This window comes from Pollicipes pollicipes, unplaced genomic scaffold (assembly GCF_011947565.3).
Source record: "Pollicipes pollicipes isolate AB1234 unplaced genomic scaffold, Ppol_2.1 Scaffold_3087;HRSCAF=3621_pilon_pilon_pilon, whole genome shotgun sequence".
In the NCBI taxonomy this organism is placed as follows: domain Eukaryota; kingdom Metazoa; phylum Arthropoda; class Thecostraca; order Pollicipedomorpha; family Pollicipedidae; genus Pollicipes; species Pollicipes pollicipes.
Window position 1 is genome coordinate 5,191,008 of NW_023596225.1, and position 286,717 is coordinate 5,477,724.

Below are 286,717 nucleotides of genomic sequence, written 5' to 3' on the forward strand. Positions count from 1 at the left end.
TCTATTATGCCAAGCAGCGGATTCTGCTGGTGCTTTGACCATGCCGAGGCATGATTTACGCGCACGTAGCTACAACCATGTTTTGGGAACCTTACATGCGTTGAGATAAGCGAAAGTTTCAAGGAATTCGGCCCAATATCGACGATATTCAGTTTGTGTTTGCCGGACGACAGGGCTTTTTTAATTACCCTTTTGACCCACGCTGAAAGCGAAACAAACAAAGAAGTACCGTTTGTTTCATGTGCAAATTGCGTTATGATGCAGTGCGTTGAAACTATACATTCTATAGAAAGAAAAACACCAAAACGTATGTGAAAGTAGTCATAAGAAATACACCACACATGTAGCTACACGCAGTCCATATGTCACATGTTGAATAGAAAACTCTTGCAGAAATACTACAGGATAATGCTCAAAAGATTGAAAAATAGGCATAACTAACGAATAAGACGATCTCAAAATTATACCAAGTGAAGAGCACCAATTTGCCTTACTTTAGGCCATGCCTAATACGCCGACGATTCGACACGGCCCCTAAACCCACACCCGTACCTGACGGGCCGTCCCGGCCGGCCGGCGGCGGCGGCGACGGCGGCGGGGCCTACCTCGCGTTTGGCCAGGATGACGTTGGGCACGATGTGAGGCAGGCAGCGGGCTAGTTGAAGCACAGCCTGCTCGGCCGAGCCGCTTAGCTGGGCCACCTCGTGCCGCAGCCGCTGGACGGCCTCGTCGGCGGCCACGGCCGGCTCGCTCACACACGCCGCCAGCACGGCCCGCCGGAAGGTAGCCGGCACGGGGCTGCCAACGGTGCCACAGCACGCGTCACGCGTCACACGTCACGCGAGCGCCGGGCGAGCGGCGAGGCGAGGCGGCGCGGCCGGCCGGCGGACGGTCAGAACACAGCGTCAGGCTGAGGCCGCCTCCACCTGGCCAGCCGATTTTCAAACGGATAGAACGTTCGTGCGAGTCATGCCGACACCCCTCACAGCTGGTTCTCACACGGCTTCCATGAAGCAGCCAATCCCGTCCTCGGGAGTCACACGGCCGGCCGAGCGGCAGCTGCCGCCGGACCGCCGCCCTGGGTCGGGCGGCGCGGCCGGCCGAGCGGCAGCTGCCGCAGGACCGCCGCCCTGCGTCGGGCGGCGCGGCCGGCCGCCGGCCGCACGCACCTGGCGCCGCCCGACGGCTCTCGCTCCGGCTGCTGGCTGGCCAGACGCAGGCAGTTGATGCGGTTCTGGCTCTCCGTGCGGGCCAGCTCTATCTCCAGCGAGTCTTCGCCGGAGGGCGAGTCGGCGGCCGTCGTGCGCGCGCCCGCCAGCTGACTGCAACACGTCGGGAGCGCCAGGTCAGCTGAGGTACGGCCCACAGACCGACCGGCACACGGCACGCGCCAAGGACACGGACACACTTCGCACCGTGGCACCGACACGGCGTACGTGGTGCAAGTACTCCTTTAAACGTGTATCACAAAAGCCAAGGCACATTTCAACCATTTGAAAATACTACCATGCAAATATAACTCGATGCTCATGCAAATCATGCGATGCTCACGCAATGAGGAAATTCACATCAAAAGGAGCAACAACGTGAGGTGGAGCATTCGCATACGACGCTCACAAAACTCTGAAATCATTTTCCCGCATGACTTCCAATGACACGGTACTGAATCGCGACATAGCGAACAGGCACGAGGCCGCACCGGGCCTGTCGGGTACAGCAAAGCACGGCGCGGACGCAGCAGCGCGACCGATGACTCCGGACGTGTCAACGGCCACAAACAGCCCCGCCCGGGCGACGCCAACCTCTCCAGCAGCTGTATCTTGTCCATCAGCAAGGCGATGTCGTTCTGCAGCTGCTGGTGGAGCGGGTCCTCGTCCGTCTGGCAGCCGGCGTCCGTGCCGGGCTCGGCCAGTGCTGGTACCGGAGCCGCCGGCGGGGGCAGCGGGGGCGGCAGCGGGGGCGGCGGCGGAGGCGGCGCCTCGGCCGGCCGGCTGCCGCCCTCTCGGAAGAAGTGCAGCAGCTCCGGAGGCTTGGCCACGTTCAGGCCCACATCATCCCAGTCCTCCACATCCTGTTTACGCATAATACCGTGGTAGGGGAGCACATGATGGCTACGCGGAGTCGCAAGGTGACGTCATGGTCGTTGCTTACCAGGACAAAACACCAGTGAAAACGGCCGATCGGTAAGAGCAAGAAAGGCCTCGAGCTCCATGTTTTTAGGCACTACTTGGAGTTTGTATGCCTCCAATGATCGACCTCCCACATGTCTTGAGGTGCTGCTTTGAGACATCAGCAAACATTGGTTCCATTGCCGTGTGTCGTCAATCTGAATCGATCTTTGCTTGCTGACGTCGTTCAGCCCACACCTTCTGATATACTGAAGGTCGATTATTGCCGGCATTCAGAACACTAAGACTACCGACGTAAATGGCGAATACAACGCTCGATTGACTATTTGACGGAAGAAATTAATTTATAGAACTGATTTCAGAATTACGTAAGTTGTTAAGTGCAATTGCGAGGAGCATTATGCATACAGGCGAAACATTATCAATACCGTTATTTCTCGTAGAATAAACAGGAGAATGGAGAGATGGATGTGATATTTCGGCTACATGCCTTCATCGAAAAGAATATCAGTGCTAAATTCCAAGAATTCGGTACCGACATTCCTTGCAAAAAAGGCATGTAGCTGAGAAAGAACATTTAGGTCTCAGTAATCCTGTTCATTCCACGAGAAATACGGCTACTGTCTCATCGAGCCGACTTCAGCGATGCATGCTTTATCCCATCCGCGAGCGTCATCTCTGAATATAAAGATGGCACAGACCTCAAAGAGGCCCATCACAGAACACTTGCTCTCCTTTCGCTCCTCTGCCCACATGACCCGAACCCCACACAAACTCAGCACCGACTGACCTGGTCCTCGTTCTCGTCGGAGAACGCGATCGAGGAGAGCTTGTAGCCGTGGCGTAGCAGGTACTCGTTGATGAGGAAGTTGAGCGCGCGCCGCTCGTGCGGCTTGATGGGTTCGTCTTCGGAGAACGGCCGGTCGCCGCCCTGGTCGGGCGTGCTCAGCTCTGGGGCCGGTGTGCGTCAGGTCAGTCCTGCACAGCGCCATTCAGAGGAAGGTCCAGATGCACACAGACAGACAGATTGCAGGGGAGTTCACATAAGCAACAGAGTATAACATTGCGTCTCGAAATGCCGTAGGCATCCTGGGGATGATACAGTTAACTATCAGCCGTCACACATGTGAAATCACACATTCCAGATGAATGCCCTGGGAGTCCTCATTATCACAAAAAATCACAAAAGGGAACGCGATGCACGTCGTCATGCCCCTTAAATGAGCGCCAGTGACTGCATTGGCTATAATAGCGCTCAGGGACTATCGCACAATCAGGATTCGAACACGGGCTCCTAAACGTTTTTAGGGGGCGCATCGATTGCAGGTCAAGCAGTATCCCGACATAAAAAACAAGGCCTTAAACCGTCTGCGGCCACGGTGCAGCCGCATTCGGCCCTCCTGCGAGCAGCGGGGGGCCGGCCGGCCGGCTGGAGCGCGTCCCACCTGTGGCGCCCGTGAGGTTGGCCCGCAGTGACTTGATGGTGTCCTGGGCCTTGCGCAGTTCGAACTCCAGCAGCGCCGTCCGCTCGTCCAGTAGTCGCTCGCCGTCCTCCGAGAAGCGGCTCAGGTCGATGGAGTCCAGCGTCGCCTGGCTCGAGGAGCGCGCTGCAATGGCGCCGGCCGGCCGTCAGGTAACGCCGCGGAGCGGCCGGAGGGGCCGACCGCCGGCCTCTCGCCGCGCGGCCTGAGCCGGCAGAAAGCCGACTCCGGTACATCACAGGCATCAGCCAGGTTAATCGTCCCTACCGCAGCCAGCCAGACAAGTTACGGGCCCTGCACAGAGACGCCAGCATCCCCGCACCACTCCAGCACCAGAGGCCTGCACCCCGCACTCACCCAGCTGGCCCGGACCACACCCCCGGCCGGGCACTCACCCAGCTGGCCCGGACCACACCCCCGGCCGGGCACTCACTCAGCTGGCCCGGACCACACCCCCGGCCGGGCACTCACCCAGCTGGACCGTACCACACCCCCGGCCGGGCACTCACCCAGCTGACCCGGGCCACGCCCCCGGCTGGGCACTCACCCAGCTGGCCGCTGAGCTCGGGCTTGAACGGCGTCTGCCGCTCAAAGTTGCCCGGGTTGGAAAAGAAGTTGCGCAGGCGTGGCAGCTCAGCACCCAGCTCGGCCAGCTCACAGTGAAGCTCAAGAGCCGTGAGGTAGAAGTTCTCACGCAGCAGCTTGCGGGCTATGTCGTCGATGGCGATAGGAGGCGAGGCGCCGCTGTCAGCTGGCCGCGGTGGTGCTGCCTCTGCCAGCTCGTCCTCAGAGAATGGATTCATTGCTTGCCTGCCACCACCAGCTGTGACTGGTGGTACTGTCAACAGTTGAGTGCTCAGTCTCGAGACAGAAGTGGCCATTATTTCACATCACTTTTTTTTAGTGTAATGAGCGTGTTTCAGTACATAGCTCAAGATCTTAAAGAAATGTCAGGCAAGGGTACCATGATTAACCATGGGCCAGATGCAGGATTCTTGATTTAGCAGTAAAAAGTAGCACTCGCAGGACAAGTACAAGAACAAGAACAAGAACAAGAACAACAAGATTGTTTTATCCATAAGTGAATCAATGAGGCTGATCAGTCCCAATTCCCACTGGCAGATTACTTTGCTTCACGACATTACAACTCCACTGCAAAATATGGTTGTCTGCTGTTCCACATACATGGTATATTTAATGGTCCAAAATGTGAAAACAGTAAAGCTTCAAAATGTGCTGACTTCTTTGACACTATATCGAACTATAGAGTGTTAGAGAAATGCCTTGCTAAATTTTCAGTGTATATATAAATTTACTCTCCAGCCAATTTCCCTAAATTTACAAGTATTTCACTGTTACATGATGCAGATGTGTGAAGTGTTGTGTGGCCTTGATGACAGCTGACACCTGTGTGTAGCACTTTAAATGTGAAGTAAAACTGTGGTAAATCCCCACAATATGCTTCAGCAACCTGCAACACCTAGCCATATCATGTCTTGCTCCCCACCTATGAATGTTCCCCAAACTAAACATCCAACAACATCATCGGTTCTTAATATCTGCTGTGTCGCTCAAGTGGAAAGTACAGCAGAGCACGACCAATATTACAGAAGGGCATGACCATGGCCCCATTCGATATTACAAAGCCCATTTCAAATTGTTTTCTTGCACAAAACATTCTGTACAACTTCACCTGCCCACTAAGGTTGCTATGTCTTCCAGTCCAGATGCATTCAAAACCCATTAGGACGGGCACTAGACATACACAAGCAAATGAACCAGGCCAATATATCCACAATTAAAATTCCAACGATTACGTTTGTTGGAGGCAATTTGGGGGCAAAAACAAAACAAAATTGACGACCCTGGTTGTAGCTTACATCTAGTGTCCAAAGTCAGCTCCCATGAGTCCAAGATTGTTGTCCTGCCAAGTGTATACGCAGCAATCCACTTCAGCTTCAGCTTCAGGCCAAGCGATGCTGCGTGGACGCCTTGGGATCTGTTATGCACCAATTGACGTCACTGGGACGTAATTGGTAACGACCACATTTTACCAACATGACGGGAGACGCTTCGGTATGTAAGAATGCGATAGTCTCTAGGCATAGAGACCCGTAGTTCAGCCAGTGATTTGAAATCCCGTGCCCCGAGGAGCAGAAACAGGCAAACATGATGCACGGGTAGTAGCAGTGTTACCGCTAAGAAGCGCTGCGCAACGCCCAAGTGGTGGGGGCGTGGCCCCGAAAGCACTTTTCAAAAACAGCTATATGGCTCAATGATTGCTTTTAAATTTTTGGGAGCATCCCCTTATGTGCATCGTCACAGCATGCCATCATGCAAGTAAATTTGCGATATGGCTAAAAGGCCCGTCCTCACGGAAGGTGTAACCGCTGTAATCACCCAGCCTCCTCTAGTTGATGGCGCTCCTCCATACCACGTTTGACATTCGATAGGTGCAAGCAATAGTTTGAAGATATGATGTACGCCAAAATTGTTCATTCTGTCACAGTGCAATGGGCTTTAATCGTCCATAATACCCCAGGCAGAAGCACGTCTGTCGCACACGTAAATCACCCACAGCAAATTCGAATGCGGAAATGAACTCGTCGATTACCCGGTTATGAAAGCATGAGCGTATTATCAAGTTCACTTGAGGGAACTGCCAAAACATTACGCGCCATATTACACACGCAAGAATATGTTTATTCCAAGATCACTACCCATTTCACGTGCACAACTACACAGTGCGTGAAGGTTTTACAACGCACAATGGGTGCTGAAGTGTCCCGCCAGACTAACAACAACGCAGCAAAAGCAGGTCTACCACACACACACACAGCGAAATTCTAATTCCATCTCCGGCACACGACGGAAGTGCAGCCGAGTGTACTCGCGAGGGCGTTCGCCGTGGCGGCAAAGCACTCCGAGACACTAGTTGGTGACCCGTCGACGAGACCTTTGCACGCTGGCTCGCCCGGCGGCCTGTTACGCAGCACCATCCGCAGGGTGGCCGCGACTCAGGATTCCTGGCGTCTCGCGGTGCCGGTCACTTGCCGCATGGGTGCGCTGACCTAGCGGCCGGGGCCGCGCCATTCTCATTCACTCACGGCTGGGCTGCACACCCGTTCCAAGCACGAGTCTCATTCTTATGCTGGTTATCAACCATCATGTACAACACAGCCGTTCACGCTGGACGGCTATGTCGGGCGGCCAAGGACCATCAATTACCCAACTACTTACTAGCTAGGACTCGGTGACTAGTCAAGCCGTCACGGTCATTGCCCACCTCTGTTCCCTACGCGCTGTTCCAGCTCCACCTTCCACCTCTACCGGCGGCGTCCCGCCGTCCGCCTCCCGCCGGTAGAGGTGGAAGCGCCGCCGTCCGACGTCCCGCCGTCCAATCCCAGCTGTTTGGCTCTATCCACCTCTCGTCCTTACACACCTCCTCACTCCACCCTCCTCCCGACGGCCGGACAGCGCAGAACGTGTGCCCCAGTTCTACTCGCGTGCAAAGGCCACCATGCAGATGACCGCGCACACAGTCTCCGCGGCCATGAAGCACAGCTGTGTGGCGCAGAGCACCACTTCTAGGCGCAGGACGTATGTCTGCCACAGCAGGAAGTAGCAGACGGCCAGCGCGGCCGGCACCGTCAGCAGCGCCGCCACGCCTAGCGGCAGTGCGCGCTGCGTCAGGTTGCCGCGCCGCGAAAGGAACAGGCGGGCTGCCTCCGCCGCGGCCAGCAGCAGCACCAGTGCCAGCTCCGAAGCCAGATTGATGGCCGGGTATGGCAGCACTGAGCGCTTCCACAGCAGTAGCAGCAGCGTCAGCAGTACGTAGCCTGCCGTGTACCAGCCGTGCAGGTACGCTAGCAGCTCGTACGCCAAAGACGACGCCATCGATGTGGGGAGCACTGGGAGGGAGCTGATGTGTGCTGGGGAAATGGGTGAACAGTAATCAGGATTTTCTCTATGCAAGTATGCCTGCATTGTCAGGTCGCAAGGGTAGAAAATGGAAGGGGCTTTGCTTCTATCATCTGCCACATACCATTGCAATTTCTGATATGCCTAGATGGCTGCAATTTACTGCCTAACATCACAAGTCCATTAAATTGCTTAGCACCTAACACAGGTGGCAACAATTACTACCACCACTCCAAAAGAATAGGAATAAACTTTCACAATAAATAAATATGACCAACACTCACAGATCTAATTTGCACACAATGCTGCTCCTCTACTTGCTACTTGGGCGTGCTCGGCTTGGGCACACAAAGTCCAAGCCTTTCCTCTGCCAGTTGCTGCTTGCTCTTGGCGACCGGTGTCTCCTGCATGCCATCAGCACTCTGGTCAGCTGCACGGGCCGCCTCCAGCTCGCGCTTGACGCTCTCGTACTCCTGCAGGTCCTCCAGGCGCAGTTCGATCCGCGTCGGTGGCCGTCGGATCATGGCTCGGCGTGGCAACAGCTCAAATGTGGTCTACCTGTGCCACAGAGACCTAGACAGCAGATTAGATGGGATTACCAGTAAAGACAACATCACACACTATCAGCTCCTGGCTTGGCAAATCAAAAATGAGTATGTGCTTCTGTAATACTATCTGACTAGTGCCTCTGGTATGTAGTGTAGTGTAGGATGTAGCATATAGGCGTCGCTGTCGGAAGAGGAGTTCCTGATAAGGCACAACTCGGAGGTGATGAGAGGACACCAATGGAAGCTCAGAAGACCTGGAGCTAGGACCCTCGTCCGTCGAAACTCATTCAGCATGCAAGCTGTCAATGACAAGAATGCTCTTCCACACCCAGTCGTGTTGTCGACCTCAGTTAAACAGTTCAAGTCTAGGCTTGATACGCACTGGGCTGACATCATGTACGACATCCTACGTTGAATCTTCCCATAATTTGAGACTGTTTGGTTACCGGACCAGGAGCCTCACGAGGCTGGGACCTACAGTCCTAGTGGCCTGTTACAATTCCTGATCACCATAAGGTAAGGTAAGGTAGCAGATACTGTTGGCAACTATGTCAGATATTCATCTGATGTCCCAGATGAGGCAAGGCAGAAGAGTGCTGACAGTATAGTGGTTAATGTGTCTGTGTCAACCACTGCATGTCTAGGAAACTAGAAGCACAATGTTAAATTTCCTGTGGTGCCTGCCCTTCCTGCAAGGGTGACAGGCAGGCAATGCTGTGTGGTCTCAGCATCTGAGTATGTTGTACAGCTGCAATGACATGAGGCAGTTAACATCCACCATGAGGTTAAGGCCTCTATACTTACATACACCCCTTGGTGCATGTGATCATATATCACTCACCCTCTCATGAAATAAACATAGCTTACTGCTGGCATGTAAAAAACACACCTCAACTGTTCTGTCTTTGGACAACAGCAAATCCACTCAGTTCCAGCATTTCTGATCCCACATTAAGGCATCAGTCTTGTACTTTGAAGTGTTTAAAGCCTAATATACAGTACATCACTATTTTGTTCAAATACAAGATAATCTAATTGTTTTCTAACCATTTCTGGTGTTGTGTGCCCCTAACTAAGCACATTTAGTTAGTCTAAAAAAGGCAAAACAACTCACACTGTATATTTATATTTAAAGGGCATGAAAAGAGATCAAACAGCAGAAGCTGATATATGAGCATAGTGTGTATTGGAATAAACACCATATTCCGAGTGAAGGGATGAGAATGGTGCATTAATGACACCCCTGCAAGAATGTTTTTCTGCCACCATACCAGGGTAAAAAATATGTGTGCCATCACTTCAACCAGATCACTGATAACCACATCAGAATAAATAGCTTCCTGCTTGGATATACATCAAATAAAACTAAATGCTTACCTACCAGCCAATGAAAATACCATGACCATTTCACATGAATAAATGATATCAAACAATTGTGTGAGGATTTTGTAAAAAGCTACAGTCCTGTTAAAGAAATAATTAAGCTACATATTGTGATGAAATCACTTCCAGATGGAGCTTAGAGCCTGACGTCAAGCATTTGTACCCCCCCCCCCCCCCCCTACGGGCCATATCAAAAGAGACCGGGACACCCATCGATCCACGATCCAAGCACCAATAACAGGCTTGCGGACCGCTTAAAACCAGGAATTCTGACAAATTACAAACATGGAGAGAATGAAATGATGAAATGATATACCTCATTTACGCGTATGCCCTGCACCTCGCAATGCCCCCACCACGCGCTTTCGCGCTGAACATTTGGAAATCGGAATTCCTCGCATGGTCATTCGAGCACGCCTAGGAGCATCACTCACAATGAGATATAATATCAATACAATACATTTTCATATGATGCTGACGGTTTCAGATACACGCGTCTTAAATAGATAAAAGCATATCGTGCATTTCAATAGGTAAAACCGGCGGAATAATTCTGTAATATACCTTGAAAACTACCAAAGTTATTTATGATAGTTAAAGATTGGGATGGCTTTAATGGCGCAGCTGCAACATTTATGGTGGAGCCAAACAAGTAAATACATACGCATTAGCTGCTGTCACTTTTCTCGTGTCTTGGTGTGGCAGGGCCGGTCAGGTCCAATGAAAGCACTCATGAAAGATCAGTGGTTGGGCTTGAATATGTAGTTTTTGAACCGTGTGACCTCTCCAAGGCCGAAAAAGTGTTTTCCAGCTGTTATCTGTGTCAGATTGCCCGTAATATCCATGTCCGATTGTTGTAGTCTATGTCCGATTTTCTCACAGGAATAGTATGGTATTGCTTGTGCATATCGCCACAGCCAGAATTAACTTCTGTATGTTCATGGTACCAGTGCTAGTAAGTAGCTACATTTTCACTAAGGGTGAGACACTTACATTCAGACTCATATGGAATGAGTGTCTGCAGGTCATGTGTGATCCAATTGATTTTATGTGGTGTAGCTTGTAATCATTGTGTGCTTTGGTCCAAGTCATGATCATGTATATTGACCTCTAGTGACCTGATTTAAAGGAATTGTTCCATTTTTGTGTGTGGTTTTGAAATGAAATAGTCATGTTGAAAGTTATTTTTTGTAATTCTAAGCCCCTTCCTTCTTAAGATGTAAACCTTCTAGTTTCTGCACTATACCCATGAATATGTGCAGCCCATTCCAGGCAAACTGTTTCAAGGTCACCAAAGCATCCACAAAACCATATTCAAATAATTCAAATCCAGTTATTCCATCAGCTATGTAGAAATTAAGGCCAATACCAATAAAATTGTTGTGTCTGTAATAGCTGGCACTCATGAGCATGATTTTCAGGTATAATGTTAGTCAATTGGCTCTCAATCATTGTTGCACAAGGTGTGATGACATAATCAAACAATTAAGTTTTGCTGAGTATATTTACTAAGAGAGATTATGTTGTCTAGAGCAGCCCCTTTTACTTAAGGAGGCTGCTCGGTCATGGCAGGAGAGCTTAAATAACTTAAAAGTGTACCAGTTATTGAACCTTTTTCATCATATATAATGCCTGCTTCATTACATTTAAATGTGAAAAAGTCCTGTTAATGAGTAAAATTTTGAAACATGTTTAAATATGCTTATGAATTATAATTGCATACTTAAGAAAAGAAGCTCAACACATAACAGATGAGACATTTGATACTTAAGGTATTTAAATTATCAACTGCAACCTGGCAGAATGCATGATCTGACACTCTACTCCAAGTTTTTCACCCCTTCCGCACACCAGTAATGTAAAATTTATGATTATAATTTCCTAAAATGTTGCAGGGCCAGCTCTTGCCACCAGATGGGGTCTGAAGTGCTAGACTTCTGCTCAGTTGGCCTCTGCCTGGAGATAACATCCAGCTCAGCATGCAGCGATGGGTTTGAACCATCTAACCTGCTAGTGGACGACGACTGTGGCTTCCTGGCAGCTGGCTTTGTGCGGCCGCCAGTCAGCCTGACACTGCGCTTCTGCTGTCCTGTGGTGCTTCGCCAGGTGCGGCTCGGTCTACGCCTCCGCCAGCAGCAGACCACTGGCGTTCAGCTGCTGGTGGCTGCCAGCGAGGGCAACGCTTGGCTGCCGGTCGGCTCACTCTGGGAGCGACACGGCGAGCCGCCGCCGCACGAGGTGGCATTTGTTGATCGGTCAGCGGCCCGGCCCGGCCCGGCGCCGGCCGTGCCGCCGCTGCCGCTCTCCTGCCGCGACCGGGCGGCACTGCGGCGCGTCTCGCAGCTGCGCGTGACGTTGACACGCGCACGCGGCCCCAGCGCACTCTGCCTGAGTAGTCTCAGTGTGTGGGCGGTGCCGGCAGAACCCAACCACTCGGCGCTGCGGGCGGTGCTGCGGGAAAGGCGATCCCGCAGCGCTGCCGGCGCGGGCTCAATCGGGACATCCAGGCCGTCGCCGCCACCGCCTGCCGCGGACCCGGGGCAGCAGGCGGCGAAGCGGGTGGAGGCGGCGCGCGTCCTGCTGGAGCGGCTCGGGCCGAGGCCGCCGGAAGAGTTCGTAGACCCTATCACGTGTGAGGTGATGCTGTTACCGATGGTGCTGCCGTCGGGTCACACGGTCGACCAGGCGACGCTAGAGCGCCATGAGCGCGCCGAAGCCGCCTGGGGTCGGCCGCCTGGTGACCCGTTCTCGGGGGTGCCGTTCGGCGCCGGCTCGCGGCCGGTGCCGGACGCCGCACTCAAGGCGCGCATCGACCATTTCCTGTTCGAGCACGCCGACAAGTCAGCTGAGCTGGCCGCCGTCGGCCGGACGGTGGGACGCGCCCGTAAGCGGCCGGCCTCGCCGCCCTCCCGACCGGCCAGCTACGACCCGCGCGCCGGCGGCGGCGGCGGACTGAGCGGCGCCACGGCGGCCGGCGACCTTGACCTGGCACTGCGAGCTGCCCTCTCAGGGCTGGCGTCGTTCCAGCCGCGGCCGCCGCCGGCGCCGGCGCCCGCCTGCCGTTGCGGCGCCGCCACGACGCTCTACTCGTTACCGTGCAAGCACGCCGTCTGCCGCGCCTGCCTACTGCGTCTACCGAAGGCGGCAGAGTGCGCCACTTGTGGCCAGGCGTTCAGCAAGGGCGACGCCGTCCGCCTGCACAGTTGACAACTGACGGCCGATTAAGGTCATGATTCTCTGTAACGCCACTTCTGACTTTCGACGTGTAGGTTCCTTTGTGTATCAGTAAACATGTCGATTTTGTGTAGTTTTAGCCAAAGAGCCAAATGCTAGCGTCAAGGTATCATTTTTTTGGTAACTTAGACCCACGTATCATGAAATACACGAAATCTAATTATATTTCCACCCTTTTCCCTCGCGGCGATGAGTTGCAGCTCTCCGGTAGCACGTTCGTTTTGACGTCCTCCACTACAATTTTTGTGAGATATTGCGACGCAGTGGCATTTGGTGCTCATGTCTCCACAAGAAAGATCGTGTTTGCAAATCTGTGTCAAATACGAAAGAGATAGCCGCCGATGGCACAAACAGGCGCGGACCGAGCATGGTGACTTGCCATCTGCCCTCGTCTCTTGACGGTACCGACAACGCATTTGGAGCAAGAAAAATTGCATCAGGCAATACACTCAGTCATGTGATGAGTCACTCCCACCACCAGCGGTGGTACGACGGTGCGGCGGGCCTTGCGATGTTTAAGTACATTTTAATGGTTAGTGCCTTCGATTACATCGTTCATCCTACTCTTACTTTATATGCGGTCCGGGTGTACATGACCAAAGCCGTCGAGTCGCCCTCGCCCAACAAAGAGGGGAAAGCGAGAAGCCGCCGCCCTTGATGTTTTCTTTGCAAACTTGGCCACCACAAAACACAAAATGCTCGTTTTTCAGTTGCTGCATTTTACCCATTCTGTCAATGTCGCAGCACATTCTCCCTATGCGTCGTGTCGGGATCTATGACACGTTTATGAACGTCATATGCTTGTCTCATATTTTGCCGCATCGACGACACAGTTAGCTTGTTATCAACTGGACCCTGCTGAGGAGCTTGGGGCACCTTACATGCTTCTTGTGCTGCTATACCTGACTGCTCCTCTAAGATATTTCAGCCAGGAAGGCGGGAGATACGCCCGCACTCGCTCCGGTACACCGTCATAGGCTACATCGATGCGACCATTTTGTCCTGTCGGGTGATCTGCCGAACCGAAGCCCAATCCAAATGCCGACTGGGGTTCAGAAGTTCCATGTATTTGCTTGGGAGTAGGTACCCCGTTAGGTGGCAAATAAACTGATAACCCGAGGGTGCAGTTCTGAGTTCATCTGATGCTTCCGAAAACATGGATAAGTCCTTACGTTACGCGCTTCTTTGGCGTAAGACGCGGCGGTTCGTCCTCGATAAGCTTCCTTCCTGGGTCCCATATTACCGCCTCGTTTCTTGAAACGCATTCAAAACCACGTGTAACTGCCAAGTTTCTTCATTTATTCATATTTATTTTGACCTTACGAATCATTCCACCTACCAAACGTGCTATATTCCGTGCGATCGCTCACGGCCTTTATTACGCGCGTGGCCGTCTCAGCGTTAAAGTAGTGCCCCGGTGACGTCAAATAGAGGTCCTTGCTGAGAAACGCGTTTCGGGACGGTTTAACCTGGTATATTTCGCCTTGAACGGGGCCATGTCGCTTGTTAGTTTCATGGCTCCACCTGATATTGGCGGACGAAATGGCAGAAGTAGTTGTGTCTAACAGCGGGGGCCAGGTGAAGTCTGGCGACTTATTGTTTATTTATATGGGATATGGGATCTATGTGGCCTACACGTGCAAAAGTGCTACGATCTGTGATGAATGCAATATTGTACTATGATTAGCCGTATCAACATCTCTTGGGTGACACTGACGACTAGTTGTGAATATCTTTGCTGATGTGAGAGATATTCAGCACGTGTATATCCGTAGGTAATGTTATGGCCAGGTCAGAATTAGAACACGTGAAACAGAAACCTCTATGTGCAATAGACAGCTCATCTTGCACACCAAATATCGTTGATCTCATCTTTATAGCTGGGAGGTTAGGAAATGCAAATAGGGGGTTATATCATACATATTACAGTTTATATATGCATATGTGTGCTTGTGTGTGTGTGTGTGTGTGTGTGTGTGTGTGTGTGTGTGTGTGTGTGTGTGTGAAAGGATGAAGTAGACCTCTGACCTTATATTCTATGGCATCCTGCTGCTTTATCATTGCAAAATCAGCTGACAACTGTCAAGCAAATATTTATACATAGGAACATACATTGGCTGGGGGGGGGATGAGAAAATGTATGACCAAAAATGTTATTTCATGATGATATGTGGCACAGAGAGGTTGTGGAATGCCCATATTGTATTTATAAATGTCTGGTACATTTACTGATAACTGAAGTGTGTGGGTTCCATAAAGCTTTGTTTGTCTCAGTGTTAGGAAAAGTGCATGCCTGCACAGGAGTGTCATGCATGCTGCTATGTTGTCTGTAGATTTCAAAAACATAAGTAGCATGATAGTATAATATTTATATCTTAATAATGCATATTAATAGTTATAACAGATTGGGAATAAGTTTAAATGCTTTAAGCCATAAGATTCAGGACCTGGCCAGATTTTAAACATAAATGCTGGTCTGTCCTGTCATCCAGTCAGTTATATTTATGTTATGAGCCCAGCAGCACCACCATGAAAGCTAGACTTGAGTCATGTTGTGGGTCACCATAGGAACCATATAACATTAATCCATAAGAGTAGAAGCATCTATAGTTTTTGTTACTGGTTTTCTATATTTTTGTCTAGTGTGAAACACTAGAGGCTTAACAGCTTAATAACAATGTGCTAACTTGCATGGTTTCCCAGCTTCTCCTTGTGCAGCACCATCAGGGTGATATAACATAGATATGTTTCAGGTTTTACAGAAATGTGATGTCTGGGGTTTTCAGATACTTTATAGAATCTGCCAAATACAATATGGATTCACTATCTGACATAATGTTCGATCTGCCAAAAGGAAGATCACTCACTGTGCTGGAAGCTTAAGGCTTAAACTTAAATATTTGTGCAGTGAAACTGAGTAAGAAAATCCACTTAGTGTAGGTTAGAAATATCTGACCTTTTGACCTTGGTCAAAGGTCATTATTTTAACTTTGTGCATTATACATTTTAAACTTTTATGTTTTATAGATAATATCTGCTTTGTTTTCTTTCCTAAGCAAAAATGATAATTAAGGATGCAGGTATTATTTTTTTAAATGCTTACTGTACAAGGTTAACAAAGTGTACAAAATTAAGTTTTTGCATTGTCCCTCACAGCCATCAATGAAAGATATTTTCACAAACCATGGATCATCTTGTAATGTCTCCCAAATGTCATGTAAACATGTAACAAGTATTACACTGTGTTTGATATAAGTAGATGCCTGCATTAACCTTTGTGTTGCATCATTCCATCTTCACAAACCCAGTAGGCCATGAATGGGTGAACAGCATACTGGAAGATATTCTGATGCCACCCTTGGATGACATTTTGCAGAACATAGGGCATAGGAATAATGACCAGCAAAATCACTGACAGCCACGACTTCGCCAAGCGTGTTATAGGCCTTTGTTTGCTTAGCACATGCTGGGGTAATTTGAACCATTGAGGGTTTTTTCACAATAATTTATGAAAGTCTGTCCCACCAAACTGTGTATAGTTGTAGGTGATTGAAGAGCAGATCTTGGTATACAGAGTTAGATGTATCTTATGTAGTGCATGTAGTGTGTGTAGTGTAGTGGTCTTAAGTGTACATGTAGGTAGGAGGGGGGGAAGGGGGTGCAGAGGGAATGTGTCCCCTTGGGTTCCAAGGGATCCAAAGGGCCCCTCAAAACCTCATAAACAAGAGTCTGATTCGAGAGCCTGAAGGGTCCAAGATGCCGGCCGGAGGTCCCATTCAGGGGCCGCGACCCGCAGGGCCCGGCAATCCAATGCCAGCCAGAGGGCCCTGTGTGCTGATCAGAGGCCCATTGAGTCGATAAATGTCTATATTTCCGCCAGACACCACCAGTAACGCGCAATCGGCTCGGTGGCGGAATGGGCATAGGGGCCAATTTCCCAAGCAGGGACGAAGTATGAGCCAGCGATTTACATCGCTTGGGGTTCCACAGTGCCTATCAGGGGCCCTGTGTTGTCTGGGGTCCTGGGTTGGCCAGAGGCAGTGCTCGAGGAGGCCGAAAAGCTTAGAAGGCCCACCAGGTCCGACGATCAGGGGCGCGATTGAAGGATCTAAGGGCATGGAGGGCTAGTCGGAGCCCGGGCGTGCGAAGACGCACCGCGAAATAACGGTCAGAGTGCGCTTTGCGCCGATCGGGGGTCCCCTGAGTCGATATAGGCCTATATGTCGGTCAGGAGCCACCAGTATCGCACAGTCGCTCCGTTTCGGTATGGGCCTGGAGTCCCACTTCCCAATCAGCTATAAAGCCGGGGCCAGTGATTTACATTGGTCAGGGACCTTGTATCTGTCAGGGGGACACAACGCCTAACGGAGCGTCCTGTGCTTGTACGGACCCCGGGCTGACTGAGGGAAGCATTCGATGAGGCCCGAAGAGGGACTCGGGCGGCACACCGGAACCGACGATCAAAGACCCGGTCGGAGGGCACAAGAGCCCCAAGAACTTGCTGTAGGTGACATAAAAAACCGCGGACCGTAGGGACAGGGACCTTAAATATCAGTCGGGGGTCCCCATGTGCCGTTTCAGGAACCCTTGGGACAGTGTGTGTATCTAAATCGGTCAGAGACCACCGACCACCGATCACCGACCAGTCGGCTCCATATACGTCTGATCCATTGAGACCCATTTCCCAGCAGAAACGAGGCCGGGCTCCGCGGTTTACAGTGCTCGGGGCTCGTGACACGATGAGGGGCTCCCATATTGGTTAGAGGCCACAGTGCCTAACAGGGGTCCTTTGGCCGTAATTGGCCCCAAGTCGGAGTGGTGGTTGAGGGAGTGGGAAGGGGGGGGGGGGGGGGGGCGAATGGTCTCTCGAGACCAAAGATCAATGGCTCATTGGCATGGCTGAAGGGTCCGAAAGGCTGGCCACAGGTCACATCAAGGACGCCCACTCATAGGGTCGTGACCTCAAATGTGAGCAAGATGGTTTCTTGCGCCGATAGGAGCCCTGAGACAGAGTATTCGTCTATTTCGGCCAGAGATCACGAACAACGAACAGTCGGCTTCGTGTTAGTCTGAGCTCTGGGGGCCTATTTTCCAGGCAGGGACGAGGCCGGGCCCGCGCTTTACATTGGTCGGTCTTTATCGTTCGGGGGCCCGCATTACGTAACAAGACAATCTGTGTCAACAGGGCCTCGGGTCGATTATGGGAAGATTTGTTTGACAGGAACGGGGACGGGAGCCCGAATGACAGGGAGTCTCTTGCGTGGTCGGGACCCTCTGACAACTGAAGGAAACATGCGAACTTGTAAGGTTGGCTCACATTGAGGCAACATAAGACTCCTGTGCCGGTCAGGGTCTCCAGTACCGAACGGTGTGCCCTCTAACCCCATTCCAGCATGGGCCTGTTAGGCCCTACTGGAGTCTATGTGCCAATTATATTACCACCTGCGACGGGCAGGGATGTTGTAGCGTTAATAACGGTTCATGCGTCGATCCAGGGTCAACTGCGCTGGTCGGAAGGCCCCCCACGTCAGGAAGCGAACCAATGTGATACGATAGATCCCTCGAAGGGCCTCTAGATCGCCCACGGTGTGCCGCCCCGCGTCACCAGAATGACGGCCGAGAAACACACCGCGGTTGGACAGAATGGCCCTTCAGCCATTGACCGTGTACAACAATGTGTCCGGTGGTCTTGTGCTCAAGAGGGCCATTTACCGGTAAGAGGTACGGGATCTCACTAGTGTTGAATGGAGTGAGTCGTAATGAGTTCAAAACGGACAAGGTCATCCCCTGTTTCCCTGACAATGTTCATTATTTTGTAGAATCGACTAGTGAAACAAATACATGAAAAGCTTTGAGCCTGCCCGCCGGTTAACCACGTCAACCAGTGGTTAACGCGCGTGCGTTAACCGCTGCACGTCTGGGAAACCACAGGTACGGGTGTTGATTCCCCGCGGCGCCTGCCCTTCCCGCCAGGGTGAGAGAGTGGCGACGCCATATAGCCCCAGCAGCTGAGTGCGTCATAATCCCCCAGTGACGCCTGTAATCTCGGGGAACAAGGGTAGCGATGGCTTGGGTTACAGTTTTCGTGAAGCCGAACGGCGTTGGCCACTGCAAGTAACGCCAAGCGGCGGCAGCCGTGCGCGCGACAATAACCATCGTAAAATAATGTTTCGGAATTTGTTTCGCAATATGTTGTACAGCTCAAAGATTGCCCTAGGCCATTTGTATGTCCACCTTTGAGGCTGTCCTGTGGACAGATTAATAGTAACAGCAACACGGAAAGCAGAGATGCACCACTTTGCGGTGCTGTAAATATCAATACGCTATTGCCATGAATCTATAAACCGCGTAGGTCAGACATGCGCCTGGAATATCTCTAAACGTGCGATTTGGTGCCCAAAAGCGTTCAAGGGTCTTCTTTTAAATGTGTCATCATTTTCGCCCGGCTGTTGGCCGCGGCCTAGTGTTGGCCGCGAGGCTGGGTCTGCGTGGCCTGGGGAGGCTGCAATGCCTGGCGCCGAGGTTTTGAATGCTAAGATATGTGAGCGTGCATGTTCAGTATGTGTATACACACACACACACACACACACGCACACACGCACACGCACACACACACACACACACACACACACACACACACACACACACGCACACGCGCACACGCACGCACGCACGCACGCACGCACGCACGCACGCACGCACGCACGCACGCACGCACGCACACACACACACACACACCACACACACACACACACACACACACACACATGTGCACATGTATATATATATATATATATATATATATATATATATATATATATATATATAATATCCAAGAAAAACGTACCTTCATTAACAAATGTGCCATATCTGGTGATTTTTGGGGTGAGTCCATCAGGGGGCCCTTTGTCAACCCTGTGCACCCCCCCCCCCCTTTGCCAAGGCTCTGGTTGTGCCCGTGGTCGTGCCTAGGGTAACTCTGCTGTGCTGAACCAGCATACTTTTTAGCTGTACCTAAAATGGTTACCTGTTTTCAGTTATTTGTATAGAGCTGAAATCATTTTTGCTCTGTGAACTTTGTCAGTTTCTATTCTTTCCGCAAGCAGTTTGTGCCAACCAGTTTGGTCTGCTTGAAAAGACTGGCAGAAACGTCGTGGCCTTAAGACCAGCAGCAACATTGAATGTTTTTGACCTTGCAGGTTGCAGTTGTGGCCGAAGTGGACGAGGCTCCGCTCATTCAAGATGTAAAAACCTTTGAGGAGTTGGTTCGCCTTGAGGTTCAAACGGAGCGTGAAGGCGGCGTGATGCCGTTGCTGAGGAGAAGTAAGCTGGCACGCACATCCGGCCCTCGCTGCTGTCGCAAAGAGCGTATGGTGGAGGGGAAAAGCACAAAGGCGAAAAAGCTGGGAATGCTCTGGCGTTGCCGCACGTGCAGAAAAACGCTGAGCTTGTTCAAGAATAGCTTTTTCGAGGGCACGCATTTGACTGCATTAGGGCTGCTGAAGGCAGCATTCCTGTATGTGCGAAAATGCAATGAGAGCAAGATAAGGGAAATGATGTCGGGTTGTCCGTCAGCTCCCGGTCTTGCCAACTTTGTGCAGACGCTTCGGGACATCATGTCTAGGGATCTAGAGTACAAGCTGATGAAAAAGGGCTTAGGAGGTCCTGGGAAGCCTGTGGTGGTCGACGAAACAGTGCTTACAGCAGCAGAAAAATATGGACGGGCTCAAAGCAATGAGAAGTGTTGGGTGACAGGGATCTATGATGTAGAGGCGAAGGTGGGCATATTGCTGTTCATGATTGATTCATCACGAGAGGAGGGCATGTCTAAAATCATTGGACAAGTGGAGGAGGGAAGTAACGTGTACCTGAAAAATTACGGCGAGTGCCCGGCTCTTGAAAGTGGAGCCATCAAAAACGTCATCGCGAGTAAGAACCTGACTTTCAGTGCGCCAGACGTGGTCATGAGCAATACCATCAAGTGTTATTTTAGCCGCCTGAAAACTTTCCTGCGGATAAGGAACTCAAAGAAGCTCAGTCTGGTCCCAAGCTATCTCGACGAGTTCATGTGGTGTGAGCGCCATCGAGGAAGAGAATGGCGTGGCTTCATCGAAGCAATACAGGATGCCTATCCTGTGAGATAGCCAAGCACAAGGTAATTGTATTCAGGGTGGAGCGGGCCAAAGTATCCATGCTATAATGCTGCCCACCAGTCATCACCATTAAGAGCTGTTGACAGATACTTGGCTTGCAAGATTGAATTGCGTTTCCTTCGTCCTGTTAACTTCTCTTTGCAGATACGGAATATGAGAGGGCTACTTCTATGAACTTGTCATGTTGTAATGCTACTCTGAGTGTCACCGATGGCACTTCGGGTGTTCTGAGGTCACTGGGCCATGACACGCATTCTTCCGTAGTTGTCTGTGGGAGGTACATGACGTTCACAAAGAACATTTTCGTCTATTGCCACGCGTGCGGTGGTTTCTCACGTGCACATCAAAGCATTTGACCACTCGAGCACTGGCAGCTTGCCATTCAGCCCTCCGAGTTTTACAACAGCAAAGAAATATGTGACCTCCCAATCTTAGACACCAGCGTCAACCAGAATCCAAGCAATTCGGCCAAACTGGCCTCCATCTTACTAAGAAGACGTAAAGCATGCGGTTTGTATGACTGGCATACTTTTGCTGCCAATCAAGTACTTCAAATATCGCTTAGTTTTCGTCGATACTGTGTTTCTCACACAAGGCTAAATGTCAGGTGATCTTGTAGGGAAACCCGTAATGGACTTTCGTTGCTATGAAATTCTTTCGGCCGCACCACGGACCCTGTACCTGCCGCCGACCCCCAGGTGCTGTCAGACGACGTCCCGCAGACCCGAGTTTCGGCTGGGGCTGCTGTTGGAGCCGACCGGCCGGGACGGACGCCAGCGGGCAGGAGGCGATCCGGCGCGCCCTCTCCTCGCCAGAGGCCGACGCGCCGCGCGGCATGGGATGGCACCCCCCGATAAACCCGGCACATTGCCACCATGAAATTCCGTGGTTTGTGCGATGTATCAGTAACGCGTTGGACTTCTGCACCAGTACTCAGTTCAGGTGATAGCCCTGCTGCATGTGGCCGCTATGGTGCAAGACATATTCGTTGCCAAGATGTAGTTCGAACGCTCTAGGTGTGATGGACCTGTGACAGTGAGCACATTATCTCAGCGCCGCCGTTTCAAAGAGTGCGTGTGTGTACCTGTGTCTGACTGTGACAGGTGGTTAGTTAGCCTTTTTGCGGAGCCATAAGAAGTTGTTTGCGTTCAACCCTGAGAGGACGATGTAAGCTGATTTTCATGAACATTGACCTATAACTCCAGCGTGGCTTTCTTCAGTAATGGTTTAAGGCGGCCGGCCAAAACGCGACAAGCCGTCACCCAGCTCGCTCGAAAGGCTCAAAGAAGCCGGCATCTGTGACATCCTGGTGTGTTCCGGCGCTTCGGCCGAGCCCCAGCTGCTGAACTGCGGTCTCGACTCCCTGCAGGCGTTCCCTGTCCTGGAGGTCTGGGCACAACACTTAACACCGTCGTGCTCAGGGAAAACGCATTACACCGGAGCGGGTCCCGAACCACGCAGCACTCCATGGGAATGGGCCCGCCGACCACGTCGCTAACCGCATGGGGCGCCCGCGACCAGACTACAGCATCCATTCACCTGCCCAGCACTCGGGCGGTCCACTAGGCCAATAGAGTGGCCGAGACCCGCGCACTGTGCCACCCCACGCGTGGTCCCGACGCCTCTCCGAATGGTAGGAGCCGCGCTGCCCTGGTTCAGTGCAGACCGCGCTCCAGTGACGAGAACGTTTCCGCGTCGCAGCATGCGCAGCGCGAGGAGGAAGGACGGTGCTGACCAGCCGCAGCGTTCCACGGAAAGCCAGCTCTCGGGCGTGTTTCCGCCGAGGTGTCCTGAACTGGCCATCCGTATTGCGAAGTGCTCGTGTCGGGCGGTGCGAGCGAGATCGCTGTTACCTTGCCCGATCCGCCCACGCCTGATGCATTCTTCGGCACGCTGCGGTGACTTGCGAAGGAGAGAGCCCAGCAGAGCTGGCAGCCACGGGTTTCTCGCCACGGTTGGCTTGATAACGCGCAGTCTCCCGGAAAACGATGTCGGTTGTTACACCCACACTGCATGATTGTGGTATTGCACGTGACCGCTGTGCGACATAGGCCTCCAGCCTTTCGTTTTCAGGCCCGTAGGTTGCAGGCACCTCTCTCCTTTTGAACGAATCGGAATCAAACGAGCCCCGTAAAACAGGGTGATTGACGGTGCGGAATGGTCATCATTGAGGCACCAGTCTGAAGGATGGCCGCCTTGGCAAGGGACGAGGCTGGGTTCCCGTCGAATGTCCTGCAGGACGGTGCTTCGGAGCACCCGGCGTCCGCAAATGTTTGCGCTGCGAGATACGCGAGCAGCTACGGCACTGAATGAGGATATCAGTCCCAGCATTGCGCCGCTCATAGCCGTGCAGGGATAGGGTCCCCGCAGCTGCTGCTGCGACAGGACCGCGCTGCTGCGCACTTGTTGGAGGTGTACTAGAGCGTGGGGGCTTGCTGATTCCACCGGCCGGTCAGCGCGGCCCGGTCGCAGCTCCTGCTGCGACAGGGCCGCGCCTGACGCGCAATTGTTGAAGGTGTACTGGAGCGTGGGGGGCGCGCTGATCGCCATTGTTGAAGGTGTACTGGAGCGTGGGGGCGCGCTGATGCGCAATTGTTGAAGGTGTACTAGAGCGTGAGGGTGCGCTGATTTTACCGGCTGGTCAGCGCGGCCCTGTCACAGCTGCTGCTGCGGCAGGGCCGCGCTGACGCGCAATTGTTGAGGGTGTACTAGGGCGTAGGGGCGCGCTGATGCGCAGTTGTTGAGGGTGTACTAGAGCGCGGGGGTGCGCTGATTCCAACGGCTAGTCGATGCGTTCCCCAGCGACACCTGTGCGCGGGAGAAGGCAACGTTGTCCGCGAATCTGGACGGACAACTTGGACTCATGGTATGCGCAGCGCCCCTCTCGGCCAATGCTCTGAGTCAGAATCCGCCTTTCAAACAGATGGAACTAAAATTTAAGACATGAGCCCATCGTTCAAAAATCAGAACGGAAATCGCCCAGCATATGCTAACCTCTATTGACACTACGCACACGTACGTTGCTTAAATTGCCAGTTTGCCTACATGTGCAGACATCCTGAATAAGATTGTTCGCCAGACTGGGTGCATGCATTGATATTGAAAGTATCAATGGTTACACCCCGAACGTAGATTCGCTTGCATTGATACGTGCTGTGCCTATACGATCAGCGCTGTGAATTCTAAACCTGAAAAAAATGCATGGAACAGGAAACAAAATTAACTTAGCTTACGCAGTCCAGACTCGATTGTACATTTGTCCTTCAGACGTTTTTATTTGAAGCAATATGCGACAAGAAAAGGTCTCACAACCAGCGGCGCATCCAGTGGCAGCACGCTTCAAATTCACATCGCATGGGCACTCCCGCCCCAGCAGATTCCCGCCATCTTCCACAAGTAAGCTGGCAACACATTATCGAGGAACACGCAGAGCACTACACCGTGGTGTACAAACAAAAATATCGACTCTTATTAGACGTCCGGGAACACACTGTACAGTGTACCACACAAAGTTCAAAATAAATGCCAAACGATGCCTTCCTTTCTCGCACCTGGGGGCCAGTCAAACCATCTATCAGCACAAAATACACAACTCCACTGCTACCAGGCACTATACTGCTCCAAGATAGCTCGCGCGCCTATCCTACACTACCGGCATCTCTATCAAAACCGTGATTGTAGTAGCACAAGTGTCACAGCGCAACTTCCCTATGTGCAAACAGGCATGCGCCTCATGGCGACAAACCAATTGTCTTTCTCCCGGCACTCGGTCTCCAGCCGAGTCCGGCCTTGTGTCAGTGCGGACCGTCCATCACCACGTCACCGTGGTGCCGAAGAGCGGGGCTGGCGGCCGCTAGTGGCCCTCTGCACCCAGCGCCTCCTCGTCGCCGATCAGTTCGAAGTCGGAGTCGCTGTCGTCGCCCGGCGGCGGCGGCTGGACGGCCGTCACCAGCTGCGCCGCCCGGCCGCAGGCGGCGGCGGCCGAGCTGAGGGCGGCCCGGCCCAACGCCGCCGCCGTCTCGCCGGCGCCGCTCCAGTCGGCTTGCCAACCGCCCGCCGCCGCCGCCGCCGGGGTGGCGTCCGCGTCTGCACCCCGTTCAGTCAGCGGCAGGCCGCGGAAGTCCAGCTCGGCACTGCGCTCCACGGATGGCGCCAGCAGAGCGTCGTCGTCGCTTTCCTCGTCATAGCCAGGGGCGGCTGCCAGGCCCGCGGAAAAGGCAGCGACTTCGTGGACATCTAATGACAACAAAACAGCGACGCTAGTGCGAATCTAACGTCAACTTTTATATCGTGACCAGCAACATGATAGACCAGAGGCAAACACCAAATGAACAACTCATGGTGAAAAAAAGAGAAAATTTACACATGCACACACGCGTGCGCGCACACCCTGCGGGCTGTTAATAGGGGCGAATAACCAGTTGGGCCGTACATCGATATTTAGGCACTTGCACACTATACTCGCGGTGCACCAGCTGGCTAGCAGGGCGAGCTAATGGTCCGGGAGCCATATGGCTCTAGCACTAGAGGTCCAAGACCCCATTCCTTTTTGTGCAGCGAAAGGCGCCTGTAGTGCTCATACCCTGAAATGATTAAGGCGGACACTTCCCTATCGAAACGGGTCTCAAACATCGAAAAAAGAACTTCGCCCCTAAAGTGAGCCACGGATAAAAAATAGCCCTTTTGAGCTCCGAAGACGTCCATTCCTAAAGCTCAGTTCGCTAGAACGCCTGGTTTCCGATTCAACCATCCATTGAGGGGTGGGTTCGAGTCGCTTTAGGAGGCCGCTATTTACTCCAGACTGGGGTGGCCTGCGGATGGTGGAAGCAACCTCGCTTAAGGGTCTGGCGACATCAGAGAGCAGAGCGGACCGCGCCACACATCGTGGCACGTTAAGCTTCCGCGGCCAAAATTCTGCCGCTGAACCGGGATTTCACGATCGGGTGGCAGTGTCAGTGCCCACGTGGCACGCACGTCTTAGCTGGGTGCCTATGGCAGAAATTATCCATTCAAAAGGTTGGGACCAAACATTTCAGCAAGGATGGCTCACAACGGACACTTTCGTCTAAAATGGCCATGTAGGGAAAGAAACATACTGGGTACGACATTGTTGGGTCTTAGTGGTTATGACCGGTTGGAGACGTAAAAAGACCCTATGCTGCCGTTCCGCCGAACCATTTACATTTTATTATTGAAAACCTTATCAAACGGAGCACACAACTTCTTCAAGTTCCTTAGCAAAGCCCGTTCCATTTATCCTCACGCAACTAAATTGTGTTCGACATTTAGTTATCTTTCTACAGCCAAACACATCCATGGCGTTCGTAAAATATGACTATCCCAAACAGACTAGCCTTTTCCCTCAGTCGACTTTTTAACCTCACAAATTCCCGCCGATGCCTTCCAACCCTTACCGCCATCTGAGCCTGTCGTACCCCGTGAACAGCCCCCATCTGACCCCGCCGTACCTGGTGACCGCCTCTGTCTGACCCTGTATTACCTGGTAACGGCTCCCGTCTGCCCTGTCCTACTTGGTGACGGCTCCCGTCTGACCCTGTCCTACATGGTGACGGCTCCCGTCTGGCCCTGCCCTACCTGGTGAAGGCTCCCGTCTGACCCTGTCCTACCTGGTAACGGCTCCCGTCTGCCCTGTCCTACCTGGCAACGGCTCCCGTCTGATCCTGTCCTATCTGGTGACGGCTCCCGTCTGACCCTGTCGTAGCTGACGGCTGACGGTTCCCATTTGACCGTGTCGTACCTGGCGACGGCTCCCGTCTGCCCTGTCGTACCTGATGACGGCTCCCATTTGACCCTGTCGTACCTGGCGACGGCTCCCGTCTGCCCTGTCGTACCTGGCGACGGCTCCCATTTGACCCTGTCGTACCTGGCGACGGTTCCCGTCCATTGATGATATCGGCCATGACGTCCAGGTATGCTTGCGTCTCCGGGGAGGCTTCTGGCACGAAATCTCGCTCGCAGTCTTCATCCTGAAGCAAGCCTGGCCGGTGGAGAACAAACGTCAACGCATCGAGGATAACAAAGCATCTCTAGACGATCGCCCAGAGGTCCACCGTCGAGCACGCAGCGTAACACCAACAGCTCCCAACAACTGAACCACTGGCACCTTCGCGACCTGCACTCGATCGTAACTATGGACTGAGCCGTTGGTTTGTCATCGGCCGTCACACCACGAACTTAAGCTCGTCACAATGCAAACACTGCTAGTATGTACGTATGGCGGGATCACCTGCCATGGATCCTTATCAAGACCAAAATGTGTCAGCTATTGTAATGCATAAAAATATCCCCGCAAAACCAAATGTCACATCAAAAGGAGTTTATGCGGTTTGTTTCTGCGCACTAAACGCAGCTCTCTTCTGCGCATCAGACGACTTTTCCGTTTGCCGAACCATTGTAATCCAACATCGGCGCACTTCTGCGTGCAACGAGCGATAATAGCAAAGCCACTGATCGGTCCCTGCTGATCGGCTGTTGACCGTGGACGGGTCAGCTGGCGGTCACCAGAGCGCGCCTACCGGAGTTGGCGACGGTGCGGCGTCCGTCGGTGAGCAGCTGCCGGAGCCGCACCCAGCCGGCGGCCGGCACCAGGTGGAGCAGCGCGCCCGGCACCGTCAGCGCCAGCGTCGGCAGCACGTGCGCCAGCGTGGCGCCAGATACGCACCGGCTCAGCCAGTACAGCAGCGCCCAGGCCGAGTTCACAAGCAGGAAGAACTGCGGCAGTGGCAGCGCGCGCCACTCAACGACAACGTCGGCGCGTACACGAGCGCAGGGTGCGCCGATGGTCATCAGACGGGCGTGCGCGTGATCGATCAGCGTCGCGCAGAACCGAACCACCTCCCATGTATCTGTAGTTTACCAGCTGTCCTCGGTGGAACACACCCAAGGCGCCGACATACAGGTCACGAAACGACGCCGAGTGTGAGAGGCAACTGCAGACCACGAGGAGACCTAGCGCCGCCGCCTTAGAAGCGACGCAGTAAACCCGCCAGTAACGTCACCACGACCCACTGCCCCACTCCTCGGGGCTCAGCGGCGCTGCTCACCATGAAGGGTGTGGAGGCCCGCATCTCGGCGAGACTGGCGCGAAGTGAGGCGGACGCGGCGCGCAGTCGGCGCACGTACTCGATCATCTCCGGCGCGCTCAGCACGCTGTCCGGCGGGGCAGGTGGCGCACTATTAGTGTGCGGCGGCGCGGGGCGGGCGGGGCGACGCGGCGCGACAACAGACAAACACGCCATGGCACGTGGGACAGCCTGGGACACTCAGAGTCTGGCCAGCAGTTCCAATGACAGATCGGGGACTGTGGTGCACTAATACACCACCACTCCTCAGAGCATCGCCCCATGCTCGTCATGGCGGAGCCGTCTGTGTTCGAATCACTATAAACGGACCGTACCTGCCCGCTCTCCCCGCAGATAGCAACGCCACGCGGGGCAGGAGAGGGGGCTAAACGCACGCGCTGGCGCTACTGAGAGGGGCTTGGCTGGGGTTCAGATGTGAGGGCCGGCCGCGGCTGAAGTCATGTGGTTAGCTTCGGCGCGCTGCCGAAGCCCACCGCTGCAAGAGCGCCGGCGGAGAAGATCGGGGACAGCCATGACTCTCTCCGAACTGGGCGCACCAGGCAGGCAGCGACCAGCGGCAGATCAGGCCGGGAGCCTGCTACCAGGCCGGCTGAGCCCGCGGCGCGGCCCGCACCTGACGCCCACGTCCGTCCACGGCTCCGGGTCCTCGGCCACGGGCGGCGGCACGCGGATCTCGGGCCAGATGCGCTCGCGCCACTCGGTGCGCAGCAGGCGCAGCAGGGCGACGGCCGCCACCACAAACACCACGCGCAGCTGGTATGTCGATATTAGCCTGGATGGGGCGGACACGAAGTCAGTTGTGACACTGCAGCAGACAACAGCTTCTCACACATCAGTGGGCTCAGACAAGTTGACATTGAGATTTGTGTGTCAAAAAGGTAATGGGCATGTGGGATCAACAATGTTTGGAATTTGCAAGATGGCACATGCATGGACGGTAACAACATGCAACATTTTACGGAAAAGGTAGCAAACAGGAGGCTGAGTGGTTTAGTGATAAGTGCATGCATTTTTGTGCATGCATCCACATGAAATTGCATGGCCCTGTAGCATATCTGGCCATGCATGAGTACACATGGAAGAATGGTGGAAAATCTGGTTTGTTTTTATGCCACATGAGCATACCAGTTGTTACCTTTCACACTAAATATTTGTTGTATCTTCTGATACTTTGAAGTTTTCTTTAACATTTCCCATCTAAACTAGCAGGCCTATAAGAATGTAACACAAAATTTCCCCCTTGGACACCATCTAAATTGCAATTAGCTGAAAATGCATTAGCACCATGTGCCCCCACAAGCAAAGGAATGCCACAAAACAAGGATGAGCTAAACCCCTTTGAAGTCAAGTCATTCTGTACATTATCATGCAGCAAACATTCTTCCCATCAGGTGTGCATGAGCCACAAACCAACTCCCAGCACCCACTCTGTCCCATTTCTTGTGCATGCATCCTGCCATCCCAAAAGTGGTTGCAAAGAACTCACCAGCAGACTGCATTGAGCCCAATGACAGCCAGCATACTGTTGATGGGACTCTCCCACACTGCAATCTTCTGCAGGCTGACCAAGGAAGATTCAGCTGTTGAAATTGTAGCAGCAACTGGATCTTCTGTGCTATGGACTTCACTTTTTGTTTCCTTGCAGTGTGACTTTGAAAATGGGTTCCATCTCCAAAAGAAGCTTTTCACTGATTCCATGATTCAGTCCCTGAAAGACATCAGTATAACAAGGTCATTGCTGGGGTATCCTGAGATGCTGCATCACAAAATGACTAACAGAATAGAACATCAATGACCTCATGGTTACACATCACATCACACATCACATGTATGTTGTAAAATGTCTCAGATTTGCAAACAGATAAATTATTCATGCTGTCAATGCTTGATATTTTGAATAAGGCTATGCCACCTGTGGCCCAAACACAGCATCAGTGGCCAGGCCTTTGGTTGAGGCAGTTTGAACATGCTGCACTGCATGCTTATCTTTTCTTTTTTGTGGTTTATGCATCTTTCCAATATCATGGGGACAGCAAAGGTGCAAACATTGCCAAACATTCAGCAAAATGCAAGTTTACTGTGAACACTAATTTCTGATATTTTGGTTTGGCCGTCTTGTGATCTTGACTTTCATGACAGTGCTGCCAGGTACTTGTGAAGTACACAACAGTGCTCATGTGCAATATTTGTAGATCAGAGTCAGCTCCTAAGGTAATCTTTTTAGAAGAAAAACAGTGATGGTACTTTCTGAACATGTCAGCAAGACATCAAGTCAAATGATGTACTGGATGCATAACACACACTGCCTAACCTACAATGTTATTTCAGTTGTGTTTTGCAGCATGTGTAGAATATCACAGCTCATTGTGTCTGGTCAAAAATGTAACAGGCTTGAGGATGCAGTAATGATAAACTTATACAATCTAGTTGGCTCCAAATGTATGCAAATCAATTGACCATGACCTCAATTTTGATGATAAGCAATCTCCATTTCTACTTTGTGTCATCAAATAGCTATACTTGAGCTGCATCACAGCCATGGGCATAAAACGTGGTCAAAACACACAGGTTAAGCATTGTGTTCAAAACAACATTGTCCCATCACGTCATGCGTCATTCCAGAAAACGCATTGCGGACGTAAACAAACGTTGTGAGGACCAGTCACCAGATCAACATGGGGAAGGGCAGGCACGCTCGTGAAGTGCCTGATGTTTACATGCAGCTGAATATCTTTTTTATAGAAAGTGTGCCAAATATGTTAAACCGATTCGTCTCGTGGCACCTCACACATAACCAGCATTCTTTCCCCCAAATACCTGCAGCCGCCAAGCACGTTACACAACAACCTCTCCCACGGTCGACCACGAACAACACACTTTATCCCGTGCGCCGGACTGGTCATCTGTCCATTTTGCTAGAAGCGATCGCAAAGTGACGTCAGTGGAAAACTGTCGCTGGTAGTCACGTAACGTCCAAGGCCGCAAGGGCTGCTCTTCCCATTGATAAAGCACCTGCTTGAGTTGCCATTTACTACGTTGCAAGTATCTACGTTATACGTAGGCGGCTATCCTCCAGGCTGTAGGAACTGTTGTGACGCACCTACCTCTGACGTCACAGGCTGCAACTCGTGAACAGCTATTGGTGATGGGGAACGCGGCAAGTGGGAGCAAATGGGGTTGGGGGGTATTAAGGCCAGGGGGTTGGGTTTGGTGCTGCCCACTGCGCCCGGGTCTGCAGCTGCCTGCTGGGGACGGGGTGTGACACCCTGGGGGAGGGGGACGCAGCCTGGGCCTACCATTGCTGGAATGCGCTGCCCAGGCAGTGGCGCAGGCAGGGGGTAAAAGGCAGTGGGCGCGTGCCCCTGTTAGGTTCCGAGGGCCCCAAGGGCCCTTCGGGATCGACGATTAAGGGCCCAGTTTGAGGGCCCGAGAGGCCAACCAAAGATCGTATTTAGAGGCCCTGATCCGCAGGGCCCAACACTCCAATGCTAGCCACAGGGCCTTTTGCGCCGATCCGGCGCCCCGTGAGTCGACAAGGGTCTATGTGTGGGTCAGGCACCATCAGCAACGCACCGTCGGCGATGTGTCGACATGGACCGGTTGACCTATTTCCCAGCAGGCACAAAGTCAGGTACGACAATTTACATAGGTTGAGGTCCCAGCCTCTGTCATGGGCGCACAGTGCGTAACAGGGGTTCTGTGTTGGCAAGCGACCGTGAGTCGGCCAGAAGTAGTGTTCGAGGAGACCCAAAGAGGGCCTAGAGGGCCCACCGACACCGATGATTAAGGACACAATTGGAGAGCCTAAGGGCGCAAACGGCTGGGCGGGAGTCTTCTTCAGGGGCCCCGGCTTGTGGAGCGGGCCCCAGAGGCCAGCCAGAGGGCACTATGCGCTGATCGGGGACTTCCTGAGTCGGTAAGGGCCTATATGGCGGTCACGCACCACTGGTACCGCACAGTTAGCTCCGTATGGACCTGAAGGCCCGCTTCCCAAGCAGCGACAAAGCCGGGCCAGTGATGTACGCTGGTCGGGGCTGTGATGGCGAGGGGCCCGGAGTCCACCAAGGGCAGCATTCAGTGAGACCCGAGGAGCGGTCCGGGGGCCTACCGAAACCGACGACCATGATCCCGGTTGGAGGACATAAGGGCCTCTGGGTCCTTTGAAGGATCCCAGTCTGTGACCTGACCTGACCTGACCGCGGGGCCGTCACTAGAAATATCAGTCTGAGGGCATCTCGCAACGACTGAGAGCCCCTGAAACCGTGCGGGCATATATGTGGGCCAGAGACCACCAACGCCAAACAGTTGGCTCCGTGTCGGTCTGCACCTTGGGGGCCCCTTTACCAAACAGGAACAAGGTCGGGGCCTACGATTTGCACTGGTTTGGGTCCCTGAAGCACTGATCAGGCCCCCTGTTTCAGTCAGAGGCGCCAAGTAGAGGGTCGTGTGTCGACAAGTGGTTCCGAGTTCGTCACGGGCTTTGTTTGAGGAGAGCCGAAGAGGGGCCGAAAGGTCCCTCAGGACCCGAGATCAGGGGCCCGATTGGAGGGCTGAAAGGACCAGAGGTCCCGGGAGACTGGTTGTAGGTCACAATAAAGACGGTCCGTGCCAGTACGGCTGTGACTTCGGTCAGTCAGAGGGCCTCTTGCATCAGTAGGTGACTCGGACCTCGTGGGACGGCGCGGGCCTCTATTTCGGCCAGACCACAAGACGGAAAAGTCGGCTCCCTGCCGGTCTGGGGCCTGGGGCTCATTTCCCAAGCACTAGTAAGGCCAGCCCGCGATTTCCATTGATCGGGGTCCCTAAAAGAACGAGGACTTCGGTCAAGGGCCACCAGTGCCTAACGGGGGGGGGGGGGGGGGGGTCCTGTGTCGACGAAATGCCACCAGACGCCAAGAGCCGTGACTAAGGCGGGCCCGAAGAGCGGCCTGAACAGCGGCCCGAAGAGCCCCTCGGGACCGAAGATGAAGGGCCGAATGGGAGACTTAAGCCCCAAATGATACCATGAGCCTGTTCTCCCCCCCCCCCCCAACACACACACATACACACACAAACACACACACACACACACACACACACACACACACACACACACACACACACACACACACACACACACACACACACACACACACACACACACACACACACACACACACTTTTTGAAACGTTCCTACGCCTATGACTCTCCCCTATGATTGCGCCATAGGGGAGAAATTAAAGACAAAAGTATAACGTTCCATAGAATTCGCAGGATAATGGCTTCATGTTCGCATGCGTTTTGGCCCAAACAAAGCATTTCAAGCTTTCGTAGCATTTATTACACAAACATTTTGACAAATCGGTTTTTAGTAAATATTACAGAACACACATGTGGAAAAAACACTGCAAATGAAATGTGCCACTTTAATAGTGGTGAGCAGCGAGTCCGACGAGATTTCGCTTCCAGAGGCGGCTGCTCAAGATCGAAATTCTGAGCTATGCTGAAAGACTTCTGGAAAACTGGTATTAGTGATCAAATCGTACGTGTGTGATTCGACAATAGGTGAAAAGCAAAACGAAATGTGGCATTCCCCCTTTAAAGTCAGGGTATTCGTTTGAATCAAGGCATCCGAAGGCCAAGAATTTTCCGCGGCGTACGCGTAGCCCACACAGTGTAAGGTCCGGTGCGGAAGGGGGAGGGGGCAGGCCGCCATACCCGACCTACAACGTCGTTTTAAATATGAAATCCCGTGGCTCCGCCTCCCAGCCAGTCGGTTTCATTCGCGGTGATCGGGGTAAACCTGGCTGGGCCGCGCGCTCATCCTGCTCCGGCGCGGCGAGGGTCGACGCCTGGTGCGGTACAGGCGCGGCGAGGGTCGACGCCTGGTGCGGTACAGGCGCGACGAGGGCCGGCGCCTGGTGCGGTACAGGCGCGGCGAGGGTCGACGCCTGGTGCGGTACAGGCGCGACGAGGGCCGGCGCCTGGTGCCGTGCCGGCGCGGCGAAGGCCGGCGTCTGGTACGGTACAGGTGCGGCGAGGGCCAGCGTCTGGTACTGTACCGGTGCGTCGAAGGCCGGTGTCTGGTGCCGCACCGGCGCGGCGAGGGCCGACGCCTGGTGCGGTACCGGCGTAGCGAATGCTGGCGTCTGGTGCGGTACAGGCGCGGCGAGGGCCGACGCCTGGTGCGGTACCGGCGTAGCGAAGGCTGGCGTCTGGTGCGGTACCGGTGCGGCGAGGGCCGGCGTCTGGTACTGTACCGGCGCGGTGAGAGCCGGCGCCTGGTGCGGTACAGGCGCGACGAGGGCCGACGCCTGGTGCGGTACCGGCGTAGCGAAGGCTGGCGTCTGGTGCGGTACCGGCGCGGCGAGGGCCGACGCCTGGTGCCGTACCGGCGTAGCGAATGCTGGCGTCTGGTACTGTACCGGCGCGGCGAGGTCCAGCGCCTGATACGATGCCGCCACGGCTCGCACCGAGCCACCAGTCGGAATATGAATGCGGCCAGACAAAGAGCAACACAGATGTCCACGCGTGGGCTGGCACTAATGTCGTATACGATCCACCCACGCTGCGACCACAGGCACAGCGATCGCGGCACGATATTTTGGTATTAATTTCACACAGGACAAAACGCGTAAACATTAGTGCGCTGCTGATGCAGCATATTATCAAACTGATGGCTCAGCGCCGACGTCTGTGGTAGCAGCACAACACAAACTGTCAATAACGTTCGCAGATATAAGTTCCAGCCACACCTGAGCATGAGTCTTATTACATCTGTTCCTATCTGTACATATCAGTACATTACACCTAATCGTTTGTGCCTAGCTTGGAGGACGTGAGGGTGTGAGGCCGAGTGGCTGACACCGCGGTCATAACACGTGGTCCAGGCATCGCCGCGTGTGGTGTAAATAATGGTTCCATATAGCTATAGCAAGCTCAGTACCAATTCCAAACTGAGCATGCTTAAGCCTGTAGCATGATCAGTACCGATGCCGCATGGCTGTAGCATGATCTGTACCAAGGCATTTTCGTAACGAACATTAGTCAGTGAGAAGCATATTGTAGTTCGCATGCTTGTGTTAAATGTTACGATTTCAAGTTTGCCAATTACCGACACGAACTGAATAGCTGTGTCTTGCTTTTGAAAATGGACAACGGTGCATCCAAAAGGATAAATAACGAAGAACGTACGTGAGTGGGACGCATGTGTCTTGGCGAATTACCTTTGAACCAAATAGACAATGCTAAACACAACGTACGAAATATTAAAAAGAACTACACTGGAGGCTGTCCAGAGCTGAACACGAGTAACTTTTTAACAGCATTTTCCTATGTGAATATATATATATATATATATATATATATATATATATATATATATATATATATATATATATATATATATATATATATATATATATATATATATATATATGTGCATATATATTCTTGTATGTATGTATTTATGTATGTATAGCATTCATTGCCATTCCATATAGCATTAGACATATGAATTAAAGGACGTAGATTGATAAGCCGTGGATATATTTTCAATTCGCCAAGAAAATAGATGCTTTGTGGCGCTTGGCATTCCTGACTTCGAAAAATATGATTTTTTTTCTGACAATCTGAGAGCACTCGAAATTCGGAGGTCTACCGAGGCACGTGCGACTGCCACACACGCACGGCTGCGACACGCAAAGCTATTCCGCGCTCCCGGCGCCTCTCGCGGACGTCTTGGAAGACGCACGTTATTCGAACTGTACAAAACACAAACTGCACAAACTGTTTATGCATGGCTGGGGCACAGGTTTACTCGGCTCTGTTGTCGCCAAATGTACAGTGCATGTACGCCCTTCTAAGAATGTCCAGAGAGTTATAGAGTTTAAGAATCAGCTATTCCACCCACGGTCATTTGCTGTATTGACACGGTCATGTGGGACACATCCGATACCTTTCATGAAAAACAAAGTTGCATACAAACCCTCGTGCGCACCACCTTGCATTATTATTATTTCCCTGCAAACTCCTTTCCGTATCACCTTCAATTATCATTATTTCACAGCACCCCAGAAAAGTAACGTTCTACAGAGGATATGGCGGCGGACATAACATCCTTCCTAGGGTTGACATAACACTGGGTTTCTGTAATTTACTCCGTTGATACTATCGTGCAGGACAAATCCACAACCACTATATCATTATCAAAATAGCATTGACGCACACTTTCCACATTACCTGTCACTACCACCTTAGCAGTGACTTGCAAAAAAAAAAATCCTGCAGAAGGTTTGACAGCGGGCGCAAAACCCTCTGAGGACTCAAGTTAAAACTGATTTACGAATACATGCATTATGCTGAAAGACTTCCCTCTTGACTAAGCCACACCACATTGCCGCAGCCCCTCGCCAGTCTTCAACAACATTTTTATATGACTTGCTTGAAAGTCTGTGGAGCACACACATGCCTTATTGATATCCGCTAACCAGGCAGCCGTCATAGAACTGGGATTGCGTACCCAATAGGTACAATTGTACCAAAATGGCACATCGGCAGCAGGTCTGGCGTTGATTGCGACCAAACCACGACTGTTAACTCGTCGTATCCCACGGTGAACTCCGTGGTCTGGTCTGGTCTGGTCTGGTCTGGTCTGTCTACTCTGGTCCACTCCGTGACCCCACAGTCGCTACGGTTTGACGGCTTGATTGCAACTGCAGTTTTACCGCTGAACTGCTACGCTTAGTTTGTTGCGCTGGACTTCAGCGCATTGACATGTAGACTAGAGATTCGTTGGGACGACTTCAGTCTGGATTGTGGCATCTTATTGCCCACATGGATGTAGACGGTGGAGCTAGCTGGCGGAATCGCTCAGCCATTGGGCGTCACCGCTGACGTGGGACGAGCGAATGGCCACGACAGCATCGTGAACGCTGGGATACAGCTGGTCTTCTTGAAGCGGACTCCGGCAGGCATGGAGCATGCGTAGCACGGTCTCTGAAAAACACAAGACGTTGGACCCATGTTGAAGATATAACTGGCATGTGCATTCAGTGACGGTGGCGAATGGAACAGATAACGTATTCGTTTGGTCTCGATACTCGGATTTTATCACACCCAGACAATTTTCAAACTTCCACGCCACCTTGCGTTTGTTGGTTGGAGGGCTCATATGGACGTCTCGATTTTATTGCTTATACGTCGGAATAATGAAGACGACAGAGCGCCCATCGCGTTTCCCGGACAAAAAGTCGAGTGGGAAACAGTCGAATGGAAAAAGTAGACTGAAAAAAGTCGAACGGTGTAAAGAAGAAATGGATAAAAGTAGACCAGGATAAAAGTTTAATGGAAAAAAGCCAAACGGTAAAAAGCGAGAAGAAAGAAGCCGAAAAAATCAATCAAAAAAAAAATCGGCCACAGGAAAGGGACAAGGATAGAAGTCAGGGACAGAATAGAAGTCGACAGGGATAGAAGTCGACAGGGATAGAAGTCGACAGGGATAGAAGTCGATAGAAGTCGACAGGGATAGAAGTCGAATCAGAAAAAAACGAAAGGGGAAAAAGAAGAGAGGGGTAAAAGTTGAATAGGAGAAAAGCCTAGGACAACAACTTGGCAGGAATAAGGAATGTCAAAATACTTATGTGCAAGTCTTGATATGCATTTTTTGTATCGTTATATGGCACCGACAGTGATGAAGGCCAAATTGGATGTAAAGAAGCACTAATAATCCAAATAATTTAGGACAGAAAAGTCATCAGAATTTGGCGCCTAGTATGGGAAGTGGATGAAGCTATGGCCACGGACAGAGACAGGTGGACTGGATGGAACTATATGGGTCTAGATGGGACGGGACGTGAGTGGATGGGACCAGACCATACCAGAAGGGGCCAGACGGGTACGTTAGATAGGAATGAATCGGATGGAACCGGACGAGAAGGGACCAGATGCGACAGAACCGGACCGAATCTGACGACACCAGACGGGACTGCGTACCAAGATGTTATCTGATCGTGTCGGACACGATCAAATAGCATCGGACGTCACCGGACGCGGTGGAAAGAAGCCGGACGGGCAGAACGGGACCAGACCGGACTAGACGGAACCAGACGGAGCCAGACGGAGCAGGACGAGGTCAGACGGAACAGGACGAGGTCAGACGGGACTGGACGAGATCAGACGGGACTGGACGGGATCGGACAGGACTGGACGAGATCAGACGGGACTGGACGAGATCAGACGGGACTGGACGGGATCGGACAGGACTGGACGAGATCAGACGGGACTGGACGGGATCAGACGGGACTGGACGGAGCATAATGGTATCGGAAGGGACTGGATGCCACCAGACAAATTTAAGGTAGCCCTCGGGGAAAGCTGCTGCCTAAGGGCCTAAATATGACGCCAAAATAAATATATCTACACCATCGCCGGCTGTGCAGTGGCGGGTGACCCTGGTATCTCGGGTGTTCTGCGTTGGAGAGAGAGGGGAGCGGGTACGCGGCACGGCCACAGGACAGCGGACGACGTCTATCTGTTGTGGGTCTGTGATGGCAGTGATCTTTGTGCACATTATGAAGTCCTAAAAGCCCACACTGTGTGGACCCGTTCCCGACACATAACTGTAGTGCTTGATATCAGCGAGAAAGGCCTTAATTAGCTTCCGATTATTCAGGCAGGGGCATAGTTTCGTAAAATGAGTTTGGGAAGGTGGAGGTAGAGGAATGGGCTTAGCAGGGGAAAACAAAGCAGCCTACCGCCAAAATACCAGTAAATGGATTTCTCCTCGAGTTCGACCCTCATTCTTTTCAAAATCGGGAAGGGTTTCCTGCCCTTTGTCACCCCCCCCCCCCCCTTAATAAGAAACCGCACCGTTGTCCTCGGCATTGTGTATTCCGAATTTTCTATTTTGACTCATGTAGGCGTACATTTTCATGTCTCGTTGTTCTGCGCGCCACCCGCCCGGGACCGGAGGGGTTCCGCGCACAGAGCGTGGGAACGCGAACCAGCCGGCCGTGGTCAAGGGCTTCCCCGCTCCCCTCCATCACACTCCCCCCGAACCACCCCAAGAACCCCCGCCGCGCAGGCGCCGCCGTCGCCCCAGATGCCGTTTCGAGAGCCGCGCCACGTGGGAACTGGGCCAGTGGGGGACGCGCAGGGCCCGCCCGAGGCGAGAGCGGGCTGGCCTTGCGTCGTCGCCAGCGACACCACGCCCGAGATCTGGCCTAGGGGCACGTCGAGGGACGGACTCTGGCAGCGGAGCATGCCGGCCCGGCGACGGATTGGACGGAGGAGGCGAGGCGGCAAACCGATTGGGTCACGCAGGGCGACGGGGGCGGGTCGACCCGGTTGAAAGGCATCGGAATCTTATAAATTATCATGCGAGGGCCTCGTGAAAAGGAGAGACGGACCAGGCAGTACAGAGTGCGAGGAGTACGGACCAAGAGTTGCGACGTTCGACGCGGCGGGCAACAGTCACCGACGACGGCGCACACGATGTGAGTGCCCAGACCGTTGACCCCCCCCCCCCTCATTCCATCTTACCGGGCCATGGACGGCTGGCGCCCCGAGTGTGCCCTTCCGCCCCGCTTCCCACCGGGCGGCGTAAGCCGCGGTCGCCGCAGAGCCGGGGTGAGGGGAAGGGGCTCTGGGGTGTTAGTGTGGTAGGTGTGTATGTCGCGGTCTATGGGTGATGTTTTGCTTCGTTGTCTTTGCGTATAAATACAGGTATTGGATTGCGTAGCGATGGTTTAGTGAGGGAGCGAGGCTGGACGAGGTCGGTTCGGGCGGCGGGAGGACACGCGGCCCGGCGTTGGGCGGGGTCGTGTCCGGAGCCCGGGACGCATGCTTGGGCGCAGCGGCCAGTTCGTTGGCATGCCCCGTAGGCGTCCGGAGTTTACCAATGGCGGAAGCCATGCAAAGGCGCATCGGCTTGTCTGGGCCCTCGTCTGGCCATCGTCGCGGCCGGACGCGATGTACGGGCCGCGCCGACATGCTACGGCGGCAGGGTGTGGGTTAGGTGGACCGTTCGCCGTACATTTCTCGTTTCGTTTTCTTTGTCAATAGTTAAAAGCCGGTTTAGTGTCAATAGTTAGAGGCAATAAGCTGGAACCTCACGGGTTCGATCCAGCGCGCATGCTCGGCCTTTCTCGCGTAAGAGGTTAGCGCGGTCTAGCTCCGCGCATGCTGCGCGGATTCCCCCAGCGAGCGCGTGTATTGCCCGGCTTCTATCTCCCTCTGCCTTTCACTAGGTCTGGGTTGCTCTCTGGCCAATTGATGCCCCGCGCTACTGTTTCGTTAGCGAATACCCATCTCGTCCGAGATGGATCCGACACGGACGCCGGGGGTTCGGTATGGGGAGAATGGCGTCGAATTCGCCGAACCGGATGTAACCCCGGTATGTAGGCTAGAGGTCGGAGAGAGAGACCGCCTGCGCCGGGATGTTAAGGCATAGCGGTGAGGTGTGCCGGGCCCGCGGCATCTCGAAGGATTTCCCGCAGTTCCGCGAGACCGGAGGTTACTCGCGGGGCGTCGCCCGGGCCGGCGTTCGGGAGGTGACACGGACGCCATCTGTCAGTCGCTATGGGCAATTGCGGTAGAGGGCAGCACCCGACGGTGCGCGATGGCGGCGCGGGCACCCGCAACCGGCCGGCAGATGACTGTCTGCCGCGGTGTGGGTGGACGGAGCAGTCCACCGCTCGTGGCCCGTCAGCAGGTGGGTAGCCCGGCGCGGCTGTGACGAGGACGAGGAGCCAGACGACCGCAGTCCTGCTTTTACGCAGAAAGACGTTTGTGGGTAGCGCGGCACAAGACAGTTTCGTTTTTTTTCTTGTTTTTTTTTTTTTGAGACGGCCGACTCGTTTTGTCGTTCCCCACTTGACCCCAGGCGTGACGGCCTAAGGAGGCGTTGGTCATGAAGTGACCTTGGATCCGTGGGGGCCGCCTGGGATGCTCGATCGTGCAGGGCGGTAGCGGAGTCTATCCGTGGTGTCTCCGCCTTGGGAGAGGGCAGGAGTCAGTCCGCTCTCTTCCGACGTGGTGCACGCCGGGCCTTATGAGCGATTGGTGATGGGATGTTCGGGACGGATAGAGATCCCGTCATCGACGCTCATAGGGAAGGCGACGAGGAGTCAGGTCGTCAGACAGGCCGGTCAGGCCGAGTCTCCAGAGCGTGCCGGCCGGGGAGACCGTAAGGCGTGAACGCGGGTCGCACCGGGCGCTCGTCGTCTGCCGAGAGGCCCCACCGTCCCATGAGCGCGCTGTCTGCCTCCAGGCCTCTGAGGGACGCGCTATGGGCGGTGCCTTGCAAAGCCTGCTCCGGCGGACGGGAGGCGAGGGCGCAGAAGCGCCGGAAGCGACGCCTCCGTGCTGGACGAGGCGCCGTCTAAGGCGCATGCGCGGCAGCGGAAAGCTGCGAGCGGTGGGTGCGGCCGTGTGAGTGCGGAGCCGCCCATCGTGGACGGAACGTGGGAAGCGTCGTCCAAATAGGGAGCCGTCACCCTGGAGGTCAGGCGAGGGAGCGAGTCGCCGTTCAGCTTTGACACTCGTGGTCGGCCCAGCAGCTGCGTCGGTGTCAAGCTGGCAAATCATCGTGATATGTTTTGAATGGGGCTTAAACGTGCATTTATGGCAAGACCGAAATGTGATAAGTGAATTAAACTTAACGAGGACCCATGCAGACGGCCAATTATAATGTCAAGGTGCGGGGAAAAAGGGGGGGGGGGTCCCACCCGTGTGCGTGCCAAGGAAGAACGAGATGGTGTGGGCGCCAGCGTATGCGAATGCTTGGAATGAGTGTGATGGGCGCCGAGTGCGTGGAGTCTGCGTGGATTAATTAAGGCGGGGGGGGGGGGGATCCCATGGTCATTACCCAGTGGGCCCTTGTCAATATAGCTCGCCAGTGCGGGGGACCATTGCCGGTTAGGCGCGTTAGTATGCACGCATTCCCGTTTTTGCCCCATTTAAATGATATCGCTAGCTAAAGGGTGGAGGTGGATACCGTGGTCAAGGGCGCACAGCCATGGGCGGGGAGACAGCCGTTCATGGTGCCTGACCGGATCCGCCATCCCGCCAATGCCCCGGTCACCCGCTTCATCCTAGCTCTGTGGCTCACATGAGTGTGTGTTGACGTCGGGTGTACCGGAGCCACAACGTGTCGAGCCGTGCGCTAACATCATGGAGCTCGTACGCTGACCAATGGGCTCCTCATTATAAATTTGCTCTCGTGGGTGGATGTGACAGCGGCAACCGGCGGCGTGCGACATCCAGCGGCGGCCAGGAAACCCCGCCCCATCGCACCGCACCACCACCCCAACGGTCCACAGACACACCCCCACACTCACCCTTGTCGATTTAAATCCTTGTCCACTTTTAGTGATTATACGTTCTCAACTCAACATTTTCCAATTCGACCTTTACCCCGGACGGCTTTTATGCTTTTTCATTTGGATGCTCTTTATGCTTCTATCCTGGTCAGCTTTCATAACTTTTTGTCTTGAACCTTTTTCGTATTCGACTTTTTCTCAGTCAGTTCTCATTCCTGTCGAAACCTTGTCGACTCCTTGCTTCCTCTCTCGTTGGACTTTTCCATTCCATTTTTCCAGCTGGCTTTTTCAGTCAACTTTTTCATCTGATTTTTCCATTTGACTTGTACCATTCGACATTTTCCATTCATCTTGTACGTGCACACACATTACTCGTGTACTTAGGGCACGTACCTGGCACCTACCATGGGAGATGCCACGAGGGCACCGTGGAGGGCACCTTGACATCTCCGCACCAAAGGAGGTGAGGGGTCCTTCATGGAGCACCAGCCAGTTGCGGCCCGTGACATTAGGAGGTGGAGGGGGCTTGGAAAAAGGTGGGGCCCAATCAGGTTATATTGATCCGTTCGTGCTATGGTTATATTCCAATCACCGATAAGAAATAACAAGCATGGCAGGTGTCATAACTGGCGTGCAGCCGTATACATGGTGTCCGATCGATTCTATCAGCCCGTCCGCCGATCAGTCACCCTCGCCATTCCCCTGCGTGGCTCATGCCTGTGTGTCGACGTCGGGTGACCTAGAGTCCCCACGTGCCATTCCGAATCCCGAATAGCGCAGAGCTGTTAGCCCGACCTATGGGCTCCTTGATAAATGTCGGTACCGAGAGGCAGTGCATGAAGAAACGAACCCAGTGATATCAGAGGCTCGTTTTCTGAATTTCCGGCATTGCCATGGTGACACAAGATGGGGCGCTATCTCGTCTGCCACGGGGAAAAGAAAAGGGTTCGCTGGGAAGCGCCAAACAGCCGTTGGTTCCAACGAGTTACCACATGCTTTGATCGATCTAGTCATAAATCTTGCCTCTCTACCAGCTTATGGCCTCCATGCCGCACGTCTCTGCAATAGACTATTGGTGTACATCAAACACACGCAACGCAAATTAGGAAAGTCAAACTGTTTGTTCGACGCATACCCCGCAATCTATGGGGATGCACGAGGTTCTCAGATCGCCACACGGATTTCGGTCATGTACTTGCAAGTAGATTGGCCATCTTTAACCCAGAAAAAACTGCTCGGTTTGCTGCTGAATATTTACAGGCTGGTGGACGAATGGAGATCAGGAAAAGCCTAGTTAGGGGCACACGCCAGCTAGACTTCATTTGATCTTTACTCATCCGCAAGCCAACAAGTCTTCAGCAGCTAACAGATCAGTCAGTTTAGAGCTTAACAGTCATTCATTTACTCACCTTAAATGCAAACATGAACCAAGTGCACCCCTTTCCCACTGCTGCCTGTCTTCACCTGTCGTCCTTAATTTTGTGCCACTTGGGTATGAAATACGCGCCGTCCACAGATATCTCATTTATATTTGTTGATGATCCCGTTCAGCAGATACTGCTGTTTTCACCTGTTATCTAACTCAGCCAATGTAACCGAGCAGGCGCCTCCTCGCGTTTGGTGAGCATGATTGTGCTATGAATTGTAACATATCCCAGCCAAACAGCACGCTATTCGGCTGGTTGGCTGGATATGCGGATACCCTTTAGGTATGACTCAAAATCATGTGCGGGATATTTGTCTTCGGTAACCCGTGACACGTCCCCCCAAAAATCAAGACATTATTTCTGGAAGGTGTTCAGGATGATGAAGGGAAATTAACGTTTTGAAAGCAGCCTGCAATTCTATAGCGAATTGCTCGATTGCCACTTTAAAAGCTTAAAAAAGGAAAGACGGAGGTTAACTTAACATCTCGCACATACATAGGGAGTCACCTTAACATCTCGCGCATACATTACGTTGCCGACAATTCATGTACCCCTCTAACAAAAAAGCACGACCAGAGCGGCTCAGGGCGACACCCAGCGGCGGGTGCCGGTGACTCAGCCAAGGGCGGCTCAGGGCGAGACCCAGCGGCGGGTACCGGTGACTCAGCCAAGGGCGGCTCAGGGCGACACCAAGCGGCGAGTACCGGTGACTCAGCCAAGGGCGGCGAAAGGAGTGTCGCAGGCGTACCAGAGGCCACACCAGCTCTCTTTAAAACCAGGACAAATTAACACTCCGCTACTGGGAGATGTCCGTTCCGCGAGCTTAAGCCTCTGGCTCGTTGGCGTTGTTTCAGCACGGCGGCTGGGCTCGGCACCCAGCACGCGCGCGTCGAGGTGCGGCGTCACCCACCGTTACAGCCGGCCAGGAGGCAGGAGATGCCCAGGGCCTGGCACTCGCGGACGACGGCGAGCAGGTCGCGCGTCGAGGCCGAGTCGGTGAAGCTGACGCCGCTCATGTCCAGCACCAGGTGGGAGAACTGCGACAGGGCCGCCTCGGGTGAGGCGGGGCGAGCACACCGTCGGCGGGAGCAGTGCAGCAGCGGCGGCAGTCGCCAATCAGTGCATCTGGGTAGAAAAGTTACCGCGCGCGCAGCTCGTCGGACCTGATTTACTGAGCGTTGAAAACCTGGTTTATGACATGAGTGCTCCTGGTTCACTGATATGGGTGTCGAATGCACGATGGACCATGCACAAGACATGGTGAAACTGATCCGAAGAGTGTAGTTACCTTCAGCGCTATATCCGAAGCTTGCGGACTGCGTGGTTAAAACCACACAGGGTGCACGCGGGGTTCAGGGACCGCAACACACAGGGTGCACGCGGGGTTCAGGGACCACAACACACAGGGTGCACGCGGGATTCAGGGACCGCAACACACGGTGCACGCGGGGTTCAGGGACCGCAACACACAGGGTGCACGCCTGTGCATACGCAATCCACTGGTACACGTGGCTAAAACATCGTTTAGAGTTCAGGCGTATTCCGGGACATTGTCAACATTCGATAATCGCAAGTGCCATATCCATGGCTCAGCGCCGCCGGAAACGGACAACAACGGGGACTGTGCAGTTTAACCTAGGGGGAGCGCTGCATAACGACCGTACACCGAGTCATGGACTGGGTTCGAATCCGGCCCAAGGCCAAGAGCTGAACCGTCCTTGTAACAATCAGCATGGGACCACGTAGGCATAAGCCCAGGCTGTTCAGTGCGCCATTTAACACCGATGAACGCTAACGGACATCCGAGATGCAAAATGATGACTTCCTACGCACACAAGGGGCGTTTCTGAGAATAGACGCGTCTCGTGGCTATGCAAGTACGAGGTGACAATAGCAAGTACGGGCACGATCCGTTGACAGGTCGATGGCATGTCATTACAGCTATATACTTTGTCCAAGCACGATGTGCATGTGCAAGATCAGCTGCCCTAAATCGTCGCCTAATGATGTGCTTGAATTCCCCCAGCCCAATCCTAAGAATAATCTGACGATAAGCTAGCATGCATCAGTTTTTTCATCATTATTTGTTCAGAGTTCTTATATTGAGTTATCGACTTTCAATACTGATCAAGTGACGTCAGAGCAAAACATTGGTTATTAGGCCAATGTTGGACGCTCCAAACGGTGTTTATCGTTACAAGAGACGTCGTCATCATAAACAAAGTTTGAAATGGCGAGTATTGAAAATATCACCATTGTTTGCTCTTTTACATCGTTTAGCCAGCACCTCCTGGGACACCGAAGGTCGATAACTTAATATGAGAACTGTGAACTCAACATGCCGAAAACCAGGAGCTGAATGTCTATCATTCCTTCACTGAGTTTACTTCTACCATCGTTTTCCCATGGCGCAAGTGATTACCGTTCACCTCGGAATGCATACAGTGATCGGGTTATACACGCTGGTCACTCACGGGCGAGAAGCCAGCGGGCCGCGGTGTTGCCGGCACTCTCCGACCGCCACCGTCACTGTCCTCGGCCGTTAGTGGAGCGAGCAGCTGAATGGAGTGGGAGACATGATGCCAGTGAGCCAGAGAGAGGCCAACGCGAGGGCAGATGGGGTTAAGACGGCAGCAGTGAAGGCTCAGCTGTGGTGCAGTCACCACCAGCCAACAGCGCCGGGTCCGACGGTGGTGTTATTGTGTCACGGCGTCAGCTGCGCCCAGAGGTCAATAAAAGCGCTGGCAACTATGACCATGTCCTTGAGAGTACCGTGGGATTCTTACAAACGAAGGCAGTGTGTAGCATACGAAAACGCGCAACTTCTCTAAATATATGACAACTAGTTACGCCTAAGCTGTTTTAGAACGATACCAAACATGCTCCACCACCCCTACAAGCGTCAATGAAATATCCATCAACCAGGCTCAACGCAAACCGGTGGGTTTTATAGCAAACAGCCTTTCAGACTTCCATCGCTAGGCCAAATATTCGGAATCACCGCGAAGTTCTTGGGTCCGGGCGTGGCACGAGATCGGCGCACCTCCATGTCATCGGCGGTGTTGGCGGCTCGGCGCCGCCGGCCGGCCGACTCGCAGTCCTCTCGGCTGGCCGCCTGCCGCCTTCGGGCCTCCTCTAGCCCTGTCAGCGCCGCCAGACGCGACCGGAAGTACCCCACGTTGCAGAAGTGCAGCGCGCCCCCGAACCGAAAAATCCGCACGTCGGGGTCCAGCTCCGTCTGCGGCAGGCGAAGCCGTTGGGATGCTGATCATCGCGTGAGAATGTCTGCCCCTGTTGGGAGCTTCAGCATACTCCACGATGTGTCTCAATCTCACGACATCTGCTTCTCGCCTTTGGACGAACTCGGCGAACTCGCCACTGCACCCACGGGACAGGCACAAGAACAACGCCGGCGGGACGAACGTTCCGGGCCTGGTGAGCACACCTCGTGGAGCTTTTCTTACTCTGAGATCTTATCCAGCGATCTCACAGCAATGGTTTCACGGTTGCTCGGTGGAGGTAGATAGTACAGTAACTGATAAGTTCCACTCACTCGTCATTCACCACCTCCTAACCCCTACCCCTCCCCAATCCCACCCACACATACCACCGACTATAGAAGCTTGGTCCCTACAAATTCCAGGCATGTGCTCTTACTCCCACCTGCCGGCGGCGCCTGCGGCGTCGGCGACCGCGAAATTAGTGACGGCGCCGGTGAAGCCAGAAAACGGAATGGTCAGATACAACATCGTATAAGGCTAGGCTTCGTACCCGTTGCTGCTGGCTGACCGGCATCTTGGTCCGCAACAGGGGCATAAAAAGTGCATTTTGTTGCCGATCGAATTCCTACTGACAAATTTGTTGACAGCAGCGTAACGCGATACTAAAGGACACCAAGTGTCAGTATAACCACAAAACATCTTTTGCCATCGAGCGTCGGGCAACAAACTTTGCCGCCGACTTCACCTACCAAGTCGGGACATTTTGCCACCCTTGGTCGGCAGCACCGGCGACTGCCAAACGAACTTGTACGGGGCAGTGTGTCAGAATCGCCTGAACCAAGGGTGCCATTGATACTGCAATGCTTTCGGAAAAGCCCCGAAATAGAGCAGAATCAGCAAAAAATAAATACATCAACCAACGGAAGCTGAATTACGAAAAGACACTGAGACTGAGAGCTCCACACTCTCCGTAAAAAGTGAACTTTCCGCTCAAATCTTGCATTTTGGCACATCGCGCGCAAGCGTTACCGGGCTTTATGAATGAGTCGTAGCATCTTCCTCCGACCTTACTCACGGCCCTGTATTTCTTCCGATCCATGTAGAGGTCCGTGCCGGGCACGCGGCCGAGAAGTTCGGCTGGCGGCCGCTGGTGGCGCCACAGCAGCACCACCACAGACACGACGACGCCGACAGCCAAACCGACGTCAATGTCGACGAGCACGACGGCCAGCAGCGTGGCCGCCCAGATGAGGGTGTCGGCGCGGGAGGTTCGCCAGAGCTGGGGCGCCTCGCGCAGCTGACATAGCAGCCCCTTGAGCGAGACGACGATGATGGCGCTCAGCACACACTGCGGACAGGGAAGCGAACGTCGTCGAGGCTCGCAAGTCCTGTCAGGTTGAGGAATGCCGCGACACGATAACCGAACTGACGGCTGTGCTGAACCGAAGATAGCCAAGGGGGCACGCTATCACCAACACAACTGCCTGGTGTACATATAAAATGATAAAACTCCGAAAACGGCACCAAACAATCTTTGTCCTTGTTAAAATGCTCACTTCAACTGTATCTATAGGTTAACCAAACGAAATACGACTGCTCAGCGCAGCATTACAGCCGCCACTCCAGACACGCTCTGCCGCTGGTCACCCGTGGCAGCAGCTGGAAGACTGGCCCCAGCCAGAGGAGCACGAACAGCAGCAGCAGGGCGGTGATGAGTCCCGACGCCTGCGTGCGGCCGCCGGTCGCGTCCACGATGAGTGAGCGGGAGAGCGAGGCTCCCATCGGCGCGCAGGAGAACCACGCCGACACCGCGTTGCCCACGCCCTGGGGGAGGGGTACAACTCCTTCAGACCGACTGCAGCACGCTGAGAAGCCAGAATTAGCGAGGACACTTGAGCCCGGTTTTGCAGTTCTGATACCTTAACACCGGAAGGTCACGGTTTTAAAATTTATGACTTTGTGGCCACGTTGCAGCCCTGGCTTCCCTTTGAGAGGCCTTGCTTGGATCTTCGCTTGGAAAACGTCCCCTCGGTGCTGGCCAATGGCTATCGGTGTCAGCTTCCTGGTTCTGACTCTGGCCAACAAGTGTCACTCTTTACATCGCTCTGCAGACTAAGGTCTCGCGTCTTTACGTAACCTACCGAATTTTGAATCCCCCAATCACATTGGACTCTGCGGTACCAGGTCCCCACCACGAACTTTCGTTCCCTGGTTCTCGCCTGGGCCAACAGCTCCTGGCTGGCGTCCACAGTGTACTCGTGCTTCCTGGCCAGCAGCTGCGCCATGGAGAGCGCCACCGAGTAGGTGATGATGGCGATGATGACGGCGTCCAGCAACACGTTGGGCAGCAGCGAGATGGCCGGGCTGCTGGGACGCGGCAGCCTGTAACGACCCGCCACGCGTCGAGCGGCTTGTGTAAAGATGCCCACGTCTACACGTGAGCAGAACAATATGCTGTATGATAAATAGGAAGGCCTTGCCATAGTCTGCGAGCTGACAAACTGACCGAGTTTAATGACTGTTAAGTGGCAAAATTCCATGATTCGGGTAACCAGCACGGTGATGTATGTATCGTTTATCACGGATAAGCCTCTTACCAGAGGGAATAGAAGCCTGGCAAGCATGGGCAGATGGCTGCAACCTGCAGCCTCTTTCGAAGATTTACATTACGTTGTACATGTCAGGAAAGGAATGCAAGGATCAGCAAGCAGCCAACTTGTCAACAGGTATCGGCCATTGTAAAAGTCATGCCTTAATTGTGTTTGGTCTAGGACCTTGACCTCTGAGAGCTTCAATGTACTTTTTGCTCAAGGCTGAAAATTAGTAATAAGTAGTGTGAGACACATGTATCGGATATTCAGCATCCGAGTTTTATGCAACATCGCTACCGTACAACATCCACAAGCTCTACCCCACCGCTGCAACCATAGCAAAACTGGCAGCAAAAAGATACGGGGCATTCTGGAGCCGGGACGGACGCGGCGAGCGGGCCGCTGGTGGAGCTATAGGTTATATAAAGGCTTTGATCTTATGCTAAATGGCCACCGTGGTGGAGACAGGAGTACTCGAGCTACTACGCCGCGCTCACATGGCGTGAGTATATCCATCTCTACAGTCGGTAAGGTCTGGATCCCGTTACATTTTGTGTCGATTGGACTATTTTTGCGTTTCAACACAAAATGACACAAACGACACTAGCCGCAGTGACAGTTGTACCTTTCACGGTGTGCTCATCTCGGCGTGCTTTTCCCACGCGCCGCCCCAGTCTCAACCGCGCTGTGCTCACCCAGTCGTCACATTGCCGGTGACCTGGACGTCAAAGCGACCGGCCAGATCGCAGAAGAACGAGACAGACGTGCCGACAATGACGACAAGCAGCTCGACAGGTACCGGAAACCGCGTCCTCTTGGCCAGCTGAGGCTGCAGGAAGACACACAGCCGTGGATGAAGCAAGCCTTTCCTACATATCTGCCAGGCTGGTGAAACGAATCAATTTATTATTCGGGTTACAGCGTTTATGAACCGACAAAAAAGGCGTTGGGCTGCGACCCCATGAATTACATCCTATCACTTCTGTGGCCGCCAGCATGACAAAATCACATGACACGCGTGTTCAGTTGAAACTCACCTTAAACAACTCGTTGTTCAAAACAAGGATGACAATGGTGGCTGCTGATATCGCTGTTGAGGCAGGATTGGCGCTATGTACATTCTTCAGGATGGCCACGGACAGCTGAGAAACAACATGTTGAGGAATACCGGTGAGAGCCTTGATGCCCTCACGTATTGCCACAGCGGGCATGGTCTGTTATCGACCACGTCAGCATGTCAACTAAATGCAGGTCACATAATTCTACAGCGATATCAGCTCAGCAGCTTGTCTTCCGACCCATGGTCTGGCGTGTCATAACCGACCGAGGACACGCCTCAATACGTTGAGCTCGCCTGCAAGACTTTTTGTAACCTGCCTCTCGCCATTACAGACCTTACTTTATCCTCATATACTCAACTGTGTCCTGCTGTCACCTTCCCTGTTTACTTAACCAGAGCGACCGATCCCACCTGCGGAAACACCAGCGCGCACGCCACGGTGCGGTGAGCCACGTGCGCTGACCTTGGCCAGCTTGCCGGCGCCGGAGAAGCGGGGCAGGTGCAGACCAAACAGCGATGGCAGCTGGGAGAACAGCACGTGCACGGCGGCGCCGGTGGTGAAGCCTCGCACCAGCATGTCGGACAGCACCACTGTCAGCGCCGCCATTCGCAGCACGAACATGGCCAGCTGCCGCACGGACCGCAGAGGGTGTCAGCCTCGCACGCACGCTCACTGCCGCCCGGGTGGGCACCTCTGCCCACTGCCGAGCAGCTGAGCCGTGCCGAGCTAAAAGGAATTTTGTTAAAACGGTCATCATCTAAATAGATAACGCATCATATAATCTCTCAGGTAAGCAATCAACACCCGCGACTCATACCGTTTTCACTAACGTTCACCTGCTCCGGAAATGTCTTGAAACAGTGAATACTCACACATCAAATGGCTACAACATTCCTCTCAATATTTCCTGCGTCAGACATTGTTCAGGATCCGAGGAAATGCGTTTCTGCTATCATGCCGTGATCGCAAACGCACAGCGGTGGTCACACAAGGCGCCTGACTTCTTGCAGTCCTGACGCCGGATGTATGGGAGCGTGCAGCACACTTCCGTCCTCACGTAGTCCTTCAGAGCCTGCAGCCTGCAGCCTGCAGCCTGCAGCCTGCTCACAATTTAAGCCTAGATCCGTGCAGGCGCGCGCAGTGCACAGCACTCTGCAGACAGTTGTGCGTGCAGTGCTCTGCAGACCGCAGCGCCAGCCGCGCAGACACGGTCCGCGCTCGTCCGGCCGCCGGCCGCGCGCGGGTGGCGCACCTGGACCAGGCCGACGGCGAGGGCGACGGTGGTGGCCACGGTCACCGGGTCGTGCTCGGGGCGGCCGGGCGCGCCCGGCTGCGGCGCCGAGTACTCCAGTACCACCTTCCCAGTCATGATGCACGTGACGGCAAACGTGCCTGCGGAAGACGGGGCGACGCACGTTCAAACGCCAGACGCGCTGGTGAGCCGGCACACGTGCGTATTCGCAGCCGCGCACTGGCACATCACAGACCATGCATGGGAATGCGATCCATCGAGGTGTGCACGTCCATTGCAAAAACATCTCCTGTGTGTGTATGTGTTTTTGACATGAAAACGCTACAATTACTTTTACCTAGGATACGCCATTGCATGCTACACCAAAATACCATGGCATGAAAATGCATTGTGAACGACGCAATATTAATCGCAGTATCATTCCTGCTTTTTGGTATTTCCAAAGCACCGAACTGGACACAAACACGACAATTTTAATAGGGACACACTTATGGACGGACAAATCTCCACCAACGACACACAAGCACGCACACACGCACGTACGCAGGCACACACGCACGCATGCATGCATACATGCACACCCCCACCCCCACACGCACGCACGCACACGCACGCACACGCGCACACACATACACACATACACACACATACACACGCACGTACACACACACATACGGGCAGACACTGATAGACAGACTCATTCACGGACCGATTTACTCCGTCACTTAGGGCTGACCCGCAGGACACCGTCACCCACAGAAAGACCCATGAACGGACAGACCTTTCAGACAGCCTTGCTCCCGGACAGACTATAAATCTCATAAGCCCGCGGCTTACTCTTCCATGCACCCCCAACATGTGCATGGGCGGATTAACGTGTGGACGAATTCGCAAGTGGACATACTTGCTCATGAGGAGGTGTCCACAGCGACACAGAGTGGCACGCGGACACAAGCCCCGCTCCGTCCACGGTCACTCCGCGACGGGCAGCACTTTCCGGGCGATGACGCGACTCACCGACGGACAAATGGCGCGATGTTCCGAGCACGACGTACAAGAGGCACTGGAAAAACGCCATATAGATGCCGTGTATGGGCGGTACGCCGGCCAACAGCGCGTACGCCATGCCTGTGGAAGATATGATGCATTGTGCATCCGGTATTGCCGGCTGGGAAGTGCAACGCGCGCGGTGCAAGCGGACGAGGATTGAGACAGTGTTTATGAGGGAGAGACAGAGATCTCTGGTTGTCCCCTGCGTTGAGTCACTTTGACAAAAAAAGAACGAACGCGTCCAAACATCTGAAATTTTAAACGGCCTCTGCTGACAAAGTCACTGGCCGAACGTGTCTCACATCACATGGTAAGTTTTCTACTTCACCGGTCGGATCCTGGCGGACCAAGCTGTTGCTTACGGTCCGCTTGTGGCTGCATGACGGTACGTAGGTACTTTCATGACGGTACGTAGGTACGTTCCGAAGATTTTGATCATCTTCAAGAGATGCCATCAAATAATTATTAGTCATAAATATATCAGATTGAATTCGAGGGGAATTGTAAAGTTATACCTGAATACGCAGCACAAGTCTTAAGCTCCTGATTTTTCGGAACCATGTGTTCGGAGTTCTTGTACTAAGAATTGTCGGCCTTCAACGTACCGTGAGGTCTCGTTAAACGACCCTGTCAATCAAGCGCTAGTTATGCCGCCGACAATATAAGCCATGTTTTTTGCTAGTGTCGTTTACCCGGCACCTCCTGATACATGGAAAACCCATTATTGTTGGCACAGATGCTCCAAAAGCAAAGACGCCCTGACAAGGGCACATATATGGGCTGCATTGCTATATGCAACACTGTGATTTGGAACGTTAAAAAACTGGCCATGTACTGCGTACTAGTAGTTCATCGCTCGTCACACGTAGGCACTACGGTGTGCTGCGGACCGTAAAGCTTGGGTTCAAACGTGTCAGACAGTATTTTGGAGTACGGACTTTGCACTGGGCAGCATCTTGAGATTTGTCTATAGTTAACCAATACCAATACCGCTGACATATTTAACGAAGCTCGACTTAAACTTGGAATACCAATCGTTCACCTTGCGGGATGTGCATGATTGCGACGGTGAAGCCGGCGATGAGGTCGCCCACCAGATCCTGACGCGGCTGGTAGGCCGGCAGCCAGGTCACGATCGGCAGGCGGCGCTGCACGCAGTCGGCCGCGCAGGCTGGGCCAGGGAGGCAGGCCTTCCACAGCCGCTCACAGGCGCCTGCGGGAGTGGTGGCGGCTCCCACGGTGTGGGCTCAAGGCACGGTGAGGGACGAGGTCACGGTGTGGGTCAGGTCACGGTGTGGGCTCAAGGCACGGTGAGGCACGAGGTCACGGTGTGGGTCAGGTCACGGTGTGGGCTCAAGGCACGGTGAGGCACGAGGTCACGGTGTGGGTCAGGTCACGGTGTGGGGTCAGACCACGGTTTTGAATCTGGTCACAATGTGTCGTTAAGTGACAGAGTAGGGTCAGGTCACACGCCGGGTCAGGTAGCAGCGAAGGGAGTCCCGTGCCCATGTTACAGATTTTAAAAACATACTCTTATGAAACCTCAGGACCAGTTACGTCTTTAAAAAAAAAAACTGCCTAAAGCCACTGCAGCGCAGTCAAGACATAAAAAGAGCATCAATTTTAGTTATTTTCTAGTCCAAATTTCGCCCTAAACGCTTCATAACAACGCTGCAATTCTTTCCGCCAGTCGCAACAACCGTAGTCAGAACAACCACCATGGCACCTCTACTGGTGCGAATGGAAGACCGTTTGTGATTGTCCCAGCGGGTAGCAAGGCCTGTTATCGGAAAGCGGTTACATTGGTTGAAGTTAAAGCAGTAGGTAACTGTGGACCATTTGATACTTCCATTCCCACGACCCCGTACTGTAGTAGCCTCGCCACAACAAGCATGCGCCCCGAGAGGGCCACTTTGGTACACCGCATAGGGAGGAAATAAAAGTCACAGTACAGCGTTTCGTTGAATTTGCGGAATAACAGCTTCATGTTCTCTCATATGTTTGCCTAAACGGAGTCCTTTAAGGTTTCGAAACATCAATTATCCAAACATTTTAACAACTTGGTGTTGCAAACATTACAGAACACACATTGGAAAAGACAAGGCGCATTACGTTCAAAGTGGTGAGCAAAGTTCAGTGAGATTTCTCTCACAGGAGTGGCTACTTCAAATCGATGTTATGAGCTATTCAGAAGGCTTTCGAGAAATCTGGTAGGTATCACTGATCAAATCGTACACATCTGATCTCGCAAGCCAGAGGACAAAAAGTTGGCATACTTTTAACACTGATCTCTGAAAACCGCTCACCGGCATCTGGGGGTAGTGAGTCAGGTCACGATGGGGGTCATGCTGCAGTCATCGCTGAATTATATTTGCAATATTTCCCTTCAAGATAGGCATCGTACAAAAAAAGGAAAAAACATTAGCTTCAAAAATGACCCCGTCATCCAGAAAACACATCCAACAAGTTCGTGGCCATTCTTATCATTCCCTTCCTGCAAAATGTACAAGCCTTGCGCCAACATTGCCCTCGATTCATGGCTTTAACCGCGTTGCCGCCTATTAAACAGTCACCAAATATCGGAGAGCGTCCTAATATCACGGAAAAAGCTTTATTTCTTACGTAACATATTGTGTAACAGTGTACAAGTCTTGCGCCAACATTGCACCTGATTCATGGCTTTAACCGCGTGCCGCCTATTTAACAGTCACCAGGTATCGGAGAGCGTCCTAATGCCATGGAAAAGGCTTTATTTTCATACGTAACATATAATTATCCAAGCACAGAACAAAGACACGGTTGCGCTGCACAGCAGGACCGTATATCGCGTGAATGAAGGTAGTCGATTACGTACACGTGCCGCATACTGACCCGCCCACGCCAAGCTGGGCCCCAGCTCCGAGGAACAGTTGGGTTGACTTTGAAGAGTTACCCTCGCGAGTGAATGCGCTGCGTTACCTCAGTTTTACTACGGGCCAAAATTATAATCCCATATGCCACGTCCCGACCATGTAGCAGATTACCGAAGTCAGTGGGTAGGCTCTGGCCTGGAAACATGGTGCGCAGATTTGCTCGCATGTTGCATAACTACGACAAGCATTCAAATCAGCTATTCAGCAGCAGAAGTCCAGGAAGCACAGCAGTAAAGGTGTACACACATTTGGAGCTTTGCAGTTCCAGCGGAAATTTGCCCTGCCATTTTGAAATGTATGGCGTATATTAATTTGCACGCGACAAAATGCTGAAAATGGCAAATTCTAGGAGACACATTTTTAACAGTAAGATCACAAAAGTGACGCTTTACAACACGCAAAAACTGCACGCATCTGTGGCGTGCCAAACCCAGTATTCAGTGAGGTTTGCTTAGTTCCCTCATCTTGGGAAACTCTCTGTACTGCTCTGCACAGCACGCATGGTCGACGACCTACCTTGCGGTGGTTGCGGGCTGTAGAGATAGTGGTGCCGGAACTGACTCAGTGTCAGCCCCCGCCCGGCCCCGCCGGCAGCACTCGGCTCGGGCATGGCTCAGGTCGCGCGGCTGGCCGGGTCGTCAGCCGACGCCCGAGGCGTGTCTGCAGGGGCGGAAGCGGCACGTCGTCAGACACGGGGCCGCAGTCCGGCAGTCGGACGGTAAATATTGACGTCGCCTGCGGGTGTCTGGTCCCGCGCTGTTGGCGGCGGGCCTGGCTGCGGCGCCGGCTGGAGCACACACCACCCGCGCGCGCGCGGCGCAAACTGCGACAACTCAGCCCGCAACCAGCTGGCAGCCTGCCAGCATGGTCAAAACGTGACTAACCCCCACACGCCACCGCCAGCCAAACCCCTCGCTCACCCCTGCCCTATCAGTGAGTGTCGCAGCTGTGCTGCGGCAGTCGTGCTGGGAAACGTTTCCGCGGGCTGTTATTTACCGGGACGGCGAACTGCGCTGTAGCTAGTTACGACGAGACGCATTGAGGTGCACTTGGGATACATTACCAGAAAATTGCTGCAGGATGGGCTCAAGGCGCATAGGCACGCTAAGTGAGGCTTTGGGGTATTTTCTAGCAGGCGAGTCTTGTTGGGAATATGCGGAATCCACTCGCAAGCAGTGCTGGTCCAATTCATCCTTCACTTTCTGTACACTGCTACAAAGCGTGGCCAATAAATATACGCCAATCAGTTAAATGCTGATGAAGATAAATATTGATCGATGCAATCTCCGCGTGCCACGGCTTTCGTGGCGTGTGTCAGTGCCCGGCAACGACCAAATGACTGACAGCGACCAGCAGTGTCCAGTCCGCGGATCGCCCTGGTATACAACCGTGCTGCCCATCACAGAGGATGTTAGGCGGCAGCAGATAACGCAGCAGCTGTGTGCAAACGACGCTTCGGCGCGCTGAGCAGCCGTTGGTGTGATGGAGAATGGTCAATAGCTAACTGGATCATCGCAGCTGCCCGCATTGGGAATGAACAAGTTGCTTTGTCACGCTGTCATTAAGCGTTGTCTGCGAGTCGCGGGCACGACGCGTGTGTGGGCTTCATTTGTATGACCGACACATGCTTGTCAAGGTGGACGGGCGCGCTATAAGCCAGGCTCTCGATTAACGCTCGATTTTGGCTGTCTCGTACACCACCACGTCTGGACGCGTCGCATCAGTGGAGGTTTGGTTCGAACTGACGCCTTGCAGGACCTCTTAATAGCGCCGAAGTTCTGGCTTAGAGGGTTGAAATGCGTCACACTTTGCGTTGCCTAGAATCTCTATGGGCTTTCCCAGCCCTGCCACGCGACGGGCTGGATCAGCTGATCCTGCAGGTGATCCAGGACTGGGGAGATGGCGCCACTTCTCTTTTATATCCATGACACCCAAATCTATACATAACGTCTTATAAACACCACGACGATCGGGACTCCAGTGCAGAGCCGCGCCTACAGGGCATTAAGGTGAGCTCAGCGATGGAGCTGTGAGAGACCGGCTACGTAAAGCCACTCGGTAGGTGAGCTAGACTCCACCACTCTCCGGTGGCGTCCGTCTTGGTTAGCCTGGTCTCATCTGATTTATCTGGCAGTCCGGGAAGGTGAGAAAACTATTGACGATTTCAGAGATGAGCTACGTCTCGGTGATATACAATAAGCCAAGATACAGATGACATGACACATAAGGCGGCATGATAACATGTGAAAAACGATCATGGGACAAATCCACAAACCCCAAGGCAGAACAAAAATAATGAGAGACAAAAATATAATTTGGAGCAGCCTTTTGCATTTGGTCATCGGCTAAAGCACAGGTGATCAAATGTAAAAGGCTTCTTTGCATTTGGTCACCTGTGACATTGTGACGCAGGTGATCGCGTTCAGTGACATTAATCTAACTTAACTTACATTCATAGGATGCCGACTTCGATTAATCTCCCGAAAAGGACCTAGATTTAGCTTTAGTCCGCATAGTTTTCTGAGACTTACGCTACGATCGGCGACGCTGTCTGGGGATGGCCTCTGGTACTCCACTCTCGGTCGCTGTCTGAATAGGCCTCTGAGACTTACACTACGATCGGCGACGCTGTCTGGGGATGGCCTCTGGTACTCCACTCTCGGTCGCTGTCTGAAGAGGCCTCTGAGACTCCCACATCAGGCCACGTCCACGGATGACCTCTGGTGCTCCACTAGCGCTCACTGTCTGGAGATGGCCTCTGGAACTTCACACCCCACCGCCGGCCACCTGGACAGCGCCGCGACTGGCCTGCGAGCGCACGGTCGGCTGACTGGCGCGCCCGGCACCCTCCCCCCTCCCCGCCGACGGGATCGACGCCAGATCGATGTCACCCGGCCCCTACCCCTCCCCCAGCCGCAGCCCCGCCGCATGTCCCGCGCCACGTCACGCAGCTGTGTAACGAGCGGATCCGGTTGTTAGGTGGCGGTCAAGACCAACTTGCGCGGCGTACGCGATAGCGAATTAGGTCGGATAGCTCGACACCTGAAGTGATTCCGAACTAGACCGAACAGATCAACTAGCATTTCAAAATACAGAATTTCGACTCCGATGATCTTCGGCCGACTGAACTACTGTCAATTCTGTGCTTTGTCAAAGGTTTGCATTACGGGCGTAAATGTCACCCTAATGGACGTGCCACTATCCGACTCTCGCCCCCCATCATTACGCTGTACATAACCGTGACAAACGGTAATATATACATGGTGTGTGTACATCGTATGTATCCATGACACGTACACCTGGTGCATACACATGGTGCGTTAATATGGTGTGTATACATGGTGCGTATGCATAGTACATAGTACGTGCACATGGTACCTATGCATGTTGCGTATACATGCCACGTACACATATTACGTTTACATGTTATACATGACGCCGTGCATAACACGCATACGTGCCATGTATGCATACTATACATATACGTGGTACATGACCATGTCATGCTAAGACCACAGTCCGCGTCTAATGATTGCAACGAACAAATTCGCTGCTGGACCTAGGTGAATCGGCCGTGCCATTCTTCGTATTCCACTTATTTAGATATGACGCATTCAGCTAATGACAGGTTAAAAGATCTTTTGTGCGATATGGCATCATATTATGCATAGAACTGTGAGTCGCGAATTCTTACTCTAACAATATTGGTCATTGACATGCCAATGTACCAAGAGGCACTGGTGAAACGAGCATATTGGCAAAACAAACTTGTCTGCATTGACTTAATCCCTTCCCTCATCAGTCAGTTTTGCGTTATGTTCGCGACTTTCTGTGCAACAGCTTGGAATAACGTCAAGTAGGTTTTTCGAGTGTTGCTGACAACCAATGCTTTTTTGATAATGTTGTTTAATCAGTACTGTTTGGTATATTGAAGGACAGCTATTGTGGGAATAGAAACTAACAGCTCGCAATGTCTGATAAAATCTTGATAATGTCTGTTGGGGACGCAAAGATTGATTGCATTGCTGTTGACTAGTTGATCACCGGTTGGATGGGCTGATAATCTAGCATAACTATCTTGCTTGCATATCAATCTTTGGTGATCTTGGGCATGTCCGATCATCTTGGAGACACTTTATATTTTCAGGTTTCGGTCATCCAAAAATTCAAACTGAATGCAGGTGGAGTTGTCGACTGCCTGTCGTTAATCAGGTGGTCATAGACCCACCTGTTGCCACGTGCTATTATCGAGTCTTTGCCCACCTTCGGTTCTGGGTATTTTGATCGTCTTGGATACCCTAAACAAACGCTAACGACCTAAACTAAACGAATAACCAAGCTACTAGCTATTCTGTGGTAACCTGCCAACCACGGTTACTCAATCTGCCAAGTGCTGCTGCCGGATGCTCATTGAAATATCCAGAGTTCATAACGCGCAATGGTCAAAACGCCCAAAATCGCAGCATGCAGTGTTCATAGCATTCAAAAATTGTTCAATGTGCCTGAACAGGGGATAATCACAACATCTAAGCTTGCAGCATCCCCAATCGCAGCATCCAAGGCTCATAACATTCAGCGCTCATGATGTCCAAAGGCTGGAAAACAATGTCAATCAAAGTTAATGAACGGGACGTCGTGATCGCTGGATGTTATTAAGGTTGTCTGTTATGGCTTAGGACGCGGCGAGCTTGGATGCCATGAAATTCGTCAATGAGCGCGGAATTATACGCATCTTGGATGCTATGAACGCTGGATGTTGCGATGTTGGATGATGTCAGCTGCTACTGTCAGCTGCCAACCAATCCTCTTACCGTTTGATTGACATTTAATTTTTCACCCCGCGTTTCGTCCATCTTCATGCTTCTTCCGGCCCGTGACTCTCCCCATCAATTCAGTGTACATGTCCCGTCCGTAGGAAACGTTGCAATCGGCAGATTTCTGTTTTCCCTTTTTCTTCACTTGGCAACTATTTGTTTCAAGCACTGCACTGGTTTCTGCTTCATAATCCTTGTCGTACCCGCTCGCAGGCACGGTAAAGGCAGCGCCACTGACGACAGCGATTGGTACTACTGACGCCGGCGACCACCCCAAATGCAGATTTGCTCGCCATCTTTGCAAACTTCTGAGCAAAGCCAGAAGACTTGGTCATGGGATAAAGCGCACAACGGTGATATTTGACATTCCGTCTGTTTTATTGCACGCCGTAAAACCCGTACACACGCCGTCCAACAGGGCTGAGGAGGGATGGCGTCAGTGCGCTTCACACAAACAAACGCAGCGCACACCACATAAACCGCCGAAGTCGACCAGTGCTTTCGAATGCACTGAGTCGTAATCTTCGAGTTTGTTAGCAATTGTTTTCCCGTGGAGCTGTATGATGGCCATTACTCCACGAGCTGACCGGACGCCAGTAGCTCTCCAATGTCAAGGGCAGATTTGAACAGAAAGGTCATCGGTCGATGTAATTTGCATTGCATACATACGTTACATACGGAGGGTCGAAGGAAAAAATGAAGCAAAGCCAGACGAGTGTGTTGGTTCTGGAAGCTCATAGCCCAATACCAGTGCTGTTGAATGCCCACAGTCGCAATCATAGGGTTTGATTTTAGGTTTGTTTTTTGCCGCCGTACTACGGCCATCAATTATTTATATGCGCGCCGGCTACCGCAACCTCTGCGTTGTCAAGGGAAAATTAGATAAGCAAACATGACAGAATGACATCCTGCGCACAAGGCTGCACCTTTCGCATGCAAGAAAAAGTACTTGAAATGGGGCGCCTTAAGTGTGCAAATCGCTCCTCCAGGCGACTCGCCAGTATTGAATGATACGCTCTCGGGGAGATCGACCGAAAACATAGAAACCAAAATCTGAAGAGCGTGTTGTACTGGCATTTGATAGCCGTATGAAATGGCTCATTCAGTCACATCGAATGGCTCATTGCTGGCGGAGGGGGAGTCGACCGGAAAAAAATCGAACGGAAGCTTTCCGAGTGTGTTGTACTTATGGTTGATGGCCGTATACCAGTGCTATGAAATGCACGCAGCCGCAAGCTTGGAGTTTGGGTATAATATTTTTTTCAGAACTGCCGTGTTATGCCCATCACTCTGCGTGCTGGCCAGCCGCCGTTAGCTCTCTGCTGTCAGGGATTGACCGAAACAAAAAAGGCAATTTCGGCCGATGCAAGGCCTACATTGCTGGATGGCAGTTCTCCTGCATAGCATAGTCAGCACAAGAATGCACCTTGCGCGCACAGGAAGCATTATTTTAAACTGGACATCATGTGCTTGCAATGCTCCAGCCGGCATCCCAGCACTGGGTGATTCACTGCCGGGGGTGGGACCTAAACAAATCGAAATCAAAGTCGTCGGAGTGTGATGTCCTGGCAGCTGGACAGCCCGGTAGCATTGCTAACGAATGCATGCAGCCGCAACATCTGGGCTTGATGATGAGTATTTTCCCATAGCGTAAGGATGCGTGAGGATGTGGATAAGTGAAGGCATGTGGTCGTTAGCTTTGCGCTGGCAAGAGATTATTTGAATAAAAAAGGTTTTGTCTAGTGATACGAAATTTATATTGCCGGCCGATAGTACTCCACATAAACATCGTTAGCGCAATGTTACACATTTCGCGCACCAGTAAAAGTGTTTCAATTTGGACGTTGCATCTGTACAAGTCATTTATTCTGCCGGCCCATCAGCAATGTGTGATGCGCCGTTCGCGAGATTTAGTGATCGGTCGACAGTGGTCTCACGACCACATTATTAATACGGCAAGGCTGCAACTTCCTCGTGCAAGTAATAGTAGTTCACATTGGACGCTGTATCTGTTCGAATCACCGCTCAGACCGACACGCTAGTATTCAGTGTCGAAACGAAAACCTGGAGTGTGCTTTACTGACAGATAATAGCCCTACACCAGCGCTTTTTAAACAACACAGTTCCGATTTTTGGGTTTGAACATATGTATTTTTCCCGGACCGCCGTATTATGACCATTAATTGATATGTAGGCAATCTACCGTCAATTCTGCGCTGACGTGGGATGTTTCGAATACTTAAAAATTCATATCGACCGATGTGATATTTACGTCGTCAGCCGATGGTACCCCCACAATAACAATGTTGGCGGAATGCTGCACCTTCTGTGCACAATTGAAAGCATTTTAAATGAAACGCGGATTCTGTCCACATCACTTTTCTAGCCGGGCTGCCAGTATTAAGTGATATTCTATCTCGGGGTCGATTCCGGGCCTCCGTATTATGGCCATCACTCTCGGTGTACTCCGGCTGCCGTCAGCTGTGGGCTTTCAATAGGTGATTTGAACGAGAAATGTGGTGTCGGGCGATGAGAGATTTACATTACCAGCCACCGCTGATCCCCACAGTAGCCGTTTCACGTTGGATTAATGCACCAAAAGGCTATTAAAAAGTCGTGTTCAATGTTTTTCTGAGTTTTTCGTACGTATTGAGCACTCTGACAAGAAAAGGCCTGCTTTCATGTGATTTCATTGACATGCAAACTAAACTACGTTGGATGTTAATGGTAAACCAGGGGCGGATCCAGAGTGGGGGGGGGGGGGTACGGGGCCATGCCCCCCTTAGGCCCCGAACGAGCCCATTGGCTCTGAGGGGGCCAAAGCCGGCCGAACGGGTGGAGTTTTTTTAACACTAAACGCAACAAAACTGGATATCTCTGGACTTCCAGGTGACCAAAAACAGTCGTCAGCAAAACTGAAGGGCCGATGAGAAGCCCGAAAAATTATTCAATGATTGCAAAAGCTGTGAACTGGAAATTCTAAGCCCCCATTGCACTGTCTAGGGTCCGCATGCTGTTTCCAAGGGGCATTTTTGCCCACTTGCAGGATCATTTCGGTCGTTAAGGAGCATTCCACGTTGCTCTTTATTTCTTTACATTTGCTCGGAGCGCCCTGTGCTGTTGTTGGGGCCCTTCCTGTTGGCGTACCGGGGCACCCTTGTCAATCACGGGCCCTTCCACGGATTCTTTCCATTCGCCAGAAAGGCTCTGTGAGCTATAGCCGGGGCCCCATATCTTAACCTGACGAGGCTTTCTCGGCTGCTCAAGGGCCCTTTACGTGGGTCTCGGTTAACCCATTGACACACGCGATATGCTCATGGGCCCTCTACATTGGTCTAGGACATTTCCAATTCTCTGTCACTTGCTTAGGGCCCTACACTCTTGTCGGGGGCCCCATCTGATGGCCTGCTTGGACACACTCAGTCGTTCGGGGACCCTCTACACTGGGTTTTGGGTGCTTCTTTTCCGAATCGGGGGCATACGCTCTTGTTGGGAGGCCAATCTGATAACCTGCTCAGGCACATTCGATCGTTCGGGGGCCTTGTTGTTATTTGAATGAGGCCCTACGTACTTGTCGCGGGCCCGCTCTGTTCGGCTCCTCGGCCACACTGGATTGCTCGGGGGGGGGGGGGGGCTACACACTGGTTCTTGGTGTTTGAATTTAGGGCCCTCTGCTCCTTTCGGGATCATCTGAGAACCTGCTCAGATAAACTCCATCTTTCGGGGCCCTCCGCACCGGGTTTTGGGTACTTCTTGAATGGAGGGTCTTACGCTTCTGTCGGGGCCCCTTCTGATAAGATGATCGGGTCCATTCCATCGTGGGGGACCTCTATATCTGGTTTTGAGTACTTCCTTTTTGAATCGAGGGCCCTCCACTCTTTTCGGGGGCCATATCTGTTAACCTGTTCTGGCACACTCGATTATTCGGGGCCCTCTACATCGTGTCGTGAGTATTCCATATTTGAACGGAAGGCCATACGCTCTTGTCGGGGCCCCATTTGCTAGCCTGCTCGGGCACACTCGAATATCCGGAGGCCCTCCACACTGTGTCTTGGGTACTTTCTATCTGAATGGAGGGCCCTACGCACTTGTCTGGGGCCTCATCTGTTTGCCTCCTCGGCTACACCGTTTGTTCGGGGCCTCTGTACATTGGGCCTTGGTGTTTGAATTTAGGGCCTTACACTCCTGTCGGAGCCATCCGATAATTCGCTCGGGTACCCTTCATCTTCCGGGGGCCCTCCGCACTAAGTTTTGGGTAATTCTTATTAGAGGGCCCGACGCTCTTGTCTGGCCCCTTCTGATAACCTGCCCGGGCACGTTCTATCGTTCGAGGGGACATTTATATAGGGTCTTCGGTACTTCCCCTTTGAACGGAGAGCCTTACGCTCTTGTTCAAAGCCCTATCCGTTAACACGCCCTGGCACACCCGATCATTCGGGGGCTCCCTACGTCAGATCTTGGGTACTTCCTATTTAACAGGAGGGTCCTACGCTCTTGACGGGGACCCTATATTTTAAGCTGCTCGGGCACGCTCGATCGTTGGAGGCCCTACACATTCCGTCGTAAGTATTTCTTAGTTGAATGGATAGCCCTATGTTCTTGGCGGGCCCAATTTATTAAGCTGCTCATGCCGGTGGCGAATGCAAAGGGGGTGGGGGGGGGAGGGGGAGGCACGGGGTAAAGGCTCCGAAGGGGCCTATTACCGGCCGAACAGACGCAGTTTTCTTATTGCAAAATTAGACGCCTTTGGACCTACATACGACCAAGAACAATTGCTTGCAAAAGTAAAGAGTTCATGGGCAGACCGAGTTAATTCTTGCCTGATTGAAAATGGTGTTGCTTGGGGAAAACTTTGAGGCTAATTACGTTTCCCAAAAGCCTTACGCTGCTGCCTTTCCCTATATGTCCACTTGCCGGGTCAATCTAATCGCTAAGGAGCTTTCCACGTTGTCTTTGATCTCTTTCTATTTCATCGTAGGGCCCAACACTACTGTTGGGACGTTATCTGCTTTCATTCCTGGGTGCTCATGATCAATCAGGGCTACCTTCACCGATTTTTTCCATTCGCCCGAAAGACTCTATACGCTTTTCCGCAGCCCCATATACCAGCGCACGCTCAGTTGATCAGGGGCCCTCTATATTAGTCTTCGGTTATTTCCACTTACTTGGAGGACCTTGCGTCGTTACTAGGCCCTTACAACGTAAGGCACCGAGACACTCGATGTTCAGGGGCCGTATACTTTGATCGAGGGATCTTTCTCTTTGTTCTCGTTTGCGGAGGACTCTTCTCTCTCCTTACTCTTCTTCACCCCTATCGAGGCTCTTTCTGTTAATTTGCTCGTACACTATTGCACAGCGGTATTAATTCACGGTCATGGGCAATTCTCCTTTGCTCAGAGGGTCTTGTGCTCTGGGTGGGGCAGCATATGTCAGCTTGCCGGGACACTACCGATTGTCTAGGGCCCAACACGCCGGTCTTGGGATCTTTTTGCTTGCTCTGGGGATCCTATACTTGTTGGCGGGGTCTACTTTGTTGGCCTTCTGAGGCACCCATGCTCGCTCAGGCTTCGTCCCAACCACCCTTGGTGCCTTCGCCTTAGAGCAGTAGTCGAATATGCGCCGATGAATGTTTACGCGCAACTGCCGAACACAATTTTACATACTGTCGACGTCGTATGTGTCATTTTCATTGGCTACTGAGGGTGATACACCTATTATACTAACGCATCACGTTCTGAACATACTTTGAACGCTAGGATATGTTGTACAGGAAAGCGGGGCAAGACGGACACCTTAACGTTTTTTGTAATATGGGAAGTTCATAAGTCTGTCCAGAAAGTCTTTAGCAGGTGGATATTGAAGGCTGATCAATTGTCTATCTCTTAGAAAAGCCCTGGTTTGATACCTTTTCATGTTCAAATGTGATCCTCCTAAATATCAGGCAATGTTTTTTCCTAATTTTGTCCCTGACTTGGGGTAAAATGAAATAGTATTCGGGGCAAAACGGACACGTGATAAGATTGAATAAGCGAAATAAATATCGTCAAAGTTATCATTTCAATGAAAACGCATCAATTAATGCATTGCTTGGTGAGTAGGTATTGATCTGGACATCCAATAGCTATATTTCTTAAGTTTGAGCCCTCATATTTTGTTCGAACCATCCCACTCCATACTCGCTTCTCCAGTATGATCCCACGAATAAAAGTTATGATGGCCAGCAAATGTCTATTACAGCTTGGTATGAAGCGACAGCCGTTGCTGCATGGCTTAGACACAGAACTAGAGGAACACAGCCTGGCGGTTACACAATGACACGACAACGATCGAGTCTCAAAAACACAAATCATCGAGCAAAGTTCGCTCAGGAACACTCACTCGTTCTTCTCATCAATCCACTTCTTAGTCAGTGTGAACGCAAAACACGAAAATGGGCACAGCCTAGTGGACCCGTCAGCAGGTACGACGAATGGTGAAACTAGACAAGACATCAGCCTGCCTAGTCATCCCGGCACAGTTCGCACACGAACACGCACTCGTCCTCCTCATCAATTCCTGCACAGGCATCGTGCGCCCATTTATCGCAGAGAGACAGCGCGACCAAGACTCGCTCGATTTGGACATGGAGAAGAAGGACCCGCAGTACAGACAAGCTACATCTTCTTCATCCGAGGATTCCTCAAAGGTAAGCTTTCGCGGCGTACGCTTCTTTTGTTTGCGCTGCGGTTTCTGAGTTTCTACGCTCTTCCTTTTTCTCCCCTTAGACTGACTTCTGTCGTCATTTTTATTTCCTCCCTGTCTACCTTCTTTTCCTTCGAGTCTCTTCTCGAGCTCCTCCTTGTATGGTGTCCCAGTCAAGACACATGTTTTACCTTTCTTTCGTCCTTAACCTCTCTCCTCCCTTGAGTGCACTTTTGGCACGGGGAGGATTTCGCGGGGAGACACATAGGAGCTTGCGGGTGTGTCATATTGACCTTGGGAAGCATGGCTCGGCCCAGCTGAGCATGACACTTCTAGAACATCACTTCGTCATCGCTAGAGCTTGAGAAATCATCTGGCAGAGCCCAAGCGGTGGGCAACTTTGCCGGAGTTTCGGAATAAGTCGAGCTTCCCAGTCCCGATATCCCAGCCTGCGCTGCGTCTCCGGCGACAGTTTTCGATGACTCCCGAACGTTCGTGCTCACCGAGACATCAACGTCAGAGGGCCCAGGCATGCGCAGAGGAGATGCTGCTGAGTTGAGACCCACTGGTGCGTCTGTGGTGCCGGTCGGCGGGATGTCCGTTGTTTCTGTTGCTGCGAAGTCTTCTTCACCAAACACATGGCGGTTTGTGGGAAAGATCCCCGTGACTTCGAAGCCCTTCAACGCCGTCTTCACTGCTGCCGCCTGCACGTAGGCCGACCCGATCAGCTCCCCCATCTCATGCAATGTGATGCCTTTGCCAGGGTTGCTTCGGAGCCACGTTCTCTGACCTTGGAAGAAGAAGGTGCTGACAGGAAGCATGAACGTCCGGTCCAGTGGTTGAAGGCGGTGTGAGGTGTGCGGAGGAATGGTGAGCATCACCACACCTGCTTCCCTGCACAGCAGGATGATTGCGAGGCTCTTGGTGTGGCTGGCATGTCCATCCAGTATGAGGACTGGATCCTGTTTTGAGGGCTTCGCGTGCTGTATGAAATGGTTAAGCCATTTCACGAACAGCTCCCTCTGCATCCAACCAGACTTATGGTACAGCACCAGGCTACCTGGGGGAAGACCCTTCTCCAACTGCCGGTTGGCCCTCTTTCTTGGAAATATCACACCTGGAGGTGTGTAGCTCCCCGCAGCGTTGATACACATCACCCCGGCAACCAGCGTGCCTCGTTCCGCAGATGTCAGTTGGGCGACCTGCTTGCGCCCTTTCCTCGCCAGCACCTTCTCTTGTTTTGTTGCGACCGTGTTAAATCCCGTTTCATCCACGTTGTAGATGCGCGTGGGACCGAACTGGGCAGAATCCATCTGTGACTCAAGGTTGTCGAAGAACGCGTTGACAACGACTGAGTTGAACCCCGCGGCGCGAGCAACGCTTGTGGCCTCTGGTGCCCTTAGTGAGACCGTGGGGTTCCTCTTGTGGAAGCACCGTATCCACGCTTCCCCTGCCATCTTCGTCACCGTGTTAAATAGGTGAGTGGTTTTGTTTCTGTCTGCGAATTCATATGCCAACTTCTTGAGGTCAGTCAGCGTTATTCCGAGCATCCGGTTTTGGAGCTCCATTATGTGCTATACCAAATCTCGCTCCTGAGCTTCCGTGAAAACAGGTTTGTGTCGACCCAGGACCTTCTCTGTGGCCTCTGTTATTAACATTGCCCGTGCCTTCTTCAGCCGTCCGTCGAGAGTCGAGTTCGGGACCAGAAAGCGGCGTTCCGCTTCTTTGGTGGACATTTTTCCCACCTTGACTGCTTCGATGGCCTTTGCCGTCGCATCCTGCTTCCAGGATTGCCGATCATTTTTTCTCTTGTAATATCGATTCATTTTCCGTCTGGCGAAGTAGTTCCTCTGTAAAAAAGAACCTCAGCGTAAATGTTGACCGGATTTGGGAGGATCATTTGCCCCTTAAGCCCCCCTTCCCACCCCTCCCTGGACCCGCCCGTGTACCTATATTCCTTTTTATTAACTAGAAAAACGCTAACCTGCTATGAAAAATTAAGTACAATTATCAAAGCGAAATACCTAACTGCATGCCTATAACTAGTTGGTCATTGGACATTTCACTTCTTGTGTTAAATTAGTCACGTTTAATGTTAAGGGCGATATGATAAAACACCTTCTATGTTATACTATACAATAAGTCAGTCCTAATGCTTAAGGAACAAGAAAACGCGGAGCTATCCAATAATTCAAGAACAAAACATTGAATCGTATATGTTTAAAGGGAATGTAAGGTTTTTTCCCACTTAATTGGAGTTAGCAGCGTTTCTGGCACAACATGATAAATAAGCATTAAAACTTACTACAATTTGCCGGGTCTTGCCCATAAGCAGAGAAAACAAAACTTGAAGTTATTTTTTTACGCCAGCTCTGTCAGACAGAATACCTATGCGTTAGTACTTACGCCAGTGCCTGAGCATGCAGAGAAATACACCCTTAAAAGGTACGGAAAAGTGCGAAATGGACTGTGAGTTTTGTGCGATAAAGACCAAAAATGTATTAACTTTTCACCTTTGTATAGCCTAAGTTACTTTTTAAGATATTTTTCATAACTGGTCGGTCGGAAGTCGTTGCTTGTTTGCTGACTGACAAGTGAGTTATAGAGGCTATCAAAGAGATGGGCACATGCGTGATACTGAATCAAGTCATCACAGGTAGGTACTTACAATTCTTATGTTCACAAATAAGATTTGTTAAATAACATAATTACAATAAATTAGGCCTAAAAAGAACGATAAGTATATAGGTATCACATGCGCACCCTTAATCAATTATAAACGACAAATCGCAAGGCCGCACATTCCCAGTTTGACGCAGTAGTTCGACCACTATTTAATCATAGAACTGGAGCAGGATCGATTCATTTGTTTCAGGCTCTACTCATGTGCCTGTTACTACCATTGGAACATTGTGTTCATGGCTTATTTAAGCCAAACTTTCCTTGCGATAGTCATATTTCAGGTGGGGCAAAACGGGACCTTTTGTGTCCTGTTTTCCCCCAAGTGTCCACTTTGCCCCAGCCATTCTGCCCCATGGACGCCAACAACACAACAGGATTCGACACGCAACGAAAACTATCCCGAAAAATTCACAATTGCGCTCTAGGTACCTGCAGGCATACACCATCAAAACGCAGCAACTTTGAATTCACGATTAACTATACTCGTAGAATAAACAATGTTCAAATCACCATAAAAATAATAACAAAACATGGAAAGCGAAAACACACTTCCCTCCAACGACGGCCGCCGACAGAAAGACCCAGTGCACGTCATTTCCATCCCCTGTCAGAAAAGCTTTAGTTCAAACCATCGATTTCCGATGGCGCCACCTCTAACAGCCGAAATCGCGGGGTGCTCGGTTTACCAGGGTGCCTCATTTTGCCCCGTTTTCCCTTACGGACTGAACTTGTAGCACGATATCACTTCTACTGCAAGGAATTGTGCAAGGCATGCGTGTTACACCACCAAATTAATGCTTAAAACCTATGCACGGCATTACGTTTACTGCAAAAACGTACACGCCCATTACTTATTCGCAAGGCATAACTTGCACTGCAAAACCCAAAGTATGAGTTTTGTCGTGTAGCACTAGCGTTCCATATAAGTTCTTACCCTAGAAGTAATGTCGCAAACAAGTGACGACTTCAAGAGCTTACGGTAAAAGTAATGATGTGTAAAAGCCTTTGCAATTCGAGTTTTGTGGCACAGCACAAATGCTGCATCAAATATTGGCAGTAGAAGCATTGTAGCACCCCTGGCAGCAGGAGTCCTTGCTGTAGCACTTTGAGGGTTGACAACGTGATTTGGACTCGAAAGTGATTGAAATCTAGATCTGCTCAGTGTATTTGGTAAGTTGGCAAGTGCATTTCCGAAGAACACTATGCATATCGATAAGGCTTCTGCTGCTTGTGAGGCATGATGCCGAAATATCATGCCTCCGTTCTCCCGGTTTTTCTCTGAGGAATCACGCTATTTCAACTGTCTTATCAGCTCAGCGCGTCTTGATAGTGATAATACAATGCACCCAGTGCTATTGATGGACGTAACTGGTCCTTAGGTTACACTAGGCTTTCTTATATGCACGAAAGGTGGGGCTTTCTCAAGTTAAATGGGACTGAGCTGGAAAGTATAACCATGTCTATCCAGAACCTATATTCGACATGGGTTTCTTACCAAGTTTAGCCCAGTTTCTTCTTGAAGTTGAATTGAAGTCCCCCTCAAACATCCGACTGAAAACGAAATAACTCGCAACTACTGCTCAGTCGCTTATGAGCATTTCCATCCGGTCTAGCCACGCTGCACTTTCTTTTAAACGTGCCGGGGTGGCCGGCTAGATACCCTTCGCTCGTGTGTGTGGGGGTGGGGGGTGGGGGGGGGGGGTCAATTTGACACCCTCATCTGAGATCTCGGGAACTAAGAAAGCTAGAGACACCAAATTTACAGGACATATTGACCTGTACGTGAAATCACTTAAGTCAAAGTTTGAGCTTCCTAGATCATGACCTTCAGGTCAAATAAGGTCAAACAAGGCAAAATTTCGGATTGGTCTCTAAAGTGCCCCCAGAAACTAGGCAACTGTTTGTAAGCAAAAGGTCACGAGTTCATTTGAGGTCACTGACCTTGTATGACCTTTTGAAGGTCATGGTGGCCAAGATCATACAAGACCGCTGAGTTTTGCGTTTGAATAAGCGACAAAGATTGCGCTAGGCAGTATGTTCTTAAAACTAAAGGTCGACCCGGTTCATCATAGGTCAATGACCTGTTCTGACCTCTAAGAAATAAATAGAAGATGTAAAATGCGGTTCCTGCTGTCAATAAATTCGAAATGAGCACCACAAACTATCCCATACAGCAAGCCCAAGACCAATAAATCAGTTTGGTTTTTGACCTTGGTCTGACCTTCACACCTGACCTTAGGTCAACATAATTTGCTCATTTAATATTCGTGGTGCCTAAGAAAGCATCTCAGAGATGTATGGCTTCGTCAAACACTCCGTTATTGTATCAGATTGGACGAGTTCTAGAAATTGTCTTCGCTTAAGCCATGGCCCGAGTTTGACGTGCTATAGGGCAGCGACCTTACAAGGCATACATAAATCTTGATGTCAAACGATCCGCTATTCAATTGTCTCCAGCTATGCAAAATTTGGCACGACTACGCCGCGCCGCTCGGAAGCCATTCTGGAAAAACCCTCGGGGGAGGGGGGCCAATTACCCGCCCCCCCTTACCCGAGCGCGTGTTAACTGCCCGCTTCTCATTGGTGGATTTGAATAGCCCTACCTACCGATCCTCTCCCACTGCCGACCGCCGCATTTGACTTCCGTTTCCATTCTGGCGCTGCGGGGTGTTGGTGATTTCATCCGTGCAATCCGGATCTGCTGAATTTGGTGCCTTTTTATATTTGGAACATTGCACTTGTGTGTTGAAAGTTGCCGATGGATCCTGTGAAGTTTTTGGATGATGAGGGAGTGATGCATATGGACATTAGAGAGCATGATGCTGAGACATCACTGCTTTCTCTGCCAACGGAAATTTTGGAACACATCTTGTGTTTCCTTAGTATAGAAGATATTGTTTCTGTGTCACAAGTATGCAGAAGGCTTCATGATGTCCATACTTCAGAGAAAGTATGGAGGTTTGGATTCAAGTCGAGGTGAGTTGCCTTGTATAAGTTATGCACAGGTTCATCAGTAAAGCCCGCTTTGCCACCAACCATGTTAACATGTGGTCCACTGCTACAGCTGGCATCTCGGAGGTAATGAGGGTGTGCAGTTAAAGTTTTCATAACATGGATACATATGCACACATACATATTTTTAGTGTCAGGCTGTGTCAGCTAGATTCTTTGCACCTGAAGACGTGTAGAGTGCAGCACGACATTGCAAACCTATGGTATGCACATCGTCCCACTGATTTTTTACTTGTGCTGCACAAAAATTTGTCTGTATTTTTGTGGAGCATGTTTGTGGTGATATCAAATAAACATTGAAGGCAAGGCCAGGCACTATTTCAAGTGGTGTTAAGTTGCATCCATATGATACTAGCATTCCTCTCAAGGCATGCCAACCTTTGTTGGTCCATGTTGATATTTTTCCATGGCAGTGTTACCAGTAGCAAAAAAAGTTTTGTTTTCTCCAAATGTTAAATAAGCTAGTCCATGAAGTTTGTGTTGATAATGTCATGCTTGCCTGTTAAGCAGTGTGTGTTAAGGTAAGTGCCGGGAGTTGTGGGAAGGGTGGAGCAATGGGGAACAGTGATCACTAAGTGACACTATTTCTGCCCTGTGTAACAGATATGGTTCTTGAGCCAGGCACATGTCAAGGGTAGGGGGCACAGGAAGTTCATGGCATCTTGAGCTAAGAGGTTTACAATATATTGGGCAGTCAGAGGAACTTGGTCCAAACTTGATCCAGAGGGTAGACTTTCAAATGGCATTGACAGCCGGCACTACAAACCATTCACATTGGAGGAATTCTGCACACTTTGTCTATTGGAACTATCAGTATTACAGGACCTTGTGTTGTATTTGATTGGGGGCTCCAGCCCTCCCCCCAAAACTAAACAGGAATTTTGTCAAAACCATGGAAAAGCTGATTGATTGACCAATAATTGGGGGACATGCTGTACTATTTTTCATCAGCCAGGCTCCCTCCCCCACTAATAAGGCAAACCTGTGCCCCTGAATACAGGTGCGAGTTACAATTAGCCTATCAATTTTTCTGCATACTGGGTATCAATGTTCTTTAGTTGGCAGTTATCATTACACACCATATTGTTGATCTCAGCCAATTGCCAAATGGCTACAAAGGTCCTGCATCATTCAATTGACTTTTTGTTGTGTAGTTTACTTCAGCTACCAGAAGTTCAAAGGTCAGGGCTTATCAGATTGTGTGCCATGTTCCTGCGTGCCCGTAACACCATCTAACGGCTTAAAAAGCAAGGTATGATTAGCACAACACGAGGTAAATGAGTGGCGTGTACGGCTTTGTCTCCTGTCCGTGGAGCTATTGACATAAATTAGGTGGGCGACCCTGCCTTCTCCCTGGTGATGCCCCTGCAGTCCCTCTAAAGTTATGCATGACATGATAAACTTGACCATGGTATGTATGTGGGTTGTGGTGAATTATGGTTGCGAAAGGATCATGCTCGGTAAAAACGAGAAGCGCTCAACATTAAATATAGTGATGCAACTGGTGCTGTTGATTTCAAAGGTACTAGTGTAATCCAGCTAGTTATTTCGCGTTAGGGGCGCCCTAGTCGCGATGATTATTCACATGCATCACACTTATGGATGTTGAAATAGAATGACCATATCCTTCAATTCCACGCAGGGGAGATGAACGTAGTGCAGGGTGCTGGTAATTGCAGCTCCCTGGATAAGCGCTTGCGTTTTATAGCTTCTCATCAGCTACCAACTCTAAATAACTGCCTGTGTTACACGTCAGTGTCTTTGTTTTTCCCTGTACAGCATGCTCCAATTTCGTGAGCACTCCCCATTTGTAGAGTATTTTCCCCTCCTGGTGTCCCGTTGCCTTTGTTGGTCCCTCGCAGATGCCGACCTCATTGTGTGTTGGACTCACTGACGGCCCTGTTGTATTGTTTCGCAGGTACCCACGCCTTATGCAGACCTCATGCCATCCTGCCCTGCTGAGTGCGTTCGAGTGGTGTGGCCGCAGCTGGCGCCGCACTGCGTGGTTCCGCGCCTCGGCTGGCCGCCACCTACGCACAGCCTTAGCCAAGATGGCCGACAGATGCTACTCGGTCGGCTGCCTGCCGGACCCCGCCATGGAGGAATTCCGCAGTCTGGTGCCCGCCCATGGTACCCTGTTCAACCGGGATGCCCTTCTGGAGGTCATCTACCCGCGCCAACACTGTCCGTGAGTCGGATCAATGGCTCCTCAGCCTGTCGGCGTGCTTCGACCGTTCATTCTGCTCATATAGATTTAATAGGCCAAACACGAAATTGGATGAGTGTCTGTCTTAACTTCATACGTATGATATTGTGCCAGGAGCAGTATCTTCCCATGACACCTACCGCTTTACTTGTCTCAGGAATTGAATCCAAATTTTAACGCTTTTTCGCACGTTTGGGTACTTATGCTCCATGGAAAGGCGGTGCAGTGGTGTGCACCAGGGCTTCGGCTCTACTCTGTAGGAGAATGTTTCTGCGTTGTTGGTACTGGTACTTAAACCCATCGCTGACAAGCAATCCTTCCTTCTCACTCCTGGTTCTGAGAGGAAACAGATGCTGCCTAAGGCATGGGCGTAACTCTGTAACCGCCTTTCGGCAGGGATGATGACCTGTCGTTGCGCTACTATGCGCGGATGCTGTTCCGAGAGATTCAGCGGGACTCCGTGCTGCTGCCCATAATACGCGAGTACGTGCAGCGGCCAGTGCAACATCTGAACGTACCTGAAGCCTTCTATCTGATGAGCCTCTGGATGATTCCGGAGCAAGTCAACCGACAGTCCGATCTCCAGTCGTGAGTCTCTCGTCTCTAACAAGCAATTTGTTGTTGTCATTGGGACCTTTGCGACGTGCGCAGGTGGTGAGGCCGTGGCATCGCCTGCCACTTACCATGGCAGGAAAGGCGGGGAATCGAACCCTGCACCTCTAGTTTTTTTTTCCAGACGCGCGGTAGTAAACATAGGCGCGTTAACCACCGTACTGTGGGCGCGCGCAACAAGCAATCCGAATGTCAGGTAGAGGCTCAATTCTGTAAGTGAGATGTTCGTAAAATCACTTCGGCTTTTGTTCTTTGTCCTGGCTAGTAGGAATGGTCTGATTCTGATCATCATCAGTCATGTGTCACATTTGTTGTTTTTTTTCGTTCACTCTCGTTGGCGCCACGATCCATCACCACGATTGTCACGCTGAGAACGTGTTCTGCCACTGTCCCTAAAACAAAAAGTAGGGTTTTATGTTTCGCTTTAGGAGCATCTTCTGCATTGATGACTTAGTTTACGAGTGACAGTCGAGTAATGGGTGCCCGCGGAGTAAAATGCGGAAGGCGGGCGTGCAATACCGTGGAAATCACCCTCCCCATTCCCACCCTTCTCGCCTTGCCCATTTCCCACGTTTCTTTGTAATAGTAAGTGTACGCACGTTTCTTGTTCCCCTGCCAGTGAACGAATATCACAACCCTTGATATGCACACGTGAATTATAACACAGATCCCTTGCCGCAGCTACTACATCAAGACCGCCGGGCTGGTTTTGGATGAGCTGCGCCGGCGGCTGCCGGAGCACCCAGCCGCTGACTGGGCCGCGTGCAAGCAGAACCCGTTCGGACCCACGCTGTGGACGGACGACGAGGCGCTGCAGCTGCTGGACGTGCTGAACGTCGTGCTGTATGACCAGCTGGCCCTGATGGAGGACGACGGGCCAGAGGACGGACCAGCTGCCGAGCTGAGCATGTTGGTAGGTGTTACGTAAACTCAAACGTTGTTATCGGGTCTTGCACATTGAAATGTGTGCCGTTCCATAAAGGCCATGTGCACGCTAATCCATGATATAAAATTTCCTAAGCTAATCCGTTGGTTGATGTGCTGCGAAACACAAAAAGTAATGCTAGTCTGATACCCCCCACCCATTCATCATGAGGCTCAATACCATGTCTCTGCTGGATGGCTAAATACGTCGTACACACTGTTTTGTGATTTGTGTGTAATGCTGAGTGATGTTTGTTGATGGCAAGTGTGACACAATGTTGGTCTTTGTTTGTGTGCATCCCAGTACCTAACTGGTTTGTTTCATTGTCTTCTTTAAAATTAGCTATCTTTGTGGTTAGTTGTATCTTTTTGTCAGACTCTTTTTGTAAACCTGACATCATGTGATTGTTCGTTTTTGTGACAAGACACTAGCCCAACCTTTTGGACAGTGATCAATAGCCCTGGAACCTATTCCTGGAACCCACTCTGAGAACTATGGATGAATGAATTAGCCCCTTATCAGTGTATGAATGGTATTGGAGTTGCTGGATGGCAAAAGTTCAAACCCTTTACTGTTTCTTTTACATCTGCTAAGTGCATGGAGGTCAGTTCTTCAGTATGCAGTGGACTAAATTGTTGACCATTTATTTTGCAGCTGTGAGTGTATGCAAGCTGTTGCTATGTTTTCTAACACATTTGTCTAAATGACCTTCCATTTTGTCCACAGCTCTTCCTCCACCATCGCCACTTTCACCGTGTCGGCTCCAAGGTGCAGACTGTGATGGCTTCAGTTTACTGTTCTGTGGCTGGCATGTTGGGCGTCAACCTCCACAACATGCAGCTCCCGCACAGCTGGATGATCTGCTGGCACAGGATGTGAGTACCTTCACCTGAGCCTTGATATCGGATCTGTTGCCCGACACTGGTCACTTAATTGGAAAAGGATACTGATGATTGTGGTCAGGTCGATTGGAGAAGTGCTGTTTTGTGTTTTTGAAGAGCTTCTGAAATGTTTCATTTGATTAGCGCCTTCAAAAATTTCAGATCTAGCTATGATTATAGGTGGGTGACAGGGTTTATGCTCTTCAGTAAGTTTACTTTTCCCACTGTGTTATATTTTGCATTGTGGAAAGCATTGCAGCGATGTCTTTCTTGTGGGATTCAAAAATTACATCATATATTTAAAAGCAAAGGGAGTTCAAAGGAGTTGAGATGAATGTTGTAAAGCCACATCATCCCCATAGTCATCCAACAGTTTATTTTTTGTTCATATATTTTCTCCCTGACAGTCATTATTACTACAAGGCTTGCATCAATTAAGTAATTTATTGATCTGTTTCCAAAGGGAAACACCCATGCATTGGGCGAATGCTAATACATCATATGGACTTGCAAGGGTATCTTGCCCATGGATGTTTTGGATACTGGCACTGAAGTGTTCATAAGTTTACAATTGAGGGCGTCACTGAGCTCGTTGTACCCATGTTTGGCGATGCGGAACGAAATCACGCGCTCTCTGTTTCCGTTTGTCCGCGGTGTCCAACGTGTTCCTACACACCATGTGTGTGCATATGTACGGGGACATGTGTACCGTGCCTGATAACCTAACGTTCTGTTCCGCGGGCAGGGTCGGTGAACAGTACATGTTCATCGACGTTCTGCGCCGCGGCCTGCGGCTGTCCAGGGAGCAGGCATTGGAGGAGCTGAAAGCCGTCCACCCGGGCATTGACCTCCAGATGCTGGAACCTGTCCCCAGAGAGAGGGTATGGCATGAGTCATGTTGCAAATCCTTGGGATAACATCGTCGGTATTATATGTGTGATTTGCCCCTGTTGTAATGGAGATTCTTTGAGTGTTTGCACCACTTTGGTATGCTTAGATGTATATTTTGTTTTCCATGTGATGCTTCCACGTTCCTAACCTCGAGTTTGGCGCATGCTGATGCCTGTGGTGGCTTAACTCATTCAGCATAGGCCTAGCTTAGCTTAATATACCGCTTAGTGTATCGAGCCACCCAGTCGCCAAGAGGGTTAAAAGTAAGCCCACCTTGATATATTAAGATATAACCATTGATGGGAAATGTCCAAAGGATAATTGATTGCCTTTTTGAATCCTCCCTGTAGGTGCTGCATTCACTTTTTTAATGCAATGCCTGTGGCACTTAAAATGGTGGTTGCATTGTTTGATAGATGGTGGAAACGGATTGCGAGCAAACAACGAATAGCGTGCACTTGAAATCCATATATATGTGACGCTGTTGCAGAGCTCTAGGTTCCGTCAAGGTCATGTCATCTCATGCTGATGTTTTGTTTGGGTCTTACTGTTTCATCAGATGTGATTTTTTGGGTATCTGGAATCGTGCCAAATGCAAATGCAAAAGCGATTGGTGCGGAAATGTGCTATTTAAGCCGACGTGTTGTCCATGGTTAGGTGCCACAGACCTACAAGTGGTCTTATATGTCTTATATGCCACACACACACTTATAAATTGCCCTCACAGCACCCTTGTATACCACTTCTGTCGCGTCTTGTATCACCTAATACAGTATTACTTAGCTAAATTGGCAGCAGTTCAGTGAGCTGGAGTTTCGTCAAACCAATCCTGGTAGGCGAAATTCGCCTTGCAAGCCATTGTTTATCAAGTTAGTGACCTAAGCCACATGAACAGCTTTTTACTCAGAATGTGCCAAATTGATCATTTTCCATTTGCCATAAACTTTGCACATATAACTGGTTGGAGCTGGACAGGAAGACATTGCCAAATTGTGTTGTGATTGCTGGCTTCACATCCTCCCTGAGGCAGTGCACAATAGGCTCTGACTTGTGTCTAGCCCTGCTATGTGCTCATTCTTGTTGTGTTTTGTGTTACTATAATTGTCTGTCCATCTTATCATGTATGCCGTGTTCTGGCAGGTACTGGATTACGTGATCCAGTGTTCCACCCAGCCGGATCCCCGCCGGCCAGGTTCCGACTTCGACTTGGCCTCGTTCAAGACACTGGCCACCTGGGCCCGCAGTGGCTGCCGCCTGGACACGGCTGCGTTCACCGACCTGATGTCCACCCTGGCTAGGATGCGACCCATGTACACACACCGTCTGCTGCAGGTGAGTGGTCTCTGGTGATGCCCCAGCGGAGCGGTCGGCCCATGCGGTCAATTAAACACGGTGAGGCGCTTGCACCAGCAGGCCTGCCACCTCCGCTCTAATGTATCAGAAACCTTCGGCCTCCGCCGTTCACCCCTTCCGATCTGATGCAGGTGGGCAGCGAAGGCCCATCCGGGCCACGCATCGTTCTCTCGCGGTGTTTGTGTTTATGACATTTGTGTGCATTGTGCATGCATTTGCACACTGAATCACATTTTAAAAATCCATATTACGAACATCCGCGTTAGATGTACAGCATGTGAGCACCATAGGCTTTACTAATACGCCGCAACGGTACCTGGTGTTGGTTTGCTGATGCTGCTGTCGTAGGAGATGTGGGCTACGTTAATGTGTTGACAGCCAACACCATGATCTATGTAGCTGTGGGTAGAAAATGTGGATCTTCATTTCTCAACGTTACTGTGAGTGGTACCAGTTATGCTTAAAAGTGTAATATGGCTCCCAGTAGGGACAGGAAACCTGCAATTGCATGCTCGATTGCCTTATGCACCGAGCTTGTCACGCACACGCTATCAGGTGTTCTATGTTGCCTTTAAAATGTCAGCAGGATGTTGAGTGAAATAAGAAGCCTATATTTGAAGCATATTTTTGTTTTGTTTTTGCCTGCAGCAATTCATCCAGGCTAACGGGCCGCACCTGGTGGAGAACGACAGACGTAGCTTGGAAGCACTTGCGACGGACCTGAAGACGAGGTACAAGCAATTGCTGCGCTCCCTGGATAAACAGGAGGCCAAGGTCCGGAAAATGGTAAGAATCAGCGGAATTTTTCAGATTTACATCAGATTGCATGATTTTCTTAAAAGTGGTGTTCTATATTTGTTTGGGGTTTTCAACTGAAATGGCCATCTTGAAGGTCATTTGGTGCAGTTCACAGCCCTGCCCCTCTTTAGATCAAAACCCTTTTAGTTTCTGAGCGACACGCCCGCGAATGTGTGCAGAATGTTTCCGGGACACTATTTCAACATCACGCATCCACAATGCCACAATAAAGTCATTCAAATCTTGCTACTCTATTGGCCATGCGGCGATCAAGGCCAAAAAAATGTGATTGTCGAGTCGTTCGTACCTGGCGCTCGTGGCCATGATTTCCAGACGTCAGCGGTCGTCAACCGGCTTCCAATCAACATTGTGCGGGGCACAGTGACAGAATCATACGATGACGTATTGAGCAGAATATTTACTAAATGGAGAGAAGTATGTCAGCAGTCAAAGTTGGCTTTTCTCATCATATATGATGTTTTTGCTTCAATGTTTTAATGTGGAACATTTCCTTAAACCTTTTCCTATGGACCTAAATGCGGATATTTATTTCACTGGAGCCTAGTGGTGGTGCAGGTTAGCACACAAAGAATTACCTTCTGGCATGCATTTATGTCTACCTTTGCTTTAGTTTGTGTAGTAGCAGTGGTATCTGTGTTTATAATGACATGTTATTGCTTAGGTTGGGCTCAGGGGCCATTTTAAGAATTCCAATCTAAATTGTATGACATCCACTTCATTGCCCCTCAGTTATTTTCCAGGTTCGCTGGACCCCCATCTTGTCCATGTCGTCAAGACCTCACTCTCGCACGATCCCTACCTGATGTTGTGAGCATTATCCTCATTCTTGTTATCCGTGTTTCAGGCGGACCTCCGCGCAGCAGGCCGAGCAGTGGGCAACTACCGGAGGCGGTTCGGCGTCGGTGACGTTGTCACGTACGGCGGCGGGCACCTGGCCGTGGTGTACAGCTGCTCACCGTGCTGCGAGGCGCCAGAGGTACGAATGGTGCTGATGAAATAGTCAAATTAACGCAGACCCAGGCTGTTGTGTCGCCTCGCGACCTGTTTCGTCATAACGTCCGGCGGCCTCGCCAGTGGCATAACTTATAACCTAAAACACACGTGGCGTTTTGTCCTGTGGGGCTTTCAGTATGCACTCGCTCAGCTCGTCATTACTTAGCGCTCTCCACAATCCTTTCACTTGGTTGATGTAGTTAAAGGGAGTGTTCTACATTTACATGGGGCTTGGGACCGAAAAAGCCATCTTGCAGACCTTTGGATGCGGTTCACAATCGTCCTCTTCTTGAGACTTAAGAATCAGGGCGATTATTGGTGTATGTTGGTATTTGTGGGTCAGAATTGGCGTTAACTTTTCAGTCATCGATTAGAAATAAGCGAATTTCACTTCAGTTTTTATTGATTTTTGCATCATTTTGTCACAAAATGTCATTGCTTGAGTATTAATTAATGTATTGAATGACGAAGTAAATGATTAAATAATGGATTAGAATTCAGCCATGTTCGGCCTCAGACGCTGGTATAGATAGTTGTGTGCGCACGCTGTTCATGGCTGTTTCTTTTAAAACCACCTAGTCTGAATATTTTTTATTGCATGTTTTTCTTGGATCAGTGCACATGCAAGCAGTCCTTATGTGAGCCGTGTCCCCACCATCTCATCGTTGCACTGTGGTTCAACCGCAGAATTTCGTGGCGAAAATTAAACGCGTCGCAGTTCTTTTCGTCGTCTTCAACGCTACCTGACCTCATGTGACCTTCATCGTCTGCTGCGACTGGCCTCAGACCATCTCAGTTGGGAGCACATAGCGAGCGCATACATTTACTTAAACTTTCATTCCACCACGGGTAGGTTGGGAGATGAGCACCCGGACGGATTGAGCTGCACATGTGGATGTTATACACCTTTGCTCTGAGATTGTTTTGTGCAGTACTCCCGTGTGCGTTTTTTTCTGATTGTGCTGTGGATTTGATAATATATTAAAAGTAAATATAAAACTGGTGAACTGGTGGTTTTTGGTGGTAAAACTGGTGATTTTTTATCTCAGCAATCTTCTACCTTACACGTCCAACGACGTCTGTGCAGTGTAAATTGTATTGATTTTGTCTGGTGCCCTCTGCAGGACTGGGTGGAGGAGCGTGGCATGAATTCCAGGCTGCAGCTGGGAGTCAACCAGCCCTTCTACAAGCTACTACTGGAGGTGGACCAGTTTGGATACATGGCCGAGGGTAAGTGGGCGTGTCCACCAAGTGGTGTGCGCTCTTACCTAGATCTTACCATGTACATCCACTCAGTGTTTCAACACCCAGCACAGTTTCGCTCTATTCAGTTCGTCTGTTTTCACCTGCATTTGTGGTTAGCATGGGGAATAATATATATGTTAATAGAAAGTGTGCTGCATCAATTTTTCTGTCTATAAGCTTTCAACGTGCATTGTATTTTCATCAATTCTGTTTGTTTGACATTTGTGTGTCCTGATGGCAAGCATCCATACATCTAAACACTCAGTTGTTATTTCCAGAAACCTTGTGGACATTGTATCATTCCTATAATTCATAAGAGACTAACCTCCCCATGGAAATATTACTGAGCTGTCTACAAATTTTTGCTAGCTCCTTGATGCGTTGTGCCCTTGGCGTGGAGCGTCACGCGTGTGTCTGGCACTAACAGAGGTGTGCTGATCATTGCAGAGGAGCTTCATCTGGCCGCGGATCCACAGCCCATCGATCACGTGGAGGTGGGTCGCTTCTTCGCCCGGTTCGACGGGGAGCGGTACGTGCCGATCGCTCCTCTGGCTATTCGCTTCCCGGAGCCGCAGCACGGGGATGAGACGAAAATGAGCTTCGTCGAGTCGCCAACAGATGACGGTGATAGCGACTGGGAGGACGTCGAGGATCAAGAGAGGGAGAAGGCATTGAGACCGGCGCCTCCCGCCGTCTGGATGGGTGTTTGGCCAGAGATCCTCCCTGAGGACTCAGATGATGAGGACACTAATGGTGGAGCCGTGACCGCTGACGGTGGTCAGATGGATCACTGATGGCTGTGTTGGAGCTGTGAACATAGCACACGGGTGTTACTGAATACCTCATCTGCCTGTATATATGTGGGTGGCTGTACATTTGCTTATGTACCGGTGTGGCTGTTTTGTATGTGCCCAGCCATTTGACGTTCTCTGTGATTGTTCGCGCCGTGCACTGTATTACGCCGACCTACTCAGGTACTCAGTACTTCATACATACGGCTTTGGTGTTGCTCTCAGGTGCTGTCTTGCTATGTGGTGACATTCTGTGTCACTGGCTGTGCATGTGATCCCAGCTTTAGAAGTGTTTTTAACATGTTGTATGTACATTCATGTATGATATGATATATGTACGTATGTATGTATGATGTATGATATATGTATGTATGGTATATGTATATATATATATATATATATATATATATATATATATATATATATATATGTATGTATATGCAAGATATGTGTGATATGCGACGATCGATAGCGATTGATCGGAGCCATGTGCCATTCTCTGTGATGGTCGCGCCGTGCACTGTATGAAGCCGACCTACTCAGGCACCCAGTGCTTTATACATACGGCCTTGGTGTTGTCGTCAGGTGCTGTACCGGCTGTGCATGTGATCCCAGCTTTAGAAATGTTTTTTTTACATTTTATCTGCACATCCACCTGTATTATATGCGTGATATCCAACGATTGATAGCGTTCTTCTCAGCCAATTATCTCTGCAAATCCGAGCAGTATTGTACAGTTCCTTTTGTCATGCATTTGATGTGCCCAACCGTATCACTGTGCCACAAAGTATGGTATAATCGAGCATTGCGTATATTTCTGTGATACATCTTGTCAATCTATGTGCCAACATGCGACCGCATGATTATTGCCCTGTGTATCTGCGTTTGTTGGTGGCAGATACCAGGTGTAGCAACGTTTTACAAAGGAACTGCTGCAGGTTTTTTAGGTTAGATATAACGATCCCTTCAGTGTCTGTGAACAAAATGTATCAACATGTACAATAATAATATACAATGCATAAACCTTGCAATGTGTACAAAAGTTCCTGGGTCAAGGTGGCAGAAGATTCCGATACTCTGAAGGCCCGCTGTTTTCTGAGGGTTGAAACGCTGGGGACGCACAGATCCGCATCACCGATCCGGCCAAAGGCACAGATCCGACCGAAAATTGTAAAGCTTTGGCAGTTCGGCTCGGGTCAGCTTGTTGCCCTTTGGGTGTGCGGTGATACTGGACGTGTTGAGAGTTTTCAACAATTTAACTCAGGTTTCAGCATCAAGCCGCACAATCGTTTTCGAAACTGTTACTCTTCCCAAACATTCCAAGAGGGTTATTTTACATGGAGACATTTTTTCCAACTCGTAACAGTACAACTATATCTTGGCAAAGACTTCATGTCGAAAGCTCAATATCTTCAAGCTGCATAAAAACTCAATATGTCCAAAGCTAGACGCCGGCATGCATCGTGGCGACGTGAAACGGAGCATCTTCGGGGGAAAAAGAAAACAATCGCATTGCGTTCGTGCAATGCAGTAAAGTACGCCACCCATTAACCGTCAGGGTTGAAGTATTTCGATTGTTTGGGATTTTGATACGCTGCTGGGGGAGGTCAACCGAAGAAAACCGAAACCAAAATCTGACGGATGTATTGTACTGGCAGCAAATAGATTCATACCAGCGCTATCGAGTGCAAAGTCGCAGTTTTTGGCATTGCTATGAGGTATTGCTCGGGTCCCAGAAGCATGGTCATGAGTCTATGGACAGACCGGCCGCAGTTAGCTTTGCGACGCGACGCGGTGATTTGAAACAAGGTCATGTCGGCCGAAGAGGTTGACGTGTAGACGGCGTCACCTGTAGGCGACGCTCCAGTGACTGTCGGATTAACCTTTGCTGTTAAGATACTCGCTGAAGGGTTAGTGCCCATACGCACAACAGACATTGCAGGACAGTCCGTCCGCAGTGAGGGCAACATCGTGCTGAAAGCGCCTTTGCCCATCAATTTGCCGGCAGGTGATTTGCGGTCTCTCGTTACCAGGTATGCCGCCGATATCGCAAAATGGCGTTGGTAATTTAAATTATCAATTTAGTCATGAAATCTTTTTTGGAGTGGGGACTCCTAATGGAGGAAAGGCTGAACAAAAAACTGTGCTTACCGTAGACGGCTGCGTCATGCTACACGCTCATTTCATCTCCCGGGTCCGAGCGTGCTACAGTATGAGGGATATGACGAATAATTATCTGTTAAGCGTGTTTTGACCTCGTGTCATCACCATCCACGGACCGTGCGCGTCACTTCACTCTTGTGGCCATTTCCCGTCTTCCTCGTGGGGACCAACATTGTGGCATCACTCACACCTTGGCGTTATTAGATGTCATTGCCTCAGAATTATCGACGGCCGCTCAACAGCACGGGTGCGCAAATGCCGCGTAGTAGGTTAGTAACAGCACTGGCCGAGCACACACGCAACGGATAGTGTTCGAAAGGGATGAAAATACCCAAACAGTCAACGCGCCTCTAAAAAATATTATCACCACCCGAAATCTCCGAGATCTTCGTGCTGAAACCGACATCACTGACGCGTGGATAGCGAATGACATCTGTTGTTTTGAAAGAGAACAGGTTACACGCCGTCGTACACCCCTTGTGGAGCATCAGCGACTACAGCAAACGTATTGGCGGGACCAGAGCTCGATTCTCAGTTGCACCGCAGTCCCGGCCACTTACGTGGAACACAGACCACTTGGCTGTCACATGCCCACATGCTTAAACACTCTGCGACAAAATATCCAGGAACTTAGATCATGGAATGACTCTGACAGTGTCCATAAACATCGTAGCACTAAACCTCGCTTCGCTTCGCGTATCACGCGTCATACGGGACGCCGCGCAACTGCCTCACGCAAGGGTCGCTGAAGCTATCACTTATCGACCACTCATAGTTCAAGGCTTATAAATGTAAAATGTTGCAATATTTCTGGTGCTCGATTAAAATGACCAGCTTCACCTCTTTTAGCCTGGCTATGCATGCAACAGTTTTAAGTTACCACTCGCACGAACAAAAAATATCAGACAATCTAAACGTAAGGAACACAAAACGTAAATTATACGGCACACAAGCAATACCCCGATACAAGGTCGCATGATGAATTAAGAACAAGCAACGCTCCCGCAAACTGCGATCTTTACGAAGGTGATACACATACGATGAAAACATTTAGACAAATCTATTGTTGCCAAGATCGTAACAACAGCAGCGGAAAGCACTGCATTCGTCACAAAAGCAAAAGACGATTCACATTTAGCATTGGAATGTGTGGTAGGACTTTGCAGAACATTGTGGCTAATAAATAAACCGCAGAAGGGAGCAGCGACGACCGTATGTACTTCCTCGCCAATTCAGCAACAGTTCAACCACAACGCCCTCCTCACCTCGATAGTTTCGTCAACTTTGTCACAGCCTTCCTATCCGGACCTTAAGTGGTGGCATTTTAGACGCAAACCCAACCCCACAAAAGTAAGCGACAGAAGGCACACCGCTTTCTCGCACGGTGGCGCCCGCCGCACGTGATCCAAACTCATTGAGGTAGCACAATCCGCCAAGTGGTCATCCCCAGCATTCCACACCGTTCGAAGCCGCTCACAAGCCTGTTGTCGGTGGGCATATCGCAGATGTGCTGGTCGCTCTGTCGGACGGCCGGTGGCTGAATCGGGGACCGCTGCTGGTGAGACTGGTGTCCCGCTCCGTCGGCGCTCACAGCTGTCTGCTGACAGGGCGCTGAGGCTTACCGGGGCTTAGTCTCCGGCCGGGTCTTGTCGCTGACGGCAGCGTCGTTTCGCGCGCTGTCTGTCGGTCCGCACAGCTCACTAGTAGGGCCGTCACCACTGGTACAGCTCACTGGTAGGGCCACCGTCTCCTCGTGGTCCTCACCGGTCACTGATGGCGTCGCCTCTCAGTTATTTTGACCCTACTTCGCGATCTGATTTCCGGCTGGAGAGGACGCCAAGAAACATCGGTGCACTCGGGGCAAACCTCAGGGATGCGAAACCACACAGCTCCATAACACACATGCCGGTGGCTCGTGCCAGGATTTTTGCCGGGAACTGCACAGCAACGCATAAAACATGCTGGATAGCTCCGTCTTGTAACCCAGATAGGCTAATACTACATAAGATAATAACAGTAAGGTATAATATGACATCAGATGATGAGATAACAACAGATAAGCAGATACACTAAGTCATTACACTACATCATAAGGCTGTCCTTGAGCCCCCATGTCCCTTCTCCCAAAAGCGGAGGGGGCGCCCAGACGCACCATGTCGTGGAAGGCGGCCTCCAGTGCGCCGGTGACCAGCCGGTCCACTGACATCTCTTCTGTCGGCACCCAGAGCAGGTCGCTCGCGACTGCCTCAGCCGCCGGCTCCGGCGGCAGCAGTATGCCTATCACGTCCACCAGACGGTCCTACCGGCGGCAGAGGGGGAGGCAGGAGCAGGGGGAGGTCATACTTCATAATTCTGACACCAGCACCACGCGCATGTGGCCGCGTTGAGGGGTGGTATCACCAAGGTTAATGACATTCTGGCACATACATGAACCTCCTTTTGAAGAGACAAGAGACACGGTATACAAGCGGGCCATTTATTGGGTCAAAAAACTTGACTTTATCACAGTACCAAAGCCCGTGGCGCCACAATTGATGTGCCTTCCACCGTGGAAAAGTTCTTTATCGGACCGTTCCACGAAGTCGCACCAATCCTTCATTTGCGGGCGTCACAACTTTCACTTTCCAGAGGCACACAATTCCGGCGGTCCCATGAAGCAAGGGGAATCTAGCAGGGTTCGAGCATGGGGCCATGTCTCCTCTTGGGTCCCATGAGGTTTTGGGACCTCGAAGAGGCTCTAAAGAAGGGGTACAAATCTCGCTTATCGGTTCTTGATTGAAACGGTGCAGAGGGATTCAGTACTGGGACCGTTCGTTCAGTAATGGGACCTCTAACTGACACAGGGTCTTTCCACTGCCTCATTGTGAATCCATGACCATTGCATCGTCATTTAGCCCGATCAATGTAAGAAGCCTTCTGATTAACATTTGGAGACAGTGGCAGATCCAGGGGGACGGGCCATGCCCCCCCCCCCCCCTTGGGCTCAAGAGGGTCCCGTGACCGGCCGAAAGGACGCGGTTTTTCAATGCAAAACACAATCAAATGCGATGTCTTTGGGTCTCCTGGTGACCAAAAACGATCGCAAACGACAGTAAATAAACCGTGAGCCGTGTCGCAGACAGGAAGAGAGAGAGGGGGGAGGGACACGTGCCCCATGGGCTACCCGGGACCTACAACAGAGGGCCCGAATGAAGGGCTCGCAGGGACCAAAAGGCAGTCGGAGGTCACATTAAGGGGTTCGGCCCGAAGGGCCGAGTTCTCCAATACCAGTCAGAGGCCCCTTTGCACAACCTGGACCCCCTGAGTCGATGAGGATCTTTCTGTCGGTCAGGGACCACCAGTACCGAACAGTCGGCTCCATGTTTGTATGGTCACCAGGGCCTATTTCCCAACCAGCGACAGAGCTGAGATCCAAAATTTACACTCGTCGGAGCCCCTACGTCAGTGCGGGGCCACTGCGCTTAGGGGCCACTGCGCTATTAACTACACCTTTACAACTTTTTTATAGCTCATGTGCGTAGTCACAGCAATCACAAGTAAAAGCCTGGCAGTTTGCATCAGCTTCCTCAAACGCATCTGAGTTGTGAAGCTAATGGGATCCAGTTGTACCTTTCTGTAACTTACTGCAAGAGAAACCTGCAGATAATTGACCATTATATACTTCGGTAAGTTGTTGTGTACTCATGATGGCTATCACAATCCATTTACACGCAGATTCTCAACACAAAAATTGCATCGGGAAAAAGACAACGGGATTTCAGTTCATGTAAAACCAAACATAAGCACTCCTCCACGCATCGCTTTAGAACACGGTTATCAACATCTATTCCAATACGCTTAGGCAGACGCCTTCCCGTCACGTATACCTTTTCCCCGCTCGTTAGAACGGCATGCACTGGAGCCTACTGTACTTCTGGGGGACACTCTTCTAAACTGTTGTGCCTCTGAAGAGACAGCGACCTTCATCCGCTTTAGTTCGAATGTGTGGCAAATGGAGCTCCCGTCAGTGCAGTGTCATATGCAACACAGGCTGGTTCTAATGGTTGGCAAAGGGTCCCCCGTGTGAAAGCCCCTCCTCCCCAAAAAGTAATCGGAATGTCCCACTTACTTTTGAGGGCACGATTTTCTTCGCTGTTATCGATACCTATCTCTAACTCAAATAGAAGTCAAAAGCCACCGAAAGATGCAATCGTGCTCATATTCTAGAGTCAGTTCACTGCAGGAACCAGTCATCAAATAATTGCATAGAACGAACCGACAGAGCTTTTCATTACGCAATGGTTCAGTGGGCATTTGCTAAGCCAATAGCACTCAGAGCTTTGTGAACGTAGGTGGCAATGGACGTATTTTGCAGATTGAAATGGGCTGATGCATTTGTATTGACATGGTCGACCGGTGCTCGCGTATGGGAATGTCCAGCCTGTGTTCAGAATTGAGAAGCGGAAAAACTATCGCAACAATTTTAAACTTGTGTGTCCCCACGACTTGGAGAAATACCCTGACGCCCGGCGTTGCAGTCTCTGTAGGCCGCGCGGCGTTGGACCGTGACTAACACAGACGGCGGCCAGCAGGCAGACCAATACGATAACGTTTTTGAAACAAATGCCTTTGCACCATTTAGGTTGTCGATGTCTACATTTAGAAGGTAATCTAGCAGCATGTTTCGCCCGTGTATTTTTAGGATTTACTAGAGGAACATTTGAATGAAACAGAACCACTTAGCACTGCACCGCGGACCGGTGCTGGACTCTGTTGGTGAAGCTAGATACGCTAAAATAGAAGATAAGATACGTGCTAAGATAAGATACGTGCCTCTGTCACTGTTGAGACAGCAATGTCAAAATTTAGGGGTTGCAGTTTAAGCCCAGCCTAAATTTTGGCCGCTTCCAACTTGTTCTGACAAACTTTGGGGAGCGCTTTTCCCGACGACTGTTCCTGCGCGCCCGGCGTCACAGCGGCAGCGCCAGGCGCTGCCCGGTGCTAGCTGCAGCAGCCAGCGCCACTTGGGTTGATGGGCACTGCGACCTGGCCATCGGTATCCTCGTTCCTAAGTTTGCGAGCGCGCAGGCTCAACATGTTTCATATAATTAACAATTTGTCTCACAATTTGGTCCTGAACGAGGTTGGGCGTACTCGTTTGTGTGCGCCTTTTTCATTTTTACCCCTCTTGATCCGTCGTTTTGGGCACTACAGAAGCCGCCTACCTTTCCGAGCAAGGGGCCTAGTGAGTAAAATACTGGGGGCCACATTCCATTTCCTATCGGACGCCAAGGGATCATTCCGTTACAGCGCGGGTGCCTGCCGGCTGTAACGTCGGCGATAAAGGGGCGGTGTCCCCTGGTCGATACAGAAGTTCTTAAATGTCCCTCTAAATGTACAACGTCATTTTCAAAAGAAATCAAATTTTCTTATTATAGATGCGTCATCTCTTCCATCCCCCATTCGCCACCACGTAGTGTTGACTGTCGCCGTTGACTGTCGCCGAGTCGCCGCCAATTCCGGAGGCTGCAACGCAAGGCGTCGCGGTTTTTGCTGCAGGACTTGCGCACACTCAGAAGTATGCTACATAATTTTCTTCCCAATGCCTGGCAAAGTTTTTGGTATGTGATGCCATCCCTGGGTTCGTGGAAAATATCTTATGCATTGTGGTGCGACAGCTCAGCGACGATCAAAAGCGACTGTACCAACCAGCTCGCGCCATCCAAACCAGCAACGCCCCAGACCGGTCAGTCAGCAGAAGAATAGAAGCTCTGAACCACGTTAGGTAAGCGAAGCAAAGTCTGGAGTGCGTTTTATTTTATATCGCTGGCAATGCATCGACAGCTCAAAAATGTTGCCAATTAAACCGAAGTACTAAATCACGTCTAAATGAACGAAGGATGTCTTGAATTACAAGTTATTGTTCATTGCTTTTTAATGATATTTTCGTTTCAGATCCAAGGGATGGTGTACACTGTAAGTTGTACACTGCACATTGTGATACCCATTAATTACGTTGCACAGGAGGGGTAGGTAAGGGTCAACCACAGTGTTACAGATTGTGGCACGAGGGGGGAGGTGATTGGTGCTAGCAACACATGGAAGTGAACACAAATCTTGCCACGGCCACTTTGTTGCAAAAAAGTCAAAATTCACAAACGGATGTTATTTTCGTCTCAAGTGAGGCCCGATAGTAAACTCAGCACGTGTACGAAGGGGATGCATGTTCTGCGCCGGCTGACGCGTTTTGCACAAAAAGGCCATTTTTTAAACATAATTCCACGCTCGTTGTACCTAACTGAAAACCTAGTGACAATGAACAGTTCATGTCACACCATAATGGGAAGGCAATTCTGCGTCAAAACAGATGTAACGCAACACACGTGCAGAACTTTAAAACGGCCGGTTTTTTGGTAGTAAAACGTTCAAAGCTCATATCTCTCGAACAAATGAAAACAGAAGGCTGCTTTTACTTGCAAACGATGTAAAACGACACTACAAGTTGTTGGCTACATTCTTGATCACCGGGTGAAGAAAAAATTTGGTCGCGACCATTTTTCGAAAAACGTGAAAATTTTGGAAGTTCGATTTTGTGTTATAAGATAAAAAGGCATAGTCCATTGAGTGTGTGTATGAAAAGGCAAGTGTTTCTGTGCATGTAATCAGTTCCTACAGCAATTGCAAAATCTACAACTAGCGCGTCTTGCGAATGTTTTTTGGAATAACTTCAAGACTAGCCAAGTCTTAAAAAATTTGACTTACAAACTCGTTTTTGCCGTACGATTACGTGTCTAATGATCTATAATACAATAAGATTCCACCATTTGGCACCATTCTTGATGCGCGCAAATTTCCATGGTTTTGTCTCTGAAACCTGCCCCGCTTGAAAGCAGACTGAACGCGCAAACGATACACAATGATGGAACAAACATGCAGTGTCATTGTTGTCAACATGGAAGTAAACACAATTCTTGCAGCGGCCACTTTGTTGCGAAAACAGGCAAAATTCAGAAACGGCTGAATTTCCTTTCAAATGAGGGTCAATACTGAATTCAGCGGGTGTACGAAGCGGATGCAGGTTCTGTGTCCGTTGACGCGTTTTGCAAGAGATGGCCATTTTTCGACATCATTCCACGTTGGTGGTACCTAACTGAAAACCAGTCGCCATTGGACAGTTTATGTCACACCATCGCACGGGAAGGCAATTCTGCGTCAAAACAGGTGTAACGCAACACATTTGCAGAATTTGAAAACGGCCGTTTTTTGGGGTTATAAAAAGGTCCAAGCTCATATGTCTCGAACCAATGAAAATAGAAGGCTGCTTTTACGTGCATACGATGTAAAACAATGTTACAAGTTGTTGACTACATTCTTGCTCACCGGGTGATGAGGGACAAATTTGGGCGTGTCTATTTATTTCGAAAAAAGGGAATATCTTGAAAATGCAATTTGTTGCCATAATATTACAGGGCATGGTCCATTTAGTGTGTGTATGAAGCGGGAAGTGTTTCTGTGCATGCAAACAATTTCTACAGCAATTGCCTAATCTACAGGAAACGCGGCTTGTGCGTGTTTTTTTAAAATAACTTTAAAACTATACCAGTGTTAGGATTCTAAATTACACCATCGTATTCACCGCCCGTTTACGCGCCTAAAGATCTAAAATACACTAAGACTCAACCATCTGGAACAAGCACCATTCTTCATGTGCGCAATTTTCCATGGCTTTCTTAAACCCGCTCCGTTTATAAGCAGATTGCACTTGCAAACGATGCACAATGATTTAAAAAAAACATTTAGTGTCGTTGGTGTCAATATGCAAGTGAACACAATTTTTGCCACGGCCACTTTCCTAGGAAAAAGGGAAAATTCAGAAACGGATGTTTTTCGTCTCAAATTAGGGCTAATAGTAATTTAAGGGCGCGTACGAAGCGGATACATGCTCTGTGGCGGTTGAAGCGTTTTGAAAGAAATTGCCATTTTTCAACATTATTCTACGTTGGTTGTGCCTGACTAAAAATCTGGCGGCATTGGGCACTTTAGGTCACACCATAACATAGGAAGGCAATTCTGCGTCAAAACGGGTGTAACGAAGCACATGTGGATTATCTGGAAACGGCCGTTTTTTGGGAAGTGAAACGTGCCAAGCTCACATCTCTCGAGCCAATGGAAATAGAAGGCTGCTTTTGATTGCAACCGATGTAAAACGATGTTACAAGGTGTTAACTACATTATTTATAAGCGGGTGATGAAACAATTTTGGCGTGACCATTTTTTGCAAAAAAGTAAAATTATTAAAAATGCGATTTGTTGTTATAACATGAAAGGGCATGTTCTATTTAGTATGTGTATGAAACGGAAAGCGCTTCTGTGCATGTAAACAGTTTCTACAGCAATTGCAAAATCTACAGCAAGAGCGGCTTGTTGGTGTTTTTTGAGAGAACTTAAAAACTATACAAGCGTTAAAATGTTAACTGATACCATCGCATTCGCCGTACGATTAGGCGTCCGATGGCCTATAATACAATAACGTGCCACCACTTTGAACATGGACCATTCTTGATGCGCGAAAATTTCCACGCTTTTTTCTGAAACCCGCTCCGTTTGAAAGCAGACTGCATATGCAAACGATGCACAATGATGAAACAAGCATTCAGTGCCGTTGTTGTCAACATGCAAGTGAACACAAATCTTGCCACGGTCACTTTCCTGCAAAAAAGTCAAAATTCAGAAACGGATGATTTTCGTCTCACACGAGTGTCGATAGTAAATTCAGAGGGTGTATAAAGCGGATGGATGTTCTGTGCCCGTTGACACGTTTTACACGAAATGATTACTCTAACTTACTTTAACATACTTTAACTTAATTTAACTTTACTTTGCTTTTACTTTTTTTGCTTTTTCCTTTTTATTACTTTTAATTTTAAAACTATACAAGTGTTAACATTTTAAGTTACGTCGCATTCGCCGTGCGATTACGCGTCTAATGACTTATAATACAACAAGATTCCACCACCTGGAACATGCACCATTCTTGATGTGCGAAAATTTTCATGGCATAGCTTCTGAAACCCGGTCCGTTTGCAAGCAGATTGCACGTGCAAGCGATGCACGATAACGGAACAAACATTTAGTGTCGTTGTTTTAAACATGCAGAACACAAATTTTGCCACGGTCACTGGCATGATAAAAACGTGAAAATTCAGAACCGGATCCTTTTTCGTCTCAAATGAAAGCGAATAGCAAGTTCAGCGCGTGCACGAAGCGGATGCATGTTCTGTGCCGGTTACCGCGTTTTGCACGAAATGGCCATTTTTCAACATAAATTCACGTTGGTTGTACCTAACTGAAAACCTCGCGGCATCGGACAGTTTATGTCGCACCATAGCATGGGAAGATAATTCTGCGCCAAAAGAGGTGGAACGGAACACATGTGCAAAACTTGAAAACGGCCATTTTGGAGGATATTAAAACGTTCCAAGTTCATATCTCTCGAATCAATGAAATTATAAGGCTGCCTTTACTTGCAAACGATGTAAAACGATGTTAGAAGTTGTTTACTACATTCTTGATCCCGAGGTGCTGATGACAAAATTTGGACGTGATAACTTTAAAAAAGCAAAGATTTTGAAATTGCGATTTTTTAAACATAAAAGGGCATGGTACATTTAGTGTGTGTGTGTGTGTGAAGCGGCAGGCGTTTCTGTGCATGTAAACAGTTTCTGCAGCAAATGCAAACTCTACAGCAAAGGCGGCTTGTATGTGTTTTTTTTAAATACCTTTAAAGATATGGGGATGTTAAAATTTTAACTCACAACATCGTATTCACCGTGCGATAATGCGTCTAATGACCCATATTATAATAAGATGCCACCACTTTGAACATGCAACATTCTTGATGCTCGCAAATTTCCGTATTTTTCTTCTGAAACCCTCTCTGATTGCCAGCAGATTGCGCGTGCAAGCGATGCACAATGATGAAACAAAAATTTAGTGTCGTTGTTGTCATCATGCAAGTGAACACAAATTTTGCCACGGCCACTCTCTTGACAAAAAGTGAAAATTCAGAAGCGGATGCTTTTTCGTCTCAAATGAGGGCCAATAGCAAGTTCAGCGCGTGTACGAAGCGGATGCATGTTCTGTGCCGTTTACCGCGTTTTGCACGAAATGGCCATTTTCAACATAAATCCATGTGGTTGATCCTAACTGCAAACCTAGCGGCATTGGACAGATTATGTCACACCATAGCATGGAAAGGCAATTATGCGTCAAAAATGGTGTAACGCAGCACATGTGCAAAGCTTGGAAACGGCCGATTTTGGGGTATTACAACGTTCCAAGGTCATATTTTAAAAATCCAATGCTTTTTGAAGGCTGCTTTTAGTTGCAACCGATGTAAAACGATGTTAGAAGTTACTTACTACATTCTTGATCTCCGGGTGATCAGGAAAAAGTTTGGACGTGATAATTTTTTCGAAAGTTGTAAGTTTTGAAAATAACATTTTTGCCATGAAAAGGCATGGTCCATTTAGTGTGTGTATGCAGCGGTAAGCGTTCCTGTGCGCATTAACAGTTTCTACAGCATACAGCAGCAGCGCGGCTTGTGTGGGTTTTTTGAAAGAACGTCAAAACTACACAAGCGTTAAAATTTTAACTTACACCACGGTATTCGCCGTACGATTAGGCGTCTAATAGCTTATAATACACTAAGATGCTACCTTTTCGAACATGCACCAACGCTAATTTGCGCAAATTTCCTTCTTTTTTTGTCTAAACTCGCTCCGTTTGAAAGCAGATCGCACGTGCAAACGATGCACAATGATGGAACAAACATTTAGTGCCGTTGTTGTCAACATGCAAGTGAACACAAATCTTCCCACGTCCAATTTCCCGCCATAAAAGTCAAAATTCAGAAACGGATGATTTTCGTCTCAAATGAGGGTAGATAGTAAATTCAGCGGGTGTACGAAGCGGATGCATGTTTTGTGCCGGTTAATGCGTTTTGCACGAAGTGGCCATTTTTCAGCATCATTCCACGTTGGTGGTACCTAACTCAAAACCGATCGCCATTGGACAGATTATGTTCCACCATGGCATGGGAAGACAGTTCTGCGTCAAAACAGGTGTAACGCAACACGTGTGCATAATTTAAAAACGGCCGTTGCTTGGGTAGTAAGATGTTCCAAGATCATATCCCTCGACCCAAAGAAAATAGAACGCTGCTTTTACTTGCAAGCAATGTCAAACAATGTTACGAGGTGTTGACTATATTCTTGATAACCGGGTGATGAATCATTTTCGGCATGACCATCTTTTTTTTCGAAAAAAGTAAATTGATTGAAAGCGCGATTGTTTGTTATGACATGAAAGGGCATGGCCAATTTAGTGTGTGTATGAAGCGGCAAGGGTTTCTGTGCATGTTAACAGTTTCTACAGGAATCTCAAGTTCTACAGCAAGAACGGCTTGTGAGTGTTTTTTGCAATAACTTCAAAACTAGACAAGTGTTAAAATTTTAACTTACACTATCCTATACACCGTGCGATTACGCGTCAAATGAGCTCTAATACAATAATATTTGAACACCTGGAACATGCACCATTCTTGACGCGCGCAACTTTCCATGGATTGGTTTGTGAAACCCTCTCTGTTCGAACGCAGATTGCACGTGAAACGGTACGCAATGATGGAACAAACGTTCAGTGTCATTGTGGTGAACATGCAAGTGAACACAAATCTTGCCAAGGCCACTTTGCTGCGAAAAAAGTCAAAATTCAGAAACTGATGATTTTAATCTCAAATGAGGGTCAATAGTAAATTAAGATGGTGGACGAAGCGAATGCATGTTCTGTGCCGGTTTACGCGCTTTGCACGAAATGGCCATTGTTTAACATACATCCACTTTGATTGTACCTGACTGAAAACCTAGGGGCATTCGACAGTTTATGTCACAACATAGCATGGAAAGACAATTCTGCGTGAAAACAGGTGTAACGAAGCACATGTGGATGACTGGAAAACGGCCGTTTTTTGGGCAACAGAATGTGCCGAGCTGATATCTCTCGAACAACTGAAAATAGAAAGTTGCTTCCACTTGCAACCGGTATAAAATGATGCTAGAATTCGTTGACTGCATTCTTGATCATGGGGCGATGAGAATAAAATTTAGGCGCGACCAGTTTCTGGAAAAAGTGAAAAGTTTTAAAATGCGATTTTTTGTTAGAATATAACAGGGCATTGTTCATTTAGGTTGTGTTTGAAACGGCAAGTGTTTCTGTGTATGTAAACAGTTTCTACAGCAATTGAAAAATCTACAGCAAGCGCGGCTTGTGTGTGTTTTTATATCACTTCAAAACTATACAAGTGTCAAAATTTTAAGTTAAAACATCGCATTCACCGTGCGATTACGCCTCTACGAAATGTGTAGAATTTGAAAACGGACGTTTTGCGGGTAGCAAAACGTTTCAAAGTCATATCTCTCGAAATGATGAAAACAGAAGGCTGTTTTTACTTGCAAACGATGTAAAACGATGTTACAAGTTGTTGACTATCTTCTTGATCACCGGGAGATGAGGAAAAAATTTGGGCGTGGCCAACTTTTTTGAAAGTTGAATTTTCTAAAATTGAATTGGTCTCCGGATGTCCAAGGAGCAGGCGTTGGAGGAGATGAAAGCCGTCCACCCGAGCATTGACCTCCAGATGCTGGAACCTGTCCCCAGAGAGAGGGTACGGCATGAGACTCATGTTGTCAATTATTGGAAAAAATCGTCGGTGTTATACCTGTAATTTGCCCCCGTTGTAATGGAGATTCTTTGAGTGTTTGCGCAACTTTGGTATGCTTAGGTGTATATGTTATTTTCCATCTGATGCTCCCACGTTTATAATCCCGAGTTTCGCGCATGCTCATGCCTGTGGTAGCCTAACTCATTTAGCGTAGGCCTAGCTTAGCTTAATATACCGAGGGTTAAGAATAACCTTGATATATCAAGACATGATCACTGATGGGAAATGCCCAAAGGACAATCGATTGTCTTTATGAATCTTCCCAGTAGGTGCTGCAGTAACTTTTTAATGCTTATTTAATGTGCAACACCCGTGACACTGTTAATGGTGGTTGCATTGTTTGATGGATGGTAGAAACGGATTGCGAGGAAACAACGAATAGCATACATTTGAAATCCATATCTATATGACGCTGTTGCATTGCTGTAGGTTCCGACAATGTCATGTCATCTCATGCTGATGCTTCGTTTAGGTCTTTTTGTTTCATCAGATATGATTTTCTAAGTGTCTGGAATCCTGTCAAATGCAAAAGTCATTGGTGTGAAATGTATTGTTTAAGCCCACGTGTTGTCCATAGTTGGGTGTCATAGACCTACATGTGGTTTTGCATGTCACACACACACACACACTCAGAACTTGCCCTCACAGCACCTTTGTATATCACTTCTGACACGTTTTGTGTGACCTAATGCAGTATTACTTAGCTAAATTGGCAACAGTTCAGCGCGCTGGAGTTTCGTCAGACCAATTCTAACAGCCGATCTTCACCTTGGAAACCATCGTTTATCAAGGAAGTGACCTAAGCCACATGAACAGCTTTTTACTCAGAATGTGCCAAATTGATCATTTTCCATTTGCCATAAACTTTGCACATATAACTGGTTGGAGCTGGACAGGAAGAGCTTGCCAAATTGTGTTGTGATTGCTGGCTTCACATCCTCCCTGAGGCAGTGCACAATAGGCTCTGACTTGTGTCTAGCCCTGCTATGTGCTCATTCTTGTTGTGTTTTTTGTTACTATAATTGTCTGTCCATCTTATCATGTATGCCGTGTTCTGGCAGGTACTGGATTACGTGATCCAGTGTTCCACCCAGCCGGATCCCCGCCGGCCAGGTTCCGACTTCGACTTGGCCTCGTTCAAGACACTGGCCACCTGGGCCCGCAGTGGCTGCCGCCTGGACACGGCTGCGTTCACCGACCTGATGTCCACCCTGGCTAGGATGCGACCCATGTACACACACCGTCTGCTGCAGGTGAGTGGTCTCTGGTGATGCCCCAGCGGAGCGGTCGGCCCATGCGGTCAATTAAACACGGTGAGGCGCTTGCACCAGCAGGCCTGCCACCTTCGCTCTAATGTATCAGAAACCTTCGGCCTCCGCCGTTCACCCCTTCCGATCTGATGCAGGTGGGCAGCGAAGGCCCATCCGGGCCACGCATCGTTCTCTCGCGGTGTTTGTGTTTATGACATTTGTGTGCATTGTGCATGCATTTGCACACTGAATCACATTTTAAAAATCCATATTACGAACATCCGCGTTAGATGTACAGCATGTGAGCACCATAGGCTTTACTAATACGCCGCAGCGGTACCTGGTGTTGGTTTGCTGATGCTGCTGTCGTAGGAGATGTGGGCTACGTTAATGTGTTGACGGCCAGCACCATGATCTATGTAGCTGTGGGTAGAAAATGTGGATCTTCATTTCTCAACGTTACTGTGAGTGGTACCAGTTATGCTTAAAAGTGTAATATGGCTCCCAGTAGGGACAGGAAACCTGCAATTGCATGCTCGATTGCCTTATGCACCGAGCTTGTCACGCACACGCTATCAGGTGTTCCATGTTGCCTTTAAAACACCAGCAGGATGTTTAGTGAAATAAGAAGCCTACATGTGGTCGCGCCGCGCACTGTATTACGCCGACCTACTCAGGCACCCAGTGCTTCATGCATGCGGCTTTGGTGTTGTTCTCAGGTGCTGCCTTGTTATGTGATGACGTTTTGTGTCACTGGCTGTGCATGTGATCCCAGCTTTAGAAGTGTTTTTACATTTTATATGTACATTCACCTGTATGATATGAGCGATATGCGACGATGGATAGCGATTGATCGCAGCCATGTGCCATTCTCTGTGATGGTCGCGCCGTGCACTGTATGACGCCGACCTACTCAGGCACCCAGTGCTTCACACGTACGGCCTTGGTGTTGTCGTCAGGTGCTGTCTTGTTATGTGGTGACGTTCTGTGTCACCGGCTGTGCATGTGATCCCAGCTTTAGAAGTGTGTTTTACATTTTATCTGCACATCCACCTGTATGATATGCGTGATATGCAACGATTGATAGCGTACTTCTCAGCCAATTATCTCTGCAAATCCGAGCAGTATTGTACAATTCCTTTTGCGATGCATTTGATTTGCCCAACCGTATCACTGTGCCATAAATTATGGTATAATCGGGCATTGCGTATATTTCTGTAATACATCGTGTCAATCTATGTGCCAACATGCGACCGCATGATTATCGCTCTGTGTATCTGCATTTGTTGGTGGCAGATACCAGGTGTAGCAACGTTTTGCAAAGGAACTGCTGCAGGTTTTTTAGGTTAGATATAAACACCCCCTTCAATACAAGTGAACAAAATGAACCGACATGTACAATAATAATATATCATGATGCATAAACCTTGCAATGTGTACAAAAGTTCCTGGGTCAAGGTGGCAGAAGATTCCGATACTCTGAAGGCCCACTGTTTTCTGAGGGATGAAACGCTGGGGACGCACAGATCCGCATCACTGATCCGACCAAAGGCAGAGATCCGACCCAAAATTGTAAAGCTTTGGCAGTTCGGCTCGGATCAGTTTGTTGCCCTTTGGGTGTGTGATGATACTGGATGTGTTGAGAGTTTTCAACAGTTTAACTCAGGTTTCAGCATCAAGCGGCTCAATTGTTTTGGAAGTTGTGTTGCGCTTCCCAAACATTCCAAGAGGGTTATTTTACAGGGCGAGACATTTTTTCCAACTCGTAACAGTACAACTATATCTTGGCAGACTTCATGTCGAAAGCTCAATATCTTCAAGCTGCATAAAAACTCAGTATGTCCAAAGCTAGACACCGGCATGCATCGCGGCGACGAAAAACGGAGCATCTTCGGGAGAAAAAGAAAACATTCGTACTTCATCAAATTACGTTCGCGCGATGCAGTGAAGTACGCCACCCACTAACCGTCAGGGTTGAAGTGCTAAGTGCTAAAAGCGCCTTTTCCCATCAATTTGCCGGCAGGTGATCTGCGGTCACTCGTTACCAGGTATACTGGCGATATAACAAAATTGTGTCGATAATTTAAAGTATCAATTTAGTCATCGAACCATTTTTTGGAGGGAGATTCTCCTAATGGAGTAAAAGCTGCGCAAAAAACGTGTGCTTACTGTAGACGGACACGTCATGCTACACGCTCGCTTCACCTCCCGGGTCCGAGCATGCTGCAGGACGAGGGACATGACGAATGATTATGTTAACCGTGTTTTGACCTCGTGTCGTCACTAGCCACGGACCGTCCGCGTCACTTCACTCTTGTGACCATTTCCCGTCTTCCTCGTGGGGACTTACATTGTGGCATCACTCACACGCACGCAACGGATAGTGTTCGAGAGGAATGAAAATTATCAAGCGGTCAACGCGCCTCAAAACAAATATTATCACCACCCGAAATCTCTGAGATCTTCGTGCTGAAAGCGACATCACTGACGACGTAGATAGCGAATGACATCTTTTATTTTGAAAGAGAACAGGTTACACGCCGTCGTACACCCCTTGTGGAGCATCAGCGACTACAGCAAACGTATTGGCGGGACCAGAGCTCGATTCTCAGTTGCACCGCAGTCCCGGCCACTTACGTGGAACACAGACCACTTGGCTGTCACATGCCCACATGCTTAAACACTCTGCGACAAAATATCCAGGAACTTAGATCATGGAATGACTCTGACAGTGTCCATAAACATCGTAGCACTAAACCTCGTTTCGCTTCGCGTATCACGCGTCATACGGGACGCCGCGCAACTGTCTCACGCAAGTGTCGCTGAAGCCATCACTTATTGACGACTCATAGTTCAAGGCTTACAAATGGGACATGCTGCTGGGCGCAAAATGGCCCTGATGCCGACGCGCCCTTAAAAACCAAAAACCAACCTGGGACATGCCGCAATATTTCTGGTGCTCAATTAAAACCACCAACCTCACCTCTTTTAGCTTGGCTATGCATGCAACAGTTTTAAGTTACCACTCGCACGAACAAAAAATATCAATCTAAACGCAAAGAACACAATGGGTAAATTATACCGGACACAAACAATACCCCGATACAAGGTCGCATGATAAGTAAGTACGAGCAACGTTCCCACAAACTGCGAAGGTGATACACATACGATGAAAACATTTAGACCAACCTATTGTTCCGAAGATCGTAACAGCAGCGGAAAGCACTGCATTCGTCACAAAAGCAAAAGACGACTCACATTTAGCATTGGAATGTCTGGTAGGACTTTGCAGAGCATTGTGGCTAATAAATAAACCGTACAATAGAGCAGCGACGACCCCAAGTGCTTCCTCGCCAATTCAGCAACAGTTCGACCACAACGCCCTCCTCACCTCGATAGTTTCGTCAACTTTGTCACAGCCTTCCTATCCGAACCTTAAGTGGTGGCATTTTAGACGCAAACCCAACCCCACAAAAGTAAGCGACAGAAGGCACACCGCTTTCTCGCACGGTGGTGCCCGCCGCACGCGATCCAAACTCATTGAGGTAGCACAATCAGCCAAGTGGTCATCCCCAGCACTCCACACCGTTCGAAGCCGCTCACAAGCCTGTTGTCGGTGGGCATATCGCAGATGTGCTGGTCGCTCTGTCGGACGGCCGGTGGCTGAATCGGGGACCGCTGCCGGTGAGACTGGTGTCCCGCTCCGTCGGCGCCCACAGCTGTCTGCTGACAGGGCGCTGTGTCTTACCGGGGCTCAGTCTCCGGCCGGGTCTTGTCGCTGACGGCAGCGTCGTTTCGCGCGCTGTCTGCCGGTCCGCACAGCTCACTAGTAGGGCCGTCACCGCTGGTACAGCTCACTGGTAGGGCCACCGTCTCCTCGTGGTCCTCACCGGTCACTGATGGCGTCGCCTCTCCCGGCGCCATCTTCCTGCAGGGCACCCACGGCGTCGCCTTCTCGCCCAATGTTTCCTGGCGCTCACCAGCTACTCGTGAGGTCACCTCCGAGGCAGCCGAGGCCCCTGGCGACCCTGGCCGACCGACCCAGCCGGTGACGGTGCCGTTCACCAACACAGGCGGCGGCGGGGAAGGCCGGTCACCCGACTCGGCGTCAGCGAACACCGGCTCGGCCGGCCGGCCGCACTGCTCCACCAGGGTCTGGTACCGGGCCAGTTCGGCCGGCTCAGACACCTGCCGTAAGCTGGTCGGCGCCGCAGACGGCGGCGCGCGCACCGAGTCCCCCTGCTGCTGCATCTGTAAATATCAGTCTGATGACAAGGGGAAGGCGTCACAACATCCTGCCTCGTGCTGTTTCCGTCAACATTAACAACAATTTGCAAGAGAAGCTTATGGCCCAAGTGCAGAGCTTAGCTCGCTCCAGAATCTGAGAGTTTAGTTCGCTCTAGAATCTGAACCCGGTTAAATCGCAAATAAACGGACAACATTTGTCATCTGCCTGATCACAAGTTTTCGTTCGTTAACTTACACGGGGTGTCGAATTGAGTCCACTACGTTACCAACCAAACACAGTGTGTCGTTTTTCAACCGGATCGCGACGAGAAAATTCGCTATACTGTTATCCTGTTTCTCAATCTACCAATACGAAAACGCAGTTACAGATGTATTGAAACATTTCCAGATGACTGCCTCTTCTATGTTCTGTCAACTGTATGTGAGCACAGGTACGATCATCTCAATTAAGGCATAGACAATGAAATAATATCAAAGCAAAGCGTACTTTAACAGACAACCACTGCCCCATTACGAGTCCGCGAGTTTTGCACAGGTCTGATCTGTACGAGGGCCGGATTTTAACACGCGCCCGGGTGGCCGGCTAAATACTCTTCGCTCGGGTGGGCGGAGCCAAGTTTATCCCCCCTGAGATCTCGGGAACTAAGAAAGCTAGACACACAAAATTTACAACGTGTGTTGACCTGTGCGTGAGCTCACTTAGCTCAGAGTTTGAGCTACCTAGGTCATAACCTTCAGGTCACATAAGGTCAAACAATGTCAAATTCCAGGTTGGTCTCTAAAGTGCCCCTGAACCTAGATAACTGTTTTTACACAAAAGGCCATCAGATCATTCAAGGCCAGTGACATTGTCTGACCTTTTGAAGGTCATGCTGCCCAAAATCATGCAAGATTGCTCTGAGTTTTGCATTTGAATAGGCGACAAACGTTACGCCAGGCAGCATGTTCCTAAAAACAAAATATCGACCTGGGCCGTCTCGGGTCCATGACCTACTCTGACTTGTGTCATTGGGGCTTTACGGCGCACTCAGCTGCTGAGGATATATGGCGTCGCCTGCCTCTCACCCTGGCAGGAAGGGCGAGCACCGCGGGGAATCGAACCCCGTACCTCTGGTTTCCCAGACGCGCAGTGGTTAGCACAGACGCGCTAACCACTACACTACCGGCACCCCACCTATTCTGACCTCTAAGAAGTCAATGGAAGATGTATAATGCGGTTCCTGCTACCAATAAATTCAAAATGAGCACCAGAAACCATCCCATGCGGCAAGCCCTCGTGTAATAAAACAGGTTTGTTTCGACCTTGGTCTCACCTTCACACCTGACCTCAGGTCAACGGTATTTTCTCACTCAATATTTGTGTTGCCTAGGAAAGCATCTCTGAGATGTATGGCTCTGTCAAACACTCCGATGTTGCGTCAGAATGAACGATTCCCTAGAAATTGACCTCGCTCAGACCATGGCCTGACCGACCTGCCATAGCTAGCGACCTTACAAGGTACATCTAATGTTTTACGCCAAACGATCCGCTGTTCGATCGTCTACAGCTATGCAAAATTTGGCGCTCGAGCGCTTGTTAAGGGTCCCAGTTGCACAAGGCTCTATAGTGAAGGAGCGGCGAGCAAGCTCTGTTCTCACACGTCACAATTGCAAAAGTGGTGCTGCGGAAGACCGAGACGCGTGGTTAGTTACCTCTCCGCTTAACACGAGCAGGTCTCTTAAAACAGGAGGGCCGTTTCCTAACGCCGTGAGCTTACAAGTGTCATATAAGCACCTCATAAGCACCTCCAACCAATTTCTCTTCAGATGACCAGCCCAGTTCAGGCAGTGCGGTAGAAACATGGTCGTATGGTGTCGATCTCCCCCTCAAAAAACGTCACAACTAGTAGCACCACGTGAATGCGTGGCAAAACCATGCAGGGCAGCCATACGAAGCGATGGTACTTGCCTTCCACAGCAGATGCTCCTCTCTGTACGGCAGCAGGGGCACCACAAACGCGCTGATGTCGTCGATGGTGGCCATGCCGCCGTCTGGCAGCCGCCAGAGTCGCCCCTTCAGCTTCCCCCTGGCCGCCATCACCAGGTCCTGGGCGGCCGACGTACACCTGTCGGTGCACACGGCACTTCACGCCAAATGGACTGCCATCGCTTTCACGGTGATATGTTGAGGCATCCACATCAAGAAAACGCCTGCTATCACGACTTCCGTTGTACATACTATAGTTGAAACCCGCTCATAACGTTTACAACACGTTGGATTTCTCTACAAAATCTTCTTTCCGAAGGGGCTGTGCTTGAGCTGAAATGCTCCGAGTTTCGCACTTAGTCACGTAGCATTCCACTTGAAGTCAGCATGGGACTTTCCGAAGGAACAAGACGTAACATCTTACACCCAGTACCAAAACTAAGCTTATCAGGATCGCCACAACACGAACCAGACCTGACCCAGCCCGGTCACGCAGTCAGCACAGCTGTGACAGACGAGTTACCTGTAGCGCCGCTTGGACGGGTCGTCGGCGGGATAGTGTCGCAACGCCTGGTCCACCAGCTGGGCGGCGCGACCGTTGGAGACCACGTCCCACAGACCGTCCGTGGCCATCACGAGCACGTCGTACTCGGTCACCGCCTCCTTTTCCAGGTCGATCACCAGCACCTGCCAGCCTTCAGTGATTACTACCGCCGATCGTTTTGTGTGCCAACCAGGTCGATCGCCAACGCACGCACGCACGCACACACACGCGCACACTCTTGCTGTCTGTCTCTGACAACGAGGAAGAAAAGAAGAGAGAGAGAGAGAGAGAGAGAGAAGAGAGAGAGAGAGAGAGAGAGAGAGAGATAGAGAGAGAGAGATAGAGAGAGAGAGAGAGAGAGAATAGAGAGAAGAGAGAGAGAGAGAGAGAGAGCTAGATAGCTATCGATAGATATCTCCGAGCTATAGAGCGACGATCAGATATGACTAGATAGATATAGAGAGAGCAGAGCGAGAGCACGAGACGACGATATCTCACGCATCGCCGTCAGAGCCGCTCGAGCGCGAGCGCTCTCGCCCCTCGCATTCTCTCTCTCTCTCTACTCCTCTCATCGCCGCTCTCTCTCTCTCTTCGCTCTCTCCCCTCCGTCTCTCCTCTCTCTCAGCTCTCGCTCTGCGCTCTCTCTCTCTCTCTCTCTCTTCCCTCGCGCGACTCCTCGCTCTATCGCTCCTTCCTCTCGCTCGCCTCGCCTCTCTTGTGTATTCTCTCTCTCTATCTATCTATAGTCAATATCAATCTACAGTATTTCATGAACATCACAGACAAAACTAAGGCAGTCTTTGCTCCATCATTACCCATCGCTTACAAACACCTGATGACATGCATTATTGTTGACAGCCAAATCACGCCGCCGCCGGTGCTGATCATATGGTACCGCTCGACCGCACCCACTTCGGGTTGTGACGAAAGGAACGGCTTGATGAGGACGTTTGTGTTCTGCGCCTTCAGGTCGTGGTCTCCGAATCCCCGGGTGACGCCGATTGTGGCACACACGCGGCTCTGCAGCGTAAACAACCACATCCGGTCAGACACGCCAGACCTGCTGCAAAGTAGGCCACCGACCGCCAGGCTCACGACTCTGATACACGGCCAAACTCAGGGCGAGCAGTCAGCACCACGCCAACACTCTCAGAACTAAACAGAACTATACTCAGCACAACCCGGCACACAGGCGACGGTCCCTTCCCCACTCCGCCTCGCCCAGTCCGACATAGAGCACCACGAAATACGGACGCAGCAACCAACAGACACCCCTCCACCCAATCCCGCCTCCACCAGCTCACTCGCTTGCCGTCGCCACAGACGATGGGGAACTTGAGGTCGCGCTCGGTGACCGTCTTGTACGCCCAGCCGGTCATGTGGGCGTCCCGGTACAGCACACGCTTGCCGATGTCGCGCCGGCTCACCCGACGGCAGAAGTCCAGGTGAGTGAACTCGCCGCCGGTCAGCGCCGGCTGCTGGCCCGCCTGCAGTGGACGGCATCAATGTCACGGCGTGACCCCAGTACCAGTGGCCGGGTCGCATCCTCCTGGTTTTTCGGCACAACAAAAGCCTCAAGCTCTAGGTGCTTCAACATTAGAAGGAACAGATGATGAAAATTGACCTCAGGATACGGGGGAGACTAGTTGAGGAATTGGAAACCACCGGCTGCTTGATGTAAGACCAACCAGTGCCGGACAACGAACGCACCAGCCGGTAAATACCAAACCCAACACCTGACCGAGGTCACCAACACCAGTTGTCAAACAAACTCGCCGGCTGTCACAACTACAACAATTAGAAGCTGTTGGACATCCGACCCAACAGCTGCTGGACATCACGATAGCCTGACATAACGTGTAAAATCTACCAGCTGTTGGACGCCGGACCCAACAGCCATCACATATCGGACCCACTGGCTATCAGACGTCAACCCCAGCAGCTTTCACGCGTCAGATCCACCAGCCCACAGACGTTAGATCCACCAACTGTTGGACGTCCAACGCACCAGCTGTTGGGAGTCACACAAGCTGTTGGACGTCACCACCAACCAGACACACAACCAGCTGCCAGATGTCAGATCCACTGTCATCGGTTGTCAGATGTCAGGATGTCACCCGCTGTCGCGACCCACCACGGCGGACACAAGTCCACCGGCCGTTGACTATCGCATCCACTCGCTGCCAGACGACAGACTCAAAAGCTGTTGTATGTCTGGCCCACCAGCTATGGGGCGACAGACTGGCAGCTGCTGGACGGCTACCGCGAGTAAGAAACACCAGCTGTCAGAAAACAACCCCACCGACGGTCAGCCTTCAGACCCACCACCCGTCGGACTTCAGACTCACCACCTGTCGGCCTTCAGACCCACAAGCTGTCGGACATCACACCCACCAGATGTCGGACATCAGACCCACAAACAGGCAGCCTTCAGACCCACCAGCTGTCGGACGCGCTGCCGCTCTGACTCCGGCGTGAAGTCCGTGGTGGCGGGCCCGGCGTGGCCGGCGCGGCAGAGGACGGCGCGCGAGTCGCCCGCGTTGGCCACGTACAGGCGGCCCAGCAGCAGCAGCGCCACCACCGCCGTGCAGCCGCCGCGCATGTCGAACCGCAGCCGATCCTCGGCGATCAGAGCGTCCTGCGCAGGTCGGTCCGCAGGTCACACCATGTACAGCACAGAACAGCAAGCCACAGGAAACATGCAGCTGACAGCTAACCGTAAGTGCCTCACTAAGCAATTTGTTCGAGAAGAAAACAATGGTATTCCTGTAGGGCGACGGTCATCAGACAACAAACATACATTTTCCTGCCCTGGCTTAAGTTTTGAAACATTCGTCAATTTGTTTTGTTTTCTAATTAGGGAAACATATCTCGCTCATCGTAGCTAGATGGCAATATGCATCGATATCTTTTCATACCGCCTTTATGCACGTACGGATTCAGTCCGGCACGTTGGCAATCGAATTTTCCATCACAGAGAGCTCGACGTTGGACCACGCATTTTTGATTGTCTTTTCGAGCTATAGGCCTGTGTCCACGACAAACTGGGGAACAGATCACACTTCTTAGATCGAATTCGGCCTCCCGGGTGCCATTACAAGGCTCTGGCAAAGCGATGAACCGGGGGGGGGGGGGGGGGAGGGGATTTGCGCGAATACACACACCAACATGCCATCCCCCACCGCGACTTCACATCACTTTCGTGGCAGCCAACCACTGCAGATATGGCGGACGGAAGTTCTGTCTTGGGCCAGTTTGCAACACTTTTTCAGTCCACATTGTTTCCCCCGTCGATAAATACTGGTGACAGAAGCCGACACTGGCTGGGCTAATACGCTGTGGGACTTCCGGACCTGCAGCATACCTACAGCCAACCGCAGATACAGAGGCAATGATCATTCACCATAACCTCTCGGGCTGACATCCCACGTGAGCGCTATGCCCCATCTTACCGTATTTCGACCCTAAGTTATTGGTTTTTTTTTATTGGACCATCAGTTATTTTGACCCTACTTCACGCCCTGATTTCCGGCTGGAGAGGACGCCAAGAAACACCGGTGCACTCGGGGCAAACCTCAGGGATGTGAAACCACACAGCTCCATAACACACATGCCGGTGGCTCGTGCCAGGATTTTTGCCGGGAACTGCACAGCAACACATAAAACATACTGGATAGCTTCGTCTTGCAAACCAGATAAGCTAATACTACATAAGATAATAACAGTACGAGTATAGTATGACACCAGATAATGAGATAACAACAGATAAGCAGATATACGCGCGCACCATGTCGTGGAAGGCGGCCTCCAGTGCGCCGGTGACCAGCCGGTCCACTGACATCTCTTCTGTCGGCACCCAGAGCAGGTCGCTCGCGACTGCCTCAGCCGCCGGCTCCAGCGGCAGCAGTATGTCCATCACGTCCACCAGACGGTCCTACCGGCGGCAGAGGAGGAGGCAGGGGCAGGGGGAGGTCATGCTTGATAATTCCGACACCAGCACCACGCGCATGTGGCCACGTTGAGGTGTGGTACCACCAACGTTAATGACATTCTGACACATACATATTTTGCATTCAATCGTGACACGTTTAAAGACGCGTCATTATTTAATGGGTCCATCATGTTATCATAATCTTCAACAAAGTACCAGCAACAAGTTGTACTTATTGCACATAAAATGAATAGCCCACCCTGACACAGCACAAACCCAGCAACAAACACGTTTCACGCGCACAATGCTATTTCAGTGCTTTCTTTTCCTAATCATGCTCTTCACTTTGGCCTGCAAAATTGACAGGGAGATTCAAGGTCACCTTTAACATTCTGTCACCCGTTAACAATTATCTTTAAGATCCTGATCTAAAACATGTAGGAGTGTGCTCCACCTCTGCGCACCTCGCGATGAAATTGTTTTTTTTCCATTTTCTGGCCTCACTGGAGGTGACTGCAGCGTGTCACTTGCCAGTTGTTCTGTGCACATGTACCATCGTTTCTCGAGAACAGGTCGGCCAAACATTCTGGGATTTCGGCCTTTGTCGTTTTGCACATACCCATGCCTTCGTAGTACTCTACCAATTCTTCAAGAGCCAAACAGCCTAGTTTCGCTTCAGGTCATAGTGCAATATCATACTTTTCAGACCAAGAATAACGAGCAACGAAAAATGTAAAATAGCTTGCAAGTTCGTCTTGCTATTTGTTCCAAGTAGAAGATGGTGATGATGTGCAAGAGCTGTAACAAGCTGTGCAGGTTCTTGTTGCCTCGTAAGTAAGCTCACCATAACCAGCGATCACAAACTATTCCCGAACGGTTCGCTTGTTGACAATAGTCCACCTTCTTCCCACCCACATTCGAACTGAGGGTTAAGAATTTTAGACGAGGTCGTATGTCAATTATTATCGTCTGGTTTTTCTCTGGATTCACGCTCACACCGTTTAAACCGAACCATAGTCTCAAGGCTACAATTTCTTCATCCGTGCTCATAGATCAGTTGTTCATAAGGAGGATTGCCGGTTATGATTGATTGGCACTTATCTGCATATTGCACTCGCTGAAATCTTCTGGTATGATTGACCATGTCGTTGGGGCAGATGGTGAAAGGACGTGGACCAAGGCACGACTCTCGAAAAATGCAGTAGTCCACCGGCTGAGGAGTTGCGGACGTCGTAGCACCAGGTATTGCTTGCAGGTGATTCGGTAGGTAATCATCGATCCAGGGAGGTGGCACTGGACTATTTCCAAGACAATTCAGGAGCAGTTAGTGGTCGTCACGGGCAAAGATCTTACAAATATATCGCAGACATAGCCGCGCCACCTGACAAGCATCCGCTGGAGTGTTAGAGGACTGTTTCCGTCGAAAAGTGGCATCTAAAACAATGTTGCACTGGCGAGAGAAGATTGTTGCCAGCAAAGTACGCCATAAGCTGATATTCCACTGGCTTCTCTGGTGCCTTGGTCATCACTAGCAAGAGCGACAATAGCTCGCAATTTGCCGGGACGCTGGAATCACCAGCATTAAAACTAATTTTACATAAGTCAGCGTGCAGCCTTTCCGGTGCCATAGCAAGGACAATGGTCATATGACCGCCCAAAGGCTAAGGCGCTGTCCGCGGATCCAAACCCGGGCTTCCACGTGCGAACCTAGCACACTCCCCGCCAACTCTTCCGCTCCCATGTCAGTGTCAATGACATCCCGTGGGTGGGAAATAGAAATATTGTGCCTTTGAATTGCATTGCAACGTTCATGAGAGCGCCATAAACTCACTGGTACCATTTAAAGCCCTCAAGATGGTCCGAACGGAAAAAGAGAGACAAGAAACACCGAACTCGGACGAGCATTTGCCACCACAAAAATACCACGACATGATCAAGTTTTACACAAGTTGTACATATATACATATATAAACATTATATATGTATATATGAACAACTAACTCAGGATTACAATTTGGATTGCTTGGTTTAGATAGATGCGACGTGGCGTCGGGCCAGCCTTACGTAGTAGAAGTAGTAGTAATTGTGGCTTTAGGGCGTCTCGACTGAGCGGCCCTGCGTCCATAAGGCGGTTAAGCTCACGTGTATGATATGGTGGAGCTGACTGGCGGCGGCCACCGACGCTCCGTCGCCCGCGTGACCGTCGAACAGTCCGAAGTAGTAGTAGGGAATGAGGCGAGGTTCCGCGGCGGAAGCGCTAGCATCTCCTGCCGGTCCAGTGCCGACGGCAGCTCTCTGCTCCAGGCTGCCCACGAACACGCTGGCGTTGTCTTCATTCCTCTTACTCTTGCCGGCGTTCACTGCCCTGAAACCGGTGGCCACGTCAGGAACGGTATGCGGCAGAAGGCGAGGTAATACGGTAATACGGTCATGGCATGGTGCCGTTCAAATATTGTGTTGCGCTTGCATTATATTTGGTCAGATTATTCAGCACTATCGCGCTATTCCTAGGCCTTCGTTAACAGGTGCATGGAGCGTCACGACGCGGCAAGCATAAACAGGACACAAAGACATACACACAACATGTAAGTAGTGTTCGGTACTTTGAATAACGTCATGGATACGGGTTTTGAAAGCACAACAGACAGCTCCGCGATGTCTTTGCTCATTGCACGCAGCTTGCACATATACGTAGCTTGGTTGGCATGTGCTTGCTTTCCATGGCTGTCCTCGGTGCAAGGAGATATATCACTAGATTGACCCAGCGTACTATCCTCGATGTTTCGAGGGTTGTAGGCTAGATGTAGCATTGTTAAGTCCCTGGGTCCCCGTTGACCAGTACCTTTTTAATATGTCAAATGCGCTTATATCAAATATATCGAAGAAAGCAACAAACGCTTGGGCACTAAGACAATTAAAGGCAGTATTCCACATTTGTATAGGGTTTTGAACTGAAAAAGCCATCTTGAAGATTATCGGTGCAATGCACAGCCCTGCCCTTCTCAAGACTTAAGCCCTTCCAATTTCTGAGCTACAGGCCCGCGAAAATGTGCAGAACATTTCGGGGAGCCTGTTTTAAGGTCACTCAGGCAACCATGACGCCATAATAACGTCAGTCATATCCTGTCATTCCATCGGCCATGCTGTGATTAAGGCCAAGACACGTATCAATGTAAAGTCGTTCATATCTGGCGCTCGTAAACACGATTTCCATACATATCGACCGTCAATTGGTTCTTAATTAATGTTGTGCAAGGTGCGATGACGCAATCAAACAATGACGTACTTAGGAGCATACTCATTCAACAGATATTGTATTGTCAAGAGCAGTCTATTCCAACTAAAAGTGTAGCGATAGTTTGAGTAGCGATAGAGTTTGTTCCATCGCATCTCATTATTGCTTCAATACCTGCAACTGCAGAACATTCCCTTTAAACAGTCGTAGAAGACCCACACATGGCTAAATTTACGTCCCATGGAGAATCTTGCTGGATCGATCGGCCGGATCGATCCAGCAAGATCCAGATCGATCGGAAGATCACCTTGCTGTGAAGTTGAATGTCGCACACATTTCGACATTTTCACCTTTTCTACAAGATTCGGTCTAGGATCGGCGGAGCCTCCCGGCGTGAGCAAGGGACAGCCAACGCGCCGGCCGTGGCCAGGATTTGGCCACGGCCCTCCTCCCCCCCCCCCCCCCCCCCCCCAACCTCCAAATCAAACAAGAATTTCCGGGTGAGCGGAGTCCGGAACTGAATGCGGACCCGCCACAACCTGCACCTGGCCAACCTGCCACAGCATGAGGACGTCTGCTGTTGAACTGATCTGCGAGACCGACCGGCGCGTGACGCCCGGCAAGGCGCGGCAGGCGCCGGCCCTTCAGCGGCCCACGATCCTCGACAGCAGCCATACTCTTTTCCGATACGGACCAACTCTTCAAATTAAGGCATCTGGCGTCTGCTGGCCCAACAAAATCAATGGACGCCCGACATCCGGCCAGCGGTGGAAAAACAACACAGCTACCTCATCTCCGCCAGAACCCCGACGCGCCGGTGCCCATGTCGTCCAAGCTGGTGTCAAGAGGGCCGCGCCGCGTGGAAACTGGATCAGAGTGACACACAGGACCCGCCCCACACAAAATTCACAGGGTAAATCAGCCTGTACGTGTAATCAAAATTTCAGGCTCCCAGGTCATGACCTTGTGGTCAAATACGGATAAACGGGATCAAACTCCAGGTTGGTGTCTCAGGCGCCCAAGACCTCCTCATGAAACTGTCGTGAATTTAGATGGCTGTTCTAAGAAAAAGGTCAGTGAGGTCGGTAACCTTAATCTTAACAGGGATCGAGCGACCAAATCTCTACAATACTGCTCACATTTTGCCATTTTTAATTTTTTTTTTAATTTTAGGGCGCGCCGACTACTGTGGTCATTTTGCGCCCATAACAGCAAAATGGCTACCTACGACGGTAAATGACTAAAAAATATATATTACTCGGAAATGAAAATGGCTGATTTGTGTGAGGAACGCGTCATTGATATGAAGCTTTCGGGAACCTAAAAACTTCCTACACGCGGTATAAACTATTCAGGCGGGTGTATATAAAGTGCAGAACTTAACATGCGATACGCACATTTTGCCATTCGAATAAGCGTCAGGGAATACGCTAGGTGATATGTTCCTAAAAACAAAGTGTTGACCTGGGTCATTTTAGGTCGGCGACCTACCCTATCCTTTAAAATTTCATGGAACGTGTTTGTTGCGGTCCCTGTCCTTCAGAAATCTCAAGTGAGCACCAGAAACTACCATGTAAAACCTCGCTCTCGAGTAAAATGCAGGCAAGTTTTGACCTAGTTCTGGCCTCTATACCTTATACCTAACCCTTGGTCAATGAGTGGTTGTAACTTTAAATTCAATTGGTTTGTTGCCTGAGAAACTGCCTTAGATGACGGTGATTGTCCGACAATGACCACCAAAACAGCACTAGCCGCTCCAACATGCCTAGCATGAGTGCCGCGTTGCGACCTGCACCCCGCCTTGCAGTTACTAGCCGGAGGTTTACTTAACAGCTTTTGATAGTCGCGTGCATCAACTTTAGAGCACGGTGAAAACCGTTTTAAGTTTTTTAGGGCTAGGTTTTCCCCGCTCAGCCTCTCTCCCACCCCAAATCCTGTTTCGCGAAACACGCCCCTGTGGTGGAGATTTAAAGGCCGTGACGCGCGACGGACCGGCCACCAGATTACTTCAGCATCAGGTCTGGAAATGAGAGCCCATTTTTCCAGCAGGCAAGGCCAGAGCCCGCGATTCACATTGGTCGGTGACCTGGGGCCAATGAGGGCTTCCTCTGTCGGTCAGGGCACCATACTGCCTGACAAGCGTCTTATATTTGCCAGAAACCCAGATTCGGCCTGGGCAGTACTCGAGTGGCCCGCAGAGGAGTCCGAAGGGCCTCTCGAGGCCGAGACCAAAAACTTTATTGGAGGGCACGGGGGGCTTTTGGTAGGTCACATGGAGGACCCTGATACGCAAGGACGGCCCCAGATGCCAGTCAGAGAGCCTCTTGCACCGATGAGCCTCTACTTCGGCTAGAGATAACCAACACCGAGCAGTCGGCTCCGTGTCGGTCTAAGCCCTGACAGCCCACTTCCCAAGCAAGGACAGGGCTGGGACCCGAGATTAGCATTGGTCAGAAGTTTGGGACCCCTGGAACAATGAGGGTCCGTTTGTCGGTCAGGGGCTGCACAGTGTCTAACAGAGGGTTGTGTGTCGGCAAGGGGCTCTGAGTCGACCAGGGGAACGTTTGCTGAATAGGAACAGGGACGGGGCCCGAATGCCAGACGACCACTTGTGTTGCTCGGGGCCATCTGACAGTAAAGGAAGATATGAAAGCTTGTGATGAAGGTACTAAATGAGACAGTGAAAAGGCCCTGTGCCAGTCAGGGCCCCCAGTACCAAACGGGGCTCTCCACTATTTTTCAGCCTAGTGTCGTGCAACTGGAGTCTCTGTGCCAATCATTTGACCACCTGCGGCGATCAGCTGTCCTGTTGAGTCATTGAGGGCTCTTGCACCGATGTACAGCCAAATGCCCGGGTCAGGCCTCTGGCATCAGACAGACGACCTATGTATGACTGGTCCCTGTAAGAACTTCTCTATCGACCAGGGGCCACCGCCTTTTTATCACCGACGTTACAGCCGGTAAGCACCCGCGCTGTAACGGAATGATCCCTTAGTCCCCGGTCGGAAATAGAATGTGGCCCCCAGTATTCTACTCACTAGACCCCTTGCCCGAAAAGGTAAGCGGCTTCTGTAGCGCCCAAAATGACGGATCAAGAGGGAGGCAAAACATGAAAAAGGCGAACACAAACGGGTACGCCCAACTCTGTTCAGAACCAACTTGTGAAACAAACTATTAATTATATAAAAAATGTTGAGCCTGCGAGCTCGCAAACTTAGGAACAAGGATACCGATGGCCGGGTCGCAGTGTCCATCACCCCAAGTGACGCTGGCTGCTGCAGCTAGCACCGGGCAGCGCCTGGCGCTGCCGCTGTGACGCCGGGCGCGCAGGAACAGTCGTCGGGAAAAACGCTCCCGACAGTTTTCCAGAATAACTTGGAACCGCCCAAAAACTGGGCTGGGCTTAAATTTCAACCCCTAAATTTTGACTTTGTCCTCTCAACAGTGACAGAGGTACGACATAGAGACTCCAGCTTAGCGTATCTGGCTTCACCAACAGAGTCCAGCACCGGTTCGCGGTACCGTGCTAATGGGTTCCGTTTCATCCATCCGTTCCTCCAGTAAATCGTAAAAAATACACGGGGAAACATCCTACTAGAATACCTTCTAAATGTAGACATCGACAACCTTCATGGTGTAAAGGCATTTGTTTCAAAAACGTTATCGTATTGGTCTGCCTGCTGGCCGCCGTCTGTGTTAGTCACGGTCCAACGCCGCGCGGCCTACAGAGACTGCAACGCCGGGCGTCAGGGTATTTGCTCCAAGTCGTGGGAGCGCACAAGGTTAGAATTGTTACGGTAGTTTTTCCGCTTCTCGATTCTGAACACAGGTTGGACATTCCCAGACGCGAGCATCGGTCGACCATGTCAATACAAATGCATCAGCCCATTTCAATCTGCAAGCCACGTCCGTTGCCACCTACGTTCACAAAGCTCTGAGTGCTATTGGCTTAGCAAATGTCCGCTGAACCATTGCGTAATGAAAAGCTCTGTCGGTTCGTTCTATGTAATTATTTGATGACTGGTTCCTTCAGTGAATTGACCCTAGAATATGAGCACGATTGCATCTTTCGGTGGCTTTTGGCTTATATTTGAGTTAGAGATAGGCATCGATATACAGCGAAGAAAATCGTGCCCTCAAAAATAAGAGGGACATTCCGATTACTTTTTGGGGAGGAGGGGCTTTCACACGGGGGACCCTTTGCCAACCATTAGAACCAGCCCGTGTTGCATATGACACTGCACTGACGGGAGCTCCATTTGCCACACATTCGAACTAAAGCGGATGAAGGTCGCTGTCTCTTCAGAGGCACAACAACTTAAAAGAGTGTCCCCCAGAAGTACAGTAGGCTGCAGTGCATGCCGTTCTGTCGAGCGGGGAAAAGGTAGCGAAGAATATATATATATATATATATATATATATATATATATACAGCGAAGAAAATCCTGCCCTCAAAAGTAAGTGGGCCATTTTTCGGTTACTTTTTGGGGCGAGAGGCTTTCACACGGGGGGGGGCCTTTGCCAACCATCTGCCTCTCTCCCCCTTCCACGTGGTCACGGCTCTGGCTGCGCCCGTGCGTGAGCGTGCCCATTCATGAGCATCCACCAGGCGTACTTAGGTACAATCGCACGGCCACTGAAGAGTCGGCTCAATTACCAACGTTGTTAGAACCAGCCTGTGTTGCATATGATGCTGCACTGACGGGAGCTCCATTTGCCACACGTTCGAACTAAAGCGGATGAAGGTCGCTGTCTCTTTAGAGGCACAACAGCTTAGAAGAGTGTCCCCCAGAAGTACAGTAGGCTCCAGTGCATGCCGTTCTAACGAGCGGGGAAAAGGTATACGTGACGGGAAGGCGCCTGCCTAAGCGTATTGGAATAGATGTTGATAACCGTGTTCTAAAGTGATGCGTGGAGGAGTGCTTATGTTTGGTCTTACGTGAACTGAAATGCCGTTGTCTTTTTCCCGCTGCAATTTTTGTGTTGAGAACCTGCGTGTAAATGGATTGTGGTAGCCATAACGAATACACAACAACTTACCGAAGCATATAATAGTCAATTTTGTGCAGGATTCACTTACCGTAAGTTGCAGAAAGGTACGACTAGATCCCATTAGCTTCACAACTCAGATGCGTTTGAGGAAGCTGATACAAAACTGCCAGGTTTCTACTTGTGACTGCTGTGACCACGCACATGAGCTTTAAAGAAGTTGTAAAAGTGTAGTTAATAGCGCAGTGGCCCCTAAGCGCAGTGGCCCCGCACTGACATAGGGGATCCGACGAGTGTAAATTTTGGGCCTCAGCTCTGTCGCTGGTTGGGAAATGGGCCCTGGTGCCCATACTCGCATGCAGCCGACTGTTCGGTACTGGTGATGCCTGACCGACATAAAGATCCTCATCGACTTGGGGGGGGGGGGGGTCCAGTTGGCGCAAACGGCCCTCCGACTGGTACTGGAGGACCCAGTTCTTCGGGCCGAGCTCTTTAATGTGACCTCCGACCGCCCGTTGGACTTTCCGAGCCCTCAATTCGGGCCCTCTATTGTAGGTCTCGGTTGGCTCTTGGGGCACGTGCCCCTCATGTTCTTCCTACCTGCGACACGGCTCATGGCTCATTCATTTTCGTTTGCGACCGTTCTTGGTCGTCTGGAGACCCGAAGACGCCCCACTTTGTTGTTTTATATTTTAAAAAAACTGCGTCCTTTCGGCCGGTTATGGGGCCCTCTCGATCCCGGGGGGGGGGGGGGGGGCATGGCCCCGTCCCCCTAGATCCGCCACTGCCTGCAAATGTTTACCAGAAGACTTTTTACATTGATCGGGCTAAACGACGATGCAGTGGTGGATGATGCACAACGGGACAGTGGAAAGGCCCTGTGTCCGAGGTCCCAGTACTGAACGAACGTTTACCCTCTGCATCGTTTCAGTTAAGAACCGATAAGCGGGATTTGTGTCTCGATACCAATTATCAGGCAAGTCTGCCGCCGTCGAACACTAGTCTGCCCACATGTTCTTGCAAGTGAAAGGTTGTTTTGCCTGCTCGTACGGACAAATGAATGCAGGTACACATTTCCGAGGTCTACGCGATGACGATTTCCCTTGGCACCTTGGCCTTAGGGCAGCAGTTTCTCATGCTCCGATGAATTTTTACGCGCGAATACCACAAATAGTTCTATACGCAGCTAGCATCGTATACGTCCTCGCCATTGGTTATTGCAGTTGTGACGCTTTTACACCTGTGGGTCACGTCTATCAGCCATCAGCTGATCGCACCGACTAGCCGGCTAGCCCTAACTAACCTTGGAATAAAGTGCCGTGATTGATGATGATGATGACATTTATAAGCCACCTTTTGCCCGTTTCTTATGCATTATCCGAAATACTCTGAATCAAGGTGAAAGGATTTGCCATGATCTGGAGAGAATAAGGATCCACCATGACCTGGAATAAATGACTGTGCTCCATGTTTAAAAATACGTACCACGCCCACTTACCCACGGCTGCGCAAGGAAATTGGCTGCCCGTATAGCAAGAAGCTTCGCAACAATCTTAACTTTAATGGCCGGGATACGGGGCCCTCATTGTCACAGGGGGTCTCCGATCGGTGCAAGAGGTACTCTGACATTTGCGGGTCTGCCCTTCGGGTTGCGGCTCCCCCATATGACGCGCGCCTGGTCTTGGCAGCAGAACTGAGCGTCGGGCGATGACCCTCATACCGGTCTCTTGATTCGCGGGACGATATTTCCCTGGCGAATTCAAGGGTGATGATGCGTTCTGTGCATACGCTGGACATGAACAGTCAGAAGTTACGTGACTCGAGTGATCTTTGCCCGCAGTTTACAAACCAATGCCGCTCTGCGGTGCACCGCTCCGCTGTGTGATCCGATGACTAACACTTGCCACAGACAGCCTGGTTACGGCCGGTGCTTTTCGTGGGCCCACACCTCTGACACCCAAAACATCGCATGGAGTTTGGCATAGAACGGCGGACCTTCATCTTGGTGTAGCTTACTTTCATGTCTGGCGGCAGCTCTGTTCTGCCAAAAGTAAGACCAATGTTGTTGGTGGTATCAGGTGCGTACCCCGCCGCATCTTAATCCGACGAGCTTCCGTAACCACATGTTCTGTCTGGCCTTTCACAATTTCCTCCGCGCTCACGCCCTTCAAGTCATAGCAAAGACAATGCCTTAGCACACTTCTTGGTATTATGGATCACTGCCCTCAAGCCACATTTCTCGCTTTCCCTCTCCGTCCACCACGCTGTACGCAGACTGGGTAGCAGTCATCGCTCGCTTGGCTTCCTCTCCGTCACTAAACTCCACCTCGATACAGCTATTTCAGAGCCTATCGCAATGGGCCACAGTGCCGACGTGATCACATGCATTTCACGCTGAAACGGAAATAAATCTGAAAGGGTTTTGTCGTCACTCCGAAAGACCCAGATCAGGGGAGCAGGGGCAGAGCCGCTCAAGCTGGGCACGTCGCCGGTCCGGTACCTGTGCGGGGCCGGCGGGGACATTCAGTGTTTGGATTAGGCATGCAGTGTGGTTTCGGGACTCCGAAGGTGCTATACGGGGCGAAAGACGCCTCCCACAGGGGCGGGTGCAACCAGGAAGACCCGCCTCGTCCTGACCGTGATTCAGCGCTGCCGCCCCTTGACTCCTTAAGCCACCGTGCACAGCCCAGGCGGAGCTCGGCGATGGGCATCCGGCATGCAGCACGGGTGATAAGCCACTCGACCCGTGTGGAACACTGCGGACCCCCGCACCGCCGGATATTCCGAGCAAAGAGGAGTGGTGGCGTGCGCCACGGCCGACCCACACGATGCGCCCCTTAGCCACCAGGATCCGACAAAGCCGGGCACCGGGGAAGATTGTTGAGAGGCCCGGAGGCGGGAATGTGGGCGGCGGGCGTTAGCAGACGAGACGAGGAGCAGGAGCTAACGCACCGGCAGGACACTAGGACCTGAAATGATCAGTTTATGCTGTCCACCCGTTACCGGAGCTGGGACTCGAGGAGGCGCCATTTCGCTATCCCCACCGAAGTCGACGCCACTGCCGAGGAAACGTTATCAGTACATCTGTATATGTATCTGTAACAGTATTACGATCCATGATCCATACGATCCATCCAGTAAGCGACCCGAGTGTTACCTCCCAGTTATCATTTCGTAACCTATATATGGATGCTAGTACGAGATCCTTGGACTTAAATACTACAAACTCACTGATGCTGGTATCTACATGAACGCAGCCAGCGAATGCCCAAAGCGCTATTCAATGGCCGCCATCTGTTCTTTTCAACGTCCGGCTCCCAAATAACGTTCTTATTGGTCCAACACGCACCAGTAACTTGAACGGTGCAAGAAACTACCTGTAAACGACGGTGACTTCAATAGGGTAGTGGAACGAAAGGTCACGTTCGTAAGAAGTCCCAAAAACTGGAACCACACGACATGAAAGCGAGCCATCAGCTGTTCGTAAGTTAAAGGGAATGTCCCACATTTGAAGATATTGAAGCATCAGATATGATGAAACAAGCCCACTTATAACTTATTAGTATACTTTTAGGTGAAAAATGTCGCTCCAGACAATACAATTTCTCCGTTTAGTAAAATTGTTCTTCAGCTCGTCGCTGTTTGATTGCGCCATAGAACCTTGAACACCACTGACTGAGAGCTCATTGACGGCCGTTATAACTGGAAATTATGCTCACTAACGCCAGGTACAAACGACTCAACAATCACATTTTTATCGGCGTTGATCACCACATGGACAATGAAAGGGCTGGCTTTAAATGACGTCATTATGGCGTCATGGATGCCTGGGTTTCCTCGAAATGGTCTCCCTGAACTAGTCCGCACATCTTCGCGGGCGTGCAGCTCAAAAACTGCAAGAGTGTAGGTCTGAAGAAGGGCAATCCTGCGAAATACACCGAATGCAGTGTGGTGCAGAATCTCAGGGCCGAGAATTGCATCGAATGCAGTTCTCGGAACCAGCTGGTGCGGAATCTCATGGTTGAGAACTGCAGAGAGTGCAGTTCTCAGAACCAGTCAATCAGTATGGCTGGTTCCGTTTAAAACCATATACAAATGTGGACCACTCCTTTTAAATGAATTCTAAAACAATTCCACCCTTCATGCAAGGTCGATGGGCACTTGTAAAACATTACGGCAACCGAAATCAAACGGAGTACCGGAAACACCGAAATTAGGCAAGTCCATCACAAGATAAGGAATGGCCTTGCGGTGGAAAACAACCTGATAGCAAACAAAAACTAACTGCAGCGTGTTAACAAAAACTACCAGCTCTGCAACCCGCCCTTTATTAGAATGCCAGCAACATCTCTACAACGACGGATAATTGTTGAGTGGCGGGAGGTCCATAACTCGATACGGACGGATATCAATAATTACGGATCAGCAGGGTCAGCACAAAATCAGCGTCTTCCCAAGACTTACAACCACAGACTCCCACGCTCTGACCTAGCTGAAAGCACATAGATACTGCAATCGTTTCCAAACTAGCACCACCGATAAGTCCTGGAAGCCATCCTCACCACAGAAAGGGTGATTCACTTTGAGAAACAGCTCAGGCTGTGCATCACCCTGGAGATAATGAAAATCATATTTTATATATATATATATATATATATATAATCACTGAACATATCGCACATTTTGCAATGCTGGTATATTTTTTGTGTCCACCTGACCTGTGTCTTCGAGTCACCAAAACAATGCAACATTTAATCCTGACCAGGGGCGTAGTTTTGTGAAATGAGTTAGGAGTGGGAGTGGGAGGAACTGAACAGTGAAAAATGGCATGGCTTACCCCTAACCTAAGGTAAAAAACCGGGGTGTCTCTCCGGATTCGGGAAACTTTCTTACGGTTGGGGAAGAGTGGAGCGAAGACCCGAGTTGAGACAGCTAGAATCCCTCCCTCCCCACCCGCCTAACTAAAATAGGAAACTACACCCCTAATTCAAGCAATCGAGCAAGTACAGAAAAGGTACAAACCTGTGCATTTGCCCTTGCATATAACAACACTCGTCGTAAAGAAATATATCGTGAGTACGAGTGAGTGACGTGATGGTGATGATGACAACTTGGGCTTTAGGGCAGGGCGACTACTCTGGTCATATGGCACCCATAGTGAGTGAGTGAGTGAGTGGGTGAGTGAGTGATTGAGTGATTGAGTGGGTAAGTGAGTGAGCGAACGAGCGAGCGAGTTAGTGAGTGAGTGAGTGAGTGAGTGAGTGAGTGAGTGAGAGCGCACACTCACTCTACGCAGATGACCATCTACAGTCAAGGTAGCAGATCAGGACACTCACTCTGCATAGCCTGCCATCCAGGGCAGCCAGTCCAGCTGGCGGGGTACAATTATGGGCCGGATGATGTGGTCGCTCGCCACCTGCAGCTCGTCCTCCGACTCCAGCTGCAGAAAGCATGGCCGGCCGTAGGGGAACTTGGTCGGTCGGGTCGAGCTCTGATTGGCCGCCTCCGCTGCCGATACGGCCGAGTCGACGCCACCCATCGAGCTGAGCAGCGCCGACCTGAACCGGCTGAACATGGCGCCGACCCCAGCTGGGAAGGGGGAGGAGGAGAATTGGCTGCCAAGCCTACCACAAAGGAGTGCTGGTGCAAGCATTAGGCTGCCCAGGCGTGCTGCAAAAAAATAAAGTGGTGGCTCTCATCCATCACACTGTGTAGAATGGTGGACAACTGGTGGATCTACCCATGTAACTGCTAGCTTCCGCACAACGAGGATAAGATATTCTAAATAAACAATAATGGCATGTGGGCATGCAATGATATCCAAATTGCTTCCCTGAAGCCATTTCAGGCATGAAATGTTTCAGACATGCGCCCAAAATGACGCTGTTCAGATATGATGAATACTTCCAAGCACACAACACCACCAACAGGTCAAAAACACACAAACTGTACCAAGGAGGTCACCATCTTACATTGAAAACCAGACTACTGCAATCTCTGTTGTTGATGATTGACACACCAATGGAACAATAACGACGCGTCAGGGTCAAGACAGTGGCAGCCCATAGAATTGGCTGTTGCCTGGCTGGCAGCCACACCACAAAGCAGTTGCATTACAATGTTTGTCACAAATGGGATACTGAGTAATCATAGGGATGGGGTGAGGGACCATAAATATATCAGCCAGCATGTCACATATGGTTATGAAGCGACAGGGTGCGGGTTTCCCACATAAGGCGGACAACCCCATGGATTTCGGAGGATTTAATATTTGTTTGTATATGTGTGCCCAAAACCATCCACCAGATGGCTTTTCAGGTCTTCGCCTCGTTACAACAAACCGTTCGCTAGGCCCAGTTCGTTACAACACTCGCTCACTCATTACAACACGCTACAAAAATACGAGATACGATACTACGAAATATACTTTAAAATGCGATACTACGAAATATACCATGAAATGTCATACGAAGAATTACACTATAAGATACGAAACTATAAAATAAGGTATTGCAAAACACGACACTCCTAAATACATACGAAGACGAACGATAAATTCAATAAATGTTCTTATCGACATTGACACTAAATGACAACAGAATGTGTCACACCCGGACTACACAAACAAAGATGAATGAAAACAAATCGTACGAACATGGGATCCGCATTGACATGCAACCACACACGTACATACATACGGTACATGCATGTGGGGAGACCACGTTCCAAAAGTGAGTACACATTTTGGGTGACCCGGGAGGCCCGTGTATTGACAACTTAGATGTCAAAATACGACCTGAGCACAGGCTGGTCCAAATTTCGAATTCAAATAAATGGCCCATAGTGCACCAGATTTTTCATGTGCCTGGAGTTCACCGACTGCTTTTCAATAGATGCGTTTTTGTCGCAGCATTTTAGGTTAACACCAGTTCGGAAGCCTCAAATACTGCCTGCCAAAAACAATGTGGCAAAAGTCATAAAAATGGGTTGATCCTGAAGAACACAAGTCACAGAACGGGGGACCTTTTTCGGATACTCTTTGCGAGAGCCCTCCTGTCTGCCGTCGGCGAGCACTGCCCTGGGCCGGCTGTTCCTCGCATGACACTGCGAACTGATCGTATAATTGCTTTGTTCCATGTTCTGGGATCAGCATTACTACTCATTGGTGTGTAAAGAAGATGGGACACCTGCTACAGTACGTACTTCTGACGTGTCTTCCGTTACACTACACCACAGCAGAAAGTTAACTTTCGGGAAATCGCCTGCTTTAGGCATAAATTGTTCCTAAGGGCATGGGGGCACAAGGGCATTTGCCGCTCATTTATCCTCATTTTGTTACTGGGTATACTACTTATATAATTGTGTTCGTCCCCGTTCCTGGAGTCGTGCGGGAGTGTTTTAGACTACCACTCTCCAGCCAGGAAGCCCCCTGGTGGAGGGCCGCGCCCGGGTACCCGGCGCACACCCTGCAGAGGGGTCCCTGCGCGGTTGGGTTCCCAGGCACGTATAGTTTTTCCCCACCGTCATCCATTCTCTTCCATCCCATAGCCCTTAAATAATAATTAGTGATGGAAAGTGCCCTAATACAATTAACCAATTCCAGCATGCGGCAGCCACCTAAGCTTGGGTTCCTGGGGTGGCTGTTTGGTCTGGCAGATTCCAGATGGGCGGAGGCGAAACGGCATCCACGATTTTACGGAATGGTCGTGTCAGTGCATTTGATAACGCGTAAGAGGTTTCCCCCGACGGTTGCAGGCAGTTTCCGACGAAATGCGCGAAGTGGAGGTCTCAAACGGTGGTCTCTGTGAATTTTAACATTTGAATTTGAACCTTAATGGCTAATGCTAATGGCTAATTATGACTTAACCTAAAGGCTAATGCCTTTCTGGAAGAAGTGACATCCATCTTCTGCGTAAACACAAGCATCACTCAACAATGGAAACGAACAATCTCTTCCTTAAAAGCTTTGCTAGTGTGGGACTAACAAACTTTGTCATTTGTCAAGTCTTCTTTTTGACACAGGGCGCATGACATGAAACACACGTCGCGTGCACTATGTGGCATTTGTGGTGCATGTTACTGCATTGTTTTGCCCTCACCCGACGAGCGCACCTGATGACACGCTGTCCCTGAAAATAGATCTGTTCCGAAATGCCTCCCACAAATTGATGGCTCTCTGACCTCGTGAACAGCAGTGGTTGTCGGCACATACTCGAACGTGCCGGCACCCTCTTGAAGACCTAGTCTAAATAAATTGTGCACTTGAAACAATGGCGTATCACATGGCTGACGCACGATGAGCTAGTGTACTTAATTATATCCTATAACGCAAAAGCACATTGAACAACACCGACTCGGTTACTGGATCGGTTATACATATATATATATATATATATATATATATATATATATATATATATATATATATATATATATATCCGGTTTAGTCAAGCCTCCCCTGAAACGCCCATGCTCTTCTAACGTTTCACAAAATACCTAAAAACGATACATCAGTCACGCAACGAGCGTAACAATGTCAAATACGGAAACGCATTTGAACTCGTGGCATTTCCAATAATGCCCAAAAAATTTAATCAGATACCACACCAACGGTGATTTTGCAGAGTTGATATGATATGCACCGGCATTATACAAAAGTCTTGTTTTAGCATGGCATGCTGGACTACGTCAACCGCTCATAACACATCTATATTGAGCTCCATGCACCTATGCCGAGGGGACTGTAAGCAAGCATGTAGAAAACCCAAGGCGATATAAAAGGATAGCGCGGAGCCTTTGGTATCAGTACATAGTGTATCATAGTGTATAGTGTATTATAGTGCATCAGTACAGTAACATAGAGTTCGCTACTAAAATATCTCTGCTGTAAATGATAGGTTAAGACGCCACCATTTATCACATGGAGCGCTTGTGTCCACCACAGCTTCAGGAGGATAGCAGACGAACTAGATAAATCGTCACGCACGCAAGTACAACAGTTAGCTAAACGCATGTTAAATCCGAGGGAGGGGGCAGAAGAGTGATGGCTAACAATGTTGCCTGCCCTCCACCTTCAAAAGGGGGGGGGGGGGGGCATGGTCGCACCTGTTCTTACTCCAGTGATGGACTCCAGCAGTCTCTATGACCTCCACGAACATCTCCCAACTTGCCATTATCCTCACACGACTACATGGTTGCACGGCCCTGTCAGTCAGCTGCAGGACGTTGGTCACAGATGAGTTACATTTGCGCAGCTTTTGGACTTGTTTCCATCCAGGACTGTTAGTTTGGTGCATAAAACCATCCCCGGGTTTTTGGAAGGTGCATAAGCCTGGTGCACAGCCACCCTCTATTTTGGGGGCGCATAAGTCTGGTGCACAACCACGCACCAGAATGGAGGGTGCACATACTTCCGCCTCAAAGAACAAAAATTGGATGACGTCCTCGCTCTCATCTGCGCCCGTGGGAAAGGCGGTCTGATATGCATAAAGGCTCGGTGGAAATTTTGTCAGGTATAGAGCTGACATCAAATGTTAGCTCCCCAGCTCTGTGTATGTCTTCTGCTGCTCGGTGTACTTTGTTGCACCGAGCGAGAGGTTATCACTTGTTACTAATATCAGTGTTGCATAAATACAGTATAGTAACGATTTTGTTCCAATTCATAAGAAGTTCAGATGAGTGACTGAGCCGGTATGAAGCAGAGAAGAGAGGAGGTACCTCAGAGGCGTACACAGGATTTCACAACGGGAGGGGGGGGGGGCATAACTCCGAACTCTGCGCTGTAAACCAAGTAAAGTGCCACGCAGACACGTGTGATTTGTAACTTGCCGTAAAACGGCGTTACATCTTTCGACTTTCTTATTGTTGTTGTCTACCTCACAGAGGCGCAGATAGGATTTGCTGGGGGGGGGGGGGGGGATCAGGAGCCTTGCGAGAATACATCATACCGACATTTAACTTTTGTCAAAGGTCACTGTGATAAAAAAGAAAGAAAAACCCGCTTCTAATGGAGCCCGCTTACTTTGGCTGCGCCCCTGCTGCGTGCAGTTTTTCATTGTCCACAAATTAGCCCTCGCCCTGATGGGAGATTGGGGGTCTACGCGATCTCCCCCCCCCCCCCTTCCCCAGGTTTTCTGAAGATCCCTCTTCGACATACCCCGCAATCACGCCAAAACTCTCATCAGCCCACGGGGCGTTCATTGCGCGTGTTTTGACACACAAACGTGTCCCTGGCTTTTCTGGTTTCGGAGCATAGCCGGTTTTTTTGGAACACTGCACGGCGATCTACGGCCGGCGTGGGCGGCGGGCGGCAACTGACAATGGAGCAGACCGCCCAAGACAGACCGACATTGTAACATTAGCGGAGCCATACACGACAGGCGATGACTGGGTTCTTCACGTCATATTAGACCGTTTGAAAATGACTGCTACTACCTGAACCAGTCATTTCCTGGCGTCGCCACGCGGTTCAGCCGCGTTCCTACGCCGATCGCCTTCTTACCCTCACACCGCTCTGATACCGTCTCTTCTCCTTCTCCTCAGGTCCTGGGCGAGGCTCGGGCGATCCACCTGGTCGACTGGCCGTCGCTGGCACGCAGCGACATTTGCTGCAGCCCTCCAACTAATCTCTCCCAAAAATGTGTATTTGCCACCCAGCGACACCCCTGAGACGTGTCGTGTGTCCGCGCTCGGCGACAAATTTCACCGCGTGTCTACCGTGTGCCTATCGGCTCGCTTGAGTCGAGGGATCTCAACTGAGTCCTTGTAAGGGTCATGCTCTCGGAGTCGGGACCGTTGTGTGCCGTGTGTTCTATTTTCATGTATCGAGTGTCCCTTTGTATGTAAAAGCCGTCCGCAGTGCTATGTTGTAGAATCCTTACTGCCAAAAAAGAAAAACCATGAAGCCTCCGGCGCACGTTGGGCACCCACCATCTCCCGAGAGGGCTCACCACACTTCCCGGGTGGAGGGGGAGGCTACAGTCCCCTGGTTACGCAACTCCTGTTGAGCTTGTCATCAGCATATGACACCCTAAGAGCACACGGCTCGTACGCTGCCCAATGACCATCGCAGACAGTATCAAGGATATATAGTAGTCTATAGCGACCTTTTTTATGTGATATGGGTACTAAGCCATTTGTGCAGTGATTCAGAACACGTCCTTGTATTGTATCCTTATCTTGTGTTCTGCCGGCAAAGTATTATCATATGCCAAGAAAGCTTCTGCGATTCCGTGTTTCCATGCAGCCTGAATAACCTGGCCTGTTGGCTCGTCGGGACGATTCCTGGGTTTGAAATCGGGCACCGTTAAATTTCGTTGACACAGGGATTCATTAACAACGCCGTATTTCCGTAGACCTTTTGGGCCAAGATGGGTTGCCCACCATCATCACTTGCAGACGACACAAAGCACTACTGAGTGAGTGCTTACTTTTTTAATCGAAATCCTGGGATAAAGGTTGTAGCTTGGCGGAGAGAATGGGTTTCACAAAATGGACCGGATTGGGGTTGGCTGAATAGTGATAAGAGGTGTAAAAGCGCCCAAAATAGCAAAAAAACGAGTTTCTCCCTGGATGTCCCAAATTCTTCTCAAAAGTGTGGGAATCAAGCAAAAATTAGCAGAGTCCATCCACGTGAAAAGGACATCATGTCTTCAGCTCTGCCTTAAAAGGGAAAACCTGCTATGTATGTGTGTAACAGTCACTTACTAAAACTGGCCCAGTGGCTCAGCTGAAAATGGTGACCTAACCTTCCACCAAAAGCCTTTTTCCCCATGGACATTGACAACTTGGATCTGTGTCCCCCATGTTACATTCTGTGTTTTCAATTATCACAAGTCTAAATTGTTATATATTCATAATTGGTTCCCTGCACAGGAATGACTTTCCATTTGAGATTAAAGTGAGCTGCCTTCCAGAAAACAAAACTTAGAATGAGGTATACTTCACAGAAAAAACATCTCAGTTAATATTAAAAAGAGACCACTAACAACTACTGATTTCATTGGTTACATTGTATAACCACCAAAGCCATATGTGCCAAATACACTTGTTTCTTTTGGGGAAGTACACATGAACTTTTATCAGGGGCAACACACACTTTAAAAAGCTGTAGCATGTGCAGCTGCATAGTCAATTGCTATTTATCCTAATCCAGGTATCATTTGAAAACCCATCAGGGATTTACAGACCGGCTTGAAATATATAAAGGAGTGAGCATGACAAAAACATAACATACTGTAAACTGAGGTGAATTTGCCACATATTGAACCAAAAATGCTTACCTACAGATACCGCTTTATACAAAATCAGCATGGCAATAATAGCAATTTGTTTAAGTACTCACAACCTAGCATACTAATAGTAAAGACAACTCATCAAAGTTCATTTTACCCTTTATGCTAACATGCATTAAGGGGGCTCAGAGGGGTACTGGGCATCCCATATCAGTCAGGCCACCCCCACCCACCCACCAACCCCCAACCCCCCTCCTTGAAATTATGAAGTGACTTTCCTGTGTGCATGCTTAAACATCTGTGGTTATTCACATTTTATACTCAAGTGTCCCTATTCACCTTTCAGCTAGCTATAACCTATTCATTTTTGATAATTTGGTTAATTAATTACACTGCCCTGGAAATCTACCAGCCATGCTTTTCACTACAGCAGCTAACTCGGAAGGACCACCCAAAGCCATCCAATTTGTGCTGGTCTTGGCAGCAGTGGTGTATTTCACACAGTGTAGATCAATAGGAACATCATATTCTTCACTCCATTTGTCTGTCCATTTGATCATCTCCAAATTATATGAAAAGGACTAATGACAAAAAAGCACCAAATGGCGAGGCAGTTAGCAATGGTGCAAGTGCAGGGTAGATTGAAATGGGGTGAAAGATTGATAATAAAATATTTCACCTTTCCCTTCTTACTATTGTGTGTTCAGAAAGACAGTTAATGTATCCCAGCCATAATTTAAGCATTCTACATGTTGGCTTGTATACTCACTGCACCAAATAGCATGTATTTACCTTTGGTCACAGCATGCATCATTATGAGGTATTGTTCCAACAAAGACAAACATGTACCACCTGCAAGAGTATGCATCATCATGAGGTCTGCAGTGTACGAACTGGGACAAAAAAAATTAGCAGGGGTGAAGTTTTGTAAAATGTGTTGATATTTTGGGGAGTTTTATGGTGAAAAAACAGATAAGCCTACCTTGAAAAACACACCAATGAAAGACTGCAGAATCCTCAGCTTTAACCAACCTTGTCTTCAAATTTGTGGGGGCTGGAGCCCAAGTGAGGGGGAGGGCCTCCTTCTCAACTAAAAAGAAAACTACACAACTAACACTCAGGCGTTTCATTCGGTCATGTTCAAATTTATCACTTCTTTCAAAAAAAAAATGATTTAAGACTGCCTTATCTAACACACAAAACGCCAAAAACAAATGCGAAAAGGACGGGAACATATTTCTCACCGGTTACCGCCTTACCTTCAAAATCCTATGACTACAAAAGCTCCAGGGGCATCGGCGTTAGATATCCTTGGCATCGGCCAACAACACTACTGGCGTGATACTGGCGCATCAAGACCAATCAAAACCATTTTGACAGGCACATCAACACTACTTTGCCACCATTCATGCAGCCGAGTCCATACTCTGGCATTAATGCACCGATTTTATTCAAACTAGTGCTAACCGAAAGCCAAAGTACAGTTTTATTGACCGCTCTGAAACTGATGACCTCAGAGTACCATCTTTATCTTCAAATAACCTTTAACACACTGCGAGGCATTGCAGCCAATTTCAAACACGAAAACCACTAGACCGACCTTCTCGCAACCTTTGCCGAGAAATAGATGTACGATTGCATCAGCTATTCTCAGACTGGTGATCTCAAGTCACCATCTTTACATTCAAAAACCGCATAAATTACTTTGAGGCGATACAGCGGGTGGCTTTTGGCCAATAGGAACGGAACCTGAGCGATCATGGGTGCCGCAGGAGGCCAACGAAGCGCCTCCCGCCAACAACTATAGGGCCCTCAGAGCAAGCAAAAGAACGCAAGACCAACGTGGTGGGCCCCTAAACGATCGGTAGTGTCCCAGCAGGCTGACGCATAAGGCCCTGCCATAGTACAAGACCCTCCGAGCGATGGGGAATCATCCAAGACCATAAATGAATACCCCTGTGCGATCAAGAGTGCACGGGCAGGTTAGCAACACAAGCCTCAATGGGAGTGAAGAGTCCTCCGTAAATGAGGCCAAAGGGGGAGAGCCCTTGATCATAGTAGAGGGCCCATGAGCATCGAGTGTCTCCGTGCCGTAACTTATATGAGCCCTAGCAAGAGCACAAAGTCATCCAAGCAAGTGGAAGGAACCCGAGACTTATAGGAAGGACCCCTGAGCAACTGAGTTTTCCCTGGCATACGCGACCCCCGAAAAAATGCATAAAGCCTTCCGGGCGAGTGGGAAGAATTTGTGGAGGAAAATCTGATGGATCAGCAGTGCCCAGGCATGGAGACAGCTAGCGTCCCAACAGCACATTGGGCCCTACGAGAAAATGCAAAGAGATCAAGGGCAGCGTGAAAAGCTCTTTAGCGATCAGATTTACCCGGCAAGTGGGCATATAGGGTCAGGCAACCAACAGCGCAATGCCTCTAGACAGCGTAATGAGCCCCAAAATTTCCCCCAAGCAACACTTCCTCAATCAACGAAGAAAAAACTTCGTTTGCCTATGAACTCTTTACTTTTGCTAACAACGGTTATTGGTCGTCTGTGGGCCGAAAGGCATCCAACTTGTGCTTTTTGTTGTAAGAAAGCTGCATCCATCCGGCCGGTTACGGGCCCCTTCGGAGTCTTTAGATCCCCTTGACATGATCCATGGCGTATGGTTCTGTGCCTGCCCGCCCCGCCCCAACCCCCCTCCCCCTCCCCACCCCTCACCCCGCACCCCCACCCCTCACCCCATCCCCGCCCCCAGCCCCCACCCTCTGCATCCGCCACCGGCCCGAGCAGCTGAACAGATGGGGCCCACCAAGAACATAAGGTCATCCATTCAACTAAGGAATATTCACGACCCAATGTGTAGGGTTTTGAACGCTCGAGTGCGCCCGAGCAGGTTAACGTATAGGGCCCCCGTCAAGAGCGTGGGGCCCTCCATTCAAATAGGGAGTACCCAAGAGCCTGTAAAGCCTGTCCCTGATACTGTGCTTGCGGATCCACCACCCACGTTAGATGGCATAACCATTACATGAGACGAAGTGCTAAGAGCACCCATTTCTCTTGCTCCAAACAAATAACGCGGTCCTGACAACCTTCCAGTAAAAATATTAGAAATGACTGTCATTTCGTTGGAGACCTCACTCACTAAGCTATTTAACATGTCTTTAAGCCAAGGTGATTTTCGTTCCACCTGAAAAGAAGAAAAGGTTCATCCCGTTTTCAAAAACAAAGGGCCAAGCCTGGATCCTGTCAAATACAGACCAATCAGTTTACTTCCTTTTGTCAAAAATTAACATTTGAGAATGGGCTGCCCTCTGAGACATAAAGTGGATACTGTCCAAAACATAGCACACGAATGCAGCCGATATATTTCACTAACAATCTTCACGCAGCTTTGGACTGAGGGGATGACTTTGTAGTCATGTAGTAGGATATTGGTAAATATTTTGACAGGGTATGACATATGGTTTTCCCAATCAAGTGCGAGAACAATTGCGGGTTGTCAGCAGCCCTCCTAAATTGGCTAGCATTATGTCTTTCAGACCGCAAGCATAAAATCGAGGTAGACAACAGTTTGAGCACCCCTGGGACAACGCATGCTTAATGCCTGCAGAGGTTGGTTCTGGTGCTTCTCCTTACGTTTATATATCACGACCCAAATGATAAGACTGAGAGCGGCATATTGTTCTTTGCCGACGATATCCCACCATACACAGCACTCATACAGCTCAGCGGCCATACAAACGTCTCTCCAACACGACGTACGTAACACACAAGGGTTCGGTAAAGACTAGCTCATCACGCTCAACGCTACGAAAACAATTCACTAAATATTCACCAACAGAAACGTAAATGACCCACCACAGCTGGCCTTTGATGGCCAACGAATCCCTCTGTTGTAAGTCACAAACACCCTGTCCTGACGATATCTACTGACTTGCATTTTCATCAGCACGTTCATGACACCATCAGTCAGTAGAACTTTTGGGCCTCTACCCACTATCGCGACTTCTGCCTCGACATGTTCTCAACGACATACACACGGTTTATAATCTCGCTATGTTTGGTTATTGTCATATAGCATAGGACGGACTTTTGACAACCAGTGACTTTGTTAGACTTGAAAGACTAAAGCACAGAGCAACCATATTAATCGCCGGTGCACCCTACAGAACACACACTTGCACGCTGTTTGACAATTTAAGACGAAACACTCTGAAGTTCCGAAGAGACATATACAAACTGACACTTCTACACCCCCTGATCCACAACCTACATCAGCTGCCAACAGTCACCTCACACCTACCTGGCACACAAGACTCACAACAGGACGTCCGCTTCGCAATGCAAAAACACTCACATTGCCACCGAACAGAACCACAGCATTCCAAAAGCTCCCACATCCTCTTCACGAGAAGATAGAACCGACTTTCGTTTGAGGTGTAATCTCTCCAGTCTCCTCGCTCCTTCAAAAGGGAAACATACCTATACCAGCGCTGCAATGTTGCTGCGCCTCCAATGTATCTCAGCATTGGATCCAAGCTTGGTAATGCGAGGACAGTTCAATGCATAGTGTTTTGAGTCTTCATATGGATTACCACACAAACAAGAGGGACTGGGTGCTGTTGAATTTGAATTTCGAACATGCGAGCGTTAGGGTCGGACATTCCCAATATCAGCGTGGTATTACACATGCATCCTAAATGCTACGCGGAGATTGGGAATCTCCGACCTTAATGTTCACATGTTCGAAATTCAAAATACCAGCAACACCTAGCCCCTCTTGTTTGCGTGGTTATCCACATAAAAACTCAAAACACTATGCATTAGATTGTCCTCACAATTATCAAATCAGAATGTCTATAAAAGAGATCACATTATCGCAAACTTTTGCGAGCTCACCCACAGAAAGCAACTCAGCATCTATCAGGAAGCGGCTTACAATATTGCACCGGGCAGCAGACATTAAAAATTTTCCAAGCATTTTTTCCTCGAACTAAACGATTCGCCTAAGAAGTTGCAGCGGGCGCGGGCAGCGGACGGGTGACTGGATGGCGGTACCGCGCCGGGCGTCCGCCGCCGGCCGTAAACGGCTCTATTCGCGAACCGGAGCGGCGGCAGGACGCCTGGCCCGTCCCAGCTTGCAGATCGGACGAGTGGGCCGTGGATCGTAGGCTCCCTGGCGGCAATGGCTATTGTTTGATTTTGTTAGGAGAGGCGCTCAGATGTGAGCGTTCCACTGTTGCGCCAATCCGCACATTATATCATATACTGATTCATGCTCACAGTAGAAAATAAACAATAAACGGCCGCAGCCTAACACCGCACATCTGCCCTACCGTGCATCCCGTTTCAAGAGCACTTGCAATAAGCATCGCACACTGCACTCTACTACCCTTGCCCTGGGCACACCGCGTCACTACCTTCATTACCAAATACTTCGCAAAACGAGAAAGCGAACTGTACATAGTCATAATTACTTTAATCATATCTGTGTGATGTATCCCGATACCATCGTTACATTTCACTCGGTCTCATGCGAAGCCGGGTTTACTGCAGTTTAGCTTTCGCGGCTACGGCGAAAGGTTGCCTCGGCCGATCAGCTGATCGTTCGCGCCAACCTGCCTGTGGTCAAGCGCGTGCAGTTTGGCGCGTAGATGAAGATGCTCTTAGTGGTCGGGTGGGGAGGATTCTCTAACGTAGCTTTTCGGCACCGGCCAATAGGCATATCGTTTGTCGCGTGGCATTTGCGTGGAAGTTGGTCTTTGGAGAAGGGCTCAGCGTGAAATGAAGCTTCGAGCGAGGAGATAGGTAAGGAGACAAACACCGTTGCCTGGCATGACTGCAAGCGTCGACAAAATAAGGATTATCTTATCACAAAGCATCATAGCCAAAAAACAATGCAGCAATAACATAACATGTAAGACACAGCGAGAGCAGGCACTTCCTTTTTTTGGACGCATACACGTACGGCAATGCACATGCAGAAGGGAAATTACCATCAACCACATATTCCTGAGTATTTTAGTCAGCTTGTGAAACAAATAATAACAGGGTAAATCGGGCTATTTATTACGGTGGCGATACAAGTATGTCAATGATAGAATGGTTTAGGATCACTGCTCACATACGTCTTCCAGATCTGCACCAACACCGTTTATGGAGCGTCCCTAAATGCAGCCAATTACTCCCTGACGTGATGCGTTCGGACCGGAAAAAGTGACAGCGTCTGGGCTGGATCCACTCGATCCTAGCAGAGGTGATGCGCATGACAAAGGTGCTGCTACGTTGATTCTCCTCGGTGTCGTCATCAAACGAAGCGAGTTTTCAGCTTCTGTCGCGCGCTGAAACTGCAATCAGTTGTGGCTGAGCCGGCGGGCAGGGTCACGAGAAGACCATCGAGTTTAAAGACTTCAGAGATGGGTTTCCACGCGTTGTCCTCTCATTGCGAAGAATGGATTGAGGGATTGATTTGCCCTCTTTGAGAATGGCAAGCGGGCAGCTGCTCCTCTGCCGTCCGGTGACGCTGCCCCTGAGCGCCTCCGCGGGGTTGGTATACCCAGCTTCTACGTTACCAATAAGAATGTTACGGGCTTGAAAAGAGGGAAGAAATGAATGAGAGTTGCAGGTTGCGTGGGCGGCGTGTCAAAAGATAATAGAATGAAAACAAAACGCATTTGAAGTCTGTCCCAATGACTCAGATGGCTAGAGCTCCTGCCTTCCGATTCATCCAACCGTGGTGGGGGGGGTTCGCGTCGACTAGGCGTCCACTGTTTGTAGTTGACAAGTATGGCCTGCGGCCGGAGGCAGCGGCCGCGCTAAAAGTCAGGTGACGTGAGAGGGCGGGATGGGCTGTGGCGTGCCTTACGGCACCTTTAACTTTCGCCACCAACTTCTTGTCGTGGACTTCCTGCCTTAGCTTTCTGCTGTGGACCTGAAATTGCACGACAGCTCAATAGGTTAGCGCACACATTAAGCACTGCTAAACGTGGGCTTGGATCCAAAAAATCCATCCATCAAAAAAGGCTTGCATTAAATACTTACAAAAGATACGTGCTTCATGAATAGCACAAACGAAAAAAACCCGAATGGTGGGGTAGGAGGCATTGGGACACCTAAAGGTTTTCCAGTGGACCGCAAAAATAAAACAGCGAAATTCCCACAAAATTGTATTATACCATTTCTCTAGGAATGTAGCCAAAATCCCAGTGGGGTCAATCTACCAATTCCAATACATCTACCAATCTTCCAATTTACTTGCGCCAAAGGTGATATTTCCGTGGAAAACCTGCAAATTAGGACCAAAATCCTGCAAATCACTCACTACCCAGCGCGAGTCTTTCGGCCCAGACGGTGATGTTTCCCTTGTCAACATCCCTGTGTACGTTTCGGAATCTCCTATGGCAGTCTCTGTCTAATGTCGGCAATTGTGAATGGCATCGTAGAGCAGGATGTTGGTTTGGGATAGGTGGGGTGAATTGATCTGAGAAAACTATGGCTTATTACCTGCCTGTATTGAGCTAAAAACTCATCATTCATCTCAATGATGTTATTCAGTGAACTATGCTCATAATTTTTAACCAATTTCTGGAATCGAGAGGCATAAAGCGTATTACAAGTGTACTTAATTTGACAGTGATTCAGAAAACATGGGACGAGTCACTCAATGGCAATGTTCTAAAGCTGATTCGTGCTAATCCGGCCAGGCACTGCCAGAATGCTCGCTGAAAGAAGTTCCGGTCCGATTTATAATGTCGTAGAATGTTTAAAGATTAAGCCAGTAAACGCACATTTTTAGACACATCGGGACGCTCCTGCAATATTCGCCAAATCTCTCCAAACTTAAACAAGGTATGAGGGTTACCATTTGTGAACCTCGGTCTGACCTTAGCCAGCGCAGTGACCTACTTGGAAATTTGATTTTTTTCCGGGTGTTAAAACGGATACACAAAAAGGCACATATATTTTGCATTGCTCCACTCCGCCCTTTTTTGCTAGCCCCGGAAACAATAAGGGGGCTAAAGACTTTTGTAGCCCCTGCCGAGCCTGGCTTAAGTCTTGTCTCCATTTTAAACAAATATTCAGTTACAGCAGAAAAAAGCACCAAGGATGTCCTTCGAATTGTCACTCCAGTAATGTAAACGAATACAGTGATCGGTAAGCAAAATGCAATGTAGTGACGCTCTCATACAGTAGGCAACTTAGATACAAAATGTTTCAGTACCCACAATGAACAGAAAAGATACGCCAGGTTGCAGTGGCGTATCTATTTGCGTTCTAAAACTACTGCAAAAACACAACAGTGGAAGTGGTGATATGTGATGGGCATGGAAGACAGCGTACGGAAAAACCAGCCGCGTTTGGGAAATGAGGATTTTGGTATTGCAGTACGTATGCTACAATTCAATATCAGTTTTCACCTTTCCCTTCAAAAATGTCAACTCAAAAATGAAGGGGGAAATTTCGCCGTCCCCCTCCGGGTGGCACCGGCCGCGGTCACTTGTGACCCATGATGGGGCTACATCAGGCCGTCCCGTCATGGTTTCTTTCCCAGCTATAATCGAGCAAGTGTCCACTATGCTAAACAAGAGCAGCCGGATGATAGTCAACGAGACCAGTGTTGAACTGGATATCCCACACGCAAGCTCTTGGCACCGCCACACAGCAGAGGAAGATCGCAGATCCCAATGTGGTATATGTTTCACCTCCTCAGAAATGGACGGAAACAGCGCCACGTCAACATCACGCTCCCTCATTTAGCTGGTTCCCTCCGAGAAGACAACAATCTGACACGACAATTTTCTGAAGAGTATCGTGGTCTGTGACGAAATCTAGGCTCGCTCGCGGAAGTCAGAACACGACAGAGCCAGCACACTGGAGTAGGTAAGGGCGTCCGCAACGCACTGTCGAGACGAAGCATCCGTCAGCTCCCAAGAACACCCACAGTTGCAATGAAATGCCCTTGTCACAGCTGCCAACCAAAGGACTGTCTTGCAACATTTATTCGGCTCGCGACGATGCTGCATTTGAATACTGAATCGTCATAACACATGTCCGTCATCCGGTCCTCTGCGTGCTTCATTTTCCATCGCATTTAATCACCGAAGCATGTGAAGATGACAAGAGCCTTTCACAAAGTTTACGTGCATAAACAAAATGTTGTCCATGTCCATGCAAAGTGGCTTAAATGGGCAATACTGCACCGCATGATATCACTCGTCGGCATGGCTGGCCAAAGTCTGATACTGTTCTCTTATATCGGGTAATATCCAAACTAATTGCTCAAGACTTACTGGTACTGGTCCTGGTACTGGTAACTAGTAAAGTTCCCCAGCCATTGGACGTCATAAAAGCTGGGTATTATGGATGCTCGATGTTATGAACTTTGGATGTTGCGGTTAAGGGTGCTGCAAGCTAGTATGTTAAGATTCGCCCCAGTTCCGGGCATTTGTTGATCTTTTATTCATATGAACGCTGAATGCTGCGGTTTTGGACGCTTTGGCCAGTGGACGTTATGAACCCTGGATGTTTCACCACCCATCGTCTTCAATACTCATCTGTCGATAGGTCATTTTCCGATGGATTTGACTACACTATTCGCAGAAGAACTGGTCGCTGCATTACGCACGACTGCACCTGGAAAGAAATGGCGTGTCCAAAGAACGCCACCATTAACCAGGTAGACGGCTCGCATGACGCGAGATAAGCGGCCATTGTGAGTCATTACAAATGGTGTAATTAACCCACTTGGGCACCCCAGAACTGACACAATCTCATTCTGCGTGAATGGCAAATACAACAGTCAAGTCTAAGAGCTAATTGTGTCACCATATGGGCCGCCACGTTGTTCCGAAAAAGGCTGCTAGCCCGTGTGGAGTTTACTTGGTGCCACCTACGAAGAAATGAAATGTTTTTTGCTGAATTGAAAGAACAATGCCCGGTTGTCGCCTCGATGTCGAAAACGCAGCCTCATTTTAGTCACAATAGGGCTCAATAGGCATTTTGATTATGGTGGGCCTCCTATATGGACATCATTTGAAACCCACCGTCTTCCCATGCTGAGTTCATGGCTCACCTGAACCCATTTAAACCATTTGAAACCCATATGCTGCCCATATGTATGTGCTGGGTGGCGCAAGCTGTTCAGCATTGGCAGGGACCCCTTCATCGTCTTGGGGCCCCGATAGGCGCAAGGTGTCCTTTGACCGACCCATAAGGGTCCGACCTACGGGCCGGGGTCGTACCCCGGTCAGTCGTTTGGGCCATCATCATTTGGGTCGTCTGTCCTGATGGGCCCGAAGGCCCACAGGGCAAAAGGGATGCGTGTCCCCTGAGCTCCCCCCCCCCCCCCCCCCCACTGTCTGCGCCCATTGGCGTGCTGGTATGCACACGAAACTCGATACGAGTCACCGACTCGCTCTCAGAACGCAGCTCCAAGGCGAATTACGACGTCCGCATCCCACAACTGTCGGCTTTTGACACCAGTTTGGTTTAACATGTGCCCGTTTTTTGCTGACAGACCAAACACCCTAAATTCTAGTAGTTCTTTACTTCGTGCCATATTTTGGTGAGTTGTGCCCCTTATTTGGTACTGTCAGCTAATTTGATAACTACTGTTCTTTCCAGCTTTCTCTTTCATGTATTTAGGGATTAAAGTCAGCATTTCGGTAAAAGACCACGATAAGCCGGTGGTGAAAACGTCCATGTTGGTGACACTCATCCAACCAGGGGAAACGTTTCCTTTGACTGTGATTCATCCAATTTGGTGGGAAGTTGGATTTAGGCTATTTTAAGTTTATTTCTGGTGATCGGCTTATAGGGAGCCATGTAGTTAACAAAAACATGTGCACGATTGGTGTGTATCGCTGTCATATGAGGGCTTTGAAATATGATGTGAAAATTTTCAAGGATTTGTAGATAAATGTTTCTTAAGATGAAATATGGCTTACAATATGGAATGACATATTCACAAACTGTTCTGCACTAGGCATCAACCTCCGGTTGCCGCCGCCATTTTCCGACTCGACAAAGGTAGACAGTTGTGGCGCCGGTGGGAGCGTGCGTTAGCGGGCAGGGGCAGGTAAAGGGGGGTTGAGCAATTGTTCAGGATTTGGGGCATCGACGTTTGAGCGCGTGTGTGGGCACGTGTGTTTGTGAAGATTGTGGGTAGGTGGCTAGTTTGGCTGACTGCAAGATATTGCATTTGGAAGCAAGATTGGCGACTGGTTTTCCTCGAGATGCTTGGATTCGGCGGTTTTGCTATGGTAAGCAACTGTGTGTATCCCGAGGGGTGCAAGTAGGTGCTTCCCAATATTTCAAGCTGCATTTTCCGCCTTAGAAACGAACGCCGCCATTGTGTGTGAAGAATGGGAAAATGATATTGATGCATGTATATATAAGTGGTGTTCAGTGGGTATTGAATATTTCTTCTGTATGTCCACTTTGAGCACTAATTTTTGTTTCTTCTGTGCTGCCATTATTTTGCTGAAGTTGACCAGTTATCTTGCATTAGCTGGCCATAAGTGGCATTAGTTGTTTTTTTGTTCTTGTGCATCAGGATCTGGTACAATGCAATGAGGTGATCCAACTTTTGTTCAGACATGGCTGTTTGTATGCTTGCAAAAGTCTACACTAGTTTTAGTTGCATTCATTGTTTTGCATGTAATATTTAGAACAGGAAAAAAGAAACTGTGGAATGATATTGTGCTTGAGTTGAACAATGACTATGTGATAAATTGCTCAAGATGTGTGTATATTACAGGGAATGTTTCACCTATGTAGATGCTTGTATGTGGTTTTGAACTGAAATAGCCACCTAGAAGATCATCTGGTGGAGTCCCAAGCCCTGCCCTTTCAAAGACCTAAGTCTGTCCAAATTCTGGGTTACACATCTGCAGAGATGTGCAGGCTGCCAGGGTGATTATTTTTATGTCACATAGGCATCCCTGGTGCCATGATAACATCATTAAAATCCTCTCCTATTGGCCATAGGGTGATCAGGGCCAAGAAAAATATTTGTCTAGTGGCCATATCTGGCCTTCATGAGCATGACTTCCAGATCAGCTATCCATTGGCACTCTCAGTATTGTTAAATATATAATCATGCAATTAAGCTATGACATAGCTCAGAGCATATATGTTAAACAAGGAGGCTGTGTTGTCTAGATCAACCTTTTCTGTGTGGCAGCATCCCAATGGCTATATGTGAGCTTTTTTCATCATGCCTAATGTTCAGTATGTTCTAGTTGAGGGCATTTTTAAGTTCAGAACTTTGACAGACAGCAAAAGTTTACTTCTCAGCAAATATTCTCATCATGTCATTTTTTATTGTGTCATGGGACGTTTGTATGACAGGAGAAGGGCTTCCAAATGGGCCAGATGGCATTATCACCCTAGTGGATATATCCTCCTTCAGTACTTCAGCTTCTTCATAGCACAGTTTTTCTTTAAGATGCCACCACTGTCAAACTTTCTGTGTTATGTAGCCCAAAACATGATCTGTTTTTTATATTTGCATTTAAAGCATAGCATTGGATAAGAGCCAATTCAAGTTTTTGGTTCCTGAAATTGCTGAAATTGTTTGCTCACATGCATCACACATCAATATCAAGTCATAGAAAGGGTAGAGCTTTAGCTGCACCATGATTATCAGAATGGCTGTCTTGGTTTGAAACCTGATATGCATGTGAGGCATTCCCTTTAAGACAAGATAATGGTGGTAGGCCAGAGAAGTTGCCTATTGTTACATTAACAAATGTTGCTGTTTTGTTAAAATTGGGCCTCATACTGACATACATTTTCAAAGTTACATATTTTCATATTATACTGTCCTGAGTGTGTATTTGAAAAGAAGCTGATTTCTATACACCCTGGATGCATATTTCATACATGCAGTATGCAGCTGAATGGAATGCTGTCTCTGCCATGCCAGCTGCATTGTGTACCAGGGAGCTAGATACCACACAGTAGCTCTGGTGATGATTCCTTGTTTAAAATGCAACATTTGCCATGGAAGCTGCTGTGTCGCACATGGTTTCACAGATGTAAAATGTTCAAGGAAAAATTGCAGATCATTGTCATCCCCTGGTCATGGCAGGGTCGAGGAGCTGCATATAGAGCACTTAGTGTGCTTTGGCCACCTAGTGATTTTACACCAGTGAGCTCTCTTATCATCTCACTGAGTGAGGATACAAACTTTCCCAACCAGAGAACAACAACAACAATGCAAGCTAAGGTGCACTGATCATCTGTGATACACTGCTTAAACTGAAAGCAGCTTGTGTGCACATCGTCCTTGACATTGGTCAGGCCATGCCACAGTTCACTCACTTCTCCCTCCATAGCATACCCTGTGCACTAATGTCATGCACTCTGCCTTTTTGAAAGGCAGATATTTTTCTCCAAATGGTATGCATGTAGCCCATGAATTCCACAAGCTGTGTCCCAGGACTTCAGGTTGTGATAAAAAACAGCACTACTACTAGCCAGTGCCACTGCAGTGACCATTTACCAGGTTGTGAAAGGGATGTTGCCTCTTGCACCTGTCTGGCCAAAGTAATTTTGGCATAACTCCCCAGCTTCTTATGCCATTTTAAACCTGGCAGCACTTTAAAGTTAATCATAAAATGCCAAGGATTAATTAACTTCATTGTTCATATCTGCATTAGTTGATGTGGCAGTGATGTTGTTTTAGACCCAGGTGTGTTGAATGCTTCTGATGTGTCCTTAGATATTGATAAGTATCATCAAAAGTGTTGTCATTTATGACTCGGTACTAAGGCTGTGATTTTTGTGAACAGTTAATCCATGCATTAGTGGCAACTAGTTTTGTTATGCTGAGATGCTGTTACTTTTTATATTTCTGCTAGCAACAGAAGTGACCAAAATTGTTTGGTTGCATGTTTGCCCTGAGCTTTCCTGTGTTACACATGCAAGGAATATGCTCCTAGATGACTTGAGTTAACCAAAATAATTGGTTGCATGTACCCTAGGATGTGCATTTTGTGGACTTTCATCATGTCTGTGTTATACAAGAAAGAAAGGAAAAGTCCCATGAAGTCCCCAGTGCATTGGAGAGGCATATTGAGTACCAGCTTGCCAGCTTTATCCACCTCATTTCTTGGCATGTGTTTGTGATGCCTGTGAAGTTACAATGTGATCTGCAGATTGATTGATTTATTTTCTCACAGATATCTACAACATCTGTCATATGTTGTGGATTGGTAGCAAACCCCCCAAAAATTGTGTAGAAGATAGGCAGTTTTGGGAAATCCACACCAGTCCCTAGATGCACTTATTATATATTCTGAATGGCATTCTTGTGCTTTTTCTTGGAGCTGATTGTTCAGGAAGTCAGAGACAGGGAATAAACTTGGTGGCATCAAACCCTTGTGCCTCCATGTTTCTGGCTAGTTTTGATGTACTGTACTTTTGGAGTACATGGATAATGGAAACATTGCAGACCAAAATTAAGTAATGGTTGCATCTAGTCTGCGGTTTGGTGTACATTTTCCATGCCAACTTTGAAAATGATTCACAGTTTTCCACACTTTCTTCATACAAAATATTGCTTGTGCTGTGGGGTAGGATTTTCCTTGGCATACAGCACGGTTTCCGGGCGTCCAAAAACCTGAGAATGGTCATGTATTTTTGAAACGGCTCTCAGGATGATTACTCGGGAAAACAAGGTTCAACATTTTTCCAAACACTGCCAACATCTGTTATGACTTCAAATCTATTTAAGGACAGCAGAAGGCAGAAGCATATCGTTTCACAACAGTACGGCATGCCAACAACCTGCAGCACATCTGCGGGGGCAGCCGATACTTTCGGACAATTCAACGCCATGTGCACACTGCCTCCGCCGCCTGAGCAGAGCAGGCTGCACGAGCCGGGGCGCTCAGGCGACCGGGCAGTCGTCCTGTGGGGTAGGCACCAGCGGCGCGGTGTGGAGGCCGTCGGCCTCCAGCCGCGTCAGCAGCGTCTCCAGCGCGGCCTGCTCGCTCGGCGCCGGCCGCTGCTGCCGCGTCAGGACCAGCACCGCACGCGCGTGGAAGCCCCGGTACTGGCGACACAGCTGCAGCATGCTGTGCTGCCGGTAGTCGGTCGCTATCACCATGTAGTCGGAGCTCGCGGTTCGGAGCAGGCCGTCGTCCAGCCGCGCCACGTCCGCCGTCTCGTACCGGCTGCCGTCGGCCGCGTCCAGGCGCGTCTCGTTTATCCGGACGCGACCGTCGGCGAGCGGCGTCAGCACCAGCCGCGTGCAACGCGCCCGGAAGCCGGGGTCCCTGTAGCGCATCTGCTCGTACCAGATGCCGGCGAGCCTCCCGATGGCGACGTCCGTCTGGCGGGGCGCCTGCGGACACAGGCCCAGCTCGGAGAAGTTTGCGCCACACAGGCTGACAGCAGTTAGCAGCAACAGCGGCAGCACAGGCAGCGGCGGTGACATGTCGGTGCAGTTCGCTGTCACACCGGATCGAGACTAAGCGATCAACGGCTGGCGGTCGCCTTAAATCCACGTGTTCACCGAACATCCCCATTGACGTTATGTAAGACGCATCTTTTACGATCTACGGAACGGGGTGGCCCGGCATTTCACTGGTAAACCTGCGAGGAAGCGTTATATAAACGTAATCCCTCAAACCGGTTATGTGCTGTCCGGTTGGCTTTGCGCTGCGTTGCAGTAGATAAGCTGCATCTGGTACAGTCGCCGGCGGCTGCAGCACATGGGACGAACGACATCGCTGGAGCTTCAAAATCCAATTTGAAACGGCTGTTTTGATTTGGCTGTTAAACTCTGTTCAAATTCATGGATATTTCCAAATGATTCCACACACATGGGCCATTGTGCGATGCGGGCCGTTGTCCGAGTAATTCTGCGTTTGCAAGGCAAATTATGAAACGCTTAAGATGTGATACACATAACATAAAGATACTGACTACAGCTGATACACGATTGTTGAACACGTGGACACGTGGAACGAACGCTTAGTAAAACCTGGCGCGGTCAAAAATATTGATCAGGCTGTGAAACAAAGATGGCTGAGCCCCAGGAAGCCGGGCTGACGTGAGCCATCGATGGCTGTGACCTGGTCTGATTCAGAGCCGGGAGGGAGGTGGCAACGGCATGTCGGTGTGCGGGCCGTTTGATGGCTGTGGTCCCGGGCTGTGTGGTCTCATCCATCTTTCCCGTCCCCAGGATGCCGCCTGCTGCCACTGCTAGAAGGACAGCTGCATCATGTACAATGGCATAGGACTGCAGACAGTTCGTGGATCAGGCACCAACGGGTACGTACAGAACAATCTCTCGTTCGTAAAGCACACCCGTGATAAGGTTAAGTACAGGGACGAGGAGGACCTGAAGCGACTAGACGCCCAGGTGAACCGCGAGCCCAACGAGGAGATACTCGACCATCAGCGCAAGCGCAAGATCGAACTCAAGTGCGTGGAATACCAGGAGTTGTTGCAGGAGCAGGGCCTTTCGCCGGACACGCTGCAGCGACGTGTCGACAGGTACCGCGAGAAGCTCGCCGACAAGCTTCCCAAGGAGAAGTCAAAGCCGGAGCGTGACGAGCAGGGCCGCCTGGTAGCCAAGGAGTCGCACCAAATGGCCGAGGCGCAGCAGGAAAAGAACGCGAGATTGAAGGAAGCTTTTGGCATCTCAGAACATTTCGTGGAGGGCAGCAGCTTCGACCCAAACCGGCGCGCGAAGGAGGACGAGGCACGTAAGGAAAAGGAGTTGAAGAACAAGGAGAAAGCGGCGGTGGCCCGCTCACCGAGCGTCAGTGTCAGTCCCTCTCCCAAGAAAAAGCATAAGAAGGATAAATCCAGGGCCGACAAGAAGGCGAAGAAAGCCAAGAAGCAAAAGGACGACAGAGAAAAGACCAAGTCTCACAAGAAAAAGAGCAAGGACCGGAAGAAGAAGGCGAAGAAGCGACGCGACAAGTCACCCGAGTCGTCCGACTCTGAGGGCAGTCGCTCGGGCTCGGCCGACGACTCTGCTGACGAGGAGGAAATGGCTGAGCGCAACGGCTCGCCGGCGCCGGCGCCACGCAGGGCCAGCCGCTCGCCGGCGCCGCGCGCGCGTCGCTCCCCCAGCGCTGAGAAGCCGATTCGAAACGGCGCCCGCCACCAGAGCGATGACAGCGGCGACTCGCCTCCGCCGACCAAGAAGCCCCGCGCGCGCAGTCCCGAGTCGGCCCCGGCTCGGCAGCGCCACGACAGTTCCGACTCGGAGCCGCCACCGCCGCGTGCGCAAAAGGGTGGCTCGCCCACTGCTAGCCCAGCGAAGGCGGGCCGGCGGCGGCCCGTGTCACCGTCGCCCGCGCCGCGCCGCAGCCCCAGCACGCAGTCTGACCAGGTCGGCAAGGCTGAGCGCAGCAGTAGACACAGCCCCAGTGCCAGCCCAGTCGACAAGCAGACTGCGAAAAGCGGTGGCGGCCGGCGCGGCAGCTCGTCGCCTGAGGCGCGGCGACCACGCTCGCCGTCGCCGGCAAAGCGCCGCTCGGCGCGCCGCAGCCGCAGCTCGAGTGCGTCCTCTGACGACTCCCGCGACCGGCGCGAGCGGCGTCAGCGCTCGGACAGCCGAGGCCGCCGTCGCCGCTCACGCTCGCGCAGCCGCGACCGTCGCCGCTCGCGCTCCCGCAGCGACCGACGCCGCTCGCCATCGCGTGGCAAGGACCGCCGACGCCGCTCGCGTTCCCGCAGCGGGGGCCGGCGCCGTCGCTCCCGCACGCGCAGCCCGGTGCGACGTCGCTCGCGCACGCGCAGTCCGGTGCGGCGCCGCTCCCGCACACGAAGTCCCGTCCGGCGCCGCTCCCGCACGCGCAGCCCGGTGCGCCGTCGTTCCCGTACGCGCAGTCCAGTTCGTCGTCGCTCTCGTACGCGTAGCCCCGTGCGCCGTCGCTCTCGCACGCGCAGCCCCGTGCGCCGTCGTAGTCCCGTGCGTCGTCGTTCTCGCACGCGCAGCCCGGCGCCGCCACGTCGTCGACGTCGCTCCAGCTCGTCGGACCGCGGCGGCGCGCGCGCAGCACCGCCGCCGCCGCCGCCGCGCCGCTCGCGCAGTCGCTCCCGCTCGGGCGCACCGCCCGCGCCCAAGAAGAAGATGGGCTCGAGTTCGCGTGGCGTGAGCCGCAGCTTCCTGGAGAAGCTGGCGGGTTATTCCTTCGAGAAGCCGGGGGAGTCAAAACCGCCCGTCAGCCGCAGCCCCAGCCGCAGCTCGAGTCGCTCGCCTTCGCCCAAGAAGAAGTCGCGCGCTCGCTCCAAGTCACCGGCCAGCTCAGCATCGTCGCGCTCAGCCAGCCCGGCGCCGGCGCGGCCGAGGCGCTCGCGCTCCGAGAGCCCGGAGACCCTGCGGCGTGCCATCTTGGCGCGCATGGCCAGCCGCGAGGCCGATAAGAAGCAGGCTCGGTCGGCGGGCGGCGGCCGCTCGCCGTCCGGCTCCGACTGAGGGTACGTGAGCCGCCCCACCGCCGCGCCTGTACATAGACATCCCAGCCGACTAGCGGCGCTGCAGTTCGGCCGCTCATCAAGTTCATGTGCCCGGCTGGACGGCCGCATGGCTGCAGGGGTGAAAGTGTGAATGGGGAGACGGGCCGTTCCGGAGAAGGGACGCACCCTGTGGGAATGTGCTGGGTCCTTAATTGCGCGGCCGTTGAAGTAACCGGCGGTTGACGCATCCAACGTTCGTGGGCGAGGCATTCACAGTCCCGGTTGAACTGTTCTCACTGTAGATGTCTGTCGTCGTGGGCCGCTCTGGTCAGGCGAACGACCCCTCTGCGTGTAACGTACGAGACCTCCCCGTGTAGCTGTTCGTAAACGCGTTGTCAGCATTTGTAGGTCAAGGCAGACATGCAGCTGACCTTCCGATACTATTATGTAGGCTGACGTGGTGTATTGTGTTGTTTGAGGTACTCAATACACCATCAGATATCATCGCATTGTAGACTGCTTCCGTTTTGTTGGCATTAAACAATGGATATACGCATGGAGCATAAGCAAGCCCTCCGTGCCATGACCTGCCCGTGTTCCACCGGAGTGGAACACATCCGGCCTGACCCGACACCGTCTCATTGCAGTCAGTAAATCGGGCGGCGGACGCGGCCGGTGCCGATCGCGGCGCCGCCTCGCCGCGTCCCCGCCGGCCGCTAGTAGACTCGGAGGCCGCTCATACGGTGGTCGCGCGCTACCACGGCGCACGCGACGGCCGACGCGGCGCCTCTGCGTCCGTGAGGCCGCCCCCATGGTGCCGCCAGACGGCGCGCCGTCAGAGCCCTGGTCGGCCCGCGGCCGGCCGGAACCGGACTCCGCCCGTGCCGACGCGCTCCGGCCCGCGTCGGAGTCCGCCGACTCCCCACGGCAGACTGCGGAGTCTGCTGACTCCCCGCGGCAGACTGCGGGGTCTGCCGACTCCCCGCGGCAGACTGCGGAGTCTGCCGACTTACCGCAGCAGACTGCGGCTTCTGCCGACTCCCCGTGGCAGTCTGCGGGGTCTGCCGACTCCCCGTGGCAGTCTGCGGGGTCTGCCGACTCCCCGCGGCATGCGTCGGGGTCCACTGACTCCCCGCGACAGCGTGCGGGGTCTGCTGAACCCCGGCGGCAGACAGCGGAGTCAGCTGACTCCCCGCGGGAGGCTGGCGCCGGTCCACTGTTGGTGACGGTGGCGGCTGGCTGGCGGGTGGCGGGCGGCCTGTCCGCCGCTCGCACCGTCCGCCTCAGCTCGCCGCAGACGGCACGGTATGTGAGGCCCGACTCCTCCCCCGCCCCACTGACTCTCTTTACAGTGCCGCGAGCGCCACCACCGCAGCCCGGCCTGAGCGGTAGGTATGCGAGAGGAGGCGAGATCTGCTGGGTGGCGTCCGCCGGGGTAGGACGTCGTGAACAGCCGCAACGCTGAGGACGGAGCTCGCCGCGCGGGGCGCGCCGCATCGGTGCGTGGGGAGGCCGAACCCAGTCGTCGACAGTCAAAGGGCTGACATGGTCCCAGCGCTAGTGGTGCGACGGTGGTTTGGCCTTGGCGCACTTTGTGAATCAAGCTTTTTACAGTCGCGGTCTTGAATTAGAACGGCGCCGACTTGTAGTTGCTTATGACTCTGCGTCTCTGGCTGTCGGGCAAAAGATGACGCCCTCGGCGGGAGGGAACCCGCGCGAGTTGTCTGTCCACTTTGCCTTGGAGGACGTGGCCGGCTGAGGTGCACGCGCTGCGGCAGGCAGATGCCGCAGGAGTGGGCGGACACGTCAACGTGCGTGCTGCTGGAGCGCGCGGGCACCGGCTCGGAGCGGCCCGGCCTGGCGGTGACGGTGCCGGGCGGCCAGCCGAGCGCCATCGCCGAGGTGACGCTGCTCTCGGAGGTAAGGCGACGGCTGGCGCTGGCCGGCGCGCCATGCGCACCGCTGTCAGGTCGGCACTCCGGTCACGGTGGTCTGGGCTGCTCTAGCTTAGAGAACTTGCACGCCGAGCAAACGCCTGTAAAAAGCGGTGATGCATCTGCCATGTGTTGACAACTTGTTTCACGTCGATTGAGTGTTTGAAAATCGTTCATTTCGCGCCGTTACTCCTTTATGCTCATTTTGCCTGAATGCATACCTACACGTTTCAGCTTTAACACCTCAAAGACCAATTCCCGGAATTGCATGCGGGCTTAGATCCCAGGTACTCGTGCCCAGGACTGCGAACGGGAACCTCTCCTGTGGTGATATGAACGGGTCCGTGACGCACGTGTCTTCGGGACCAGTTTGGCCGGTGCCAGGTGTTCGGGGACGGCGGCGAGTACCTGGCCACGGAGGAGGCCGAGCTGCTGGACACGGTCGACGACACGGACGTGCTGTGTCTGCACCACTGCTGCCGGCCGCCTGTGCGGCAGTTGACGCTGCAGGTACGGCTCGGCCAGCCGGTACTAGCTGGCGCGTCGTCACGGGCCGCGGGGGCTGCCGACTGTTGGGGGCGCACTGCTGGCGTTGCGCTGAGCGGATTCCACAGCCAAAGAACAGCGGCCACCGCCTGTGCGCCTGCTGGTTGTCACGCGATGGCGTGTCGCTAACTACACGTTACACGGATTTCCGGGGCTGACGCGGCCACGGTCATGCCCATGACGAATAGATGCTCTGTGAGCTAGATCACCGAACGGTACACGTAATGTCAGTGCTCGTGTGCACCATTTTGATCTGTAACGTCCGCTCGTCCCGGCCGGTCAGCACCATTCGTCAGGTGGTCGACAAGGAAGGCACTGCCCGTGGGCGTCCTGTCATGTCATTGGGGATTAACGACGCACTCAGCTGCTGAGGCTATATGGCGTCGCCTGCCTCTCACCCTGGCAGGAAGGGCGGGCACCGCTGGGAATCGAACCCCGTACCTCTGGTTTCCCAGACGCCCGTTTCCCGCGGGCGCCCCCACAGTCCGGTCGCTGAAGCCGTTTCGGAAATCACGGTCGACCCGACAGCCCCTTACAGCGCGTGTGAGCATGCGGGTGGGGCGGGAGCCTCGCCGACATTGTCCGGCCCGCTAGTGCCGCCCGGGCTGAGCGAGTGTGGCAGCTGGCAGGCTGACCGTGTGTCCGTTACAGTGTGTGTGGCCGGTCGGCCGCGGCCAGCTGTGGGTGTACGGACTGGAGGTCCGGATCCGGCCGGCCGCCGCCGGTGTCGCCTTCTCGATGGAGGCCGTGCTGGCGCGTGTGAACGCGCATGGCACGCCGCTCTCTCAGGGCGCCGAGGCACTGCGCCGCGCGCTGCAGGCGCTCCAGCCCGCTGGCTGTGACCGAGCCCCAGCCCCAGCACCGCCGGCACAGCCTGAAGCGCACACAGACCCATCTGGCGTACAGGCGACCAAGGACAAGTTGCAGCCGGCGGCCGCTGCAGAGTGGTGCGGCGGAGGTGGTGAACGTACCCCCGAAGCATCAGATGTGCCGCATTGGCTCGAGCGCGCCGTTCGCGAAAGTTTTGCGCATCTGGAGGAGAGAATGTGGCGGAAGATCACACACAGGTTGGACGAGATCGAGCAGAAGCAGGATTTGATACTGGAGCAATTGAGATTAATCACGTCAAAGGGAGACAAATAAATGTGAAATGCTTGTTATTGGTTTGTGTATTCTCCGAATCGTGCGGAAGGTTTTCGTACGGATTCAGCAATGGACTTTGCATGCCCGCCATGCCATACGCCGTATGTGCCATACGCCATAATGGACATGTCCATTTTTCTGGGGAAAAAACCTTCGATTTAGCATAAAGCGTGGCGCAATATAACCTCAGGAGTCTGTGCCCCAGCACTCAAGGAACACAAAACAACAGCAGGAGGCGTTGGAACCCGCCGAGAAGCCCTTATATTCCACATCCAGCTGCGGTCCCGGTGTTTCGGATCACATTGCATATTGAGTGGAAAATGTGGGAGCATCGGTCACGGCATGGGGGAGAGGGGGATGAGAAGTGCTGCTGACCGGGCTCGACACGTGTGGAGTATGATGTGTACCAGCATCTACTTTTAAGGTGAGATGAAAATCATGAGTGTTGCCTTACCAAATGCCGGTTGTTACGAGTGGGATGTCAACCGTAATTTGGTGACCAATCTGTGTTCGCTACTTAAATTTCGAGCTGAATCATCCAGAAGATACTGGTTAAGCAGTGTGGTGGAGGAAACATTGGGCACATTGTCAATGCTTGATGTTCAAAGCTGTCGTTGCGAGTTGGGCTGCGCAGTGATGCAAAACATACACAGAAACGCGTCTCTTGAATACAAAAAAAAATCCACAACGATTCGATAGTTTAAAATGTTTAGCACAGCGCAAACGTAAGACAAGTTAATTCAGAACCAAGTGACCTTGCCCCAACTTGCACAAATGATTCTCGCATATCCTGGGTGTAAGTAAGGATACCCGCACCACGGTGTCATGAACGGCTCCGTTCAGCTTGGTGTGTAATTCGGAGCACGGTCGCCAGGTGGCAGCAATGGCAGCGGGGCCGCTGCCGGTTCGGCAGCCAAGGGTGGTTGTGCTAGTGTCCCACCGTCAGGGTCGCCAGGCGGCAGCGAGGGCCGTGGCCGGTGTGACAGCCAGGGTGGTCATATCTGTGTCCCACCGTCAGGGTCGCCAGGTGGCAGCGGGGGCCTTGGCCGGTGTGGCAGCCAGGGTGGTCATATCTGTGTCCCACCATCACGGTCGCCAGGCGGCGTTCAGGGTTGCAACGCAGCTGTCTGGGTACTCCGCACCGTGACTTGTCTGGGGCGGGTCCGGGGGCACAGCCAGTCTTCGTGAAGCAAGGGGACACGGAGTCACAAAGGGTCTCCTAATGGTTAAAGCCCCACAGAAGAAGCGATGGGAGGGAGCATTCGAGGGACGCAATTATGTTTGTATATTAAAGTCAACAAGCTGAAGAGACCGGGCGTTAAATGACTGCATAGAACAAACCACCGGTGATGTTTTAATGGCTCATTGGACTTTCTGAAACGAAAGCAGCGGGGGGCTTTGGCGGATTTTTTTTCTGGATTCTACACAGAGATTGAGACCCCTGTGAATGCACATTGAACATCGAAATGGGTTCAGAGTTTTGTATCAACCTGGCCAACCCACTTTCGTGTGGAAGTGTTCAACCTGCGCTCAGAATTAAATACTGAAAGAATACTGAAAAGGTTATCTGGGAGATGAGCGCCATATGACCATCATAGTCAGTGCGCCCCAAAGGTCTCAAGACAAAACGCCCGTCGCTGCAGTCTCCGTAGGCCGCGCGCCGTCGCCCCTCCCCCTCCCCCCTTAACATGAGGGGGCCGACGGGCATAGAAAAACAATGGGAAAAACAAGGGCATTGGAATGTCACCTTGAAAGTTACTGTGCGATCTTCAGATTACCAACAGGGGCGGATTAGCGAAATTATATTGAAATCTGGTGGTGGAAATGGTAAAGGTAAAGTCTATTTTCGTACCACTGTAGCCATCAGTTTGTTCAGAGGGCAACCTTAAAAAAATATACGTTTAAATACGACCCAGGCTAATATTTGGACTGCAAAAATGGATTTTGGAAGACTCCCAAAATATTATCCCACGTCGGCCGCTCTTGCGCGCCCGGGGCTCGCCGCATGGTGTTGCTACAGCGGCCAACTCCGCTCGGTTACGGAAATTGCAACCCGACTGTCAGTGGTCACTCCCTTAACATTTCGAGCGCGCATGTTTAATTTTTAACCTGAAGTATGTCTCACTTCCCGGTTCGGTAACCAGATGGACAGATTCGTGCAAATATTGGTCGCCTTATTTTTATTTTAGACCTCTTCTACCCACCCTATTGACCGTTGAGGAGACCCTTACCATTCTCCGGACATGGGGCCCGTGGATAGAACACCAAGGGCACATAATTTTTCCCGGTAAGGGCTGAAGGGTCATGCCGTCCCAGGGCGGGTGCCTCCGGCTGCCATTTTGGGGACACGGGGAGGAGTATCACTGTCATCCGGATACCAGTGTATGATGGTACATTGGTCCACTTTCTGATGTGGGAGGGAGCCCTCTGACTTTGGGTGGACACCGAATCGACACATAAGTCTTCATTGGCTCAAAAAGATCCTTATCGCCACAGGGGTCGCAGATCAAAATCGCAGAGAGGCTCCAGTTTGAGGCTTAACTTTCAGACTTAACGAACCAGGAGCTAAAACATAGTGGGGGCCCCGCTCGGCACAGGGGCACTTGGCTGACACATGTCCCTTTTACTGTCTCATTGTGGACTCGCATTATAAGTTATCGTGCCTCCTTTCCTTAATGGAGGACAGCGACCGGAAGGCCCTCTGTCATTTCGGGTCCCGACGATATCCTCGTCCAGCAAAAGTCCCACTGTCCGACTCGGAGCTCCTTGCGGACACAGGAACCACTATTCTGCACCGTGGTCCATGACCACACGGGCGCCCCTCATTGTTTCAGGGGTTTCGATCAATGCAAATATCAGACACCGACCTTGTCCGTGCCTGGTTGGGAATGAGCCAAACCGACACGGAGCCGACCGCTCGGCACTGGTGGTGCCTGACCGACTTAAATATTCTCGCCGACTCAAAGGGTCTCGATCGAAAATGACGCCAGCAGCACGCCAACGGCTGGACGCTGCATGGTTGCACTGAGACCGGTCACGCGCCATTCGGTGCGACGACTCGTTCATTTGGCTACGCCGAAGCCACCTTGAATTAGCCGTTGGAGGCGGCCGTAAGGATTGAGGTCGGTTCACTGTAACCCTTGCCGGTCCTGCGCCGCGGCATGGCGCGACGTCAGGGCTGCGTCCACATGTTCATAGAAGGTTTCTTTGGCTAGATGGTCCGCCTATTCTTTCGTCAGTTTTTCTAATGCGTCCCGTAGTTTCTGAGCCACACGCCAACGAGGATGTGCAGACTTTCGGGGGGGGGGGGGGAGGGGGTACAATTTGAAGGTCACCCTGGCATCAGTACCTCCACAATGTCATTCAAATCCTGACGTTTCATTAGCCTTGCGGCGATCAAGTCCAATAAAAAGATACTAGCGTCCTTGAGTTGGATTTTTAGAACAACTTCAATCGACCCTCAGTGAATGTTGTGGAAGGTACGATGACGTTATTATACCATGACGTGTTGAGCATATTTACTGAACAGAGGAATTGTGTTATCTAGGGTAGTCTTTTCTACTTAAAAATATGTCACTGTTTATCAGTAAACTTACTGCATGACACCTGATACTTGCTTCAACGTCTTCAAATGTGGAACATTTCCTCTCAAGGGAATGTTTCACATTTGAGGAGGCGCTGGGGAACGACGTCCGAGTAGGGAGCCTTTAGTTCGGGCGAGGGAACGAGTCGTCCAGCTTTTGCACATCTGACGCCGGCCCAATAGCCGCTGTGGTGCCGGGGTGACAACCACGTGACCTGAAACGCTTTACATACGGTATAAATGTGACTTCATTAGATTATTAAGACTGATGAACTGAAATTGTAATTGAGCTGAGGGCGTACTGGCGCAGGCGTGACAATTAGCGGGGTGTAGCAGGGTGCCGAGTGGTTAGCGGGGTGTAGCGGGGTGCCGAGTGATTAGCGGGGTGTAGCGGGGTGCCGAGTGATTAGCGGGGTGTAGCGGGGTGCCGAGTGATTAGCGGGGTGTAGCGGGGTGCCGAGTGGTTAGCGGGGTGTAGCGGGGTGCCGAGTGATTAGCGGGGTGTAGCGGGGTGCCGAGTGGTTAGCGTGTCGACCTGCCACGTGGGGAGCCCGGATTTGAATACTGGTTGCGCCATGGCCCGTGAACGCTAATATCATCAAGGCAGCCGGTGGCGGCCCGTGCAAGGGGCGTGACAAGTATAACGCCAAGAGGATGGGGAAAAAGGGAGCGGTCCTACCCGTATGCGAGTCAGGAATGAATGGGGTGATGTGGGTGCCAGCGGATGCGCATGCTTGGAGAGTGTGATGGGGCGCCAAATGCATGAGGTCTGTGTGAATTAGTTGAGGACGGGGGTTAGGGTGTTTCCAGGGTCGGTACTCATTGGGCCTCTGCCGCTTTGATTCGCCGGTTGCGTGTGATCCCTGTCATTTTGGGCGTGCGTTCCATGAGATTCAGGACAGTGATTTTGTTCAATTCATTTTGTTCCGTTTTGGCCCCGTTTGACTATTATCACTGGCTGAACGATGGATGTGTGATACCGTGGTTGAGGGCGCGCAACCATTTACGGGGAGACAGGCGTTCCTGGTGCCTAACCGGACGTACCATTCCGCCAGTGCGTCGATCGTTCGCTCCATAGCTCTGTGGCTCATATGTGAGTGTTGATGTCGAGTGTGTTGGAGTCTAAACGTACCGGGTCGTGCACTCAAATTGAGTGTTCCACATTTGTATGGGGCTTTGAACTGAAAAAGCCATCTAGAAGGTTACTCAGTGTGGGTCACAGCCCTGCCCTTAGTAAAACGTAAACCCCCTAGTTTCTGAGATGTGCGTTTCTGAGATGTGAGATGTGTACCCGCGAAGATGTGCGGACTTTTTCGGGGAGACTATTTCACGGTCACCCAAGCATTCATGACGCCATGACAACGTCATTCAAATCCTGCCATTTCATTAGCCATGTAGCTATGAAGGCCAACAAACACAAATGTCATTTCATTGATGCTGGCGTTCGTGAGCACGATTTCCATATATTACGGATGTCAATTGTCTCTCAATCAATGTTTTGCAAGGTACAATCACATAAGCAAACAATGACATAATGCGAAGCACATTTAATACAGAAATAACTTGTCTTGTTTAGAGCAGTTATTTCCATTTAATAGTATACCAATGGTTATAAGTTAACTTATTTCATCATATCTGATGGTAGATATTTTTGTATTTATGTATATATGTTTATATTTATATGTATATATGCATATAACTTATATATTACTATATCTCACCATGCGTTCAATATGTTCAAATATGAAGCATTCCCTTTAAAATCATCCGGCTCGTATGCTGACCAACGGGATCCTTCAGTAAATTGTCTCCCGGAACCTGGCGTGCGCAGAGGCGTTCCCAGCGGGACCAGTGAAAACACCCCAGGAAGACTATACGCACAGCGGCAGCAGGCGACACACAACACCAGCGGCAGCCAGGCAGCCGCCCGCGCGCCGAAAACCAAACAATACCCCCCTCCCCCCCCCCACCCCCCACATCCGTGCCCACCCAGCCCAACTAACGTGGCCAACCGCTGCCGCCGTGCTGAAAGTTTTTTTAAGTGCATTTACGTATTTAAGTAGCATGCAATGGAATGTATGCTGATGTAAAACGTGCAAGGTCATCCTCGACCCACCGCAAAATGGTGCGAATAAAGAACTGCCATTTCAGGTAGCTTATGCAAACAATAATAAACAATCGCAAACGTAAACCGTTAAAAATGTATATGTGTTAAAAGTCGTGACTTGAAAAAAGAAAAATGAATGTAGCAAGTATCTCCAACTTCACTGGCCAAGGACCCTGCGCAAATTTGTTTCTGGTTTTCAGCTAAGATAGCCACTTCCACGATAATTTCCTGCGGTTCATAGCCATGCCCTTTTTAATGATTAAAACCATCTTGTTTCTGAGATTGCTTGACGTGAACTGATCCAGGCTATGACGCGCCGCCTATGAAAGTCACCCAGAGAGGTATGCGATCATAAAAACGTCACGTGAGCACCTGATCTCACTGGCTGTGTTGTGTTTATGGCCAGGAAAAGAATGACCGAAAGAACGAGATTCGATTCGTATTTTCAGTGATTCAGCACCAGTTGTCTCAACGACAGAGAATAACTGGCTAAAAGTCATATTTCGCTGCTGACTGAATGGCACGGGCTGTGTGTTGACACAACTGCCACAGGTATTTGAGCATCTGCTACACATGACGGACGTGAGGCTGAGAATCGAATAGCTTAGAATAGCGCCGTAGCAGAAAAGGCGAATGCAAGTGAGGGAGAAGCCGTCACAAAAAATCAAGATAACCAGGAGACAAGTTTAAAACGCACACACGTGGCTCGCACGTTGAATTCACACACGTAAATCAACAACACCACCTTGCGGTGCGAAGGGAGTCGAGCCGTCCGGTACAGCGGCGACTCTGACAGACCACCTTCATACATACGTTCCAAGACGTAATCAAGCGATGACGCAATGAGGACCATATTTGCTTATTAGTGATCTTTTGCAATTTAGAACATTTATTTGCATATATAAGCATATCAAGATTTACAGTTGAGCTCATAGCTAATGCTTTCCTCGATTTCTTCAAATATGTGACATTCCCTTTTAAAGTATTTTTGGGCATGGCTTGCCTACTTTTCAAAACCGCCCCGGAAATCAACCTAAACAGCACATCCCTGTTTGTTCCGGAAGGCGTTTTATAACATTTTTCCGCGCTTGGATGCGAGTATACGGGAGAGCATTAATAAACTCGAACGCTTGATTGATCTTGCATGTCCAGCACGAGGCAGACCGACGGCGTGATTGGGCGGCGGGCGCTGTCCTCCGACCGCGGTCAATATATCGACCGGCGGGCACCGCCGTTGGTCGGCTCCTGGTATGCTGACCGTCCGTTGGAATGGCGTCCAGGCCACCATCGCCGAAAATGACACCGCCCCAGACAGCGTTATCGATCCTACCTGAAGTCGCTTAAGGGTCAGGCGTTCTCGGAGCGTGCACTGTTATGATTCACAGCGCTGCCTCGGACCTGACGGCCGCCGGCAGTAAGTCGAGCCATTTCTCGCTAGCGGCCCGTATCGTGAATTATGCGGAGTCGTCGGGTCGTCACGCCAGCAAAGTACGAGGCTCACAAAGGAAAGCTGGCTGGAACCAATGCAAACACTTCTGGCGGTAAGCGCCATTTCGCATGATTGTCATGGTTCTGATCAAGGTCCTGATCTCGAAAGTAAACATTGCGACAGATCTTTCAGGGCGGTAACTGATAAAGCATGTGATATACATCAGATAGATAGGATACGTAGGAAGCGCACGCTATTATGCATACATGAGCGGGCTGGCTGAGCAACGCCTGCATTGTTCAAATATAAACTAGAGTGAAATTCTTTAATGCTTATTTGGAGATTGTTTTCAGCGATCCAAAGCTTATTTCTATTTTATTTTGATATGAATTTTATTGATACAGATTTAGATGGATGTTGTATTATAATTTCCATATTAATTTCTGGGAAGTCAAAAACTCACTGGTCCATCTCCTGCCACCGCCGTTTTTAGGGTCGTTACCACCGAAAGGAAGCTGCGCCCATGACCCTTTGCAACTGATCGAAGTTTCTACGATGCCGAGGTTAGGTCTCGAGTGAAGTAAGCAGGTTAACTGATATGCAACCATTCCGGTTCATTTGACCCGGCATTGACAGGAGGGGAAGGGGGGGGGGCAAACCTGTCCCCAGCCGAATATTCGTGACAATTCAAAAGCACCTAGAGTTATCGCTGCCAAATTTTCGGTAGCTGTAATTGATGAATTCCATGCCTTGCGTTAAAATAAGAACGATGAAGCCATCATAGATGAAGCGTGAGTAACGTGAGAGTAACATCATGTTTGCCAATTTGTTGGCAAAAGTGCGTAGCCGTGGACAAAATGTCACAGAAGCCGTACAAAAAGATATATTCTACGTCTGTCAACGAAAAATTTGGGCCAATTAGCCCATCATTCACATGGTCTCTTGCGTTTTTTCAATATTGTATATTGAAATATTAACACCTCAAATAACGCAGCATATTCATGAGAAGTACACTCAATATATTTTTCCGTCGGAGTGATCGGAAGCAGTAAACTCAACGGTACCTGTGCATCTCCACACATCTACAACCACCAAAATGCTAGAAAACTGGAGAAGACCACTTGCTTTGTGAGCTCCCTAGAGTTTAGATAACCCTCTCTCAAAATCATCGTATTCCGGCCAAAAAATTTAAGATTCCCATGTGTGCCATTCGTATACGGTAACCCAGCTTATTTTACGCAGTCCTGGAAAACTAGGCGTGCTGCGTATGCAAATACCTGAGCTTTTTAATTTTATCCAGATCATGGTGGATACTGTTATCTTGAGGGTTTATATTTCAGCAAAAACATGGCAACATGTACTTAAATTGTCTGCTAGATGCCATCAAAATCAAGCACAAGCTTGATTCCTAGTCTCTATATGTCTAGCCAGCTAGTTGATGACATCAGCTGATGGCTGGTGACTAATACAGAGTTTTTTCATCTATTGAGAAGCAGTGCAATGTATACTAGTATTCTGCAATGTATTAAATGCAAGTAACGTATTATTTAAATATAATATAGCGTACATCGTATAACGTATCAATGATATACCGTTCATGCGTTATAATATTCATGATCAGTATAAAAATAACGTATAACGTATTAATTAAATGCAAGTAACTCGGACGTTTTGATGGCTCTTTGATGGGTTTGATCAGTCGGTAAGACTGATGAATGAATATTCATGACCCTGTCAAAATTGTCAAGATTTAGGTCCCCGTCAACGGCATAGGCCCTCCTACAATGTGGGTAAAATCCGAGACCGATAGGGACGGCACCTGAGCGATCAATGTTACGAATTTGGACGTTGCGCGCTTGGATGCTATAAATGTCTCCAATGGATACGGAATTGGACGCAAGCTGGATGTTGTGATCTTGGACGATATGAGCGCTGGACGTCGCCATCTTGGACGTCTTGATGGCTCCCCGATTTATCGTATTTAGAGCTCTATTGCAACGGTTCCTGATACATTTGGCTCCAGATGACAAATTAGAACGTTCCAAATTTTGTCGGCGACAGAACAGACAGTTTTAACCCGTGCTCGGGCGTTCCAGATAGGGATAGACTGGAGTTAACCAGGTGGAGAAGCATGTCACTCATCGATTCAAAGGAGAGACGGATCACAAGCATAAAGATGCCGTCGTCGCCGCATGCTCATGAACTCAATTCCAAAAATGAGCATGCGCAGTTCCGTGGATGTCGGTGATGAAAGTTCGGAGGTGCAGGCCCCAGCGCGTGGTGGGCGTCAGGGGAGAACCGCCGTCTTGTCCTGTGCCTTCACTTCAACGGCCACGCGCGGTTCCGCAACAACAAATGGTTCAGGTGGTCTGGGCTTACATCTGGTACTACATGACGGTTGGGTTTTCCGTTCCCGACCGCTGAGGTGATGTTTCTGCAGCGGGGTTGGTGACACCCCTCTGCAGTGCGTCTTCGGGCGTTCCCTCGAGTATGACACCGAATGGCCGAGAGCAATCAGTCTTAGGTATGCATCCACTTTCTTAGACCAACCAAAATTGGTCGGGGAGATACCTGGAACGTCAATATTTGTTGCCAAGTACGCAAAATTTGAGATATTACTGGAGCACTGAAGCCATTTTGCGCGACGTTGTGGGCATTTTTGACAGGCATTTACCTAAATCCTAGCGACAAACCCCAGCATCAGATCCCTGGCTCTCAATTCTCAGATCTTACGCTCCTAGGATCCAATAACAAAGTGTATCGAACGATGTTATGGCACTTCAGCGATCGCAAAACGGATCTTCGAATTCACGCGAAATGATCGCAGGGATAAGTGAGAAGGGGGACTTGCTACCCGATACACTTGGTGGGGAGGACATGGCATATTTGAGAAAAACCATAGCAACGCTCAAAATATGATGGATGAAGGAAGATGGATGAAGATGGCCTCACATCCGCAGATCCGTGGACTACAGTTGCAGGTCATATCTTTCAATCCAACAACGCGAGCTACATTCGGGATAAGATCGCTACGTTCTGAAACATTTAAGTAGCAAAATAAGCAATAACTCGTTAAATGATGTATTATTGCTCCGTAACAACGTTTCTAAACGGGTCGTTACTGACGTGGAACGCATGGGTAGCACGTGCTTGGATAATTTCAGCAAATGAAGTTCATCATGTCCGCCATCCAGAAGAAGGCGCAGATGCTAAATAATCCTAGGAATCAATGAGGGAAACCGTACATTTCGGACAGGTGAAAACACTTGACATTTACAGCATACGTTCTTAGCGAACTTGAGCCTTATCAACAGCTTGCCTGAAGAATGCAAGGTATTAGAGGGAGAACAGAAGCACCAACAATTGCAGGGCACATGGTCCATCTTGTAAAATAGATGAGGGAATTAAGTACATACGCAGTATTTTGACGCTATTTTTTTCTTCACCAAATATGTAGGAAGGGAAGTGTATTATCCAGTTTAACAAAACTGAATGGACAGATGTATACCTGAATTGAGTTCGTGAACGCATCTTCACGGCTACATACAACAGATGGGTGCATAAGATGAATATCTGTGATTCTGACGAATGTACCAGATGCGACGAACGACCCGTAACTCGGCGCCGCAGGTCTAGGTCATAGCCTCAAGTGAACCTGTTTTGCAATCAGTTTTAGTCTGGCCGAACAAAACAACGCGGATGGATGCAATCAAAGGGGATGTAAGAAATGACAATGCAAGGGTTCACATCCATAATGAGACGGTGGAAAGGCCTTGCATCCGCCAGAGACTCCTGTGCCGAACGTGTGTCCCTCCGCATTGTTTCAACCAGGGGTGGGTAAGCTGAATCGGTCCCTTGGTGCCAATTATATCGGATTATCTGCACTGGTAAGGGATTCTTTTGCATCAGTCAAGACCCCTGCGTCGACCGGGCACCAGATTTCCCGGTCAGAGGGTCTGCCGCACCAGGACGGGGACCGGTGTATGATGTATCCCTCTGAGGGCCTCGGTATCAACCAGGGGACCACTGTCGCCGTACTACTAGAAGGCATCCGCTCGGGATCGCGGCCTAGGACGGTATGCCCTTCAGCTCCTGATCAGGAAGTTTCACTTGTTCAGGTTCGAAGTTTAAAAAAAGGATTCTCTGAAGAAAATGAGCAATCACAGCAACATCAGCAATGAGCCTTGTGCTATTGCGTCATGAGTTTGTGATAATGTACTTGCCAATCCGCGGCCCGAAGAGACTGCAGGGCCGGGCGTCTGGGTTTATTTTCCAAGACAGTAAGCGCACATTCCTGAAATTATTTGATGGGTAGTTTTTTGTTATTAGGTGGCACTTACTGAATGAACTTCACCTGGCGAACAAGGGTCCAGCCTATCAAGGCAAATTAATGGCCCTGCTGTTTTGATCCATGGTGGCGTTCCATTCACGAGTCTCAATTTTTTTTTGTAAAACCCCGCAAAATCCGAAAACGCCCTTGCTGCTATTGTTTTACAGGAGGACACAACTGAACTATTGTCAGGTGAATGGCGCTCGCTGTTTTCTGATGTGGTCATCTTATTCCTGCTTCATTTTTTTATTTGTTTTTAAATATATGATGCATCGTACCCCCGGTTAGCGTCTGGCTTATCTTTCCATCCAAGATGCTCAACATAGGAATTAAAAACGAAATCTGGCCTCTGGAAATGACGTTGGCGAAGCCCTGCGGACTATTTCGGTGGAAGTTGGCTCACCGATTGACAATAAGGCTGAAAAAGAAGGTAGCAGAAATCAAGAGACTTTTGTGAGAGGGACGTTAAGTTCCAGAGGGCATCGCAATAAAGCATGACCCTTCCCTTAAAATCATCGATCCTTCCCTAATCACATCACCAGCAGCTTTCACGGACACATTGCCCTAACAGCGGAGAGTCTATCAAACATGTGTTCACATTCAATGCATCGAGCAGGTCACTGCTGGTCTACCAGTTTTTGATCTTGCCCTGCAATGAGATTGGTGATACAACACTTGTGCAGCCAATGTCAGCAGTCATTGCTGGCCTACCAGTTTTCGATCCCGCCTTGGAATAAGATTGGTGATACAACACGTACGTAGCCAGTACAATGATTTTAAGGGAATACACCCGTACAACTACGTGTTGAACGGGAGAGCTGGAGTGACGGATGGTCGTGGCTGCCGTTACCAAATGGCCGCTGAAGTGCGTAATCGATATTATGAAGCTGCCAGCGCTAAAGCCACTCTCGAAACTTTTCTCTTCTAGCCGTGAAGTGGATGGTTCGAAGAAAAAAAACGTCACGGTCCATTGTCCAAGCATACGTTGCCCGCCAGGCCCCATGGATACTGTGCCATTTAGCTGTGACGTCACGGTATCGACGGGGGTGCATTCCGGAGCTAGCTGGGCCCGCGAACAGTCCACTGACGGTCGCCGGGGAGAGCGGTACTTCGGTGTAGACGGCAGCTGGACCGACCAGGTGAGGGCGTATGAGTTGCGCCAGGAGAGGGACGGGTGAGGGATGCAGGAGAGGGACGGTTGAGGGGTGCAGGAGAGGGACAGCTGAGGGGTGCAGGAGAGGGACGGTTGAGGGGTGCAGGAGAGGGAAGGTTGAGAGGTGCAGGAGAGGGACGGTTGAGGGGTGCAGGAGAGGGACGGTTGAGGGGTACACAAGAGGGACGGTTGAGAGGTGCAGGAGAGGGACGGTTGAGGGGTGCGGGAGAGGGACGGTTGAGGGGTGTAGGAGAGGGACGGTTGAGGGGTGCAGGAGAGGGACGGTTGAGAGGTGCAGGAAAAGGATGGTTGAGAGGTGCAGGAATTGGGCGGTTGAGAGGTGGGGGAGAGGGACGGTTAAGGGGTGCAGGAGAGGGACGGTTGAGGGGTGCAGGAGAGGGAAGGTTGAGAGGTGCAGGAGAGGGACGGTTGAAAGGTGCAGGAAAGGGACGGTGGAGAGGTGCAGGAATTGGGCGGTTGAGAGGTGGAGGAGAGGGACGGTTGAGGGGTGCAGGAGAGGGATGGCTGATAGGTTTAGTTTCTGGAGAGGTTTGAGGATGCCTATCAGTACTTACAGCAAGGGTTGATAAACGTATTTTGAAATCGATTGGATTGGTAGTGGACCTCAGAAGTGGGCGTGGAACATTATACCAATGGAAACTAAGCACACGTCTTAGCATACGCTCGTTTGTGTTCTAAGCCACATTCAGAGCAATATTTCTACTGGCAATAGTGACTTCCACTAAAAACAAACCAATCCTTTGGTTTGCCACTTCACGTGCTGCGCTGGATGGGACGCCTACAAGTATTTCTCGAAGCTGATTGTTGAATATGGCCAGAAACAAGAGCTGGACATGATGCGGTCGACGGTGTATTGCTATATTTGACATTTCTTGCACTTTATCGTGCACCGCACGTCGTCAAGATATTCCTGAGCAAATATCGTACAGAATGTGATTTTGAACAAATGACTTGACATCAGTGAAATAAGTAGATTACAACAATCTGGAATGAACAACAGACACCCACATCTAACGTTTACTTTTAATTTTCTACGCCAATTTTTAAAAGGATGCAAAGTATTATTCCACATCCACCCCATCCAAAGTGCCTATGACCACAAGAGCAGCCCAGGTGGAGCAGGGCCCGACCCTTCCCCTTAGGTCCGGGTTTTTTTTCCATATTTTGGCAAAGATGACTGCTGACAGACAATAAAAAAACCTGTGCAATCAGTTAGCAAGCTATGTACACGGGCGGTGTCACCAGGTGGGAGAGCGAGGAGGAGAGGGGGCAGCCTCCCCTCACTATTTGTTAAGTAGAATAAACATATTTTTTGTTATCCTTGAAATATCTTGACGCTACATTCAGCCGACGGGAGGCCTCAGATGACCTAAACAGAGCACTTCATCGAATCAAAAGTAAAGCCCGCAGAAGAATTTATAGACTAATCTCTTGAAATTAAATGTAGTCTGCGGCAATCATTTCAGCTGCATTAAGCCAGAATTTTTAACGTCGGAACGCAGGTACGTTCTTTTGCTCAATTTTTGTCGAAGGTGCTTGAAGAAGGGTGCTTGATCGAGGCTCACATTACAGTGCAGTACAGCAGGCCAACAAGACCGTCCTGTACTGCAGTACGAACCATACTTGACGTCATCGACTAAAAGGCATGTTCTGTGTTGTACGCACTCGGTAGTATCATGCTATACCACTAGAATAGCACAGCAATCCGGTAGGAAATATGATTTATTTTTACACGTGAAATGCTAGCGAGTCAACTATTTTGGCCTCAGCTGATTCTGCAGTAAGTGCCACATGGTACTCCCGCGTGAGCTGGAACGTTCTGTTGAGCAAGTGAAGCCATTGCTAGAATAGAATGTTATTACCATCGGAACCACCGCCTTGAACTACACGTTTCATGAAAATGTATGAGAGATTCCTCCAGTTATATTTTTAATGATATCCTCACAACGGGCTCTGGAACATTTACTGTCACTGTCAGTACAAAACTTTTTACCTTTCACGCTGGTAACACAACCCAATGCTTATTTCGGGTTGCACGCTCAGCTCACGTCCCGCAGAGTCCCGGCCTCCGCTCGGCTCGCGTAGTATGGCATCGCTCTGTCGGCAGACATGCAAAGCTCCGCTTTGAGCGGAAGTCGCTGGGCGGCGTTACAGCATGCTCCGCGGCCCATGTTCCACCGGATCCCGATCCCCGTGGGACTGGAGCGTACGCTGGAGGACCTCTCGAGGGAGGTGCTGCGCCGCCAGCCGGACGACATCTACCGCTTTTGCCATGCCTTCTTCCAGCGCAGGCTAGCAGAGCGGAAGGGTGAGACTGAGTGGATGGGAGACCGGGACCGCCATCGAGGGAATTCGGTGATGGCCTATGTCAACGTGCGGCAAGTGTACACGCTCACCATACATGGCCGCACAAAAACGCCGCCTATGACGTCGTGATTTTGTCCTAAATGCAACTGAACTCGAACGGAGTCAGACTTAGCTCCGCCTACAGAGCCTGTGCGGTTCCGTTCATGAGGGGTTCTCAGCGCAGACGGCGATGTTAGACTTCGACCTCGCTCGCCCTCTAACAATGGTGCGTTGTCCACACAGACAAGGCGTCGGAGGGAGCCGACGGGCTGGCCTCCGTCGAGGCCCGTCCCAATGATCTACTTCAGGAGGTGGATGGCGACGATGAGAACGCGCTTAAGTCGTCGGGCTCTGACGGTCCACTGGAGTACAAGGTACGATGGGATGTATCCGGTCGAAATACCGACCGCAGAGGAGGCTTATCCCAACTTGGCTGCAAGGAATCTTGAGTTATTGATATCCCTCGACAACGCACGTAACGTCACAGTGTCGTCCGGGTGCCAGACATATTGCAATGTAGACAGATGTTAATCACTTCCAAGCTCCATCATCCAGACATCCCCTGGACAGAATCATACTAAACACGCAACCTTGAAAAACAGCCACTATTAAGAAGCAAAGCTGAGTTTAACGTAATTGTATTGTGTGTGGCAGTTGCCGGTGCAGTCAAAGCCAGTGTAAGACAGCGTTTAACAACGCAGCTTATCAAATGGAGCGCGCACTGAAAGATCTTCCACCATTCATCACAAAATATCACCAGCGTGGCAACGTTCTGTTTTCGTCAAATCTGACACCTCTCCATTATGCCCGAGGCACCCTGCAGCTCCTGGATGATTTGCATGCTCCTTACGCGCCGCGACATAAAAACTCGCCCAACGCACCCCAGACCGACTCATTCCAGAAATGTGAGATGTGACGAAGAAAGATGCAAGTGGGAATGAACGGAAAGCGAAATCGGAGCAAATGTTGAAGCAATGCGTGCAATGAGCCGCAATAAAATCACGGAAAATTAAAGAAAAGCCGCATAGGCTATGATAATCCATTATGCACCATGATGCGCGGGTTCCGCGCAAAAGTGTGCTTCTTCAGCAGACATGGCCTTTATCGCACAGTCCTTGATATTTTCACCATGTCCGCTGAGATGGACAGCCACTGTGATCACTTCAGTTATATTTTTCTAAACACAGCTGCAAATACACCGATCCAATTGCGTTCTCATTTTAGTACTCTCTCGCCATATAGTTATTCCTGTGGTATTATTCCGATGATTTGTGCGCTCATGCCATCATCTATGTGTGCCCGCTCCTGCCATCTATTGGACCGGTGGCCGTTGCGCCGCCAGGTGCCTGCCCCCTATTCCTACATGATGATGGCGTTTTTTTCTCGGCAGGACGAGCAGGTGGAGCGGTCGCATCAGGCGGCACTCCTGGTCGGGGCACTAGGCGCTGCGGCCGCCGGCGCTGCTACCGTCGGAGCAGTGGCCGGCGCCGTCCGCGCCGCCGAGAGAAACGACCAGGCCGACCCCAGAGACACAGAGGCGCGCGACCACCAGGTTACGCCCGGCTCGGAGGAGACGACCGAGGAGGAGACGCCAAGGCCGAAGGAGACGCCTGAGGAGGGGTCGCCCAGACGGCACAGTGACGATCGGGACGGGAGACGGACGGGTCGAGAGACGCCGGCCGGTCAGAGCCCTGCGGGAGATACTCCAGACTGGGATCGCGGCAGTCCATCCCAGCAACACGGCACGTCAGGGTTAAACAGCGGCGGTGCAGTTGCCGTCGCTGCTGGCCTCGCCACCGCCATGGGCGTCGGTGGTGCCATGATGTTGTCAGCATCACCCGCAGAGGACGTACCAGTGGTGTCAGCAAAACACCAGCAGCAAGAGACATCAGAGACGACTCCTTATCCGCAATTTAAAGCGGAGGGAGGATCACGAGCTCAGTCGCGGTCAGAACAAGGCAGTGCAGGTGTCCAATCACGAACTGCGGGGAATGACGAAAGTGCCCCCTCGCGGGCTGGAGAAGATGGCTCACGTGTTCCCTCACGATCTGAGCAAGATGGCTCGCGCGTTCCGTCACAAGCGGGGGGAGACGAGTTACGTATCCAGTCGCGGGGTGCAGATGATGGCTCACGTCTCCAGTCACGATCTTGGGAAGATCACTCGCGTGTTCAATCACGACTTGAGAAAGATGACTCACGTGTCCGGTCACCCCTTGTAAATGATGGCTCACGCATTCAGTCGCGGTCTGGTGAAGATAACTCACATATCCAATCAGGATCTGAGGAAGATCGTTCGCGTGTTCAGTCACAAGCTGCAGAATACGGCTCACGTGGCCAGTCGCCAGCGGGCGAGCATGGTTCACGTGTCCAGTCGCCAGCGGGCGAAGATGGCTCACGTGTCCAGTCACGAGCTGGGGAAGATCGCTCACGTGTTCAGTCACGAGGTGCAGAAGATTTCTCACGTGTCCAGTCACGAGCTGGTGAATATGGCTCACGTGGCCAGTCACCAGCTGCACAAGGTGGCTCACGTGTCCCGTCGCGAGCTGGGGAAGATGGCTCACGTGTCCAGTCACGAGCTGGGGAAGATGGCTCACGTGTCCAGTCACGAGCTGGGGAAGATGGCTCACGTGTCCAGTCACGAGCTGGGGAAGATGGCTCACGTGTCCAGTCACGAGCTGGGGAAGATGGCTCACGTGTCCAGTCACGAGCTGGGGAAGATGGCTCACGTGTCCAGTCACGAGCTGGGGAAGATGGCTCACGTGGCCAGTCACCAGCTGCAGAAGATGTTTCACGTCTCCAGTCACCAGCGGGCGAAGATGGCTCACGTGTCCAGTCACGAGCTGGGGAAGATCGCTCACGTGTCCGGTCACGAGGTGCAGAAGATGGCTCACGTGTCCAGTCACGAGCTGGTGAACATGACTCACGTGGCCAGTCACCAGCTGCAGAAGATGGCTCACGTGTCCAGTCGCGAGCTGGGGAAGATGGCTCACGTATCCAGTCACGAACTGGGGAAGATGGCTCACGTGTCCAGTCACGAGCTGGGGAAGATGGCTCACGTGTCCAGTCACGAGCTGGGGAAGATGGCTCACGTGGCCAGTCACCAGCTGCAGAAGATGTTTCACGTCTCCAGTCACCAGCGGACGAAGATGGCTCACGTGTCCAGTCACGAGCTGGGGAAGATCGCTCACGTGTCCGGTCACGAGGTACAGAAGATGGCTCACGTGTCCAGTCACGAGCTGGTGAACATGACTCACGTGGGCAGTCACCAGCTGCAGAAGATGGCTCACGTCTTCAGTCATCAGCGGGCGAAGATGGCTCACGTGTCCAGTCACGAGCTGGGGAAGATCTCTCACGTGTCCAGTCACGAGGCGCAGAAGATCACTCACGTGTCCAATCACGAGCTGGTGAACATGACTCACGTGGCCAGTCACCAGCTGCAGAAGATGGCTCACGTGTCCAGTCGCGAGCTGGTGAACAGGACTCACGTGTCCATTCACGAGCTGGGGAAAATGGCTCACACATCCAGTCACCATTTGTAAATGATGGCTCACGTGTCCAATCCGGAGCTGGTGAACATGACTCACGTGGCCAGTCACCAGCTGCAGAAGATCACTCACGTGTCCAATCACGAGCTGGTGAACATGACTCACATGGCCAGTCACGAGCTGGGGAAAATGGCTCACGCATCCAGTCACCATTTGTAAATGATGGCTCACGTGACCAGTCACGGTATGACGAACATAACGTCCAATCACGACTTGAGGAACATGGTTCGCGTGTCCACTCACGAGTTGGAGAAGATGGCTCACGCGGTCAGTCACGGTTTGGTGAAAATAACTCGCATTACCGCTCAGGATCTGAGGAAGATCACTCGCGTGTTCAGTCACGAGCTGCAGAATATGGTTTACGTGGCCAGTCACCAGCTGCAGACGATGGCTCACGTGTCCAATCACGAGCTGGGAAAGGTCGTTCACGTGTCCAGTCACGAGCTGGCGAAAGTGGTTCACGCATCCAGTCGCCATTCATAGATGCTGGTTCACGTGTCCAGTCACGAGGTGCAGAAGATCACTCACGTGTCCAGTCACGAGCTGTGGAAGATGACTCACGCGTACAGTCACGAGCTGGGGAAGATGGCTCGCGCATCCAGTCACGAGCTGGGGAAGATGGTACACGCGTCCAGTCATCAGCTGTAGAAGATGGTCCACGTGTTCAGTCACGGTCTGACGAAGATGGCTCACATGTCCAGTCACGAGCTGGGGGAGATGGCTCACGGGTCCAGTCACCAGCTGCAGAAGATGGCTCACATGTCCAGTCACGAGCTGGGGGAGATGGCTCACGTGTTGACTCACGGTTTGAGAAAGGTGGCTTACGTATCCAGTCACCAGCTGCAGAGGATGGCTCACGCATTCAGTCACCAGATGCAGAGGATGACTCACGTGCCCAATCACGTGCTAGCGAAGATGGCATACGTGTCCAGTCGCGATCTGAAGAAGGTGGCTCACGTCTCCAGTCACAAGCTGGAGAAGATGGCGGCTCACGTGTTCCTTCACGTAATGGGAAAGATGATTCGCCTGGCCCGCCCGAGTCTGGGGGAGACATATCACGTGCTCCGTCTCAATCTGAGGGAGATGTTTCACGTGTGCAGTCACGATATGGGGAGGATGGCTCACGCGTCCAGTCACCAGCTACAGAAGATGGTTCACGTGTCCAGTCACGAGCTGGGGAAGATGGCTCACGTGTTCAGTCACGATCTGGAGAAGATCGCTCACGCATCCAGTCACGAGGTGCAGAAGATCGCTCACGTGTCGAGTCACGAGCTGGGGAAGATGGCTCACGTGTTCAGTCACGGTCTGGGGAAGATGGCTCACGGGTCCAGTCACCAGCTGCAGAAGATGGCTCACGTGTTCAGTCACGGTCTGGGGAAGATGGCTCACGGGTCCAGTCACCAGCTGCAGAAGATGGCTCACGTGACCAGTCACGAGCTGGGGAAGATGGCTCACGTGTTCAGTCACGGTCTGGGGAAGATGGCTCATGGGTCCAGTCACCAGCTGCAGAAGATGGCTCACGTGTTCAGTCACGGTCTGGGGAAGATCACTCACGTATCCAGTCACGAGATGCAGAAGATCGCTCACGTGTCCAGTCACGAGCTGCGGAAGATGGCTCACGTGTTCAGTCACGGTCTGGGGAAGATGGCTCACGTGTCCAGTCATCAGCTGCAGAAGATGGCTCACGTGTTCAGTCACCATCTGGTGAAGATGGCTCACGTGTCCAGTCACGTGCAAGGAAAGACGGCTTACGTGTCCAGTCACCGGCTGCAGACGATGGCTCACGTATTCAGTCACGGTCGGGCGAAGACGGCTCACGTGTCCAGTCACGAGCAAAGCAAGGTGGCTCACGTGTTCATTCGCGATCTGGGGAGGATGGCTTGCATGCTCAGTCACCAGCTGCAGATGATGGGTCACGTGTCCAGTCACGTGCAAGGGAAGATGGCTCACGTGTCCAGTCACCAGGTGCAGAAGATGGCTCACGTATTCAGTCACCGTCGGGTGAATATGGTTCACGTGCCCAGTCACAAGCTGTGGAGGACAGCTCGCGAGTCCAGTCACAAGCTAGGGATGATGATTCACATGTTCAATCACGATCTGATAGAGACTTCTCGCAAGCCCCATTACCAGATGGGGAAGATGGCTCACGTGTTCAGTCGCGATCAGAGGCAGGTAACTCGCATGTTCCGTCAAGAGCTGAAGTGGAACATGATCGGGCTAGCTCAGCCACTAAAAGACCACTGAACTTTGTATCAGAACTGGATGGTCAGGCTGTTGTGCACTCGGCTGGGGCCGTACAGACTTATTACGGACGGCTCAAAAAGCGAGAACATACTGGTCTAGATAAGTCACCTCTCTTGGATACCCCAGATCAGCTGCAAGTAGTTACGGGCAGTCCAAATGTGCCAGTCGATGCAGCAAATGAAAACGTAGCCGTTGCTGTGCATAAGGACCTGGGCATTCCAGTGGCAAACAACATTGGAACCACTTTAGAACCCAGAGAGCAAACACTGACGCCGGCCATAGAAAGTGAACATGCCACATCTCCACTTAGCAGTCAACCGGCACTGGAGACCGAGGCAGAGCCCGGGCATGCTTATGAAGAGGGTCGAGCGGGCAGCTCCAGCAACGCTCTGGCAGAGTCCTCTGCCGGGCCAGGCGACGCCACGGAGGTGGACGAAGTTGACGCGCGCTCGCAGCATTCTGAGGACAACTACGACCCGCTGGCGGTGACTCAGTCGGTGGTGCTGCCTGAAGGGCTGGCAGAAGGGAGCCAATCAACGCTCTTGGAGAAGCCCAGCACGCCCTTCCCGCAGACGGACGAGAGAGAGGGCAGTAGCGTGGAGTCCGCAGTCAACGCCAGGCGAGCGAACGGGGAGGAGGATAGTGATGAGTATGGAGAGGTCGACGGCGTCATGAAGGCGGCAGATGATAGTGACATGGGGGAAGCACATGTCCTAAATGAAGGAAAGGAACTAGTTGTCGGAGACGCCGACGATAAACAAAGCAGCAAGTTCCGGACGCAAGATGATAAACCAGCTGATGAGAATGATGTCATTCGTGAGGCGAAGTCCAGTCGGGCTCGAGATGAAATCAACGCGAGTTTTCTTGGGGACAAAGACAAGCAAGAGAGCACGTCCGTAATGAATGACACCAGCCCGAGAGATATAGAACAAGACACGGGAAGCCCTGGTACTTGGTATAGCCGGGCTCAGAACAACATCAAAGGACTTTTTGTGGCAAGCGATGATGGGAAACAGGAGAGAAATTCATATATACAAGAAGACGATGTTGACAAGGAAGATCAGACTGAAAATAAGAACGACGAAAAGTCTGATGCTAGTTCAACCCATACCCTGGGCGAAATTACAAGAGTCTCTACGTCAAGGGACGGCGACGAAAAAGAGGAAGGCAATACGCAGGCTCAAGAAGACAGCCAAGAGCGTGAAAACACCAGCGAGGAAGGTGGAACGTCTGGCAACTGGCTCAGCTGGGCTCGCGATGAGGTCAAAGGAGTGTTTGTCGGAGATGAACAAAGCCAAGAGGAAGAAAATTCCACGACAAAGGATGAAACCCATGAAGAAAAAGACGGAAAGAGTGATGAAGAAGGGTCGGATAGCTGGTTCAGTCGTGCTAAAGAGGGAGTAAAAGACATGTTTGTCCCTGAAGATGCGAAGCAGGATGCTGCACAAGCGCAGGGCAGCAATCCAGAAGTTGAAAATGAAAACGATGAGGAGGGAAAGTCAGGAAATTGGTTAAGTCATGTCGGACAGGAAATTAAAGGAGTGTTTGTCGGTGACGATGAAGTGAAAGAGGAAGGCAACACCCAGGCTCAGGAAGACAACCAAGAGCATGAAAACACCAACGAGGAAGGTGAAACGTCTGGCAACTGGCTCAGCAGGGCTCGCGATGAGGTCAAAGGAATTTTTGTCGGAGATGAACAAACCCAGGAGGAAGAAAACTCCACGACAAAGGATGAAACCCATGAAGAAAAAGACGGAAAGAGTGATGAAGAAGGGTCGGATAATTGGTTCAGTCGTGCTAAAGAGGGAGTAAAAGATATGTTTGTCCCTGAAGACGCGAAACAAGATGCTGCGCAAGCGCAGGGCAGCAATCCAGAAGTTGAAAACGAAAACGATGAGGAAGGAAAGTCAGGAAATTGGTTAAGTCATGTCGGACAGGAAATTAAAGGAGTGTTTGTCGGTGACGATGAAGTGAAAGAGGAAGGCAACACCCAGGCCCAAGAAGACGACCAAGAGCGTGAAGACACCAACGAGGAAGGTGAAACGTCTGGCAACTGGCTCAGCAGGGCTCGCGATGAGGTCAAAGGAGTTTTTGTCGGCGATGAACAAACCCAGGAGGAAGAAAACTCCACGACAAAGGATGAAACCCATGAAGAAAAAGACGGAAAGAGTGATGAAGAAGGGTCGGATAATTGGTTCAATCGCGCTAAAGAGGGAGTAAAAGACATGTTTGTCCCTGAAGACGCGAAACAAGATGCTGCGCAAGCGCAGGGCAGCAATCCAGAAGTTGAAAACGAAAACGATGACGAGGGAAAGTCAAGGAATTGGTTAAGTCATGTCGGACAGGAAATTAAAGGAGTGTTTGTCGGTGACGATGAAGTGAAAGAGGAAGGCAACACCCAGGCTCAGGAAGACAACCAAGAGCATGAAAACACCAACGAGGAAGGTGAAACGTCTGGCAACTGGCTCAGCAGGGCTCGCGATGAGGTCAAAGGAGTGTTTGTCGGTGATGAACGAACCCAGGAGGAAGAAAACTCCACGACAAAGGATGAAACCCATGAAGAAAAAGACGGAAAGAGTGATGAAGAAGGGTCGGATAATTGGTTCAGTCGTGCTAAGGAGGGAGTAAAAGATATGTTTGTCCCTGAAGATGCGAAACAGGATGCTGCACAAGCGCAGGGCAGCAATACAGAAGTTGAAAACGAAAACGATGACGGAGAGAAGTCTGGGCATTGGTTCGGTCGTATTGGAGAGGAAATAAAAGGAGTCCTTGTTGGGGATGAGGACGATAGGCAGGAGGGTACTTCTCAAGCACAAGAGCAAAGCCAGGTGGGCCATGTGCAAGACAAAGAGGAGGGAAAGTCAGGCAGTTGGTTTAGCCGAGCTCGTAAGGAAATAAAGGATAGCTTTCAGGGCCTGAAGGAAAACGTGACTGACACGTTTCGTATCGCGGAGCACTCCACCCGACCGGCGACTGGGAATGATGCGCCATCCGGCAAGGCCGTTCGGAAGTAGTCTGTGAAACTACACAACGACCATGAGGAGAAAACACTGTTTCGTCAAGCAAAAGATAATCATGTGTGTCCAGGGCAGAGGCGCAAAATCATAACTTTTAGATTACCCACTGAAGCGGTGCCTCACATCTCTAGTGATGGGATCGCTTAACAAATTGTGTGGATTGGTGTCGAAGTAAGTTGCACATAAACGTTGAGCACCAATGTGCGCAAATTCGCCAGTATAGCGCGATATATGCACACGCTTGACTACTTCTGCGTGCGGTTTTGCACTTTTGCCGCCGACTGTGACGAATACGTCATGTGTTTGTTTGATGGTCTGGCGGGTCTTTCAGACGAGTCACGCGTTCTGCCTCGCCATTTTGTCTGGAGTAAATGTGGCACAAGCGAAAAAAGGAGGGTGGGGCGGGTGGGTCATGACTCACTGACCTTCCATGGAATCCCAATGATAACCTTATAGCTGTGCGTGTAAAAAAATATTTCTTACCGGGGTTCGGCCATCCTGCGTATTTGGTGTATCCAGACGTGCCTAGTGTCTGCTCCGCATGTAACGCACTATATTTGAGTCCTGAGCCAAAAACTAAAAGAGCAAATTGCTGAACAGCTCGCGTATGGCTGGATGTATTTGAAACACTCAAGGAAGCTCTTATATTTGGATCATTCCATGCCAACTCATCCCATCGATATCCTTCGACCCCCTGAGATTTAGACGATTTTTTTCACCGGATTTTCGACTGCTCTGAACGTGACACTCACAAAATTACTGCGACTGTAACTGCCTCTCAGAGTTAGAAAAATGTTTGCCTCATGCCCCGAAAAAGTAAGTTTTAAGCGATCGTGTCCAGTATTCAAAATGTTTATCACAAACCAAAAGTCGACAAAGAGACGATAGACCGAAGCAGTTCACTAGAAATCCTTTTGGAATGTTCAGAATTTCCAATTCAAGTAGCCATGGCCACTCTTGTAGGAGAAATCCCATTGGACTGCCTGCTCACCGCTATGAAAGGTGCACATTTGCTTTGCCTCGTTTTTTACGTGTATGTTCTATAGCGTTTTCAACACACTTAATTGTCAAAATGCTTGTGTAATAAATGCTACGAAAGCTTGGTACACTGTTTTTCAGAAGAAAAATATATGCAAACATCAGGCTATTTTTACGCAGGTTCAACAAAACGTTATACTATGACTTTGATTTTTCTCCCATGGCATGTTCTAGTGTTTGTTTCTGAAGACCACTTCGCATTTGAGAAACGGAATGTCACATGGTACATGGTGAGGCACTCGTTCAAACACAGATCAGTACGCTTTCCGGTTACTGGGCCTTGCCGCCCGCTGTGCTAATCACAGATGTTCATTTGTACTAACGGCATACATACCAGGAGAAGTGCTACTTTTGAGCTCGCAATGTATGGGTTAAACGGCTCAAGAGTGGCACCAATAACCCGCAACAGCTGACAACAGCAATCAGCAGATTCTGCAACGGCGGCAGATTCTGCTGTCGTCATGACGACGGCGGTTGTCATGAAGGCCAAGTTCGCGACAACTACAGTTGTCGCAAGCTCGGGATGCATTCTGGGACTACCAAGAGAGGAAGAAGTGTAGTGCCATACAAACCACTGGCAGCATAACTTAAACTCAGAATATTCAAAATCAATATCCTTATCAGTTTTTGATGGCGCTGCAGTGGCAGTGCCCAGTGCTATCACAAGACGTAAGTGGTCATGAGGTTTCACCAGAGTACGTTTTTGAAATATCCCCGAAATGTGGAACACTCCCTTGAAACATTTTAAGAAAAAATAATACAAATTTCCTGCACAATTGTATACATGAACTTGAAATTTCATGACTACTTTGTGTTGCAACATTGTTTGTGCATTCTCCGCACCGTATTCGGGGTCACATCGCAGCTGACCACCCCACACACAACGGCGAACTGCCGCACGCAACGCTGACAGAGAAACTCACACTACACGCCCCGAGCAGCACCTCTTATACTCCTTTCAAGCCCACCCGCAACACGATCGGCGTGCGACTCGCCGGCACCACTGCGTCCCACCCCACCGCGTCCACGGGCTAACGCATCGCCCCTGAGCCGTGACCGTTTCCCTACGTCAGCACTGTCCTGGGGCGTGATCTTTTGCCACATATGGTCCACCTCTACACCTTTTTGCCAAAATGTCCTAAAAAAAAAGTTGGGGGCATACCCATAACGGGTAATCGAGCGAGCAGGAAATCTCCACTCCCATGCGCAGCGGTTGGCCGCCACTCCGCCAGCAGCCCCTCCCCTAACGTCGGGCGCCTGACGCAGCCTGAGGCATTACGCGGAGGAAAGCGGGAAGTTCGTTGGTTTCAGTGGCGCAGGCAGGGAGGGGGCACAGGAAGCACGTACCCCTCCCCCTCCTCTTCCCTTAGTTTCCGAGGGGTCCTTCGGGCCCCTCGGAACCTACAATAAAGGGCCTGGTTTGAGCGCCTAAAGGGCCTGAAAGACCAGCCTGAGTTCTCATTCAAGGGCCCGGTCCGCATGGCCGGGCACCCCAACACCAGCCAGAGGGCCCCACGCAGTTCGGGGGTCCACTGAGTCTATAAGGGTCTATATTTCGGTCAAACACCACCAGTGTCTGCGTCTCTCTCTCTCTCTCTCTCTCTCTCTCTCTCTCTCTCTCTCTCTCTCTCTCTCTCTCTCTCTCTCTCTCTCTCTCTCTCTCTCTCTCTCTCTCTCTCTCTCTCTCTCTCTCTCTCTCTCCCTCTCTCTCCCTCTCTCTCTCTCTCTCTCTCTCTCTCTCTCCCTCTCTCTCTCTCTCTCTCTCTCTCTCTCTCTCTCTCTCTCTCTCTCTCTCTCTCTCTGCCTCTCTCTGTCTCTCTGTCCCTGCCTCTATGAAAGTGCTCACATTAAGGTAGTAGAAAAGTATTGTGCCAGTCAGCGTACCAGCACCGAACGGTGGGCCCTCCAACCATATTTCAGCACCGGCCCGTTTAGTCCAGCTGGAGTCTATGTGCCAATTATTTGACCAGCGCGGCGAGCAGGCATGTTTTTGCGTAATGACAGTTCATGCGTCGGTCCGGGGTCAGCTGTGTGGGTCAGATGGCCTCCCGCGTCAGCAAGCGGACCAATGTGATGTAATGTGTCCATCTAATGGCCTTCGGATCGGCCAGGGGATGCCGCCCCGTGTATCCAGAATGACGGCCGGAAAACACACCGCGGTAGGATAGAATGGGCCTTCAGCTCTTGACCGAAAACAGCAATGTGCCTTGTAGTGTTGTACTCAAGTGAGTACCTTTACCGGAAAGAAATAAGGGGTCTCATTGGTGTTCAATGGAGTGGGTCAAAATGAGTTCAAAATGCACAAGGTCATCCCATATTTGCCTGACAACGCTCATTTATTTGCAAAATCGACTAGCGAAACAAATACCATCAAAGGGTTTGAGCCTGCACGCCGGGTGCCGCGATGTAGTGGTTCACGCGCCTGTGTTAACCACCGCGCGTCTGCGAAAGCACAGTTTCGGGGTCCCATTCCCCGCTGTGCCCGCCCTTTCCGCCAGGGTGAGAGGCTAGCGGCGCCATATAGCCCCAGCAGCTGAGGACATCAAAAAGCCCCAATGACCCGCCCGTTATATGGGGAAGCAAGGATAGCGATGGCTTAGGCCATATCTGGCGAATTGGGGGTCTTTTTACTATTAGGGGGCCCTTTGGCACCCCTGCGCCCCGTCCTTGCCAAGGCTCCTTTCTTTTTGGTTAAATCGTTATCTGTGCCTTTAACAAGCGATGACTTCCAAAAGCGAAAACACGTTCCACGCCGCCCTGCTTCTAATGAAGGACAGTGCCAATCCCGACATCACAGGTATCGCGGTCCATCGTGAAGTGTCCGCATTGTCAATAAAACAAGGAAACGTCAGTGAGGCTTCACTAAGAGCCCTTTGGGCTCTCGAAAGCGTGCTGAGCCGTCTTGGTTCACTGAAACGGGGTCTCGCGAGCGGTCAGACGGAATAAGGGGCCCAACATGTGCGCAAAACCTATCACATATTTCCGGACGTACGATGTTAGTCCTGAAAAACTAGACTGCTGGTTTGCTGTGCGCGGTTTCGGTCACTCACGCTGCTTCCGCATTTTCTCGGGGTCTGTGGCTAGCCCATCCCCGAAGCCACAGACGTGATTTAGCTGCGAAAGAATTTGTACTTAGGCAAATTCAGAGCCAAGACGGCCGAGCTGAGGCCACAGAGAACAGAGTCCAGTCCGCCAAAACCTCCGCAAACTTCTTTCCGTGCACAATGTTGTCGTCGAAGCAAGTGACGCAGGTCTTTGTAGACGGGTCCCCGATAACCATGTTAAGCAATTTTGCGTATGAGAACGGCGCCGAATTGGGCCCAAAGCAGACTCTGGTGTACGCCAGGTTGTCGAACGGAGTAGTGATTGTAGTTTTGTCCCTGTTAACTGGGTTTATGGGAGTCTGGTGGCAGGCAGCATCCATGTCAAGCGTGCAGTAAAACGACGAGAATGCAAGTGACTCCGGCGAATCATCGATACGAGAGATTGGGTAGGCCGGCAGTCTGGTTATTGAGTTCGATTTACGTAGGCCGGCACACATTCTGTGTTCGCCGCTATTCTTTTTCGCCAGGCCGATGGGCGACGCCCAGCTGCTGTCAGATTCCTCCAACATCCCTTGACGGACGAGCTCGTCCAGCCGCACGCGCACCTCGTCCTTCAGGAGGGGAGGCGGGCGACGTGGGCTCTGCCTTATCGGGGGATGGTCCCAGGTCTCGATTTTGTGGTTCACCAAATCGTTAAACCCTACATGACCGTTGAACATCGACTCATATTTGTAAAGCACAACAACGAATGATTTGCGCTGGCTGTCAGACAGCGAACAACCGTCCCAATCGACCATACTCCCCAGTGCGGACGGAGGTGTGCGCTCGCAGTCGAGCAGCGGTTTCTCCACGGAGCCCACCTCCAAATCAGCGATCTCCGAGTGCTCTGGAGCGTTGAAATGCTCTGCTGTGACATGGCGTACTATGATATTAATGAAGAATGGTCCACGTCCGCAACGCAATGGACCACTACCACCCCCGGGTGGTCCCATGTGGGTTCAGCTACCCGCTGGACCTCGATAATCGTGATTGTGAACGTAAGATAGAATAACCAGCTCTGACCCAGGTGGAATAGAAAAACATTCCCCACGACAACCTTCTCGACAGACGTCATTTCGGCTGATACTGTGCGAACAGACTCGGCAGGCCTGACTGCCAACAGCCGTTCACGAAGGTCGGTGACGGCGGGGAACATGTTGCAGACAGTCCAGGCCCAGGAGACAGGGGGTAAGGCAAGCCCAGGAGACAGGGGGCAAGCCCAGGAGACAGGAGGCAAGCCCAGGAGACAGGAGGCAAGCCCAGGAGACAGGAGGCAAGCCCAGGAGACAGGGGGCAAGCCCAGGAGACAGGGGGCAAGCCCAGGAGACAGGGGGCAAGCCCAGGAGACAGGGGGCAAGCCCAGGAGACAGGGGGCAAGCCCAGGAGACAGGAGGCAAGCCCAGGCCCATGAGACAAGGGGTATAAATGACTTCAGACGCAAGGAACGGGACCACCCGACTGCGACTGTCGCCCCCTAGTGGTCCGAAGGGGGAAGCCGGGACCTCCCGCTCCGGGTCTATGAACGGAGTCCCCCAGTCCGCTTCCCGGCCGGGCGGTGCGGCAAGCACGGCCAAGCGACCCGTTTGCCCGCAGATGTAGCAAGTGCGATTAGGCAGTCGGTATGCAGCCGCCGAGTGCCCCAGGGAAACACGGACGGAATACGTCCTCGTGGGAGTCTGTTACGCCCATCACCGGCATCAAAACAACCGACGTAAGGGGATGGGGCCCCTCCGCTGAGGTTGGCCTGGTCATTGACACCGGCCCTACAACATGCTGCTCCAGCTGCTCCAATCGGGCCAAGGTCTGCTGAAGCAACGATGGCTAGTATTCCTGGACCTGTCGCAACGGGTCTAATAATACATTCTCACCACGCATCACATCACGCACCCTCTCCATGGCAGCCGAAAAAGAAGCAATGCCAACAGACACCATATTAACCTGATATGACTCGGGTAGAGCCGTCAAGAAATAACTGAAACGATCCGCACCATGCAGACTGCCCGGGAAGTCCTCCTGCACTAGCTTTCGCAACCTGATTACAAAAAAAACAAAACACCCAGAGACTCACGAAGGTCGAACCGCAGCTGTCGAGGCCTGGCACGAGCATCGAGGGCACTGGGCCCTTCAAACGAAATGTTAACAACGGACACGGCCAGCTCATACGAGGCACGCTGGTCTCCGGTCAATGAATCATAGGCATCTTGACCCCCCCCCCCCTTCCCACAGGCAGAGAGCCACAAACTTAAGGCGTGTGCCATCATTCCAGTTGTGCAGAGAGGAAAAGGCATCACAATTGGAAATGAAACGGGTGAAGCCTCCCTGCCCGGAAAGCCTGGGAGACGACATCCAACACCGCCCGTAGGTACCGCCATCCCCATCCCCCCACCCCACCCCATCAAGTGTTCCACACCCTTGCTCTCGGTCTCAGTGTCACTGTCAGGCACGGTTTCTCTTTGCAGATCTACCACAAAACTAAAACTCCGAACTTTACACGCAAATGATAAGACGCTCTGCGTTCCCCAACAGTCCGGTCACGAACGGCCCCTAGCCAGTCGGCGGCAGCCGGAAGGCGAGGCGAGCGGCGGGCAGTCTGCTCACATGCCGACCACGCGGGGCGGCAGCTGAACTGTCGGGAGCCGGCGGACGAGAACACCAGAGCCGGCACCGGGAACCTCCCGTGACAGGCGCGCTCAGGTGAGCAGACCGGGCCGAAAGCACGGCCCGCATCCCGGCAGGAACTCAGAAAAAACGGGAGCGGCCAGCCAAACGCGCATGACTTAGATCATACGTCCGTGCATGCAACCAGTAGCCTCGACTGGCCGATCGGCCGTTCGCACCAGCCCGACGACCGTCCTTCCGTCTCCCGGCGCACCGGGGACAAGGCCACAGGTAGCCCGGCAAGCGGCCGACACGCCGCGAACCAATCACCGCCGGGGTCACAGCGCCCCGGGCACCGTGACCTCCGACCGCCGAGCGGACAGGACGCGGCGCGCGGTCGGGGACGGGGCGGCCAACACAAGTGACGCCGTTACATATGTATGCACTCAGCATTGCGTCGCCTATAGCTTATTACACTCACTGAATAATCACGGATGTTTCCGTGCCCGTAATCGTCGTGCTGTGTAAGATACACGAATAAATGTTCTCGCAAACATCTCCTTTTTCACGCAGTTGCGAAGCGCTCGCATTTCAGTCTCGTGTGCAAGTTCGGAAATCCTCGGAGATTGGTGATGCGTACAACCAGGAGCAACCCAAGCCTTCGTATGCACATTAGGGGCATGGATCTGTACTTGCAACGGTGAGACAGTGAACTTTTAGACTTTGACCTCACACTTATTTCGACCTCTCTTGGGTACAAAACGGATGGTACTAGAAAAGACATTGAAAGTTTGGCATCGCTCCGCTCGGCCGTTTTAGTTTATTTTGTTTTGTTTTGTTTTGCTTGGCCACGGAAGCAATTAAAAGAAGGATTTCAGTGCCGCCGGCTGCCGTCATCATCATTAACTAAACGATTCGCTGTCGCGGCCACTTGAGACAATTGGTGTCGGAAGTTTGTGCCCTGAGGGTATGAAGTAAGCACTCCATTCACTTTTCGCTGGTTGATAGATCGTTGGCCGCGTCTGAAGCTCGTCGGTAATTACGGGTGTCCCACTTACCGGTGGCCCGCTAGGATCTCGGCGGTGGAGAGTGACTGCTTCGTACCCTTTCAGGGGCGCGGAGGTGCCGGTCAGCGGGCCGGCTGGCCAGGCAGGCCGGCCGGCGAGTAGGCCGGCGGCACCGAGCACACCGCTAACCACTGTCTTCTATTATCTGGGTCGGAGTTTCTGCCGATTACGTGCAACTGGTCAGGTGCAGTTTGTTTTAGCTGTTTGATGTACATGTAGCACTAGGCCTAGAGGTTCTTGCTTGAACTTGTCGCCAGCTTCAGTGTCAGAAGCCCAACATGGACGCTCGACTCAGTCACCAATTGTTTGCGAGGACTTTCTACATGTGAAGAGTTTTTGTCTAATCATGGCATTGGTGGCTGGATCATGCTAGTCGGCTTTTGAAAGTATCAGATCGGGCCCTGCCTCTGCTCGATGTTATAAGCACAGAGCCTGCGCCCCCAAACCCCAGCTGACAATGGCTGCCTGATCATGTCGTTGATTATAATTTAAATGTGTCGTCAGCAACGTACGAGCTAAACAATACCTTTGTATGCAATGGCATTTGCAAACCAGGAAAGTATTCAGATACTCAATCGTACTGCAGCTGTCAACCTTCACACTAACCTGCCGTTTTTCATGATAATGGGCGAGCGGCCAACGTGCCTCCTGCCATTACCATGCTACGAAAGAAAGAGTTCAACGGAAAACCCAACGAATTGATTTGAACGAGATCTTGCGATTGGTAGCCATTTTAATGTCTCTAGGTCCATATTATACTCCATTAGGACAGATCAAATGTAATTTCTTTGTTAGAAACGACCTTTGTCAGCTATACTTGCATGTCTTTTCGTAACAATACAGTTTAAAAGCATACCTTTTACGAGCGTTTCTTGTCTAATTCTGAGTACAGCCGTACACACAAACACACACGCACACACACACACACACACACACACACACACACACACACACACACACACACACACACACACACACACACACACACACACACACACACACATACACACACATACACACACACATATATATATATATATATATATATATATATATATATATATATATGTGTGTATAGTATATATACATATAGCATGTATATATTGTATGTGTCTTCAACATGTCTTTATTATGCACAGTTCTGTTGACGTAGCAGTGTCGGCCGCCGTGCACCATCGGCGGATCCGTCGGTTGTCGCCTGCTGCCCACCATGTCGGTCATGTCTGGGATCACCATGCAGCATTTCAAAGAAAAACTTTGCTTTCAAAAACAACATTAATAGAAAAACGTTTTAGGTGTCAAAAAGCACACAGTGAATATCCATAGGATACCGAAACATTCGGCGCGATTGCACGTTCCAGAGATATCTTCAGAAACTTTAGGGAAAAGACGCATCGTCCTCCCCCTTATCCAGTCGAGGGTTAATGCATAAAGCTACGAAGTCATATGACGTTCTGTGATCCTATGTACGACAAGAACGTGTCAAAAGCATTTATGTCTACTTCCTGTACGGCATGTGATGAGATGTGAAAAACCATGGTTAACCCTGACTTTAAGTGTTTGCCACTTGAGAGCTGTTTATCACTATAATAGAATGCCGGTACATTATTTTAGATTTAGAGCCAGACGCCCAACGCTAGTTTGCAGCTAGAAGCCATCCATCCGCAAAAGCTCCTCTATAAACGCCGCTGAAACCATCACGTCTAAAAAATGATCGCTACGTGAAAGAATGAAAATATTTCTAGTGGGTCGTCATCGTTAAACAAATACTTTCTCTCAATTTATGTCTGTTCTTAATTTGCCGTATTCACGTGCCATCCAGGCCTATTCGGAATTAGCAACGCTGTCCTTTTTGTGTTCCACTTGAAAAGGAGAGTTGTTATAAACTCTTTTGCAAAAACGCTCAGAGTCTTTACATAGTAATTTCATGGCGTTATCTGCTATAATCGTTGCTGATCTCTGTAGCAACAGGATGAGGAGGGGAGCCACCAGGGCCAAAGCGCCGAACAATCTGTGATATTCCTTTTTCTGAGACCTGTGCTGTTTTAAACGTAATTATGTACAAACCTTCTTCACGTAGTTTTACCTACAGATGCGATTTAACTCAAATGTCGCTTAAAGCTGCTTTCACGCATGCCGCAGAGCATGTCCGCAAAATGTCATTCACTTACAAGTCTTGCACCTCACAAAAAATATTGCACCAGGCAGCACCGCATGCCGAGAGGTATGTGTTTACCAGCCCGCATCGTTCCGGTTTCCGTACACTGGCAAATACTCTAAAATAAGCAGGTAAGTGATGTCACCACTCACTGGACAGCACTTGTTCCTGCAAGAACGCTTTTTGGCATTCATTTTGCAGTTAGCGTGCTTGATGCATATGAAAGTGGTTAATCAGAACCATGAATATTGAAGCGCGTAATGATAGCTGAATGTCTATGGTCTTGTGATATTTGTGCCATGACGCATGTCAAGTTGTAGCTCTATATGCGGTAAGGCTACACATATTGTCATAACACATGTTGAACTTACAAACGCAAAAAAGTGAGCAACGTAAAAAAGGGAAATCCCGGTTGTGCAAATGATCTCATTCACCTTCCTTGCCCTCATTTCAAATCCAAACTTAATCACACCAAAGCTGTTGAAAACACAATTGTTAAAAAATATACGGGTACTGGATTAAAGCATCTTCAGAACAAAACTCACCCAAAATGTCATACAACTTGTGTTTCCTAGGGGCCGGCAAACAGCAATAAATATGCTTGCGCTATTGTGCAAGTCGCCTATACACGAAATGATTCCAGGTGAGCGATGGACAGAAAACATACACAAAATTTCAGGGTCCATCGGCTTTCCCTCTAAACTTTCTGGAGAGATATGACAGTGGAAGTGGTGGCAGCATGTGATGGTCGCTGACGGAGATGGTACAATTAAAACAGCCGTACATGGGAAATTATGATATTGCATTGTAGCACGTGTATTACAATTCCATATTAGCGTTCAATTTTCCGTTAAAAATGTCTAATAGGCACAGACTGCAGGCACGTGGGGATCCAATCACCCCTAATCTGAGCTTTAATTTCCGGCACAGAAGACAGGGATTGTGCTCGGCCAGTGCAGGGGAAGTATCGCTGATCAGTCTTTTGGGGTACTAGTAGCATCGTACTAGTTTTCTAGCAATGTAATCCTGCCGATGCAAGGTACGTTCATTGTGGTAAAACTTGGGCATATGGGCCCCTTAGTGCAAATATACATGAATTTGGTTTTCTCCTGCAAGAAAGTTGCTGGATAGGGAGGGGCTGTCTCCCTTATCCGATGAAAGAGGGGGACGCTTCCCCATCACCCGCAGTGGCGCCGCTTCTAGCGGCACGCCAACAACCTGGCGGCAACACATGCCGCACGCCAACAACCTGGCGGCAACACGTGCCGCGATGGATGGCCTGCATCATGAGAGGCGACGCGTGGATCGCACGACGCGTACAAGGCGCGTCGCCGTTGATCCCGGCACCCTGACGTATGTATGCAGGCGCTTCTCCGGCGCCTGTGGCTGCACGTGTGCCGCGCGGCCCACCGGCAGCTCACGAACACTCACAAAAAACTGATCCAAGACTCGCACGCGGCGGCCATCTGCGTGCACGCGATGTTACCATACGCCGATACAGGCTGTTCTAACACTGCGGCAGCGCCGCCAACGAGCGTCTCGATAAGCTCACAATAGATAGCGCTAGCGCCTCGCAGCCGGACCTCATCGCCGCACGCCGCATGGACGCACCGAGCTTGTTACGGCCGTCAGCCTCGCAAGAGGGGATACGGGTCTGTCGGTGCAGCAGAAGGTACGCCCTTCAAGCGGTGCGTGGACTCGACTGTTGCCCATCATGTGAGCGCACCGAGTCGCCCGTCCCTCCACCCGGACAATTCGTGTTTTGTTCAGCACGATAGCAAAAGCGGGAATTTACAAAGCTCGCAATGCGCGTAATAGAGCTAAAATTGCTCGAATGCAGCGATGGTGTATTTGGGTAGGGGAGCGGGAGGGGGGGGGGGGAAGTAGAGACAAATTGAAACCATCTTTGGAGGTGGGGTCAAAACTGCGATGAGAAAACTATGTGAAAACTACCCCCCCTCCAATATTACGGGTATTCCAGAAGGGGCCCACGGGCGTGTGTGGCGGTGCTTGTTTTTTGTGTTCCCAAAGCAAGCAAAGAGGGCCCATGTCTGGTCCGCAAATGGCCTATCTTAAGTGTAGAAGGGAATTGTTTCATGTCGCGAAGGTCTTGTCTTAGGTTTGAAAGGGCCCATTTCAGGACAGGAAAGCACTCGTCGCTTTTAGACCTGGTAGAGTCTCGCTCTTGTCTGGAAAGAACTTAACAAAAGCATGATAAGGACCCGTCCCTGGTCAGGAAAAGGGTCGATCGTAGCCTCAAAGCGGTCCACCTCTAGACTGGAAAGGTTCCATCATAAAATCAGAAGTGGCTTTCTCATGTGGGGTAAGGACCCAGTATAGGATGAAAAACGGAAAGCTGTAGGCTCGGAGAAGACCCATCTCACTTTTGGGCCTGGGAAGAGCCCATCTCAGGTCTGGAAAAGGCCCATCGTAGGCTCAGATAGCCAGTGGCGGCGTAGCCTATCAGCAAGTTCTTTTGTTTAAAAAGGGAACACTACGCACGTCGTCACGATCCGTTTATGGAACACCAGCGACTGCGAGGCAGACTGCTCCCCATGCATGAGGTAGGAGTCAAAATTTCGAAATGGCCCAAATAGGGTACCCGTTAGATTTCTGGAAGAGGTTCGTTTATTATGTGTCATTAAAGTAAGCGTGACGAGCCATCCGGAGGTTCGAAAGTTGTCGACTTCAGGGCAGAAAAATTCCCCTGATGTTTTCAGGCGTGTGAAGGGCCCTTTTACCGGTCTGAGAAGGACTCATTGTAGATTCAAAAGGGGACATTTATGATAGGACAGGCCCATCGAAGCTGAGAAGGGGCCGTGTCAGGTCTTAGGTGGAGTGCATCGTGAGCACACAAAAGGCCCCTGAGGTCCGGAAAGGGCTCATCTAAACCCTAAACACGAAGTCCGAGAAGAGCCTCTCTCAACTCCAACAATCTCCATCTTATACCAGGGGAGGCCAGAGTTTTAGTAGGAAGTTATGGAGGTCATCGCACAAAATTGCAAGATTTGACTCTTAGTATGTTTACTGGGATATATATATATATATATATATATATATATATATATATATATATATATACATTTATCACTTACTGCTGATAATTCCGCTCATGCGGCGCGTCAGCTGGATGTCCTTGGGCATGATGGTCACCCGCTTGGCGTGGATGGCGCACAGGTTCGTGTCCTCGAACAGACCGACCAGGTGCGCCTCGCTGGCCTCATGCAGAGCCATGACAGCACTGCTCTGGAAGCGCAGGTCCGTCTTGAAGTCCTGCGCAATCTCGCGCACCAGGCGCTGGAACGGCAGCTTGCGAATGAGCAGCTCTGTGCTCTTCTAGTAGCGACGGATCTCGCGAAGAGCCACCGTGCCCGGATGGTAGCGGTGAGGCTTCTTGACGCCGCCCGTGGCCGGCGCGCTCTTGCGAGCTGCCTTAGTGGCCAGCTGCTTGCGCGGCGCCTTGCCGCCGGCAGACTTGCGTGCCGTCTGCTTGGTGCGCGCCATTATTCGCGCGCCATATATTATTTATAGGAGCCTCAGCTTTCTTTATTTCTTGTCATCATGCCGTCGGATGCGTTTGTTGATGGGCCCGGTGTATCAAACGGTAACGAGACTCATTACCTTTCACGGGCAGGGAGCCCGTGAGTAAAACACTGGGGTCTCTTGCTTTCCCCGGTTAGGGGTTGAAGGGGATTGTTGTTCCAACCGGCTACCCGGGGTACTTGCCGGTTGCCATTCTGGAGATATGATGGCAGGGCCACCCAGTAGATCCCAAAGACGGTAGAGTAATGCATCACGCATCGGTCCCTTCCTAACGCAGAAGGCCGTGGGACCGGAACAATTGATCCAGGATCGACGCAGGGGCCCGCACTGACGCCAAAGGATTGTATACCGATACGGGGGTTGCAAGAATTAGCAGACGACTCCTGTTCAGTATATCGGGCCCACTGGCGAAGTGGGTTGGAGGTCTGGGGTCATGTTTCTTCTTGGACCCATGTTCGACACAGGGCCATTTCACCGTCTCATTTTGAGCTCTTTCATTGCCTAGTCGAAATTCGTGGTCGCAGATCGACTTGCGGGCCCTTGTTACTCCCAGGGATTCCAAATAGGCGCGAGAGGCCTGCTGATGGACGTTTGCCGGCCGGGCCCCTTTTACAGAGGCCGAGCTTCTGGCCAACCCGTCGAGCTCCCCAGTCGCGTCGCTGATCGTTGGTCCCGAGCAGCCGAGCAGCCGTTTCTTGCCCGTTGGACCAAAGAGGTGTCATGTGTGCCTCCAGTCCTCCCGGCCTGCGCCACTCCTTAAATTTTCGATGAACCCGCCCCAGGCTGGAAAAGAACCCATTTTCAGACAAGAAGAGCCCATGCAATTTCAATGGGATTGTTCGCTCGTTTGTTGTGTGAACGAGAATGAATCTAAATGAAGAGTTCCACATTGGGATGGGGTTTAACCCAAGAAGCCATCTTGGAGATCATTCAGTGCAGTGGACAGCCCTGTCCTTCTTAAGACATAAAGCGCTCTAGTTTCAGAGCCACACGCCGCGATCATGTGCAGAATATTTCGTGCAGACTTTTTCAAGACTGTCCAGGCACCCATTACACCATAATAAGGTCATTCAAATCCTCTCATTTCACTGGCTATGCGGAGTTAAAGGTCAATAAAAATATGACTGTCGAATTATTCTTATTTGGAGTGCATAGGAACAATTTTCATATCAAACGGCCGTCACTTGGCTCTCAACCAATGTTGTGCAAGCTCTGCATGACTATAACACGATGGGTTGTTTGGATTAGAGCCCTTTCGACCAGGAAAGATCATTTCAGGGCTATGGGATGTAGGAAAATGGTTAACGATTGGGCAGGCGCTCATGCGCCTGGGGGGCCAACCGCCCAGCTTTAGCCCGCTTATGTACATTGGATAACCGGTCAGGGTTTCCCTTCTCACGGGGCTTTCGGCCCATTCGTGGCTGACACATGCAGCCTGCCCCCCCCCCCCCCCTGACAAGCGGGGTGTCGCGAGGATGCAGGATGAAGCAACATAGAGGATAAGCGGTGCTGGCTATAATAGATTACGTGTTGTGCTTCATGATACAAGACGTTAAACATTCTTCCTAGTTATCACTGAGATATGGCTTGTTAATCTTGATTTGTCTAAGACTAGTTGATTGGACAACTTAAAAACACTATATCTGAGTATACAAATGCAAGTAATCACCTCAAACTTACGGATATACGTGCAAGAACACCACGAGAAGGGGCCAAAACACGACCACCTAATGATATTGGTCCAACAGACATCCAGCACCGCTGCGGACCACATCTTAGCGGACTGAAAAACGGCAGGTGAGTCCTGTCGTACAACCGCAATCAAGCGCAATCAAACAATGCCGCATTGAGAAGCACGTGCACTAAATTAAGGAATTTTGTTGGCTAGAGCAGTCTTCCGCACTTTAAAGTATGTGAACAGTTGCAAGTGAGCCTCTTTCATTATATTTGATGTCTCCTACAGTATCTTCAAGCGCGGATCATTCTCTTTAAAGGGCCCTTGGCTAAAATGAGGCAGAGGGCCGGCCACTGGCGCCAGCCGCAGGCCTTTCCAGTCAGGGACAAATAGCGTAACGCCTTTTGCACAACAGCGAGTACACGGGCCACCCGAACCTTTAACTTAACCACCCTGGGGCGGCTGTCATGGAAAACCCTGGTGTTGCCAGTGGTTCGGCGCAGTCAGAAGCCTAGACAAGTTCAGACACCTGACACGGTCAGAAGGCGAACATATCCAGAGCCTATCATGGCCAGGGACTCTGAAACGAGCAAAGTATTAACGGTCAAGGGCGCCACCAAGTTGAGAGGTCAGCACGGTCAGGGGTTCTGACGCAGTCATGGTCCATCCTAGTCATGACTCAGCACACTCAAGGACCATTTCATGGCCACGCCCGACACAGTCATGTCCCCGACACGGCGAAGCGCCCGACTCAGCCAGCGGGACACGGCCAAGGGCCCAACGCGACGCGGGCTGCGATAGCGGTACCGGTTGTCACCGTCACTGCGCCGCTCGACGCAGCCAGAGGTTTGCCATGGCCAATGGCCCAGCATGGGCCTCTCACGGCCACGACATCAGCAACGTCAGCGCCATCAACATGGCCGGGACCCAAAACGGTTATAGGTCAAGGACATAGGCCACGGCCAACAAACTAGCGGCTTCCTAATTCCGGCCACGGACCTAAAATTTACGGGCCAGTTGTTGTCAGGGCTTGCGACAAAGTCAAGGTTATGACAGCGAGGCCAAGGGTCTCATAGCATCATAGCTCTAGATATGGTTAAGTCCATAGCATGGACGTCGACGTCCGCAAGAACACCAATATAATCCAGAGCACTGACGCAGGTGAGCGGTCCGATATCATTCAGAGTCTTGACCTGTTCGGAGCCCGACACCAAGAACCCTGGCGTTGCTTTTGAATTACACATGCAACGCAAACCAATGCACTAGGTGGACTTTCCACGGTTAAACGTCGGCACACTCCTAGCTGACAAATATTTGTGGTTATGTGTCACTATTGGTATGTCGGTACATTCAGCATCCGGAAGCTTTCCGAACCAGCATGGGCTCCGCCCACTACCATACTTCCGAGTATGCATACTGCAAACGTTTTTAGGTGGGATGTGGGCACTTCAAAATCATGTACCCGTAAATGGACGCACAGCTAGAGCCTTTCAAGGGAAGGACACAGGGTTCACAAAGGGTGCCACAGACTTGACAAAAGGGTCTGATGGTAAAGCCCCCCCCCCCCCCTCTCGAAATGATCGCCGGATATGGCTCATTTATTAATGAGGGCATGTTTTCATTTGATTTTTTTTCATTTTTACCTTTTATAACTGGAAAAGACGCCAAAACTACCGCGAGATCAATTTTGCCTGACTTTTGTAGTCAATCAACTGAAGAAATCATGCGTAAACGAATGCATGAAATAACTCACGGGCACACTTCATTGCACAATGATCTAGTGGATACCTTCTAAACCAATCTAACTCGGAGGCTTTGTCAGAATCAGGATCTGGCCTATTCAGAGATACCAAGGACCCCGCGAACGTAGATCGAAATGGGTCAACAAGTTGCATTAAAATGGCCAAGCCATGCTTGTTTCGATATGGTCAACATTCAGGCAGGATTGATAAGTGATGCAAATAAGGCAACGCAGTTTTGAGCATGCGCTCACGCAAATCTACGCAACCGATGCCAACACCGACCTCCATGCCAGGCGATGCAGTGCCCATGGGCCACGCAGCGTCGGCACCCGGCTTATACTAGGCCGTGGCTGATGGGTGGACGAAAATGATGACGCATTTGAAAAGTAACTTTGGACGCTTTGGGACATCAAATGATATATTCAGAAGGTAGCAGGGCGCATATTTGGCTTGTGTGATTTTCAGATTGATGAATTTAACGAAAAGCCTTTACACACGCGAGATGATGCTGGAATCTGCTGGTAGAAATGGAGGAGTAAAGGTAGAATCTATATTTTTCGTGTTGCTGTAGCTGTTAATCTGCCCAACGAACAACCTCAAAATTGTAGAAAGATAATCGCAACCTAATCTTTGAAAGTTCCGAGTGATTTTTTTTAACCTTCGGAAGCATTGTTCTACGACGGTCGCCCTCGCACGGACGGCAGCCGCCGTCTGTGTTACCTGTAGTGGCCAACGCTGTTCAGTTCTAGGAAAGCTGCAACCCAGGCCATCGCTGTCCTCGCTCCCGAGATTGCAGGCGCGCAGGCTCAAACCTTTTAAAAATTTGTATCACTAGCTGATTCCGCAAACGGATGAACGCCTCAGGCAAACATGGGATGATCTCGTCCGTTTTTTAACTCATTTCGAGTCACTATAGGCGAATTTGAATTTGAATTTACCTAAAGGAAGCGTTTTGCATTTATATGGGGTTTTAAACTGAAATAGTTATCTTGAAGACCTTTCAGTGCTGTTCGCAACTGTACCCTTCTTAAAACGTAAGCCCTTTTAGTATCTGAGCTACACGCGCGCAAAATGGGAAATGTATATCGGGGAGAGTATTTCGCAATCACGTTGGCATTTATGACATCATAATAACATCATTTAAATCCTGCCATTCCATAAGCCATGCAGCGATCCGTGCCAAAAAATACAGCTGTCGAGACGCTCATTTCTGGCGTTGGTGAGCGCGATTCCAAAATATGACGCCCATCAATTGGCCCCCAATCAAAGTTGCGCAAAGTACGATGAAATCATCAAATCCTGACGCCGTGAGGAGTGTATTTGCTACACAGAAAATTGTGCTGTCTAGATCAGTCCTTTACACTTACGAAGCATGCCAATAGTTATAAGTGACCTTGCGTCATCATATCTGATGCTTGCTCCAATATCTTCGACTGAGAAACATTCCACTTAACTGCAATTGGACGCTTCACTTTGTTCCGGGAAACGCCCGCCCCCCCCCCCCCCCCTGAAAAGAGCACTACGAGGTGCATTATTAATCCCGGTCGAGGGCTGAAGGGTATTTCGTCCCAGCGCGGGGTGCCTCCGGCTGTCATTCTGGCGACACGTGACGGGATCCCCTGATCGATCAGGAGGCCATTAGAGCGATACATCCTATCACATCGGTCCCTGCCCTGATGCGGGAGGCCTTCCCTCCCGCGCAGACCGCAGCTGACCCCGGATCGACGCAGGAACTCTCATTGACGTGACAACATCCCTGATCGCCGCAGGTGGTCCGATAACTGGCCTTTAGGACTTAAGTTCAGCTTAACGACCTCATGCCCGAATTGAGTTGGAGGACCTACCGTTCAGTACTGGAGGAACCGGGCCCTTTCACTGCCTTAATGTGAACGGTCATCATGCGCTCTCATGCTTCCATTCACTGTCAGAGGGCCCCGAACAACGCAATAGGCTCTCTCCCATTCGGGGTCCCGTCCCCGTTCACGTTGAGCAAATCTTCCCCTCACCGACCTGAGGCCCCTTGTTGACACATGATACCCTTTTAGGTACTGTGGGCGATCGAACGGCGCAGGAGCTCCGCGTTGTTGCAGGGGCCCCAGCCAATGTAGATCGCGAGCCCGGCCGTGTCGCAGCTTGGGAAATGGGCACGCAGAGCTCGGACCGACACGGAGCCGATTGCTTGATGTTGGTGATCTCTGGCCTGAACAGATGAACACTCTGTCTCAGGAATCCCCAATCGATGCGAGAGGCCCTCTAGCTAACAGTCGAGATCACAGCCCTATAGGTGGGGTCCTTAATGTGATCTACAGCCAGCCCTTTGGGCCACTCAGCCTACCGCTCTAGGCCTTAACATGTGGTCTCCAGATACCCTTCGGTCCCTGTTCGTGCCGCTTCCCACACCAAACAACGTTCCTCTCATTCTCGGGCCACTTGCTGCCATGCGACTCCTGTTAGGTCCTGTGACCTCTGATAGACACGGGGGCCCCTCATCGAGCCAGGGACTGCGAACATCGCAAATCACCGGCTCTGGCATTGTTCCTGCTTGGAAAATGGGTCTCAGGGGTTCAGTTGGACGTGTAGCCGACTTTTTGGCTCCGTGTTGAGACCCTATATAATTGGGATAGATAGCCGTTATAAGAAGGCTCTAATAGAAGCCTTCTGACTGACATTTCAGGTCTCGGCTCTTAAGGTGAGAGGCCGGCCCCGAGCGTTATTAGGCCCTTAATCTTTGCTCCCGAGGGGCCCTCCGGCATTTTTTTTTGAACCTCTTCAAACAAAGCCCGTGACCGACCAGGGGCCACCAGTCAAGACATGACATCCTTGTGATGTCTTCGTCCAGCGGTTCAGCTCAGCTCGGTCAGAGAGGGACGTGTAGCGGGGCGACGATCTGTATTGGACCGAGTCAAGTGGCGTCCTACCCCTACTATCCCAGGCAGGCACGACATAGCATTTAGTTCGGAACAACTGCCCCTCATAAGTCAGCTTGCATACACGCACCTATCACGCGTTCCGTCTGGTCCGCCACGGGACGGCGGTAGGTCGCATTCCACCGCGCGGCCGAGGCCGCACCGCGACCCGGCAGGGACGGCATGCTGTGCCGTCGGCTGGCTGGGCGCACTCACGAGATCTCCCCCCCCCCCCCCCCTCTTCGGGACTGCTGGAAGAGCAGTTCTTAGACGTCGTAATCCAGGCGGATTCGTGTCCTTCTTTGACGAACGCCCTGTCGCAGAGCTGATGGCGGCGGGAGCTGAAATCGTTCTCGACGGTGAGGTGCTGGGGCCTTTCCTTCCGATGGCGAGGTGGTCGTCGGTCCGCGTGATGGCGCTCGAGGGGACTGAAGTGACGGACGGAGGGAGCGCCTGTCGTCGGTCCGTGTGATGGCGCTCGAGGGGACTGAAGTGACGGACGGAGGAAGCGCCTGATTCTCCAGGAGACTCTGCCGCCTGGTGTCTTGGTCAGGCAATCTCTGTGGTACCCGACGCGCACGATGGTGTCTACCTTGTCCCGCGGTTTGCTGATCAGATCTTGCAGCCTAACGTGGGTCCCGACCTTGAGTGGGGTCAGTTCATATGCAGAATCATTGTAGTGCTGCTGTGCACGGCGGAGAGACGCTGCTGCCCTGGAATCACATTCCTCTGCTTGCTCTTGCCACTCAGCAGCGAAGGTGCTGTGATGAGTGGAAACACAGGAGCGGATGAGATGGCCGAAGACTACCTGAGCCGGAGAACGTCCATCGGCTCGAGGCGTGTCTCGCAGTTCCAGGAGTCCTCGGTAAAAGTCGTTGTTGTCGGTAAAACCATCAGTCACCGTCTTGGAGACCAGGTGCTTTATGGCCTTCACTGCCGCCTCCGCATGTCCATTGGATTGTGTGTAATACGGAGTCGACATGACACGCCGTACTCCCCAAAGTTTCAGGAAGTTGGCGACTTCATGGTTCTTGTACTGGGGTCCTCGATCTGTCCTGAGTCTGAAGAGGACTCAAAGACTGACGAAGACGTTTCGGAGGGCTCTGATGATCTGACGACTTGTTGTACCACCCAGTGGGAGTTGATAGAAACCGGTCAGCCAGACGTCTATGCACGTAGACGAAAAAGTCTCTGCCCGCGTGAGAGAAGAGTCGGAAGAAACATTTTCAAAGATTCTCGATGGCGGCGGGTCGATGGCCATCGATTCCTGAGGCAGACTTGGACGGAGCTCTTGGCAGGTACTGCAGTTGCTCACAGTGTTGGCGATGTCGCTGTTCATGCCAGGCCACCAGACAGTTTGGCGTGCTCGTAGTTTGGTGCGCGCGATCGCCTGGTGAGCGTCGTGAAGTGCTTCCATAGTGATCTTCCGGGGAACCGTGAGGAATGAGGATGCGGCAGCCTTTCAGAACTAGGCCGTAGTGGGACGAAAGTTCGTGACGAACGTTCCAAAAGGGGAGTAAGGAGCGTGGTAGCATCTCCTTGGAGGATGGGAAACCATGGCATACAGCCACCAGAATTTGCTGGTAGGTTTCATCGGCTTGTGCTGTCCTCTTGAGATCATCGAGTCGTGGGTCTGGGAGATGTGCTGGCGCCTGCTGGGTTGAGACCTCGCTGATGGTGACAATGGACGAGCGATGGACATGGTGCTCCACAGACTGGACGAGCTGGATGTCCTCAGGCGTCGGTTCTTCAGCAGGAACACGTGACAGTGCATCGGGGATGGCATGGTCTTTGCCTTTTTGCCAGATGGTTGTGAAGTTGTAGAGACTGGTCTTCTCCTTCAGACGTTGGAGACGTGGGTTTTCGACGGCATCCAGGGTGTAGTCGTTCAAGATCGGTATCAAGGACCGGTGGTCGATAATGACTTTGAAGTGTTACAGGCCCTGCAAAAAGATGTGGCACTTCTCCAGGGCCCACACCATTGCTAGGAGCTCCAACTCCACCATTGCGTAGCGTGACTCGGTGTCAGAGAGAAACCTGGGCCCACATTGGGCTAGGCGCCAGCGATCACCGTGCTGTTGTAGCGGGGCGTATCCGAGCCCTTTCAGACGGGCAGCGTCGGTCTGAAGAACCGTCGGAAGATGCCGATCGTAATGAGCCAGCACAGGCGGTGATGCCAGAGTCTTCTTGACGTTGTTGAAGGCTGTCCGGCGATCCGGTTTCCACACGAAAGCGTTGCAAGGTTTCAGTAAACGACGAAGTGCGTCTGCAGCGGATGATATTTCGGTGGATAAGTCCCTGAGCTGTTGAACGAGGCCCATGAAAGACCTTAGCTCGGTGATGCTGGTTGGCTTTGGGACGGGTAACGCTGTGTGCTGCGCGATTGCCGTGATGCGTCAGGCTCTGCCTGCAGTTACTGTGACGAGAGCCTTCTACGGCAGACAATGGCGAAGTGCCCCCTGACACCACAGGAAAAGCACGCTTGGTCTGCTGCAGGACATGTTCCTCTCAGATGGCTGGACCTGCCACAGCGTCCGCATGGTGGGCCTGAACGTCCTCACGAAGGGCTACGTTGACTTCGATCATGGTGGTTGGAGATGCTGAGCACATTGTGGCTTCTGGCGATGACACCTTGTAGCACCTCGTTGTTTGCCTGAGCCGCTTCCTCGGAACGACATATGTCGATGACCTGCTGCAGTGACGGGAATGGGCGCAGTGACAAAAGCTTGCGCCGGGTCTCTTGGTTGCGAAGTCCTGCCATGATGCGGGTAGTGAGATGCTGGTCCATGCGTGTGCTGCACAGTTCAGTATCAGCGGCCAGCTCTCTTACTGAACCAAGAAGGCATCGAAGGTCTCGCCCTCTTCCTGTTGCCTCCCTTCAAACTTCACTCGGTCGATGGTGATGTTGCACTGCTGGCGAAGATGACGTTCGATCTTGTCCAACGCTGACTGAACCGTGTCAGACTCCTCGTCGATGCCGATAGCGTGCTGAGATGTTGCACGCATGTCTTCAGTGAAGCAGGAGCGCGGGTAGGCCAGCTGGTCTTCACGACTGAAGGTGGTGAGATAACAGAGCTTGCTGTAGTCGCTCCAAGATGACCTCCATGCTCGGAATTCGCGTAGACTGATGGACACGGAGAGCTTACTTGGCGGTGTTACTGTGGGCGGTCTTACGGCACCGTAAGGCAGCAGTGATCTCGCTGAGCATACCGTTGTTGCTGTCGGTGCTGCATCCACTGAAGGTGCCATTGTTGATGGTAGTGGATCATCCGAGCTCGGTGGTACTAGTAGAGCCCTTGGTTCTACAGTAGCGGTACCAGTGGACGTCAGCGGCAGATTTCACCGGGCATCCCGCCCGGTTGCTTCAAATGCCGGAGTCTCTACGAGCGTTAGCTGCCGGTGTACATATTGTATCTCTGACCTGAGTAGATTGAGGTCATGCCGATGTTATTCTTGCTGCTCTTGGAGATCTTGCCGGCGCTGGTCTTGAAGGCCGTCCAGCAACTTCGTCAGCCATGGTGTTACAGTGTCCTCTTCAGTGTCCTCTTCAGTGTTACCCACCTTGCAGCTTGATCGAAGATTGTAGGCCATGCAGAGTAGAAGTATCAAGAGTCTCTCGCAGAAGGTTCAACCGTCGGCTGCGCCATGTGATGTCTTCGTCCAGCGGTTCAGCTCAGCTCGGTCAGAGAGAGACGTGTAGCGACGCGACGACCTGTATTGGATCGAGTCCAATGACGTCCTGCCCCCTGTCATCCCAGGCAGGCACGACATAACATTTAGCTCGGGTGAATTACCTCTCATCAGTCAGCTTGCATACACACACCTATCACGCGTCACGTACGGTCCACCGCGGGACGGCGGTCAGCGCACGCAGCGGTAGGTCGCATTCCACCGCGCGGCCGAGGCCGCGCCGCGACACGGCAGGGACGGCGTGCTGTGTCGCCGGGCCGGCTGGGCGTGCTCACAACAATCCCGCTATGTTCAGGGGCCCCAATCACTGTTTCGGGGACCCAGACCTATGCAAATCGTGGCTGTCGGTCTTGCTCCTGCCTGGGAAATGGGCCCCGGGTTCAGACTGACAGGGAGCCAACTGTTCGGTCTTCGTGGTCTCTGGCCGACTTAGACACACGCATTGTCCTCAAATGGTGCAATAGGGCCTTTGACAAATGTTTAAGGTCCGACCCTGTCACAGCCAGTCCTTCGGGCCCCTTTAATGTCCAACCGGGTCTTTGATAGTCGCTGCCGTTGGGCTACTCGGGCCCCTCTTCCAGCCTCATTAAACACTGTGCTTGATCGGCTCGGGACCCTTGCAAGCCCAGGACTCTCCGTTAGGTGTTGTGGGCTCCTGACGGATACAAGGGCTCCGACCAGTGTAAGCCACTGGCCTCAGCTTTATAGTTGATTGGGAGATGGGCTCTCAAGCTCATACCGACACGGAGCCGACTGTGCGATAGTGGAGGTGCCTGACCGACGTATAGACTCATATCGCCTTCCTGATCCCTGATTGGCACAAAGGGCCCTCTGAATGGCATTTGAGGGTCCTTTCCCGCAGGCTGGGCCCCTGAATAAGACTCCGACCAGCCCTTTGTGCCCTTAGACTCATCAATCGAGCCCTTGATCGTCGGACCCGGTGGGCCCTCCAGGCTCTTCAGGCCTCCTCGAACACTGCCTCTGGCCAACTCGGAGCCTCTTGACAACACAGTGCCCTGTTAGGCGCTGTGGAGCCTTGACCAATGCAAATCGCTGACTCTGGCTTTGTCCCTGCTTGGAAAATGGCGCTCTGGCCCATACTGCCAAGGAGCCGACTGTGCGTAACTAGCGGTGTCGGGCCGAAATAGAAGTCCTCATCGACTCAGGGGCCCTGATCGGCGCGCATAACCCTTTGGCTAGCATTGGAGTGCCCGGCCTTGAGAGCCGGGACCACTAAATACGATCTCCAACCCACCTTTTGGGCCCTTTGGGCCCTCAAATTGGGTCCTTAATGATAGGTCTCGAGGGGCCCTTCGGGCTCCCCGGAGCCTAAGGAGGGAGGGACACATGCTCCCGTGCCCTCCCCCCCACCTGCCTGCTTACTGCCCGTAAGATAAATCGAACGGTGTTCGATCCAACATTGCGAAAAATCCTCCAGTTCGATTTGTTTGATTCAGTTTGTTGGTATACGGCATGTGCCCCAAACGAAAATATGTCCACATTCCAGGCGTATCACATTTCTATCTGCCCGTAAACCAAGGATATTCAAAAACACACACACACACACACACACACACACGCACGCACGCACACACACACACACACACACACACACACACACACACACACACACACACACACACACACACACACACACACACACACACACACACACACACACACACACACACACACACGCCTATACCTGCGAGCCATGAGAACCTGGGAGCCCGGCATCCCTCCGATAATAGAGGACCACTAGATGACGACAAGTTGGTGGTTTATTATGAATAGATCAGCTACCTAGCGACTCAAACATGTATTAGGATATTTTCTCATGAAAGAATTCAACAATGGATTTGGCGAGGAAACTTCACCCCGAAGGCCGACGCGATGGAAAAGGAATTTGTGTGCGCTGTCAGCATATGCATCATAGCCATGTTGTAAATGCATACTTGGAGCATTTGCTAAACCAAAATTAGGGTTGGGTCAGCGCCGAACACTCATTGTTTTGTTTTTTCAAGCCACTCTCCAGACTTACGACGCGACGGGTTCGCTGCTAGCGATCGTAAATGAGGCTAATCTTTGGATCAATCACGACCACAGGCGGCTGCCTGAGTGATCAATGGCATTGTTAACTCCCAAAAACCTTCGCCCAATGCACTGTTGCGATTAAAATTTTCTGACGCTTAATAATGTCGATCAAGGTTCATGGGCAGTTGGAAGCGTGATGCTCTCGTCACGTGTTTATGACGACATACGTATATGTGATAGGCTGTAACTGCATAGTTTGCACAAATCCACGTAAGTCAAGCTCAGGAAAGATAATTTTCAGGGCATGGGTGCGAACGTCACTGCATGGTCATAAATAAATCTGGGTGCCTCAGTTTAAACTCGACACAAATATGAAACAGTTCCTTTGGTGATTTCGCGTTTTCGATGAGTCTTACCCTGGGAATTTTGCCTTGGGTGGTCGGAAAGCGGCCGTCTCGCGGTGGCGGCCATAAATCGGCACATAATCCGGTGGTGGTGATACCAAAAACAAACATTGCGCAGGAACAAACAGCGTTGCCGTTTAATTAAATGAGACAAAGTGATGATGGATGGGCCAGCGCGTTTGTGCAGGGAGCCGGCCCCCGGGCGATAATTTGGTGTGTGCACCGAGATTAGGCGGGCAAACTGAGCTGGCGGTCAACACCTTATGAAAGCCACCTGTCACACGCCACCCGGCATGTGTTTACCAGTACTGCCACCAGGTGGCAAGGAGCCTATCGGCCGCGATTGCTGCTCCAAGGTCGCATCGCCTAACAGACAGCGGATGACGTCACTCTAAGTTCAGTTCGTCGGATGTGAGGGTTATTCGACTACCGCGTTCTGTGAGAGGTCTTCAGTTTGATAAGCTATGCTCGGCTCGGCCAAGTTGCAACGGCTCTGCTAAGCAGTGCGCACTAGAGTAGTGATCGTCTTTACTGCAATGAATAACGAATACAATTACTTATCGTCTTGTTAGATATCATCTTGTAGGAACACTGTGACTCGGCCGGATCGCGCCCATAGCTCACCCATTGCACGCACAATTGATATTTTGAAGCGGCAAACTTCGCCGGCTTCCACTCCCGCGTTACGGAGCTGATGCCATCGAAGCTGTTCGCCATTTATAAATGTTTTTTTGGCTGCCGGCAGAACGTTCTCCACTAATTTCCGATAGAGTGGAACAGCTCTGGCTTACATATTTGACGTTTATAAAGGAGTACAGGTAAAAGTAGTTACACAGGCGCTACCCACCTTCACACAAAGCCAAAAGGTAGTTGACACCATCGTGATCGGCCGGCTACTTCAAAATTATAGGCTGTTGTAATGAGTGGCATGTTGCCAAGGTTTGTTAGGGCCCAATGTGAATCTAACGACAAAAGGTATAAAGCCACCAATTTTCCTAGAATTTTGCTGCTCTGGTTTCCCTTACATAACCGCGTTTTGGGCCTGGTTTGATATTCAGTTGCATGTTTTGCAGCATGGATTGTGATGAAGACTTCTTCTTCAAATAAAGCCTGGATTGGTGACTGAGCTAGCACATTACCTAGTTCGAAGAAATAAAGACTATCAAAGATGTTAGACTGTCATCTAACTAGACTATCAAAGATGCATCATTGGAGATGACGGTCGACATGCCGTACGCCATCTTCCCGCGATTGTCCGGGCCCGTGCTCGCCTTTCTTTTAATGACATCAGTGCGATGTTTTTCAAGGACCTCTTTGACATAACGAGTTGTGTTGCGCCTGTCTCTGGATCATCACGTGCCGTTCTGTAAGACCCAGAGTGCTCATTGACCCCTGGTGCACTGATTTACCCCCAGTACATTCGTGCATTCATTGGCCTTTTGAAACCTCCTCTCAAGGCAGCAAGCTGCTACTTCCGTCATGTTCTTAGCCCACAAGCATGGGTGTCGATTTGCATTCTTTTGTGAGGGCCCCTCCCCCCCAATGTTGAGTTAGGCCCAAAATGTTGGCTTGCCTCCGCAATGCTTTGGGGTGGAATATTACAAAAGCATAGGTAAAAGATAACCAACACACAAAGACTGCCATCTTTGATCTCTCTGAGTGGTGGCGTCGCTATGAAAGATGCAGCGGAGCAGGTTAGTCCCCGCAACCTCAAAATTGTTTCCGCAAATGATGGGTAACTTTAGAAAATTAGGGTTAAAATATCTTGTATGCGACGTGTTGTTTTTGTTTGTCAAACATAACCCCACACACTTATTCCCGCAACCCAAGCATTATATTGACGCCACGGATTTCCTGGCCTCTTGGAGACTTTTATGCCAAGCGTCATTTTGTCTGATACCAGTGGAGGGCTACGATCCTAACATCGTTTTATTGAAACCCCACTTACTGCACTGTACGGTCGGTCTCATGAGAAAATAAAATGATGTAACGGAATGTTATTATTAGTGCGGCACCGTTACTTCAAAACATCGGTTCAGTTATGGAATGGGATCTACAATACACACGACAGAAAACAAAAATTTTACTTGAACAGATTTTGAATTGGATTCCGTGCTGAAAACACTTATTGGCTGCATTCCGAACCACCATCCTTTTATTGTAATGACGGTCCAGCAGATCCATTCTGCCTCGGGCCCTTAATGAAATAGCACGAAAGAACCTGTACTCTGTCGTGCAATTACACGTTCTTCGCCCCCTGTTATCGGGCTGACGCTGTCTAGCCGGCAGCCAGATGGCCCTCTTCGGCGAGCCATATGCAAACACTTGTTCTGGAAGGCGAACTCTCCACTACGCGTTTCGTCATATCATAAATGTGGTCAGCGTAACTTCAGTTGGCCTCAACTCTACCAAAGTTAGGCCTCGTCAACGACGATGTTGTGCCTTGGCGGCAGTATAGTTTTTTTGCGAGCATTTTGAGAGATGCAGCCAACAGGTTCGTAGAAAGGCAATGCCTAGTAACTGCCACATCACCAAACTTTTTCCAAGGATTTTACATGTGACCTAGAAATCAGCTATGGAAATTTGAGCGCCGATAAATGTTTACCATCATTAATGATAGCGTTGAAATTGTTTTTATGCATGTTTACACCTATACGTGCCCTACACTTCTTTGCCTTCAAAATACAGGAAAAGTTGCATTTCATACGAAATCCTGTGGCCATCATGTTTGCAGATGTTTAGCTGCGTTCTTTTACAACTTCCACGGATTTCACCAATTTGGGTTAAAAAAAACTTTCAAACTGCGAAGGAGAAGTGCATTACCGTGTGCAGGAGAAAATGTTGCCATTTTATGGTGCGCAACCGTACGCATTTAAGTGAAACTTATGTAGTAGGCTGCTTTGTTAAACTGACATGAACTTACGCTGTCTTATAAAATATTACATGCACCTATTTCATGGACATTTAAGATCGCCTCAGACGCTGTCCGGACCTCAATACATTATATGAGAATAATAAAAAAACAAGAAATGGAAAAAGAGAACCAGAAACACCAAATTAAAAGCGTGGGAAGACCTGGGTATGAAATCACTTGTGTTAAATTTTGAGATAGGCCAGGTCAACAATTTGACATGCGCACGGATAGCCGGCTGATTGCGACGCGCTCGGTAGGAGGGGGGGGGGGGGGCAGGTCCATTGGGCCCCCGAGATAAAAAGTAAAAGAACCAAAAGCACTCAATTTAAAAGGTATGAAGAACTGCTTATGAGCTCAATTGTGTCAAGTTTTGAAATCAATTAGCCAAATAAGGTCAAATTCCAGACCGGCATCTGAAGTGTCTCCAGACCTCCTCATGCAACTGCCTTAACCCTAGGAACTTGCTCCAAGCAAAATTTCGCTGGTGTTTATTTTAGGTCACACCGGCCGGAACGGCCGCGCCGCCCCCGTGGGGAAAACGACTGATTAGTGTCATTTTAGGTCAGTGACCTCCACTGCCCCGCAGGAAGTCCAGATATGATGTTCATTGACGTCCTTGTCATCAAGATATTCAAAAAGGAGCATCAAAATCTGCCGCTTACAGCACGTTCTTCAGTGAAAAAGCAGTTTAGTTTTGACCTCGGTCCGACCTTTTACTGACCAAAGTTCGATGAAATAGGTCGCAATACTAACCTTATTTGACTAACCGTCAAAGAAACTATCTCAGAGGCTTATGGCTTCGTTTAAAGGGAGTGTCTGACTTTAAGGGACACTCTAGTGAAACCTCAGGGCTAGATGCGTCTAATGATAGCACTTGGTAGTGCCACTGCAGCAACGCCAATACATGATAATGATATTAATTTGCATTATTTCCAATGCTCAGAATCTTAACGTTTTCCTCGCTGACATCAAGCATTACAGCTCTGTATCTGGAACCAGTTCACACAATGTGGGTGTTTTAGGCTTTCATAATGCACCCTGCCGCCGCGCCGCGCGCGCCCTCCACCCCCCCCCCCCCCCCCTCTCGCTCACGTAAACGCCGGGGATACTGGCGCTGCTGCGCAGCCGACGAGGATGAACCAGATAATGTTACGAAACAGTTAGACCCGTCCGATAAGCATCATGTTCCGTACATTGCCGTCTCATGCTGTCCTGTTCCGACCTGTTATCCCCGGTTTTGTCTGGTTCTGTCTGGTCCTGTCTGGTCCGGTTTTGTTCGGTCCGGTTTCTTCCGACCTCGTCCGATGACATCCGATACTGTTTGATCGCGTCCGGTCCCGCGTCGTCCCGTCTGATGGCCTCCAGTTTGATCCGGTTCGGTCCCATCTGGCCTCGTCCGGTTCCATCCGATCCAGTTCGATGCCGTCTGTTCTCGTTCGGTCCCTTCTGGAGTGATCTGGTCCCGTCCCGTACCGTCCCACCAGTCTCCCCCGTGGCCACGTCTTCTCTCTCTCTCTCTCTCTCTCTCTCTCTCTCTCTCTCTCTCTCTCTCTCTCTCTCTCTCTCTCTCTCTCTCTCTCTCTCTCTCTCTCTATCTCCTCTCTCTCTCTCTCTCTCTCTCTCTCTCTCCTCTCTCTCTCTCTCTCTCTCTCTCTCTCTCTCCTCTCTCTCTCTCTCTCTCTCCTCTTCCTCTCTCTCCTCTCGCTCTCTCTCTCTCTCTCTCTCTCTCTCTCTCTCTCTCTCTCTCTCTCTCTCTCTCTCATCAAGTACAAACAATACGTTCCTCCACAGGTGACAACTTAAATACATCACAATTATCTCACCGTGCTTTGCCATGAAAAGCATTGCACGATCTTCTTCGACTTTTAAAAACTGGATCACGCTTGCGAAAACAACGTCACCTGCTTTGCGTTCATTAGAATGTAAATTGTGCGGACATGAAAAGGCAAAGCGCAACTGCACTCATGCATCTGATAATAGAGAGACATTAGCTTTGTACTGTTACGGCCTTTGTCTTTGACAAATCCCGTGATCTACCGCGGGAGAGGCGAGATGCCAGTGAACGGTATGCCAGCCGATGCTGCCCACACCATGTCCAAAACTAGCCCACATGCCTGCAGTCTGTCCAGGCGGGGCCTCGAGTGAGAGCTCGCCGTCGCGGCCAGCCGGCCGACGCGCGCCGCGTGGCCGCCATCGCCGCGATAGCTCCCCTCGGGTGAGCCGGCCAGGGCGGCGCTAACGAGTTCGGCGCCGCTGCAGTCCGTTCAATTAGCGCCGCCGGCCCTAATGGATCTCAGGACACCGGTTTAATCTTGCGCTAATTGCTCCCACCAATGAATCGTTAGCTGCAGTATTGGCCATGATTAAAGCTCGTCTAGGCAGAGGCAGTCAGCTCTGGTGAGAGACGAGCTGCAGTGAACCCTTGCAGTGGTGACGGCGACCTGTAGACAGAGAAGTGATGCGCGCCGTTTCATGGATGCTGAAATGGTGGAAGAAGAAACATCTAGAATGGAACACTCTAGATGCCAATATCGCGCGGCCCGCCCCGCCGCCGCCAGCTGGGCATCCACCCCGCAAACGCCCGCTGTGTTGCAATGCTGCCCCTCCATTAACCCGTGAGTACTAAGTTATCTGCATCCTCCATTTTATAATTTATTTTTAACTTCAAATCTGTACATTAAGAAGGGCATTCCATCAAAGGGCAACCAAAAGTTTTGGAAAATAAAACGTTATTTTTAATCCCATACGGGTTGATGCTTAGGGCTGTCCTAAGCCTGGCGGCCAGCTGTGACAGATGTCCGAGAAACGGTTTCCAAGATGACGTCTCGCACAATTTGCATAGGCCACATTAAAATACTTTTGTAGCAGTCTGCCGTTTATTAACTATCAGGCCAGTTAGGTTCCGTTGTCGGAACCCATCTGGTCTGGTAGTTATATGGGTTATAAACCCCCATGTCGTTGAAGACACCATGTGCCAAAAAATGTGTCTGGTGTGCGTCAATACAATTCGTTACATCACCGAGCAGCAGTTCCCCTACAACCAGTGCAAGCCATTAAGTACAAGTTTCGGAAACGATTTGGTTATGTGGTAAACTGGATTTGTCTTTTCTGCCAGTGCTGACCATTTAAGGGCTTTGAGATGAAGGAGAATCGGTAACGGTGGCAGGACTTCATGCGCCTATGGACCCATCCGCCGAGACTAGCCCGCCTCCGCAGAATGTGGGCTTGGCGCTCGGATGGTGGTCCCTACCAGAGGGCACTTCGGCCTGCTCGTGGTTGGCGTATATAGCGTGCCCCGAATGTGCGTGGTGTCGTGAGGATGCGGGACAAAGCAAAACATATGATAAAGGGCGTATGGATTCGAAAATGTACCACGTGCTGCGCTTCAATAAACAGGAATTTAGGGAGGGTTGCTGGTTATGACGGAAATGAGACTAGGAACCGAATAACTTCAGAAGAGTGCAACCACGAGGTACCTGAATGCCCATCAAAAAATAGAATCGAGAACAAATATACAAGAACATCACAACAAATGGTCAAATCCCGCACAAAAACGATATTCTGGTTCAACAAACACCAACCAGTTAACAAGCCACCTATTGACAAGTTGAAGTACTATATACGTGAGTCAGAGTCCGCTTCAGTGACTATTCTGACGCGGGCAGTCTGGCAGCGACTCTGACGTCATGCAAAGGTTTCATGACGTAATCAAAGATAACGTATTGATAGCATATAGTAACCAAATAAGAAGCGTGTGCGTGTGCGTGTGTGTGTGTGTGTGTGTGTGTCCAGATTTATCGGCGAGACGTACAATGCAGACGGCCGCACTGTTGGCGGTCACGTTTACGTATACCACGGGTGCGACCTTTGTGACGTTCCACGGCACGGCACGCCGCTCCGACGTCGGTGAGGGCCGTAGCGTGTGCAGTTAAAGGGAGCACATACGCAAGTTTCGTAACGATAAAATTTAACGTGAATGGGAGAGGGGAACAGTCAGATCTCATAATTGAAAACTATGTCGCCATAGCTCGAACCGGAATGACCTGAATACGCCCTGCTAACGGGACACTCACTATTTCGCCAATTACACAGAATAGCTCAGGCTGTTTTAAATAGGCTATTCTGCCGATCTTCCGAATAACATTAAGTCACATGGTCAAGAAGTGCATGTAAATATGCTAAAGGTTTCATTTCATTTCATGTGGCGTAGCGTAGGAAGCATGCATTGTAGGTGAGACTGTGAGAGTCAAAACATCGGTCTATCGCCGTCCATTTGCATTTTCGCAGTATCATCCATCGTTTTTCCATCGCTTCCATCGGCATATGTCGATGCAGTGTAAGAACGTCACTTGGTGCGACGATTGACGAGGCTCAGATATGCGACTAGATAACGGGACGGAACAACGAATGTGACACCTTGAGCGATGGTGTGTCATATAAACTAAAAAAGCGAGTGAAGGTATACCTGTCCTCAGCGGTGTGCAAGCGTGGCCAGTTGTATGTGACAATGTCGTTCGTTGGGGAGTTCAGTGCAACATAAGTGCTGATCCTAAAAACGCACACGCGCAACGTCGTGCAACGTCAACAACGTCGTGCAACGTTAACGTCTTATTGGCGGGGTGCTGCAACAGACTGTGGCCGTGGCGGCTCGTGTATCAAAGATATGCACCACTTTGTTTGTGCACCACCGCAGTGAACCACGGATGGGACTGTACGTGCGAGGTAGGTGTGTCGCGACTAGCAGTAACTGTGTGGGCATAGTGTCTATGAGCCACCGCTGCGACTGCGTGACCGTTGAAGCGTAGGCATAGTGCCTATGAGCCACCGTCGACTGCGTGACCGTTGAAACGTAGGCATAGTGTCTATGAGCCACCGCTGCGACTGCGTGACCGTTGAAACGTAGGCATAGTGTCTATGAGCCACCGTCGACTGCGTGACGGCCTCTGTCTATATTGTGGCCGTAGGGGACTGTCTGCGCTGGACGTATTGTAAGAGGAACTGTCTAGCATTACAATGATTCGCTGATCTAATATCACGGCGGTTCTGTGCGGTTTTGGTCGAACACTGCTCCAGTTGTACATGTTTTGTATTAGTAGCTGTGGCGATCAGTGTTTACTGCACATATGGTTACAGGAGCTGCCACTGCCCTGGTTCAAGACATGCAACGGTGGGAAACCGCAGTTTGCGTTGGTCACCGCTCTAGGCGCGCGTGTTTTCGAGGTGGCGAGTTATTCGCATATATATGCATATATATATATATATATATATATATATATATATATATATATATATATATATATATATGAGAGTTCGGCGGTGATTACGCGTTGGTTGTGACCGCAGTAGGCTGACTAGTGTTGGTGAGCTGCTGCTGCGATTGTGCGGAGTCAATGTCGTCGCGGAATACAGATGATATTGCACAGGAACTACCTTATCTGCAATACCTCTTGTCCCCCAACCCAAAGAATGCGTGGCTGACACCAGCGGCGCTATCGCCTCGCGTGCCGAAGCAAAGCAGGTACTGCTTATAGTTACTGAACAGCGAAATTAAGTTGTCTAGAGCAGTTTTACACCTAAAAGCGTACCGAGAATCACAAATGAGCTGGTTCTATCAGACCTGATGCTTGCCTCAATGCCTTCAAATGTGGAGCATCCCTTTAACAGGGTAACGGATTAACACCCACCCGTGACAGCAGGGTAGTACAGTTCATTGGAGCAAGCTGCGTAGTAAAAATGCTCACATTAGCTCACGCATTGGTTTTGAGCATAGTGTTAAGCCGTGCCATCATCCGGCCTCGTTCCATCCTCGATCCTGTAATATCTGCTGACCCCATTCCACGCATCATGCTACGAACGGTTATCACGCCTGCCTCTCGCCCCTCGTCACCCCAGCCCATTGCCCCAATTGCTCGGCGGATGGGACTTCCCTATCATGACGGATGAGAACGAACGGTAACGGGGCAGACAGGCGCTGTTCGAGAGGATGGTCCCCGGGGGTCGCTCCTCGCTGCCGCCTCTGTCCCCAGACGGCCCTGCGGCCTATGGCTTGGCAAAATCCGACCCCAGACGATCTACATCCCGTGCGCTTATGGAGAAATAAGACCCCAAACACATATGAGGATAGCAGTACGCCAGATCCAGCCCCGAAAAGCTCAATTGCTTTCACCTCCAGGCTAGGTCAAGGACAAGACAAGCATATGAGTGAGGGCGTGGTTAATCAGTTCTGGAGTGGAGTGTTGCGCGTGCGGAGATAGATGTGCATATGGATGCTGCACGGGGGTATCTACCACCGTCTCAGCCTACCACTGCCGTCCGAACAGCTTTTGCCGGTGCGAATTTGAACGTCGATATCGAAGATAAACACGGTCAGGAATAAATCAGGTGCAGTTAACTTCGGGAGTCACCTATGCGTCGGACCACGTGAATAGTAATTTAAAGGATCAGTGGAGGAAACGGGTGCAGAAAACGGCACAAGGTCGGTTTGATTGGTTTCTTTTACATTTCGGTGAACACTCACAGTGACATTAGAGAAGTTACCTCCTGAAACACTTGACTTGATTTCGGTGAGCAGTCTCAGTGGCGCAAGAGTAGTTATCTCCTGAAACACCTGATTATTTGTTCATGTCATGCGGTCAATCCTGGTTCTGCAATTCAAGTCAGTTGTCAAAATGCAAAAGCCCGCAACGAAGCAATGTATTGGGAAAGCCAGCCATGGCATGTTGAGCAGGATTGTGCAATCTTTGTAGCCTTTTTTTTGCCATTTCCAGTCCCCACGCCCCTGGCTTAAGCAGAATGAAGATCATCCACCACAGTATGTGGCCTAGTTAGCCATTCTGGTGCACTGTAATAGCAAAACAAAAGTAATGCAATCACAACACGAGCGCACTAACTCAATTCAGCAAACCAATTTTTTTTATCAATCTGCAGTGAGCCTTTTTTTACAAAGGCCCCCCAAAACGCAAAACCCACTAGAATACAAAGCGGCTCCGGAGGGTGATAAAAGAGAATGTATCTCCATCGCAGCGATACGCCGCGCCACCTCCGTCCTGCTTTAGTCGGTCTCCACTGCACGGCTGCTAAAATGTCGGTCAAGCTTATTACCAATAACCTGGTACGTAATATGTGTGACGCCGCCGATGAACTTGTTTGGCGATTGCAGCTAACCATTTCGCACCATATTTCGGTGATATGGTGCGACCTGCTGACTGACGGTTCCCGCGGTACGGTGCTGCAGCGGCTCGGCGGAGTCACAATGTTTTAGGCAGTTTGAAGCATCACAGGTACCCTAGGTGTTTCACTTGTGCATGTTTGGATTGCAGCTGTTTCTCGCTCGGTAAGATATTACTTCACGGCCGGTTAAGCTCGCGCAGGACTTCTGTCCTCAAACAACGCTTCAACCTGAACTTCCGCGGCGTAACGCTTGGGCAGGGAAGCTAAGGTCGTTGGTCATGAACCAGTCTAAGGAGATCCATCCCGCCTCTTTTCCACCACCAGTTCCCACCTTTGGTGTCCTACCTGTATCAGCACTTGCACTTCTATTGCGACTGAACTTCCCAGCACACAACAGTGCTACATACAAAAGGCCGCGCGTGAACACTGGTGAGGGCAAGTGTACACTTCCACCCGCTCTTCAGCTTATATGTCACAAGCTCGTTTAAGGCATCAGATTTGCTGCTCTTCCCCATCACGTGGTGTCAGACTAAAGCTTTGCTGATCACCGCACAAAGTAACGCTTTTACATTACATAGTGATCTGTCGATGGAAGCGATGCAAAAAACCATTGGTTGGCACTGCGAAAATGCAAATGGACGGCGATAGACCGCTGTTTTAATGATTACGTAATTGAATGGCGCACTACACTGATAAAATACGTTGGCCGTAAGCAAACAATTCAAAATTATCCTCAGAAAACGGGCAGAAAATGTCTTGATCAGACCAGTTGCAAGAACACGACGTTACAATTATGTCTCCGTCACATCACCGACTGCGCTACAGAGGCCGGGAGTTGTGCCTCGAAAGTGGGAAATTTCACGGCGTCCCGTGCATCCAAATTTTAACCGGGTACGCCGAGGGAGGTTGGCTTTTCCAGACACAAAATGGCCAATAGCGCCGTGCGAGCTGCAAATGTGGTGTGCTAACCTCAGAAGCGCCGCGTCGCCGGCTGCCGCCTGAGTTGTGACGTCACACCGCCTCGGGCGCGTTCAGCGCCAGCAGACTGCTCGGTGAAGATATCTCCCAAATCAGTCGTTGTGGAAAGTTTCAGATGAAAAATTTGTGAGCTGCATCTGCGGATCTACGAGCTAAGAACGTAACCGGAAAACTGGTCACTACTTTTAGGAGAGCCAGAAACGATCGGCCACGTTCCTGTTGAAAACGCGCTTCGGGTGTCCTCTACGTCGTGATTCTGTATAACTCGTTGGTACTGGGCGTTTTCGTAACATTCGCATTAGCCGTCGCCACGCTGCCATCGAAAGGCTGATCGAGGGCAAGCGCCGATCTCGGTGACCGACTAAGGTCTGCTGTGAGCCGGCCCTCGCGCCGCGCTCGGTGCCGCCGCGCCGGGGGCGGGCCGCCACCGGTGCCGCCGCGCCGCCGCCTCGCCGACGCTCTTATCCGGATGAGATCCCGCCGTTGACGATTTAATTCGCTGATTGATGGCCCGAAAACGAGTGGTTGATGTCGGTCCGCCATGATGGCGCCGCGGCTGCCGGCTTCCCGATGGCCGTCGTTAAACCACAAATCCTCCACTCGGGCCGCGCTTCTCCTTACATTTGACGACGCGCCGGGCCATCTGCATGCGATTTGAATGCATTAGCTGGCCGACTGTCGACAGTTGGCGGGCGGCGGGCGGGCGGCGCGGCGCGCGGCCCGATTGGATGGGTCGGTCGCGCCGCCGACGACGCCGACGCCCGCCTAACGCGCCATGAATCATTGGCAATCTTTCCACTCAGATGCCCCGGCCAATCAGCAAAATGGCCTCGGGGGATATTTTTGAGGATCGTTAGCCGCTGCAAACGATGCGCGGCGGTGGAAAGAAGCTCATCTGGATTCGTCGACACGTTGCCGCTCGCTTAAATCATAGCCGGGAGTCGGCGTCGGCACCGCTTTGTTGGTCTCTTGACGGCTGACTGAGGGAGTAGGAACGCGACTGGGCGCAGTTCCGACCAACTTTGCGAAGCCAGTGTTGAACATTGGTGAGCAGCCCTGCCGAACACTTCTTGTGTTGAAAGTTGATGTGCGGGCGTGGGCGACTCCCCGCCATGCTGGGATGCTCAGCTGCTCACACGCATCGTTAAATGTCGTGGAATGCAGGGGCGGCGCCATGGATTTTTAGTTGGGAAAGGGCAGGATTTTCCAGGGGGCCTGCCGAAAAATATGCTTTAGTCTAGCACCAAAAAGTGGCCTGCTTCACAGTGTCGTATTGAAGGGCAGGGGCACCGATGATCTGTGCCCCCTTATCAAATCACTGCATGCATCCTATCCAAGAAAACAATTGTCACCATTTAAAGTATCCAGAATGACGGCGTTTTCATTATCCAGCAAAGGGTCTCACTTTTCTGAAACGGGACCACCTGTTACAGTAAAGGCCTTCCGATGCGTAAAGGGACCTCTTGATTCAGAACGGGATGCTTCTGATTCATGGAGGGGGCCTCGACGTTCAGCCAAGGGGCCTCTTTATCCCAAAACAGGGCATCCTGATTCGGAAAGGCGGCCATCTGATGCATGAGAGGGTCCTCCTGTTCCAGAAAGGGCGATTTCTGAACATAGAAATGCCTCCTTACACAGAACAGAAGCATCCCACTTCGTAACGGGGCTCCATAGGTAAACTTCTATGGGGCCTCCTTTAACATAACGCTGGGCCTTCCAATCTAGAGCATGATCCGTCTTTTTCATGAAAGGTGGCCTCATGAGCCAGAAGCAGTACCATCTTGATGTAGGTAGGGGTTTTGTCACCCCAATTTGTTTTTCTTTAGCACAGTTTTGGGTCCCCCCTAATCTGAATTTTGGTAATCTACGGTCAGCTGCAATACCTTTGGCTTAGGAAAAAGGAGCTTCCTAAAAATTTTGAGGCCGCAAAAACGTGCTTTTGCCCTGTTTCTCCGTAGGGGGAGGGGAGGGGAGGGGCAAAAGCCCTCCTCGAGTATCTGCCCCCTCAAGTATCTGCCTCCTTGATGCTCTCCTACTCGCCCCCCCCCCCCCCCTCTGCATGTTGTCAATACATGCTTGGGATTGACTGATCAAGTAGAAATGGCTAGACTTGTTGGGCTGCGGGGGCCCGGAGCTGGAATTTATCACATTGATTAGAGAACTTCACCCATGGCAGAATCCACCACAAATATGGGATCAATTCAAAATGATTCTTGTTTTTGTATTGACATTTGATCCTCTCAGAATCTGTAGATAAGTAAATGTGCATAACTATAGATGACACGTTACCAGCAATTTCTGGCTAAATCTAATTTTTTACATTTGAGGATGCCGAAACAGGCATCAGATATGATGAAACAAGCTCCTTTATAGCTATTACATAGTGTTTCGGAATGTTTTATAACATCAACGTGCCTGTCCAGAATGTATTCCGGACCTTATGTGTCCATTGCGTGTTTGTCTGTGACCTGTATGTTTCCGAACCAGTGCGGTTTTCAGGTTGATAGCGGGTATGGGTCACCGTTCGAGTCTAGGGCGTCGAGAGCCCCCCTCCCCTCCTGACACTCAGGGGACCCTAAACTGGCAGCCAGCAGGGCCCAGAAACAGTTAGAAGGGCTCTTGGGTAGCGGCTCTTCGGATGAGATCTGCGGAACCAAAATAACGTTACCTGAGTCACTAGTAAGACCCTCAGTGTCCAGGAGGCCCCAAAGATACAACTAAATGGCTCGGAAGAGCAAACGAGCGTTTCAGCGTCCTGCCGGCCCTCAATGTCCAGACGTAGGTGGTGTTGGTGGTGGTCAAAGGGATCCGAGTAATCAGGGTGCACATTGGTGATAGAAGGGACTCTGTGGCGGTTGGTGAATCCCTGAACGGTCATGGGAGAAACCGAGGACTCGGGACCGTTCAATAGTCAGAGCCTCAGAAACCAGAAAGGCTCTGAGCATTGAAACCAGCCCATAAGCGATCAGAGGGCACCCCAAGCCCGCAGAGGGCCCTGAGCGGTCAATGCGATCCGTGTGCGGCCGAGAGGGCCTCGAGTAGCTCCGAGGATCCCCTTAGTGTCTAGAAGTGACCTTAATAGGCTGGAGAGACCCTATGAAGCTATAAGGATTCTCTCCTGATTGCTCTACCTGATACACCTTTAGATGATCTTCATCTTGATACCGATTGATTTACCTGTTCGATCTTAGAATACCTTGCATAACTCGCTCAGACGACTTCGATTGATAATGCTTTGGCGATGCTTTTAATGGCCGTATCTCACGAGGTAGTTTGAGCTGTAAATGTATATTTCAGCTTATCACCACCGTATGTCCAGGTTCACGGAGCACAACACAACAAGACTTATGTTAAGATACAATAAGAGCTCTGAGACGCCAGCAAAGTCGCAGTCACTCGTTGGCCACGTTGAACAATCCTACCATCGGGCATGGGTCGACGACACAAGCACGCTCCCGGCAGCCCGTCCCCTTTCCCCTCTCATTCAAACGGCACCACGATTCCGCCCGGCGTGTCTCGCAGAACACACCACAGAGCAACAATACGTAATACTGCGGCGGCGGCGGCGGAGATGACCGCCTACACCACGTACGGCCGGTACATGAGGTCGGGGTCTCGTGCAAACTTGCCCACGGACAACAAGCTCTCTCCCCGCAGCGGCCCGAAGCTGCACAGGTCCACGGGCGACGTCGGTCCAGCGGCGACGGGCGGCTCTGGCACTGGCTCTGGTTCTGGCTCTGGCTCTGGCTCTGGCTCTGGCTCTAACTCTGGCTCTGGCTCCTGGCCCGCCGCCGGCTCTAGTTCCGGCTTCGGGGCCGGCTTTTCGGAGGCGCCATCACTGTCAGCCGATTCACTGTGCTCGCACACGTCCACCTCCGGGTCCTCGGCGTCGACGGCGCCCGGCGGCGTCTTCTTGGACTTGCCATCCTGCGACGACGCCTTCTTGCTGCGCTTCCACTTCATGCGTCGATTCTGGAACCATATCTTCACCTGGGGCGATGGGGACTGGTCAAGGGTTTATGATGTCTTTTGTACACCGCGCAGCACTATAAAAAAAATGTTTTGTAGGAAATGAAATTTGTGCAGCGAAAAAAACCTGGCAGGCATTGTCTGATCTAAGTGACATATCAATCTGTGAAGATGACTTCACGTTGGCAAAGTCCTGTGCCTGGGGCTTGACTTGTGAAGTCAAGAAATGAAAAAAAATTGAGTCAACAGGAAGGCATATGATTTGGCTAATACCAGGCGGTTCATACCATGAACAGATTTGTAAAATCGTGAACAGTTTCCACGAGTGTTCCGCTCAACCTTCTTGTTCTACGCGTCCCCGAAAAGGTACCACATTTGTTTTGTTTATAACCCCCCCCCCCCCGATTTTGAATCAAGGAAAAAATAAGCGCATTAGTCTATCGCGTGATGCTGGAAAATTCCTCGCATACAAATATGGAGCCATTCCTCAAGCTTGGTGCTGATGAGTGCTCCAGTGCTCCAATCAGTGCTCATTTTCGTTCCACACACCGTGTGTCACGCCTCCTGGCCTCTTGGACCACGCAAGCTCGAACACGACGGCATCCCACCCATGGCGGTGCGGATAGACAAAATACGTTGGCTTGAGACTCATATGCAGGGTATTTCGCTTGAAATGTCAATTTCAAGCATGCAAGTGAAAACACTAAAAATAAGTCGTTCACGCGCTCTCTGGCAAGCAGTCTTGAAGACCTGTGGCCGTTTAGGCTGGTGCCCAACACGACCACTGTGGTCTGTGAGCTAGAGACGTCGGCCTCTTCTCCCTGCACTCAGTAGCTGAAGACACTACTTCTCAAAGATCAGTAAGTGCGCGTAATTAAGTAGTTTCGAAAAGTGTGTTGAAGTTCATGGGGCTATCGTGGAGGTGTTTATCTATGCTGATGAGCAAGGATGAGAAGAACATGTTCAAATGGGTAGCTTTCTGTAATATCAGAAACTGTCAATTAATAATTATTTATTCATATCGCATTAGTTATGAAACTGACATTCCAAATAAGACGCTCAGTAGAAACAAAAGACATAAACGGCACCAAAATAATTCAAATATGTTTTGAATTATAATCCTCCGCTTTGTAACTAACGAATTAATAGGTACATGAATAAAGCGCTGGGACCATGTCGAACGAAAATATTTTTGAAGTCTTTACTCAAGCCGTTCAACCCGTCATGAACAAAAACGTTAACTGTTGATCTCTTCTGAGCTTGCAAGCGGTCTAGGATAGACGTGCTATGGATATAACAATCGTTTTATGCTTTTATGTCGTGTTCTTCAAGCATTGTAGTATCCGCAAGGTTTTCCTCGTCACCGGGAAGTATGCTCTAGAAAATTCATGTAATGTAGCGTGTTAAAGAAATCTACTTGCTATTCATAATTTGTTGTACGTTTGACAAGTTTAATGATTCCCTAGTCGCTTGACGAACAATTGTAAACCGTCATACAGTGGCATTCTTGCGGTATACGTACGTATTGTGTTGTCATAAATCTGAAGTAAACGTGCTTCGTGTATGAATAACTTTAAATGGACTCCGGAAAGACAAAACTTGTGGCAGTACTGGTCGCTTGCTTGCATTGGCTGAGGACTTGCAGGGCTTCCGGTCTTCTGGCATGCACTACTTATCGATACAAATTAAGTGGGCTTATTAAGACCGGGCAATTGCGTCAGTTAACGCCAAATGGATGACAAGTAGTTTAATACAACCTCAAACCATTTTGATTCCCTGGTCCTTGCTGAGCTGTCTGACGTCAGACGCTGATCATGTGGTACCCAAAAAAGGCATGAATAGTGCTTTAAAATGGATATAAAGTCAATGATCTCTCGTGTTTAATTTCGAAGTTACCTTTGCCTCAAAGGTTTTTAGCTTTTTGGTACTCAGGATTTTTCCGTCCTTGTCGTCAGCGTAGCACGCAAGAGCCATGCGACCGAGACGAACGTGGCAAGCCGCACTGATAGGATTTCCACCGTGGCCTCAAATGGATAGACTTTTTGTGCGCGTGGTACCAAATGCGGCAGGGGTCGGATACTGGCCCGTTCACCAGCAGAAGGCGGCTCACTGCAGTCAGCTAGTGTCTTCCATACTGTAGCTTGGGGTCCCGTCTTTCACCTGTCAGACGTTCGTACAGTAACTCATTTACTCAATCCATAAGCTAGATACCCCCGATGAGGATACCAGTTCCACAAGCGAGCTCGGTCCTCGGTGACGATCCTCTCAGCTGAGCTCACTTGACTGCATCCACCTAGACTTCCGTGTCATGCCGTGCCCCACCTGAGTCTCTGTCAGCATGAGGCTAGTGGCCACCTCGAAGCGCTTGGGTCTGGAGAGGTACTTGTTCTGGCGGAATTGGTTCTCGAGCTCCAGCAGCTGCTGGCTGGTGAATGCGGTGCGGGGCCGCCGCGTCTTCCCCAGCAGGGCGTGCTGAGCGCCACCTGGTGGTCAGGACACAGCTGTCAGGCGGTCAGGCGTAAGCACACCCAAAAGGGACCTGTAGGTCAGATCTGATCAGGAGTCGGAGGCTGCCACCTGAAAGGTAAACCGGGTTAAGGGGTCAGAGGTGGACTGTTTCTCGCGGGAACAGTTTCCTGGTTCCTGATTCCGGGAACAAGAAGAACTCAGGAACCAGTGTAAAATCAAGCCGGAGATCCAGTAAGAACCGGGTTTCGACATTCAACGGCGCTTAGAGATTTATCAAGAACCAAGAATGATCCACCACTGCACAACGCCAAGAGAACCAGTAAGAGCTGTTTCCAGCTAGATACTAGGCCATAGGATCAACAGCCACAAAAGCCATAGTATTTTTGCAACTAAAACTATAGGCCGCGGGCTCACAATGTTGAACATGAGCCAATAGTACAAATTCAAAATTTGGGATACGTTTAACAGGTCAAAATGATAAAGGCCTATGTTGAATAACCAACTTACACGGGACAAGCGTAGCTCGGCTTGGAATGTAAGGACCTGTCATATATCCAATGGTGAGGAACCAAATGAAATTAGACGTGTTCAGGATGGCGAAAACCGGTGTGATTTCTGAGATGCGTCACATATGCCGTTTTGGTTTACGTTGGATCATTAAAATGTGAGGTATATACCTTTCAAGTTAATTGTGATGTATAGTACATTACGAAACGCGTCTCCTCTTGATGCACGCATGTAAACACCCAAAGATCCGTGAAAACCGCCCAGAAATGGTGGTAGACCACCAAACCATCCACCGCACCCAGTGAAGCACTGGTCCAAAGTATTTTAAAATGGAATTCTCCCGCTGCAGGGCTGAAGAACTGTGACACCACTCTGCAGCGTTGTGTGACCCCACGTCCCTGACGGTCGAGGAAATAGAGCGACGCTTTTGTACGCAAATGACACGCCGGACGGTGAACAAAAACAACCTTACAATGGGCACCAGTGCTCCCAGCGCGTTCCAATATCATTCTCAACACCTGCAAGGCAGCAAAACAAACCTTCACCTCATGATGCGTAATCGACGTGATTATGCACACGGCTGTGTACGTGGAAGCTTCATAGTATGCAGTCTGATGCAACCTAAGCATTATGGAGACGATTTACGTATACGTTAGCAGCACACGCAAACGAGAGGAAAGCATCTGCAAATAATGAACGAGTGTGCAGAAGCGTAGCCAGGATTTCGTCCTGGAGAGAAACAAATTGGGGATTAAGGTTCTCTTTCAGCCAAAGGGACGCCATTTCGTGCGTATACGGGCCCTGATTTTTTATTCAGGGAACTGTTTACTATCACGACCCCGTTTTGATGCTTCAAGGCCCGATTCAGATGTCTTAGAAGGCATGCAAGTATAATGAGCTGCCTAAAGTACTAAAGCCCGGGGCCCAGAAGGCCCCACCACCATCCAGCGGGAGCATGGTCCCAAAATTTCCCCTTGACGACGTAAATGGAAATGAGTATCCCCGTTTTCTAGTACTCAAGCTTAAGTGTGCCTCTCCCAGAAAATGTGTGAACATGGCAGTGTTTATGACGCCTATGAATAACCATATGGGGGGGGGGGATTTGCAGTCCCTGGTTTACCCAAAAATGTAACAGGTGCGTTGCACAGCCTTGTGTTTGATATTCCCCTGACGTAGAACAGTGTCCACCTAAAAAGGACTGGAACAGGCTCTGCGCAACGAAAGTGCCTGCAATTTTGACACAACACTCGTATTGCATGACAAGCCACGCACTTTTATAGCGCTACGGCGAATGGTTTAGCGGCGACAGGCAAAACTATTGTGTAGACTAAACGAATGGGATAAGTTTAATCGAAATGTGATGATGTCGTGAAAATCGTATTGATGGTCTCGATTTTAAAAATAGGATTATCTGCAAATGCGTTTTTTAATCGAGTCATTTCATATCAATATTTCAACCGAATATTTCAGCTTGTTTGGTGAATATTTTGTTGAAGTTGATGCGGTTTCTATCATGAGCTAGCCAGCAACTAAAGTCAGTAAAGCGAACACTCTCTTAGCTACTATACGAGAGGCAGCCATAAATTAGCCATGAAAACGTGACACGCACGTGACCCTGCTATCTCTTAGCAGATTAGCCCCCACGCAGTTTAGCCAGGTTAGTCAGAGTTGCTGGGTTAGCCAGTCAGCAGCTAACGTCAGCAAAGTAGACACTCTCTCAGACAGCTGCTATACGAGAGGCAGCCATAAATTAGCCATGAAAACGTGATCCACACGTGACCAGCCACCTCTCCCCCACCCCCCCTCCTCCCCTACTGCGCGGGCTCATGCAGCCAGGCTGGCGGCAGCTCGGTCGCAGCCGGTGCGCCGACGCTCGCCCTTTCACCCGCCATGAATGTCTCAGCACGCGGCGGCGATTAGCTGGCGCGCGCCGGCTGGATGGCACGCCGCCATTTGTGCGACTATTGACGCGGCGCGGCCTGCTTCGGGATCACGAGTGGCGTGGGCAGGGCAGCGACGATTGACTCGGCGGCCGACTCATGCCGCCACATTGTTGTGCTAATTTAATATGCGGCAAATTGATGGTATGAATACCTAACGTACCGTGTAATAGGCTAGCGACACGCCGCCAGATTAAAGGAGGGGAGCGTGGCGCGCGCGGGCGCTCGCCGGTGGGGAGGGAAGGGGGCGCCAAACGTTGGCAAACACAGCTTTGTTGTACTTTTGTCTGATTTATGCGATCTGGCCGGGCTAATTGATACGCGATGGGACGATGAGCCACGCGAAGGGTCCATATGCCACGTTGTGGATATCGGTGAAACGCGAATGGCGCAGATGTGGCGCTGCGGGGACGCGTGAACAGAGCATCGGCGTAGATTTCACGGTGTGGACACTCGTGAGCGGCGAATTGGCGCATGACCACCCTCTGGATATATGTGAGCAGTGGATGGCTGCATTATCGCCTTCTGGATACCTGTGAGCAGTGGATGGGCGCATGATCGCACCCTGGATATCTGTGAACAGCGGATGGGTGCATTATCGCGTTCTGCATGCCTTTTTGAGCAGTGAATTGACATATTTTCCAGCTCATCACAGGTGTGAGCAGTGGGTGGGCGTAAATGTTACGCTGTCTGGCCCCATCGACGCTCAGCGCTTTACAGAACGAGGCGCTTTTCCCGACAGCCTTTGTACTGGATTGGTTCCAACCAATGAGTTGAGCTGTGGACGTGTAATCAATTAAATCGCCATGTGGCGAAATGGGTTAGTTCAGCTGTGCGGTTTGGTCGTTTAGTTCAAATAGGGACAGGGGTGCTCCACAGACCTTTTCCAAGGTGGACAAACATCTAGGGGCTTCCTACCCTAAACCTTATGTCCAGTTTTCCCTCAGATCCCGCCCAATTTTCGAAACGACGTTTTAAATGCATCTTATTGTATTTAACGCTCTCTTAACCATCTTAAATTAAGATTCAGATTCAGATGTAAACTAATCAAGGATTCACAGTCATTGTGGCGTTTCACCTGACGTCATTACAAGTAAATCGTTGAGGGTAAAGACCTGGACATCATTCTAACAAAACACGAAGCGCACGTTACACACACGCACACACACACACACACACACACACACACACACACACACACACACACACACACACACACACACACACACACACACACACACACACACACACACACACACACACACACACGCACACACACACACACACACACACACACACACACACACACGGACTTTTCAGTGGCGTCTAGACAGGATTACAACATCATAAATCGCCGTTGAACGATGGCGCACGCAGATCATTATTGGTACTGCTCGGCATAGTGACCCTTTGGTGCACAGTCGGCGCCACATTGTTTCAGTTGGGGCTGCAGACTGTCTTTCAGCAAGGTGCATAGTGAAAACAAATATACCAGATTTGAAACCCTGACATAGTTTGATGGCGATACAGTTTAGGTTATCTTAACTGCTTGTGAATGCAGCATTGGCAACACCAAGCTAAGGGACTGTTTTAAATCATGTTTACCCCAAACAAGATCCGGTATACCCCAGTGTAAAATGGTCATCATATGTCAATATATTTGATGTAGAAGCTTTGTCTGAACTGATCGTCGGCCTTCCCAAAGACGAGCTGTATGTGTATGTATATAATTCTGGTAGCCATCTCCTCGTTCCGGTCAACTAATAGTTCAAATAGTGGATAAGTACAGGGGGGTACATGAGATGAAAATCAGTATGATTCAGCATAGTGACCCCTGTGATACATACTTGGCACCTCCTTGTTTCAGTTCGGGCTCGAGGCTGCGTTATGTGGCCTGCATTTCAGATGATGTGACCATGAAGCTGGCGAGCTACTGGGCCGATGATTTTGCTGATGCACTCGGGAGTACCAATCTGATATCTCGTTGGACATTGCAGAGAGCGTGGTACTCAGCTAATTCAGCCGCTCAATGCCAGCCGAGCTGCCCGAGAACATCTGAGATGCTGCCGCAGCCTCTGCGACCTCTGACCACTCGAGGGGAAAACTCGACGCGATTTTCTCCACGCAAGCGGTCTGCGCCATATGGCTCCTCCGGTCCGCTTTCTTTTTTCCAGTTTATCTCTCCAGCCCCCTCTTGCACCCACGGGCCTCCTGTGTTTTTATGAGGCTCCACATGCATCTGATGGGCCTCTTTTCAGGGTCTCCAGACCTACCGTCGGCTAACAGGGCCTGGTGCTGATAATCTAGGCCTCTTACGGGGAATATAAAGTGTCCTGCGTGCCTTAAGGGTCCTGCTTTTGATTTGGTCGAATGCTCTGCATCGGTCACCTGGGACATATTGTCGGCATGATTGAGCCTGTAGTATCCAGCGGAGCAGTTCACGTTTGTGTTCGCTTTCCTTGGCGGATGGTAAAGCGGCGGTTTCCTGCTCGCCCTCCCCACCACCATAGTGAACGCCACCCCCGACTAAGACTGGTACTGGGTAGCGCTTGCGCGATGCATGGTTTTTTGACCAATACTTCATGGACCTGAGAGACAACCGCCGAGCGCAACCCTGCACAGGGACCTCGCTTCGGGCTTTATGCGACACGCGAGCGCTCAGGCGGGGCTGCAGCTGGGAGCGCTTCAGCTCATTTATGGTTTGGGCATGCAGTATAACAATGGGTCTTAATATGGGGTCCCGGATAAACTGGGCACTACGGAAACGCAAAACGAAGCGTGAGTAAGACAAGAAGGGCTGATGGCGTGTCTCTTAACAGCCACGTCTTAGTAGCCGCGCTGTGCGCTCTCTGTACTTAGGTGCAGGGACATGCCTCCCACTTATTACCTTAAACATGCATGCCGATTTACCTAGTTCACCAGACATCTTCCTCAAACCGTGCTGGACACAATTGCTTCATGTGGTAAATGGCAGCATTTTATCCGATTATGTATGGTGAACTGAGGGGTTTAAGGGCAAACCCGGGGTTTTTCTACCACCAAAGGCTCCTTTCTGTCTTTTCACTGAGCCTTCTTCTTTTGCATGGCTGATTATGGACCCCCCCCCCATGCATAGGTCAATTGGGTTAAAGGAGGCATGATGTATTTCTTCAAGGGCCTTCGCATCGAATAGCGGGAATCCGCCCTCGTGTGGCTAGAATGGCGACCGGAAGGCATCCCGCGCTGGGTCAGAATGGTCCCTCGCCCTGGATCGGGAGCGCTAATGTACCCCCAGGTGTTCTACTGATGGGGCCCCTTGCCCGGAAAACGTAGATATCAAAAGGATTGGATGAAGTGGATCGAAATGAGATAGCAAATGAAAAGGCCAACCCATGTTCGCCTGAGAACGTTAATTTATTGTAGAATTGACCAGTTAAACAAATAACATAAACAAGTTTTGACCCCGCGCTCTCGCAATATCAGAAACAAGACCAGCAATGGTCGTGGTCGCAGCTTTCGTAAAACCGAACGGCGTCGATCGAGGCAGGTCACCCCAGGCGGCGCTCGCTGTGCGCGCGAAAACGACCGTCGTGAAATCATGCTTCCAAAGGTATTTCAAAATTGAATAAAACCATTTACAGATTAGACCGTGGCGTATCTTTTTACAACGGTGGGGTTGTCCTCTGGTCATATTAATAAGTAAAGCAACAGGAATAGTAGTGATCCTACCCTTTATCTTGCTTAATTACCGAAGCAACCCCGGTCTTATGGTTTTTGTCACATCGTTTTTGATACGATGCATTTGATGCTTTCAAATCTGTTCCATCTAAAATGCTCCAACAAATATAATATTTTGTGAAGCAGCCGACGAAATCTAAACGCATGAAAACTCTGGTGTACTGTGGGCGCCATTAACTCGCATCAAGAATTTTGACTAGGCTGTGTCCAGATCGTATTTTGGCATCTACCCCGTGGAGACAGGCACTTTCCCAATGACCCAAATTGCCTACCCATTCGTGGAATTTCGCCTCCCCAGGTTGGAATGAGCGAATAGCTTTAGGAACTTATATATTCTTACTTCCCGAGTGGCATAGATGAGCCAAATAGGTATGATTCTGCACCATTGGGAAACAGCTGTAGGTGCCTAATTTCCGAAATGTGTTATTGTGAATTACGAAAGGACAACGCCCTCCATATGTACGCCACCCTCCCCATCCCCCCCCCCCACCCCGGTCACCAGGCTTGCCTCCCAGTAAAAGTCCCTTAAGGATGCCCTGGGCTTGCCCCCCACCCCCCACCCCCCACCCCCACCCTTCTGAGAAGTTCTTACGCCTACGTCTCTGTACCAGCCTTTGTATGCATTTCCCCTGCAAGCGGCGCGGGACTTGGCCGCCCCGCCCCGTGCGTCTATGACCAGACCTTTTCGTGTTTTATCCGCCCTCCCCACGGATAGATAAACTAGCGGCGCCCGGCGGAGGGAAGCGCCGACAGCATACAAAGCCCGAATCAGGCGCGCCGTCGAGTCCGCTTCACCAGCCGTCCGCAGGCGATGATCGGATCGAGGAACTGGTGGGGGGAGGGGGGGGGGGGGGCGGGGGCGGGGGCGGAGCGAGGGGAAGGGGGGGGGGGGCGCAGTGAATGGAACGGCTCAGGGAAGTCCTGAAAGCTGTTGTCCGATGTGTAATGCTACATCACATGAGCATCATAATGAGCTACCACACACCTTGCAGACGCATCTGTTATTAATACTGAACTTTCTTGGACATCAGCGCACTTGAGCTTTATAAAGCAAGCTTTGACATCTCATTAATAACGTTGGCATAATTAGCCCTTTTAGCCGCGTCAAAAATCCCAAACCATAAGGCGTAAGTGGCGTGTTACATAATGAGATAAGGCAGAGAGCAGGCTGGGAGGGTGTCCGACCAGCTTCATGTCCGGAGTCATAGGTGGCAACGATTAGATTAAATCTTCGCGCTGATCGGTGCGTGGTCTCATGAAAACGTACAAAATGTTTTTCTTATGTTCCAGCTCTTTCAGGGAGAGGACTTGGCGCTACTGCATTGCTGCAGAGTGAGAAGGAAATGCAATGATGACTTTCCTAGCCGATCCAGATCCACAACAAGTCAGAAGCCGGCAGATGATGGGCTTGGGCCGTCGACGGCGGCAGCTGGGAGCACGCGGCAACGGACTGCCCAGCAGCTAGCGGACAGACAGGCCCGAACTAGACGCGTCTGGGCTGTCTGCACCCCATGCCAACAAAGCGTCAGTTAAATTGGTAATAACGCAAGATTGCAGGGTGCAGGATGCTTGTGCAACTGTCGGTGCTAAGCAACTCTCAAACACTTACGCACTGTTCATGATTACCTTTCAAATGTAAACGACGAACACTTTGATTTCAAGCAGCATTACGGAAGTCAGCATTTTACATACTTTTCTGCTCCCTTCGAAACATACTAGCCCTATACAGCTGAACCGCACCGTCCGTTTCTACCTTTGCGGAGCACGAAAGCCGAAGCAGTGGGGGAAAGGTTGATTATTTGTCTTGGTTCTGAAATGTCGCTCATACATTTGATATAACAACGTGAGTTTGATCACATGTTTTTTGCTCCTTAAATCAGTTCTTCTATTTCTTCGCGTGAAGCTGACGATGACATAAGGGATTTTGCATTCCCGTACTTAGCAGCTCATTTTGTGACAGGCACAACTTCAAAAGCCCATTTGATGCCGAAGACTGTAATTTTGCGATCCACTCAATATGACCGATTGAATATAATGCACTGCCTTGGGGTCAAGAAGCTCCCTGCTAAAGTTCTGCAGATTGTGTCAGCTGGACAAGACAATTTTGTTAGTTTGTTTTCCGAAGAATTGCTACGTTTGCGACGTGCGCGAGTATGTTGGCAGCCCGTGATGCTGCTCTGCTTTGAGGGCTTAGTAATGGATACCAGTTGTACCAGGATACCATTTGGCTTATCTTGTGGGATGCCGTAAGTTGTGCGTATTTCGTGAATGCTGCAAACGCGTACTGGAATGGACGATTCAGTTAACCATGGAGGACCGTAGTGAGGAGGGCCTGCTGACAGGTGTACCATGTGCAATACTTTTACGAGTATAGTATGCACCATTGTGTATTACTTTGAAATTTTGGTCAGTGACCTCAGATTACCAAAGTGTGTTTTAAAAAGTCAAAAGTGGCAGGTGTGAGCGATCAGGTTCATTTCGATTTAAGGTTCAGCCTGTGGCAGATGTCTCACATTTGCCGTACGAGGCAGGCCTCAAAAGCCCCTAAACATATTTCAAAAAATAGATCAGTGGGCTCGAGTCATGCCAAAAACAGAATTAAAAATATATTGTCAACTCCGGCTCTCATTCGCCGTTTTTTTATAACGCGGACTGCTAGGTGGTCAATGCGATTCCCACCTGCCATTTTCAAACTAAAGAAGATGAAGCCTAGAAAAGCCCTATTAAAGTGCTCTCAATGAGATTTCACGATTGGTAATAGCGTGTAGGCCAATAACTGATCCCGCCAGGCCGGGTCAGAATTTGAATTTTCCCAAACATCGCACCTTTTGGTTTACGACTTCATGTCTACTAGACCATACTTTGAAGGGTAAAAAAACCAAATCAGTCGTGTTTCTTGTTAAATTCAGAGTATAACCGTGTGCATTTTAGAGGTTTTAGTATATCTGTATGATATAAAGCTTTGTGACACCGGGCTGCTGCACGCGTCCGAGGCATCGTCGTCTGCCGCCCGCCACAATCGCCGGCCGCAGATCGCCGTGCAGTGTTCCTCAAAACCTGACGCTGATCCAAAACAAGAAGACTTAGAGACGTGTTTTTTGTGTGTGTCAAAACACTCGCAATGGATCCCCCATGAGCAAGGGTGTCATTCCTTAAAAAGATTGCAGGCTGAGCCGAAAAGGCTGATCTAACCTCCGCCCAACACCCAGTTTCTCCTCGGATTACAGCCACTTGAATTTGCGTCCATAACCTCCACCCAAAACTGTATTTCTCCCCGGATTTCGAGCACTTGAATTTGTGGCATCCATTTCCAATATACCGTATATTGAACGAATTGCTTTTTTCCGCATAAATTTTCCGTTGGGTGTTTAGGAGCAGCCTTTTTGTGAAAAGCTAAGAATGGTTTGTAATTCCCAGATGTCTTGATGTGTGGTACGTGCTAGCTTTAAATCGTCTACATGTATAAGTAATGCCTGACGCGTGATGCGCGATGTCTGTTCAGTTGAACTCGTTTGCATGTAAAAATGATGCATGATGTGTGATGCATGTTTACTTGAACTCTCTTGCACGTTTAAATGAAGTATGATGCGTGATGCCTGTTTTATTGACTTCGTTTGCATGTACACGTGTTTTTGCGCATTTTAATCATTAGTTATGTATGCACTGTATCGTAGTATTGGTTGGCAAATGTTCCTTGTTTATTCCAACGAATGCTGGTGCCCTGTAAAAACTGTAGTTCGCTGTTCCCCCCCCCCCCCGTCCCAAAAGAAACCAAAAAATCGAGTAGGATTATCGGCAGGGAATTTTGAATTCACCTTTGCCATTCGTATACATAAAGGCATGTTGCCGAAATATCAACCCATCTATATTTCCACTCCCCCGGTTTGTCTCCGAGGAATAAGCCTCTTGTTACTACTGTCTTAGTAAATTCGTGTTTGTTATTCATTTAATAGACCATTTATGTATTGAAAGGGGTCAGTAAAAATGAAAACGCGACAACAAGAAGAAAAAGAGGTTTTTGACAATTAAGAAGTCTTAGTATCGTGGGTGGAATAATTGTTCGGATTATCGTTCACGCCGTCAGATGTTACGAAGTTCTGAGAAGGACTGGATTGACTGGACTGGAAGAGGAAGGGCAAGGACTGGACTTGGCTTCAACCATGTATGCGTCACAAACCGAGCTCTACCCTTGGCATTGTTGATATTCGAACCAGCGTCTTCTTGATTGCGAGTCCATTGCTCCGCCGACTGAGCCAACCGGGAGGCGCTTGTCCGAGCGGGAAAGCATTCACTGAGCGGGAAGCACTCGTCTGAGCAAACCGGAAACAGCTTCCGTGCCCGGGAAACACTTCCCAAAGCGGAAAGGACTCGGCTGTTGAGGCTACATCACGTCGCCTGCCTCTCTCCCTAGCAGGAACGGTGGGCACCGCGGGAAATCAAACCCCGTACATCTCGGGTCCCAGACGCGCATCTTGACCACTACACTGCATGAAGCACCGTTTTGACGTCTTCGCTGGGACTCAATGGCGACTGAACCGAACCCGTGCTCAGTGATCGAACAATGGCGCTTTGCCCTAGCTGACAGCTCAGATAACACGTTCTCATCAAATCCCAACAAACCCGTGCAACGAATTCAGTGCTCATGAAGACTAGGTGCCGTGCACTGGATCCAGCTTACAAAGTCATTCATTCCCCTGATTTTCAACAGATGTGTTATGCAGGCGGCGCCCGTGCCACTCATTTCCCGATAGTGATCGGCGACACCGGCCAGATCTCGCGCGTCCGGCCGGCCCCCATCGATGGCGACGGATGACGACGGCTGACCCGCCCCGATCGACCACCACGCGTTGCGCGCGCGCGCTCCTCGATCGCCCCGACACAGCCCCGGCCCGTGATACCGCCATTTAGCCTTAATTACATTACCAATCTAAATTAATTGGCGCCGCGCGCAGGGGACGGCGGGCATAAATCAGCGGCCGATGATGCGCGACGGCGACGACGGATGGAGCCCCGCGTCGGACCCGACGCTGCCGACGGGGTACGGCGCCGGGCGTTTGCGTGACGGCAACGACGGTTGGAGCCCCGCGTCGGGCCCGACGCCGCCGACGGGGTACGGCGCCGGGCGTTGATAGCGATCGCAGCGTGCGCACAGCTGCCAGGAGGACATGCCGTTCAACTGACGTCGATTTTGTCGTGGTAACCGCGCGGAGGTCAAAGGTTTATCCATCGCCGAACGTCAAGTTGATCCGGCGCACGCGATGGCCGGTAACTATGCTGTATTGCATGCCGCAGAAGCGGCGATAGTTGCAGCGGTATTGTTTTCGCCAGCAGTCCAGAATGAAGCAAATGCATAGCTATACAAAATAACGCAGTTGATATGTGGTTTGCCCACGAACTCCAAGGAGCTCGCAACACTTCCCAATGGTTTCGCGTCCGCTGTTCGTACGCTGAATAACGGACTTGCAAATTATATCGCTTACTGGATTTAGGCATTTCCGCTAACTGAAATAATTCACCCGTTCATGAGATCTCACAGTAATATGGCTAGATCTCAGCTCACTGTCGGTTAAGCATAACTATAGACCCACCAGCTGTTGCACATAACATGAATAGTCCCACAGTTGACAGTTATCACTAAACAGTGAATCTTCGCCTATATAGTCACGTCGCAAACCAAGCCGGGGATATGTGACTGTGGCATTAAGCCTGCTAATATTGCAGATGTTCATCGAGCCCACGTGCCCGACATCAGCGCGACCAGCTTCGGGTGCTGTGGTCCGAGCGCGCCCTGCGCCCAGCCGTCGGGGTTACTAAATACTAAGGACGACAGATTCCAGTGAGACGAGAGTCGTTCATATAGCAGTTCAGTGCCCCAAGGCGTGTCGCGCGTCACAATTACGAGTCGCTGCAGAGGCGGAGCACTGGAACCCTGTCCACCAATGACCTCCCAGTATCGGCAACTCAGCCGGTCGCGTTCTCCGTCAGACCCCACTTTGAACCCGTACCTTACAGAGCCCTGCAGGGAAGGTGGCGTGTCTGGTTCACATGACAAAGACGCTGCTCCAGCGGGCTGAGCTGCCCACAGCCGGGAGTGAGTGGCCGATTCGCTGCAGCCGGGCACGCACCGACGGGGGCTGGTCGCCGGTCGGCCAGAGCGCACAGCCCCCCCCCCCCCCCCCACGGCCGAGCGCCGGCGCGTGCTGGTCGCCAGTCGCCCAGAGGGTACAAGCCCCCACACGGCCGAGCGCCGGCGAGGGCTGGTCGCCAGTCGCCCAGAGCGCACAGGCCCCCACACGGCCGAGCGCCGGCGCGTGCTGGTCGCCAGTCGCCCAGAGCGTACATCCCCCCCCCCCCCTCCCACGGCCGAGCGCCGGCGAGGGCGACAATTGGAAGAGCAAATATGGGAATAAAGCCGCCAGATAATGCTGGCCGTGACCATCTGGCGCCGGCTGGCAGCCACAAAGAACGGCTGGGGTCGCGCGCCGACCAAGCACCGGCCGTCGCACCGCGATGAGCTTGCTAAACTTAATACGCCTGTTGAGCTTCACTGTTTTTGTCTACGTTATTGGCACGGTACCGTCGATGCATGGCGATATTGTACTCCTGCAGATTGTAATCGCCGTGGAATCGTTAGTACACCAATTTGAGAGGTTTTCACAAAGGCAGCGCATAACGTGCATATTTATCACATGTTTATGATATATTAATGGACAACACACACCTTAACTTCAGCGGTGTCTCACGAGGCAAATACGAATGGGTCTCTTCCATGTGCAAATTGATCGATTTATTCGCCCCAATCTTTGCGACGTACTTACCGGTCCGGATGTGCCCCATTCGAGATGCAACAATTGGCAAGCACCAACTTTTAAAAGGCGATCAACGTGGTGTCCTGTTGCTATGCCTGCATGAATGTTTTGCTGGAATCCAGAAAGCGTGTATAAGCGGTGCTTCTTAAAGCATCGTAAGGCTCGTAAAGACAGAAGTGCGCTGGTCAGTGCTCTCTGCTTGTCTAAAGCTAACTTGGTTGTCAACAGTAGTGATTTGTACTCGGGTTCAAGCATCTTTCTTACGGTGATAGCAAGTGCGATGGGTCTATGGGACTGAAAAATGGTAAGTTTCTAGCCAAAAATTTACGTGTTGACGACGCGTTCAGCAAAAAATATGTTCACCAAAAATTATGTCTAAGCCATTTACTTTGTTTTGACCAGGGTCGACAATGATGGCTTTCTCAACTGCACCTTGCCGCTCGACTCGTGTTGGCATGTGAGGCAACATTAGCCCAGCAATCAATGAAGCAGCATCTGAACAGCTGAACCTGTTGTGGTAGGGGGTTCGCCATAACACGACGATAGCTCCGATGACGACCATCCATCGCCGCTGGAATCGGATTTTTGTTGGAATTCAGCGATTTATCTGTTTCCGAAAAGAACGTGCATCATTTGCGGCTACCTTGGTGGCAATTGCTTTTTCTTATCACATCTTTGTATGGGTTATTAAAACGCATGATGTATCTACATAAGACTTTAGACTTACTTCTCATTTGAAAGGTTGACCCATCTCTGCGCTGTTCTGCACCGAGTCACTTCCCTGAGTCCGCGCAACTTTGTGCGGGTCTGCTGCATGAATGTTTAGGGGTTTGTAGGTTTCAGGAATATTTTTTTTTTTGCTTTCACGCCCCAGCGATTATTTCCTCTTCCTTTAAACATGTACCAGTTTTGTCATACACCACGGGAATATCAGAAGCACGTGCAGTTATTCGTTCAGTTAGTCGCATAGTTAGTTCAACGTCGGTTCAGTTAGGGTCTATATGGTACCGTTTAGGACAAAAATATACATGAACAGCCCGTGCGCAAAAGGTCGTGCGCAAAAGTTCGTCAGCAAATGTTCATGTGGTAAAAAGTTTATGCAATATCAGACATCGATACACGAACCGTTGCAAACGTACTTTTCTGAAACGAACGTCGCCCGTGACTAACACTTGCGTCCGAATATTGGCGCATAAGCAATTACTTACTTACTATCTACTTACTCACTTACTACCTCTTTCCATACGAACTTTGGCGCGTACGAACATTTCCGTTGCGACCTTCTCCCGAGATACAATTTACCACACCATTTTTATCTGTACGTTCTTTTTAGATACCGTACATTTGCCGTTACGGACGCCCTGCCTTCTTTATCCTGACTAACATTAGGAATATAAACTAAATCCTAAGAGCAATTGCTATACGCACTTTCTCTATACATACTTTTGTCCGTAACGCATGCGGTATAATGACAGCGGGATATCAGTCTCTTGCAGCAATTGGTGTAGCATGTCACCATTTGCAAACTTTTGCGACACACCGTTCCATTCTACGTGCGCCACATGACTGTAAATGCCGTCAGACAACACGTAACTATGCATAGCGTTTGTTTCAATGGTCATGGTGAAAGGAATGTGATCTTCGCTTGAAATATCATGTTGCACATTGATATCATGTATAGCGCAGGGAAAGTTGTGCGAGACACTTCATAGTCCAGCCAAACTCTGTTCCCAAAGCAGCACTCACCAACGTGTAACTGCTACCAGGAAAGATCATGTTACTTGATATGGTAGGGCCAACGTTCTCACAAAAATGTAACATGTTGCTCGAAACAACTGAATTTCCTGTGTTCCGAAGATTTGCATTCCATTCACCAATTATCATACACAAGAGAGTCCATATCATCTGATAAGGTTCCCAAGGTACTAAAATTTCCGAATGTTTATTATGACTGTCAAAACATTGATATGATTAATTCAAACAAATGATGTCAAAAATCCGGTTTGCATTATTGGTGTCATGCGTTCAGGTGGTTTCATGGATTAATTGCATGTTTTAAGCGCATGGCCAATGATTCATAAAGATGTGCCTGGCTCCTAAGATGTCTTCCCGGTAACCGGTTCCAGGTTCCTGGTTCCGGAACCAGCAAGTACCTAAGTGTCAGTCTGGAATTAGGCTAAGAGAATTAGCAGGAGCCATGGTAGTCCAAGACAACATATGTTATATCCAGATGACAAGAAAGTGGGCCATTCTAGTACAGAGGCGGCTTTTTTATGCTCAGGATTCTGTTGTTTGTGCTTCCGTAAAAAGCATGTAATGGACAACCTAAAGCCAAGAGCAATCCGTCCGCGTCTCCGTCACATCTCCGCCCCCGTTCCCATCCCCGTCTCTCTCTCTCTCTCTCTCTCTCTCTCTCTCTCTCTCTCTCTCTCTCTCTCTCTCTCTCTCTCTCTCTCTCTCTCTCTCTCTCTCTCTCTCTCTCTCTCTCTCTCTCTCTCTCTCTCTCTCTCTCTCTCTCTCTCTCTCTCTCTCTCTCTCTCTCTCTCTCTCTCTCTCTCTCTCTCTCTCTCTCTCTCTCTCTCTCTCTCTCTCTCTCTCTCTCTCTCTCTCTCTCTCTCTCTCTCTCTCTTTCTCTCTCTCTCTCTCTCTATCTCTCTCACTCTCTCTCTGCCAACGGACGCCCGTTTGCAGAGCGTGCCGCTGCACAGGCGGCTGTTTACTCGCGCAGCCCGGGCGCCCATCGTAAAGCGTTCTTCTACTACTTATCCGCTGGAGGTATTTTGATTCGGTGTCTGCGCACACATGAGCCACGAGCAGGCCGTGTCAGCGACTGTTGACCGGACCAGGTCTGCGCCGGCCCGCTGACTGCCGCGGCACGACCGTCGCGCCAGCAGCGGCGGGCAGGAGCCTGTCGTCGGCCGCGCAGCCGCGTACGGCTCCTCCCCGGAGCCGAACTATCGGCCCCAGAGCTGAGTTGTTGGCCTCTCAAGAAGTCGGCGGATGTCCCGCACATCAGTGGCGACGCGCATAACATTACACCATCCCATAACCTAACGGCTTCTTTGAAGGCTGGGTACGGCTGGTGACTCGCGACGTGGGCGCACCACTTTTTTGCACTTTTCGCACATGATAGCACCCTGAGAGTTTTACCTATGTCGTTTCAGACATGCTACGAGGCATTACATATTAGTATAAGCGAAATATTTTGAAAAAGACGCATGAGGCCGATTAAACCTAGGAGCGTTTCGTCACAAAAGAGCGCATCAGCTGTTGACTCATATGTTTTTAGACGATTGGATGGAATAGCCGTTTGATGTAAGACTTTTGCTGTTCTGTCTCGACTCCAAGCGATCTCGCAGAGCGGTGACGGGCTCATAAGTGGTCACATTCACCACGCAAAACGTACATGCAGTTTACGTAACCTTGCATACTTTTCATATTTTGTCTAGTTTGCATAAGGGCAGTCTCGGCCAGTAAAAGCCATTCAAGGGCGATGGATCAAAGAAGACGCAGCGGGGAACGAGAAAAGAGGGGTGGAGTGCAGTGTTCTGAAGTACCTAGATTGCAACCAGGCCTCGTTGGTTTATCGTTATCTCAAGCCATGGAGTTTTAAGATTTAATTCGCTATTTGCGGCCTCTATTTATCAGGTTTTTCACTTTCAAGTCCAAAAAATATTAAATCAACAGCCATCGGCGACAGATTTTTTACCTTTGTGTGTTGTTACGAACCACGCAGAACTATCTGGTTTCAAATAGCAAGTAATTCGTATGCAACGTGGAACGTCTTCCGAACACGATACGCTTCACAGCCCGCGTCCTCTGGCTAGAACAATGTCTCCATTGACGATTGCGGTATCTGTCCCCGGGACTCGGTGGAACTGACGCGACAAGGCAAACAGAAAGTGCCGTGCGTCAACACCGGAACGGCCGGCGAGCGCCGACGTTCGGAACTGTCAGCGATGATTTGCGGCCGTCAGCGGCGAGCGGCGGACGGTTGATAAATGTGACGAACAGATAACGCAGATACCACGCGGATGGGTCTTTTGTGGTCAGTAAACCTTGACACAAAATGCAGCAAGGGTCATTTGACGGCCAGGTGCTGCTGACCTCACGCATTGGGATATAGTCCTGTGCTGAACCAGCTTCAGACACCGCACACTTAGGCAAAAACATTCAGCACGTGACGTCATGTCTAAATGCTGCGTCCCTCAAAACGTCTACACTTGGCATTGTTCTTCTACACTTTTACACAAGGACAGCTACAGACAGCTACGCAAGGAATGGGTGGGACAGGCACAGCAGAAGAAGCACAGAATTGCCCGAGTCATCCACCCCTTACAGGCATCCTTTATTCTCTGAAAGAGGGAGTATCCGGAATCAACAGTAAGTCTGACGCATGTCCAGGGTCCAGGACTCAGCTCTGCCGATCAGCGGTCCTTACACCTGGTGCGGGGCCGTACTGCGCTCCCGGGGGCCGCAGAGGAGTTTTCTGGGCCCGCACCGCTCAAGGATAGCGTCAGGATGCCCCGCCCCCGCCCCGCTGTCAATCGATTGTTTTATCATTACAGGTCGTTAGCACGCTGTGATAGCGTGTTTGCAGATGTCAGCGTGACGAGTGGTGCACACATTACCGAGCCGGACACGTATGGCCACTGGCGGCCCGTTCGTCGCCGCCCGCCGACCGGCCGGCGGCCAGGTGCGATAGCGGGCGCGCGGAATCTGCTGCGGACAATCGACACGGGCCGCTGGTGACAGCGGCCGGCCGGGATCTGCTGCGGACAACCGACACGGGCCGCTGGTGACAGCGGCCGGCCGGGATCTGCTGCGGACAACCGACACGGGCCGCTGGTGACAGCGGCCAGCCGGGATCTGCTGCGGACAACCGACACGGGCCGCTGGTGACAGCGGCCGGCCGGGATCTGCTGCGGACAACCGACACGGGCCGCTGGTGACAGCGGCCGGCCGGGATCTGCTGTGGACAACCGACACGGGCCGCTGGCGACAGTCGGCGTAATTCACAACAGCAGACGGCATGCGCCGCTGGTCTCAGTCAACGTCATCCAGTGCTCCGCCTTGTGACAAGATTTCCGAATTATGGCTGCCGAGAGACGGCGGTTTCAACATATTTTTGTTCTTGTGCAGATGGGACAGCATAAATAGTCTCATTCCTCGTAGAATAAGCGGGAGAATGAAGAGATAGATGCGGTATTTCGGCAATGTGCTTTCATGGAAACGAACATCAGTACAAATATCACTACCGATATTTGTTTCGATAAAGGCATGTGACCGAAATATCACATCTATCTCCCCATTCTCCTGTTTATTCCACGAAGAATAAGGGTTTAATTCAGTCTCATCTATATGCATGATGTTCCTCACCAGCATACCCGACAATACACGTATGTTTGCTCTCGTCACCTTCGTGAGCATGAGCAGAACTGAAACATCGAGCATCGAACACATAACTAATGCATAATAAACATATTATATGCATAATAACACATAAATAATAAATTGAGTGAGTCGTTTAACCATAACCTCCAGTTATGTGGAAAGTCGATAGCTGTCAGCAATAGAGCTCCGGCCTCATAATGCCGAAAAGCCTGGAGATGAAGACCTTTCTTACTAATATAATAGCACGGTGTGTTTGCCGTTTATACACGCCTGATAAGGACTGAAGACTGTCTTCAGAGCCCCGGCCATCACGTTTGTGATTCCCAGTTATTGTAGGCGACCACGACGTCAAATGCACCCTCACATCAGTTTTGTTACCAGAAGCATATTCAAAACCGAAGGGGTCGCCACAGAGTTGTGAGTGGGTGGGGTAACAGAGAATTAGTGAGTTTGATTAGACCCAGATGGCCACAAAACAAGTTTGCTCCAATGTCTTGATATCGCGAACAAAGCCTATCCATAAATATTTAAGGCTTCTTGGTTCCTTTTGGAACTACACACTTGTGAAAAAGAAAAGCACGACTTTCATAATCCTTGGCATTATAGGTTCAAAAGTCACGTACTGAGTAATCGACTCTCAACATACCGGGACGTACTGGTTAAACAACTTTGCAGAGCAATTATTGTTTATATTGATAGTACTCGACGTTTCAAGCGGTCCTTATGGTCACGATTCTTCAAAAGAACAGCTTGAAACGTCGACACACTTCTGCATTTGCCTGTGATTTTGTTTGTGCTGGAGCCGATCTCGAAAACATCATGTCTGCTGATGGCATCCACAAGTTTCGCACAGAAAAAAGTGCATTATGTAGATCATCATCAACAAATGCCTGCTTTTTGAGCCGCGATAAAATAATGCGCAAACCCTGCATGTGGACATGCATGTGATGTGAGGCATCTGTTGCTTCATATCGGTTTTTAGCTCACGCAATTAATCGCAATGCGTGTGATCTTGGCCGATATTTTTTTAGAAAAAATGTAATATGTTGGTATGCTAATACATTCAAAGAATCTGTCAGTTTCCATTCAGAATCAGCTTGGTTCTGTTTTGGTCATAATGCAGACATGTAAAGCAAAAATCTAACAACTATAAGCAAGCAACTCACTGAGAAAGCTGAAGAATAGCAGCGCTAATTTTCATTGTGTGGCCTGATTTCACTGAGGAGTGGTACGGTGGACATCATTATAAGCACAGTTACACGCAGTTTGCAGCAGATTTCGGAGACGTACTCTGATGAACCCCTAAAACCTGCCACTGATATTAATAGCACAACCACGATGCATTATAAGTATCGTCATTTTATTTATTTTTGAGTGGAAATTATGCGGGCAACATTTCAGGGCAAGACTACAGTTTCCTCTGAACGATACCGGCGCACGCAAGAAATCGTCCGGCAATGTCAAACTAACGGCAGTTCTGAGTTGTAGTTTAATTGCATGCCAAGTATGTAAATTGCGAAGGAAGGCCGCCTTGATGTTAGTGTTGTCCTTTTTAACATGCAGTGGAAAAATTTCCGAAAAAGTAATGCATATTTATTACAGAAGAATATCTGCAACCAACACATATTTCCGGTCAAAAACAATTAAGAGGCTTTGGTTTAATACCGAGACAAACCACTCATAGCATCCAAGCAGTGAAAACATAAGGTTTTGCAATGTATGTCTGGCGTCTCATTGCCACCAAATGCGTGCCTGTTGAAGTTAAACTTCAGAAGGAATGAAAAACTGTACAGGTTCGACTGAAATCATAAAAAAACAATGGCCATTGCTGGACACCAGCTTAGGAATTCAAGTTGATATAGTATCCTGATGGTGCCATGATGACAAACATAAACGTAGCTTGTTGAGTTCAGTTTATTCACTAATAGTGTCATTTTATCCATTTTGTTTTTCTAGTTCAGTTCCTTATTATGTTCGCTCCCCTGAGTGACAAAGTATGCTGGATGGCTATCAATGTCTTGAGCCAGGGTGAAGGCCGGAAAGTGGGGAAAAAGTTGCCAAACTGTACACGAATTGCTATTCAACATGCATTGGCTGGTCTTCACAAAACATTTGGTGAATAGTCTTTAAATGCAGAGAAAAGTGCCCTTTCAACAAAGGAGCCAGCCTATCGTACCTATTGCATAATAATTACAACACAACAACATCTACAACCGACGTTGAAACATCTCGTTAAAGGCAACAATCGGAGACTGTCACCTAATATCACTGTGACCCATTGCCATTTTGCAAGGGAGAAAGAAAACAATGTTTAATACATGGCATTGTCTTATTAATACTAAAAAGGTACAATATCTATTTTTATCCAGTGTCTTTGTTAATTTTGCAGACAACGGAGTGAATAAGTTCAGCTGAAATCATATAAATGGATGATAATAGATATACTTGAACCAGGGACGCGGAAGCTGGAAAGTGTATAGCAAAGTCAACAAGATGTTCACAGTCTACTGCTCGACATAGGATGGGTGTTTTTCACAACAATTGTGTGAGGATGTCATCTTCTAAAGCTAATAACTGTGCCGTTTTAAGCAAGGCGCCAGTCATTTCGCCCGCATACCATAATATTTACTCCATAAGAACACCTGCAAGCGGAGGTAAATCATATCCCCCAAGAAAGCATTGAAAAGTTGTTCTTTGATATCAATATGAACCATTTATGCGATGTAAACATGAAAGGAAGAAATTTTTAACCTTTTATATGTCATTGGTATGAACAAAATATTATATGCCTGTATCTGCCTGTATGCCACGTGTTTCTGTTCACCTTTATGAGTGAAAAACTGGACGGGCTCTGTTGAAATCATAAGAACAGGAAACATTGTGACATAAGTGTGGGAATTTCAAACATCATTAGGCTGCAGCAGCTGCCAGCAAATCCCCGTTAAAATTCGCTTTCTGGATCCAGTGTGGCCATATTATGAAATCTGTTTATTTTGGCACCACAGTAGGCGACACATCACTCCTAATGGTTTTACATGCATTTGAATCAACCACGCCCGGCACAAAATTTGCGGGCGCTTCATCGATTTAAGTGAAGGACGATGCTCCTTTAAACAAGCAGCCAGTCTGTCTATGACCTGTGAATTACCAATCCTGGTTGTTGCATCTGTGCATCCAGTTCTCCGTTTGTTTACATGGTTACCATCAAAGTAACGAGACAAGGTCTTTAAACTGTTTACAGCTGATATTGTGCGCCTGACACACGCACCACATATCTCAGTGATGTATGGTACGTCCCGGTACTTAATAGCATAACAGGATATCAGTATCCTGTCATAAACTGTTTAATATTTGGCACAGATCAGAATGATATTTTGCATGTTCCCAGCGTTTTGTGGAGAATTGCTTAGACTCCGATAATCAAGTTCTTTTTTAGTGAGATCGGTGGAAATATTTAGGAACCCTCACAGAACATATTTTTATCTGGATTGTGTGTCCTTGGCGGCATGCAACGCACTCAGCGGTTGATGCTTTTTGGCGTCATTTACCTCTCACCCCGACAGGAATGGCCGGCGCCACGGGGAATCGAACCCCGTACCTCCGATTTCCCAGTCGCGCGGTTTAATCGTTACACTATCGGTGATCGGATCAAAGTGGCTACGGATCTGACTTGTTTTGCTCGCTGGGAAGCCAGCTTTGCCATCACATATAAAAGTGCTGACTGCGCAATTTCAGACGTCAATATGAGCTGTCAATGGGCTGGCAAGTGTTTTTTACGCTTGGAACGCCTCTCTTTAGGTGTGCCACATTTTCCACTTCCCGAGTGGTATTTGTTTATTTTGTATCTTTTGGACATTGCCAGACCCACTGCATAGGTCCCAATCAGAGGCGTTCACAGGCAAGACTTTCTTAGCCAAATCCTTCCACTACCCGAAAGGTTTGGGCCGCGCCTGTCCGCTATCCGCTCCTAACGGGCTGTTCTCAACCACTGCCACCCATTTTCAAAGTCCGTAATTAGAATAAACACGAGCCAGTGAAAATAATTGTGCACCTAGGCTTACGACCACGAATTCAGTAACTGCCAGTCTTATCGATAGAAATAATGGTGACTGAATAAATCACAGTCAGTGCAGTTTTGTGACACGTCTTGAAGTATTTCATAGAAAGTTTCACGACAGTTTCCCGCGCCCACATCGATATTCGTAATGGTTTGAATATCCCCCACCGCATCCAGCTCATTGATCACTCTACAGGTGACCATGGGTTTGCCCACACCGTCAAAACCGCAACTACAATCTACATAAACTTAAATGTTCTGTGACATCTGGGCCTAGAGGCATCCTCTTTCCATAATAGCAGATTTTTGTATGTTACGACCCAAAGCACGGCAGGAGTAATTGAATCAAAAACGCATCTGAAACTTTGGCCATTTTCTGATAATGCTGAAATGTGATTGTGCTGAAATGGGCTGATGCCCTAGTGGTTAAGAGTGTTCAACCGCAGCCCATCCCTTTATCAGTGTTATGTTATTATTTTTGGAAACTGATAGCCATATCGGAAACTTGATAATATCCGACCGATTGCCTAAAGCTAAATTTCAATTCCTTTTCAGATAATCTAAATGCTTGTGTGACGCTAGTGCCCCCACGAATCTGATAAGCACTACCTGATGAGACTTGTGAGCCTATGGCTAAGCTTAGATGTGATAAGTAATCCCTGATTTGAACTACACTGTTGGGTCTTGTTTGCTTTGTTCCTAGACGCTCTTCACAGTGCCAATCACTCTTCTCCGACCTTCAACTAATCCGATTTTCAAACTCGTCAAGGTACGCAGGCGAACACGCGTGGAAAATCACTGCCCCGCATGTTGTTCTTGACAACCGTGTGTATCTTTATGTCTGCTTCCAGAGTTTTATCGTTTTATGGTCACTGCGGGGAAATTACGTGACTATTTCAACAGAAAATCACTTTCACGCAGCACTCGATGAGCGCCCCATCTAATTTTTCCAACCTCAGCACTCCAATAATATCTGCATTTATGAAGTTTGCTAGCACCAGCCAGCTGTTTGACCCATGTGTGTGACACTAAAACGCAGGTGTAGGGAGTGATGTGACAGCAACGATGACATCGCAAAACAGCGTGTGAAAACGGTTACGGAACGGAACTTCAAATTTAGAGACAAATCAAAAACAGCCAAATGGATGAGGCACACGTGAAAAAGCCGACAGAAAAATGTCGAAATAAGATAGAAAGTTGAAAAGGATATGTATTTGGTCATGCAGGCAAGAGACGGGATGCAGTGTCCATCCTCAAAGATTGCGGGATATGGTATTGCGCTTACCAATGTCATTGATACAAAAAAAAACGTGCGGTCTGGTAAGCTCAATGATGGAGGGCGGGTAATATCGGACCGGGGGCAATAGCACCGGGTAGAACGACGTTCAGTACAAAAACAGCAGTCTAAAACTGTAAATACACCAGATTTGCGACGTAGGCTAAATTTCTAGTTTAAACTAAATATTTGGCACCTGGTAACTAAGGGTAGCGTGGCGCAGGTGCCACAATAGTGAAGATACCAAAATTTTAATGGATGTTGTGCTCAGACGTTTTGAAAGAAACTCTCAGGGAGATGTATACTATAAAACATTGACGGGATGTGTTGGTTTATGGAGCACAATCTAGCATACTTTATAGGGAGGATGTAGAAAAGTCCTAGAACGACCCGGGTTCACACACAAAACCTGACGATTTTATCTCCAGCGCGTTCTCTTCCTTTTCCTACAAACTGCTGAATCTGACCTCTAACTAGATCTCGACATAACTATATCCTTTTAGTGCAGTAGCGTGGCCAATATTTTTTCCAAGACGCAGCCATATCGGGCCATAGGAGGTCCGATCAATGAAGGAAGCCTCGCTTCGTCGCACTGGCGCTGTTTTTGGATCCGGACGACGTTTTCTAGGATCCGAGTACGATTGTGATATCCTGCGTCACTTTTGCATGTGTAAGAAGTCCTCTGGGCGATAAATGAAACGATGAAATAATGTCAATATCAATGAACCGAAAACGTTCCACTGACATCGACATTGACAAAAAAGACATTGAAAACGAAAAGTTAACGGAATCATCAGGGGATTGAAGGGGATTGAGAGATTTGGGCCACGGAACCCACTCTTTAAGGTCACCAAGCACATTTAGCTCTGACACAGCCATCATGCCCATCAGGTCTGCAAGCATCTCACACTTCGAAATGAGGACTGCGGTAAATGCATGCTAAGAAGTGTGGTGTATAAAATAGCATGCAATCTATGTAAAGGAGCCGTTGAGTCGGGTGTGATGTAGGCGGGAACAAGCGTCCCAGCAGGCATTGCTTTAATGACCATCTGGGGATAGCCACCTACAATTGACAGGTCGGGGCAGCACTTCGTTAAGTGGCATGATAATGTTCCGAATTCTTAAACTGAGACCGCTTTTAGGATCGAGCTTCTTGGGACTAATCGAGATTGCGCTCTGAAACAAAAATTGATGAATAGATCGAAATTGGAAACTTGAAACCCACGTTGAACGCCGTGAATAGCTCTTGGCCACTCGTTATATCAGTGTGATAGATTTTGCATATTTTGCAATATCTGTTCTCAGACAGATTGACTGCAGGAACATATCACTGTCATAAATTCACACTCATTAATCTAGTTTAGTGCTGTTATCCATCTCTCTCATCCTATCGCGAAGGCTTATCAACATCCGCACACCTGAAACAACGGTTAAATGAATGTTATTTGTGTGAAATTGTGCGAGTAATTCTCAGAACTACCAGTATCTAATACCACTAGATAAGCAACATCTGTGTTAAATTACTAGCAGACATGTGCAAAATGAAAGAAGGACATCGGCTATAATATGGTAGAAGCCCGTAGGCAAACTGGACGACGAATCAGTACGGTAAATCGGATGAGTTACGGGCAGCGCAACCCGACGGTTCTCTTTTGAGGAACGCATGCGTTGATGACCAGAAATCAACGCTTTATTTGCTTGCATTGTTGATGTTATCGCTAGATTCTTCCTGTCTGTTTATGCACGTAGGTTTAGCTTAATGCGATGCACAATGCCCTGTTTGCCGACTGTACACTCTGGGCATAGCTGTTTCCGGTCTAGGGGTATAAGACATTTATGCTTTAAACAATGAGCTGAGATAATTGTGATTTGACAACAGCCAAAGATTGAAAGCTTGGCTCTATTTTTTACGTTCATTTTGTACTACGAAACGTAATCATTGGCATGTTTAAGATACTTCTCAGCGCGTGAATCCAAACATGCTTTTAAAAAACGGAACTTTAACATAAACATTGGGAGCGGAATATGCGTGTTTATCAGGGCTAGGAATGGCATGGAATGTTGCCTGGAGGCGAAAAGCGTGGGACCGGTCAAAAGTTTGATTTTAAACGGAATGAGTTTTATGATGCGCAAACAAATGCTAATATGCAGCAAACAAAATAAAACGTTACGGCAGTATAATCTCGTCCAACCATCTGAAAAAACAGAGCTTGTGGGGTAAGACTTCCACAACTACCAGTTTACTGTGAATATGAATGTCAAATGCAGACCCATTCGTAGCAATATATTGTCCCAATGTGCATGCTCTTGTTTTAAGCAACTCACAGCCGTCGTGGAGCAAAGTTTGTCCATATCTGGGCTCTGGGCACACAGCTGTTTCTGACTGTAAATACGCTGGCATCGTGCGCATCGAAAACGGCAGAATTATTACAGATGCATGTAGATATCAACAATGGAAGTGTCAGCTAATGTGCGGGGAGGTAATCGTTCCGACAAGCCTTTTTGGCTATTCCAAAATCTGCGGCGATCACCTGTCCATCATTACAAGAATACTTTGCATATATCTAACAACGCATAGCAGAGGCGGGGTCAGGTAACGTAAGACGGCAGGAGGCGTCATGCATTCAGTTCCGGCGGCTGATTTGTGTACATTGGCTCACAAAACTTTGACGAGTCACTGTGATAAGCAATCAACATGCCCCCTGATTTCGCAGTCCTACATCCGCCACTGTAAAAAGCCGCCAATGTGTTCTTAAGTCTTTCCAGCGCCATAAATCATGTAAAAACACCTGCACCGTAATTAACGCTAAAAATGATACCTAGTGACTTGTGCTTTTACCTCCTTTCGATCATATACCACCACTGACCACCACTGCCACATAGCGCCATTGATCATCACTAGCACATACCCCCGGTCACTTTCACCAGCACGTACCGCTACTGACCACCACTGGCCGTTCCAAATCCGCCTTGTCTTATGAAATTGCTTTGTCATTTCTGACTGCATTTAGGAAATGTAACCATCTCTAGGAAAAATAAGTAGAGTAGTTTAAACGTAGCAATCAACATTGTTGGAATTTACCCCTTCTCGTAGCCGAGCATTTCCATACCGCTACTGGCATCAAAACGCTTGACGTGCATCACGTAAATACTCTGCATGTACGTTGAAATGCAATATGTTATGGAACGTGTCATGCCACGCACTAAACACAACACATTACAGAATATGTAAAACCCCACCTCTCATTTTAAATCCCCTGAAGAAAAAAATGCAAAACCAAATTATACAAACTATTGCAAGAATCCAGCTGTCGGAAATTGGTCCCGCATACAATCCAAACAAAATCATCCGCGTGAAAAAACATTCGGGATCGTGTAAGAAGTGACAAAACGTTAGCAAAAACATTGCGCTAGATGTAAGAAAAGGCTTGACTCCTTTGCGTCACCCTGTGTCTGGCGCCACATCCAGCTAATCACTGACAGACAGTGCCAGACAGATAGATCAGGTAGATAGATAGGCAGTGTTGGTAGACAGGCCGTTGGCGGTTGGTGCCGTCATTTTTTATCACATGTCATTATTTTTCCAATGTAGTTTGGTAAGGAAAAATATGGTGGTATTCCAGCCCAGGAACTGGAACGTTTTAAGCCGTATTAGGGCTTTGTTGTGGACATGGGGTTGTGTGCTTACTGGACACTGCATGGTTTTCGCAGCTCAAAACCCCACACCCCATATGGGGTTTTGCGGCACAAACGTAAAACATCAAAACCTCATGGAAACGTCAAACGTCATCTGCAACTAGAAACGCAACCCTTCAGCCCACCCACCCACCAATTTCTGACCCGCAAAAACCGACGGGCTTTTGGCTGGGTTATTGACTAGACTTAACTGGATTTCGCGGGTCAAAAATTTTGGCGTGAAAAATAATGTATATTTTTATATTTTTAGGTTGTAAAATCATGCCAAAACCAGAGTGTGCTGCCAAACACAAAACAATTATGAAACAAGCATATTTCATTTTTCATAGCAGGGGAAACAGTGATGGAAAACCCATGGCAGACACGACACACAAGTTAACCAGGCTGCAAAAATTGAACAGCTTTTAACAAACATCTCACTGAAAGTTTAAGAATAACAACCCAAATCTTTACAACTATAGACTGATTTTATTGAGCCGCAGTTAGAGGGTCCTTGATATAAATACAGCCACACATTGAACTTGGCTGTTATTGTGAGTGGGTGGTGCATTCAACTTTGGTTGGCTTAGTGTATGGGTCTTAAGTTAGGGTGACATGCTAAAATGCATATTGTATGATACAATGTGTATGCATAAATTAGTACTTGCGGGTTAATTAATGGCGGGTCAGCATTGTAGCATAGCGCGCTTTCACGGGCTCGATCACCAGCAAGGCTGGCCTGCGGGCTGGGCTGCGGGTTGGGCTACGGGCTGGGCTGCGGGCTGGGCTGCGGGCAGGGCTGTGGGCTGGGCTACGGGCTGGGCTGCGGGCTGATGTTTTGGAGAAAGTTGCGCCTCTATCTGCAACCGCGTTTGGTCCTCCACGCCCGGTGTCCATGGGTCTCCACGCGGCATAACTATCATTAGAAGCACGATGCGGTCCGCCGTCTCCCGTTAGCAGCCGTCGTCGCCGGCTCAGCCGGCAGGGCGCTGCAGGCAGCTGGCTACCGTGCAGTCCACCTCCTACCGTGCCGGATCGCGACGATCGCCTAAAAGCGATGTCGGGTTCGCACCGGAGCCGATCAGACCGGCACGTTTTCATCAGGCCCGGCGGGGCGGTGGGGAGCCATGGTGATTACTTTAAGTGGTGCGTTCGCCGCCACCGCGGACCGCCGCGAAACTGGGGAGCGGACTCTGGGCGGCGCAGGAGCAGGCCCTGACAGTGAATCCAGACCGGGCTCCAACAGCGGCTCACAAGCAGGTTTTGGGGACAGGCCATCAACAAGCGTTCGGGACGGCTCATAAAAGGGTTCTTAAAACAGCTCAGGGGCCGGCTGCGAGAAAGGTTCAGGGTCGAATTTTGGCGGCAGCTAAGGAAAGAGCTCTGTGAACGGCTGATGAAGAGACACTGAGAACTGTTCAGGAGAAGGATTTTCGGGCAGCTCAGCCGCAGACGCATAGGTAAAAACGATGCTATAGTATTTTGTCCCTTGATGGCTGTTTACTTCTGCGACGTATATTGTTTTAGGATTGACAGCGGCTGTTGCATGCTTGCGTAGCGGTTCGTCTAATATCGTTCTTGCGTCAGGGATTAATTTGCGGCATAACCCGAGTATCCACTTCTCCACTTCCCACCTTCCGAGCATTCCAGCAGGCGTATCAATCATAGACGGGTGTGGTCGACAGAGGGCAGAACAACACTTGTGCTTCAGCTTCAAATTGCCAGATGTGCCTTTGTTCCCGGCGTACACGCAGAAAGACCCCTGGAATTTGAATAGGCACACTATCGGCGTTTTGTGACCCCTCAGCATTTGAAGGAGTGGGGCCGCGAGAAGGGTTAACTTTCTACATAATGAGTAGACAGTTTTAAGTAGAAAACTGGTTTTTCAACCCCACAATACCTGTCACCTGAAATGCTATCATTTTTTTTCTATTTTTGACTATGGCACCACGAATAAAAAAGGATGATCTTGTGGTAAATGATCGCATATTTCCCCAACGAGAGCCGCGTTGAGGAGTTTTGTAGAATCCCAACAGCGTGGGCAGAAAACCATCGAAGTGAACATACCGAATAAGTCAGGGAAATGTGTCAAAATATTCTGCACATTGCACACAATAGCTTAAGTTAGCTAGGCTTCATATCTGTGAGAAGACAGGACAGCTCAGGGTTGCGTGAGAATAAAAAATATTGAAGTTACTAGGTTTACTCCTTGTAATTAACTTTTTGGCTGTCAGTGTTGAACTGAGAGCATGAATGGAACTTGATATATGTCTGACGGGCCATGGCCTCCATTGTCGGACCACCTCCCCCCCACACGTCAACCCAGAGCAAGGGCGAGCGTGCGATTCCACGGTGGGGGGGGGGGGGGCACAGCTCCCAAAATGCTACTGAAAACATCGAGTTTAGGGGGTTGCAAGCGCCCATAATATCTTGTAGTAAGATAGCATCACACGTTCTCGAACTGTTTATTTGTACGCATCCTCCTGGAATTTCTAACTCTCAACGTTTAGTTACGTCATCATTAAAACATGCCATAAATTTTGCAAGGGTGGGCGCACATGCCCGAGGGGATACTATGTGCGTATGCCACTATCCCAGTGTTAAAAGCATTGCAGATGTGGCCATAAGAGATATTGAGCTTTGCTATTGTTCCCGGATATGGGTTTCACCCCCTGTCCAACACTTCTTACCAGGTTCTAACCCTGGCTGATCTGGGAGTACAAAGCCGGAGTTAATCAGAAACACTTGGTTTCTCGACTCAGCTGAGCTTATGTGCTGATCGTGTGTTGAATGTTCGTGCGTGTTCGTCTGGAGGCAGATAGCTCTAAAAGTGTAAGTGCAGCTTTGTCACATATTCTCACCTTTTCTTGTCTAAAGGCGGGTAACATTGTGTGCAAACGTTAAAACATTAAATATCGCGGCGGCGAGCCTACTCATAAACCGTAGTGGGCTTGGAGACAGCTTCGCGTTGATGTCATGTTGCGTGGTTGTGAAATACAATGTTCTTGTGTATGCAACATGACGAGACTATCCTCCCAAACGTCAATTCTCCTCCACCAAAAAATCCTTCAATTGGTCTAAAAGCTGAGCAAAAGGTGCGTGTTAACAGACGGCACCTGGTACATCCGACCACTTGGAAGCTGCACACCTGGTGAGTAGTGGCGGTGGGTAGTAAGGCATTAGGTCTATGGAGTGCTAACACCACCACGTGCTCATGAATCCCTACACCACCCTCCATTACGCAGCAGTGCTTTCATTACAGAGTGGCGCAGCTGGTGGGGAGGTTTTTTGAGCCATAGCCACCCCTGGAGGTGGCGAGACCCCTGGGGCCGACGACCCAGTACTCTTTTGGCAGCTAAAAGCACTCGCAATGTTTCTTAAGCATCCAAAAATGAGCTCCTGGGGCGTCAAAATAGAGCCCGTTATAAAAGTTCCTCGGAATCCAAAAACAGGGTTCCTATAGCGACTTACATGGGTACCTTGGCTGAAGGAGCCTTCCTAGAATCCGATTTGGCGCCTCCTGGACGAAATCCGGGCTGCGCCACTGACCTCACGGAACCCGTATTCGTGGTGAATATTATGGCACAAAGAATGCCGAGTTTAAATGTCAAACCAAACCATTTGTCATACAAATCCCAACATGCGTGTCACATCGTTGTGCCATGCGTGGTGCAGCAAAGAGGGGAAGCGGCTGCTGGCCGTTTTCGCCGGTCCGGCCTGGTCCGACCCGGCCCGGCCCGGCCCGGCCCGGCCCGGCGCCGCCTGGCGGTGCCGGCCGTTGGCGGACTCACCTGAGAAGTCGGCGTAGCGGGGGTAGAAGACGGAGGCACGCGCCGCCAGCCAGTCGAGCGGCACCTGGGCCGGCTTCAGCTCGCCGCCGCCGGCAGACGGGAACGCCGAGGTCGGCAGCAGGCCGGGCAGCGGCGCCAGCGGGTACGGGTAGAACGGATGCGCGCCCAGCAGCGGCAGGCCGACGCCCGGCCGTGACCGCCCCGGCTCAGGCGAGGCGGCCGGCCGCGGCGGTGACGTGGGCCGCTCGCGCCCCAGCAGGGACTCTATACAGAACGAGCGTTTCTCGGCCATGGCTGGTGCTGGCGCGCGGCGCCCGGACTGGCGGCCCGCTTCGGCCGCGCCGCCTATCAGCCGGTCCCCGCTAATAGAATACAAACGAGACAAATTGGCCGGCCGCGAGTCAATTACAGCGCTCTATCGCTACTATCTGATCATTACGGCCACTTCGCTGATTGGCGCAGCGGCCGGGTGGGCGGAGTCGGCGTCGCACGCCCCGCCCTCGACATCGACCGCCGCCAGTCGGCCTGGGAGGCTCGCCAGCCGGTATTGGCTGGCATCGCACTGGACCGAAAGGGAGGGGGGAGTGGGGGGGGGGGGGGGGGGGGACGGCGGGCGGACGGCCGCACGGACAGCTCGGGCGCGAAGTTCGCCTGCATTATGCAAAACCTGTCGTGGAGTAGCGTGGTTTCATTAGAAAGGTACGTGTATCTTTGTCCATTTACAAAACAGGCGCATCGAGCTAAAGTTAAAAACGTTAAAAAACACTAAAAATAAGCGCTAGAAACACTTGGTGCCTTACACAAGAAGGAAGTCTGCGGGCATGCTCCTTACCTTGGAAATGAAAACAGCTTGGATGACTGCCCACTATCGTTTCGATGTTGACTATCCTTGCAAGAACCCATGGTCCAGTCGTTTCTAGCAGCCAAGCAGCCGTAGCAATTTGCCCACTTACCCAGCCGCTGCAAGGTGTACATATCGATGCCCATGGTACGGTGGCTCTGCCTGGCGCAAGTATTGTAGTTTGGCTTCCAAGCAGGCACTTTTATACAACTTTAGACAAGTGGGGATTGCAGCTTGATTCCAAGTTCGCAAAGCGAAAACTGGCATATGCGAGGAGGATCACAACTCTGCTCGGCAATGCAAAGGCCAACTAAAGCAATGAATGGTTGAATTCCTTCAGGAAAGCGGCAAAATACGGGAAAGGAGATGTTCCACATTTGAAGGCATTAAGACAAGCATCAGGTGTGATGAAATAAACTCAGGTGTCACTATTTAAATGGTCTCCAGGGCAAAAGCCTGCTTTAGGTAACACAATTTCACTATTTGGTAAATATGGTCCGCACAAGGTCATCGTCTGATAGCGCCAAGGAACGTCTGTATGACATCAGAGGGCTGTCAAACTGGCCGTGCGAAATTGCCACCGTAGCGAACGGGTTGACAGACTTCTAGCACTCCAACTTGTCAAAAGATGTCGTGCTAATTCGTGGGTTGTTTGTAGAAACCAAATATCGTTGTATCCTCGTGTTTTGACCCTTTCTCGCGGTGTTTTTGCGTACTTTCCGTAATTTTATATTGTTAGCTTGAAATTACATGCTCGGTTATGGTGCTATTCTGAAGCTGATCGATGGTCAGCCGTATTTCCATCATAACGCATACCACTGCACATGTTCCCACATTATAAAGTGCAGAGCGTCCTTCGCACGCCGCATTTCTTTGAACAACTTGCTATGGCTCAGGGCTATTTTCGATCAGGTTATGCGTGCTTGGCTAACCTTTGAGTAGTCTGGGCGAAATAGTCTGCACGAGTTCGCGGGCCTCATGCTTGGGAACGAAAGGGTTCTAAGGCTTAAGAACGGCAAGGCTGCGCACCGCATTATACGTTTGAAATTACGTTACGTTTGAAATGGATATCTCAGTTGAAAGCCTCATAGAAGTGTGAAGCACACCTGAAAATATATTCGGCTCACTTGACTGGCACCTATCTGTCTGGATGACCAGGCGCATGCTCCATGCCACCTGGCTCTCTCACATAAACTCGCTCCTGTTAAGTTTGATCTACTGCACTGCAGCACCTTACTAACAGCAGCCAAAGCTATAGAACAAATGATTTCAGTCTGGTGATAGCCACAGTGGTTTAAGGGCACAAGTTCGTAAGGCAGAAGGTGGTAAAACGTAATTTCGGAGGGCTTGAATTCGTCGAAAATTAGTTTGTCACGCAGAGGCTCGTCGTGTAAAAGTTTATACCGGTTAGAGGCTAGTCGAGAAAAAAAATGCCGAGATTAAGTTCATATCGCGTAAAAAATTGTATGGGGAGTTGGGTGGCTGCGGTCAGCGGAGCATTTCGTGTCCCCACTCGCCGCGCGCTCCCCGGCGCTGACACGGGACCTAACGCGCAAGTAGGCGACAGAGAGTGGCAGGTGACGCGATCAGGGGCGTGGTGAAACGATCAGGGATGTGGTGACGCGATCACTTTATATTTTTTCGGAGGGCTAAGTCCCCAGCTGGTTTGAGCCTCTCCTCTCCCAATGCTCTTCTGATCCCCCAAACGCCTATGAACAAAGAGGGATTAGTGAACGACAGAAATGCTAAACAAATTATCTTTACTATTGGTTCACTGGGTACCTTGATATACCACTATTAGTATGGTGTTTATTCTCCACCGAATTTCATTCTGTAGGAAACTGATGTTTTCTTTGCCAGCTCCTTCGTAAAGAGCAGCTGACTGCAGCATAGCAGCTTCTAAAAGTACAGGATGGCCCGTATAAAAGATAACCCATGCCTCCCTAAACCAAGTGTACTTGTCGCAGAACGTATCTATGGCGGTATTCGACTGTCAATTTAATGGCAAAACGCGCTTATCGACAGCAGTAGTCGTCAGCGATCCCACACCCGTCAAATGGTGACAGCATGAGATGCTCCAGATAGGCAGGGCCCTGAAGATGCTGTATGCGTTAGAACTGATCTGCTGCTGATAGTTAATTACCCGGTCTATTATCCACGGTGATGCACCCATCTTAAAGGGAGTGTTCCACATTTTATATGACTTTGAAATTCAGTAGAACTCGAAAAATTTTCGGTGCAGTTTATATACCTGTCGTTCTTAAGACCTAAATCCTGCTAGCTTCTGACCTACACGCCCGTAACGGTATGCAGGCTATTTTGGGAAGATCATTTCAAGGTCATCCAGTCATTCCCGACGCCACAATAACGTCATTAAAATCCTGTCATTTCACCCGTCATACGGTGATGAAGACCAATATAAACATAATTGTCGGGGCGTTCACATCTGGCGTTCGTGAGCACGATCTTCAGATATAACGGCCGTTAATTGGCTCTGAATCCATGTTGTGCAATGCGCGATGACGTAATCAAACAATGACGTATTGAGGGGAATATTTGTTCAATAGAAAAAAATATTGTTGTCTAGAACAGCCTATTCCACATAAAAGTACACCAACAGTTATAAATTACCTTATTTCATCATATCTGATGCTTGCTTCAATTTCTTCATACGTGGAACATTCCCAAGTCCATAGATGGCCTTGATTTTTTGAGGTTGGCTGATTTGTCCACGTGGACGTGTTTTTTGGGGTTCCCCACAGCATGAAGTTCTCAGAGACAAGTCGGACGAGTGAGAAGTCTCTGCACGGCATCCTCAAGCTGATGTGTATTCTAGCGAAATAATTGTCAAACCAAATCAGTAAGTCTTTGCCGTGTGTGGTGTCGCCCCGTCCTGCCGGAGCCACCCCGCGTCCCGATCGATCCCGTGGAGTCGTCCCAGAGCCACCCAGAGGGGCATCAGAGCGGTAGTGATGCAGCGCTCTGAGATGGTGTTACAAGATACTCGTTCTCGTCCTCGGAGATCACTGCTGGCTAGCATTGTCCTTCACCACGTTTGTCATTGAATGGCTATTTGAATGCTACTGCTGTGTACATCGTGCGAAAAATACGCTTGTCACTGTTGAGTATAGAGTAATTTAACTATTAACTTCACCTGGGCCACCTAGTATAAACGGTAGTTTCAAACATACACAGTATGCTTATTTCACATTTCCTCGACCTCTTTTCGAGCAAAAGGTATGGTTAAACCGGGAAAATGCGGCGCAATTGGAAGGTAAAGAGACCTAACTCAGTGTTCCCTGCACCCGTTCTTTAGGAAAAGAACGGGTGCATCCGTATTATTGCACCCGTTCTTTTGACACGTTTACGTTCACACGACTAGGGATCGAAGATATACGCGCTACCCTCCACATTTATGATATAAGGACTACTTTCTTAGTAGCCATGGGGTGTGTGAACTGTAATGCAGTACTTTAAGGTCGTTTGCTAAATATTTACTCCAGAGCTTTTGGCTTGGTTCATTTCTGAGATGGGAGTTTTGGCACGTAGCGTTTCTTCTAAAAAGTGTAATCAAGTTTTAGTCAAGGATTGTCAAGATCCCTGGCAATGATCCAAGGTCACCCAGTAATATCTAATCGTTTAAAGTGCATGATCTTGGCTTTATTAGGCCTGTTTCAGCGTTCAACTCAGCGTAAAAGTTTCACCTTACATTAATGGAACGCGCAAGCAACAAAACCGGTCGCGGTACTTCGTCAGATTCTTAGTGACCTTTTTCCAAACGATGCTTTCAAGCGGTTAACGTTTCAGATCTAGACCACCGCCAGCCCCCATTCATGCATTGGCGGCGATATTCAACTATTTGAAGCCCGAACGAAATGCTTCATGATACGCACGATTTAAGCACGATGACACATTTTCACCACAGCAGGCAAATGGTTTCAACGCGATGCAGACGCGTGCTGGGACATGACTGCTTACGCCATGTTAAAAACCCGGGGAAATTTATTTGTCAGTCCCAGGGTATGAAAATCTATTTTGTCCGTATCTGATAATTTCGATATGGCCATGGACTGTAAATGGCGTTTAAATGTCACCGATATATGGGTCATTTCACAACAAAAAGACCGCACCGAGGTGCATTTCAGCACTGATTCCTCTTCAGATTTGTGGAGAGGTTGCCAATGCGATGACTTCACGCCCCTAATATGATACTGCTAGTTTTGCAGCCATGGGGTATACCGATAAGCAAGAAGGAGCACAAATAAAATACGTGATGACGTCACGATCTCAATTTTTTTATCTTGCTCCACCGAAAACGAATTCCGAGGTAAAATGTTCGGAGAAGTGTATTGGAAAGCTGAAGTCTCAGATTTATTTAAAACATACGTAAATATCACATTCAAGGGCAATGGGCTACATACGGTTATCTAGCTGGACCTTTGGCCCCATTCTCTGAAAAACCATGGCGTCTTTAATTCCCTTTAAAACGATTACGATCCAAGACCAATGTGTTGCCGTTCAACCTGAAAAAAGGAAATGGATGACATCTCTTACGCATCGGTCGCAAATAAAACTTGGGCGTTGGCGGATCACGCAGGGCGGCACGCCATGGACCAACCGGGTGCGATCGGCTCACTCCGCCGAGACCTGTGATCGTGATCTGGAAGCCATTTGCTTAAATCTTAAAGGGAATGTTCCACATTTGTATGGCGTCTTGAACTGAAATAGCCATCTGGGGGACCTTTTAATGCAGCTCACGGTTATGTCCTTTTTAAGATTCAAAACGATCTGGTTACTGAATTACACGCCCGCAAAAGTGCGAAAAGGTTTATTTGGAGCCCATTCCAAAGTTGCCTCCGCAATGATGATGTCGTAGAAGCGTCATGCTATCGCCGTGATGTTACAGGCTGTTTTCTGCTTATGGTCAAAACAGCACGGCCGCTAGCACATTCGCAAAAGTGATGATGCGGCGCGAATGATACAATGCGCGGAAGATGATTGGCTGTTAGCAAGATTTCGCTGCTGAATGCATGTCACGAGCGTAAGCGTGAGCACTTTTGGGTTGCGCGGCACTCGTCGTCAACGGGTCATTTTTCCCTATTTCTAGGCCACAGATCAATGCTATAAAAAACAACTTTACTGTCTGCAAAAAAGTACGGCACCCAAAAAACGGGCACTCCTGAAAGTTATTAAAAATAAGACGCGAGGGCAAATCTGTCTTTTTTCCCCTGCTGGCGTTTTTTCTTCTTCTACTACTGACGTATCTCTTACAGACAGCTCGGTTGGCGCCTTGTGTACCAGAGCACAGAACCTTGCGGGGGTTTATGGGTTAGCAAGGCATTATGGAATTAGGGAAAAGCTACAGTAATTATATATATGTATATATATATATATATATATCATTAAATATTTCACACATATGGTACCATAAATCCAAATCTTGAACAAAAAATTGCGTTCTACAAGTAGAACCTCTTGAACCACATTACCATGAACCATCGCTGGGACATTGTTTTGAAGGGAGGTCACAGTGAAATCCGGTGTAATGACTGAAAACCTGTGCGGAAATTGCGAGGAAACCTGCAATTTGATAGTCCCGCGAGCTGTGCAAATGTGAGATCACACTTATTTGACGAAAGAGTGTGAGTCGGGGGCTCGAAATGTGTGTGATCACTGGGGGTGTGTGCTTGTATTGATCTTGATGTGATGGGAGTGTGCTTGCGAGGTTTGTTCTTCTGAGAGAGAACATTGTTTTGGTATTCTTAAGTCTGCTGACTACCAATAAAATGTGATATATTGATACCTGCCTCTACCTGTATGTTTGTGCTTGAACATGATAAAGGAATGCTGGTAAACTAAGAGAAACACTAACAGTTATGTTGCAGGGGTGTAAAAAGGCAAGCCGGTACTTCATTATGGTTTTGCCAACATTTTGAGCCTATTGAGGTATTAGAGCTTGCAATCAATCCATTGCATGACATAATATCAGCAATTCATTTTGGCAGTAGGGGCTGGTGCGTGCAGCCCATTTATGTACATGCTCAGCATAGGCTCACTTTAAATAGCTTTGCAAAATTGTCTTTCCCTACAGATTTCTGAAAATATAGAGCTGTATTATTACTGATGCACATTGTACAGTCTTCACAAATGTTGTATGCAGGCGAGCATTGCTTGTAAGTCATCAATGTCATAGACACTGCAACTTGCGTGGGGTGCTAGGTGCTGAGAAAGGTGGAAAAGTATTGCTGTTGGTGTCTTGGACAGCACTTAATAATATGCTCATCATGAGCCTTGTATGCACTGGCACCATAACTACATGCACTTGCCACGTCTGCAGCCTTGTGCAAGGTCAGCGTATTTGCAGTGTCATTTCACCACATGTAAAATTGCCCTGTTATTTTTTAGTAAAGCAGTCTGATGGATGCAGCATGTTGCATGACTGTGGAGGTGGAAGATGTGTTTGCATTTTTCTCACCTACGTTTTGTGGATTCCCAAAACAGGCTGAGCAAGTGATGCCACTTACTGGTTGTCTGCTTTGCTGAAAGTGATTTGTAGATTGCATCATGTGTTTTTGGTTAATCATGTGTCAGATGGGGAGTCAATACAAGAGAGCACACTTGACCCATCTTTTCATGATGGAATATATTATGAAAGCAGCACGGATTGCAGTACAAAAACCATATCGTTTTTTATCATGTCATGCCACAGTACAGCACTGAGGTAGTGGCCGCAATGAAACTGTTGACCTGTGCCATTACACAATGTACACGTTGGTTGATTACTCTATGTCAAGCCTATGAGACAGCAGCTTATCATTTATGAATGACTGGTAACAACTGATTTAAAAATGCCGAAGGACTATCAACAGCAAGATTGTCATTGCACCACAATGGTCATATCAGGGTTGACTATTAATTGCATAAATAATTCCAAGCAAAAAAAACCTTCTTGATAGCCTAACGTTATCATCTCTACCATAGCGATAGCAATGCTTTGGCAATCAATTCATGACAACGTTACAAATTCATTAATTTTCGCATGACACCGCATTTCCAGTTACAAACAATAAAGAAAGTAGCGGCTGTACACATCACATGATATCAATGTCAGGACTACAGCACTACAGGCAAGGATGGGTCAACAAAAAGTTTGACAAAATCATCGACAGCATAGCAACAACGGCAGCAGCACAATATATCGTGTTTTGATGTTAATAATCTGTCATAAAAGCTGACGATCGCTACGTTGCGTATGTCAAACAGTCCACCAAAGCTTTTCTTACGGCCAGCACCAGGACAAAAAAATCCACAATCAAACAGCCCACTAATCCGCCACCCGACACAGCCCCCGCGACGAGAGTGGCCTGGTGGTGTCAGCTTTCGTGTGTATATTAGCATTCCTTAGGTCTGGCTGCCAGATGCTGCCAGGTATTGCCGTCGTCACAGAACCATTCCATGACGCCATCAAACAATGACGTGATGGGGCGCATTTTTACAAACATTGAAATTTTGCTACTTAGCGTCGTTTTGGAACCATGAAAGCTTACCAATAGTTACAAGTAAGCTTTTGCCATCATATCTGATGCCTGCCTCAATATCTTCAAATGTGAAACTTTCCCTTTAATGAGTCATTTAGACATTCTTCCAGCATCTCAGAGCAATGCATAAATGACGAAGGCGTCGTACTAGAGAAGAAACAAACCAATGGTATGAAATTATATTATTCTGTCAACGCTGGCCTCGAGACGGAGCACTCTCGCCTCGCATACACGCACACGTCGCCCGCATGCATGCAGTTCGATGGAGTATGTATCTAATTCGACACTGGCTACTGGCAAGGCGGGCGGAGCTCTCAGGTCAGAGGTCAAAAAAAGCTTACGCATGTCTTCCACAAAGCACAAAGGTCTGATCTGTCTCCATAACCTTCGCCCCGATCCGCCGTTTCTCATAACAAGGACTAGTGGGGGGGGGGGGGGGGGATGATGTGACCCCCACCCCTTGTTGTTTCCAAACTAATGAAGAAAGAAATTAGCGGAAGCAATAGTGGATTGGATTCGACGAGATTTAGCGATTATTGTCAGCTTCCATATTGCTGGTCTAATAATTGACCCCATTACGACATGTCGAATTTTCCAGGACTTTGCATCTTTTCAATTTTACATCATACCAACGAGACCATGGCCTGTGGGGACACGAAACTTGAGCAGGCGGGATCTTTGTTTAATCCCGAGTATGATGGGGTATATTTTCATATGTTTTGAGTGTATATGTATGAGACCTAGCTCCGTTAATGTAACAGTGCCAGCCCGCCGCGCGTCCCGCGGCACCGTTGGTTACCGCCCGCCAGCCGCGCCGGTCGTAGATCGCTTTGCAGTGTTCTTCAAAAGCTGCCACTGCTCCAAAGCCACAAAAGCCAGGAACACCTTTCTGGTGTCAAAACATGCGCAATGAATGCTCCATAGGCTACGGAAGATGCATAAGTGATTGCAAAATATGTAAGAGAGGTAATCACAAAGAATAACTTTGGTAGGTTGAATCACCCAGTCACGGCGAGGGCTAGCATGATTTGTGGCCAGAAAAAGGAAGCCAGCACTTTAAATGTGCAGTTTGTTAGTTTCCATGGTCAATCGGATTTTACCTACTGTAATCTTTTTGGGAAATTAAACTGCATTCCCTTTCTGCCACCCAATAAGCCTATGAAGATACCAAAAACAGGAGCGGCTTCAAGGATTTCCAATTATCTATCCCACTGGAAAAATGAGTATGGCAGGCCACCCTTCCTTGATGTACTTAACACTCCCATGATATCCCGATATTATATTTAGATATACGGGTTATCAATCCGTCCTCAATCTATGTTGTGCCAGGTGTGATGACGTAATCAAACAATGACGTGTCGAAGAGCTACACGAGGAGCCATTTACTACGCAGAGAAATTGTGTTGTCTAGAGCAATCCTACTTAAAGATGTAACAACAATTATGAGTGAGCTCGTTTGATCATATCTGATGCATGCTTCAGTATCTTCAAATGTGAAACAGTTCCTTTAATCAAACGTAAGCAGAATGTGGGTCAAAAGAGTGGACAGCACCGAAGAACTCTGCGTTGATGGTCAACTGACGGAAACATGCATGTGTAAGCAAAATACAATGGTGAGGCAGAAAAGATGGAAAATGTACAACGGAAAGAAAGAGAGGCGGGGTTAAATCATGAATGAAAGATAGTGAAACACACGACACAGAATCGCCCCTCCCAAGAGAGGTTCCCACTGCGAAAAGAAACGCTTGCAATGGAACATTACAGCTGCAGCATCACACAAAACATCAAAATATCACAACATAGCCTTGCGGTCCCAGCCGGCTAGGGGCTGAAGCGGACCGGGGGGCGGGCAGTTCGCAGGCTCTTCAGGACCGGTGGAATGTCAGGAGCTGGGCTGGGGACCAGAGCTCGCGGAGTGGAGAGTCCGCGCTGCGGGCTGATGCCCTCGGGCGCGACGCCACGGTCGGAACCCCCAGCCTCACCAAAGGGTCGTCAGCATTCGGACACTCTGCTGCTGGAGCTCTGACCAGGCGTCTGGGGTGAGCATCTCCGAGCGTGTAGCTCGCAGGGCCAGTCTGCCTCTCGGTGCGATCTGTGTGCTGAGTCGCAGCTCGCAGCTCGCAGGGCCAGTCTGCCTCTCGGTGCGATCTGTGTGCTGCTGAGTCGGCGGCCCGCCGGCTCGGCAGCATCATATCACCGATTGTGCTCGGCCGCCCACTGCTGGGCGTGAGCCGCGGCCTTGCCGTCCTGCGCGACTGGAACAATATCACGCCCGGACCCGTATGCAATTCGCGCTCCCGCATGGCGTGGATCGGGCCAATGTCTGTGGCCGGGTCTGCCGTGGCCCGCTACGACTTCAGGAGTATTGGCACGTGAGACGACCTGAGCTGGCGCAGCCTGCCAGCGGGCAACATGGCGCCTTTCGCCGTCCTGTTGAGGTGCTCCACCGTGTCACATGCTTGTGGCGTGCACGGGGAGCTGAACATGTGTCGAACGAACGAATGTACCAACGCTCGCAGGTACCGGGCGAGCTCAGCTGAGTGACACTGGGGGTCCACTGTCCGACACTGGGGTCTCATTGTCCGACACTGGGGCCCATTGTCCGACACCAGCTCGTCCAACAGACGTTCACACGCCAACGAGCTGAGCGGAAACTTGATCACAGTGCAGGCGTTGACCTCTCTATTTCAACATGCATTTTGTTGTCAAGTCTGAAAATCGCCTCCTTCACCCGATTTATCAGTAAAGATCCTGACCCTGACCCTGATACCACACGAGGGGGTCTGCTTTCAACAGCCACTGACTCGCTGACAACATCTGCGATAAACGAACAGCACGACATCACCTGCACTACGATGCCCCTGCAAGGACAGAAAATGCCCCCTCTCGCCACAGTTGTAACAGGTGAAGTTGCAGCTCGGGTGCGTCTGATCGTTCCGCAGCAGAAGTTAACAGGCTGGGCGCAACGTCCGTTGTCACCAGAGCTGCTGGCTGAGGTGCTCGCTGGGTTGGCTCGTTCTGGGCTCCTGCACCTCGTCTGCATCCAACTGATGACCTCCTCCTGGCTCCAGCTCTCTGCTGCGGGATGGAGATGGCGCTGACTGGGACTGGCATGTCCTGTATGGTCCTGGCCTTCCGGGACGCAGTCTCCACTGACGCAGCCAGCAGCAGCGCCTGGGCGAGGGTCAGATCCGCCTCCATCAGCAGGCGCTGCGGCAAAGTAGCTGAAGAAGTCTCCTCAATTACCTGCAGCCAGACTCATGAAGAGAGATAGGCGTGCAATTTGAGATAGGAAGTAATTTCCCAAACTTTTGGCTCGAATCCAGTTACATAAATTTAGGAGTATGTATATCCTATGCCGGTAAAATTATACCACTTGCAAATAAATTTAAAGCAAGAAGTTAATCCGCGCTTCAACAAGTACACATCGAGCTTCACAAACGCAGCTGATTTAACCATGGAGTAGAATTTGTCTTCGGCACTGGAATAAAATGAAAACATGCACAGCCTTGTCGTAAAGTCAGCAGTGGTAATCATAAATGAATCGGCTCGTGGACAAGAATGGAGGAATAGAAAATCTAGGCGGAGAATAAACATGCAGCGGGAAATTCTAACGACACCGTTGCCATGACATCGTAGGAAATGGGGAGTTACGCCGAAATTACTTGGGCCAGCCAGAAGTTAGAGGCAACTTCTATTCATAAAACAGATTGTTCCTCATAAAACTTCAAAAAACTTCATAAAACTGGATGTAAAACTGGCATGGATGAGTTCCTCACTGCGGCCACCATAGTTGCACGTTGCAGCGGACTGCCGCAGCACACTGGCCCACTATGTGGTAGTCTCGTGAGGCTGCTGAGCCCGGCAGCTGAATCGGTACCGCTCCTCCGCTATTTTGCACTTGGTGCCGACAAAACCTCCAGCACACACCTGGTGTGGCCCAAGTCTGCATTACTCTCTGCCTAGGTTACTGCAGCAAGGGTTCGGAAAGCCCCCTGGCCCTAACAGTTGAGGCAGTGCAGAAGTGTTGCCCTCTGCCTTTTTGTGGGAACGTGTCACCCCGATGGCCAGGATATAGCTTTTGAACTGGGCGATCCAAATCAGCCACGTTGTAGCCGTATCGCCGGGTGCGGGCAGAAACGGCTAAGGTGCTGACTGCATCAGAAGCTTCACCGCATGGGAACCTACCTTCTCGCCGCCGCCCGTACTCTGCCTTGTCTTGCAAAAGGGTCCCCTTAGTGATAATAACTATGGCCGTAGGCCGCAAAGAAGATGCGAAACACATCCGAGAGGGGAGTGTGGGGGTGTGAATTCGACACGTACGTATGGGAAACACAACACGTACGTACAACACGTACGTACAACACGTACGTATGAAAAGCATGGGCAAAACCGGAGAATGTTGTGTTGCCGTACGATAAGAGGAACTCACATGCATAATAAAATGCAATGATGCCGTGGAAAAGACAGAAATGAGCAGTTGAAAGAGAAGGCGGAGTTGAACCATAACTGAAAGGTAGTAAAGCAAGCAGCACACCAGATGTGGCGGTAGATAATCAATAAACAGCCGATTCACCACGGATGTTCCACATTTAAGTACATGTTTATTTGCCATCAGCTAGTTTAGAAACAATAGGGATGGATACGGCGTCTTACTGCCCGGACATCACGGGACAACGCGCCACTTCGTCTTTACATAAGGCTTTCAGTGACTGAGATATTGGTGTCCATACGGCGTCACACTTGGCCGCGCTCCCTCTCACGATCGTGATGTGTTTCTCGACTTTTAGAGCGAACGTTCCACATTTGAAGATATTAAAGCAAGCATCCAGCATGATGACATGTGCTCGCTTACAACGATTGGTGTGCTTTTTAGTGGAAAAGGCTGCTCTATACAACACAATTTATCTGTTTGGTAAATATGTTCCTCAATACATCATTGTTTGATAACGTCATCGTACCGTACACAACATTGATTGAGAACCAATTGACGTCTGTCAAATGTCTGGAAACCGTGCTTATGAACGCCAGATATGAACGACTTGGTACTTATATCTCTATTGGCCTTTATCATACCATGGCTAATGGAACAGCAAGATTTAAATAAAGTGTAAGGGCGTCACGGATACCTGGGTGACCTTGAAATAATCTTCCGGAAAAGTCCGCACATCTTCGGGGGCGTGTGGCTCAGAAACTGCAAGGCTGAAGTCTTAAGAAGGGCAGGGCTGTGAACTGCACCGACTGATCTCCAGGATGGCTACTTCAGTTCAAAACCCCGTACAAATGTGGAACGCCTCCTTTAATACTGCGAATAATGCGTCAGCCATACTCTGGATATTTGGGTGCGCCGGGCGTTTTCAACCCAGCCAGCTTTTGACAGAAGAAAACCCGAATCTTTCATCATACCGGTATGCATTACCAATGCTATCCGAAATATTGTTCACTGTGAGACTGCGGCGCCAAGTTTCGGAGCCTGGCGATGTGTTTTTTACTCACACCGAGCTGACGTACACCAGCTGCGTCGTGTTACAGCGACATGAGAGGCACGCCGACGAGCGATTTCGAGGACATGCAGTTCTACTTAAAAATAATGCAACCATTGTCATGATCACAGCCACTGTAAGACACCATCACACCGTCGAATGTTCGAACAGCACTTGTCTATCTCTACACTTGACGCAATCGTCAAAGATTGCTGTCGGTGAGAAGATTCATTAAAGCACGATCAGCACTTGGTGGCGTGTTCAGCCGATAGTGGTTCCGTCGAGCCCCCGATACCGGGCCGCTGACGTGTTTGACACGTTTTTCACTCATTTCCCAGCGTGTCTCGGAAAGCGGCGCGATCTCTGCGAACAAATAGTGTCGGCTGGAACGGGCCGCCCGAGATACGGCCCCTGTCGAGCGTGGGAAGCCGCGTAGAGCCACGGACCCGTACCAGATAGCGTATCGGAGCGGCGTTATAGCCGGCGCCGTCTCCATCCGCATAGAGGCGGCTGGCGCAGGGTGAACCTTCGTAGTAAGTGGTGGGGCCTCACCCCCTCAACTTTGACAGGAAAGTGGATAAAATTTGCGGATAAATTTCCGTTTTGACGTGTCTTCGAGGCATAGTTTTAGCCACCCTATCCTGCTCACACCTCGGTTATTTTGGAAAACTACAAGCAATGCTGGAGTTCGAAGCCATGTATTACGATGGAAAGTCTTGATGACTGTGTGTACAGATACTAGCGTTATAAAGCTTCCCGATGAAGTGCGATTACAGCGACACGGACCGAAATCTGTCTATTGAACGAACGGTGTGCAGCACCGGCTCCGGCTGCGTCAGGTAATGGCATGACTGACTGCTGACTGAGTTTATGTGGACGGTGTTTATGCCCGCGTTGCGTGTGTGACGAACTGTCTTGCAACACATACTTGAGATATAAGCAAAACTATGGCAGCCGGGAAGGAAAGTCTGCCGGGGCTAGAACTTCATATTCGTATTCTGGACCATGTGGGGACCTCTTCCGCGGAATTTGGAGCCATATTGAAGCAATATCTACTCTTGCCTTACTCATGGGGCTGCTAGCGAATGTCATGTGCGCCGCCTCCTTGATCTATTTAACTTTCCAGCGTTATACTCTGTGGATGATGGTTATTTCACCCCATGTTGGTCCATCTCAAACCGCTCTGGCGAGACTCTGGCGTCTGGTGTCTGGCTGTCAGGACCCGATAAAACCTGATGACGTCCGGAGAGCTGTCTGGCCGAAAGCCCGAACGTTATATTATCTATGATACAAGTGCCTCGCCTCAATCCTCCCGCAAAACTGTGGTAAGCACCTGTCTATTCCTCATCCTATTACTCGGAACAATCCTGGACGATTATTCTCAATGGCATGTGTTACTGAAGTGGCTTATCAGTATCTGACATAGTGCTGTTTTGGGACCCATGATTTTCTTTGTAGCGACAGGCGGTACACATTCAGCCCAGCTTAGGGTCAGCCCAGATTTGGCATCACAAATTTAGGGAGTTCTCTTTGCAGGCCAAGATCTTCCATAGGAAAACAACCGACAAATCACTGGACACGGTACAGGGCAGCCTGGACAGAAGCGCATACATAACGCAGCCGGAAAACACGGTGCTGGCCGTGCTGAGCGAGCGGCTGGGCGCGCCAGGGCTGGGGCGGGCGCCCTGATCATGCCGCTCGCCAACACCACCGGCCGGGACCAACCAAAACTTACATAAGCCCGGCAAACAACCACAGTACCAACACCTACACAGCGATGATGTGTAGGTGTTACACGTCATCGCTTTGTAGGTGTTACACCTACACCTACCTCAGGCGGGCCGCAGAGGGGCGTGACACAGGCGATGCACTCCATGTGAGGGGTGAGGAGCAAAGCGGACTCCAGGAATTCCGTCGTGTGGATCTAAACACGTCCGTCCCGATAGCTCAGGTAGCTAGGGCGTCTGCTTTCCGGCCTATCCATCCGTGGTGGGCTCGGCTCGACTCGCTTTAGGCGCTCAATATTCGGCCTTGACAGATATGCCTGCGACCGGTGGCAGCGGCCGAGCGGGAGGTCAGGTGACATCAGAGGGCGGGACGGACCGTGCCGAGCATTGCGGCACGTTAAGCTTACGCCAAATTCCGCCATGGCGTGGAATTTCGCAATCGGATGCTAGATATTGGGGTTCACGCAGGTGATTTTTAGGGTGTGCACTGCTTCCAGAAATAATTCATAAAAAGATTCGGACCAAGTCTATCAAAAATACTTCTACAAAATAGGTATGTACGTCAAGAGCTACTATTCAATGTTACTGAATGTCTCCCTTTCTTTTGATCATAGGTAACCTTTGCTATTATGAACACAAAGACCATGCTCGGGCGTTAACGTTTCTGAACTTTTATCATAATTTGGAATTATAGTGCCGTAAGGATGCAAATAAGTTTGTGAACGGGGGTACCACTGATGCCAAACGCGTAGTGGGGTGGGGGGTGGGGGGGGGGGAGGGTGGTGCTTATGGACACCGGCTGCCCCATGGGTAGCTGGTGGATTGGGAGAACACCCCCAAGGCCTCCAGCTTGAAGTGCCCCGGATTTGGTCCGAAAGGGGTCATGTGGCTGGCTGCTTCAGGACCCTAAGACCTCTTCGATTTCGATACATCTTGAGACTTTGATTAGTTGACTTTTGCAGTTAACTTCTATTCGTTTCCCTTGCATTCCAAGTGCTGTTTTCGCTTGCTTTATTTGTTTGTTTTTTTCGTTTTGACTTGTTGACTCTTGGACTTGTATTTATTTGACTTATATCCCATTTCGCCCTTTTACGTTTCCTTTTTGCGCTTGGCCATTACCGCTGTGATATTCAACTCTTTGTACTTTGGTTCTCTTTACTTAATACATTTTTTCCTTAACATTGTTGACGTTTTTCCATTTCAGTTGTTGTCATGTTGCCTGTCATTTACCTTTATCCTTTCGGTTTTAATCCGTCTTGAATTTGTCCATTAGAGTTTTATCCGTTTCGCGTTGATCACTTAGGGGCTTTGGCCATTTAACTCCCTCACATCGGATCTCTTGGCCTTTAATTTTTTGACTTATGACGTGTTCGGTCACCGGCCGATCCTGACGCTCAAATGCTGGCATGGGGCGAGACAGCCAATTTGCTGCGGTTGGCTCAGTGTTGGCTCCGGTGCGGCCGGCAGGGGAAAGGCTTTATTGCCGACGGACGTACCCGCTCGTTTAACGATGTCCTCCAGCACCAATCATCGCTTCTGTGTGCTCCGCACAATCAGATAATCGCATTTGTGGATACGTAGCCGAGCGAGCCAATCAGCGGACGCCGGCCGCGGCACTCGGCGGCTATGGATCCAATAAGCCGGCGGCCGGATCGGATTAGTCTGCTCTCATGCGTCAGACCGACGCTGGTCGGGCGACTTATCGAAACGCCATGATGAGCGCTAACCCAGTTTGCTGGCGGCCAATTCAATTAGCCGTCCCGTGAGAGCCGGAAAGGGAATTAGCGTGGGCGGTGATGATGAGAAAACCTGTTTGCCGAATTGATAAAGACCTGAGACGAGAAAGTTGAAAGGAAATGGGGAACAAATGCTGAAAAGGGAGTGATTTCTGGGCTCCTTTACGCAGCATCGACCGGATCATGTTTACTCTAACCTCAACTGGCGTTAGCGCGTGGCGGTGACAGCACCAGTACATCCAGAGATCGAATGACTTTACAAATTGACGCGACAGCTAGCTCCGGCAAATCAGTTATAAACAGAACGACATTCGGAAGGTATTGTTTAAGCTTTGACGGTGTACGGCATAACATTTCGACCGCTCTGAACGTGCAGAACACAAAAGTTGGCAGGTTCTAATATGACTTCACGACTTCGTGGCCCATGTATATATATATATATATATATATATATATATATATATATATATATATGTGTTTGTGTGTGTGTGTGTGTGTGTGTGTGTGTGTGTGTGTGTGTGTGTGTGTGTGTGTGTGTGTGTGTGTGTGTGTGTGTGTGTGTGCGTGCGTGCGTGCGTGCATGCATGCGCGCGTGTGTTTGTGTGTGTCATGAGTGTACCTTAAATGTGTTTTTGTGTGTGTGCCTTTTACATATCTCTGTGTGATTGTTGCTACGAGTTTCCTTTTCAACACGTTCACCTCTGAGAGTGTCCTAAACGTACATGCACACACCTTACGTATGCATACCTCTTAGAGTGTCCTACACACACACACACACACACACACACACACACACACACACACACACACACACACACACACACACACACACACACACACACACACACACACACACACACACACACACACACACACACACACACACACACACACACACACACACACACACACACACACACACACACACACACACACACACACACACACACACACACACACACACACACACACACACACACACACACACACACACACACACACACACACACACACACACACACACACACACACACACATACAAACGTGGCTTTCATAACCGTTTGAAATGGATGAAATTTAATTTATGTCAGCTCAGCGAGGACTCGCGCAGACGTGCTGATAATGATGATAAGGTGGTGGAGGGATGGGGGAACAATCCGTGTGCGTGCCAAGGATGAGAGGCGTGATATGAGTGCCAGTGACTGGATGTCCTTGACGTGAATGTGTTGAGGCGCCACATGCATGAAGTCTGTGTGAATTAGTTAAGGATGAGGGGGCTCCCAGGGTTGATATCCAGCGGACCCCTTGCCAGTGTAATTTGTCGGCTGCGCGAGATCCCTGCAGATTTGGGCGTACCGTCGGATTCAGGTTGATCAATTTCGCTCATGCTTCTGGCTCCGATTTGCCCGCTTAGATATTATCCCCAGCTAAACGTGGTGGGACAGGGTGAGGGGTTAGGTGGGTGAATTCGATGAAAGGAAGTGTTCCATATTTGAAGATAATGAAGCAAGCGTCAGGTATGATGAAATAAGCTTAATTATAACTATTGATATACTTTAATGTGGGAAAACTGCTCCAGACAACACGATTTCCCTGTTAAAAGGAAATGTTTCGCACTTGTAGATCTGGAAGCAAGCATGAGACATGATAAAACAAGCCTATTTATAACTATTGGTATAATTTTTAAGCGGAAAAGACTGCTCTCGACTGCACAATCCTTTGTTCAGTAAATATTCTCCTCTATGCCTCATGGTTTGCCAGCGCCATTGTACCTCGCAAAACATTGATTGAGAGCCGATTGCGGTCATAATATGTAGAAACCGTGCTCACGAACGACCTATATGAACGTCTCGACAATTCTAGTTTTTTTGGTCTCGATCCCCGCATGACTTATAAAATAGCAGGATTTCAATGGCGTTATCATGACGTCATGAATGCCAAGATGCCTTTGAAATACTCTTACCGAAATACTCTCCCAATTTTCGCGTGCATGTGGTTCAGAAACTAGAGGGGCTTGAGTTTAAAGAAGGTCAGGGTTGTGAACTGCACCAAAAGGTTTTAAGGATGGTTATTTCAGTTCAAAGCCCCATCTAAATATGTAACACTTCAATTAAGTGAATATGCCCATCAATGTGTCGTCGTTTGGTTACGACATCGTACCTTTCACGACATTAATTGAGAGTCAGTTGGTGGCCGTTATATCTGGATATTGTGCTCACGAACGCCAAATATAAACGACTCGACAATCATACTTTTAGGCTTTGACCATCGCACGGCTAATGGAATGACATAATTTTAATGACGTGATTATGGCGTCATGAATGCCTGGTGAACCTGGAATAATCTCCCCAGAAAAGTCTGCACATTTTTGCGGACGTGCAGCTCAGGAACTAGAGGGGTTTAGATCTTAAGCACAGGGCTGCGAACTGCACCGAATTGTCTTCAAGATCGCTATTTCAGCTCAAACCCCCATACAAGTGCGGAATGCCTCCTTTAACTTGGTTTTGATTCATGAGTTCTGCCCCTGCCTCTCCTCCCATTGTAAAATTTTTGTGCGCAGGATTTTAGCTTATGTTTAACAATGGATCAGATTCTCTAAAAAGTAGCAGGAAGACAACACAAGCAAATTTTCTAAATGTTAAGCCGGACACTCCCGTTTATAGATGGCCAGGTGTACAAACAGGTGAATGCGATCACCCACCTTTTACTTAAATGCTGGCATACATTTCAGTGCCTCTTTTGTTTGCCCTGTTACAGATGTTAGCGCGTGAACTATCCAATAATTACAGACGGGCCTAACATATCAAGGAGCTGGGATGACAAAAACATATGAGGTACGTGATACTATGTGACACAACCTTAACGTGAATCTACGTGCTGTCTTCAGGAAGGTACGTAGTGCACATGAAATTTCCCAAAAAATATGCGTTTCATTGGTACGGTATTGCTTTTTTGTCCATATTCATTGCATAGGCGTAGAAACGTTTCACAAAGTGAGGACCGGGCTCAGGGTACACTTCAGAAACTTCTTATGGAAAGCAAGGCCAGTGACCGGGGGCTAGAGTAGAGATTAAGGTTGTTTTCCGCTCTTGACTCACATAACATATTTTGGAAATAATAAATTGTCACTGTTGCTATGCTAGATACACACCCACAGCTGTTTCTCACTGGTGCACAGTCCTGCTTAGTCGACTCATCTGTCATTCGGTAAATAAGGCTATCCAGCTTTCCACGATTATTCGTCCATTTTAACATCCCTTCCATACGAACGCGAAATTCTACGAGCGGGTAGGCATTTTGTGTCATTGAGGAGGCATCTACCTCCACAGGGTAGATGTCAAAGCACGACCTCGACATAGGCTGGGTCAGAATTTTGAATGCGAATCAATGGCCCATGCTGCGTATAAATTTTCATGCACCTAGATTTCATGGGTTACTTTTCTGGAGATAAGTTTTGTCGCAGCATTTTGGGCAGAAACCAATCCGGAAGCTTCAGATACCAACTGCTAACAACAAGGGGAAGAACACAAAGCTTGTGTTTTTGTTGTTGTTGTAAAAACCAAGTCAAAGAATAAAGGCTCTTGTGTCATACATTCAACGTCTGAGCCGGGAGCCACTGCCCCGGCCCGGCTGTACCAGCATTGCTACCTAATGGTGTGTAAAATATATATTGTACACTTGCTGCAGCATCTTTTTCCGAATCATCTTCTCCTACACCACACCACTGCAGAAAAAAAACTTTCGATAATTTGCCTGCCTTAGGCATGAATCTTTCCAACAAACATTCAATTGTCCTTCATTCAACTTGATCTATTTTGTATGTAGGCAATGGCGTAGCCAGAGCCTTGCCATGGAGGCACAGGGTCGACAAAAGCGCTGCTGGTGGTGACCGCCCCCCAAAAGATCGCCGGATATTGTTTAGTTGTCAACAAGGGACCAGGTCACCTTCGTTTCACTATTATTTTTACCTTGTAACTAGAACTGAAACAGAACCCAGAAGCTGCCACGAGATATATATTCGATATATTTATTCTGGTTTTACTTTTAAGTCAAAACGCTACAGAAATCACTCGTTGCACGACTTCATGAAATAAATCACCGGCGCTCTTAATTTACGATGAAATACTCCTTAAGCTCTGCACAGATGCAAATCAACGGTGAGGTGTCAAAATCGTATGAAATCATGCGAGGCCTGAGAAAGGGATGCCCTTTAAGTTGTGGCCTGTTCATGCGGCGCATAGAATCTACGCTGCAACACATCCGCGATATGACCTCCGGAGGAATAGGAATTAAAGTATTTGCGTACGCGGATGACACATTTTTAGTGATAGGTGGCGAAGCAGAACCATTGAGAGAGCCCATTGGCCTGTTAACTCAATTTTACGGTGTGCTGGCCTGGAATCAAATGGGAAAAGAACGCGAGACATGTGGATTGGCAGCAACAGGCGTAATCGGTCTTGTATATGTCCAGATCTAGGTCTAGCGCGGGAATTTGGTTCAATGCAGTACCTGGATTTTAGAATTGATCCGAACAGTAGAAAATTGGCTGAAATAAACCACGACGCTAAAATACCCCACTTGAGGGAAAGCTGAAGCCCCGGCTCTCCCGCAAGCTCACGCCGTGCGGAAAGGCTCACGTCTTGAAACCTGAGGCACTGTCGCATCTTATCCACGTCAAACCAGCTCTCGAAAAACCAATATCGCAATATATAAAACATATGGAACCGTTGATGTTCCATATTCTCTAGGGCAAGGCAGATAACATAACACGATTTACAGTTAAAAACACCTGGCAGCACGGAGGGCTTAAGCTCCCAGACGTGAGCGTTCAGGCGGACAGCATTAAGATAGCGTGGGTAACAAGAGTGTGTATGTATAAGCAAGTGAAAGGCTATAGTGCGAACAGAATCATTTGTCCACATCGACGCCACAATCTTTCACTGCGGTGGTGACCTCTCTATGATGCTCGAGTTGTACAGATATTTTTTGGCTCGAGGTGGTAGCCGCCAGGTACAAAGTGAGCCTCAAAGAGAAACCATCAAGTAACGAGGTATTGTCCAAACTGCTTTGGCTTAGCAACCATTTGCACCTTAAAGGTGACAGCAGCTCTCAAAAAACAGCCCCTAATCGAACATGGCGGCTGACTTGTATGACCTTAAGCGATGAAGGTTAAAAGTAGAAACTGGGCTCCGACTCCATTATAACTCAGGAAGCTTTCTTTTATGGCATGCTCCGTTATCAAAGCTACACGGAGAATGGGAAGCAACGCTCTTACAAGACAGACCGCAAACATCAAACATGCCGGTTTGGGGCAGAACATGATTATACCCAAAAGCGCGAAGTGGTCCTACGGTATCTTGTTAAAACAGACCAAATTAACTATATTGAAAAGGCGCAAAGAAAATGGGGAGTTGAGCTAAATATCCAAGAGACGTTTAATGGAGCAGCATGCTTTCAAACGTATATAAGAACCCAAAGGATTGAAAGCTGAGGTGGCTTCAGTCCCGTATTTTGCACCGCATACTGCCAATGAACAGTCGCTTTACTTTATGCAGGATACAAAGCGAAGATATGCAATTCAGGTGAAGGTGAGACATGTTCTGAATGGAGCAAGATCATTTCGCACATATTTTGGTGCTGTCCTGAGGTTACCAGATTTTCGGTCGACCCGCAGTGTATCTTGCAAATCCAACTTACTATGCGGTCCGCGATCCTGGGTCACCACGAGGGCAATCACACCCTGCACTCAGGAGCAATGTTTATGAGCATTATTTTGGGCAAACCCTAGATATGGCTGCGTAGGATCTCTGCTTCTCGCCCCAAACTGCAGGGCTTCGTAAAGTCCGCATTTCACTACACCAAAACTGAAAAATATATAGCAACCGCCACAAACAAGATAAACGTATTTTACTACAAGTGAACCCGCGTGACCGAACTGTTGAAAATGAAGTGAGAGACCGCCTTGAAGTGTCTAGCGTCTCACGAGGTGTACGGCATGGTGACGGATAGGCCAAGCAAATTCCAGTCGTTTTGGCCGTTAGATACCAGGGGACCACTTCGCGGTTTTGGGCGTCTTGATGATCTGCTCAAAACAAGCCGGCATGTTTGATTTGCGGTCTGTCTCGTAAGAGCCTTACTTCCCATTCTCCGAGTAGTTTTGATAACAAAGCGTGTTATAAAAGAAAGCTTCTTAAGTTATCTTAGCGTGGTAGCTCAGTTCCTACTTTTAACCTTCATCACTCAAGGCCATACAAGTCAGCCACCGTGTCCGATCAAGGTTTGTTCTTGAAAGTTGCTGTCACCTTCAAGGTACATATGGTTGTTAAACCAAAGCGGATTGGACAATACCTCGCCACCCGATGGTTCCTCTACGTGGCTTATTTTGTACCAGGCGGCTTCCACCTCGATCCAAAATATATCTGTGCAACTCGCCCATCATAGAGAGGTCACCAACGCAGTAAACATTGTGGCGTCGTTATGGACAAATGATTTTGTTCGCACTTTGGCCTACCACTTGCTTCTACATGCCATATCGAGTACTCTTCTCCTTTTTCATCTCCATGCTCCTGGTGGGAGTGGAGGCGTTTGGAAGTCACTGACGAATCTGGTTGACGGTATTAAGTGAACGGTAGTTGTTGGGGGAGGATATGATTTAGACGTAGCTGTAAGAGAACTTTATATACATTTTGGAGCGGGAGGCACCCAATACTGCCTAAAGCCACCTCCCCCGCCCGTTCCCCTACTGCTCATCCGAGCCCCCGCCGGCCCCAAGGCATGTGAGCAAAATAAAGAAAAATTGGGGCCTAAGAAGACAATGACCAATATCCCCTAGCTTCTGGCACAGGTGCCTGAGCACATCGCTTATCATCACGTTCATTGTGTATCACATAGCATCATATGGCCCTTTCCACACTGCGCTATTAGACAGGGGCCTAATTCGGCACCAAATCGTAAATGCAGGAAAACTAGAATAAACAGAAGCGAAATATATCCGATGTGTTTCGACAACCGATTCGGTTGTCGTCATGTCTATCAAAACAGCATGCGAGTTTCGCTGTCAAAGACTCCTTGTTTTGTCATCATGTACATGTCTGCCATTTCATGTTTGCGAATCTGGTCCCATGGAACAAACATATAGAGCATAGGAGACGTGAAATGACGAGTAATGATAGGGCTTGGGGACAAAAAGTCTTCCAGAAAATTATCGTTTTTATAGAACTTACCCCATTCCATGGCTATCACTCCGGTGTACACTGTTTTATATGAATTTCAGCTATGTCTTATAATGCCTGCGTGAAAAAGGTTACCATGAACTAAAACACTGTCATGAGAAAAGTACCTCCAAGCAACATTCGCCTTTTGTTGGACCATGGATTAGGTCAAAACTTTACTGAACTACTGTAGTATGAAGATATATGTCCTGGTGGAAGAAACAATTCGGAAATGACAAAAACGTTTTAAAACTTCCCATGCAAACCTTACGCAGGTAAATCAAATGATACTGGATGAATGGTGGCACAGCTAAGAGAAAAAAGTTAGACTCGTAACGTCTTTTTCACGATTGATCAAAGTAAGATACCTTCAGCCCAGTTCATTTCACCCAGAAAAAGAAGTCAAGCCTCTGCTCCGTTTTCGAGAAATCCGACTTGGCTACGTTAGTGGCTATCGATGAAATGGCAGTTGCTTGCCACAAATCCGGACAATGCCACTTCGCGTGCAGGTTATCAGCATTGGAGCCCGCCATTTTTAGTTTGCAGATAGCTATTGTCAGGCCTGATGACCGGCTGGTTAGCCATATGTATCCGGAAATTGACGCGTCAGCAAGTAAGTACACGTCGCATATGCCAAAACAAAACAATGGAGCCAGCCAAGCAAACACTTCCGAAATTTAAAGAAAACGTAATAGTGCATTGTATATATCACGAGACGCCCAACCCTGCCCACTGTTGTTTTGACTTATGCTGCCGCGCTGCAAAACACCGACAGTGAGCTAGAATCGCTTTTGAACAAGGGTGAGAGCGAAAAATTACATCACAAAAAGCTGTACGTGAGTGAAGAATTCAAGTAAAAAGTGAAGCTTATGAGTCGGTGAGAGCTGCTCTAGCAAACAAAGACATACATTCTAAGTTGGCTTAAGTAATAAGTAAGTTCACATAATACCGTAAACATGACAAAGATGTCTTTGCCTAACATCTTTGGTCATATTACTGAAATAGAATGCATGAAGGAGTGGGTCGGGCTGTGTGCATACGGACCGAATGTGCTTATTAACGTGGCTGTGTTCCCGGTGATGTCGGCAACGAATTCGGCAAAACAACCTGATGGGCACTTAAGGGTTGTTTGGATGGACGCTTTCATATTTGGATTGATAAGGATGGCAGCCTCTCTACTCCTGTTGTCGCCGTAAGTGAAAAGACCTCGTCCCCCTCATTCGTTCAGCCACATGTTTTCATCTGCAATGTCTGAATGTGTTCTGTGTGAACGCTATATCTAATCTCCGTCACTTAAAGCAACAAAAAATTGCCTTCGCCTGCTCATGTGCCCAGTGGATTGGAGTCCATAAGCGTTTATGGACTCGATCTAACGTGACGTGCCATAACATAACATAACATAACGTAACGTAACTTAACATAACGTAACGTAACGAAACTTAGCCTAACCTAACCCAACCTAACCTGACCTAACATAACCTAACCTAACCTAATCTAACCTAACCTAACCTAACTTAACCTAGCCTAACAAGCCCCATAACTCAAGTAGAGAGCTGTCATTAAATGGGCAAGATAAGCTTCCAAACGGCCAGGCCTCTACACAGGGCGCGGGTGAACCAGAAGCCCAAATGATTTCCCTCTCCCTCCTTCTTCGGTCCCTTCCCTGTTGATCAGCTGGGTCCGTCGCTTTTCTACCCACTCCCTCCCCCACCTCCCACTCACTGCTACCTTCATGGCGGCCCTGGTCGTGATGCGATTCACGCGGCCAGGAGCGCGGCAGCGGACCAGGCCGGATCAGGCCACCGGCCAGCCGCGAGATCGCTCCTCTGTTGTCACAGTCGTCCCTGGTCCCGCCGTGCGGGGTGGGCACCGCGCCGCCTCTCGAAACGCCTCTGTCTCGCCGCCTCTCGAAACGCACACAAATGTCTCCGAAACGCAACATGCGTAGCGAGACACTCACGGTGAGAATGCAGGCCGGCACTGCCAGTCCCATGCACAGGTGCTGACCAAACGCGGCTAGTCCCAAAGGCAGGTATCCACTGAGCGCGTCGAAATTTAGGCCGGTACGGGCTACCGAGGGGCCGAGCACGGTCGCCTCCACAGCCTGGTACAGACCGAGCGCAGCGAAATGTAGATCGCCACGGTACGAGTACGGCAACTGTGCACACAGGTACAGATCGAGCACTGCTGTATGTAGATATTATAGGTACACCACGGAACGAGCACGGGTGGCCAGCAGACAGGTACAGACCGAGTGCAGCGATTTTGCGGACAGGTGCTGGCAGCCGCGAAGCCTCTGGCCTCCTATCTCGGGCAGCTCAGTATAATACAACTTCAAAGCTGGTGGAAATTTTCACTCTTGCCACCTCGCTCGTCGACAGTGTATCTGAGGCGCCCACGCAAAAAAAAACTTCATTAGACAATAGACTCGCCACGCTCGGCATTCATTCATACCACTTGCAGCAGCACGACCAGCAGAAACGAAGTCGTGTACTATCAAAGTACAGTATGATGGCATGCCCCTCAAGACTGCCAAGTACATTATCATACTTGCCATTAAATTTTGCGCCATTGGCTCGCTGTTCAGATACATCTGCCAACAACAGTTTGTTCGGTGTGGATGCAAAGATAGCCTGATATTCCTGCCGCACTATTGCCAAAAAGTACCGTGTGTATGCCTTCACTTGTCATGCCGTTGCACTTGCGCGGTTTGCCGCACAGGCTTTCCAAGCACATTATCATATTCTCGGGCACGGCGAGCGCGCGAGCACACAGGCGGGCGTTTAGATACTAGCCCAGTGCAATCAATGTGTTCCGTGCCCAGAGTTTAAAGGCGGATTAGCAGACCATCACCTGTCTTCAAGCACGTGCCTGATACATTCAGTGACCATCAGTCAATGACCATCGATACGGAGCTGGGCAGGGTGAGACAGCCAGCCCAGAAACGTGCGACTCGGGGCTGGCACCGGACTGACTGGGGCGCCACATTGTCTGGCCCTGCCTGCCGCTGATTGGGGGACCTCCATGACACCAATGATGTGAACATGATGGCAAAACATTCATGGAAATATGGAACGACGTCATAGGCTGTCACAGCCCGGCAAAAGCTGTTCGCGTGAAGCGTCCCAAGTGCCCCTGGTTGTATGACAACCCGCAGCTCTGGGCTCTGATGCCCGAGAGGGACACAGCAAGGACACCTGGCTGGCTCTGCGTGCCTCAGAGGCTCAGCGAGTTTAACCATCAATTCGCGACGGTTGGATCCCGGGTTGCCACCCCACTTAAAGGTAGCACCGGACAGTCACCCAAAGCGACAACTGCCTGCACGACTTCCTTCATTTTTAAGCCTGGTGCTCTCCCCGAACTATCCTCGTCGATCATGATGAGCAACCCGAGGGTGGTAGGCGTGGACGGCGTATCGAAAATAGCAGAGCGCTGATGCTTCCCTCCGATCGGTCAGCATATCCTGCGGATCAGCAACTGGATCCTCACACTCCCTGTGAATGGGTGTAATGACTGCTCCCTCACAACTCGGGTGTTTCTCGATGGGTGGAAAATTGCGTCCGTGATACTCATCGTGAAATCAGGTGAACCAACTGTACAAGTAAATCAAAGGACCATATCACTTCTAAGCGTGCTCTCCAAAATTCTTGAAAAAACGCTTGCAGCTAAGCATGTGTCTCCACAACAAAGGTATTCTTAGCCCTGTTCAATAAGTCTACCGGCAACGCCACTGCAGTGAGGGCGCTCTGCTCGTCGCTGTCTGAGAGCTGGTAAGGAACGTGACAGCGGAGAGTCGCTTTTTGCTAATTGCTGTCGACCTACCCAAGGCTTTCAACAGCGTTAATTATGCTTTTCTTTAACAGAACTTAACCAGTACGGCATGGATCCTGATTGGCTCAAAAGCTATTTGAGTGGTGGGGGGACAGGTGATGCGTGGAAGACTGGCGACCTTACCGGTAACCCATGAGGTGCTCCAGGGATCGGTAGTTGGCCGGCTGTGGGGACAGGTGATGCGTGGAAGACTGGCGACCTTACCGGTAACCCATGAAGTGCTCCAGGGATCGGCAGTTGGCCGGCTGTTACTCATCCTATTCCAGAGGGACTTGACCAGTCACCTGTCACCTGGACGCCTCATCTCGCATGCAGATGACAGAACTGCTGCACCACGCTTCTCCCAACAAGCAGAGTCTCGAAACGCTAAACATCGTCTGGAAACATCCATTTGCGAACTTCAGGCTTGGTTTAGCGCAAACTCACTGAATGTAAACAGGGGTAAAACCGACTTTGTTCTGATAGATCCAAAACATAATGTAAGGAAAACCTTTGATTTCTACTTTGTGAAATGCTGAGAGGCTAACTCTCCTTCACGGCACATCAAATTTCTCGGCGTGATCGTACGCTTAACGATTTCGTGAGAGAAGCATGCCACCAAAGTCGTGCAAAAGTGCAACGGAATTCTAATCTTGCTGTATATCTTCCAACTTAACTTTACACCTGATGTTCTCAAAATTATCATCGAAGCCTACGTTCTTCCACATGTGTGTTACTGTCTATGCGTATGGGGCTGTGCGATCAAGTGCCAGGTGCAGAGGAATAAAAAAGCTATACATGTTGCGACCAGGATTGTCTCTGGCATGAAACGCAGCGAGCAAATAACATCGACTCTGGAATCTCTAAGCTGGCCCCGCATTGATAACTTCGTGAGAAAGAGGGGCGTGCTGAAAGTATTCAAAGTCCTAAGATGCGAAGAATCGCCCCAGCTGTCCAATATATTTCTAAGCCATACTCTTCTCTTTCAATAAGGGAGACACGCTGTTCCGTGCCAATGTCTTTCTACCTACCCAGGTGCCGCCTGAAAGCCGCCAAGTCAGCCTTTCCTTATGGTACCGCGACAACTTGGGATCACCTGCCTTCGACCAGCACCATGACTTCATTGCTGACTTCGAGGGATTAAAATCCGCATTTCAAGACGCAAATTTTAGGTCATGCGCCTTAGTTTTAGCTGGTTGTATTCCATGCTGGTTACCTTTGTGAATTTTGACCTGGTTACCTGTGTTAGCCCATGCTGGTTACTTGTGTGATTGTATGTCATATGTGTGTACGCACGTTATCTTTGCAAGTCAACGCAGGTCCCATGCACTCACAATTTATTCTCTCTCATTTGTGAGTGTGCACTTACAGTCTGTTGTCAATCTAGAAGTTTAACTGCATTGGATTTAACTGGATCATTTCGACTTCGTAGTATTTTATAACATCGTACTAAATCACATCGCGATTTATCCTACCGTATTCTATCGTTTCGTATTTTGCAGCATCATGTTTCTTGCAAAGTTCGTAGCACCGTATCTTTAAGTATATTTCATAGAATCTCGCATTAAATATGGTGTTTTATGATGTCTTGCAGCGAGTGAGTCGTTGATGTAACGAACGGAAGCTAGCAAGCATTGTGACGAGCCGAAGGCCTGAAAGTCCACCACGCGGATGGTTTTCGAGCAAACAAATGCGAAGATAAATACAATTTGGCCATGCAATCACGTAGTCATTTCGTCACATCAGGGAAAACTTTGGATATTGGAGACAAACCATGTCATGTGTGGCTTTTTTGTAGTGTCCACCAAATGTAAGCCCAGACGCTTTTGCCCGCATCCTGAGGATGATATTGACGGCATTGATTCATCGGTCTCATGGGGCTTTTTGTACCAAGTGACATTTGGTCCTCTACCCATGGTGGGCTACGACCCTGTCATTGTTTTACTTGAAGTTGAGACCCGAATTACTTCGTTGAAGGTCTCCTGAGAAGCAAAATCGGAAACCTTATTTTTGTTATTGTGCGGCATCTTGGGTTCAGAAAATGGGTTCACTTCAGCAACAAAATTAGAGACGGTGCAGAAAATAAAAATTTTGCTCGGGCGGATTTTCCCGTTTATACCGTGTCGAACACGATTGATTGCTAGCGTTTCAAACCCACCATCCGACTATTGTAATGCATGTTCAATGAATCCATTTTGCCTGGGTCCCTTATCAAATAGAACGAATGAGCCTTAACCATGGCATGCGACTACACGACGGTCGGCCACCCTATGACCAGGCTGGCACTATCAAGCCAACGGTCAAATGGCTCATTTTGACAAGTCATTTATGGACACTTTTTCTGGAGGGCGAACCTATCCCACGCGTTTCGTCATATCACAAATGATGTCAAGATAACTGCAGCTTTATACCGAAGTTAGGCTCCCGCTACTACGATTGGTGTAACAACAGCGCAACAACGGGTCTTTGAGTTCTGTTTGCAAGCATTTTATGCACTGCAGTCAACTGTTTCTGTGAAAGGCGATGTCTGTTAACTGCCCCTTCACTATTTTTCTTAAAAGATATCCACTGTGAGCTGGAAAGCAGTCACATAGTTAAACTCAAATAAATGCATGACGCCAATAATGGAAACAGTGGTATGTTTTTATAGACGTCCCTTGAGTTTTCGGGGCATTATTAGGGGAAAGTTAAACTTTCATTCGGAGGCGTCCGGCTATTCTGTTTGTTTTTTTATGCACCATTGTACTACTGTAGGAAGTTCGACGATTCGGGATTAAATCACCCTTCTAGGCCGCACGGGAAACGCTTCGCCGAGTACCGTAGGGAACAATACCAGCTAATACTGCGCAACCTCACGCACTTAAGCCAATTTTCCTTGCAGGCTGATCAGTGATCACTTTTTTATGCTCACGAAAAACTGGCTTACTTGAAATTAAATTGACGTACACAATGTAACGTAAAGCCATTGAACGGAAATATACGCGCACCTCAGGCGCGCAACAACGATGTAATAAGCATACCAGTCGGGTCGGCGACCTTGACCCCCGCGGTCACGGGTGAGAACTCACCGGGCAATGACATGCGATAGGGAACGGCCGAGTGGCGCGGCGCGCGGGCCGGGCATGGACGGCCCACATAGACTTTGGAGGCTATCGATGAGCTTTCCTACGCTGATGTGCAGAACTTGAACTGAACTGAATCGTACGCGGTGAATCCTCAGTCACGACATGGAGCTGTCGGAGGTCTCGGTGTGCACATGCGCAGACGAAGAGACCCTGGTCTCAAGCGGCACGGAGACGGTCAGAAGAAATCGCTAACTGTATGTTCCCGAAATGGTTCGGCCTTTCGGAGGTAAGACGACCAGCACTTAACACGCGCTCGGGTGGGGGTCAAATTGACGCCCCAGAGGTTTTTCCAGAATGGTTTCCGAACGGCGTGACACAGTCGCGCCAAATTTTTTCACAGCTGTAGACAATTCAATAGCGGATCGTTGGGCATTAAAAACTTAGATGTACCCGGTAAGGTCGCTGACCTAAGGCAAGGACGGTAGGTCAAAGTCAGGCCATGGTTTCATCGAAGTCAATTTCTAGGGAATCGCTCAAGCTGATGTAACAACGGAGTGCTAGACGAACCCATACATATCTGAGATGCTTTCTTAGCCAACACAAAAATTGAATGAGCAAATAACGTTGGTCTAAAGTCAGGTACAAAGGTCAGACCAAAGTCAAAACTAACCTGTTTTCTTTCTAGGGCTTGCAGTATGAGATAGTTTCTGGAGCTCATTTAGAATTTGTTGATGCCAGGAACTGCAGTATACATCTTCCATGGACTTCTTAGAGGTCAGAATAAGCCATTGACCTAAAAGGATCCAGGTCAACATTTTGTTTTTAGAAACATACTGCCTAGCGTAATCTTTTTCGGTTATTCAAATGCAAAACTCAGAGTAGTCTTGTATGATTTTGGTCACCATGACCTTTAAAAGGTGAAAAAGGTCGCTGACCCTAACTGAGCATGTCGACTTTTGCTTAGAAACAGCTATCTAGGTTCTGGGGGCGCTTAAGAGACCAGCCTGGGAGTTGACTTTATTTCACCTTATTTGACCCGGAGGTTAAGACTTAGGAACCTCAAACTTTGACCTAAGTGAGTTCACGTACAAGTCAACACACTCTGTGAATTTAGTGCCTTTAGCTCTCTTAATTCCCAAGATCTCAGCGGGTGGGGTCAAATTGACCCTCTCCGACCCGAGCGAAGGGTATCTAGCTGGCCACCCGGGCGCGCGTTAAAGGAGACGCGTGCACTAAAGCCGCTCTCAGTCTCCACCTGAAGCGAAGACGACGGGACTGAGCACTGGAGCGCCGGAACAGATCCGGCAGCTGATCGAAGCCGGCAGTGCGAGAGCAATCTGCTGCGTGATATATACTTATATATTATGATGATAATAAGTTGCCCGTCCCGTTGGCTCAGTTGGCTAGAGCGCCTGCATTCCGATCCATCCACCCATGGCAGGGTGGGTTCGAGTCGCTTTAGGGCGCTCGCTATTTGCCCTTGGCAGGTATGACCTACGGCCGGTGGCAGCGGTCGCGCTAAAGGTCAGTTGACGTCAGAGGGCAGGAAGGATTGTGCCGAGCAATGCGGCACGTTGAGCTTTCGCCACTAAATTCTGCCGTTGCCTGGAATTGCGCGATCGGATGGTGGGGGTCAGGCCTTACACAACAAGCACTGCTTAGCGTGAGCGCTGATCCCAGAAATCCATCCATTCGAAGGGTTTGGACCAAATACATAAAAAATACCATACTTGTCATGCAATTTGACGTAATCGGCTCGCTGGCCATGTGCACCTCCGCTAGCAGTTTCTTCATTAACTGTTGAATATTTGCGATTTACTGGTTAGGGTGTCGATAGTATAGTGGTTAATACGTCTGCACTAACCACTACGCTATCGTGATTAAAAATGGTTAACGCGTCTGCATTAACCACTGCACCAAGGGTGTGGGGTTCGATTCTCGGCGGTGCCCGCCCTTCCTGCCAGGGTGAGAGGTAGGCGACGCCATATAGCTTCATTAGCTGAGTGCGTCGCAAAGTTCCAAAGACCGATATCCGCGTTGTTCCGTGGCTATAGCTCACGGCCACATCGCATTGCAATCTCCTTACCAATGACGTCACTACACTGTACAGAGCGGGAGAAGACCCAACTTATGACAAACCCTGTGCACAGCATTGCTTTCACACAACCTTGGGAGCGGGAGTGCGAGTGGGGAGGCGGTTTGTCGTTGTTATATGACGCAGACAGGTAAATGGTTTGTTAATTGCACGAACTGGTAGTATGAAAATCCCAGCATTGGTGAATGACTGACAACTGTTGGCATCTGATCGGCCCTAGAAACAGTCTATGTCATCTGCAAGTAGAAATAGAGCCTTTGAACCTCAAAGATTCTGAGACAATTCTGAGGTCCTTCATGGTGGGTTAGGTTGTGAATTGTGACTGATATGCAGGAAGGTCAGTCAGGTTTTGAAATGCTGATCTTCATTACTTTGCACTTATATGCATTGAAAGTGAGCAATTGCTTTGGGGTTGTATTGGACCAGGAATTGTTTTGATTTAGTGTGGTAACACCTGCACCTTTGCAACTCTGTATGTAGTTCATCTAATGGGTCCATATTTGTTAGCCTTATTATATGATTATTATGCAGTACTTTGGTGTGTGCACCACCTTGTGATGAGCAGGACACATGACTGTAGAACACCACAAGTATTTTTTTAAGATAGGAAATGGAAAGCATGGATAGATGCAGTCATTTTGATATAGCAGTACTTGGCCTGTGCTGATTAAGCATCAGGCCAAGATCAGCATCCTGCTGATTAAGTATGTGGAAGAAGTGGTTACATCTGCTCTGGGATCCCAACTTGATATGGCAGCAAGGCCTACCCAATGCAATATTTTTAGTTTTGATCTCTCTATTGTTTTGCAAAATTATACAGATTTGTAAAGGAATTAATTGTTGGAGGATAAATCAGTGAAGGAAATCTATTGATATAGGCTAAATCCTTGTGGATTATTTTTTCTTTTAACTGCTGAAAGGCAATAACATTTTATCATGCAATTTGTAAACAATGTCAGCAGGCATTGCATAACACTCAGCTCACTGCCTGACCTGTGCAGGCTGCACCACATTCTTTTACACCATCATGCAGGTATATCAAACTCAGACCAAGTGTTGACATGCATAGTGTTTAGTACCCACCATGCACATTTTGCAAATAAAGCTAAATTGGGATTTTGGCTCCTCCTGTTCAACTGTTGTAGAACTGGCTAAAGCACACTGCTCATCAAGATGAAGAACCAGGACCAGTTTGCCTTCATGGGGAATTGAAAGACTGATTATTTGTGGGTCATCAGGTGGAAAAATTCATGTTGAGATCTGTTGGTATGTTTTTGCGGCACAAAATTGATTTTACTGCAATGGTGTGCCTGGACCCCCCCCCCTCAAAAACATTCTGAATCTTGAAGGACCCATTAACAATATCAGATAGAACAGAAAAAAAATATTAGGTCATCATGTGAAGAAAATCCTGCTGAGATGTGCTGGTATGCAGTATTTTTTTAGGAGAGAAAATGAGTTTTACTGCAGAGGTGTACCTGCAGAAAATGAAACCTAGTAGATCCCAAAGGACCCGCTAATGATATTAGGAAAAACATTCCAGATGCAAAGGTCAATTTCACAATGTTCCAGAAAGATTCAAGATCAGTGATGACCCTTTGACAAAATCTGAACATGAATGTGGGATCTCAAAAGACTGTGAATAAAATACAAATGTATTCTGAAAGCAGCTACAGCCACCTCAGAAAACTTCCAAATCCCAGCATTTTCCATACATAATAGCTTATCCTTAAACCAGCATTGATCCAAGAGGCTCTGTAATGGTGAAATATGTGTATTTGATTATGTACAAAGTTT

General features: G+C 50.0%; 16 protein-coding genes and 1 pseudogene across 24 annotated transcripts in view; 9 read left to right on the top strand and 8 right to left on the bottom strand.

Annotated features, from left to right (window-relative positions):
* Positions 1 to 5,761, bottom strand: part of LOC119114968 (RAB11-binding protein RELCH homolog) — a 10,910-nt gene extending 5,149 nt beyond the window's left edge. Inside the window, exons 1-7 of the mRNA XM_037239022.1 lie at positions 5,491 to 5,761; positions 4,158 to 4,448; positions 3,575 to 3,736; positions 2,920 to 3,080; positions 1,803 to 2,071; positions 1,170 to 1,322; positions 606 to 798 (exon numbers count right to left, since the gene is read on the bottom strand). Of these exons, the coding sequence (XP_037094917.1) occupies positions 606 to 798; positions 1,170 to 1,322; positions 1,803 to 2,071; positions 2,920 to 3,080; positions 3,575 to 3,736; positions 4,158 to 4,413 (1,194 nt within the window). The 5' untranslated portion in view covers positions 4,414 to 4,448; positions 5,491 to 5,761. The remainder of the gene's footprint in view (positions 1 to 605; positions 799 to 1,169; positions 1,323 to 1,802; positions 2,072 to 2,919; positions 3,081 to 3,574; positions 3,737 to 4,157; positions 4,449 to 5,490) is intronic.
* A 531-nt stretch (positions 5,762 to 6,292) lies between these two features.
* LOC119089519 (transmembrane protein 216) lies at positions 6,293 to 7,905 on the bottom strand. Its single transcript, XM_037212254.1, has 2 exons — positions 7,816 to 7,905; positions 6,293 to 7,542 (listed from the first exon to the last, which is right to left on the bottom strand). The coding sequence occupies exon 2, from the start codon at positions 7,505 to 7,507 to the stop codon at positions 7,109 to 7,111; it is 399 nt and encodes a 132-aa protein (XP_037068149.1). The 5' UTR covers positions 7,508 to 7,542; positions 7,816 to 7,905; the 3' UTR covers positions 6,293 to 7,108.
* A 2,255-nt stretch (positions 7,906 to 10,160) lies between these two features.
* LOC119114969 (uncharacterized) lies at positions 10,161 to 12,860 on the top strand. The gene is made up of 4 exons (XM_037239023.1): positions 10,161 to 10,417; positions 11,358 to 11,700; positions 12,025 to 12,346; positions 12,473 to 12,860. The coding sequence occupies exons 2-4, from the start codon at positions 11,377 to 11,379 to the stop codon at positions 12,667 to 12,669; spliced, it is 843 nt and encodes a 280-aa protein (XP_037094918.1). The 5' UTR covers positions 10,161 to 10,417; positions 11,358 to 11,376; the 3' UTR covers positions 12,670 to 12,860.
* Positions 12,861 to 14,181: 1,321 nt separating this feature from the next.
* On the top strand, positions 14,182 to 22,053 carry LOC119090556 (uncharacterized). Of its 2 annotated transcripts, none has more exons than XM_037213377.1 (3): positions 14,182 to 14,274; positions 19,896 to 20,851; positions 21,548 to 22,053. In XM_037213377.1, exons 1-2 carry the CDS (start codon positions 14,239 to 14,241, stop codon positions 20,838 to 20,840), a joined length of 981 nt encoding a protein of 326 aa, XP_037069272.1. In that variant the 5' UTR covers positions 14,182 to 14,238; the 3' UTR covers positions 20,841 to 20,851; positions 21,548 to 22,053. The 2 variants fall into 2 exon arrangements, with proteins under 2 accessions (XP_037069272.1, XP_037069271.1); XM_037213376.1 differs by lacking the exon at positions 14,182 to 14,274 and adding an exon at positions 17,941 to 18,410.
* A 2,045-nt stretch (positions 22,054 to 24,098) lies between these two features.
* Positions 24,099 to 30,827, bottom strand: LOC119090697 (reticulophagy regulator 3). Of its 3 annotated transcripts, none has more exons than XM_037213546.1 (7): positions 30,770 to 30,827; positions 29,439 to 29,660; positions 28,566 to 28,724; positions 27,914 to 28,019; positions 27,386 to 27,581; positions 26,734 to 26,847; positions 24,099 to 25,085 (listed from the first exon to the last, which is right to left on the bottom strand). In XM_037213546.1, exons 2-7 carry the CDS (start codon positions 29,648 to 29,650, stop codon positions 24,703 to 24,705), a joined length of 1,170 nt encoding a protein of 389 aa, XP_037069441.1. In that variant the 5' UTR covers positions 29,651 to 29,660; positions 30,770 to 30,827; the 3' UTR covers positions 24,099 to 24,702. The 3 variants fall into 3 exon arrangements, with proteins under 3 accessions (XP_037069441.1, XP_037069443.1, XP_037069442.1); XM_037213548.1 differs by having other exon boundaries at positions 30,800 to 30,816; XM_037213547.1 differs by lacking the exon at positions 30,770 to 30,827 and adding an exon at positions 30,519 to 30,540.
* Positions 30,828 to 35,834: 5,007 nt separating this feature from the next.
* On the bottom strand, positions 35,835 to 58,577 carry LOC119114749 (solute carrier family 26 member 10). 3 transcript variants are annotated; one of them, XM_037238770.1, is made up of 15 exons: positions 58,380 to 58,577; positions 56,284 to 56,427; positions 53,898 to 54,068; positions 52,823 to 52,933; positions 51,806 to 51,945; positions 51,016 to 51,180; positions 50,530 to 50,634; positions 50,188 to 50,321; positions 49,121 to 49,283; positions 48,549 to 48,725; positions 47,977 to 48,249; positions 46,724 to 46,918; positions 46,155 to 46,238; positions 44,591 to 44,717; positions 35,835 to 36,929 (listed from the first exon to the last, which is right to left on the bottom strand). In XM_037238770.1, the coding sequence occupies exons 2-15, from the start codon at positions 56,375 to 56,377 to the stop codon at positions 36,787 to 36,789; spliced, it is 2,082 nt and encodes a 693-aa protein (XP_037094665.1). In that variant the 5' UTR covers positions 56,378 to 56,427; positions 58,380 to 58,577; the 3' UTR covers positions 35,835 to 36,786. The 3 variants fall into 3 exon arrangements, with proteins under 3 accessions (XP_037094665.1, XP_037094666.1, XP_037094667.1); XM_037238771.1 differs by lacking the exon at positions 58,380 to 58,577 and adding an exon at positions 58,299 to 58,376; XM_037238772.1 differs by lacking the exon at positions 53,898 to 54,068.
* Positions 58,578 to 72,619: 14,042 nt separating this feature from the next.
* Positions 72,620 to 83,993, top strand: LOC119089645 (F-box only protein 21). Its single transcript, XM_037212435.1, has 11 exons — positions 72,620 to 72,920; positions 74,875 to 75,144; positions 75,559 to 75,750; positions 76,456 to 76,687; positions 77,426 to 77,574; positions 78,326 to 78,461; positions 79,612 to 79,803; positions 80,473 to 80,610; positions 81,488 to 81,619; positions 82,761 to 82,866; positions 83,329 to 83,993. Exons 1-11 carry the CDS (start codon positions 72,703 to 72,705, stop codon positions 83,673 to 83,675), a joined length of 2,112 nt encoding a protein of 703 aa, XP_037068330.1. The 5' UTR covers positions 72,620 to 72,702; the 3' UTR covers positions 83,676 to 83,993.
* A 3,249-nt stretch (positions 83,994 to 87,242) lies between these two features.
* Positions 87,243 to 132,515, bottom strand: LOC119089414 (protein phosphatase 1H). Of its 3 annotated transcripts, XM_037212083.1 has the most exons (11): positions 132,251 to 132,515; positions 124,095 to 124,347; positions 112,677 to 112,899; positions 110,391 to 110,537; positions 109,044 to 109,241; positions 107,908 to 108,090; positions 107,516 to 107,623; positions 106,583 to 106,746; positions 106,042 to 106,216; positions 103,755 to 104,096; positions 87,243 to 87,618 (listed from the first exon to the last, which is right to left on the bottom strand). In XM_037212083.1, the coding sequence occupies exons 2-11, from the start codon at positions 124,331 to 124,333 to the stop codon at positions 87,454 to 87,456; spliced, it is 1,944 nt and encodes a 647-aa protein (XP_037067978.1). In that variant the 5' UTR covers positions 124,334 to 124,347; positions 132,251 to 132,515; the 3' UTR covers positions 87,243 to 87,453. The 3 variants fall into 3 exon arrangements, with proteins under 3 accessions (XP_037067978.1, XP_037067979.1, XP_037067977.1); XM_037212084.1 differs by lacking the exon at positions 87,243 to 87,618 and having other exon boundaries at positions 102,343 to 104,096; positions 106,042 to 106,198; XM_037212082.1 differs by lacking the exon at positions 87,243 to 87,618 and having other exon boundaries at positions 102,343 to 104,096.
* Positions 132,516 to 142,010: 9,495 nt separating this feature from the next.
* On the top strand, positions 142,011 to 148,990 carry LOC119089280 (serine/arginine repetitive matrix protein 2; the record flags this gene model as incomplete). The annotated part of the gene is made up of 3 exons (XM_037211945.1): positions 142,011 to 142,247; positions 147,182 to 148,650; positions 148,690 to 148,990. Coding segments are annotated over exons 2-3 (1,731 nt in total), but the record flags the coding sequence as incomplete, so codon positions are not given.
* Positions 145,883 to 146,431, bottom strand: LOC119089279 (apolipoprotein D-like). Its single transcript, XM_037211944.1, has 2 exons — positions 146,033 to 146,431; positions 145,883 to 145,903 (listed from the first exon to the last, which is right to left on the bottom strand). The coding sequence occupies exons 1-2, from the start codon at positions 146,429 to 146,431 to the stop codon at positions 145,883 to 145,885; spliced, it is 420 nt and encodes a 139-aa protein (XP_037067839.1).
* A 40-nt stretch (positions 148,991 to 149,030) lies between the features above and the next one.
* LOC119089392 (serine/arginine repetitive matrix protein 5) lies at positions 149,031 to 149,916 on the top strand. The gene has a single exon (XM_037212059.1). It carries the CDS (start codon positions 149,087 to 149,089, stop codon positions 149,429 to 149,431), a length of 345 nt encoding a protein of 114 aa, XP_037067954.1. The 5' UTR covers positions 149,031 to 149,086; the 3' UTR covers positions 149,432 to 149,916.
* A 129-nt stretch (positions 149,917 to 150,045) lies between these two features.
* Positions 150,046 to 153,052, top strand: LOC119089391 (uncharacterized). 2 transcript variants are annotated; one of them, XM_037212057.1, is made up of 4 exons: positions 150,046 to 150,717; positions 151,191 to 151,332; positions 151,716 to 151,856; positions 152,544 to 153,052. In XM_037212057.1, exons 1-4 carry the CDS (start codon positions 150,224 to 150,226, stop codon positions 153,033 to 153,035), a joined length of 1,269 nt encoding a protein of 422 aa, XP_037067952.1. In that variant the 5' UTR covers positions 150,046 to 150,223; the 3' UTR covers positions 153,036 to 153,052. The 2 variants fall into 2 exon arrangements, with proteins under 2 accessions (XP_037067952.1, XP_037067953.1); XM_037212058.1 differs by having other exon boundaries at positions 151,195 to 151,332.
* Positions 153,053 to 167,849: 14,797 nt separating this feature from the next.
* On the top strand, positions 167,850 to 172,197 carry LOC119089281 (uncharacterized). Its single transcript, XM_037211946.1, has 4 exons — positions 167,850 to 167,966; positions 168,248 to 168,378; positions 169,395 to 171,474; positions 172,033 to 172,197. The coding sequence occupies exons 3-4, from the start codon at positions 170,224 to 170,226 to the stop codon at positions 172,195 to 172,197; spliced, it is 1,416 nt and encodes a 471-aa protein (XP_037067841.1). The 5' UTR covers positions 167,850 to 167,966; positions 168,248 to 168,378; positions 169,395 to 170,223.
* A 2-nt stretch (positions 172,198 to 172,199) lies between these two features.
* Positions 172,200 to 177,197, top strand: LOC119090429 (high mobility group nucleosome-binding domain-containing protein 5). The gene has a single exon (XM_037213230.1). It carries the CDS (start codon positions 174,465 to 174,467, stop codon positions 176,805 to 176,807), a length of 2,343 nt encoding a protein of 780 aa, XP_037069125.1. The 5' UTR covers positions 172,200 to 174,464; the 3' UTR covers positions 176,808 to 177,197.
* Positions 177,198 to 183,525: 6,328 nt separating this feature from the next.
* On the bottom strand, positions 183,526 to 190,258 carry LOC119089284 (histone H3-like; annotated as a pseudogene).
* A 26,860-nt stretch (positions 190,259 to 217,118) lies between these two features.
* On the bottom strand, positions 217,119 to 251,484 carry LOC119090402 (motor neuron and pancreas homeobox protein 1; the record flags this gene model as incomplete). The annotated part of the gene is made up of 3 exons (XM_037213195.1): positions 217,119 to 217,800; positions 220,102 to 220,262; positions 251,415 to 251,484. Coding segments are annotated over 3 exons (642 nt in total), but the record flags the coding sequence as incomplete, so codon positions are not given.
* A 33,523-nt stretch (positions 251,485 to 285,007) lies between these two features.
* The window catches only part of pasha (microprocessor complex subunit partner of drosha), a 25,665-nt gene continuing 23,955 nt past the window's right edge, over positions 285,008 to 286,717 (top strand). Inside the window, exon 1 of the mRNA XM_037211948.1 lies at positions 285,008 to 285,050. Coding sequence (XP_037067843.1) covers positions 285,038 to 285,050 — 13 coding nt within the window. The 5' untranslated portion in view covers positions 285,008 to 285,037. The remainder of the gene's footprint in view (positions 285,051 to 286,717) is intronic.

Bases quoted from the DNA above. Each gene is read 5' to 3' on its own strand.
- LOC119114969 (XM_037239023.1), top strand. From the start codon at position 11,377: ATGGGGTCTGAAGTGCTAGACTTCTGCTCAGTTGGCCTCTGCCTGGAG. The intron at 11,701-12,024 runs GTGGCATTTGTT...GCGAAGCGGGTG, and splicing joins GCGAGCCGCCGCCGCACGAG to GAGGCGGCGCGCGTCCTGCT. The intron at 12,347-12,472 runs GTAAGCGGCCGG...CTGCCCTCTCAG, and splicing joins CCGGACGGTGGGACGCGCCC to GGCTGGCGTCGTTCCAGCCG.
- LOC119089519 (XM_037212254.1), bottom strand. From the start codon at position 7,507: ATGGCGTCGTCTTTGGCGTACGAGCTGCTAGCGTACCTGCACGGCTGG.
- LOC119090697 (XM_037213546.1), bottom strand. From the start codon at position 29,650: ATGGAATCAGTGAAAAGCTTCTTTTGGAGATGGAACCCATTTTCAAAG. The intron at 28,725-29,438 runs GTGAGTTCTTTG...CGCCCCATCCAG, and splicing joins GGGCTCAATGCAGTCTGCTG to GCTAATATCGACATACCAGC. The intron at 28,020-28,565 runs GTGCGGGCCGCG...CCCGCCGGACAG, and splicing joins TGGACGGACGTGGGCGTCAG to CGTGCTGAGCGCGCCGGAGA.
- LOC119089414 (XM_037212083.1), bottom strand. From the start codon at position 124,333: ATGTTCAGCCGGTTCAGGTCGGCGCTGCTCAGCTCGATGGGTGGCGTC. The intron at 110,538-112,676 runs GTGAGCTTAACC...TGCCGCCGGTAG, and splicing joins AGCTCCACCATATCATACAC to GACCGTCTGGTGGACGTGAT. The intron at 106,747-107,515 runs GTGGGTGCGGTC...GAAGGCTGGCAG, and splicing joins TCCTTTCGTCACAACCCGAA to GTGCTGGTGATCGACCTGGA.
- LOC119114749 (XM_037238770.1), bottom strand. From the start codon at position 56,377: ATGCCCGAGCCGAGTGCTGCCGGCGGGGCCGGGCGGGGGCTGACACTG. The intron at 50,635-51,015 runs GTCAGCGCACGT...GTTGTTTCTCAG, and splicing joins GCGCCGGCAAGCTGGCCAAG to CTGTCCGTGGCCATCCTGAA. The intron at 50,322-50,529 runs GTGAGTTTCAAC...GTCTTCCTGCAG, and splicing joins TGAACAACGAGTTGTTTAAG to CCTCAGCTGGCCAAGAGGAC.
- LOC119090556 (XM_037213376.1), top strand. From the start codon at position 18,306: ATGACGGCCGAGAAACACACCGCGGTTGGACAGAATGGCCCTTCAGCC. The intron at 18,411-19,895 runs GTAAGAGGTACG...TTGACCTTGCAG, and splicing joins CTCAAGAGGGCCATTTACCG to GTTGCAGTTGTGGCCGAAGT.
- LOC119090429 (XM_037213230.1), top strand. From the start codon at position 174,465: ATGAAGGCGGCAGATGATAGTGACATGGGGGAAGCACATGTCCTAAAT.
- LOC119089391 (XM_037212057.1), top strand. From the start codon at position 150,224: ATGGTGCCGCCAGACGGCGCGCCGTCAGAGCCCTGGTCGGCCCGCGGC. The intron at 150,718-151,190 runs GTATGTGAGGCC...GCGCTGCGGCAG, and splicing joins AGCTCGCCGCAGACGGCACG to GCAGATGCCGCAGGAGTGGG. The intron at 151,333-151,715 runs GTAAGGCGACGG...CTTCGGGACCAG, and splicing joins AGGTGACGCTGCTCTCGGAG to TTTGGCCGGTGCCAGGTGTT.
- LOC119089645 (XM_037212435.1), top strand. From the start codon at position 72,703: ATGGATCCTGTGAAGTTTTTGGATGATGAGGGAGTGATGCATATGGAC. The intron at 72,921-74,874 runs GTGAGTTGCCTT...ATTGTTTCGCAG, and splicing joins AGGTTTGGATTCAAGTCGAG to GTACCCACGCCTTATGCAGA. The intron at 79,804-80,472 runs GTGAGTGGTCTC...TTTTGCCTGCAG, and splicing joins ACACACACCGTCTGCTGCAG to CAATTCATCCAGGCTAACGG.
- LOC119089279 (XM_037211944.1), bottom strand. From the start codon at position 146,431: ATGTCACCGCCGCTGCCTGTGCTGCCGCTGTTGCTGCTAACTGCTGTC. The intron at 145,904-146,032 runs GCGCGTGCGGTG...CCTACCCCACAG, and splicing joins GCCAGTACCGGGGCTTCCAC to GACGACTGCCCGGTCGCCTG.
- LOC119089392 (XM_037212059.1), top strand. From the start codon at position 149,087: ATGGGCTCGAGTTCGCGTGGCGTGAGCCGCAGCTTCCTGGAGAAGCTG.
- LOC119089281 (XM_037211946.1), top strand. From the start codon at position 170,224: ATGATGGCTCACGCATTCAGTCGCGGTCTGGTGAAGATAACTCACATA. The intron at 171,475-172,032 runs GTGAACAGGACT...CGCCATTCATAG, and splicing joins ACGTGTCCAGTCGCGAGCTG to ATGCTGGTTCACGTGTCCAG.